Source organism: Nycticebus coucang, chromosome 9 (genome assembly GCF_027406575.1).
Source record: "Nycticebus coucang isolate mNycCou1 chromosome 9, mNycCou1.pri, whole genome shotgun sequence".
NCBI classification, from domain to species: Eukaryota; Metazoa; Chordata; class Mammalia; order Primates; family Lorisidae; genus Nycticebus; species Nycticebus coucang.
Window position 1 is genome coordinate 13,542,030 of NC_069788.1, and position 276,796 is coordinate 13,818,825.

A 276,796-nucleotide genomic window follows, 5' to 3' on the forward strand; every position below is an offset into this window, starting at 1 on the left:
AACTTTCCAAACATGCCAAGAGATTCTGAAATTCAGATAGCAGACAGTTTCAAAACTCTAGCACAAATCAAGCCAAACAAGACATTCCCCAGACACATCGTAATCAATTTCACTAAAGTTAATATGAAGGATGCCAGACGAAAGAAAACCATCACCTATAAGGGCAAGAATATTAGAATAACTGCAGATCTCTCACTGAACCCTTCAAGCTAGAAGAGGATGGTCATCAACTTTTAATATCCTAAAACAAAATAACCTTCAACCCAGGATCCTGTACCCAGCTAAACTGAGCTTCATTTATGATGGAGAAATTAAATACTTCAATGACATTTACTTGTTGAAGAAATTTGCCATAACTAAACCAGCTCTCCAGGATATTCTCGGAACTATCCTCCATAAAGACCAGAGTAATCCTCTACCACAAAAGTAAACTCACCCAAAAAATTTTGATTAGATTCCAACTTCCACAGTCGCAAAAGGATTAAAAATGTCCACCAGACTCTCGAAAGGCTTATCAATTTTCTCGATTAATGTGAATGGTTTAAATTGTCCTCTAAAGAGGCACAGGTTGTCTGACTGGATACAAAAACTCAAGCCAGATATCTGCTGCATATAAGAATCGCATCTTACATTAAAAGACAAATATAGACTCAAGGTGACGGGATGGTCATCTATACTCCAGGCAAATGGAAAGCAGAAAAAAGCAGGCATTGCAATCCTATTCGCACACACAATAGGCTTTAAACCAACCAAAATAAGGAAGGATAAGGATGGACACTTTATATTTGTTAAAGGTAATACTCAATATGATGAGATTTCAATTATTAATATTTATGCACCCAACCAGAATGCACCTCAATTTATGTGAGAAACTCTAACAGACATGAGCAACTTGATTTCCTCCAGTTCCATAGTAGTTGGAGATTTTAACACCCCTTTAGCAGTATTGGATATATCCTCCAAAAAGAAACTAAGCAAAGAAATTTTAGATTTAAAACTTAACCATTCAACATCTGGATTTAACAGACTTCTACAGAACATTTCATCCCAACAAAACTGAATACACATTCTTCTCATCAGCCCACAGAACATACTCCAAAATCGACCACATCCTAGGCCACAAATCTAACCTCAGCAAATTTAAAAAAAATAGAAATTATTCCTTGCATCTTCTCAGACCATCATGGAATAAAAGTTGAATTCAATAACAACAGGAACCTGCATACCTATACAAAAACATGTAAGCTAAACAATCTTATGCTGAAGGATAGATAGGTTATAGATGAGATTAAGAAGGAAATCACCAAATTTTTTGAACAAAACAACAATGAAGACATGAATTACCAGAACCTCTGGGTAGTCCTAAGAGGAAAATTTATAGCACTGCAAGCCTTCCTCAAGAAAATAGAAAGAGAGGAAGTTAATAACTTAATGGGACATCTCAAGCAACTGGAGAAGGAAGAACACTCCAACCCCAAACTGAGCAGAAGAAAAGAAATAACCAAAATCAGAGCAGAACTAAATGAAATTGAAAACAAAAGAATTATACAACAGATCAATAAATCCAAAAGTTGTTTTTTTGAAAAGATCAACAAAATAGATAAAACTTTGGCCAACCTAACCAGGAAAAAAAGAGTAAAATCTCTAATTTCATCAATCAGAAATGGTAACAATGAAATAACAACAGACCCCTCAGAAATTCAAAAAATGCTTAACAAATACTACAAGAAACTCTACTCTCAGAAATATGAAAATCTGAATGAAATCGACCAATACCTGGAAGTACGCCACCTACCAAGACTTAGCCAGAATGAAGTGGAAATGTTGAACAGGCCTATATCAAGTTCTGAAATAGCATCAATTATACAAAATCTCCCGAAAAGAAAAGCCCAGGACCAGATGGCTTTACATCAGAATTCTACCAAACCTTTAAAGAAGAACTAGTACCTATTATCACTAAACCTCTTCCAAAATATAGAAAAAGAAGGAATACTACCCAACACATTCTATGAAGCAAACATCACCTTGATTCCTAAACCAGGGAAAGACCCAACAAGAAAAGAAAATTATAGACCAATATCACTAATGAATATTGATGCTAAAATACTCAATAAGTTCCTAACAAACAGAATCCAACATCAAAAAAATTATACACCACAACCAAGTTGGATTTATCCCAGGGTCTCAAGGCTAGTTCAATATACGTAAATCTATAAATGTAATTCAGCACATAAACAAACTAAAAAATAAAAACCATATGATTCTTTCAATTGATGCATAAAAAGTTTTTGATAATAAAAAAAGACAAAAAAAAAAAAAAGAAAAATTACCTATTGGGTACAATGTACACTATTGAGGTGATGGGAACACTAAAAACCCAGACTTAACCATTAAACAATATATGCATGTAATGGAAAAAAATACATAATAATAAAATAGAACAATTATAAAAAAAAGTTTTTGATAATATCTAGCATCCCCTCATGATCAGAACACTTAAGAAAATTGGTATAGAAGGGACATTTCTTAAACTAATAGAGGCCGTCTACAGCAAGCCCACAGCCAATATCGTATTGAATGGAGTTAAATTGAAATCATTAACCAGGCAAGGTTGCCCATTGTCTCCATTGCTCTTTAACATTGTAATGGAAGTTTTAGCCGTTGCAATTAGGAAAGAAAAGGCGATCAAGGGTATCCACATAGGGTCAGAAGAAATCAAACTATCGATCTTCGCAGATGATATGATTGTATATCTGGAAAACACTGGGGATTCTACCACAAAACTTTTAGAAGTGATCAAGGAATACAGCAATGTCTCAGGCTACAAAATCAACACCCATAAATTTGTAGCCTTTATATACACCAACACTAACCAAGCTGAAAAACAGTCAAGGACTCTATTCCTTTCACAGTAGTGCCAAAGAAGATGAAATATTTGGGAGTATACCTAACAAAGGACGTGAAAGAGCTCTACAAAGAGAATTATGAAACTTTAAGAAAAGAAATAGCTGAAGATGTTAACAAATGGAAAAACATACCATGTTCATGGCTGGGAAGAATCAACACGGTTAAAACGTCTATACTACCCAAAGCAATATATAATTATAATGCAATTTCTATCAAAGCTCCATTGTCATATTTTAAAGATCTTGAAAAAATAGTACTTCTTTTTATATGGAATCAGAAAAAACCTCAAATAGCCAAAACATTACTCAGAAATAAAAACAAAGCTGGAGGAATCACGTTACCAGACCTGAGACTGTACTATAAATCGATAGTGATCAAAACAGCATGGTACTGGCACAAAAGCAGAGAAGTAGATGTCTGGAACAGAATAGAGAACCAAGAGATGAATCCAGCTACTTACCGTTATTTGATCTTTGACAAGCCAATTAAAAACATCTAGTGGGGAAAAGATTCCCTTTTTAATAAATGGTGCTGGGTGAACTGGCTGGCAACCTGGAGAAGATTAAAACTGGACTCACACCTTTCACCATTAACTAAGATAGACTCTCACTGGATAAAAGATTTAAACTTAAGACATGAAACTATAAAAATGCTTGAAGAACGTGCAGGGAAAACTCTTGAAGGAATTGGCCTGGGTGAATATTTTATGAGGAGGACTCCCCAGGCAATTGAAGCAGTATTAAAAATACACTACTGGGACCTGATCAAACTAAAAAGCTTCTGCACAGCTAAGAATATAGTAAGTAAAGCAAGCAAACAGCCTCAGAATGGGAGAAAATATTTGCAGGTTATACCTCTAATAACCAGAATCCACAGAGAACTCAAACGTATTAGCAAGAAAAGAATATATTATCCCATCTCAGGGTGGGCAAGGGACTTGAAGAGAAACTTCTCTAAAGAAGAGGGATGCACAATCTACAAACACATGAAAAAAAGCTCATCATCCTTAATCATGAGAGAAATGTGAATCAAAACTACTTTGAGATATCACCTAACCCCAGTAAGAGTAGCCCACATAACAAAATCCCAAAACCAGAGATGTTGGCGTGGATGTGGACAAAAGGGCACACTTCTACACTGCTGCTGGGAATGCACACTAATACGTTCCTTCTGGAAGAACGTTTGAGGAATACTTAGAGACCTAAAAATAGACCCGCCATTCGATCCTACAATTCCTTTACTAGGTTTATACCCAGAAGACCAAAAATCATAATATAACAAAGACATCTGTACCAGAATGTTTATTGCAGCCCAATTCATAATTGCTAAGTCGTGGAAGAAACCCAAGTGCCCATCGACCCATGAATGGACTAGCAAATTGTGGTACATGTATACCATGGAATATTATGCAGCCTTAAAGAAAGATGGAGACTTTACCTCTTTCATGTTTACATGGATGGAGCTGGAACATATTCTTCTTAGCAAAGTATCTCAGGAAGAATGGAAGAAAAAGTATCCAATGTACTCAGCCCTACTATGAAGCTAAATTATAGCTTTCACATAAAGGCTATAACCCAACTATAGCACAAGACTATGAGGAAAGGGCCAAGGAAGGGGAAGGGAGAGGGGAGGTTAGGGTGGAGAGAGGGTAATGGATGAGGCCACACCTATGGTGCATCTTAGAATGGGTACAGGCAAAACTTACTAAAGGCAGAATACACATGTCTACATACAATAACTAAGAAAATGCCATGAAGGCTACGTTGAACAGTTTGATGAGAATATCTCAGATTGTATACGATACCAGCACATTGTACCCCTTGATTGCACTAATGTACACAGCTATGATTTAACAGTAAAAAAATAAAAAATAATAAAATTAATTTGAATGACACAGTTTATTTACCCCCAATCTATCCAAAGTATCAAGGAGGTATTTTACATTCTTTTTTGTTTTGTACTGAAACTTTGAAATCTTAGATGCATTGTACACTCACAGCATACCACAAGTCACGATAACCGCAGCATTTCAAGTACTCAGTAGCCACATGTGGCTGACTCGTGGCTAACCCTGTTGGACAGCACAGCTTTAACCCCTTGCATCCGTCAGGGTTTTCCAGAGAAAAAGAACCAATAGCATACCGACAGAGATGTAGAAAAGGAGATTTATTTATAGGAATTGTCTCAGAGTTACAGAAGCAGAGAGGCTCCCCAGTATTCCATTTGCAAGCTGGACAAGCAGGAAAGATAGTGGTATAATTCTTTTTTTTTTTTTTTGAAACGGAGTCTCATTATGTCACCGTAGAGTGCAGTGGTGTCACAACTCACAGCAACCTTTAACTCCTGGGCTTAAGCGATTCTCTTGCCTCAGCCTCTCAAGTAGCTGAGACTACAGGCACCTGCCACAATGCCTGGCTATTTTTTGTTGCTGTTGTTTAGCAGGCCTGGGACCAGGTTTGAACCCAGCAGCCACGGTGCATGTGGCTGGCGCCATAACCACTACAGGTGCCAAGGCGGTGTAACTCTTCTTGAGAGTAAAACTTGAGTTCCAGGTTAGTGATGGAATTCCCAGGCTGAGGTTAAAGGCATGGTTTCAGGGATATGGAGTGGGGGAGGCATTGCATAAGTCCCAGAGTCCAGAGGTCCCAGAACCAGGATATCCAAGGCCAGGAGGAGATGGACATCCCAGCTCAAAAAGAGAGTGAAAGAAAATTTTCCCTTCTTTGACCTTTCTATTCTATTTGGGGCCTCAATGGGTGGGATGGTGTATGCCCACATTGGTGAGGGAAGATCTTCCTTACCCCCTACCCTGTACTGATTCAAATGCTGATATTTTCCAGAAACATTCAGAAATGATGTTTTATTTTGGGTTTGAGAGAAGGTCCCACTTTGTCACTCAAGCTGGAGTATAGTAGCATGATCTTAGCTCACTGCAGCCTTTGACTCCAGGGCTCAAATAATCCTCCCACCTCAGCCTCCTGAGTAGCTAGAACTACAGGTGCACACCACAATACTCAGCTAAATTAAATTCAGGTATATATGAGGTCTCACTGTGTTGCCCAGGCAATCTCTCTGCCTTAGCCTTTCAAAGTGCTGGGATTACAAATGTAGCCACCACTCCACCCCCTAGCTATCTTTGGCATCCCTTAATCCAATCAAACTAACACATAAAATTAACCATGATACCCCTTCTTTCTGAAGTTTTCTCCTTACCTCCATCCCCAATTCTCTCTCTGCTACACCACATGTAACCTATATGTCTCTCTTTATAACTATTCGAAACCATCCAAAGGTATAATTTTTTTTTTTTTTTTTTTTTTTTGTAGAGACAGAGTCTCACTTTATGGCCCTCGGTAGAGTGCTGTGGCCTCACACAGCTCACAGCAACCTCCAACTCCTGGGCTTAAGCGATTCTCTTGCCTCAGCCTCCCGAGTAGCTGGGACCACAGGCGCCCGCCACAACGCCCGGCTATTTTTTGGTTGCAGTTTGGCCGGGGCTGGGTTTGAACCCGCCACCCTCGGTATATGGGGCCGGCGCCCTACCGACTGAGCCACAGGCGCCGCCCCAAAGGTATAATTTTTATCACTGGTATCAGGAATGTAAGATTGTTTGCTGTCAAAGAGAGCCAAAATCAGACAAATAGTTGAGGCAGTAAAAATAGGTTTTATTTAGACACTATTGAAATGGGAGGAAAGAGACCTCAGTATAGAACGAGGCTCGATTCCAGGGCAGCACGGACATGTGAAGATTGACAGCAAAGGAGCAGGGCGGGATGTCAGTGGATGGGACACTCCGAGGGTAGGGGCTCTGGCTGAAGGTGGGACATCGGCCCCAGGGATCCGGGCAGGGAATGAGGACTGTGGTGTGACAATGAGAGCGGTCAGATGTGGGGGTGGGGATGGAGCTTTCCTCTAAACTGTTGAGCGGAAGGCATGATGAGCTAAGGCAGGCTTGAGGGGGAGGACCCAGGAGGAGGCCCCTTTGAAGAGAGGCTCAGAGGAGAAAGTCTGTGTCAATACATTACATAGTATGATCCCGGTAACAACTCCCTGAGGCAGTCAGAACTGGGGCAGTCTGCCTCCGTCCCCGTCAATTTCTCTAAAATCTGCAACAATGACACCAGCACTCCTTGAAGAACTTCACACAAGTTAACAAGTAATAGAGTAGGGCAGAGCTTGTGGCTCAACGGAGTAGGGCCCTAGCCCCATATGCTGGAAGTGGTGGGTTCAAACCCAGCCCCACGCAAAAAAAAAAAAAAAGATCAACAAATAATATACTAAATAAGTGTTTTTCCAATGTATTAATATGTTATTGGGGGTTTTCCTTCCTGATAATCAATTGCCCTAGTTTTTGCTTTTGTTTTTTAAAAAGGGGGAACCGTTTTTATATAGCCCTAAGTTTATATCCCAGATTACATCGGTTACAGACAGTTCAGTAAACACTGCGCTCTCTCTGCACTTAACACAAGTCTGATGCTGGCAGCGACAGAGAGGCAACATGGAGTATCAATAAATCCTTAGGCTCAAAGGAGATTACCCTCTCTAAATATTGACCAGTATTTTTATAGTGCTGTTCCTATTAGACATAGAATTTCACTCACACACTGTAGACGTTTATCCTGTGAGTCATCAGCCTCCCCACTTCCATTCTTATTGTTATGAGTGACACAATGGGAGGGGCCAGAATGGAGACCCCGATCCTCTGACCCCCATTCCAGGCCTCTTTAGTACTAGTTTGTGCTTCTGTGTTACAATGATCGCTTGATTACTCATTTTTAAAAATGCAAGTAATCAGTCCTATTCTGATTGTCACTGCTTCACTGCATATTCAGAGGCCAAAAGTGTACCCTACACAATGATGACAGAGGAGCATCAGCCGGTGCCTGCTGAACACTTACTATATATTGTTCTAAGGGTTTTATAGCAGTCAATTCATTTAATCACAAGAACTTTAAATTGTGAAACAACTTACGTTTACAGATCTATAATCCGTTCAACTCCCACATTAGGGGAAGATAGCTATAGTGGAAAGGATGTTTGCTATGGAATTAAAAAAAAAAGAGAACTAGATTCGAATTCTTTCTCCTACTAGGTGTGTGACTCTAGCTCCTTTGCAGAGTTGTTATGTGAAAGCATGTTTAATGCTCATGATAGTTTCCATACAGCATCTCTTAGTTATAGAAGCAACAATGGAGAGTAAATATTGTTATTGTGTTTTTTGGCAAGTGAGGAAACGAGTTAACCAGTGAGTGGACATCTTGGGTATGCAGTCAGGTCTCCTGATTCTCAGGCAGGATTCCTGGGGGCCAGGTTGCTACCCTTGTGACAAGGTTGGCCTGGATCTGAACACTGTAATAACCATGCCAGGCAGACAGTGTTGATACACTTAGGTTTTTGTGTTTTATTACTACCACCTTCTAAGATATCAGGTGCTTCTAGACCTTTTGGAGTGACAGCCTGAGACCTAGCCAAGGAGATTATATTAGAACATGAATTTCATTTGGAATTTGAGGGGTTTTGTTTTTGGCTAGTTATAGTGTGACCCTTAACAATCATACTATAGTTTGGGCGTGATTATTTTGCTGCTTTAATTACATTTTATTTGAATCAAATTCCAAGCACTTTTCTTGAAAAATAATGGGCTCAATTTTGCAACCTTTATGCTATTTCTGCTTCAGAAATAAGCTTTCTTAATGGGCTGCTTTTCTGACCAAATCTGTGTGGCTAAATCCTCTGGCTGGGGTTATAAACTGTGGCAGAAGAATAAAGGAACAAACCCCCTCTTCCCTTTAAGAGATTCATGTTTCACTTAGAGCACCAAATACATGTAATCCAACTCACATATTATTTGACACTCAAGAAATACCTCTGTGATATGATACGAATAGTTTAATGGGTCCAGCACAGTAGCTCATACCTGTAATCTAGAACTCAGGGAGGCTGAGGCAGGAAAATTACTTGAGCTCAGAAGTTTGAGACCAGCCTGAGCAAGAGGGAGACGCTACCTGTACTGTAATAAAAGTAGAAAAATTAGCCAGGTTCAGTGACATGAGCTTGTATTCCCAGCTACTCAGGAGGCTGAGGCAGAAGGATCATTTCACCCTAGGAGTTTGAGGTTGCAGTGAGCCAGGATGATGCCACTGACCTCTAGCCACGGTAACAGAGTGAGAATCTGTCTCAAAAAAAATCGTATAATGCAAACCCATCAAGAGAACTGGAAAAAATTCAAAGTTCATTTCCTACCATCAACTAAAGAATGACAACATTCATAAATTTAAAAAGAAAAGCTTTATTTCTTAAAGGGTGGCAGCCTACAGGGTGGTCATTCCTACAGGCTGGGAAGCACAAGCCTTGGGCAGAAGCCAAAAGCATGTACTTTGATGAGTAACAGGAACAGGAATTTATGCTGAGTGGGATAGCTGAGTATACATTTTTAACAAACTATAGGAGGGGTCGTGAATATTTATGAAGGGAGAACCACGTGCATGAGCAACTGAGCTTCTGCCCATTTACAGGCAACACCAGCATGATCTGAGGGTGGAGCTTTTGGTCCTTTAACTTCAAAAAGTGGAGCAAGGGATATGAAGACTGTCGCTGTGTATGCTCTGTAGACTGATCAGAGCCACGCCATGACTGGCAGCCTCTAACGAGGAAGGAATGCTGGTGTGCTGATCCATTGGAGTGCCTAACCAGAAAAAGGAAGCTGCAGCATTAGGTGGTTGATTGAAATCAGTGGTGGAGCAATTCTTAACAAAAGGCTAGTTCTATTTAACCATTAGGGAGAAGAGCCTAATGGTGGTTAATGAGGGAGTGGGTATAATGAGGCGTGTCTGTGTCTGACCTCTCATCCTATCATGGCCAAGACTTCCATTTTAAGGTTTCTCTGAGGTTCGTTGTTTGGGGGATTCAGGATTTTATCTTTATTTCTCGCTGTGAACTTCAGAGAGAGATCATAGAAACTTGTTCATTTTTTTTGTTTGAAAAACCTGAGTCCTGAGCTGGGCATGGTGGTTCATGCCTATAATCCCAGCACTCTGGGAGGCTGAGGAGGGTGGATTGCTTGAGCTCACAGGTTCTTGACCAGCCTGAGCCAGAGCAAGACATTGTCTATAAAAATAGTGTGGCATTGAGGCAGGTGCTTGTAATTCCAGCTACTTGGGAGACTGAGGCAAGAGAATCTGCTTGAGCCTGAGAGTTTGAGGTTGCCATGAACTGACACCACAGCACTTTACCGAGGGCAACAAAGTGAGACTCTGTCTCAAAAAAAAAAAAAAAAGAGAGAGAAACCTGAGTCCCAGCACCATGAGTCTTGCCTGAGAGTTACTCAGTGGCTGGAACCTTCTCTGGCCTTTGTTTGATGCCCATTCCCTTAAATGTACAGTGTTTGCTCCAAATTTTTGCCCTCAGCATCGAAATATCTGAGAAAGTGCATTCTGCCAAACCAACAGCCATTTGAAAAGATGTCTTTATTTAAATGAATATAGACAACGTAGAGGTGATCCCTGTTTTGACTAAAGTTTACTTTTAGAATTTCCCCCTCCATCCCAAAATCTTCTTATGGAAACATTGTGAATTTAGGGGTTGCATTCTTGATTAAGATAAGTAAATTACACATGGATGTGATGAAAGGCTACATTGACATGAAACTCCATCTAAAATGGAGAAATTACTATGATCAAGTGATGATAAATGCACTCTAATATCTTATGGTGGAAAGGCAGGGTGAAATCAGCTATTGATCTGGCCACAGAGAGGCCTGAACCTTTGGTCCACTGTGGTCAGCGTGGATCTTTCTCCGGGGGTTGGCACATCTGGACAAAACCGCAACTGGAACCAAATTGGCTTTGAGAATCACAGGTGGAGTTTGATGACTCTAGTAGTATTTATCTGAGGGAGAAGGTTATCTCAGTTGTAGAAGACAATGTTCACGTACTGAAAGTTTTCTTCAGCCCCCTCCACCCAGCCTCTTCCCTGCCTAGGCCTCTCAAGTCCTGCTTACCATCATCAACCACAACACAGTCTTGATTTTAAATCTTACCCATCGACATTTCACTTTGGAGCCTGGAGGAAGCGGAAGAGTTCTGTGCGCAGTGCTCTACACCTGTTCCTTTGTTGCTACACACACACCCATGCACAAGTCCCTACCAGATTGTAATTGCACTGCCATCATCATTTCCTGCCTGTTGCTGGACTAAGGAGTCCATCCACCTATCACCCAAGCCATTCAACAGAGAAGCGGATAAGAACTGAACAGTTCCACTTTTATTTACAGAAGTCAGCAATTCTGGGGAGCAGTGAGGACATCTCCCCAAAGAATTGCTCAGTTCTCCTGCTTTTTGTTTACTTTTATGCTCACAATAAAAGTAAGCATCAACAACATTATTATTCATCATAGCATACGTTAAGCAGATTTCTCCTTATAGGTTATAAGGCTACATATTATCTTCCTTCCTATCTTAAATTCATTTTTATTCTAGACTAAATTTATAGTTAGTTAATACTTCACTGGGTGTACAGAGAGCCCTGAGTCGTGGACTGGTACCAGGGAGTCCAATTTCCCAACTTATCTATGACAGTAGGTATTGGAAGTGAATGAACAATCTCCAGACATTGGCACATGGGCTCATATCGCTTTGTTAGGACGTGACCTGCAGTGCCCTGCATGAAATAAATGGCTATTCAGGTTAACAGTGGCTGGCAACATGCCTGTATCAGTTTGCTAGGGCTGTTGTAACAAGGTACCACAAACTGGTGGCTTAAACAATAGAAATATGTTGTCTCACAGTTTTGGAGGCTAGAAGACCAAGGTCAAGGTGTTGGCAGGGCCATGCTCACCCCACATGCACGAGAGAAGCATCTGTTCCATTCTTCTCCCAGCTCCTGGTGGTTTTCCACATACCTTCGGCATTCTTTGACCTGTGGCAGTACAGCTCCAGTCTCCCTGTGTGTATGCTCTGTGCCCACAAATGTCACTTTTTAATACGGACACTAGTAATATTGAGTGAGGGATCCACACTACTCCATTATGATCGCATCCCACTATTTGCAACAATCCTATATCCAAACCAAGTCATGTTCTGAGGTACTTGGGGTTAGGACCTCAACATATGGATTTTAGGGGGACATGATTTATCTCCTATGACCATAATATTTTGCACAAGTAGGGCACTTGCAGTTGACAACGGCATCAGGCCAGCAGCATTATCTCTGTAGACAATTGTAGTACATAATAACCTATTTTATTTATTGTAACTTTTTATTATGGAAATGTTAAAACATTCAAAAAAAAAAAAGCCAAATGAGATAAGGAAACTCCATGTTTTCATTTCCCAGTTTCAATAATTATCAACTCACAGCTGATCTTGTTTTATCCTTCTCCTCTGTTTTATGTGTGTCAACAACTTCTCAGTGTTTAAAATACTTTCATCTCCATTATCTGATTTTCATAACAGCTGTGAAAGGTAGGTTTTGTAGCTTTACAGTAAAATTTATTTCTCACAAATTACTATTTTAACATAAATGTCATTTTTAAGACAATAAGGGGGAAAACAAGAAAGGATGCCAATATGCCTTTATGCATGTTTTCACATTTTTGTGCGCCCTAATCCTTTAATCAAAGGAAAAGGAGAAATAGTGGCATGGTGTGTCTTCAGCCCTTATCGAAATTGAATGCAATTATTTTTCAATGAAACTGTTAGGGTAGATTGCCAATTTCTACTTTTCTAGAAAATCACCTTTACCTTTGAATAACCTATTCTCAATCCATCCTATAAAAATGGGATTTTACTAAACAAATTTCCTCTAAAGCTACATAATGGCCATAAACGTCTAAAATTTTAAGGAAGCATTATAATTTGAACAATTCTTGGCCCAACGTGGTATTTGTAGATAATCCAGATGCATGAAAATAAAACAAACCAAATGAGCCATTTATTTTGACTTTTGAATGTTATTTTTCTGACCATTATCATTCTGAAACTGTCATGTATCCCTGGAATTGGGGACTATTAGAATTATTTATTTTGATATCATTCTTTCGCATAATTTTGTCTGATATTTTGACAGAATTTATGTTCACATGCATGTGGGTATTGATTATCAATACTTTCACATTATTATGTGTACATGAATTAGTTCTGATTTTCTTCAAAACCTGATTTGCACAATCATATTATTAGCTATCTACAAATACTTAATTTTATGTGGATCTTTTTTCTTGATCTCTTTCCTACTTGACTAAGAATATCCCCACACACTCTCTTGAAGGCTGTTTTAGTCACACTAGCAGAACCCCAGGCTCAAACGTCAAATGGGATCAGTTTTATATAGTGCACTAATCATGCGACAGTATTTTTGCTGCTAAAGTCACAGTGACGTATTACTCATCGTGGCAAAATGTAAATGTCTAGTGATTATACAATATTTTTTTTGTGAACTCCCCAGATGGGATTTTTTTTTTACCTTTGTTTGTTTATTTGAGAATAACAACTGAATGCTAAAATGTGATGGCTGATGGCAGCAATCTAAGGCTTCATTAGTACAAACAAAGCAATACTCACTTTGTTATACAAATAATTAGAGAGATTAAATGAAAATAAACACAGAGAGGATGTGCAGAAGCTCTGAAGTTAGGTAATTATTTTAATTACTCTAGTGACTTCCACCAACCTTCATTATCAGCCCCAGATCAAACTTAAATTGTTTTATGTAATGATATTATGAGCTATGTGGAAAAGTACTACAGCTATCCAGTGATTATGCTTCATAAAAATGACATTTTGTTCAAGCCCCCATTTAAAGGAGATGTTTCCATTTTAATGCCTGATAAACATTATTTTAAAAGCATAAGTTTTTGCATTTAAAAGTGTTTTATTCTGGTTTTGTGCTTCCAATGGATCTTATCCTTAAATCATCACTCAGATTTGATCATAAAGGATTTAGGGCCACATTTTTGAGCCAGCGGGTATAAAATGATATGGCATATTCAGCCATTTCAAATAAATGTCACTTGGAATCATGTCATCCTTATTTGTATGACAAGCTGTATTTTTGTATTTGGGGAAAATTGATTTCTTCTTTTTTCCCTTCCCTACACGCACCTGGGAAGACTAATATTGCAGTCCCCAATGCCCTGGGCCATAGACCAGTACTGTCCATGACCTGTTAGGAACTGGACTGCACAGCAGCAGGTGAGTGGTCAGTGCACGAAGCTTCATCTGTGTTTATAGCCACTGTCCATCCCTTACATCACTGCCTGAGTTCTTCCTCCCATCAGACCCTCCCACCTGTCCATGGAAAAATTATCATCCATGCAACTGGTCCCTAGTGCCAAAAAGGTTGGAGACTGCTGCTCTAATACACTAACAGAGATCACCTTCCCTACAGGTGAAGATACTATTTAGAGGCATTATCATTCCTGTTTAGAATAGATTTCACTTTATGTTCTGCCCCGGCCCGCGGGGAATTCAACGGGGACCTGGGAAACAAAGGGGTCAGTCGAATGAGGGGACAAGAGACACGAAAGAATGAGAGCAAGTCAAGAGTCTGATCAAGCTCCGTCGAGTTTATTTTTCAGCTGGGCTTATAAGCACACAAACGAGGAAGTAACTAAGGGCTATTCCTAACAGGGCGAGGAGGGGGCTAGTTTCTGGAAAATTACTAGGAGAAGGACCCTAAGGCGGGGGGTGCATTTTTGAGGAGATATGCAAGGGGAAAGTACCGTTGCTGTTTACGGTTGAATGAGAATAGAGAATAGTTTGCTCATAAAATCAAGATAGCAAGGGGTATTCTTGTGAGATGTTTTGGCTCCCGGCATCTCCTCCCTTTTAGTTTTTTAAATTGTTGGGGTCTGTCAGTTGTCGGCGTAGAAGAGAGGGCATTAACCTTTTGGGGGGAAGTATTGACCTGATTCCTCCCGCGGGCATAATGACCGCATGATAAGTTTGAGCGTCTTTTGGGGAGGAGAGGAGAAATTCTTACGACGCTAACCTCTGTGCAAATCAGGTTTGCTTCCAAGGGACTCAGAGAGGCTGTTTATGCCTTCCCTCTGCAGTGTCTTTATTGCACCCCGTAAAAAGGTACCCAGGTTGTACTCACATATGATGGTGAGTCAACGTGCATAGCTCTGAGTGCTTACGCGGTTCCCAGAGGAATATCTTCGTTGGCAAGGCCCCGGTCTGCAAGGTCGAGTCTATGATAATGGACTTGAATGGGTTTTGATGCCAGGGAGTCAATCTGTGATTTGATAAAATTCATGATTTTGTTAAGAATAATGGGTCCAAGGGTGATTATTAATAGCAAGAATAAGGGGACCTGCAAGGGGCATGAGTAAGGAGTACATGGAGGATTTCCATCACTCGTTTGCCTCAGAAGAAAATTTTTGGTTTTGTAAATCTAAGCTAAGCTTATGAAGTTTGTCAATCTGTGTTTTCATCAGTCGAGTTTTCAGTTAAATAAAAGCGCCAAGCGAAGGGCTTGGTAACTGCTGGAACAGGTTGGCCCAGTGCCGGAAGGCAGAAGATCAGGAGATAAGGCAGCATCATGGATGGAAGTCCGTGGTTCTGGAAGGGAAAGGAGAAAGATAATCTCAGGGAGGTTTTTCTCCCTGGATTTTAGAATTGTTATCAATTTGTTTTACTAATCTTTCAGGCAGCCATCTGGCTGCATGTTCTTTCATATTTGGACTGCACATAATTAGTCTTACTTGGGCCAGGATGTCTCTGCCCCAGAGATTGACTGGGAGGCCAGGCACAACATAAGGTTGGACAGTACCAGTGTTGCCTTCCTCGTCTGTCCATTTGAGGATTTCAGCACTCTGTTGGGGGTTGGAGGTTTGGCCAATACCCCGGAGATGGGTTAGGGAAGTAGTGAGGGGCCAGGAAGGGGGCCAGTATTTACTGGCGATTACTGTGGCATCTGCCCCAGTGTCAAGTAATCCTTCAAAAGTTTTGCCGTTTAATTGTAGCTTAAGGAGGGGTTTTTCTTGTGTGATTTGTCTGACCCAATAACCATCAGAGGAACCGAGGTTATGAGTACCCCGGGTTTTTAGAGAATAAGGATGGTTGGAGGGTAAGAGGGGAAGTCATATTAGCTGAGCTATTCTTTGGCCTGGGTGAATGGTTATAGGGCCGAGGGAGGCGGAAGCAAGTATTTTAATTTCTCCGGTGTAATCATTATCAATGATGCGGGGGGAATAGTGAGGCCTTGCAGGGTGGTACTGGCACGGCCAAGAAGAAGTCCGAAAGTGTTGGGGGGCAAGGGACCATAAACCCCAGTAGGGAGGATTTGGATGCCCATTTCAGGTGTTAGTATTGCGCTGGTGGAGGAACAGAGGTCCAGTCCTGCGCTGCCGGCAGCTGCTCGGGAGAGGGAGAGGAGGCTTGGACTTGAGGGGGCGGGTTTTGGGGGACAAACCTGATAGCCCCAGATTTAGAGTTTTTATTTTGGAAGGTTTGTTAAGTATCAAAGGCCTAAAACATTTGTTCAAAGAAAATTACCAGCCAAAAGATTTTAAAGGAAATACATAGTCAACTGGATCACATGTAAATTCTTTCACAGAGTCTCTTTTATGAACTTCATTTAACCTGCACAGACCATCTACAAACATTCTAAACTTTCTTTAACTTTTGCCCTGCCTTTCACTTTCTTACACAACCATTCTGTTTCAGGACAAAATTTATCATACAAGATTCTTTCTTTACACAATGCCATTCTCCTGTCTAATTTCTCTTACTCTTAAAAACTCACTTTCCACAAAACAGGATCCCAGTTTACCATGAAGTCACCCATTCACTCAGCCAAACTGATAACTAGAAGGTTTAAAAGGTAAGAATCTTACCCTAAGACAAAGATTCAGTTTCCCCAACAATTTAAACAACCAAATTATTACATTTTACAAATGAGAGGCATTTATGAGATGTAACATTGATACAGGATTTTCCCACTCAGGGCTGGACAGGGAACCCCTGTTTTTCAGGCTCAGGCATAGGAACAGAAACAGAAGGGCAGGCTGAGGGCGGTCTGGAGTGTTCTTTAAGCGCCTTCTCCCCTTCTTTAACAACTTCTTGGACATCAGGCCATTGGTTGTAAGTTTTTAAAATATCATAGATCAAGTTCCAGTAGGAAAATGCCTGAACGGGGATTTTTTCGGGGCCGAATGTTCTATAATAATCTTTTAGACAATCACCGACTCTAGTCCATCTCAGAACATCAATAGTGCCTTCTTGGGGGAACCAAGGACAGATATCACCAATAAAAACAAAAAATTTATAGAGATCCTTTTTCTTTACCCGAATTCCTCGTGTCTTGAGGGACTCCTTGAGTCCCTGAATAAACAAGTTATGTTTACTTAACGTTTGTCCCATAAACTCATTGCTTTTTCTTACCTTGACGGATCAGACTCGCAGGTGGGCAGTTCTGCGGCGATCTCAGTGCGGATCTTCACTCACGTCCTTCTTGTGGCGCGGCGATCACAGTGCGGATTTTCACTCACAACCTTGGTGTTGCAGCAATCCAATGATAAGGGTACCCTTACTGGCAGCAACGTTAGATGACACCCCCGTACCCTTGCCCCACGTCGGGCGCCAATTGCCCCGCCCGCGGGGAATTCAACGGGGACCTGGGAAACAAAGGGGTCAGTCAAATGAGGGGACAAGAGACACGAAAGAATGAGAGCAAGTCAAGAGTCTGATCAAGCTCTGAAGAGTTTATTTTTCAGCTGGGCTTATAAGCACACAAACGAGGAAGTAACTAAGGGCTATTCCTAACAGGGCAGGGAGGGGGCTAGTTTCTGGAAAATTACTAGGAGAAGGACCCTAAGGCGGGGGGTGCATTTTTGAGGAGATACGCAAGGGGAAAGTACCGTTGCTGTTTACGGTTGAATGAGAATAGAGAACAGGTTGCTCGTAAAATCAAGATAACAAGGGGTATTCTTGTGAGATGTTTTGGCTCCCAGCAATGTTCATTTGACAATGATGATACACCAAGATCACCAGTTTAAGATAGTCTTTTAAGATAGCATTACCTGTATTTAAGTATCATTTATGGACTGTTGATGTATGCCCGCTCTTCTGCAAAATACTTTACTATTTATCCCATTCAATCCTTACGAGATTCCCATGAAGTATATATAATTAACTCTATCTTACAGAAGGGGAAATGCAGGCTTTGGGAGGCTCATCGACTTTCTAAATTTGCACAAGTAGAAAGTAAAAGTAGCCCACTGGGAATCAAATTCAGGTTTGCCTGCCTGCACTCCCCACAAATGACTGAATGAGGTGAAGCTGGGTGCACTTGCCAACTTAAGATAATAGAAAAAATGAAGCAATGGTCCCCAATGTGCTGGTTGAGTGTTGTCTTGTATGACACCAGTGAATTCTGGGCACCAGCTTAAGTTTCATATTAAACTGCAGATTTGATGGGTTTTGAAAATTTCCATCTCTGAATAGCTCTGGTTTCTAGAGAAGACACAATTAGGAAATAGGTTTTATGGTACAGTGGGACTAATCAAGTTTCCCACTACCAAAGTTAGTATGATTCTGTAACCACTTGTCTTACTCCAGCTAACACAAGGCATTTCTTTTCAACCAAATTAAAATTCCAACCAGATGAAGTAGACTTCAATAATGTTGGGGTGAAGAGGGAGGTTAGGAAGGTGGGGTGGTGTGTTGCTTTTGAATATTTAAGAAAACCCTTTTCTTTCCCCTGGCACTACCCACATGATGCGGGCAGGCTCCTAAAGGCCTGACTGGGACATATTTTCCAGAGATTGTGTTATATTCAGAGGCACATTATGCTTTTGGAGAATACAGGAAGAGGTCTAATGGATTCCTCGTTTCCTATGTTGAGAAAGGCCTAATCTGCAGAGCTTAAAGTTTGAGTTGTAGGTGGCTTGGGGAAGATGAGACAGAAGGCCAGCTCTAGCAAGTGTTGAGGGGCAGAAGGGTCTGAAATTTCACTCTCAGGTTTCAGAATCTGAAGGGGAAGTTAGGGAAATTCACAGCCAATACCTGTAGAGGGGCAGGGGGTTCGGCTAGGAGAATAGGAACTTAGAAAGGCTGCAGGGCCACAGCCCCAGAACTCTCTGCTGCACCCCCAGAAGGCACAGTAGGAGGGATTGCTTTGTGAACACATCTTGGAAAGGCAGACAATGGAGGGGAAAGGGGCTCAGGTGGGGGAACCCTGTTGCTGTGCAAGCACCCCTGGAAGGTGCCGGGGTCTCTTCTTTTTCCAGGTGCATTACAGGCGACAGGCACTTGGCTATTTATAGTAGGTCAGTTAAATAGAAAATGTGTCCAAACTAAGTCCAACTAAACGCCAACTGTTTTCTTGGTGTCCTCCAGATTCTGCCATGAGTCTGTCATCAAATGCTCTGATTTTGATAGCACCACCTTAATACCTAAGAAGGCCCAGTCCTACTCGGCTGGCTGCCGTGGGCTGTGACTTTCCAGGCCAGGCCGGGAGGAAGCCGCCAGCCCTACACAGGAGTCCCACGTTCTATTTCCACTTGGCCATTTGCCACTGACCTTAGAGAAATCACTTTAAACTCAGAGCCTCAGCTTCCTCATCCAGAAAATGAAGGTGATTCTACTTCCCAGGCCTCTTTGAAAGGATCATTGGGAAGGTCAGATGGAATTATTCCGGTCGCAGCGAACTGTGAGGGCCTGTGACTACAAATGACTGAAGAAAAATAAGTATACTCAGCTGGAGTTTCGGGAGTTCCCCCCAATCATCTAACTGCAGGCAGCAATGGTTCGGATTCCGTCTTCCGGGCTGTCTCACGTACCACACACCTAGATGCCAGGTGCCGCCCCCTCTATCTCTGTGGGCTTCTTTTGATGTCTGCCATTCAGCGGCAGCGCTGGCTGTTCCAAACATCCCCAACATCCCCGCACCGGAGCCAGCGAAGGGACCCCTTGGCTCCCCCTCCTCTCCCCAGCCCAGGCACCAGCACCAGCACCAGCGCGCGCTGCGCGCTGAGCGTTCCGCGCGTGGATGGATTTTCCCGGCTGATCTCCAAAGACCTTGCAGTATCTGGGAAGGCTGAGAGCGCGCGGAGATCAGCGAGCAGCATCCCCTCCGGGAGGTGGCTCGGCCCCGCGGGGTCCCTCCTCCCCTGCGCAGCGGCCGCCTCCCGAGCTGGCCCGCGGGGCGTCAGTGCCAGACCCCGCCGAGCGCGGGGGGGCCCCGCTCCGCCAGTAGCAGCGCTGCTGTCTTCCCACAGGAGGGCCAGGAGGACTCTCGAGTCTGCAGCGCCCCCGCCCCCTCGCTTTTTCTTTCTTTCCATGGTTTAGGATCTTGCTGCCGGAGCCGGGAGAGATTCCGAGAAGACCAGGGCGAGGGACAGGAGCGCAGGCTTCGGCTGCGGCGCGCGAGCAGAGCCGGGGGCTCGCCATCCGCGGCGTCCGCTCCCAGTCCTCGCCTCCCGGTCCGGAATGTGAGGAAGCAGAGCCCTTGCGCCTGTCTCCCGCCCTCGAAGGTGTCCCAGAGAGCAACTGGGGCCCCGAGGCTGGAGCCGCTTTGCGGGCAGCACCGCGGGACTGGAGCAGCGCGGCGCCCCGGTGGCGATTCCGGGCTCCCACTCTTCGGAAAGAGCGCGGTGGGGATCAACGCCTTCCCTGCTCTCGCCACAACTCCTGCGCCCGCGGCGCACGGCCGCACGAGTCCTGCTTTCCGCCAGCTCCCCAGAGTGGAGGGCAGCCCTGCCCGCCCGCCTGCACTCCCCACGCGCAGGCGGTGAGCCCCGCGGGCAGCACCTCCGGCCCCATGGACAGCGCCCCGGCCGCGGCTTCCTGAGCGCCCGCACCGCTGCCGTCCAGGCTGCGCACTGGGGCCGCTGGCTCATCCCACTCTGGGGTGTCCGAGAGCCCGGAAAGCGCGCAGCATGAAGTCCGTGCTGTTCAGTCGCTTCTTCATTCTACTGCCCTGGATCCTGATTGTCATCATCATGCTCGACGTGGACACGCGCAGACCGGCGCCCCCGCTCACCCCGCGCCCCTACTTCTCTCGCTATGCAGTCGGCCGCGGGGGCGCCCGTCTCCAGCTCCGCAGGGGCGGTTCAGCGCGCGGTGCCGAAAAGCGCAACGAGTCTGGGCCTCTGGTGCAGCCGGAGTCTCGGCTGCCCACCATCTATGCCATCACGCCCACCTACAGCCGCCCGGTGCAGAAAGCGGAGCTGACCCGCCTGGCGAACACGTTCCGCCAGGTGGCGCAGCTGCACTGGATCCTGGTGGAGGACGCGGCGGCGCGCAGCGAGCTGGTGAGCCGCTTCCTGGCGCGGGCCGGGCTGCCCAGCACGCACCTGCACGTGCCCACGCCGCGGCGCTATAAGCGGCCGGGGCTGCCGCGCGCCACCGAGCAGCGCAACGCCGGCCTCGCCTGGCTGCGCCAGAGGCACCAGCATCAGCGCGCGCAGCCCGGTGTGCTCTTCTTCGCCGACGACGACAACACCTACAGTCTGGAGCTCTTCCAGGAGGTAGCGGCCCGCCGCCCCACCGAGGGGTGAGGGCGGGAGGGGATTGGGGGTGGCCGGGCTGCGGCCACACTCCCCGGACGCCTCGGCTGCACTTTTCCGGGCTCCGTTCTCCGCGCGCGCGTTCGGGACACGGCGTGGAGCTGCTCCTCGGCCGGCCGGGGGGCGGGTCTGAGGCTGGCTGAGGCTCTGGCAGCGAGGTGCTGGGGCTTTCCCGTCTCGGGACTGGGCGGAAAGACGAGCACTGGCGTTAGGCTGGGGGATGATTTCCTGGGACCCGGAGGCGCTGTCTGCGGGAGATCTGAGAAGGGGGCCTGCACCGGAGGGGGTACGCTCGGTGTGCTCAGAGGCCTTTCAGCGCGTCCAGGTGTGATCCTGAGTCTAGAGCCTTCCTCGTCAGGGAGGAAGATGAGGATGGTAATCCCGGAGACAAACGTCTCTAGGACAGTCCCCTGGCACGAAAGGGTTGTTACTGAAAACGCTGCCTCCTGCGGGCCTTCTTCTTATCTACCCTGCACTTTACTGGGGTCTTTTCTGACCTGAAAGTTAAATGTTTATTTTTTTTTCTCAGATAAACCCTTTCTAGCAAATGAGTTGCAATTGTTCTGCCCTGTGGTTCTGTCTTTTCGCAGCCTGCGGTGGCATCTGGACTGCCCAGGCCCTTTTCCCAAACTTTTTCTAAAGCCTCTTTTTGGAGAGTCAGCGAGGCCGCCCTGGCCCAGGACCATCGCGTCCAGGTGCTGCCCGGGCCCTGCTGCTGCCCCGGGAAGCCTCCACGCCGCGCGCGCGCACACGCACGCGCACAGCCGCGGGTTGGAAGAGGCGTGCTTCCCTGAGGCTGGTATTTTCCAGTGTGTAGGTGTGTGTGCCGTCTGCAGATGGGACTGAGTTGTGTGGTTTGTCAGTTTTCTTCTTCCCTGTACATAATCATAGCTAAATGCGATCTTGCTTTCTTTGACGTCCTGCAAGATTATTGCATTTATTCACCTGAAATTTCTTGACCTCCTGCCTCACAGAGACTCCTCCAGCTTTCCTTCTCCCAGGTAAACTGGACACTTGGGAAATACTTTGCAGGAGCTGGACACTGAATTGGTAAAATAATCTGTGTGTCTAGCAAGCAAAGAGCCTAACTGACCCCCTCCCTCACATTTTTATCCTAATCTCAGCCTCAAGTCAGCTGTGCTCTATTCTTCTGATTTAATTTTTCTGCCTGGCTTTTAGAAATTCACTTCTTAAAGGTACTTGCTGCCTTCCTTTATGTTTATTCTCCCCTCCATGAATAAAAGGAGCAGTTACTGTTCTTCATCTTTTCTTTCCCATCCTTTCACGGCAGAAGACTTTCTTTCCATATTTCTCCAGATACATAAATAGTTTAGCGTTGCCTAATATGGTCCTTATAATAACCGAGATTAGAGAAACCATCTTATTTTTTTAAATTGGCCTTTTATTTTGATCCTGCTTCAGTACTCTTTCTCCGGAGAGAAGTGCTTGTATGCTAAAGCAAAGACTTTACATATTAATACACCATCATTTTAAACTTCAAAATATTTTTTCCTTCTACTACTTGGAAGTTGCCTTGTCTATGAAAATGCATGGTCTTATTTAAATAAAATAATGAACCTTGTAGGAGATTAGATAGTGAAGGGGGAATGATTCTGTTTACTCCCAGATTCTGGACCGTTGGTATGAGACGTTAGATGCCTGAAAGAGTTGGCACATACAGGGGGTGAAAAGATTCAGGACACAGGCTTCCTTTGATGCTTTGGAAGCTGAAAGGAGGACTTGTTGGTGGGAGTATTAAGGAAGAAGAGAAAAATCCAGTTGATTTTTCATTGGATCGTGGTGGGGGATAAAAAAGAGAGGGTAGGGAGAAAAAATGGTACTGTCAAAGTGGAAGTTATAAAGGAAAAACATACACAACTTTCAAGACCCTAAATTTTTCTCAAGTAATAAAATAATCAAATTAAATTTGTCTTATGTAAAAGTATATGTTAACTATTTCTTTTTCTTTTTTTTTTTTGCAGTTTTTGGCCAGGGCTGGGTTTGAACCCACCACCTCCCATATGTGGGGCCAGCGCCCTACTCCTTTGAGCCACAGGCGCCACCCTATGTTAATTCTTTCTTATGGAGTGGTACCACATATGTAAAATATGCAACAACATGTGTTTTGTTGTTGTTTTAAGCATAATAGGCTGGCCATAACAGACATAGAATTGGTTTTCCAGCCCCTGAACATTTCTCCCAGATGGTAATTTTATGACTAGTACCTTTCTCCTCCATCCCCACCACCACATTTTACAGATTAGGCCTCTCTTTGCCTATGTATTTTTTCAGTTTTCCTTAACCACAACTTATTCTTTTCCTTGCATGGCAGATACCAGCGAACTCACTGAATTAGTGGAATTTATAAAATTCTTAGACTTGTACATTTTCCAGAACTTGAAGTTTATTTTTTTATAAACTCTTAGTTTATCAATGAGATAATTTATCATACACCCATTCATGGATTAATGATTCCATGTGGATTAGAGTCCAGACATTGTTCTTGTAGAGAAAAGGTAGAACCAGACAAAACATTTTAAAACTGTAGCTCCTTGGGGAAAGAGAAGGAAGCTGCTCGGGGCTGCTGTAGGACTGAGGCAAATATCTCAGCCCTCTGCATTGTGCACACACAGAAATTAATTTGTAATTCACAATACTTAAGGAAAGAATGTCCCAAGTCAGCCTTCATCTTTTATTCATAGTGCTTCTAATTTCCATGGTTGATGTTAGAGTAGATAAGATAAAAGGAGGAAAATGGACTGGGTACAAATTAGCTAAGTATTGGCTGCAAATGAAGGAAAGTAAAGGATGAAAGGTCCCCAAATTAAATTAAAGACTCAACGGGCAATCTGTGTTCAATTATTCCTCCCTAGTAACTGGAAGGGGGCTTTTTTTCTCCCACACAGCTAACTAATTTTCAGCCTGTCTTTTCAACTGAGATGTGCTGCCAGGAAAAAAAAATATTTGCATTGAACAATCCTACCTTTAACAGCGAAATCCAATTGCAAATGAAGCTTAGGGTGAATCTTAGACACAGAAAATGGAGTGGTAGAGTTTTTCCAGCCTTCCAGTAGCTTGTAGCTCGGATGGGGTTTTGCACTATGGATCACAGGTAAATCCTGCCTGCCACATCCTGTCTAGCAGGCTCTCTGGAAAAGTTTATTTGCAAAGTATTTAAGCAGCTTTAATAAAAGCCACAACTACAGGTAAATGTGACTTTATAGCTGGTCATTTTTTCAGTAATACTATTGATCAAATTTCGGTTCTTTGCTAGAAAACCTCCAAAGCTTTCTTCAGTTTAAAGCAGATGCTTTTCAGGTCAAGTTGGTTTCACCTTTGGAAATCAATTGAATTGAAAGGTTAAAAAATAGCACTTTCTCAGGAAGAAAAAACCTTCAGAAATTTTAAATTTAATGAGGGAAGGCTGGCGGAAGGAGCTTGTGAAAGGAGTCAGAGAATGAAGATTTTTCTGGAAAGGAGTGAACTAAGGAGACCACTTGTTGGAGTTTTTTGTAGGGTGCTGGGAAGGTGGAGGAGTTGAGGGTTAATACGGTCTTGTTCCTTTTCTAAAGCATTTGTGTGCTTTCCCCTGTAAGTGCTTTAAGCCATAATCAGAAGGATGTTTGAGTTGAAGGTGTTTGACACTTTCTCCCTGAAGAGTAATTCTGTATATGTTTCCTGAAAGAAGATCCATGATTTACTTATCTTTCCTACTTGGTATGGTTACTTTGTGTAGAGAGTAATTATCTTCTAAAAGTAGAGAAGAAACCTAAAAAGTTTTTTTAGGTGTAGTATAAAGACTGTCCCACCTAAAATGTGCCCCTTATTTTTTGTTTCTCCTCCTCTGAAACCATTTTAATACTCATGCCCTAGGTCTGATAAAAGATGATAATTTTGTAAAACTGTGTATGGAAAATTATAGCCAAATTTTCTTAAGCACTATTTGTTAAATCTCTAGATTTTCTTTACTTTCCCTTGGTGTACAGTCCTTGAATTATGGTTCATTTTTGACAGAAGTTTCTTTGGAAACCTGCAGTTTTCATTTGGATTTTGATATTTTAATGGGCCAGAAATAACCGTTTGGGTGTGAAAGACCTTCTCCCGTTGCCTCTTCCTGTTTTCTTTCTCCTCTCCGTCATTCTTTCTTCATCAGCCTATTTTCACTGATGATTCTCTCTCTCGTGCATAGCTATGAAAACATGCTTAGATTGTTGTTCACCGTAATGAAGGTTGTGTTCTTTAAACATGTAGGCTGTTATCTGCTGCTGCTTAGAAACTATGGAGGATGATGGCTCCATTTTCTTCTGTCTGTTCCTCTTGCCTCTAAATTACAAGCTGGTAAATTTTCTCTTGCGTGAATAGTAATGGAACAGTGATTGCTTTTAAGGCAGCTGTAAAAGCAAAATAGAAGAACAAAAGTCAATGGTCTTATTAACTCTTTTGGGTAATAATTGTGGAGTTTAGGGGGCACAGAGTTCAATAATGTTCAGGTGTGTCTATTCAAACCTTTGTGAAATCTTTTTATTGTGTGTTTCTTTATTTTTGTCAGACAGGGTCTCTGTCACCTAGGCTGGAGTACAATAGCATACTTATCCAAACCTTTTTGGATTCTGCACTCTTGAGGCTCCTCTCATTTAACAAGCGCAGTCACAGGGAAGTGTGTCATTATAACAAGCAAAGCATTTTATCAACAGGAGTCTTCTGACGTTTTTGCTGTCTTCTGCCATATTTGAAGTCAGGTCATTCTTCTCTACTATATTAACTTTTCATTTTTCTCTGAAATGCAAAGAGAAAATGACCAGCTATATATATTTTTTGGTTAACAATATTTTTAATTGACAACTCTTGCATGTATTTGTTGTGTGGAACATGATGTTCTGATACAGGTATACATTGTGGAATAACATAAGCTAAGTAACCTATTGTCTCCCATATTTTTTTCTTTCTTTCTTTCTTTTTTACTTTGAGACAGAGTCTCACTCTGTCACCCAGGTTAGAGTACTGGGGCATCATGGCAACCTCAAACTCTTGGGTTTAAGCGATCCTCTTGCCTCAGTCTCCCAGAATGCTAGGATTATATATTTATCATTTTTGTGTGTTTGTATGAGACCTTTAAAATCTACTCCCAGCAATTTTCAAGTATATGATACATTGTTAGTAATTGTGCACATTATAGTTGTACATATTACTATATAATTGTACAATGTGTTGCACAATTGATCTGAACTTATTCTTCCTAACTGAAATTTTGCATGCTTTCCCAGTCTCACCCTTGCAGGTTTTTCTACTTGGTAGCATTTAGTTTTTTGTTTTTTTCAGTTTTTGGCCAGGACTGGGTTTGAACCTGCCACCTCCAGTATACGGGATGGCGCCCTACTCCTTTGAGCCACAGGCACCACCCTGGTCTTATGAAAATTTTTTCTCCTCCTCATTATCTCTAATTTATATAGACCATTTGACATTTAGATTGTTTTTTCATGGTAGACAAAAACTGCCACCTTAGTATATGAACTGTATTCTTACCTATTATTTTAAACTATGCATTTTTGTGCAAAAGAATCAATAAGTTCTGCAAGATAAGATATTAACATTTTTTCCTTATTCATCAGCAACTCTGTTAGGCATGTACCTTGTCAGGGCAGACAGAATTGAATGGAAGAGTAATTTTGAGGGTAGAATAGGAATGGGAGAAAATATGGAATTGTTTCAGGTGGTCTCGGAGTTTGCTATTGCGCCAATTGAGCTGAAGTTGATGTGGCTGAGACAGCTTCCCGGGAGCACACAGATGTACTCCTGGGGACCTTCCCTCCCCCACTCCAATGTGCTCCTTATGCTGGTGACTAGTGTGGCCTGAGCTGCAAGATTCACTTGACTGCTCACTTGTTGGTAGGAGGTTTGCTAATTTTCTTGTGTGATTTCTTCTAAGATAGGAATTTCCTTGGATTAGAAACAAATTAATACATGATTGGCTGAGTCTTTTTGTGTGCTAAAAAGCTTGGAGACGGCTATGCTAACGAGGGCAGTCACGTTCTCTACCATAAGTCAGATTAGTTGGTCTTTTCCCCCCAAAATAACTAAAACTCAGTAGTTTGTTTTTAAAACCAATCTCTTCCATCTGTGAAAGAGAAGTTTAAGCAGGATACATGTTTTATTGAATGTAAGAATGTTGTTCCTTCAGCTTGAACTGTCGGTATTTATAAATCACACTTTGATCTGACTAGTGAAAGCTAAGCATACTAAATGCTGAACATTGTCTGTTAACTGAGATTTTCTTTACCTAAAAAAAATTGCGTCAACTTAGCAGTAATAGTGTATTACTCTGCAAGTCTTTTTCTACCAACTTGAATGCAAACAGTCCACATTTGGAAGTTATTTGAATATAATGAATATAATGCCTTCTCTATTACTTAAATAAATGTTGAGCACCTACTGTGTGTCAGGCACTGTGTTTAATTAAGGCAGGGAGGATTACAGGGGTGAACTGATACCGGGACTACAGGCGCACACCACGATCGGGCAGACACGCAGGTGCCTGGGAGTATGAGGCAGAATCACCTACTGGAGGGGTTGGGTGTTTGTAGGAGAAGGTGGAGAGAAAGTGACAGCTGAGAATTAAAGGACAACAGGCCTGTGTGGGTGATGGGGCAAGGAAGAAGGAGCTCTCCAGGGACAGGGAGCCCTACTGTGAACCGAAGAAAGCAGGATCTGGGGAACACTCCAAGGCCTGAAAGATGCTCTTGACAGCAGGAAGCCAAGATGATGAGAGGATGAGGTGAAGTGGGCGGCCCTGGATTCATCTCCTGCATGGCAGAGTGTGATTCTTAACACGGACAGAAGTTTTTGCATCTCTCCCCAAACCTGTCCTAGGGGGAAAAAAAAACCCCTCCAATTTCTTTGCTTTTGCGCACGGTATCTAAATCAGGCCCATTCTTCCCTTCCTGGATGTAATGTCACATCCTATGTTAATCAGTTAATTTGAAAGGGTACATAGGAGTGTGAGGAGCATGCTTTCAGATTAGCGGATTGCATTTGATTTCCAGAACATCCATTAGGCAAATTTCTGAACTTTAACTTGTTCAACAGACCTTGGATAATAAGGTAGGTAGTATAACTACCCAGTTATATTAAGGTGGTGGCAATGTAGACTTTTGGATTCTTTATAGCACCTCACATCCCGTTAAATAATATAATACCTGTGTATGCATTTCAGTTGTTTCTTCCACTGGAATACAAAAGTGGGAATTTTCTTTTGTTTACTGGGCAGTAGAGATACAGCAGTAAACAAAAGAAAATTCCTACCCTTATAGTGAATGCTGTTTATTGAATGAATGAATTATAGGACACTTGAAGTTGAACAAATTTATTACAGATGGAAGTTCATCCTAGCAAATAGTCCTGTACACCAATAGTCATTAATAAAAATCACAATTTTGAAGTCTGTTTTGTATCTAAGATTGTATTGTCTATTTAAATAGTAACTTAAAGTGTGACCCCCTACTCTGAGAGCTTTCATGCAAAAAGGAGAGAAAGAGAGAGAGAGAGAGCCCTGAAAATTTATGTATGTAGCAAGGCATCCCTGTCAACAGCCATTAAGGGGGCAGGTGTGTCAAGGGAGTCATGAGCCAGTTGAGAGTTAAGGCTCTTCCGGTGTGTGAAAGGTTAGGGAACTCACACAGCTGTAATAGCCCCTTGTTCAAATCCAGCTACACCTGGTAAAGGTTGAATTGCATTGACAGGGTTGCTGGAAGTTCTGCACTATAGGCAAGTCATAAATATTAGTTCTTTTCACCTTGTTCTTTCTGTTGTGAGTGACTGCCTCATTTGAGGATACACCAGGTAACTGCACTGTCTCTGTTTGTTAGATGCCTCTAAAGACTCTGCTCCTGACATCTGGAGCTTTGGGTGTTTCCAGAGGCCTGCAGGGAGAAGGAGATAGAGGTACTTGACTTTCCCAGGTTAGTTTGTACCCAAGTGGAACTGCATAAAATGGGTATTTTAATTGCACCATTGGATGTTAGTAGAGTGATTAGTAGAGTGATTAGTAGAGTTAGTAGAGTGATTTAACAAGAGTTAAATAGGGCTTGTCTACAAAGAGTCCTGGGAGGAAGTAGGATGTGAGAGTGAAAAGCACCTAAAGGACATTCTAGATTGAGAGGAGGTGAAGGGTGTCTCCTGAGGGTTCTGAGGTCTTAGTCTGACTAAAGAGTATGTGAAAGCTGGGAAGTTGGTTTGCACGTAGCCCAGCGCAGCATGCTAAACTTCCTGCAGGCCTTGGGTGTGCTCTTTAATTACTGTGGAGTCTCAGGAGCTCATGTGGACTAGGGCATACTTAGTACATGATAGATCGATTATTGCTGGCATGAACGAATGAATCAAAGAGACAGTGCATCACAAAGGAGAGGGCAGCTTATTTGGGAAGAATGAAAGAGATGTTTAAAGCACGTGATTAGAAACAGTAGCTTGATTTTCTAAGTCATTTCCTGGGCTGCGAAGGTTAGGAATATTCTTCTGTCCAGCACCTATTGAAGGAGGCAGAGAGGACCCCATCTGCCACTCCAGCCTTGTGACCATCCCCCTTCCAGCCTTACCTGGAGGCATTGAGTCCCCAGCTGGTCTTCCGCTGGCTGGCATCGATTGGGAAGACCCAATAAGCTTGCTTCTCTTTTTTCAAACACTGAATAGATTTTGATAAATAAAAACATTCTAAAGTTTATTTTCTGCCAGAGTGAGGAAAATGTAGCAGTTGGAGAGAGTGTGTGTGTGTGTGTGTGTGTGTGTGTGTGCGCGCGCGTGCGCGCGTGCAGGGCCCACAGGGCCTCCTGGTTCCCTTGTTCTTTCATCACAGACCCTCCCAGTCAGTTCCTGGCAAGAATCAGACTCAGACTCAGGGGTCTGAGGCAGTGGTCTTGTACATTTTATGTTCACATAATTCCTAACAGTATTTTGTAAAATTATACACCCTCTGGGATATTTTTCAAATCGACATCTAAATTTTAAAAATAATTTTAAATAATTGCAAAGGTTGTGATTTCCAGTATATTATAAATATTGGCATTTGCAAATCAAACTTAAATATGTCTACTACATTCTATAAATACTGTAAGAGTTTGATACGTTCAGTTACTGAACATACTTCTGGATGACATTTGGACATTTGTTATTGTTTTGTTTTTTTTCTGTCTCTATTTCTCCTCTTATCCTAAAATAATATTTTGAGGTTCAAGGTCATTTATTGATCCTCTTATCACACACATCTGCAGTGACAAAAATTATGAATAGAGATAGAATTTAAAATCGTTTTACATTCTTTAGGATTGACTTAACATTGCAGTTAGTATTGGTAAACAGTTCATCAAAGCAACATAAATGTTAGACGTGGGTAATTAACAATTAAATGTAAAAGCTACATTTATTAGCAATTGACGTCTTAGTGACACGATGGAACTTTTTTTTAATGGTCAGTTATACTGCATTCATTGAACATTACAGATGGCTAGAAGGAGATGGGCTTTAGTATAAATGATGTTCCTGTTAGGTCAACGTGTGGAAGTAAATAAGATGAAAAGCATTTTTTTTATAGCAGAGTTCCTCTAGTTTTTGAACTCTCAAGCTTTAAGACAAAAATCATATGGTCATGTTTCAGCAAAATCTATTTTAATGATCCATTGATGACATTAGGTCCCCTTCAGTTTTGTTGAATGCAAATTATGAGAGACCTCTGGTGTGCCAAAGGAATTGTTATCCATTCATTAGAGACATTGACATTATTGATAAAGACCGTAGTATTTCTAATTATCTTTGTTTATGGTCATCGGGTGTTTACCAGGTAGGATGATATATTTGATACAGTTCAGGGTGGGTGAGAAGTGTGGGGCCTTCTGTGCAGGCGAGGGGGTGCACAGGTGAACCCGAGAAGGTGGGGACAGCAGGAGAACCTGCCGCTTTCTAAGCAGGTCATTTTTAAGAAAGCTTATAGTGTATGTAGGGGTGCTGAGGGGGTGTGTAGGGTTTGGGAATTGATTCCCTTAAAGCTGTATGTGTCCACATATTCCCTGGTGAGCCTTTGTGTGCATTCAGGGACTATGCACCTCCAGTCTGAAAACTGATGTCTTGGTAGGAAAAGCACCCCCAGGGAACCAGAGGGTGTCCAGGCCTGGCTGTATCAAAGGCCCTACCCCCACCACCTCAGAAACCAGTGTCTTTTGATGTTTTTATTCTGTACTAGGTCTCACCCGCAGCATTCAGATGTGCACCTGCACTGCTGTTCAATTTTCATGGTCTGTATTTAGCTTCCTCATAGGGCCTGGTAATAATGCATAGGGCTGTTGACATAATTAAATGAGGTGATAGATGTATAAAGTTGTAAATAGAACAACTACTTTACCCATTATGGACATCTCTCGGAAGTCTGTGACCATGTAGGAGCCATGGAGGGCTGCAGAAGGAAAGATGTCACAAAGCCACCTATCTACTGCAGCTGTTCCAATCCTAGAGGAGTTGTGTGGCCCCAAGGTGCTGCTCTGTCAGCTGACGGGAATTAGAATTTAAGCATGATGCATATGTGGATGTGCTGTTTATCATCTAAATAAACTTGGCATTGCAAGATGAAAATGCCAGTATCATCTTGAAAGGTCAAATGACAGTTTGGGGATATTTTTGTAACTTTGATAAGTTCTTCAGCTGCATCTGTTCACACTGGGAAGAGTGTTAGAGACATCCTTGGGAAGCCTTTTCCATTGGGGGAGCTGCAATATGGCTTTCCTGGAAAGCATTAATGTTTGAGGCTCACGCCCTAACTGTTGACTATTTTCATTTTTTAAATGGAAAGTACTTGTAGTTTTCTTTATTTTCTCTTTAATACATTCAACTGTTTGCCTATTACCTTTGCTTCCTGCTGTGTATACTGATAAGACAGATTTTGTGGTTCTGACCTTTTCTCGTCTTTCTTTTCCTCTTTGTTTTAGGATTAAAAAAAGAAAAACATTTTAAGATGCTGGATTGAGTATGATTATAGTTTATGTGGGCAGTAATTTGGGGTCTTACAGCAACCCTGGCTGTTCCTCTGAAAATTAGTTGATTGTCCTACAGGTTAAAAATGTCCAGAGACATTAAAAGTACGCACCTGTTCTCTGTTTCTTATTTTGCTTCTTTTCCCTAATCGTGAAGAAGGGAATAAACAAAAATTGAGTATTCCTGGGTTTTTTAAATGATTGTAGCAAGATAGGGGATGTCCCAAAAGTCTCCCCTGAAGTTTCCATCCATAAGGAAGTGGGAAATTGTAGCTAAACATACCTTTCTTCACAAAATATTCATTACAAAACTGTACAAAATATTCTCTGCATGTTGGCCAAAGAAAGTTACGTTTAGCTATAATTTCCCATTTTCCTAATAGACGACAACTTCAGGGGCGACTTTTGGGACACCCTGTATACATTTGCCAATTTCTATTTACTGTGGTAGCCTCCAGTGTGATAAAATGTACATTGACCATTATGAATTTAACTTGACACCCTCCAGTTTATATTCTGTCTCTACAATTTGGACTGTTTTAGGTATCTCATATAAGTAGAATTATATAACATTTATTCTTTTATGTAAGACTTATTTAACTTAGCAGAATGTCTTCAAGGTTCATCCACATTATAGCACGTATCAGAATTTCATTCTTCGATGCTGAATAATATTCCATTGTGCATATATTCTACATTTTGCTTATCCATTCGTCCATTGGGCTGCTTTCACATTATTCACATTTCATTATTGTGAATAATGCTGACAGGAATAATGGTGTACACCTGTCTGTTCAAGCACGTGCTGTTGGATATGTACACAGAAGTGGAATCACTAGATTATATGCGAATTCTGTGATTATTTTTTTGAGGAACTGCCTTACATCAGTTCTATACATTTTAAATATCCATCAACAGAACACAAGTGTAACAGTCTCTCCATGCTCTGGGCAAAACTTGCTATCATCTGGTTTTTGGATAATAACCATCAGAAAAATGTGAATGAAGTGAAATCTCACTGTGGAAGGTGTGAAGTATCTGACTTGCATTTCCTTAATTGCAGTAATCATCAGGGATGCTGAGCATCTTTTCATGTCCTTTTTGGCCATTTGTATATTTTTGGAGAAACACCTATTCGAGTCCTTTTCAAGCCCTGAAATAAAATAATTAAGGAATTTCTGCATTGTGTGCCTGTGAGATGTTTCCAAGCAGGGTTGTAAATGACTTGACTCTTGTTCATGTTCATCTGCAGAGCTGACCCCAAACACGCATCAAAGATTAAACTTCTAAATTCTGAAACATATACATGAGGGTAGCCCTTATTTCAACCCGGTACCTATGGAGTTTTTCCCCTACTTTTTCCTAGAAGATAGGTGTCTTGTGTCTTAAGCATCTAAGAAAAGGGTTTCCACTGAGTCTGTGGTGGTTGGAAAATCTGCCACTGAGCAGCCTTTGTTGATGGTGATGCTGACAGAACACAAGACACTTACAGGGCACGTGGGTCCCAGGACCATAGTGCTTTACAAGTGTTAATTCATTTAGTCTTTAAAACAACCTCATGAGATGGCACTATGGTGTGATTACCATTTACGTATATGGAACTGGTCATACTAACTTTTCTGAGGCCACACAACTAATTAGTGGTGGAGCTGAGAGTTGAGTGCTGGAGTCAGACTTTGCACTTAGCTTTTTCTCTGCTGCCACTGGGGTTTGCTTTTATTTCCTTTGTTTTTAGTTTAAATTGCTTTCCTTTCCTTTTCTTTTTTAGTTTCTTGAGATAAAAACTTAGCTCTAATATACATTATGCTTAAAGCTATACACTTCATCCCCATGGTTCCTGTTGCATCCCACCCATTCTGATGCTGTGTTTTCATATTGTCCACTTAAAAATAGTTTCTAATTTTTATTGAGATGAGGTTCATGTATTTTTCTATAATTTTACTGAATAATTCAAAGTATACTGCCTAATCTCTACATAGTTAGGGTGGTTCTTATTTTTTGGGTTTTGATTTCTGGTTTAATTCTACATGGTTTGAAAATGGAATCTAATTTTACTCAGTTGAAACTTACTGAGATTCACTTTATATTCCCATATGTGGTGTCTGTCAAATACAAACTAGTAAATTTTCTGTGACTGTACATCTTATCTTTCTCCTTTAAGGTGTGGCTTTTGCTTTCTGTATTTTGAAGCTCTGTTATTTGGTACATACACATTTAGATTTAATGACTGGACCCTTTTATCATCATGAAATGTCCTTCATTATCTACAGTAACCTCTTTGTCTTGAAAACTGCTTTGCTGTTATTAATGCCACAATACTCATATGCTTGTTTGCACATTGTATTATTCCTCATCCTTTTACTTTTATCTATGTTCTTACACTGAAAGCGTGTTTGTTGTAGATAGTATATAGCTGTTTTCTTTTTTTCTTTACCTACTTTGATTTTCTGATACTTTTTCCCCAATTAAGGAGGTAATAGTCTGTAAACAAAACCTTATTGAAATGAATCCAGCTGTGATCTGGTGCTAAGCAAATAGCCCTAGCAGAGTGTGTGTGTGTGTGTTAGAGAGACAGAGAGAATGGGGCTTTCTGAATTATATTTTCTTTCAAAAATCTACCTATATCTTTATTTCTGCCCTAAGTGATGATTGGTCATAACTTTGTTTAATAGTCATTTACTGAAGTACAAAGAGGTCTGCTTATTGTTCTATAAACGGTTCTATCAAATTTGGAAGATTCTATCTTTTAAACTATTTTCTAAGAGCATTTTATTACTTCTTTAACCTTAGAGGGTTCTTTCCCTGTTCCTTTTTTATTCATTTTTCATATATTCTGACTACATTTTCAAGGAGAACATGAGAATTGTTTTATTTCTCTTATATTTCATGTATAGAGATAGAGTTCATCATACTTCCCAGTCCTAACCTGTTTCCAATATCATCCTGTGCAAGTTTCTTCTCTTGTTCTGTTTATTTCCTTTTATCCTTATTCTCGGGCATCCGTTCTAATGTGTATGCAGTGCCTTATTTTATTTGTATGTGACTTATGAAATGTATGGTGCTTTCTGTGCAGTATTTTAAATGTACATAAATGACATTATAGAATAGACTTCTTCTATTTTTTCATCCTGTACCATGTTTTTAAGATTTATTTATATTGCTTTGTACAATTGTAGTTCACTGGTTCTAACTGTGAAAGATATTTTCCAAATTGGAATTCTCATAAATGCTCTATTTGTCTGGGAAATTAGAATTTGCCACAAGGTACTACTCTGTATTCAACACCATAGCAATTTAGTGCCTTATTAATTGGTGGAAAAAATTAAACTTCAGCCCTGCTGTTCAAAGAGCCTGTGTAGTCAAAGACCACCCAAATGGAACATTCACATTTTCTTTCGAATCCAGTTCTAATAAATATGAACCATACACAGAAATGATCAGTACCTCTAGCTCCTGGCACTAACTCCCTGGGGTCAATGTTCCTAATGCCCTGACCCTCTTCCCTTCGGGCATTCATCTTTGTTAGATGCCTTAGTTTATTTGCATTCATCTTTGTTAGATGCCTTAGTTTATTTGCATAACAAAATCATGCCACACCTCCCCCCCCCCCATACAGTAGTTAAAGCTTTCATGGTCCTACACCAAATCAGCATCCCAGAATAGCTACATCCCAGGTTGCTATTGTCCACCAGCTTCACTTTGAACATCAATTTGAATTCTGTATATTGTTGAGACTTTTGGCCTAACCCAGTGGCAAGTGTGACAAACAGGAAGCCTTTGGCTGCAAGGTACAATACTAACTTGAATTGGCTTTAACAGTAAACAAACATATCATCTCTCTTTATTAGCAGAATAATTAATATTGGCTGCTGCAGAAGATAAATTATGACGTCTGAGAGGCCTGGTATGGTAAAATCCTATTGCCTGATTTCACACAGTTTGCTGGGGGTTAGTGACTCTACTGGGAAGAGTTAGCACCTCAGACATTCCAGTGTTTCCATCTTGTCACTACACTATGCAATACATGGCTTGTAAAGTCACTCTAGCAAAGGAACAGGACTGTTGGATCACACAGGTTGTTTGTAAGCACCAAGGTGGAATTGACTTTTGTAATGTCTGCCCATGCTTCACTGCCCGTGTACCACTCATCAGTCACATGACCCCATCTGAACTGTAAAGGATGCTGAGGCATGGAGACTGCCTGGGAAGAGGAAAAACTGATGAACAAAGAGCCACATTTCCATAGCAGGAAGTCCAGGTTTCAAGGTTGGCTGATTTAGGGTATCACTGAGGTCCTTGTGTCCCTCCATCTCGCTCCAGCCTACACCTCAGAATGTCAGCTTTGTCCTCAGGCTAGTGCACCTCCTGGTTTCAGGATGGATGCTGTAGTTTCAACCGTCACCAGACATGGCCATGTCCCTCAGAAAGGGACCATCCTGAGGAATAGGAAAACCTTTCCCAGGAGCAGCCCAGCATTCCTTCTCTGATGGCCATCACTGCCAACACCCACAGAGGTCACTGGCAAATCATGATTCCACCTTGGCATTGAGACAGGGTCACACTATCTTCAGTCATGTGCAGGAAGGGCTGGTCACCATCTGAACCAAACAGGCTCAGCCAATAAGGAAGATGTTGAGCAGGGAAACAGCTCTCTGCTGCAGCAGCTCCTGTACTCATTGACCTCATTTAGGTTTCGTAGTAAAGTTTGTGGTTTTCCTCATGTGTTTCCTATATTATCCTCAGGAAGTTTATGTCTAGCATTACATATTTGTTGTTGGTATTGTAGTGCTGATTTTTTATTATATCTGCTTGTATATAGGAAAACTATTGATTTTTTTCACTCACCGCTATTCAATTTTCTTTTGTTTGTATATCTGTGTAAATTGGCTTAAGCCCGTTCTGGAGCAGTTTTGGCCATTAATTAAATACTGAGAAAGAAACCCAGAGATGGGAGGGTTTAAAATGGAACAAAGGATGGGGGTTAAGAATAAGAAAGCAGAGCGTTGTATTTAATTTCTGTGAAAAGGGAGGTTATAACTCATTGCATAGGAAAAAGTAAAAGCAGGTTATATACTTTTTCTCAAAACTTGCTTTAAGAGAATGCTGTGGGGGGGTGGTCATGGTGGGTGAAGATGGGAGGTGTGATTTCTCTAATGTCCTAGATTATTATACCTAATGCTGAAACTATAATATCAACAAAGCTTTGAAGAACACTTTCCTCCTGTTCTCCCAGAGACTAGGAGAGAGGTAGTTCATTTTCATATGGAGAAATTAAGAAACAGAAATGAAGCGATTTGAATTTCTTCACATAATCATAATACTAAGCAAATTTAGGTTCTTTGGTTCAGTATTTATTCTGAAGCTAACTCAGGCAGTTAAAGAGACAGAAAAGAGAGAAAGCAGAATATTTGTTCAGAAAATTATGGGACTTCACAAAGTATTCAAACACACAAATTATAGGTATTTCTGAAGGGGAAGAAGAACTTCCCAAAGGAAGGGAAGCCCTATTAGAGGATACCATAAATGAAAACTTCCCAAGTATCACTAAAGATTCTAAAACACTCCTTTTAGAGGGATGTCAAACTCCAGGTCATTTCAACACAAACAGAGCATCTCCAAGACACATTGTCATGAACCTGTCCAAAGTCAAGATGAAAGAGAAAATTCTACAAGCAGTCAGGAGTAAGTGCCAACTGTCCTGCAGGGGTATATTCAACAGGATGACAGCGGACTTCTCAGCTGAAACTTTCCAAGCTAGAAGAGAATGGTCATATACCTTTCACTTCCTTAAAACAATTTTCAGGCCAGGATTCTGTATCCTGCTAAACTAAGCTTCAAAATCGATGGAGAAATTAAATCTTTTACTGATATGCAAACATTGAGGAAATTTGCCACAATAAGACCAGCTCTACAGGAAATACTTTGACCTATTTTCCACACTGACCATCACAATGGACCACCAGCAAAGTAAGCACCCAGAAACTAGAAGACAAAAGAACAAAACATAAGGGTGCAAAAGATAAAATTAAGTAATGGACCTTCACAAAATAAGATGAACACCACATTTATCGATTCTCACAACAGATATAAAAGGCTTGAATTCCTGACTAAAAAGACACTGGCCAATTGGATAAAAAAAAAATACAAGCTGGGTGGCACCCATAGCTTAGTTGGCAAGGGCGCCAGCCACATACACCTAGGGTGGTGGGTTCAAACCCAGCCCAGGTCTGCTAAGCAACAATGACAACTGCCACCAAAAAATAGCCGGCCGTTGTGGCAGGCACCTGTAGTCCCAGTTACTTGGGAGGCTGAGGCAAGAGAGTCACTTAAGCCCAAGAGTTTGAGGTTGCTGTGAGCTGTGATGCCATGGCACTCTACCCAGGGTGACAGCTCGAGACTCTGTCTTACAAAAAAAAAAAAAAAAAGTACAAGCTATCCATATGCTATCTCCAGGAAACATACCTAACCTTGAAGGACAAAACAAGATTCAGGATAAAGGAATGGAAAACAATATTTTAGGCAAATGGAAGTCAGAAGAAAGGAGAGGTCATAATCTTATTTTCAGATACAAGTGCATTTAAAACAACTAAAGTTAAGAAAGACAAAGGTGGTCACTTCATACTGATCAAAGGAACAATACATCAAGAGAACATTTCAATCCTAACTAAATATTTATGCACCCAACTTAAATGCTCTCACATTTATGAAACAGACCTTAATTAGTCTGAGCAATATGACATCCTATGACACCACAATAGCTGGAGACTTTAATACTCCTCTAGCAGAACTGCACAGATCCTCTAAAAAGAAAAAGGTACAGGGGACTTAAATGTGACCTTAGAACAACTGTGCTTAATAGAAAAATGCAGAACACACCATCCCAAAGCTAAGGAACATACATTCTTCTCATCAGCTCATGAAACATACTCCAAAATAAATCATATCCTAGTTCACAAATCAAACATCAACATAAATGAAAGACTTGAAATTATGCCTTCTATCTTCTTAGACCACAAGGTAATAAAGGCGGAACTCAACTCTTAACAAAAAATTTCATACACATACAAAGGCAGGGAAATTAAACAATCTTATGCTGAATGACAACCGGATTAAGGAAGAGTTAAAGGAGGAAATTATAGAATTCCTCAAACATAACAACAATGAAGTTACAAGTTACCAAACCTGTGGAATACTGCAAAAGCAGTCCTAAGAGGGAAATTTATCACATTAGATGCCTAAATCTGAAAAACAGAAAGAGAACATATCAACAATCTAATGAATAACCTTAAGGAAATGGAAAAGGAAGAGCAATCTAATCCCAAACCCAGCAGAAGAAAAGAAATAACCAAAATTAAATCAGAAATAAATGAAATTAAAAACAAGAATCATTCAGAAATTCAATGAAACAAAAAGTTGGTTCTTTGAAAAGATATATAAAATTGATGACCCTTTGGCCAGATTAACTAGAAACAGAAAAGCAAAATCTCTAATAACCTCAATCAGAAATAAAAACATGAGAAATAAAAACATATCACTGAGATACAAGAAATTATCTCTAACTACTGTAAGAAACTCTATACCCAGAAATTTGACAATGTGGAGGAAATGGACCAGTACCTGGAATCATATCATCTCCCTTGACTTCACCAGGAAGAAATCAGTCTCTTGAACAGACCAATATCAAGCACTGAGATTGAAGAAACAATAAAAAAATCTTCTTTTGCAGTTTTTTTTTTTTTTTTTTTGGCTGGGGCTGGGTTTGAACCCACCACCTCCAGTATATGGGGCTGGTGCCTTACTCCTTGAGCCACAAGCACTGCCCAATCTTCTAACAAAAAAATCTAACAAAGAAAGGCCTGGACCAGATTCTCTGGTGTGAGAATTCATACCAGAATTCTCTCAAACCTTCAAAGATGAGCTTGTACCTATACTGCAGAACCTATTCCAAAACATAGAGAAGGAAGGAACCTTTGCCTAACATGTCCTGTGAAGTGAATATCACCCTGATACCAAAACAAAGAAAAGACCCAACTAAAAAGGAGAACTACAGACCAATTTCACTAATGAATATAGAAGCAAAAATACTCAATAAAATCTTAGCCAATAGATTACAGGTACAGATTACAAAAGTCATATATCACAATCCCTTCATTCCAGGGATGCAAGGCTGGTTTAACATATGCAAATTCATAAATGTAATTCACCATATCAATAGTTGGAAAAACAAAGACCATATGATCCTCTCAATAGTTGCAGAAAAAGCATTTGATAAAAATTCAGCATCCTTTTCTAACAAGAATACTTAAGAATATAGGTATAGGTGGCATTTTTCTTAAAGTAATTGAAGCTATCTAGGACAAACCCACAGCTAATAACATACTGAATGGAGTAAAACTGAAAGCTTTTCCACTCAGAACTGGAACCAGACAAGGATGTCCTCTATCACCACTACTATTCAACACAGTACTGAAAGGTTTAGCTAATGCAGTCTGGCAAGACAAGGATATAAAGGGAATCTAGATAGAGGCAGAGGAGGTCAAACTCTCACTCTTTGCTGATGATATGATCTTATACTTAAAAAAAAACCCAGAGATTCAACTACGAGACTCCTGTAAGTGATCAAGAAATACCGTTATGTCTCAGGGTATAAAATCAATGTCCACATCAGTAGCCTTTGTGTATGCCAAAATGAGAAGCTAATTAAAGATACAATTTCCTTCACAGTAGCTTCAAAGAAAATAAAATACCTGGGGCTATACCTATCAAAAGAGGTGAAGGACTTCTACAAAGAGAATTATAAGAGAATTAAGAAACCCCAAGAAAAGAAATAGCAGAAGACCTCAGCAAATGAAAGACTATACCATGCTCTTGGCTGGGAAGAATGAACATTGTTAAAATATGTATACTACTCAAACCAATCTACAGATTCAATGCAATCCCCATTAAAATACCAATAGCATACTTTGAAGAACTGGAAAAAATAATCCTGCATGTGTGTGTTTGTTTTTTGTTTTTCTTTTTCTTTTTCGTTTTGAACCAGAAAAGAACCCATGTAGCCAAGGCAGTTTTTAGTAATAAAAACAATGCCAGAGGCATCACTCTGCCAGACTTTAGGTTACATTACAAATCCACACTGATCAAAACAGCATGGTATTGGCACAAAAATAGAGACATAAACATATGGAACCAAATAGAAAACCAAGAGCTGAAACCAGTCTCTTATAGCCATGTAATCTTTGATAAATGAAACAAAAACATACACTGAGGAAAAGAACCAATAGAGTTATTGCTTCTGAACAGTAGATTTACTGTTCAATAAATAGTGCTAGGAGAACTGGAAAATCACATGTAAAAGTCTGAAATTGGATCTGCAACTTTCACCACTTAACAAAATTAGACTCAATATGGGTAAAAGATTTAAATCTAAGAAATGAAATGATAAAAATCCTAGAAGAAAGTGTGGGGAAAACTCTTAGGGATGTCAGACTGAGGAAAGATTTTATGAAGAAGACTTCAGTGGCACTCACAACAACAAAAATAAACAAATGAGACTTAATTAAACTGATAAGGACAGCTAAGGACACAACAATAGCAAATAGACAACCTTCGGATTGGGAAAAGATATTTGCATATTACAAATCAGACAAAGGCTTGATAACTAGAATCTATAGAGAACTGAAATTATTTATCAACAAAAAAAGAGCAAACAATCCCATCTATCACTGGGCAAGAGACATTGACAGAGCCTTCTCTGAGAAAGACAAATTTCTAACCTATGAGAAAATACTCTTTGTCCCTAATCATTGGAGAAATGCAAATCAAAACCACCCCGAGATATCACTTAATCCCAGTGAGAACAGCCCACATCACAAAAGTCCCCCAGAGGGACTGTTATCTAATACAGCCTCTTTGGAAAGAAGTATGGAGAATCCTCAAAGAACTCAAATTAGACCTCCCATTTGATCCTGTAATCTCACTACTAGGCATCTACCCAGAAGAAAAAAAATCATTTTATTATAAAGACATTTGTACGAGATTATTTATCACAGCTCAATTTACAATTGCCAAGATATGGAAACAACCTAAATGCCCATCAACTCAGGAATAGATTAACAAGCTATGGTATATGTACACCATGGAATACTATTCAGCCATAAAAAAGATGGTGACTTTACATCTTTTGTATTAACCTGAATGGAGGTGAAACACATTCTTCTTAGTAAAGTATTATAAGAATGGAAAAGCAAGTATCCAATATCCTTAAATTTATTATGAAGCCAGTAGATGATCTAACACATGCCCACATTGGAGAAGAACTTAATTCTATTCAAGTTGGAGGGGGGAGAAGAAGAGGGGCTGGTGTGCTCCCACTGAAAGGGCAGAAGGTAGGGATGGCGCACCTTTTGGGTGCAGGCACAACTATAAGAGTAATTCTATCTAACAAATTCAAAAATTGTGACCTGGTTGTTTGTACCCTCACAATAGCATGCAATTAAAAAAAAAACCAAACAGCTTACGAACTTTAGCTTTTGTGTTGAGGTTTATGATCCAATTTTGTGTTAATTTTATAATGTGAGATATAGGGGTTGAGGTATTTTTTTCTCAATTTTAGTTCATTAATAAAAATTACATTTATTATGGTGTACAACATGATATTTTGATATATGTGTGGAATTAACATTTGAATGATGTGATTAACTTTTTGTGTTTTGGTGATAGTACTTAAAATCTACCCTTTTAGTAAGTATACAATATAGTTATATTAACTATAGCAATGATTTTCAACTGGTGTGCCATGAGAGGATCTTAGTCATGCCAAGAACAATTTTAAAGATCATTAATTATTTTCAAAAGAAATTCAAAATACAGTAAGTATATTCCTTTTTTTACTCTTTTTTTTTTTTGATCAATATAATTTCAGTGTGCCATGAAAGTTTAACTATAGGCTCAAGTGTGCTATGAGACAAAAAAGGTTGAAAAACACTGAACTGTAGTCATCATGATGTAACATAGATTTCTTAAACTTATTTATCCTATGTAAGTGAAATTTGTGTTCTTTGACCAATATCCTCCCAATTCCCTGCTCTTCACTGCCCAGCCTCAGGTACTAGAATTTTGCTCTCTGTTTCTATGAGTTTTAACATTTTTGGATTCCATGTGTGAGATCATGTAGTATCTGTCTTTCTTAGCCTGGTTCCTTTTATTTAATAAGATGTCTCCCAGGTTTATCATTTTGTTACTATAGGATTTCCTACTTTTTAAAGGCTGAGTGGTTTCTGTTGTGTCCTGTGTTCTTTATCCATCTGTTGATGGGCACTTAGATTGATTTCATATTTTGGCTATTTATTGTAAATAATGTTGCCATCAACATGGGAATTCCTTTAGACCTACTGAGTTCATATCTTTTGGATGTATATCCAGTAGCAAGATTGCTGCATCTTATGGTAGTTCTGTTTTAAATTTTTTAGAGAACCTCCGTATTTTTTCCATAATGGCTGTACTAATTTCCATTCTCACTCTCCAGGAACAATGGCTCCCTTTTCTCTGTCTCTCCCCCTCCCCCATTTTTTTCCTGTGGGTGTTTTTTTTCAGTACAGCACTATTTGTGGAAGAGACTATCCTTTCCCCCATTGCATTGCCTTGGCATCTTAGCCAGAAATCAACTGAACGTACGTAGGAGCATCTGTTTCTAAACTCCTAATCTCTTCCATTTATCTATGTATTTATTGTTGCACTAATTCATCTACCACATTGTCTGGATTACTATAGCTTTATAACATGCAGAGCTCAACCAAGCTTCTTACAGATCATCCATACCAGGATTCACAAATTCATATGACTTAAAGCAAGTAATATAATTAAGTGAAGCTATTCTTGGGTAAGCAGTATTACTTTATTTGTATTAAAATCTAAAGGACCAAAATTTAACATGCATTATTTTTCTTTATTAATGTTTTTAATCATGTCCCTGCCCCACAGATTTCTCATGGTTCTTATTATGGTTTAATTTCTAATGTTATCCTTTATATACATACTTTGCATACTAAATAAATGTTCCTCATTTCTACAGTACAACATTGTTTCTTCCCTTGCTTTCTTGAAATGCACAGCCATCCAGTCTGTTCTTCTTTCTCCACTTTAAAGGGGTGACTACAGTGTTTCCCATGAGAGCATAAGCTATAGTGAATGGTGACTGGTGCACAGACTGAGCACTGGGGCTGTGATGGGGAATGTTGTGGGGGTGGAATGAGGCTAACAGGGGAGGGCTGGCCCCACTGCAGGGAGTATAGCCACTCAACACCACTTTCACGACATCTTGTCAAGGTGATGTACATTCATCATTATTTATTTTGTTGATGAAATTGTCCCAGCTGTAGCCATTAGGAGCTGTTTCGGTTACAGGTCCCTTTGACACAGATGCTCTTTCGTGGGTGATATTTTGCACTTGATCTTAGCCAAAAGGCCGAGAAGTGATCGTGGGTGATATTTTGTATTTCTGTGGTATCGGTTGAAATATCCGTTACTCAATTCTGACTGTGGTTTTTTTGAGTACTTTCTCTATTTCTGGTTAATTCTGTTTATCTTTTCAAAGGCCCAAATTTGTTATTTCATTGATCTTTTGTATTTCTGTGGTATCGGTTGAAATATCCATTACTCAATTCTGACTGTGGTTTTTTTGAGTACTTTCTCTATTTCTGGTTAATTCTGTTTATCTTTTCAAAGGCCCAAATTTGTTATTTCATTGATCTTTTGTATTTTTTTGTTTGTTTGTTTCCATTTTGTTTACTTCTACTCTGGGCTTTATTTTTTCTTCTGTTGATTTGAGGTTTGGTTTGTTTTTCCTTTTCTAATTCTTTGCAATGTGACATCGGGTTGTTAGTGATCTTTCTGTCCTTTTGATATAGGCATTGTAGGCTATGAACTTTCCCCTTAGTGTTGCTTTTACTGTATCCCAGGATTTTGAAAGCTTGCATCCCGTTTGTCATTCAGTTTGAGGAATCTCTTGATTTCTACTTTAATTTAATCACTGATCCAAGGATTATTCCTCAGGTTATTTAATATCCATGACTTTGTGTAGATTTGGGTGTTTCTCTTAGAATCTGTTACTAGTTTTAGTCCATTGTGGTCTGAGAATATACACAGTATGATTTGATTTTTTTTGAGTTTGCTAAGACTTCTTTTGTGATCTAAGATATGATCAGTCTTGGAAGATGTCCCTTGTGCTGATGAGAAAAATACATATTAAGCAGTTTTCAGGTAGAATAATCTATAAATATCTGTTAGGTCCATGTGTTCTAGAGTCATGTTTAATTCCAGTGTTTATTCATTTTCTGCTTCAATGATCTGTCAGTGGAATATTGAATTACCCAACTATTAAGGAGCTACTATTTATTTATTTGCTTAGATCTAGAAAATCTTGCTGGTTGGGCACGGCGGCTCATGCCTATAATTCTAGCACTCTGATAGGCTGAGATGGAAGGATCCCTTGAGCTCAGGAACTTGAGACCAGCTTGAGCAAGAGTGAAACCCCATCTCTACTGAAATAGAAAAACTAGACAGGTGTTATGGCAGGCACCTGTAGTCCCAACTACTTGTGAGGCTGAGGTAAGAGGATCTCTTGAACTTAAGAGTTTGAGGTTGCTGAGAGCTATGACATCACAGCACAGCATTCTACCCAGGGTGAGAGAGTGAGACTATTTTATTAAAAAAATAAAAGAACTTGCTTTATGAAACTGGGAGCTCCTATGTCAGATACACATATACTTAGGATTGTTGCATTGTTACGTCTTCTTTAATTGCTCCCCTTACTATTATATATTGACCATCATTGTCTTTCTGTACCATTGTTGATTTAAAGTCTCCTTTTCTGATAGGGGAATAGATACACTTGCTCACTTCTGATTTAGGTAGATATGTTTTTCCATTCCCTTTGAGTTGGTATGAATTCTTGTGTATTAAGTGTGTTTCTTGGAGATAGCAAATAATTGGGTTGTTTCATACATTCAGCCAGTCTTTATCGTTTAAGTTGGGCATTCACACCATTCACATCGTTGCTGTTGGTATCTACTGTGCTGTTGTATTCATAACGCACTTGTGAGCATTTCCTGCAGGGAAGGTCTAGTAGTGACAAATTCCCTTCGTATTTGCTTATCTGAGAAAGGCTTTATTTCTTCTTCATTTATGAAACTTAGTTTAACAGTATAGGAGATTCTTGGCTGGCAGTTATCCTGTTGAAGGAGACTAAAAATATGACCCCATTCCTTTTTGGCTTGTAAGATGTTCTTGAGAAGTGTGCTCTCAGTCTGATGGGTTTTCCTTTGTGTGTTATTTGACGTTGTCACCTCACAGCTCTCAGGAGTTCCTCATTCTTGTTGACTGTGGCCAGTTGACTATATTCCTTGGTGTTTCCCTTTTTGCAATGAATCTCCCAGTTACTAATTGAGCTTTTTGTATCTGGATGTCTAAGTCTCTAGCAAGACGAGCAAAGTTTTCCTCAATTATTCCCTCAAATAGGTTTTCCAGGCCTTGTACTTTTTCTTCTTCACTCACAAGGATTCCTGTGATTCTTATATTTGCCATCTCTCATAATCTCATATTTTTCATAGACTGTTCCTCTTGATTCTTTCTTCTTCATTTTTGACTGAGTTACTTCAAAAGAGTTGTCTTCAGCTCTGAAATTTTTCTTCTGTTTTTTCTACTCTATTTTTAAAACATCCCCCTTTTTTAATTTCCCTAGATGAATTTTTTATTTCCAGAAGTTCTACTTGGGTTTTGTTTTGTATCTATCTTTTTAGTAATTTTTTTGTTTATTTCCTGAATTGTTTTCTGGTTTCTTTGAGTTACAAAAATGAAGGAGGTATGGAAAAAATATTAGACTCACTTTTCTACCCAATGAGCTAGAAGAAGGATTAAAAATATAGCATTAATAACCTTTCTACTTTCTGGAATTTTTAGCTCCTTTAAGAAATTTGCTTATGTAGTGCAAAAGTTTGTAGTGATGGCATTATATGTAAAAAGGCAAAAAAAAAAAATGACCCAGAACAATATAAAGTTATATGAAGGACTCTGTGTGGAAAGACTAGCATTGAATTGAATAAGAACTAGATGAAGGAAATGGATGGTGAAATCATTAGGCGGTAGATGCAAGAAAGATGAAGAAAACAGATATTATGCTAATATTCAAGCTTCTTCCAAGGAGAAGTTATGGGTGTGTTGGATCATATCAATGTAGTCCTGTTTTGGAAATTGCCTGGTGTTTTGTGAGCACGAAATTTGAAAGGACCCTTATGTCCAAGTCATCACCTCTGTATTTGAATCTTTATCGTAATTACATTGCTCTTTCCTTTGCATGTTTAGTTCATTGGGTCCCACTGGATTTGGTGGGTTTTGTTTGTTTGCTACTGAAATTGTTAAAATAAGATGCAGAGTGTCACATTTTTGTTGTAACTCTACTCCTTGACGTTGCCTATAGCATTTTAAATATCAGAAGATGAAGAACTTTATTCATTTCCCTTTGGAAAAAAGAAAAGATTACAACTAGTGGCATATCCAGAAGAAAGCTAATGGCATTTTTTTTTTTTAACTTTTTCTGCTTTTCTCTTAAGGGGATTCTGATGATGGTCTTCGTTAATCTTCTGAAATGTCACAGTCCCTGGAGCTGGCGTTTAGCCATCTCTGGAGGAGGGACCTAAAGGCCACAGCCTAAATCTGCAGAAAGAAAAGTGGGCTAAAGAAACAGAGCTGAGTATATGAAACCAGCACATTGTACCCCTTGATTGCACTAATGTACACAGCTATGATTTAACAATAAATAAAGAAGAAACAGCTGGGTGGGGTGAGGGTGCAGAGCGCCTGCCTCCTGCCTTTTCTGGAGGAGACGACAGTACAGTCAACAAACACCAGCAGCCCTGGGAAACATGAAACGGCATTTAACCTCGAGGAGCATGGAGATGCACCACATGTGTCTTCCGTGTCCTGCGTCGTCCTTGAGTCTATGGAAATTACTCTGGCTCTGCGTTTGGTTGGTTAACATTGCTGTGCGTGTCCTGTCCATTTAATTGGAGGATGCGGCAGGAGGAATAAATGACAGTCGGGGTTGATTAAATAGTTAGCGTTTGGGGTCTAGAGCCGTTTATGATGTTATAACTCTTACACACATGAGATTTGCATCTTTATCGTCCTGTCTCTTGCTTCTTCCTCTACTGTAGACTGGTGCTTACCCCGGGCACAAGTTGTGGCTCTTATACAATTGGTATTTTGTGTTAAGAAAGTAACAGCTTTTAAATATTCAGAATGTGTTAATCCTATGAAGCTGTTTTTACTGTTAATAACCACAGTTGTTGTTATATGAAAGTATTTTTACTTTTAATAACCACACCTGTTGTTATATCTTTCCCCAACCCCCCAAAATAAAGTGGCTGCCAAGGAATCCTTAAAGAGCACACACAGATTGAGTGAAAAGGGCACAGAACAAAGGATAGTTCCCAGGGGTGAAATGAAGAAGTTGTGTAAATAGCTGTGCTATTTTCCTTGGAAATGTCTGGCACACTCTGTGGGGCTGGGCGTCTGACTCTGAGATGAAGCCTTCCGCAGTGACTCTCCAGCACTGCATAGATGGTGAATCTTCACATTTTCTAACTACCTGTATTTATTTTACAAACTTGCTAAATCTAGCATCCTCAGAAACATAATCCTGGCACATCACTTGCATTCAAATAATCTTCACCTCACCTTTAACATCCAACCCTCTGTAAAGGAAAACATGAACAAACGTTAGCGCCAAGTCGCTTTCAGAAATTTGGAGTGTGCTAAGCAAAAGGTACTTTTTCTCGTGGGACACTGGCATAGAAATGAGAACTTTTGCTTCTTCGATTCATCTCACTACATATAACTGGAGGCCATTCTGTATTCTGTGGGCAAAATCCTACACGTCTTCCATGGCTCAGCTTAGATCAGTGGTTCTCAACCTTCCTAATGCCTCCTAACACCGTGACCCTTTAATACAGTTCCTCATGTTGTGGTGACCCCCAACCATAAAATTATTTTCGTTGCTACTTCCTAACTGTAATTTTGCTACTGTTATGAATCATAATGTAAATATCTGATATGCAGGATGGTCTTAGGCGACCCCTGTGAAAGGATCATTCGACCCCGAAAGGGGTTGCGACCCACAGGTTGAGAACCACTTAGATGAAAAGTCTGTAACAAAACAGGCTTAATTCCAGTGGCCATATTCAATTGTTCCCTTCTTAATAGTCCTGCAGTTATACTCTTATCATTCTCTTTAATAACAATTTCTTTTCATTCTTTAAAAACATTTTTTGCCTTCTGATCTTTTATTGTTTATCTTTCTCTTGTAATTGTCAGTAGTTCTCTTATATAATACAAACGTGCTAATTATTACATGTGGGCCCATGTTTAAATTTCCATCTGGTGCTTAACCACTTGTCATGAGTTATTTGACACCTGCTGTATGCAGGGTACGACCTTATGTACTATACAGAAGTCTGAGATGGGGTTTGCCCACCAGTTTTTTACAGATTTGAGAATGTCATGTTCTGGGCAAAAGCAGTTTCGGAGCTAAAAATTCGTTGCCATTTCAAGGCAATGCCAACCCCCCCCCCAAATCCACATAGTATATTTTTATATGTAATATAAAAGTTTTATATATAATAAGTATATGTAATATGTAAGTATACATACTATGTTATTTTATATATAAGTGGGATTTATATGTAATAAGCAGGATTATATATATGAGTGCCGTTTATATATATAAAACACTATTCTGTTAATTTAAAAAACAAACGTGTGTTAGCTTTAACTTACATTCTTTGTGTGCTTGGCATGCTGTACACATTTAAGGCAAAAAAATTGAAATGTCTTCATTTTCTGCAGTAGATGAGAAAACAGCAGCCTGAAGGTATCACAAATTTGGAAAATATTCTATATTTTTCTAAAAATTTTCATACATTTTCTGGAGTTTTTTTCCCCCTATGGAGAAGACGTAGGACATGAAAGCCTTAAGTGTTAATATTGATTCAAGAATTAAAACACCAAACATAACTGTGAGAAGTTAAAAACCTAAATAAATATAGAGAGATCATGCCTATAGGTTAGAAGACACAATATGAAGGTTTACTAAATTAATAGCTTCAAGGCAATCTCAGTCAGAACTTGCTGAATTTGGCAAAATGACCCTGAAATTCCTGTGGAAATGGAAAGGACCTAGCACAGTCAAAATAGTTTTGAAAATGAAGGACAAAGTTGGAAGACTAGTGCTACAGGATAGTGGGAATTCTCAGAAAGCTGTGGCACATCCAGGCAGTGTGGTATTGGCATCAAAATCACCCAGCAGTGGATCAGAGTAGAGCATGCAGAGCTGCCGAAGCAGGTCACTTGTTCCAGGACGATGAGGTATCATTGGAACAATTGGATATCCATATGCAAAAGAGGGGAAAAGGGCGGCGCCTGTGGCTCAGTGAGTAGGGCGCCGGCCCCATATGCCGAGGGTGGCGGGTTCAGGCCCAGCCCCGGCCAAACTGCAACAAAAAAATAGCCGGGCGTTGTGGCGGGCGCCTGTAGTCCCAGCTACTCGGGAGGCTGAGGCAAGAGAATCGCTTAAGCCCAGGAGTTGGAGGTTGCTGTGAGCTGTGTGAGGCCATGGCACTCTACCGAGGGCCATAAAGTGATACTCTGTCTCTACAAAAAAATAAAAATTAAAAAAAAAAAAAAAAAAAAGAGGGGAAAAGGCTTTGGTTCCTTATACCACATATAAAAATGTCCAGGGAATAGATCATAATCTAAATGCCTGACCTAAAACTATAATACTTCTAGAAAGGAGGGAAAAATCCTTGATTCAGAGTCATTATTTAACCGCTGGTTAACTGATCATGACCCAGTTCATTTTTGTAGCAAATAAAAGGTAAAGCATCAGTGTTGAAATTATAATGATTTCAAGAGTAGGTCCCCCTAATTGCAACCGTGCAGCTGTGAGGGCGAGTGGAGCTTAAGTCCCGCCTGTACTTTGATGGCCACGCCCTGGGCACCAGCATGATGTGTGTCTGCCTGAGAAAGGGGCACCTTTTCCCAGTTTGCACTGAGGTACCATTTGGACTGTTCACCATAGGTCCTGGAAGAAGGTGGTGGTGTTGATGGTCTTCCCCCCAAGATGCTGCCTAATATCAGTAAACTTTCTGGTGGACTTGTCTTTCCTCTAAAATAAAACCAGCTATTAACTTTCAGTGGAGGGCTGTGTTTAACCAGGATTCCACGGTATATAACAGTGTGTTCCCAAAGAAGATCAGCTAAATAGCCGGGCGTTGTGGCGGGCACCTGTAGTCCCAGCTACTTGGGAGGCTGAGGCAAGAGAATCGCCTAAACTCAGGAGTTGGAGGTTGCTGTGAGCTGTGTCACCACGGCACTCTACCAAGGGTGACAAAGTGAGACTCTTTTCTCTACCAAAAAAAAGAAGATCAGCTAATCCAGCTGTCTGCATTCTTCTCTCCCATTTGTAATTTGGCCCAGTTCCCTCGAAAGGCAAGCAAATTTTTAGGGTGCATTTTTGTCACCCCAGAGGATGCCTGGTATCATTTCTGTATCTACATCCCACTATTAATGTCCCCAGCCAAGATTTTTATCTATCTATATAGCATAAAAATTCAGAGAAAGGATAGACGCTTCTGTGGCTCCTCTGACTGATGGGTGTGCTCTGAGTATTGAAGCTTCATTAAGAGGAATTAAACCTTCCTGCTTCAGAAAATAGGAAGTAATGTTTAAAATATACAACTTTGAAACAAATAGAAAATATTTGAAAGTCATGTGTTAGTTTCATATAAATAATGGTCAGGTATAGATACCTGGTTTTTGTTTTTTTTCTTGAACCTTGAGCCACCAGCTAAATTTATGACTGAGTACAAAGCCCATGACGATGGTCTGACAAGATGGACTGGGACAGCAGTCTGTCAACAGAGGGATTCTGTTTGGAAACCTTCAGTGTTTAAAATCGACACCCACTCCCACTTCTGTGCAGCTCACCTTCTTTTCCTCCCCCCTTTTCCCTAAGGAAACTTAAAATGCATCTCTTTTCCCCTTTTATAGATGCGAACCACACGCAAGGTCTCTGTCTGGCCTGTGGGCCTGGTTGGTGGGCGACGCTATGAACGTCCATTGGTGGAAAATGGCAAAGTCGTTGGTTGGTACACCGGCTGGAGAGCAGACAGGCCTTTTGCCATCGACATGGCAGGTGAGAAGTATGGATGGGGACATTTGTTCCTATCTGATTGTTCTTATTACGTGCCCATTTATAACAGTGCACCAGAGGAAGGAAGCTTTGATTAAAGGACCAATCTGGGCAAAACACTAGGTCCTATCACATTTAGGAGAGGAAATATTTAAACGTTTAAAATAGGCTCTTTGGTTAATTCACATGGAAACTGATTTTCAGGGTGATTAGAAAATGCTCATTCTGTTCCATTTTGTCACCTGTTTATCTAGCAAACATTTATGTGCCAGGCCCTGGGTTGGGCATCGAGGGTTTATTGGTGAGAGCTACATTTGGCTGCTGCCTCCCAGGAGTCTACTAACTCGAACCTTTTGGTTCCCTTCTCTAGAATATCAGTATGTGAAAATATGACTTGTGTTTATTGATAATTTAATAATGCTATAAGTGACCAGTAAGTCATTTCAATGCTTATTGATAAATTTAGTGCGTTATTAATACACAGAATTAAAATGAAAAATTGGATTACTGGTTTTCAAGCATTCATTAACTTCAAGTGTAACTTTCTTTAAAGTTATTATTCCCGGAAGAAGCAACTGAATTAAATTAGACCTAGAGTAGGCTACAAGTTCTAAAATGCTTCTTTGTCATAAAGTGAATCATTTTCTGTGTGTTATATGGAAGGATGCCTGTGATAACTGTGGAAGAATGAAGTTTGAAACAGGCTCAGAGGGAAAAAGAAATCCTTGGCAGCTATACCTCAGAAGATGGAAGCAGAAAGCTTCAGAATTGGTCTCATCAATCTTTAGCTCTGAGGCTCACCCTTGTCTGTGTCAGCCTGCATTGGTTCAATCTTCTGTACATATTTCCCAGCAGCAGTCAAAATCTCTATGCTCAGAATTCTGATGGGATGAGGCTGAGGCTGTGGCTGTGTTCTGAACTAGATTTATAACTTTTATTCTGGCAATACTATAAATTTGAGGGAGCCAGGCTATGAGAATGGTAGGAATCATTTGTGGGCAGAGCTCTCACATATGGTCAAGTGATGAGTCTGTCACACTGCACTGCATCATTGGAGAGAAACTAGGAAATTTTTACCTAACATTTAACACACTTTTCCAGAGTGTGGCTTTATGGAACTGTGTGTTGTGGTCTCTAACCCTCAGGGTAGTCTAGATCTTTTGCTGTTCCCAGATTGCCCTCCTGAAAGTCTCCTCTCCACTTCCTGACCTCTCTAGCCCTCTGTCAACTCCAGCCATACCCTTTGGTCTTCAGTTCTCGCAGCCCCAGAGCTGATCAGTCATATCAGACAAGAGAGCACCCCACTATTTTTTGTTGCAGTTCGGCTGGGGCTGGGTTTGAACCCGCCACCCTTGGCATATGGGGCCGGCGCCCTACTCACTGAGCCACAGGCATTGCCCTGGTTTTTAAAAGATCCATTATGGTCAGCTTTCTATTTTCAGAGCCTCAGACTCTGAATGAATGGGGAAAGGTCTCTTTTGAGAGTCCTCAGGACTTCCCAGGATGCTCACCTGCCTCTCTTGTCTGATGTGACAGATTAGCTCTGGGGCTGCAAGAACTGAAGACTAATTGCAAGAGGGACTTTACCTAACAAATGCAATCAGTGTAACCTGGCTTATTGTACCCTCAATGAATCCCCAACAATAAAAAAATAAAAATGGAAAAAAAAATAGCCCGGTGTTGTGGCGAGCGCCTGTAGTCCCAGCTGCTTGGGAAGCTGAGGCAAGAGAATCGCTTAAGCCCAAGAGTTAGAGGTTGCTGTGAGCCGTCTGATGTCATGGCACTCTACCGAGGGCGGTAAAGTGAGACTCTGTCTCTACAAAAAAAAAAAAAAAAAACCAGCCCTCTTGCTGACCAGAACTGAACCCTTCAGCAGGAAATTTAGAGAATGTTAGGGAAAGTCTTTTGCTTCTCTGGGACTTAGTTCAGTCGTGTATAAAATGAGGCAGTCGCAGAAGACCACCACGGCCCACGCCCTCATGCTTCCGTTTGCTGAAAAGCCCAAGATCTGGGCTTCTGAAGGTGGTGACTGCATTTGGTCCAGATCTTCCCTGGAGCTTGTCTCAACACATACTCCTCAGACCTGGCTCCTCACCATGGACTTTTTACCTTGCCTGGGTCATTTCATGGTTAGGGCAAAATTCCACTTCCTTAATCTTCATGTAAGAATTTTATGTAGATGATCAGTTATCCGATTAACTTGTTGAATATCTGCATTGGCTACCCAAAAATTTGGGTTCAAATTGACATTTCTAAAATTCAAGAAAGACACATGGTTTTTGTGCATGCAGCTGGCCATGGATAAGACAGTCAAGGTTTCTTCACAGCCACGTTCTACGGGAATTTTTTTTTCATGACATGACCAATGTTTGCATTTTTCTAAGCCTTTCTATATAGTTTCAAAGCACAATAAAAACATACCAATCATAATAAAATGTGAATGATTTGCTTGCTTTGTATTCATTATCTTTGTTTTAAAAGAGGAACAAAACATCTGTCTCTAAAGAAACAACTTTAGTCATGCTAAATGATTCTTTTCTTTTCACGTGAGCTTGAAAAGAATTTGCATCTTAGTTCGCAGTAAATTATTAATAGTTTTGGAAGTCTTTTAAGGGTGAGTTATTTGGTTGATAGGATAATGATTCTGTGTTTGAGGCAGTTTGTTCTAATCCTAAAATTGAAAGTTCAGAGCTTTCTTTAGATTCTACATAGGATTTATTTATATTCTGTGGGAAGACTTTTTAGGCCTTTATGGTCAGATGGTTATTCCCATCTCATCTTCAGATTACACACACACACACACACACACACACACACACACACACACACACACACACACACACACACACACACACACACACACACACACACACACACACACACACACACACACACACACACACACACACACACACACACACACACACACACACACACACACACACACACACACACACACACACACACACACACACACACACACACACACACACACACACACACACACACACACACACACACACACACTCTCTCACAATCTTTGGCGGGAGAGAGAGAAGCTGGGAGCCCACACCCCTCCTGTGGACAGGCTGAGGAGCCCTGCCTTGAAAATGCTACATGATCGGCAAGTGAGCGGGCCATGTGGGAGGGTGGGTCTCCCTTGTCAATCAGCTTTTTACCTTTTTTCCTTTTTTATTTCAAAAAATTAAACAGGCATGACGGTTTTTAATTACATGGATGTCTGGCATAATGTTTAAATCAGGACTTTTGGTGTGCCAATAAACAGAACAGTGTTCATTATAAACTAATAGATAAGTGTGATCTCATACCCACCCTCCTGCCCTCCCCCCTTTCTTGGTTTCTCATGTCTTTTCTGTTACTTTGTGCCCAGGTATACCCACCTATTAGCTCCCACTTAATTAGTGAGAACATATGATTCAGTTTTCCATTCCTAAGATACTTCACTTAGGATAATGGTCTCCAGTCTCCTCTACATTGCTGCAAATGATACTATTTCATTCCTTTTTATGGCTGAGTAGTACTCCGTGGTATGTATATACCACATTTTCTTTACTCATATGTTGAAGGGCATTCAGGTTGATGCCACATCTTTGCGGTTGTGAACCATGGTGTGAAAAAGATGAAAGTGTAAGTGTCTTTTTGATAAAATGGCTTTATTCCTTTGGGTGGTACCTAACAGTAGGACAGCTGCATCCGATGGTAAGTCTGCCTTTATCTCTTTGAGTAATCTCTGTACTATTTTCTATACTGGTTGTACTAATCTTCAGTCCCACCTGTAGTGTATAAGCGTTCCTTTCTCTGCATCCACCTCAGCATCTATTGTTTTTTGACTTTCTAATCATGGCCATTCCTATAGGGTTAAGGAGGTATATCATTGCAGTTTTAATTTGCATTTCTCTGATGATGACTGATGTTGAGCATTTTATCAAATATATGTTGGTCACTTGCCAATCTTCTTTTGAAAAGCTTATTTTCCTGCCTTTTGCCCACTTTTTGATGGGTTATTTTTTCTTGCTCATTTATTAAGAGTTCTTGGCAGATTTTTGATATTAGTTCTTTCACAGATGTACAGCTCGTGCAGGTTTTCCCCCATTCTGTAGGTGGTCTATTCACTATGTTGATTATTTATTTTGCTGTGCAGAGCTTTTTATGTCTCATTTATTTTTGTTGTTGCTGTATTTACCTTTGGGGTCTTTTTCATAAATTCTTTGCTTCAGCTAATACCTAAAAAGGTTTTTCCTACATTTTCTTCTAGAATTTTTATAGTTTCATGTCATACATTTAAGTCTTTAATCCATCTTGAATTGACTTTTGTATATGGCAAGAAATAGGGGTCTTGTTCCATTCTTTTGCATGTGGTTATACAATTTTCCCAGTACCATTTATTAAGAATTCCTTTCCCCAGTGTATGTTATTGTCTGTGTTGAAGAAGATCAGTTGGTTGTAGGTAGATGGTTTTATTTTTGGGTCTTCTATTCCATTGATCTATGCCTCTACTTTTATACCAGTTCCATGCTATTTTGGTTATTATAGCCTTATATTAGGTCAGATCAGGTAATGCGATGCCTCTAGATTTGTTCTTTTTATTTAAGGTTGCTCCTTTTGGTTCCAAATGAAGCTTAGGGTTATTTTTTTCAAAATCTGTGGAAAATGGTGCTGGTATTTTGATGGGGATTGTGTTGAATCTGTAAATCACTTTGGGCAGTATGGACATTTTAACAATATTGATTCTACTAATTCATGAATAAGAGATGGTTTTCCACTTGTTTGTGTCATTTGTGATTTCTTTCATCAGTGTTTTATATAATAGTTCTCCTTCTGGAGGGTTTTAACCTCCTTTTTAAAGTATATTTCTAGGTATTTTATTTTCTTTCTAGCTATTGTGAATACCTTTGAGTCCTTGATTTTGACTCTCGGCTCCCCTGTTATTCATATAGAAATGCTACTTATTTGAGTGCATTGATTGTGTAACATGAGACTTGACCACATTTATTTATCAATTCCAGGAGTCTTTTGGTAAAGTCTCTGGGGTTTTCTAGATACAAGATTATATCCTCAGCAAACAGAAATAGTTTGACCTCCTTTTTTCTGATTTGGATACCTTTTATTTCCTTCTCTTGCCTAATTGCTCTGCTTAGGACTTCCAATAGTATGTGGAATAAAAGTGGTGACTGTGGGCATCCTTGTCTTATTCCAGTTCTTAGTGGGGATGTTTTCACATGTTCCCCACTCAGTACAGTGTTGGCTGTGGGTTTGTCATAAATAGCATTTATAATTTTTAGACATGTTCCTTCTAGTTTGTTGAGGGTTTTTATAATGGAAGGGTGCTGGGTTTTATCAAATGCTTTTTCTGCATCTGTTGAGATGATCATATGGTCTTTGGTTTTGTTTCTGTTTATGTGGTGAATCGTGTTTATTGTTTTATGTAAACTATCCTTGCATCCCTGGGATGAAACCCACTTGATCATGGTGGATTATCTTTTTGATGTGCTGTTGAATTTGGTTTCCTATTATTTTGTCTAGGACTTTTGCATCTATGTGCATAAGGAATATTGGTCTATAGTTCTGGGGTTTTTTGCTGTATCCTTTCCTGGCTTGGATATCAGGGTGATACTGGCTTTATAGAATGAATTAGGGAGGATTCTCTCCTCAGTGTCATGGAATAGTTTCTTTAGGATAGGTACAGTTCTTCTTTGTAGGTTTGGTAGAATTTAGCAGTGAATCCCTCTGGCCTGGGGCCTTTTTTTGTTCATAGTTTTTTTTTTTTTTATTACTGCTTCAATCTCACTGCTCTTATTTGGCCTGTTCAGTGTCTCTATTTATTCCTGATTTAGGCTTAGAAGGTTGTGTGTTTCAAAGAATTGATACATTTCCTCTAGATTTTCTAGTTTTTTGTGAGAAGAGGTTTTTGGAGTATTCACAGATGATATTTTGTGTAATATCTCCCTTTCTGGTTCTGATTGTGGTTACTTGAGCACTTTCTCTTCAATTTCTGGTTAATCTAGCTAGTAGTCTACATATTTTTGTTTATCTTTTCAACAAACCAATTTATTGTTTAATTACTCCTCTTTGATTTCCATTTTTCCATTTCCAAACTTCTTGGCTTTTGCTCTGAGATTTTTTTCTTTTCTTCTACTGGATTTGGGTTTGGTTTGTTTTTCTTTTTTTTTATTTGTGGTTTTTGGCCGGGGCTGGGTTTGAACCCGCCACCTCCGGCATATGGGACCAGCGCCCTCCTCTTTGAGCCACAGGTGCTGCCCTGGTTTGTTTTTCTTTTTCTGGTTCCTTAAGACGTGACGTTAGGATATTAATTTGTTATCTTTCTGTCTTTCTGATGTAGGAACTTAAGGCTGTGAACTTTTCACTTCAGGCTGCTTTTTCTGTATCCTATGGATTTGGGGGGTTTTAGGGGGCGGATACAGCCTCACTTTGTCACCCTTGGTAGGATGGCATGACATCATAGCTCACAGCAACCACAAACTTTTGGGCTCAAGTGATCCTCTTGCCTCAGCTTCCCAAGTAGGTGGGACAACAGGCACCCACCACAATGCCCGGCTAATTTTTCTGTTTAGTAGAGATGGAGTCTCACTATTGCTCAGGCTGGTCATGAACTCCTGAGCTCAAGCAGTCCACCCACTTTGGCCTTCCACAGTGCTGGGATTACAGGTGTGAGCCACCACGACCAGCTCTATCACATGGATTTTGTTAGCCTATGTCCCCTTTGTGATTTAGTTCAAGGAATCTGTTGCTTTCCATCTTCATTTAATCACTGAGCCACAGATCCTTCCGCAGCAGGTTGTGTAATTTCTATGACTTTGTGTAGATTTGAGTGTTTCTCTTGGAATTCATTTCTAATTTTATTCCACTGTGGTCTGATAACACACATGAATGATTTTGATTTTTTTTGATTTGCTGAGACTTCTTTTGTGACCTAAGATATGATCAGTCTTGGACAAAGTCCCATGTCCTTATGAGAAAAAATATATATTCAGCAGTTTTCAGGTCAGATCATCTGTGAATATCTTATAGATCCGTTTTTTCAACAGTCATGTTTAATTCCAGTGTTTATCCAGTTTCTGTTTCATGATCTGTCCAGTAGTGTCAGTGGAGTGTTGAAATCCCTAACTATTAAGATGCTACTGTTCAGTTCTTTGTTTAGATCTAGAATAATGTGCTTTATAAAATGGGAACTTCTGTGTTAGGTGCTCATATATTTAGGATTGTTACATCTTTTTGTTGAATAGTTTCCTTTACCATTATATGACTATCTTTATCCTTTTTTTTTTTTTAACCCTTGTTGATTTAAAGTCTATTTTATCTGCTATTGGAATGGTTTTATACACTTTTGGTTTCCATTTGTGTGAAATATTTTTTTCCATCCCTTCCCTTTGAGTTTGTGTGAGTCCTTGTGAGTTAGATGTGTTTCCTGGAGACAGCATATATTTGGTTTGTTTTTCATCTATTTAGCCAATCTGTATCTTTTAAGAGGGGCATTCAGATTAATCACATTGAGTGTCATATTGATATGTGGGCTGCTCTTCTTTTCATCTTGTTGTTTTCTTTTTCTTCTTGTGCTATAGTTTTGTAAGAGCCAGCGGCTGTATCTTTGGGGTGTTTTTACACTGCTAGTGTCAATTGTGCTGTTGCATGACAATGCACTTCTATAGAGAAGGTCAGTTGTGACAAATTCTTAGTATTAGTTCCTGGGAAAGACTTTATTTCTCCTTCATTTTTGAAATTTAGTCTAGCAGGATATAGAATTTTTTGGTTGGAAGTTATTTTACTTAAAGAGACTGAAGATAGTACCCTATTTCTTTCTGGCTTGTAAGGTTTTTGTTTAGAAGTCTGCTGTTAGTCTTGATGGGCTTTCCTTGATAAATCACTTCATATTTTCACCTCATGGCTCATAGCAGTCCCACCTTCCTGTTGACTTTGCCCAGTCTATTGACTATGTACCTTGGTGCTTCCCTTTTTACAATGAATCTCTAGGTGTTCATTCAGCTTCTTCTGTCAGATATCTTCTGTCAGATATCTAAATCTCCAGCAAGACCAGGAATGTTTTCCTCAAATGGGTTTGTGCTATTTATCTTCATCCTCAGAGATGCCTATGATTCTTACAGTTGGCCATTTTATATAATTCCACATATCTCCTAGATTTTGTTCATTCCTCTTAATTTTTTATTATTTTTGACTGAGTGGGTTAATTTGAAAGTTGTCTTCAAGCTCTGAAATTTCCTCTTTGGCATGGTTTAGTCTTTTCATAAAACTTTCTACCATGTTTTCTATTTCTCTAAGTGAATTTTTCATTTATAGAAACTCTATTTTTTTAATATATCTGTTTAGTACAATTTTAATTTATTTCTTGAATTGTTTTTCTGGTTTAAGTTGGTTTTCCACTTTCTCTTGGATTTCATTGAGCTTCCTTACAGTCTATGTTTGGAATTCTTTACCTGTCATTTCAATATTTTCATTTTGGATGGGATCCATTCCTAGAGAGATGATGTTCTCCTTTGAGGGTGTCATTTCACTCTGATTTTTCATACTTCCAGAGTTATTGTATTGATTCCTTCTCATCTGGAACAGCTGTCACTTCTTATATTTGGATTTTCTTTTTGTTTAGATGGGGCTTTCTTGCCCTCTTGACTATTAAGGGTGTGTCTGTAGCATATGTTCAGTGAGGAGCTTTGGCTTTGCTTGTGGGTACTTTGATAAGGGTCTATATTCTGTTTGGATACTTGGGTTGTAGATATCTTTAGTATGGTGGTTTTCTCAATTGCTAGTTTATTGATAAACTGTATCTGTGATGTACTATGTGCCTGGACAGATTTCATGGTCTCTTGTCAACAATGCAGATGGAGGTCTGTGAGTACTTTCTCTTTCTCCCACCTCTTAGTCTCCTTAACAGTTTGAATCATATTGTGATATCCTATATAATGTCTGAGAAAATAGGTGGTGCTTGTGAGTAAGAATCAGCCATGCCTGTATCATTCAATCAGTAAATGCTGCTATGGGCTGAACAAGTTATCCTTCCTGCCAGCAGGTGGCACTTGCAGGAAAGAGCCATCTGCAGTGTTGTCTCTTGGGACCTGTGAACAGCTAGTTCTAGCCCCTCAGGAGAAGCACTTATATGCCCCAAGTGGTGAATGGGGCCTCTGGGGCTCCTTATTTTCCACCATAGCAGAGGTTGATTGAGGAGGCTGGATGGGGCTGAGTTGAGTGAGCCTTCTTTTAGTCTTCATGAAGGTTGGCCCAAGAGCTATCTCAGGAGGAGTCCATGGTCAGCTCTCAGGCTGCTGAGGAAGACCACCATAGAGGGGGTGAAGTGGCACCACCAAATCAGAACATCTGCTCATTGGGGAGGGGCCATCAGGGACTCCCAGATGGGGTGTTAGAAATGGGTTTCATTCTTCTCCCTCCTCTTCTACCCAAGGTCTCCTTCAATCATCTGTTCACAAATAGCAGCCCAGACTAGCTGAGCTCACCAGCAGTGAGGGTCCTTGTCCAGGTTTCTGTCCCTAAGCAAAAGTGTGGCTTTCCTGCAGGGTAGGTTGCTCCTTAATGCACTGCAGCCCAGACCTGTCCTGCCTTCTCTTCTCAGTTCTGCCCATGGGGCTTCCTCTTTACCTCCCAAGATTAGTTCCCAAATTTCCCCTCCATGCCCCAAGCAACACAGTTGAGTCCTAGGGGACTTAGATTCAGCTGCAGGCCTGTACCGGACTGTGCCAGGGAGAAGCATGTTGGTCCAGAGTTCCCCCATGGAGTGCTAAGGCAGGCTTGATATCCCTCCACCCACCCTTTCCACAGGACTCCAGGTTTCTCAGGGTTTGATCTCTGCCAATATCTCGCTCTTCTGCTCCTCAGCTTCCTCCCGAGGTTATCTCCAGTAGGTTCTGACACTTTTCCCTTAGAATTACCCTGAACTATGTTTTTCTTTCATCTAAAACTTTTCCTTCTTTCTGAGGTGATGTGGCAACCAATGGCTCTCGTCACCCTTCTTCCTCCCTTCTTCCTCAGAATCTCAAAAATGAAACTTAAAATGCAACATTTCCACAGATTTCTTACTTTGCAGGTCTGAGAATATTCAGTTGAAGCACCTCAGGGCCTATCGTATTGTATTTATGTGAAGTCATCTCATAGCCCATCCCTGGAAGCTCATTTGAGTGTCGTATATTGAAACTGTGATGTTTCAGATCATTCAGGTAGCTCTTAGGCTTTCTTTTTATTGCCATATTGGACTTGCTTAATGCTGAAATTTTGCTCTCAGACAACATGAATCAATACTCTGAAATTACCTTGTGTACAACGTTACTGGCGGGAGTAAAGATTATTGTCATTCCAGTGGAAAACAGAAAAACAAATTTCTAATGATTACTACTTTAAAAATTAATATATACACCCACAAGATGGAAAGAAAACATTGGAGGCAGCCTCACAGCAGCATGAGACTGGCTACTGTAGCTGACTAGGAGCGAGCTGCTCTGCCAAGCCAGCAAGACCCGGGAACGTTTCTGTTCGTCTGTGCCTCTGGCTTGAATTCCTACACCTCAGGTCGATGATTGGGTAAAAGTGAGGCTGTCTACACAGAGTTTTTTAAGCTCTTTTGGAAGGGAACTACTTTCAAGTGACATATTCACTATGGCCACTTCTAGGAAGGTGTAAATAACCATTTCTTGAAAGAAATGAGCTTTACATAATCTTGGGCCTTGCCAGAAGCTATAGATTTGTTAGAGTTCAGAACTTCAGGCCGAGACATTTATTAGGACTTTTCAGCTTTGGCATGCACCTTATTATTGCTGCTAGGAAGCAGCAGGCAGGGCCCTGTGCTCCCTTAATGACGAGTATATATGGTTCCCAGTCCAACTGTCAGCACACGTAGGTACTCCCTTCTGGTAGAACCTAACTAGATGTACTGTCATTAAAGCCTGGCACCAATCCCTGTGAGCTGGTGCAGGCCCCAGAAGTTAGAGGGCAGTTTCTAACAAGACTGCCCTTACTTCAGAAGTCAGCCATGTGGGGGATTCCCAGGCCACCTGTGTATCTTTCCAGTCCGCTCAGGTCTGATAGTTTGCTAGAATGATTCCAGAACTTAGAAAAGTGCTAATCATCATAATGTGTATTATAAAGGGACCAGATTAGGACCAGCCGAATGAGGAGACGCACAGCGCAGTGTCAGAGGGGCACTGGGGAAATGTCTTCTGCCCCCTTCCATGCAGATGAGAAGTCTAGGAATACTTTGTTTTATCGTCTGGAGGCCTGTGGATTACAGCATGTCAGAGCCCTGGCAGCAGATGATTTCCCAGAGTGAGACTGTGTGGTGGCCAGGGGTTGCAACCTAGTGACAGTCATTTAAAGTGGCTGCAGGGGAGGAGCTAAGGCCCAGCAAGAGGGTGTCAGGTAGCCAGTGACAACCACCACTGCAGGGAAGAGGGGTGAATCATGAATTACCTTGTTGGATGTCTCATGTGGAAGGAGAGGGTTTTCTGGTGAGCATGGGAGTACGAGAGCCAGAAGCAGAATTTCCTGAGGAGCATTAGGTTTATAGTGGAGCAAAGAGAGAGGAGTTCCATCCATGGAAGGACTGAGAGGGCTGCATTTGGCCGGACAGTAATTATGGGGGATGTTGTGGAGCTGAGTGGCCAGGAGGTGTGGGTTAAGAGTTAGAGGGGTGTTGTACAGCTGAGATCCCTTCCAACTCAGAGGTTGTGGAGTTTTTTTTGTTTTCCTTTCTTTTTTTTTGAGACAGAGTCTCACTTGGCCACCCTTGGGAGAGTTCAGTGGCGTCTTAGCTCACAGCAACCACAGCAAAGTCTTGGGCTTAAGAAATCCTCTTGCCTCAGCCTCCCAAGTAGCTGGGACTAAAAGCACCTGCCACAATGCCTGGCCATTTTTAGAGACGGGTTCTTGCTCTGGCTCAGGCTGGTCTCGAATCTGTGGGCTCACGCAATCCACCTGCCTCAGCCTCCCACGTGCTGGGATTACAGGCATGAGCCAGCAAGGTTGTGGATTTTAGCAAGTTCTGATTCCAAGGATTGTTGAAGGGCCCACCCTGTTTATGCCCTTCTTTCTATTGACAGCTAATCCTCACCTTGTGACTTAGTGCTGTCTTTCCAGTTGGTGGCATTTATATCTTCTGGGGACTTAAACAGGCCCTAGACCTTTGGCGGGAAGTGGGCAGATAGTGGGGCAGAAGCGGGGAGTAGGGGCCAGGAGAAAGCTCTTCCAAGACATGTGGCAGTTTCAAGGGGTGGAGAATAAAGATGGAAGAGAAGAAATTGAAGTTTTAAGAGAAAAAAGTGTTAAAAGTCCCAAAAGCAAACAAATGAGGGGAAGCAGGAGCTTGGAGGGCCAGGTTCATCTGGACAGAATCACCTCTGACTCCTAGACCAAAGTGAGGAAAGAAAGGAAAGCATGCTGGAAAGGCCCGTTGTTAGAGTTGCCCATATGCCACACGGTAACAGAGAGGGCGAGTGACGCGTGACAGTTCCTCAGTCACTTAGTGTAGAGCTACATTGATCCCGTAGAGGTACACGGCCCTGTCTGGGCAGTTTTGGATACAGCAGAGGGAGAAGGGCTACTTTACATACATAACTGACCATATCAGGAGATAGAAAAAGTTATACAAATGGGATGTTTGGGGGTCACATTTACAGATAAAGCGGAACTGGCATCGAGGAAGTTCAGGACAGGTGTGAGGAAGAGGTAGCTCCCAAGAGGCACCTTCAGTGCCAGGCCCAGGCAGGGTTCTGGGAATGGGAAATCCCAGGGTGTTTGTGGCTCCCAGGGGAAGAGCCAGCTGGGGGTGGATGGTGACGACTGACTGTGGGATGTGAAGTTTCACCTCAGCTCTGTGGATATTGGAGAATCTGAGATTTTTCAGGTCCGGGACTGTCAATTAGATCCACTTGAAAGAAATGAGCTTTCTCTCATGGTGGCAGGTGCAGGATGAAGCGGGGAGGGTAGCAAAGCCATCTGGGTCCTGAGTAATGAGGCTGAGGTAGGGGAGTAGGCGATGAGAGGACGTCTTAAATCCCACAGCTATTAGGGACCTATAAAATTTTAACGAGCCTTTTCAGATTATGCTCATAAATCAGCAGCCATTTAGATCTTTTTAACACCTTTTCTGTTGTATAGAGCGGTGATAACTGATGTATTAAAGTTTGGTTTAGTTTTAATTGGTGTAATTTATATTATCCTTTGATTTGTAATTTATATGCAGAAATATGGTGATCTGGAGTAATTAGAACATTCTGTTACCCAGAGCACCAGTTGTGTAAAAACACGTGTCTGCATATTAGGAAAAGATCACACTACCTGACTGAACTTTCCTGGCCCTGGATCCCTGGTGGCTCTAGTGTCCTGGCAGATGATTGAGAGGAGGACGAGGATGAGGACGGTGACCACACCTGCCCTGGCCCCCTGCGGCCACACGTGCCCTCTCCTGTGCCCAATCTGCTGCACAGCAGGAGGAATCCTTGGGGAATGCAAACTGGGTCTTTCACTTCCCAGTTCTTCAGCCCACCAAGTCCTGGCCTCACCCCCCTCTATTCAGCCTCTGGGGGTCAATCAGTTTCTCCAGCACCTCCCCCACCCCGTCACTTCATTCAGACCTGCTCATCTTTCAAGTCTCAGCTGCAGTCCACCTTCTGGGGGACGCCTGTGCTGACAACCCTCGCCCCGTTACACCTCCGTGCTGTCAGGCCCCATGGCACTCCCAGCACAGTCACATCTTCCACTGTAATTGCTGGTGCCCCTCAAGCCCCACTCCCACCTGCCCAGAATGCAGCCGCCATGCAGAGGAGCTGGGGCTGTCCGGTCAGGTGCTGCCTGTCCAGTCCTGGTCCCAGGTTTGCCACAGCCCCAGCCTGTGAGTGAGGCTGCATGATTGCCCTAGCCCAGAGTGTTACAGGACAAACTTTAAAAAAAAGTGATTTTAAATAAACTGGGGAGGGCCAAGGCGTAACTCCAGGCAGCTCACCGAAGCTGCCTGTCTGTGGACAGCTCTTCAGGGAGGTGGGGATAGTGGTTGTACAAGGCCACCTTTGTCTCCATGTTTGCCAACAGGGAATTTTGCCTGGGTTAATTTACTTGGCAAAATGTTTGCTGGTAGATAACACTGCAATAAACTTCAGCCTCAACATGGATCATCTGATCATCAAAGCCAAATGAGCAGAGTCAAAATTCTGTCACAGTTTTACTTTGCTTAATGAGTAGAAATTTTGCAAGAAAAGGGAGGGAATGACCTTACATCACTTCAGAGTCACTTGTGATTTAGGTGTTTACCGCGCATGAATGTTTTGCTTGAGAAAGATAAAGTTCCTGGATGTTCTTAGTAGAGCAACTTGTGTTTTATGGTGCCTTTTAGTGCAGGGTTTGGGGACCAACTTCAGACTTTGTCCTTAGATCGATGCAATGTGATTGTCACTGGGGAGGAGCGCAGCTGGCAGGAGGTAGTGATTCTGTCCTGACAATTTAAGATCCGCAGGGATGGTGGTAGAGTGGGGGCAGTAGCAAGCCTTCTGCTCATTCCTTACCCATTTCCAAAGTGCAGCATGTTCTAAAGACCCACCTGTGTACATCCACTGCGGCCACGGGGCTGGGCTGGGCCGGGTGGTGTACGGGATGGGGAACACAGCGTCGGAGTGCTCGGAACCAGGGCACTTTCTCTGGAGCTGCTGGTGATGGGGCGAGGCCGAGTGAAGGTAGAGTGGCAGGGGGTCCACAGAGCCCTTCAGTAGCTACTGGGGGAATGGGGAGACAGTGCTCAGGGCTCCATCCTACTTCAGTTCTAACAGCTCTGCATTTACATGTTGGGGTTCCCTCAAGATTGCAATGGAACAAAACATTGATTCACAATTAAAATTTTTCAAAACCTAAAGTTTTCCCTTATGCCGGAGAAGTCCAGTAGACTTGGTAATCGTGTACTGTTTACGGGGCACTTACCAGGCCTCGGGCATTTGTGGCTACTCTGTCTGCTTTCTTATTTGATCCTCATTCAACTCTGAGGAGGACATGCTCGTTTCTTCATCCCCATTTAAATAGAAAGAACCTGTGGCCTGGACACACTAAGTGACTTGTCCAAGGTAGTGCAGTGATGAAGTAAGAGAGCTGGGACTCAGAGTCACACCACTGTGTCTGCAGAGGTGCCCCCCAACTTGCATTGAACTGACCCACTCACAGCCAAATGACTGAGTTCTTGGTCTCTGAGCCTCTATTTTCTTCATTTACAGAATAGGAATAATGAAATTCTTGACAAAATAAGACATCTCATACAAAGCATCCAGTAGAACACTGTGGACACTCAATGAATGTTATGTCTCTTGCGCAGTAAACAAGATTGGACTGTCTTTGTTCAGCTGGCTCACACATCTGTTTCGATGAATTGGATCAATGTCTTGTTTGGTCATCAGCATGGTCAGGTACATGCAGGTAGCTGTGGGGTAGGAGAATCACTGACTCTCAGGTTCACTCACACACAAACAGGCTGTACAACCTGAAGACCCAGGGCATATCTGCTTCCTCACTTGTATTAGGAGGTACTAATACCAGTGATATTAGTAGATAAACCAGCAGATAAACACTGCCCCCACTCTACCACCATCCCTGCGGATCTTAAATTGTCAGGACAGAATCACTACCCCCTGCCAGCTACGCTCCTCCCCAGTGACAATCACATTGCATTGATCTAAAGACAAAGTCTGAAGTTGGTCCCCAAACCCTGCACTAAAAGGCACCATAAAACACAAGTTGCTCTACTAAGAACATCCAGGAACTTTATCTTTCTCAAGCAAAACATTCATGCACGGTAAACACCTAAATCACAAGTGACTCTGAAGTGATGTAAGATCATTCCCTCCCTTTTCTTGCAGTATTTCTACTCATTAAGCAAAGTAAAACACCCGCCCTTTGTGTTATGGTGAGACTAAAATAAGAAGGGACAAGGCACAAGTTCCCACTGTTGTGGGAATGCTTGAATCCACACCCACATATAGCTATTTCGTATTACTCTTAAAGCTACTAATTAAGAAGATGTAAACTCTGCTTTGGGCCCTTGAGGAAATGATTTCTCTCCTGGCTGGTGGACCTGTGCTCATTATCATTCTATAAATGGGCTCAGCGTGCAGGATGGCATGTTGAGATAAACACTGGCCTTTACTTTAGATTAAATGCCCCCAAGAAATTAATAGGAGAAAATCAACATCCCCCCAAATAAAAATCATTGCAGAGTTGTTTAGGAGCCAATATTGCTCATTTTTATAATTTCTCAGCTGAAAAACTAAACAAACTAAAGCACTTGACCTTTCAAAAGAAAATGCCACCTGTAACATTTATATTTGCAAAGCATTTGGTGCAGTTAAGTTCCAGCTTGCCTCAGTAGATAAGTGAGTCTGTGTGGAACACGAGACACATATTTGTTGTAAATTACTCATGGCACATGGGGAAGGATTGGAAAGAATGACTCTTACGGTTTCTAATCAAGTCACAAAGAGGAGAAGTGTCCCTTTTTACCACTTTGACTCTCTTAAGAGTCCTTAGGAGAACATCTGTAGGTACAGTTCTCACTTGGAATTTGTAAAGAGGTAGACTATTTATTCGTGTAAATAATTAGGATTAAGGATTATTGCTGTGCACCACTAACCCGGGGGCTGGCACGCATGCAGGTTGGCAGCTATGACTACCACACATTTCTTTGTACCAGCTTCAGAAGTTAAAGTTAGCGGGCATTTTTCCTGGGCTCCCTGAGTGGCTGTACTTACCCCGACCCCAAACACGGCAAGTCAGTCCACCTCAATTTCAAATCCTTCACCCTGGCCAGCCAATGGGGTCAGCTGGCATTGCCCCCAGCTGATGGGCCTTGGTAAATCAGGCGTGGCACACGCTGCCTTCCAGGCCAGAATGTGGAATATCAGTTTGTCTTCCCAGGCTGGCCCAGCTACTTTCCACTTACTTTTCCAGACCCATCAGTGATGCAGGAATTGCTTTCTCTGAGAAGTCCTGATTTTCCACCCAGTATAGCTCTGCTCCCCCCACCTGCTCCCCTGGACAGAATCCTGCACTTACACATTCAGCCGTGAGGGTGGGTGTCTTCCCTGCCCCTTGCTCTGTTGGCTAGCTGCCAAGGCCACTAGGCGAGGATGCCTGCCTCCCTGCTTCTCCAGTCTGGGCACAGTCCCTGATGGCAGCAGCTTGAACAAATGTTTGCTGAATTCATGAATTTTAACATGTTTTTCTTTTCTAGTTTAAGGATTATCAAAATTAAAAGTTAAACCTTCTTATTACTTCTGAGACAATATTGTCATTATTTCTTAATGGTGAAATTAAAAAGAGGGATAATAAGTTGTACTCCAGAGAGCTCTCTAAGGAGGTTCTAATTCAGTGGGTTTCAATGTGGCTACACATAAGAATTACAAGGGAGCCTCTAAAAGTACCCACACCTGGACTCCACCTTGATCAATTAGATCATACAGTCTCTGAGGGTGAGCCTGGTTTTAATGCATGGAGGGCTGGGTTTTCATTTATTTTTTTATTAAGTCTTGAGACAGTTATAAAGTGCAGACAAGGGATAAGAGGGCTGGTGTAGGTGATCAGAGGTGATCTCATGTTTCTGCCTGTAGCTCATTATAGTCGGTTAGTGGTTACCCTTCTCCCACACCACCCACCGAGTCAGATGCAGGTAGGACAGCCTCATTACAAAGTTTGGGAATGCTCAATACAATTATTTCACTGAAAATACTTCTTTCATTGGTCAAGTTTGAAGAGAATTTAAGCAAAGGAAAGAAATTTTTTTTTTTTTTAATGTTTTAAGAGACAGGTCTCACTATGTAGACTGGGCTCAAATTCCTGGCCTCAAGTGATTCTCCTGCCTTACCCTCCCAAAGTACTAGGATTACAGGCATGAGCCACCATGGGTAGCAAGTATAGGAATTTTTTTTTATTATTTCAGTAACTAAAAAACCACCACCAACAGCTTAAGTGAAAAGATTGCCTGTATTCATTGGGAATGCAGTTTTATTGTGGTAAAATTTTATAGCATAAAATTTACCATTTTGAAGAATGCAGTTCAGTGGAGGGGGTGCAAGTGTCCTGCACATAAGCAGCTTTATACCCTTATCACTCGCCATTGATGCGCCACCCTAATACTCAGCTTTAAAATGCTTTCCTTTTCCTCTTCGTAGATGGATAATGCTTCAAGTGCTTCAAAATCCATGTCAGATTTCTCCCTATCTCTGAAACCATACTTATTCAGTCAGATATTGCTTCTCTGACTCCTGTGCCCCCAAGTTTTCTACTTAGTCTGCTGTAGCATTTATGACACAGCCAAGCTGCATCTATTTTTCTGACTGGACTAGGAGCAGCCCGCGTGTAGTTCCCTCTGGAGGAGGCTCCCTGGTGCTTGGCTCCCAGCGTCAGGAATGAGCCCTGGTGCAAAGCAATCACAGTCACATACACTTATTACAGAACAAAGCACACAAACTACAGAGAAAATACATTTCCAAGAGTGAGCCAGGCCCCTCTCCGTGAAGGAAGAAGAGACCCCGAAGTCTGAACACACACTACTTTTTACAGGTGAACTAAGCTAGCTGTTTTAGTTCTGTCCTTGCCCTGGCAGGACGGGCTATTGCCACCCACCTCTGGGGTAACAGGTTGGGGTTAAACTTTTTAACACACACGTGTCTTCCCCATAAACTTTCCGGAAGAACCCACGATGATTGAAATTGCCAGGTTGGATTATGTGACAATGGCTGCAGGGGGCCCTGGCCGTGTCAGGGCACCAGGGGCTCCTCGCGATCTGTTGCAACCGAGGAACAGGCCCCAGCCAGTACCTGGGTTCCCATCCCCGCCCCCAGCCACCCTTCTCAGCCTTCTGCCCTAAAAAGGAGAGAAACTGAGGGTGGGGGTGTCTCCTGCCAGCCTGGTGGCTCTGCACCTTCAGGGAGAGAAGCTGGGTCCAGAGACCGCAGGATCCCCACTCAGGTTCTGCAGCCCCGAGGGCGGGATGGGCCGTGCGCGCAGCTGCCGGGGCCCCTCTCTCTCCCTGCGGCTCCGCCTCCACCCGCGCTGCCAAGGGAGGCCCCTGACCAGGGTCCCGGCTGCGCTGGGGTGCAGGGCCCTGCCTGACCAGACAGCAGGGACTTCTTTTTTTTTTTTTTGGAGAGTGAGCCTCAAGCTGTCTCCCTGGGTAGAGTACTATGGTGTCACAGCTCCTTCAAACAGCAACTTCAAACTCTTGGGCTTAAGCTATTCTCTTGCCTCAGCCTCCCAAGTAGCTGGGACTACAGGCGCCCACCACAACGCCCAGTATTTTTTGGTTGTAGTTGTCGTTGTTTGACAGGCCCGGGCTGGATTCGAACCTGCCAGCTCCGGTGTATGTGGCTGGCGCACTAGCTGCTGAGCTACAGGCATCCCTGCTACTGCTAAAGACAAACATGGTGCTTTTTGAATGAGAGAACTCGAAAAATGAAAGGTTAACATTAGTTAGGATAATATTATAAATAAGTTATTTGGGGCTCAGCACCTGTAGCTCAGTGGCTAAGGCGCCAGCCACATACACCGAAGCTGGCGGGTTCGAATCCAGACGGGGCCTGTCAAACAAGACAACTACAACCAAAAATTAGCCAGGCGTTGTGGTGGGCGCCTATAGCCCCAGCTAATTGGGAGGCTGAGGCAAGAGAATCACTTAAGCCCAAGAGCTTGACGATGCTGTGAGCCATGATGCCACAGCACTCTACCGAGGGCAACATAAACTCTGTCTCAAAAAAACAAGAAAAGTGACCCCCTACCCATGGCTGCCCGGACCTCTGTGCAAGCTGCCCTGCACCCCGCACCTCTGCAGGCCCTGACCAGGAACTCCAGGAGCTGCTCAACCCAGCATCCTCCCTCCCAAATGCTCCCTGCCTCCACACCAGCCCCCTCGTCTGGCCAGGGACTCTGGTAGGCCTGCACCTTCCAGAGCATTCCCTGCCTCTGTGCGGAGCCCTTTTCCTGGCCAGAGACTGCTGGAGCTTTGGGCTCTCAGTGCCAAAGACACCAGGCGCTAGGTACTTCCAGAACCTGTGCACCACCTCCTGCCCTGTTGCTGGATCCAGGCGTGCCACACTCCGGAGCTGCTCTTACAACCAGAACTCCCTGGCTGGGGCAGCCCCCAGAGGAGCTACACAGGGTCACTCCCTACAAAGATACAGCAACAATAGAGTGATCCTGCTGGGGTCAAATCTTAAAGAGACACCTCCCCAAATCTGAGGACGCCCAGAGGCAACGGTGAAAAACAATCATTAGGCAAAATCAGTGGAAAAACTCTGGCAATATCAATAATCAGAGTAGATCAACTCCCCCAAGGAACAACGGGGCAGACACAGCACAAGATCCCATGCACAAACAAATATCTGAGATGTCAGAAATCAAATTCAGAATCTGGATAGCAAATAAGATCGAATTAGAATTCCAAGCAGTAACCCAAAAGATATCTCAAGAATTCAACGAATCCAAAGACCAAATGACCAAAGATTTTGATGTGTTGAGACAAGAAGTTGCAACCCATCTAAGATCTGAGAAACACAGTAGAATCCCTCAGTAACAGAATGGAGCAAGCAGAAGAAAGGATTTCTGACATTGAAGACAAAGCATTCGAATGTTCCCAAACTCTCAAAGAGGAAGAGACGTGCAGGGCAAAAACAGATCACTCTCTCAGAGAGCTCTGGGATAATTAGAAGAAAATCAATATTCGTCTTATAGGGATCCCCGAAAGTGATGAAGTGGCTTCACAAAGCACAGAGTCTCTTCTTAATGAGATTATGAAAGAGAACTTTCCAGACATGCCAAGAGATTCTGAAATTCAGATAGCAGACAGTTTCAGAACTCCAGCACAACTCAACCTGAATAAGACATTCCCCAGACACATCGTTATCAATTTCACTAAAGGTAATATGAAGGAGAAAATTCTGAAAGCAGACAGACGAAAGAAAACCATCACCTAGAAGGGGAAGAATATTAGAATAACTGTAGATCTCTCTGCTGAAACCTTTCAAGCTAGAAGAGGATAGTCATCGACTTTTAATCTCCTAAAACAAAATAACTTTCAACCCAGGATCCTGTACCCAGCTAAACTGAGCTTCATTTATGATGGAGAAATTAAATACTTCAATGACATTCACATGTTGAAGAAATTTGCCATAACTAAACTGGCTCTCCATGATATTATCAGTCCTATCCTCCATAAAGACCAGCGTAATCCTCTACCACAAAACTAAATCCTCCCAGAAACTATTGATCAAATTCCAACTTCCACAATTGGAAAAGGATTAAAAATGTCCACTGGACTCTCAAAAGGCTTATCAATATTCTCAATTAATGTGAATGGTTTAAATTGTCCTCTCAGGAGGTGCAAGTTGGCTGACTGGATACAAAAACTCAAGCCAGATATTTGCTGCATACAAGAATCTCATCTTACCTTAAAAAACAAATATAGACTCAAGGTGAAGCGATGGTCATCTATACTCCAAGCAAATGGAAAGCAAAAAAAAGCAGGCGTTGCAATCCTATTCACAGATACCATAGGCTTTAAACCAACTACAATAACAAAGGATAAGGATGGACATTTCATATTTGTTAAAGGTAATACTCAATATGATGATATTTCAATTATTAATACTTATGCACCCAACCAGAATGCACCTAATGTATAAGAGAAACTCTAACAGACATGAGCAACTTGATTTCCTCCAGTTCCATAGTAGTTGGAGATTTTAACACCCCTTTAGCAGTGCTGGATAGATCCTCCAAAAAGTAGCTAAGCAAAGAAATTTTAGATTTAAACTTAACCATTCAACATCTGGACTTAACAGACATCTACAGAAGATTTCATCCCAACAAAACTGAATATACATTCTTCTCATCAGCCCATGGAACATACTCCAAAATCAACCACATCCTAGTCCACAAATTTAACCTCAGCAAATTTTTTCTTTTTTTTTTTTTTATTGTTGGGGATTCATTGAGGGTACAATAAGCCAGGTTACACTGATTGCAATTGTTAGGTAAAGTCCCTCTTGCAATCATGTCTTGCCCCCATAAAGTGTGACACACACCAAGACGCCACCCACCTCCCTCCTTCCCTCTTTCTGTTTCCCCCCCATCACCATAATTATCATTAATTGTCCTCATATCAAAATTGAGTACATAGGATTCATGCTTCTCCATTCTTGTAATGCTTTACTAAGAATAATGTCTACACTGCTGGTGGGACTGCAAACTAGTACAACCTTTCTGGAAGGAAGTATGGAGAAACCTCAAAGCACTCAACCTAGACCTCCCATTTGATCCTGCAATCCCATTACTGGGCATCTACCCAGAAGGAAAGAAATCCTTTTATCATAAGGACACTTGTACTAGACTGTTTATTGCAGCTCAATTTACAATCACCAAAATGTGGAAACAGCCTAAATGCCCACCAACCCAGGAATGGATTAACAAGCTGTGGTATATGTATACCATGGAATACTATTCAGCCATTAAAAAAAATGGAGACTTTACATCCTTTGTATTAACCTGGATGGACGTGGAAGACATTATTCTTAGTAAAGCATCACAAGAATGGAGAAGCATGAATCCTATGTACTCAATTTTGATATGAGGACAATTAATAACCTCAGCAAATTTTTAAGAATAGAAATTATTCCTTGCATCTTCTCAGACCATCATGGAATAAAGTTGAACTCAATAACAACAGGAATCTGCATACCCATACAAAAACATGGAAGCTAAACAACCTTATGCTAAAGGATAGATGGGTTATAGATGAGATTAAGAAGGAAATCACCAAATTTTTGGAACAAAACAACAATAAAGACACAAATTATCAGAACCTCTGGGATACTGCAAAGGCAGTCCTAAGAGGGAAATTCATAGCATTGCAAGCCTTCCTCAAGAAAATGAAGAGAGGAAGTTAACAACTTAATGGGACATCTCAAGGAACTGGAGAAGGAAGAACATTCCAACCCAACCCAGCAGAAGAAAAGAAATAACCAAAATCAGAGCAGAATTAAATGAAATTGAAAACAAAAGAATTATACAACAGATCAATAAATCCAAAGTTGGTTTTATGAAAAGATCAATAAAATAGATAAACCTTTGGCCAACCTAACCAGGAAAAAAAGAGTAAAATCTCTAATTTCATCAATCAGAAATGGTAAAGAAGAAATAACAACAGATCCCTCAGAAATTCAAAAAATCCTTAATGAATATTACAAGAAACTTTACTCTCAGAAATATGAAAATCTGAAGGAAATTGACCAATACTTGGAAGCACATCACCTACCAAGACTTAGCCAGAACGAAATGGAAATGTTGAACAGGCCTATATGAAGTTCTGAAATAGCATCAACTATACAAAATCTCCCTAAAAAGAAAAGCCCAGGACCAGATGGCTTTACATCAGAATTCTACCAAACCTTTAAAGAAGAACTAGTACCTATATTACTAAGCCTCTTCCAAAATATAGAAAAAGAAGGAATACTACCCAACACATTCTATGAAGCAAACATCACCTTGATCCCAAAACCAGGGAAGACCCAACAAGAAAAGAAAATTATAGACCAATATCACTAATGAATATTGATGCTGAAATACTCAATAAGATCCTAACAAACAGAATCCAACAACACATCAAAAAAATTATACATCACGACCAAGTGAGATTTATCCTAGGGTCTCAAGGCTGGTTCAATATATGTAAATCTATAAATGTAATTCAGCACATAAACAAACTAAAAAATAAAGATCACATGATTCTTTCAATTGATGCAGAAAAAGCTTTTGATAATATCCATCATCCCTTCATGATCAGAACACTTAAGAAAATTGGCGTAAAAGGGACATTTCTTAAACTAATAGAGGCCATCTTCAGCAAACCCACAGCCAATATCGTATTCAGTGGAGTTTAATTCAAATCATTTCCACTTAGATCAGGAACCAGGCAAGCTTGCCCATTGTCTCCATTGCTCTTTAACATTATAATGGAAGTAAATTAGCCATTGCAATTAGGGAAGAAAAGGTGATCAAGGGTATCCACGTAGGGTGAGAATAGATCAAACTTTCACTCTTCGCAGATGACATGATCATATATCTGGAAAACACTAGGGATTCTACTACAAAACTTTTAGAAGTGATCAAGGAATATAGCAATTGTCTCAGGTTACAAAATCAACAGCCATAAATCCGTAGCCTTTATATATACCAATAATAGCCAAGCCGAAAAAAGTCAAGGACTCTATTCCTTTCACAGGAGTGCCAAAAAAGATGAAATATTTGGGAGTATACCTAACAAAGGACGTGAAAGATCTCTATAAAGAGAACTATGGAACTTTAAGAAAAGAAATAGCTGAAGATGTTAACAAATGGAAAAACATACCATGCTCATGGCTGGGAAGAATCAACATTATTAAAACGTTTATACTACCCATAGAAATATATAATTTTAATGCAATTCCTATCAAAGCTCCATTGTCATATTTTAAAGATCTTGAAAAATAATACTTCGTTTTATATGGAATCAGAAAAAACCTCAAATAGCCAAAACATTACTCAGAAATAAAAACAAAGCAGGAGGAATCACGTTACCAGACCTGAGACTGTACTATAAATTGAAGTGGATGTCTGGAACAGAATAGAGAACCACGAGATGAATCCAGCTACTTACCATTATTTCATCTTTGACAAGCCAATTAAAAACATTCAGTGGGGAAAAGATTCCCTATTTAACAAATGGTGCTGGGTAAACTGGTTGGCAACCTGTAAAAGACTGAAACTGGACCCACACCTTTCACCATTAACTAAGATAGACTCTCACTGGATAAAAGATTTAAACTTAGGATATGAAACTATAACAATACTTGAAGAAAGTGCAGGGAAAACTCTTGAAGGAATTGGCCTGGGTGAATATTTTATGAGGAGGACTTCCCAGGCATTGAAGCAGTATCAAAAATACACTACTGGGACCTGATCAAACTAAAAAGCTTCTGCACAGCCAAGAACATAGTAAGTAAAGCAAGCAGACAGCCCTCAGAATGGGAGAAAATATTTGCAGGTTATACCTCCAACAAAGGTCTAATAACCAGAATCCACAGAGGACTCAAATGTATTAGTAAGAAACAAACAAGTGATCCCATCTCAGAGAGGACTTGAAGTGAAACTTCTCTAAAGAAGACAGTGATCCCATCTCAGAGAGGACTTGAAGAGAAACTTCTCTAAAGAAGACAGACGCATGATCTATGGACACATGAGAAAAAGCTCATCATCCTTAATCATCAGAGAAATGCAAATCAAAACTACTTTGAGATATCACCTAACCCCACTAAGAGTAGCCCACATAACAAAATCCAAAAACCAGAGATGCTGGAGTCGATGTGGAGAAAAGGGCACACTTCTACACTGCCGATGGGAATGCACACTAATACATTCCTTTTGGAAGGATGTTTGGAGAACACAAGATCTAAACATAGACTTGCCATTTGATAATATAATTCCTTTACTAGGTTTATACCCAGAAGACCAGAAATCACAATATAATAAAGACATCTGTACCAGAATGTTTATTGCAGCCCAGTTCATAATTGCTAAGTCATGGAAGAAGCCCAAGTGCCCATCAACCCATGAATGGACTAGCAAATTGTGGTACGTGTATACCCTGGAATATTATGCAGCCTTAAATAAAGATGGAGACTTTACCTCTTTCATGTTTACATGGATGAAGCTGGAACATATTCTTCTTAGCAAAGTATCTCAGGAATGGAAGAAAAAGTATCCAATGTACTTAGCCCTACTATGAAGCTAATTTATAGCTTTTATATGAAGACTATAACCCAACTATAGCACAAGAATATGGAGACAGAGCCATGGGAGGGGAAGAGAGTAAGGAGGTTGGGGTGGAGGGAGCGTAATGGGTGGGGCCACACCTACGGTGCATCTTAGAATGGGTACAGGCAAAACCTACTAAACGCAGAATACAAATGTGTACATACAATAACTAAGAAAATGCCATGAAGGCTACGCTGAACAGTTTGATGAGAATATTTCAGATTGTATATACAACCAGCACATTGTACCCCTTGATTGCACTTATGTACACAGCTATGATTTAACAATAAAAAAAAAAAGTTCAAAGCGAAAAAAAAAACAAAAGTTATTTGCAACCAGATTGGCAAATAAGAAGGATCTCTTTGGATGATTATTCTTTTTTTTTTTTTTTTTATTGTTGGGGATTCATTGAGGATACAATAAGCCAGGTTACACTGATTGCAATCGTTAGGTAAAGTCCCTCTTACAATCATGTCTTGCCCCCATAAAGTGTGACACACACCAAGGCCCCACCCCCCTCCCTCCGTCCCTCTTTCTGCTTCCCCCCCATGACCTTAATTGTTATTAATTGTCCTCATATCAAAATTGAGTACATAGGATTCATCCTTCTCCATTCTTGTGATGCTTTACTAAGAATAATTATTGTGTCATGTAGTATTGATACTTTGTTTGCTTTAAATGTATTAGCTCATTTAAGATTACAATAACCTGATAACAGGGTACCTGTCTCTATTTTCACATTTGAGGAAACCAAGGCACAGAACAAAGTACTTTCTGAAGTCACTTTAATAGCAAGTGACAGAGCAAGGATTTGAATCCAGGCCCTCTAAGTTAAAAGGCTTCACCTAGCTATTCTCTTACACTGCCACACTATTTTATTAAAATAGGTCTTTATGAACTTCTTAAAAGTTTCAAATCATAAGCCACCCTCCCTTCCATATGAAAGAAGGAGGCGATGCAAGTGTAACCGGTTCATTGGTGAATCATTGAAGAATACTTATTTTAAAGATTATTTCACTGGTATTCATTGGGGTTGGGAAACAGGAGTTAAGTCCCTTTGCCACTCTGTTCTGTATTTTTTCAGTTGGACTGCAGTGGCTTAGTGTGACCATGGAGAATGGAAAGTAGACAATTTCAAGAGTAAAACAAAGTGTGAAACAACTCTCACACAGTATCCAGCAGGTTGACTTTGCCATTCCCAGCACACACAGTGTTTCACTTCCCATCAGAGTCTTTTTGGCTATTGAGTTCATAGAACCATTTCCCCTTCCCAACTTCAGTGTTAGGCATGTCTACTAGAAGATCGTTCATGAACATTTTCAGTATTCAATTAATTAAGCCTTCTTTAATTATATGTGTATTTGCTCATTAGGATCAAGTTTTCTATCTTTGTGCATCCTAATTGTTTCCTTAGAAGATAAATTTTTCTATGATGCATTTTTGTTTTCAGAGATCTAAATGAATTGTTTATAGAGTAAATAAAGAATACTTCTTAGCAATGTAGAGTTTTTTATTTTTTCCCAGGAAGAATGATGACTGTTAAATAACTTTTCAGGAGTTTTTAACACTAGCCAATTTTCTTTTTAAAGTTTCACCCTGAAGCTATCATAAAGTTTCAGGCGGTATTCTGAACCCAATTAACAGACCTACTTAACAACCAAGACATGCTTTTTGATTCCTCTTCTGTACCAGAAGAAAATGATTCCAAATTATAAGTAAACATGGGAAACTACAGTTCTGTCTGCCTGTTCAGAAATGGTAGATTGGGAAGGAGTCTTTATCGTGGCTGTGAAAAAGCACTTGATGACGTGTAAGCATTCAGTCTTAGAACCATTAGAATCTATAGTGGAATACTTTCAGGCAGCAGTGGCTATTTAGAGATGAGATTAGATAAGCAAAAAACACATTCCTTCTATATAGCTCTCTTTTCCGCTTTCTATATTTGATTTAAATCTAGTGGAAATCATTCCTAAAACAATACTATTACTGTATTTGTTTTTCATCTGGAATAGTTTTGGGACACCAGGGCTAGAAAGTACAAGATTATGGAAAAAAGTACCTGAGTAATAGCTTTCCATTTAAAACCTTCATGCCCTACATTAGGGTAGCTGCTGCTGCTTATCTCAGAGGACGATAATGGGATTGGGGGGTCGCAAAAGGAGAAAGGCAGTGATGTCATTGTATATGCAGAGTAAGGACCCTGAATATTCTCTCTTCATAAAAGCAATGAAAACACTGGCAAAATTTGTCAAAATCAACTTTTTCAGAACTGTGGGAATTAACCAAAGGTGTGCAACAATCTAGGGAATGTTTATTTTTTTAAAAGCCTGGCCTAATCTTGGTAAGAACGGTGAGTATAATAGTTTGTGAATTACTCTATTCCCATTCCCTTCTCCTCAGCCTCATAGTAGTCTTGAAAACCTCAGCCTAGCCACCGGAAAGGCATAACATGGTTGGAACTAATTCAAAATTCCATTCTTAGAGAATTGTCATTATGTAATCTGTTTACCAGTTCCTAGAAAACCCTACCCGCAAAGCTTGTCTTTATCTGACCTCACTTAGAGCTCACCCAATGCAAACAGTCTTTTCACTGGGAGCATTTGTTAAAAACAACTGTGGTAATTATTTACCATCACACCTCCCTGAAGCAGTGATAACAGTTGTGATATTGAAGCTAGGCAAAATACTTTCAAAATGGGGAATATTTTCATTCCGTAGGAGTCTTTGAAAAGCTCTGATATAATAATGGGAATACAGAAGGCCATGTGGATGTGTAAGGCTGTGTGCACACCCTGGGCTGTGCACATGTTCAAGAAAAACCTTACAGAGCCCTCAGTTCACCCTTCTAGACGATCTTGATCGTCTGTGCAATCAGGACCTGGAGGCCAGAGTTTTAGGTTGCCTGGCTGAGGGTTGGAAGCATACCCACACAAACACAGAGCATCTTGGAAGAGAGAGAGACTCTTTGGTTCCAGGCACTGAAGGAAATATGTCCAGTATTTATCTGACATTTAAGCTAACTGAGCACAGACTTCAGTGGCCACACTCAGCAAAGAACACAGACTTTACAGGATTAGTTCAAGAAATTCACTAAACAAACAAAAATAACCTTAGAGGGGGGAGAATCTGATTTCCCAAGTTGTCATATATTATTTTAAATGTCCAGTTTTGTACAAAATTTCAAAGAAACAAGTATAGCCAGTACCCAAAAGAGAAAGCAGTCACCTTTTCCTGAAACTGTCCAGATACTGGACTTACTTGATAAAACCTTTAAATCAGACATTTTAAATACATCCAGTCAACTAAAGGAAACCATCTTAAATAGCTGGAGGGAAATACGATAATGATGTCTAACAAATAGAGGAGATTAATAAAGAGATAGAAATTCTGTTCTTTGAAAAAGAACCAAATAGAAATGCTGGAGTTGAAAAGTACACTAGCAGAAGTAAAAGTTTCACTAGAGAGGCTCAAAGCAGATTTGAGCAGGCAGAAGAATAAGTGAACTTGAAACACAGGTAAATTAAGATGATCCCATTTGAGGAACAGAAAAAAAAAACAATGGGGAAAAGCAAGCAAAGCCTCAGAGTCTTATGAGTCAAATGTGTGTGTGTGTGTGTGTGTGTGTATGTATGTATGTAGTCATTCCCATGAGAAAAGAGGAAAAGGGGCAGAAAAAAATATTTAAAGAAATAATAATTGGGTTTGGCACCCACAGCACAGTGGTTATGGTGTGAGCCACATGCACTGAAGCTGACCAGCTAAACAACAGTGACAACTGCATCAAAAAAATAGCTGGGTATTGTAGTGAGTGCCTGCAGTCCCACCTACTTGGGAGGCTGAGGTAAGAGAATCGTGTAAGCCCAAGAGTTTGAGGTTGCTGTGAGCTGTGACACCACAGCACTCTACCAAGGGCAATATAGTGAGACTCTGTCTCAAAAAACCAAGGAAGAAAGAATAATTGAAGATTTCCCAAATTTTCATAGAAAACATTAGTCTACACATCCAGGAAGCTCAATGGATTTAAAGTAATGTAAGTTCAAAGAGCTCCACACCTAGACACATGGTAATCAGGTGAAAGCCAAATAGACAGTTTTGAGAGCAGCAAAAGCAAAAAGCAAGTGACTATTACTAACAAAAGATCTTTAATAAGATGGATAGCTAATTTCTTTTCTGCCTTTTTTTTTTTTTTGAGACGCAGCCTCAAGCTATCCCCCTGGGTAGAGTGCCGTTGCATCATAGCTAATAGCAACTTCAAACTCCTGGGCTTAAGTGATTCTCTTGCCTCAGCCTCCCAAGTAGCTGGGACTATAGGCACCTGCCACAATGTCTGGCTATTTTTGGTTGCAGTTGTCATTATTGTTGGGCAGGCCCAGGCTGGATTTGAACCTGCCAGCTCTGATGTATGTATCTGGCGCCTTAGCCGTTTGAACCACAGGCTCCGAGCCTGATAGCTAATTTCTTATCAAAAACCTTGGAATCCAGAAGGCAGTGGAATGACATATTCAAAGTACTAGAAGGAAAATAAAAAACTCTAAATGAAGAAATCCCTATCCAGCAAAACAGTCTTCCTCAAATGAAGGAGAAATAAAGATATTCCCAATTAACAAATACCAATAAAATTCACTGTTAGCACATAAAATACTACAGGAAGTCCTTTAGACTGAAATGAAATGATACTAGATGGTAACTAACCCACATGAACTAATAAAAACTCAGGTCATGCGACTCTCCACAGTAAGTTTGAAACACAGTATAAGTGTAATTTTGAAACTTAACTAATGCAGAGGTAAGCTTGAAAGACACTGTAATTTTTATCTGTAACCCTTTTATTTATAGCCCTAAAAATCTCTGTAATTTTTATCTGCACCCCTTTTATTTCCCATTTAAAAAAAAAAAAAACAATGTAAAGCAATAATTAGAAATCTGCATTGATGGGTAAAAAATGTAGAAAGATGTAATTTGTGTGAGGGTAACAGCACAAACTGGGTGGAATTTGCTCCAAATAGGAGCAAAGTTTTTGTATGCTAATGAAATTAAGTAGGCATTAACCTGAACGAGATTAGAATGCTAATTGTTATCTCATGGCTACCTCTTAGAAAGTAATTGTAAAAGAAATGACAATCATACATGAAGAAATAACTGTTTAACACTACAGAAGGTGACAATAGAGAAACAGAGGAACAGAATGACATTAGATAGGGTTAAAAAATTATGAACCAACTATATGCTATCTATAGAACACTTTAGAATCAAAGACACATACTTTTTGAAAGCAAAAGGATGGAAAATATACACAATGCTAATGGGAACAACAAGAAAAGAGCTAAAATGGCTATATGAACACCAGTCAAAATAGACGTTAAGACAAAATTGTTATTAAAGACCAAAAAAGGTTATTTATAATGATTAAATGGTCAATATATCAAGAAGCTGTAACAGTTGCAAATATATATATGACTTACAGCAGAGCCCCAAAACACATAAAGCAAAAATGACTGAACTCAAGGAAAATATATACAAGTCAGCAATAATAGTTGCTAATGTCAACATCCACTCCTAACACTAGATAGACAACGAAACAGAAGATCAATTCGGACAAAAGGCTTTTTAAAACACTATAAGCTAATTAAGCCTAACAAACATCTGTAGTCTACTCCATCCAGTAATCATAACTTTCTTCTTAAATATACAATGGAACATTCTCCAGGATAGACCACAGGTCAAAATGAATTTAAAATAACTGAAATTATATAAACTATGTCTTGGAGTACATTGCAATGAAATTAGAAATCCTTACCTAAAAGGAGTTTATGAAATTTACAAATATATGAAAATTGAACAAATTATTCCTAAATAATAAGTTGGCCAACGAAGAAATCACAAGGAAAAGTGGAAAATACTTTGAGATGAATGAAAATCGGAACAACATACTAAAACCTATGAGCTATAAATAAAGCAATGCTTAGAAAGAAATGTATAGCTTTAAATGCCTCTATTAACCTTTCAACTACGAACAACACCTATGGATGTTCGAATAAGATATTTGTTTGGTGTGAACAATGGCTGTGTTGTTCATTTTGCAAATACAAGCAGCTTTACAAAAATCATAAAGAAGGACCAATGTTTTTTACTGTTACAAACGAACGTAACAGCAGTGTGCCAAGTACCCTAACAGTTGTTGGCACTGACCCACCTCAACTGCCACGTTTCATTTCTGAGCACTCAGCAAAGGGTTAAAAAGAAAGATTTCCAGTAACCTGATATTCTACCATAAAAAAACTAGAAAAAGAGAAAACTAAACCCAAAATTAGCAGCAGGGAGGAAGTTACTAGATTAGAGCAAAATAAATGACATACAGATTAAAAAATTAATAAAGGAAAAAAATCAATAAAACAAAAAAATCTGCTCTTTAAAAATATCAGCAAATGGGCAGCGCCTGTGGCTCAAAGGAGTAGGGCGCTGGCCCCAGATGCTGGAGGTGGTGGGTTCAAACCCACCCCTGGCTAAAAACTGCAAAATAATAATAAAATAAAATAATAATAACATCAGCAAAATTGCCAAATCTTCAATCAGACTGTCCAGGAAAAAAGAAGCCTCAAATTTCCAAAAGCAGTAATGAAAGCAGGAACATTTCTACTAACCTTAAAGTAGAAGAAATTATAAGAAAATTCTATGAAAATGTTTTGCCAACAAATTAGATTACCTAGATGAAAATAAAAAAGTTCTTGGAAGGACTATTAAAACTGACTCAAGGGCGGCGCCTGTGGCTCAGTCGGTAGGGCGCCGGCCCCATATTCTGAGGGTGGCAGGTTCAAACCCGGCCCCGGCTAAACTGCAACCAAAAAATAGCTGGGCTTTGTGGCGGGCGCCTGTAGTCCCAGCTACTTGGGAGGCTGAGGCAAGAGAATCACTTAAGCCCAAGAGTTGGACGTTGCTGTGAGCTGTGTGATGCCATGGCACTCTACCCAGGGCCATAAAGTGAGACTCTGTCTCTACAAAAAAAAAAAAAAAAAACTGACTCAAAAAGCAGTAGAAAATTTGAAGACTTATAACAAAGTGAATTAATAATCAATAAAACTTCCCACAGAAAAAAGCCCAATTCCAGGAGGTTTTGCTGGTGACTTTTATCAAGCCTTTAAAGAAGAATTACCCCCATCCTTTACAAACACTTCCAAAAAATAGAAAAGGGGGAACATTAAATAATTCTTTCAGGCTCATGTTACTTTTATTTGTTCCTTTGGGTAGAGATGGAGTCTTGCTATGTTGCTCAGGCTGGGTTCAGACCCCTGGCCTCAAGTGATCCTCCTGCCTCAGCTTCCCAAAGTGCTGAGATCACAAGGCCTGAGCCACTGTGCTCAGCCTTCAGTATTACCTTGCTATGAAATCCAGTCAAAGACATCACAAAGAAAAAAAGCTCTGTAGACCTGTATATCCCTTTTGAACATAGACATAAAACTTCTTAGCAAAATGCTATTAAAATGAAGTGAATCCAGCAACGTATAAAAAGGATTGTATGTATTACAGCATGATCAGGTGGGATTTATCCCAGAATGTGAAATTAGTTCGAATACAGAAGTCAATTAATAATACATCATATCAGTAGAATAACAAAAACCACATGATTATATCAATAGGTACAGAAAAAGCACCTGAAACTATTCATCATTCTTTCATGATAAAAACACTAGACAGAAGATGAATAAACTAAGAAGGGAAAATAATTTCCTCTACTTGATAGAACATATCAATGAAAAGCTAATAGCTAACATTATTCTTAATAGTGGAAAAGTTAATGGTTTTTCTCTAAGATCAAGTACAAACAAGAAAGCCCTCTCTTGTCATTTGTATTCACTGTTGTAGTAGAGGCTTTAGCTATGGTAATTAGGCAAGAAAAAGAAATTAAAGATATCCAGACGGCAAAGGAATAAGTAAAATTATCTCCATTTACCAATGACATAATCCTTTACATAGAAACCCCTAAGGAACGCACACACACATCAAGGTTGCATGATACAAAATCAAGATACGAAAATCAGTTGATTTTGTAATTTTTCTTGTATAGCCAGAAACAATCTAAAAATGAAACTAGGAAAATAATCTCATTCATGATAGTGTCAGGAATAATAAAATGCTTAGTAATTTAAAAAGTATAAGACATACATTGGACAATACGTACTTGAAACAAAGAATGAAAGAAGTGGGGAGAAATCTCATGTTCATAGATTGGAAAACTTCATATTGTTTTGTACTGGCAGACTTACTATTGCTCAATTGGTAATATTCCCCCTAATTAATCTAATCTTCAATGCAATTTCTATCACAATTCTGACTGCCCTTTTTTCAAAAACTGATAAGGTGATTAACCCTAAAATTCACAGGGAAGAGCAGGGAACTCAGAATAGCCAAGACAATCTTGAAAAGTTGGAGGGCTGACACTTCCCAATTGGAAACATGCTCTCAAACTACAGTAATCAACTGGCAGGCAATCAACTGCTTGTAGTCTCAGCTACTCTGGAGGCGGAGGTAGGAGGACCACTTGAGCGCAGGAGTTTAGGACAAGCCTGGGCAAGAGAGTGAGACCTGGTCTCAGTTAAATTTAAAGCACGAATGAAAGAAAGAAAAGAAACTCTGGTACTAGAATAAGGATAACCATCTATATCTGCATTAAAGACACAGAATTGATGGTCCAGAAAAATCCCTTACATTTATAGTCAATTGATTTTTTTTGCCAGAAGTGCCAAGACCATTCAATGGGAAAAGAATAGTTTTATGGTGCCCAGAGTTATGAATGTACTAAAAACTACGTAATCACACCCTTTAAAAGAGCAAGTTTCAATATTAATATAGGATGTCCCAAAAGTTGTTATTACCAGGCAAAAATGGGAGATTGTGGCTAAACGTACCTTTCTTTACAAAATTTTACTAAGAGGTAGCCAACATGTAGAGAATATTTTCTAAATATACATTTAGCTACAATTTCCCATTTTCCCTGTGTATGGTGACTTTGGGGACACCCTGTATGATAAATTATATCTTGAGGGGTGGACAGGAAAGACTGACACGTTCATACAATATTCCAGAAGGCGGTATGTGCTAGGAAGTGATATGAACAGAGAGGCAGCACCTAGAGAGAATTAGAGAGAGGAGAGGGGAGGAGGTCTCCCCCACACACCTCTCTTTCTTTCTCCCATAAGTTCCAGGACCACACTTAATTTGAAAGTTTAAATCCTTTTTTCCTGTTTTTTTTTTTTTTTTTTTTTGGCCAGGGCCAGTTTGAACCTGCCACCTCTGCTATATGGAGCCGGCGCCCTACTCCTTGAGCCACAGGCGCTGCCCTCGTTTTTCCCTATTTTTTAAAGTAGGTAGACAGATTTTTGAAATGACCTGATACCTACTGAAAATACTAGGAATGTGTCAAGATCCCAATATTCATCAAGAGTACACCCAGCCAGAGTGATCATTCCAGAGAAAAAGTTGTTAGTATCTTTTTTTTGTGACCAGACTATAAAGATATTGTTGGCAAAATCCACCTTTTAAGATGGATTGGTTTTTTTTATTTTTTGTAGAGACAGAGTCTCACTGTACCGCCCTCTGATAGAGTGCCATGATGTCACACGGCTCACAGCAACCTCTAACTCTTGAGCTTACACGATTCTCTTGCCTCAGCCTCCCAAGATGGATTGCTTTTTATTTATAACAGCCCTGCTGGAATTAGATTCTGTGTAGGGAAGAGAGAACACAGTACTGGGATAAGTCTGTGGAGTGAGATTAAATTGATGCTTAGACGATAGAAGCTGAAGGGGGTAGCGGGGGTTGCTACGCTTCTTTCCAACCTGTGTGCTTTTTTTTTCTTATTTAAATGACCAGGAACACCAGTACCTGCTGAATAAAAATTGAGAGCAGTCATTCTTATTAAGTATAATGTTGGCAATAGATTTTTTGTTTGTTGAAAAAATGCCCTTAATAAAGTAGAGAAAGTTCATTTCTGTTCTTAGAGGGGTTTTGGAATTTGTCAAATGTGATTTTCTGTGGTTAGTTTTTCTTATTACTGTTAATATGATGAATAACATTGATTTTGAAATGTTAAAGCAACATTGCAATCTTAGGATAAGCCTCATGTAGTCATGACACTTACTGTCTTTCTTTTTTTTTTTTTTTATTGTTGGGGATTCATTGAGGGTACACTGATTGCAATTGTTAGGTAAAGTCCCTCTTGCAATCATGTCTTGCCCCCATAAAGTGTGACACACACCAAGGCCCCACCTTGCTAAAATTGAGAATTTTTCTCTGTGTTCATGAGGGTCGTTGGTCTGTACTTTTCTCGTAATGTTTTTGTCTATTTTTATTATCAAGGAAACGCTGGTCTCATAGAATGATTTGAGAAGTGTTTCTTCCTTTCTATTTTTTGGAAAAATTCATGTAGAACTGCTATTATTTCTTCCTTCACTGATACAGGCTTATTTCAGATGATCTATTTCTTCATGAGTGAATTTTGGTAGCTTGTATTTCAAGGAATTTGTCTATTTGGACTGTCATAACATGAAAAGATGCTGGTAATATTCCTTTATTATTTTTAATGTTTGTAGAACACACCTGATATGTCCTCTTTCGTTTCTAACATGGGAATTTGTGCCTTCTCCTTTCCTTGATAAGGATGGCTAGATGTTTGTCAATGTTATTGACTTTTTCCTCCAAGGGGTAGATTTTTATTTCACTGATCTTGTCTACTCTTTTTTATTTCTATTTCAATATTTCTGCTCTTCTTAGTACCGTTATTTTATTTACTTTGGGTTTCATTTACTTTTTCTAGGTGGGAGCTGAGGGCATTAAGTTGGACCTTTCTTCTTGTCTAATAAGTGCTTTAAAAAATAACTTGCCATCTAAGCATTGCTTTAAGATGTATCTCAAATTCTGATTGTTTTTGTTTTCATTCTGTTAACCACTTTCTCATTTCCCATTTGATTTCTTTGATCTATATTTTATCTACAGTTAAGTTGTTTAGTTTCCAGGGCGGCGCCTGTGGCTCAGTCAGTAAGGCACGGGCCCCATATACCGAGGGTGGCGGGTTTGAACCCAGCCCTGTCCAAACTGCAACAAAAAACAGCTGGGCGTTGTGGTGGGCATTGGTAGTCCCAGCTTCTCTGGAGGCTGAGGCAAGGGAATTGCTTAAGCCCAAGAGCTGGAGGTTTCTGCGAGCTGTGATGCCACGGCACTCTATCAAGGGTAACAAAGTAAAACTCTGTCTCTAAAAAAAAAAAAGAAAGAAAGAAAAGAAAAAGAAAGGAATATACATTAAGAATTGGTTGGGGGGCAGTGCCTGTGGCTCAGTCGGTAAGGCGCCTGCCCTATATACCGAGGGTGGCGGGTTCAAACCCGACCCCGGCCAAAATGCAACCAAAAAATAGCCGGGCGTTGTGGCGGGCGCCTGTAGTCCCAGCTACTCTGGAGGCTGAGGCAAGAAAATTGCTTAAGCCCAGGAGTTGGAGGTTGCTGTGAGCTGTGTGAGGCCACGGCACTCTACCGAGGGCCATAAAGTGAGACTCTTGTCTCTACAAAAAAAAAAAAAAAAAAGTTGTTTAGTTTCCAAAGATTTGGGGAATTTTCCAGATATCTTTATATTACCAACTTCTATCTTAATTCTTCTGTGGTCAGAGAACACTTTATGCAACTTGAATTCTTTTAAATGTATTGGGAATTGATTTATAGACTATGGTCTACCTTGATAATGTTCCATTTGAACGTGAAAAGATTGTGTACATTCAGTACCCAAGTTACAAACATCCGACATGTGACTCACACTTAAGAACAGAGGCTATTACAATAGGCAAATGTACCTGTTCCAATGTACAAATTCAACTTAAGAGCAAATCTACAGAATCTTGTTCATAACTTGGGAACAGCCTATATTCTGCTATTGTTGGGTGAAGTGTTCTGTAAGTGTCATTTAGGCCTAATTGGCTTACAGTATTATTTAAGCATTATATTATATTTAGGCCTAATTGGCTGATAGCATTATTTAAGCCTTATATATATTTGATTTTTCAAGTTGGTAAATTTTTCATTGTTTCTTCATATATTTTTTTCCCTCTTAGCTTTCATGTTGTTGTGATTCAGCGTGTGTGTGTGTGTGTGTTGGCTCTTTTTTGTGTTTAATTTGGTAGTTATTGTGTTCAAATTAACCAATCTTTTATTCTGCAATGTCTTATCTGCTATTCATCACGCTAGTGTATTAATACTTTCCACCTCAGACATTGTACTTTTCATCACTAAGATAACTTTGGGTCTTTTTTATGTCTTCCATATCTTTACTTAGCAATGCTGAGTCTTTCCTCTATGTTTTTGAACATATGAAGCATGTTTACAGTGTATTTTAATGTCCTTGTTCTGTAACTTGCTCATCTGTGTGATGTCTGGATTTGTTTCTGTTGACTGAATTTTTCCTTCATTATGGGATATTTTCCTGTTCTTTGTATATTGTCCTGCTCTTTGTATACTTTATGTCTCAGACATTTTGAACTTTGTTTCTAGGTAATGGATGAAATACACACACACACACACACATATATATACATACACACACATCTATATGTATATACACACACACACTATATATATATACATACACACACCATATGTATCTTTATGTACACACACACACCCATAAATACATATGTAAATATTTTTGAGGTTTTGAGCTTTGTACTGGGACACAACTCAGTTAACTTGGAAACACTTTGATCCTTTCCAGGCTTGCTTTTAAAGTTTGAACCAGCTCAGCATTTAGGTCCAGGTGAATTTGACCCCACATTGGACACAGTAATCTTCCAAGTGCTCTCCCAGGTACCTCAGCTCTTCCTAGGTAGCACTATTCCTGTCGCTGAGTGAGAGCCAGTAACAGGTTCACCTGCTTCTTTCTAGTGGGGCTTTACCTGGCCTCGGTACTTTTGTGCACTTGCTGATCACATTCAGCTGAAGACTTGAGGCAATCGCTGTCCAGTACCCTACCCTGCAAATTCTAATCATTTTGGCCTCCTCAAATTCTCAATTGTTTCAGTTCTAAGAGATTGCAGAGCTTTTTGGGTTCTCCTCCATGTGGTATAGCCTAAAAACACACTTCAGGGAGGAAGCTGGGGCAGTTGTAGGGATCACTTTTCTCTTTCTCAGAGATTTCTATCCTATACGCCTCTTTCCCAATGTTTGGAAACTTTTTTCAAACATTTTGCTTGGTTTTTAGTTATTTGGAACAGAAGGGGAAAAAACAGCACCTATTGGCTCTGTCTTGTCCAGAAGTGGAAAATGCTTGTTGGCCTTTGAGTGGCTTACAGATTGTCCACTCCATTAATAACGTCAGTCGGCATATATTGAGGTAGGCCTTGTCCTTCTGCCTAGGAGGAAGTAACTGTTGAGGGGAGATGGTTGGAGGACTCCTATATATAACAAATCCATGGACACTCAAGTCCCCAGTAGGAAATGGTGTATTTACATACAAAAACGTGTTTCTTCCTATATGCTTTAAATCATCTCTTGATGACTTATAATACCCCAAACAATGTAAATGTTATGTGAACATGTTATATGTTAGCTGATTTATTATATAGCTCTTAGATTTATATTTTTATTGTTGAATTGTTATTTTTCACTGTTTGATTTCAAGTATTTTTGACCTGTGGTTAGTTGAATCCACAGATGTAGAACCTGCAGAGATGGAGGGCAACGTGTATCTCCCTCCCCCGCCCCCCTGCAAACTCCATTTGAAGAAGTCAGGAAATCTCTGCCTTCACAGTGAACAACCATTTTTCATAACCATTTTTTTTACAAAACTGACCAGGGCAGAAAATCCTACTCCCATTATTTTAATATCTCAAAAGCTACTGCAACATCTTGAAAGATAAGCTAATCTCACTTAAAAAGGGAAGAAAGATGTAATACTTGAAGTATAGATACTTGGAATTGAAAAAAACTCAAGCTATCCATCTGAGGTTGGAAATCAATGCTTTAGGAGCTAAAACATCTTTGCTATGGTTTTAGAAGAGAACTCTTTTAACTCTCTCCAGCTTCACAGCAGGTCAGATGCTTCCTAAAAAAGTAACCCAGGGTTTGGCCCAGTTAATCGGCAGTCGCTGCCTGATGGCTGTGAGCAGGGCCTGGGCAAAGGAAATCGAGGTAACTGGTTAAGGTGCAACTGAATTGCGCTCTCCCCACCTTTATATTAGAAAACAGAAAAACACTTTGCTACCATGGTGTGCCACACTAAAATATCTCCAGGGTGCTGGCCTTCCAGATGCACCCCCATCCTCCAGTGAGGCCAGAAAAGGGGGCCTTGCGGCAGCATCATGTTTGGCTCTATGAATGGCTGTGAACTGTGTGGATACTGCCGTGTAACTGTGTTAGCAGCTAGGCTACTCCTGAGTCGAGGAAAACAAAATACTCTTAATCTGAATCTTGAAGTGGTTTGTGATGATGTTAAAAGTCTTGTGGGAAAGTGAAGAAAATCAGATCAAAGTGGCTTCATATCATTTTCAGAATTACTTCTGTACAATTTGGATCCTATTTTCAAGAGAAGGGAGAAATACAGTAAACACCTTGAGCCATGTGAAAGGTCTACCAGGAGTGTCAGTGTGACTGAGAAGGGCACACCCTCATCAGGATAAAAAAGGAGGAAGCTTATTTATAAGCAAGTGAAAAAAAGCAAGAACTCTTTTTAACATTTGACCTATTAGAAAAGGCACTTTGTGTATTAATTTGTACCTTTTACTTTTCGTTGAGTCCTCCCCTGGCTGGCCTAGTTTTGCCTGATGAAGGCTTCAGACTTGTTTCCATAATGGTGTGACTCTGCTACCCAGAACTTTTATAAGCCCTTTACCTGTCAACCAGTATTCATTCTCCAGCCATACATGGTGGCTAATACTGCCTGTCCCTCATAATATTTATAATGGCACTTTTATTTATATGTTGTGTTACCATAATAGTGCTTTCCAGTCATTTGAGTCCTTCCAACATTAATTTTCCATCAAATACTGAGTTGAGAAGGTGCCACACTTCTCTTGCAGGTCAGGAAATGGGACAGTTGCACAGTCAAGAAAAGTTAGGGACTTAGCCAGTATAGGGGACCTCGGCAAAACACAAGGCTTCTAACAATTCCAAATTCTGCATCTTTCTGCCCGTGTGCTGCCTCCCTCCAGGACTGGAGGAGGGGACTGGGATGAGTCCTAAAGCTCATGCTTTGATTCTTTTTCTGCTTCACTCAGCACCTACTGTACCAACTTGTGTTTGTAAGTGGCTTAATGTTCAGTTTTCCCAAAAACGCAGTAAGTAGGGTCTAGAACAGGAGATGGGCCCAGCCTGGCATCGGGAGAGGTTATGAGAATGGTGGTTGCGGTGTTCTCATCACTCCTCAATTACTCAGTATCAATTATCATTTGATACTGACTTTGCTAACTGTCTTTTGCAGGGGGCAGCAGCAGCAATCATTTAATATGGAGAAGGGCAAAAAGGTGCTAAGAAGTGTTCCTAGGGTTGGTCTTCACAGCTTCAACTCTGGGAGGATGCCTAACTTTACAGTGTCACCTTTGTCATTAAGAGCAAAAAGATCCAGGGCTTCAAACCTTCAAAATAATTACTTGCTGAGATGGCAAAACAATTACTTCTACAATGCTTTAATGGCTGAGCCTTAAACACAGAGTTTGTTAATTACAGTTTAAACAGTAATGATTTTTTCATATGACCAAACCACTGAAGGAAGTTTACACCTTTTTTTTTTTTGTTTCTGGTAAATGAAATACAAAAGAACAAATTTATCACATGGCTTGGTATCTTCTGCACTGCCAAAGCCCCCACCCTTTTCAGATCGAGCCAAATTAAAAATTTAAACTAAATGATTATAAATGCTTATTATTCATTTTCTAATTGACTTTACTTCTTTTATTCAATCTTCTAAGTGCAAAGTAAATCAGGGCAGTGCTGATTTTGATAAGCATGCCCAGTGATGCCAAAGGGCAGGCAGTCCCGCCCTCCAAGGAAAGTGAGGCTGAGTCTGCACGTTTTCAGCTGCACTTAGTTTTTGGCTATTCCTGCCGGGTCAAAGGTGGGGATGTGATGTTCTCTGTGAAACAGCAGCTTATAAAATTTGCCCTTTATTATCAATAGCCTAGACGTCGTATTTTGCATATGTGCGCCCTGTGCACACCTCTATTTTGCACTGAATGCACAATATAGTGATGACTGATTTTCCTTTTGAGAATGTAATAAAGGTAATGTTCATATTTAAATCTGTATTTAAAAAATTGTTTTTGATGTGACCAAATTTATGTGGAAAAAAGAGAAGTACACCAGTATTTTACTTTAAAAGTCATTTTTTTTAACTTTTCACAAAGGATTTGCTGTAAGTCTTCAAGTCATCCTGTCCAACCCGAAAGCTGTATTTAAGCGCCGTGGATCCCAGCCAGGGATGCAAGAATCTGACTTTCTAAAACAGATAACGACAGTAGAAGAGCTGGAACCCAAAGCAAGCAACTGCACCAAGGTACTGAGCTCGTCTGTGCTGCCTGACCTTGAGCGTCAGCACTGGGAGGGCCCTACTCAAATCCTCTCCCTGTCTTGCAGGTGCTCGTGTGGCACACACGGACAGAGAAGGTTAATCTAGCCAATGAGCCAAAGTACCACCTGGACACAGTGAAAATCGAGGTGTAAAATGGAGGCGACACCTGGTGCCGTTTGCCTGGCAGTGGGTAGGATGAGGACGAGGACGTGTGGAGTGGAGGCTGCAGAGCCTTCAGGTACTGTTCATTTTCCTTCAGTTGGGCAGCCTTTCACGCCAGCTGACGGACGTCTGTTTCACCAGTGCTTGTAAGGTACCAGGAGCCGCCTGGACGGTACAGACGCTCGTGTCGTCCTCCCTTGCTGTGCATGTCCTCCCTACCACTAAGTTGGACAATTTCTGTACAGTACAGTTCTGGACACTGCAAAATACCATTCTGAGTATCTTACCTGCTTTCTTCCCGGCCCCCATCTAGCCTTACACTTGGTAGAAATGAACAGGTTTAGAAACAGATGACAGGCATTTTGTCAGCTCAACAGTGTCAATTCCTATTTGGCAACATTAAATAATTTTTTGGAAGGTTGGTGGCAATATACATCACAGGAAATAAAAACCCCACAATTGAAAGGTCTATGGATTCATCTGTTTAATATAGGGAAATAATATTTTGTCAATACTAGGCACCATAAAATGTAAACACAATTACTGTCATAAACCTGGATATACCTTCAAGGATTCAAAGTGGCTTTGTTTTAGTTACCCTGTGCGCATATAGTGCAGAAAAAGGTCTTCACAGGAGATCCAAATTATGAGAGGCAGATAAAATTTGAATTACTCAAACATTCATTAAACTAAGTTTCGTAGTAACATCCAGGTTTATCTTCCTTTCACTAACCACGTTCCCTGTTAAGCACATCATAACAACAGCACAGTGAAGTGAATGATGAAATAAAAGAATTTTGATACACTAGAAAACAGTGCTCAGTGATACATTTACATTCTATTTATATGATTAAAACATTTGATCATACAGTACCTTCCTACAGGATTACTGGCTAATTTGGGGCAGGGTTTATACTGTTAGAGGTATTACTAACATGATAACTACTTCCCTTATATGCAAACATTAGAGCTATAATTTTATTGAGAGTAAAACTAATTATGCAAGTTGACTGAGCAGCTTCTGAAATAATGGTCATTTATGAAATCGTGGGAAATATGAGCAAAGCTGCCTTTGACATAAAATGGTTTATCAACCTGCTTTCACCACATCAAATTTAATCAGTACGGACCAACACGGTCAATCAGGTAATTCGTAATATGAACAAATGGGTAAAAAGAAAAAATATGTATGTACATGAATAAACAGGGGAACTCGATGCGTTTTAGCAAGGAATGTCAGGTGGTCGTTCTGGATGAAACTTGTATCTCAGTTTTCATTTCCACAGTTGTGTGCTCAGAGTCTGACCCGATGAGCTTCCAGACCATCCTGCCGTGGTGGTGGGGGGCTGGCCAAAGCCTGTCGCGAGGTTTGCACTACTGACACTCATGCCGGCCATTTGCTGATTCATCTGTGAAACACAGGAAAGGCTTAGTTTAAGGGGCTTATTTTACTTTTGATTATTGTTTCGTCAGCCACAGTTGGACATTTCTTCCAATAATGTGAAAATTAGAGCACTGGAGTAAAGGCAGACTACCATTCAAAAAAAATTTTTATAGAAAGCAAATAGCTACTTTGTTCCCTTCTTGTCTTTATTTTCTTCTACTTTTTAGCACTGCCCATACATAATATCTCAATCATATTATACAGGGTGTCCATAAAGTTCGTATGCAATTTGAAATAGTCTGTCAGTTCTTAAATTAAAATAGACAACTCTTTTAAATTGCACATGAACTTTATTCACTTTCTAGGTTCAATTTCTTATCCCTAAGATGAACCACAACTGAAAAAATATACCAAAGCAATCTTTGAATTTGTATCTGAGTATATGTTACAAAATGAATCTACTACTCTTTCAACTACACGAGGATAGTGTGCTTCACTAAGGACTCGGAAAATTTTAGAAAGTAAAATAGTCCAAAATTGTCCTATAAAGTTTGTATGATAGTTAATATTCTCTATTAAAATCCTAAATGGCTCTCAATATTAAAAAGTCATAAAATGTACATTTTTTTCTTTTGTTAATCTAACAACATAAATAACTAAAATTAAGTTTCATACGAGATTACATGTATTTTTCTTTCACACCAGAGTCAAATATAAATAAGCATCTTAACTCTGTGGAGTTCTTACTGCCAAAATTGGTGAAAAGAGAAGGAAATGCAAGATTTACTGTAAAGAACAGAGTGGGTTTAAACGCTGTGCTCGGGGTTAGAGTGTGTTCTTAACAAGGTACACTTATTTGCAATTATTTGAAGACATTAAGATGAACCACATCACTGCTCAGGCATCTTAAGTATCTGAAGGGAAACCCCACGTCTTCATACCCACTAAAGGATATTTTTACTCCCTGTCGTTGGCTAATAGATTCTAACAGAATGCTGGAGAACAGCATCACCCCTTTGCACTATCTGGAGGCAACAGCCAAAGTCAGCATCTAGCACCTTAACTTGAGCTGGCTGTAAGCTTCAGCATTCTGTTTGTGACGGACATCTGGCAATTTTTGAGAGTTTCAAAAAGATAGAGACCAATGTCTTAGATATATTCCTGCAAATGGTGATAGCAAAAATAACTTAGAGCATTCTTGGGACATACAGTGATTTTGCTAACATTAGTTAAAAATCATTCTAGACTATTACATGAATGCTCTCAAGGAAAAAGAACTGACCAAAAAGAAACCAAGATCACCAAAATGCTGGAGAACAAGGAAGAAGCCTGGGAACATGGACCTGGCTAGCAAACGGTCAGAACAGCGTCCCTAAAATAGAAATCTTGTCTCTTGACAGTAACTTAGATAAAAACAGGATTCTATAACGGGAAGGAATGACACAGGTATGGACTTGTTCATGCCTTATGGGGACTCTTGAGCTAGTGGGTACTCAAACACAAAAGTCATTGGAGGATATTTAGAAAGAAAATGCAATTTTACAAAGATTTCTGGACAAAAGAATTTTTATGAATCCAAGGGAAGTAACCATATGACCTGGAGGAGAGTCTAGATCCCTAATAGTGCCTTGAGAATATGAAGCCGGATCTTTTTTTCTAATTCATGAAAGTTACCAAAAAAGCTTGGTGGCAAAAAGGCTGTCTCTCATGATGCCCAAGATAATTTCTAGCTATTGACAAACAGGGATACTCACCATGACAGTTGTGTTATAATCTGAAATGAAAAATGCTTAACATCTCTTTACAGAATACTTTTAAAAATAGGGATAAAGACAAATTATTTATCTATTCAGCACAACCTCCTATTTGATACAACTTCCAAATATCTATAAGCAAGTTTGATCTTACACAACACTGTTCCTACTGAATTCTTTCTGCCACATCATTAGAATTAAAAACAAATAAAACCATTTGGAAAATAAATCTGGTTTCTTTGATTGGGGAGAAGTTGGAAAGTAAGTGACCCCTACCTGTGAGAGGCTCCACTGGGGCTGTTGTGCTTGTGGCAGGCCAAACTTACTCTGGGGTACGCCCATTTGTCCCACCATTCCTCCTTGTGGGCCAACAACATTCTGAGGAAGTGGCATCACACCAGTCTGTGCGTTTCCCATAAACCCATTGGGCATGGGCATGCCTACCATCATGCTTGCACTCTGTCCCATCACATTTCCTATAAGGCCAGGAGCTGCAGGCACAGGTACACCCATTGATGGGAAACCTTGAAATGCAGTCGGTGCTTGTGAGGTAAATGGTATATTTGTGGGTCCCATAAATACACCTGCATCACAAGAACCATGAGAAGAAAATGAATGAAGAGAACAGGGCGATAGCTTATAGCTGAACTCCAATATAGTCACAGAAAAAGGAATACTGTCTTTCTGAGCCACCCATAGCAAAAACTTTTATTTCCGTCTGCGCTCACAGCTCAGACCAGCACACTTAAACCTTCGGACTTAGTTATTTCCAGAATGCAGACAAATCAGTAATTAACATGAGTAAATTTAATTAAGAAATGTAAATCTTATGCAACAGCCACATGAAATACCTTCTATTGTGAAGACCAAACTACACAGCATGAGATTAGACACGTATGTGGTTTCTATTGATGTGTACCATTGGTTTCCCAATACCAAACAGGCAAGTGAGAGTTGACTCTATCCGTCTTTAATGAAAGTGGTGGGTTACCATATAATTTTAGCTCATATGTGAAATACGGCTCATTATTCTAGAGGGAATGATCTGACACATTAAATTGTAAACAATAAATTGTATGCTAGTATGTCATTCTAATTACAAAATTTCAAAACTTTTTTGGTACCATGTTAACAATTCAGAATACTTATTGTTTGTGTACAAAGACAATATACTGTATATTAAGTCATAAACTCCATGCAAATAAAATTTCAACAATTCCTCAAAGATAAACCATGTCCTATAAGCTTGTGAAACAACATTAAATGGTATGTGAACAGCTTGTTGATTATAAATGAATAAAGTTTTGTGAATCCTATACATGCATCTTAATTTTTTAATTCTAATGCTTTGTTCATGTGAGTTTCATAGTTGTGTAAACTGCAACAACAAAAGCACCCACTACACAGAAAAATAGGGAAGAAATATAATTGATATTATTACAATTACCAAGGATGTACTTCCAGTAATGTCATCACAATTCTTTGAAAGCAGATTTCAAAATTAATTACCAGGAGTGCTTTGCTGTTGAATGGTTCCTGTACCGTACAGAGATAAGATGGAGTCTTTGGAGAGCTGTTTCTTTGCCATTTCGTCCGATTTTGTAGTTTGCTCGGTGAATAGATCTAGATCCCCAGAAGTTACTGTAGAAAGCGTAGCAGCTGCTGTTACAGAGGACGACCCCTGAGACAAACACCAAAATAAGGGATCGAGTTCTGCATAGTAAAAGCACAGTCCATCTATTACTTGAACTCTAAATAAAGTTATCAAATTAGACAAACAACTATAGGAGGTGAAATAGTGACTGACAGTCAAGAGGACAGGCCACACACAAACATCTAGAGCAAAAGGCTCAAGTGTTTTTTAACTTGATCTGCTCATGTTAAAGAGGTAGATGAAGCTTTTTCATAATAAATTGCATTTACCAGCTAGGCTGATGCCACATTTTTCCTCATTACATCCTGAACCCTGAACCCAGTGGGTTCAAAAATAGTTTGTGGCTGCTGTTTTAAGGACCTGCTCAGCACTCCTCGACAACTACTACTTCAAGGAACTGGTATCTCTTGGAATAAATAACATAATAAATAACAATTCTACAACTATAGCAGACTGCAAGAGGGTCCTGCTGTGATTAAAAGGTTTTGTCTTTTAATAAGCTGCATCATAAAAGATTTATACACCTAGTCAAGTTTTAATCACAACATTAGAATGTTTCACAATCTATCCAGAAATGAAGTACAGCAAAACTTTAACCACCTACCAACCATATCCTGCACTCCATTGTGGATAAGGAGCAAATGAACACAAACACCAATAAACAAGCAGATATTAAATATAACACAAAATGTTCACTTCATTGCTTATCTCTTGCACAAAGATCGTATTATATAATCACAACTACCAACCTTCATGATCTCTGCAGTCATAAAATATTCAATCACATTCACATCTGTTTATATGGACACAATTTAAATATGAAAAAAGTATCAAAAATTCTATGAAGACTAGTAAAAGCTGGCTAAGATTCTTCTCAAACTATAGACTAAGGTGAGTAGCAAGTAAAAGTTCAATTCAACCATTTAATTACCTTCCATTCTGGTAAATCACACATTGATTTAAGCAGAACAATATTTTGAATCCATTATGACTAATTAAGGAAGAATTATGAACTACAAATAAAAAGAACCTAATTTTGCAAAAACTCTGAAATGTGTAAGAAATTAGACACGATGAAATATCAAATATTACGATGCCTTTGAATAAAATATATCTACGGTACCAATGAAGCAACAACAGGTCACAGAGGCTAAGAGCATGGGCTGGAGGCAGCCTGCCAGGACTTAGCTACTGGTGTGTCCTTAGACATGTCACTTCTCTATTCAGTCCCTCTCCCATAGAAGGGGGATGGGCTTGATGACCACAAAAAGTGTTCTGTACAATGGTGTAGTATACTTAGTATTTACTGTTAATACTATTAGATAACAAAGGAACTACATCACTAAGTGACCTTTTTTATCACATTTAGTTTCTCTTCAATCTAAGAATCTACTCAAAACCCAGGGGCCTATTCCCTGTGGATGAAAGAGACTTGTAAGATAACACAGAGCGGTAGAAGCTACAAGCTGTGATCTCCAGTCCCCTCTAAACATCACAGTATGTTTCTTCTGCTGAAGGTAGATACGAGGTAACATCTACTTTAACATGAACAAAGTCTAAAAGTGGCCAAAACAAACAGCAAGGCTAGTAAGCACTCAAACTTCCATTTACTTTTTTGGAGCTGCATTTGTAAGCGCTACAACCCCAGGATAACAAAGAGAAAAAATCTGGATGCCTTTTTGCACTTCAAGAAGCTGCAGGGCCTCTATGTCAAAGGGATCTTAGGGATAAACCAAGCAAGGTTAGGACTCAGCACTTATGTAGCTCTAGATACTGGTGATGATTGTATATGAAAAACAGGATGGGAAGGCTCGGCGCTTGTAGCACAGTGGTTATGGTGCCAGCCACATATGGATTTGAACCCAGCCTGGGCCAGCTAAAACAATAACAACTGCAGTAGTGACAACAACAACAACAAAATAGCCAGGCATTGTGGCGGGTGTGTACAGGCCCAGCTACTCAGGAGGCTGAGGCAAGAGAATCGCTTAAGCCCAGGAGTTTGAGGTTGCTGTGAGCTGTGACGCTACCGCACTCTACTGAGGGTGACATAGTGAGACTCTGTCTCTTAAAAAAAAAAAAAAGATGGGAAAAAATTTCTCCACACCAACACTGGGAACTCTGGAACTGTTTCTTGAACCCCCAATATACCCCCTTTAGGTAGTAGACTAGATTCCAGAGATGTACAGCAAATGGTAAAATCAATCTATTTCATATTCACAAGGTAGAGAATCCTTTACTAAAATTTATGCATGCTCAAAAAACTCACCCATGTGGCACAAATTCATAAGCTAATTAATTGAAACAATAACAATACTTAGTCTTTCTTTTTATGTGTAGGGGGGAGGTATAAAGTCATAAAATAAGCTATCTTTGCTGAGAATCAGCACTGCTGCTGCAGACAATTTTGATAAAGATCCATTTTAAAATAACTATTCCTAAGAAATCTACCTGTTCAATTCTAGTGGTAACTATACAATTATCATAACAATAAATACGTGTAATAAAAATAGATTGTTAGTCTTCCTAATAAGACTTTTTCTTATGAAAACTTTCTATCTAAACAATTCAGATTTGATTCAGTTATTCAAAGATAATGCTATACTAAAACAAATTAGTTGGTCAAGTATAAATTTAAAATAGAACTCCTAGTTAAGAGTAACATATTTCCTGAAAGTTCATGTCTTTACCTGTAGAAATTCTATGATGTTGAGAAGGCAATTCAAAATTTCATCATAATATTTTTAAAATATCCTGATCATTAATATAATTGTTCTAGATATACACGTGTGTGTGTGTGTGCGTATATATATATATATATATATATTTTTTTTTTTTTTTTGAGACAAAGTCTCAGTTTGATGCCCTTGATAGAGCACTATGGCATAACAGCCCCAAACAACCTCAAACTCTTGGGCTGAAGCAATTCTCTTGCCTCAGCCTCCCAAGTAGCTGGGACTACAGGTGCCAGCCATAGCCAGCCATTTTTAGGTTGGTCTGGAACTCCTGAGTTCAGGCAATTCACCCACCTAGGCCTCCCAGAGTGCTAGGATTACAGGCGTGAGCCACTGCCCATGGCCTTCTGCTAGATATTTTTTTAAATCACTAAATAAAAAACAGCAAGTTTTATGGCTAATTTAAAATATCATTTATCTTCATTAAAAAAAGAATATAAGTATTGAATTTGCTATATTTTATTTCAGTCATTATTTACAAATACAGTTTAGAAACCTCTGAAGTGACTTGGTTGCAAATCTCAGGTTAAAGTTGAGGTAGTCTGAGTTTTTCCACTTGTTCAGTCTAAACACTGTTACTTCCCTAAAGCAAGGGTTAGAACTTTAAAGACAGCGAATATTTTCAGCTTCACGGGTCATACAGTCCCTGTTCTAGCCATTCAACTCTGCTTCTATAGCACCAGTGCACCACTTTATTTGCAAAGACAAGCTGCAGGTTTAGTTTGCAAAGACCTGGTCTAAAGAACAGAAGGCTTTCAAATTAGTGACTGCTCAAAAATAATTCTTTGAAAATTGAAATTTTGAAACTTTTCAAAAAGGAAATAAGCAATGAACATATAAAACTCAATTCTTAACACATACCTGAGCCGGAGGCATGACAGTTGCAGGTAAGGGATTAGAAATCATCGGTCCAAAGATGTCCAGATCATCATTCAGGGCTGGCACTGTTGTGTTTCCATTTGTCACTGGTGCCTCAGAAGGGCCATCTGAAAAGAACATAAGATTCTAAAGAGAGATTCTCTTAAACATGACATTATTTTAAAAATCAACATATGGTAAAAAAAATAATAAGATGGGGGGAGGGGATTTCCAAAAGCTGATGAAATATACATTCTTCTCCAGGATCTATCTCTTTTCCCAAAGAAATAATTTCCGTAAGTTGTACTGTCCCAGAAATATTTTATATCCACTGGTTTCTAGATAGAAAATTATCCAAACCTTCTCTATAACAAATGTCATGATACTGTTCATATTATTCTATATCCTGACTTTTTTTTTTTTTTTTTTGCAGTTTTTGGCCGGGGCTGGGTTTGAACCCACCACCTTCAGTATATGGGGCCAGCGCCCTACTCCTTTGAGCCACAGGCACTGCCCTATATCCTGATTTTTTAATAATAGGATTGCAGAAACTTTTTATAGTGCTTCCTATCTGCCAGGGACTATTCTGAGTACTTAACAAATACTACCTCACCTTAGGAGATCGATGCTACTTTTGAGATAAGTAGCTTAGGTAAAATTCAATTCCGGGCTCTTATAAATAATGATCCTCCGTTACTATATGTGTGGAGGTTATGTTTTGGAGATTGTTTCATTTTTACCTACCATGGAAATAAATGCTAGTGATTTTTGTTGATACAGGGTCTCATTCTATTGCCCCACCTAGAGCGCAGGGACACCTTCACAGCTCACTGCAACCTCAAATCCCTGGGCTCAGGTTCCTAAGTACCTAAGATTGAGGAAATGCACCAGTAGAGTTGGGGCTAATATTTTAAAAATATTTTGTAGACATGTGGTCTCACTCTTTTGCCCAGGCTGGTCTCAAACTCCTTGCCTCAAGTGATCCTCTCACTTTAGCCTCCTAAAGTGCTGGGATTACAAGTGTGAAGCCACTATGCCTGGCCAGAGGATTTAAAATGTCTGGAATGTTGCGTTTTAAAGTCACAATAAGGGCCTGGGCACGCTCACGCCTGTAATCCTAGCACCCTGGGAGGCAGAGGTGGGTGGATTGCTTAAGCTCAGGAGTTCAAGACCAGCCTAAGCAAGGGTGAGTGAGACCCTGTCTCTAAAAAATAGCTGAGTGTTGTGGCTGGCACCTATAGTCCCAGTTACTCAGGAGGCTGAGGCAAAAGATTCACTTGAGCCCAAGAGTTGGAGGTTGCTGTGATCTGTGATGCCACAGCATTTTACCCAGATAGCAAGAAAGTAAGACTCTGTCTCAAATAAATAAAGTCACAAAAAGGAAAAAAACTAGAATAAAAAAATCATTAAATCATTTTTTAAAATGATTCTATAGGAAATTTCCATAAACCTGAACTAAATCCTTTCTTTATTCAAGCCCAGCCACCTTTAGTAATGGCCATACCAAGCCACTGAATTATATAGAGAAAGGAACGCTGACAGAGCTTCCTACTTAAAAATTCATATTTTGAAAAAAGTTTTAAAATGTTTCAATTTTTAAAATTCAAAAAAGTTTGTATCTTTTTTTATGTTAGTGAATCATTTACAAAGTGCAAGAATTGGGAGTTTGGGGTGGGGTACAGTAGACAGAGTTTGCAAGCATGGTGCTTCAAGGACTAGAACATCTCATATGATTTAGTTTTATATGGCCATAACCAAAAAGCAGGTCAGAGCATCACAACTCCAATCTCTTGAGACTCATCTCCTGATCAATCTTCTATTTTAACAATATAATTTCATCTGATCTCTCTTAGATATACTATCTATACTCTCTTCAAAGTTAAATCAGTCATCTTTAAAAATTTTTTCAATACTGCATGGGTTGTCTCACACAAAGTAGATACTCAAATACTAGCAATTTAATGGAAGGTCTACTCAGGTGTATTTCTACTACTACAATCCACAGAAATTCCTAGGTTTCTTCTCTTTTTTCAAGTATAACTATAAAAACTGATCTTTTATTTCCCTGTGTAAGCTTCTGTGAATTATAAAGAATTATTATTACCAATGAATGATCACAATAAAATATATTTTTTATTTAATTTATAATAGAGTCTTTAAAACCCAAATTAGGGTGTTAACTGCAAGTTATTTTTCAAGCCATTTACAGTGAGTTCACATTATCAGAACCATAAAAAAGAAATATATTTACTACATGTATATGTATAACCCTGTTATGTCTGTATCAAGCACTATGGACCACTGAACGGTGAAGCAATAAAATAATGCAAACATAATTTATAACATACATAAGTTTAGCCTATTTTGAGATATAACAATTAAAAAGAATTAGGATAAGACTCATACATGAAAGCCATTTTTTTTATTTCTAACCCTTTCAAATGGCAGTATTCATTTTGAAGACCTCTTTAAAGAGATTTTCCCCAGTTCAATCCATATTCCATTTACATGATGTGTAGTAGACAGTGTAAATATTGGCCAGAAATAAAGTGATATTTTAAAAGGACAAGGTATTTTAGATTCAAAACACAACTAAGCCAGGCATAGTGGCTCATGCCTAGAATCTATGCTTTGGGAAGCTGAGGTAGGGCGGATCACTGGAGGGCAGAAGTTTGAAACCACCCCAGGAAACAGAGAATCCAGGAGTGGTGGTGTACACCTGTAGTCCCAGCCACTTGGGAGGCTTGCTTGAGCCCAGGAGTTTGAGATTGCAGTTAGCTGTGACCAGGCCACTGTACTCCAGCCTGGGTGATAGAGCAAGACCCTGCCTCCAAGCAAACAAACACACACAACTAAGGGAATACCTTCTTTGTGTTATCTACAGCACTTCAGTAAAGAAACCCGAACAATAGTAACATGTAAGCCACTAATGCTTTAACCCATACTCCACATAGCAGGGGATGGGGAAACAATCCCATTAACCAGACATGTTTAATTCTATCATATGAATGAGGAAGCACCGTATTAACAGAAAATGTTTAACATATATATATATATAAAAACTTAAACTTACAAACAGAAGCACATATCCTCCTAAACAAAATCAACTATAACCAAAAGAAAAAAGTAAAAAAAGAAAAAGCTGACAAGCCTAATACAAGCAACTATAGTATTTTTAGCTAAAAATTTTTGTTTTATAAAGCAATGGCAAACATAAGTAGGATACATTTTTGAAAAATAATTTGGGGGGAAACCGAGAAAGCAGTACCAGCTGATTTTCACACAGCACATGCCAGTCTAGTTTAGTGCAGAGCAGCGCGCCCAGGACGTGCTCTATGAGAGACCGCAAGGTTCATTCACTATAAGCATACGAGGCGTTTCATTGTTTTTATAAACCATACATCTTTCAAAAATTGTGTTTATTCTACATATTCTTTCAGAATATTAGCATATTTATACTTTTAAATCTAACCCCCATTCCATATACAGTGAGTACATTATCTGTGCAATAATGTACAGCACATTATTTGGTTTACGAAGTCTTATTTTCACCCTTCTCACCTTTGAGGACTGACAACTTACCCAATATCGCAGAGTATAGCAAAGCCACAGGTGATTTTCAACCCGTGTGCCCCGAGAGGATGTTAAGTGTGCTGTGAACATTTTTAAAGACCATTTAAATGATTTATGAAAGGAGTTCAAAGTACAGTAAATATATTGTTTTTTGTACTCTTTTCATCAACATTATTTAAATATACTGAGGAAGTTTAACTACAGGTTCAAAATGTATAATGAGGTAACAAAGGTTGAAAAACACTGCCTTAGACTACATTCTTAATCGATTTTCTCTATAAAAGCAGTATGTTCTCATAAAAGATTCAAAATATGCAAAACTAAGTAACTAAAAGTCCCCACCCTGGATGACACTGATGGTTGTTCAACAATGTACACATACTTAATGCCACTGACTATATACTTAAAAATATTTAAGATGGTAAATTTTATGTGTATTTTACCACAACTTTAAAAGCATATTGCTTTTAAATGTGTTTATATATGATCATTCAAAAATAGTCCTCTTTATATAAAACTCTACATATGTAGGTTGGGGGTTCTGCATTCCTTGATACTGCATGGACCTATAATAACTTACTTATTCAATTTGTGATTCAGGGGCATTTGTGTAGTTTCCAGATTTTCACCATTGCAAAAACAGAACTGAATAACTACATTCTCTTATGTTAAAGCTACATAGCTCAAATTCGTTCACTGCAAGGTAACATTACTTGTTTTTTACGGCTGCACCATAAACAGGTTCATTCTCTCACGTTCTGTGTGTGCTTTTTAATTAGTATTTTAAAATTGACCTCTTAAAATCTCAAGCATTTCACACAAACAACAAAGTCTGTTGTCTTAATAGCCTCTTACCACGTGGTTATAAAGAGAATTAATGGCGCTATCATAAAAGTCAACTTACAGTTTAAGTCTTGAGGGACTCTGAGTCCTTTATGAGGCACAGGACGCACCTACTGAATAGGGCTCGTTGCGGAAAGGTTGATACTATTTTCAACTGACTACAGATCTTTTCATACCTCCAAAAACATGAGATAAGGAACCTTCCTCCTAAGCCCGACCAAAGTTTCCCCTATACAGCTGCCCTGTGATGGGCATAGGTAATTCTTCTATATTCTTATACTTACAACATACTAATTTTTACCCCTCTTTTTTTTTCTACTCCAGTCTTCTTCCTATGTGATCCCTTATAATTGGGTTCTGGATTTCACTATCTTCAGTTTTCCTTATTACTATAAAAGCTATGCATCTACAGAATTGTTGAAAAACAAATTGCTAATGAAATTCTAAATGAAAACTATTCAGCCTTGCAAAATCAGTAAATATAAGTTCCCAATGTGTTTTAATGTTTGCTAATTTTACCTATTACATTTGGCTTGCCAAACATTCTTTAAAAGGATTGTTTCTATTCATTTTTAAGAGAGTTGTGCTTTTAACTTTTTGTACTTATAAAAAACAAAGACCCATCATTACCGTCATTATAAATATGACATTTATCCTGGATGTTTTTAAAGAATGTTTAAATGTTACCATTTTTGCCCCCAGGAAAGGTGAAAAGGACATGTCTTCCCATTAACTCCAGTTATGGAAACTCAGGCATAGAGAGATAAAAAGACTTCCTCAGTGTCTCTCAGGTAGGCAGCAAAACTTGTTACTAGAACATTCTTCTGATCCCTAGTTTTCTAGAAACCACATTTCACCAAAAATCATGTAATTACAACTGTACCTAAATAGAAATAAATCACTTAAAATTCCAGAAATTAAAAACCAACTTTCAAATAGTTGATAATTATTTGTACTAAGTTTGAGAAGTGGTGATTAAAACCATCCAAAAATCACTTGGCATAAGCTCCAGGACTTCTTCATCTTCTCCGCCTGTCCTTGTACCAACCCCAGTGTCTTCTCAATTATAGGGAGGGATACTGGGGAGTGTGGCATCAGTGAGCAAACAGGATGAGGGAAGCCCCTGTGGGATATAATCAGCCCTCAGTCAGTGGAGACTACTCACACATCCCCGGGACTTCAATGTATCCTTTTGACCAAGGGCTTAACTAGTAACACAGTTGTTGCTGACTAAATAATAGCTCAGAGGCCATACAAGCATCAGAATACCAACACGTTGAAAACGGTTTTTCAGATGAATAATTTAGAAATTTAGAAAGAATAAAGCTTATTCTAATTAAATAGAGTAAACGCTGCAAATCACTAATTTAAGAACATTTAAATCAGCATGGGTTGTGTCTTGTTTGTGCATGTGTGTGCTTGTACACAGACATCCAAACAAGCACAAACTCCTGTTTCAGAGCGCAGGGAATGAGATAAGGGGATGTCTCTGCAACACCTAATCGGAATTCACCATTGACACAAACCTTACTGTGCGTATTCCTTGCTCAGCCACACAATGGTGGTGGGAGCAGCCAGTAGCTCCCTCTAATCAGTATGCAGAAATAGTAATTGGTGAACAATAAAAATAATGGCAGATCTAAAATACAAGAAAAGCCTAAGGCAAATGGAAGAAATTTAGCTGGGGACAACATCATAAAGAATGATAATGAAGCACAAAGGGCCCCTTGAAAAAGCTGTGAGCAAACACAAGAAATTAGGAAAATGCAGTAAAATGAAGAAGGGATTTCAGTGTTAAAGGGAAGGCATCAAACCTACAACGATATTCTTTCACTACCTTAAGATTCTAGGCTAGTATTTTACACATACTTGGGAATTGAGCTGGGAGATGAATGTTTTAAAATGCACAAATACCAGAAATTGACAAGAAAAGGTTAAAGTGTTCTGAGCTACAGCAATGTTAAAATAGGTGTGGTGTCTTTGATGAACATAAGGCATGCCCAGCAAGCATTCACACTGGCCTACTTCACACCAAGATACAAGATATGGTCAGACAGAAGACAACATTTCAAATATGACAAAAGTCTTGAAGGTTCTGTCATCTAGAAATCCTCAATGTGGTGAGGAGTCTGCTGATTCTATTAACTCTGTCTATCCCAGAACTCATCTCAGATGAATAATCTAAATGAGAAAAGGTGAACTACTGTATTTTGCCCTGTACAATGCGCTCCTGCATATAATGTGCACCCACCTTTGGGCCCAAACTTTTAGAAAATAATCTTTTGTTTTAATTTTTAAAGGAGAGTGGAAGTGGCTGTACAGCGGGCCCTCCTTCCCGGGAGGAGTCCTGAGGTTCAGCCAGGGAGAAGCCCGGGAGGAGCAGTAAGGCCAGGCGACAGGTGAGTGGTCCAGGTGACAGGAGTGCCCAACCTCCCCTCCCAGACCCATTCGTCCCCACGTCCTCTCATTTCTTACAGCTATCCATGTCTATCAGTGGGAACATGGCCACAGCTGCTCCACTGAGAACCCCAGTGGGCCTATTTCCTGGGAAGCTGATGTGAGGGGCCAGGGCCAGCCCTGCCTGCCCCAGGATCCTGATGGTAAATTCTGCTCTTTCTGGCTGCCTTGTCTCATGCAGCTGGCCCCATTCAGAGGCCCCCAGACACCATGCTGAGGAGAAAGCGCTCCTGAATATACCCCAGTGACGTACTGTGCATTTACATTTCTGTTTAGTGATGAGACTATAACCTTCTTGGCCACTCAGTAGTATCAGAATGAATGACACCAGCCTTTCCCAAACTTGTAAATCCTACAAATCACTCAGGGGACTGGTGAAAATGAAGACTCCTGAACCACACCCAAATACGCTGAATCAGCTTCCAATTCTATTAACAAGCATTCTCGATGGTTCTTCCTACTGGCAAATGTGGAAAATTATACCAACTCAATATGTTGGGGGTTTGGACATGTCATAGGTTCAAAATTACAATCTACTGGCGGGCATCCCCAAGCTTCCTTGCTTTGCTGCCAGGTTCCCTCACGGACAGAAACTTCATGGGGACTGAGGCCCAAGGTCTCAACAGTGGGGCCTCAGTAGAACTGGGTCTCAGAATCCAGGTCTCCCAGACCCCAAGCTCAGGGATCTTCCTCCTCAGCAGTAGCCTGGGGGTCTCCAAATGGGGCCAGCTGCATGAGGAACAAGGCAGCATGGAAATGGCAGGGATCTACCATCAAAAGCTGAGGCAGGAGGGCCGGCCCTGGCCCCTCACCAGCTTCCTGGGAAATAAGCCCATCAGGGTTCTGAGTGGAGCGGTTATGGCATGTTTCCACTGATAGACAAGGGTGGGAATAGGAAATTAGAGGATGTGGGGATAAGGGTGTGCTGGGAAGGTTAGGTGCTCAGGTCATCTGGACCAATCTCACCTGCCACCTGGGTTGCTCCAGCTCCTCTGCAGTGGCTGGCTCTGCATTTCACACCTCTTGTGAGAGAAGGAGGCACCAAGGCCAGCCACTTCCACCCTCCTGTTGCCAAGGTCCTAATGCTAGCCAACCTTGTTGGCAAGAAGAGGGGTAGCACAGAGGAGCGCCATTACCATATTCTAGGGTATTATTTTGCATATGGATACCATTACTGATTTCTAGAGTTACATTTTTAACACACGAGCATAAAAAAAAAAATTAAAAACATTTATATAGATACTGAATTGGACTAGCCATGTATAATAGGCATCCTTATTTTTCCCTTGAAAATTTGGGCAAAAAAAGTGCACATTATACATGACAAAATATAGTAAATACTTTAAACAATATTTAGTGTCTTCCTTTTGGTTCATTCCAAATGACTATGAATGATAATTTATAAAACTAAAAGGAAGTAGGAATATAACAATTCACACTTTAATACATGTTTACATACTAATATTTAAGTTCTTGTGTCCAGTATTATGACCAATGCTTTACATAAAGTATCTCAATTTAATCCACATATCACTTCAAGGGAATGTGCACAGTAAGCTTAGGACTTCAACAGAGGTCTGGCTGGTGCCTGTGGAAAACTCAACTGCTATTAACCAGATTAAGAAAATTTTCCTGTTATCTCCATGCAGAAATAGGTGCCCCTTCCCTATCCAAAGTTAAAACAGTTAACATGCCCATAGACCTAACTCCTTAGAATAGCACCTTGAGGATAGGTGCTATCCAGCCTGGGCACAGTATGTGGCCAGGCTCTAAGACCATGAATGACTCCTGTACCACCCCACTGCAGGCCATACCACCCACATCCAGTCATTCAGGCCTACTAACTCTGCCTCCCTAATGTTTCTCTAATCTAGGAGCTGCAAAATGGTGGTCTTCCCAAGCACCTTATCCTTTTCCCTTTCAGTTTTTCCATGGCATCTAAATGTACTTACAGGCACGTCCCAGTATCCTACAGACCTCTGTACTCCCCACTGGAACCACTTTTATAACCCAGAGCCCCTTTCCAGTTCTTTCTGCCCTGTCACTAGGAAGAGAAAGTGTAGCTGCCTCCTTAATACCATGGCTGGCACAAAGCAAATGCTCAGTATGTGACTTGATGAGTTGAAATGCTTTCCAAACATAGATTACGGAAGGATTTCTTGCTGACGGCAAAGCCATGGTGAAAAACAACTAATAGTTAGGTGATCCCACTTTTGTTGGGAGAAAAGATACCATTTGGGAAAAGTACCAGTGATCTCCCAATTAAAAATCCTTACCTAGCTGATCTTTCCTCTAGGAATCTAGAGCCACATTCTTCTGAAAGACCTCACAGCCCTTCTATCAATACCCTTAGCTAGCTCCCCTTCTTCACTGTTCTCACAGCCACATCTTTCTTTCTTTTTTTTGAGACAGAGCCTCAAGCTGTCACCCTGGGTAGAGTGCCGTGGCATCACAGCTCACAGCAACCTCAAACTCCTGGCTTAAGCAATTCTCTTGCCTCAGCCTTCCAAGTAGCTGGGACTAAAGGCACCTGCCACAACACCCGGCTGTTTTTTGGTTGCAGTTGGTTGCAGTTTTTTGGTTGCTGGTTGCAGTTGTCATTGTTGTTTGGCGGGCCCGGGCTGGATTCGAACCCCCCAGCTCTGGTATATGTGGTTGGCGCCTTAGCCACTTGAGCTACAGGCGCAGAGCCCACAGCCACATCTTTCACACAACTCTTTCCATGATTATCACAACTGCTTCCTGACTGGAAACCTTGGGGCTTCCTCTCTCCAAATCACTAATTACAGTGAGGCTGGGGTTCTCTCTCCAAAACTGCAATGAGTCTCCAGAGTCACTCTGCCCACAGCTCGGTGCCTCACTGATGCCACAGCACCACACAGTACCTGCCACCTCACTGGCTGGACCCACGTTCTACCCTCCTACTGCTCTGTTCTGTCTTATCACAACACCCAAGAGATAATAATACTCAGAGGCTGTGTGCTCAATGATAAGATGCAGATGGATTTTGAAATCATAAAATGGTCTACAAAGGTAGGGGACTAAGAGTTACATTTATATGAATAGCTGTTTATCTTTCCTAACTTTAACTGAAAATAAAATTTCAATTAAAAATTTTTAGCATTAATCCAGAATTCAAAATGATTTCTCACCAGTTCTCTTACATAATCCCACCTCATCCCTCGATGATAATTCTCCGGTCTGCCTGTCTCCAGACTGCAACTTCATACCCCACTTGCACTACTGTAAACACGCAAAGCTGCATTTTCTGGTGTTTTCTGGATTTCTATGAACTCTGCTGGTCCACAGTAAATATTAATTGAATTATTCCTTTACTTGAATGTCAGAGGCATTAGCTGGTCATAATCTATTTGAACAAATAATTTATAAATGTCAAGGAGCAATCTGAAATTTTATGTATTACTAACCTAGTTTAAGGCAGATTAGAAGGCAATAAATGGATGTTTTGCTTTTCATTACCATTTTTGACTAAGCATGAACAGTTGGCATTGTACATACTTGCTATAATGAAAACTACCGAATCTAATTCTTCTTTGGAAATTAGTGAGGTGTTATTATAGGCAGGGATGAATTTAAAGTGGAAACAGCACAGTTCTCTTTAATTGCAAAACTTAACGCTTTCAAAATTTTCACATTTCTCAAAGAACTCTTTTTGTTTTCTATTCATAATATCATTTAAAGTTTTTTCTTAATAAAAATGTTATTTGGAATTCCTTTATATTAAAATGCATGAATTAATTTATGAAGTGAAATAAACTCTTACATCTTGTAAACCCAAGTCACAAATGTTTATTGGAAGGATATCAAAATTTTTAAGCTTTATATTATTTTCAAATGTTTTAAAATAAAGTTCCTAAGAGGTGGAATTATTTATTTTTATTTTTTAGTTAATTTTTCTTACTATTAAGTAGGTGGTATAAGGCTAATTTGCTACAATCACAGACACAGGCTTAGAAGACAACCTTGATCATATTAGTTCTGTTTGTCCCTCGCTTTTCAAGCCTCTACCATGCTGTCTACTGTACCAGAAGGACAATTTACTCTTGGACATTGCCACAATCTGGTCAAATTTTGAGCAGAGGATACTCTTATGAATAGGCCCTACAATGCTGTGCAGTGGAAAGCCCTATGGCACTACCAATCTTTACAAAGACGTGCACATATTGATTTAGAGCTGCTGAGATTGCTGAGAAGTGGTGTAAGGAAAAAACTTTACAGAATTATTTTAAAAGCTCTCTATCTCTCAAATATCTCTGTGCCATTTTATAGCCTCAAAAGAATAATTATATAAATATGAAACTAAATTGTATAAACCAAATTTCTTTCTCAGTGTTTAAAAATGGTGATAAGCTAGATTTCTGAGGCAATCCAATTTCCTCAGTTCTTTTAGATGACTGCAAATCCTCCACAGGACAAAGACCATGCTTTGCAATTACTATTTCCATCTGTCTCCTTCTTTCTGTCTCAATGATAATGGCTACTTGAGGAATAACCCAGAAGGGGTCTTAATCTACGTTACTCAGCATCATCTGAGTCCCTGCTCTGCACATCCCTTCAAAGGCCTATGCTACCTCTTACTGATACTGTCTGACCTAGTGTTCAGGTTACAGTCACAGCACAGGATGGAGTGCAAGCTAACACGCTTAGGTGCTTCTCAAAAGCACACCACTTACTAGTTCACTGCCCATTAACCACAGTAGGGTTCTTATGTCCATTTCCAAAATGGAAGATGCTGGAGGTCAGACAAAATCCAGGTATTACCTCTAAATCCAATGTTCCCCTCCGGACATAATTCTGCCATCTATTGATCTGACAAATGGTCCAATGTCCACTTTGTGTGGTATGATCTCATCTGGTATTGAGTTTTATTTTCTACCACAGCTCAACACAGTGCGAAGAATATAAGTCCTAGAGACAGACTACCTGGTCTAAGTCCTGATTCTAACCTACTAGCTTTGTGACCTCAGGTAAGTCACTTAACCTTTCTGTGCCTTACTTATTTCCATCTATAAAATGGAAATGGTAGTTCACCAACCTCAGGGATGTTGCAAAGATTCAATGAATAAATATCTGTCAGCACTCAAAATAGTTACAGGTACATGGTTAGCTCTGTTTCTTAACATAAGATAACTGAATTAATATCAGAAATTAATTAACAAAATTAATATTTTCCCAGAAAAATTTCCAGCAGAATTCCCAGGGTGTGCTTGGTCAGAAATTAGATTACATGATTTGCAAGAGAGGACAGGAAGCTAGCATTTGGGTCCTAGTTCTATTGTAAAGCAGTTATGCCTTTGAAATTAATTTTTGTTAGCTTCAGTTTTATTGCCTGTTTAAAAAAAAAAAAAAAGGAAAAGGGGGGCAGTGCACGTGCAAATACTCTCTACCCTGAAGACTGCGGTAAGGATGAGACGCTGCAGACCTGCCAAACCCCATCTCATGGCCCACAGTACTTCTCACCAGCAAAGCCTCCCTCCACTGTAGAGTTTAAATACTATCTTCCTGTCCTCACCTGCAAATAGAGTTGAAGTCATGTAATCCAATTCTGACCAAACACACCCTGGGAATTTTTCTGGGAAAATTTTTCCTGAGCAAAGACACTGGTGAAGAAAAACCATCCTGTCATATCATTTCAAGAATGGTTTTCTTTCACCAGTTTCTTTTCTTAGGAAAAATTTTCCCAGAAAAATTCCCTTCACTTCTTCTCCCTAAACAAATCTTGGTTCTTCTCTGAAGTCACTGTTTCCTGAAGCTCCCCCATTGTTTAAATGAGAGCTGACCCCAAAGACCCACAGCACTGTGAGTGAGAGAAAAAAATGTCAGTTGATAGAAGCAACTGAGATTTTGGAGTTGTTTGCCAACCCTACTGTGGTTGATGGTAGCAATAGTTGACTGTAACTGATACCAAAAGAGTGCTGGTGCCATAGCCAAACCCTTAAAGCTATGGGGTTCAAGACAGAGTGGTAGAAGACAAGGAAAAACGTCTAGGAACCTGAGAAATGAAGATACAATAATGCCATACTGAAAGGGCTGCTAAGCAGTGCCTACCAATAACCTGGATGCCAGAGAACATATCAAACGAACTTGTAGCAGAACTGTCCTAGTTGACATAGAGAAATACATGTTTGCTAGTCATAAACTCTTGGAATTAAGGGGCTGTTCAATATGCAGCATTATTGCAACAATAGTTGAGGCCCATCATTCCATTTGTCTACTGGAACCCATCTACTCTATAAGCTACTGGAGGATACTGCTAATAGCAATTCCTCCTTGTCATGAAATTATCAGATAAACTTTTGTTCTGTAAGCCACCAATATTTTGAGGAAGTCTGTTACCACAGTATAATCTGTGGCACATAAATTCTAATATAATTTACTGCTTTAGCTCACATAATAGATACTGCAGGGTACTGGTTTTCCTCCTACTTGCGCATGCGCTCCTTTCTGGTCATGTTTTCAGGTTCCCTTTTTACCTCCCTGACCTCTAAACTTTTGAGTGCAGTGGGATGCAGCACCTGAACCTCTCCTCTTAGGTCTACATTCACTCCAGTTTCAGAACTTTAAAAAACATGAAAGCTGATGAGTTCCTATTTCATGTTCCCATCCCAGACCTCTCTCTTAAGCTCTCAATTCATACAACTTCCTAATTAAGATCTCCTTTATTAAAATTAGAAATTTTTGATCTAATAGGCATTTCAAACTTAACATGACCCAAATAAAACTCCTAATCTTCCATCCAGACTTCCTGTAGACTTTCTTAGCAAAGTGAATTCCAACTGCATCCTTTTGATGGCTCAGGCTAAAAACATGTTGGGCCATCCTCAATTCCCTTTCTCCTCTCATTCCTCGTATTTGATTGATGCCACCACCTACTCTAAGTTATCATCATTCTTTCACTTATTTACCGTAATGATTTCCTCACTGGTCTTCCTGCCTCGCCCTGCTACAATCTCTTGTGAGCACCACAGCCATGATAATTCTTTAAATATCAAAGTCATAAAATTATCTCTTTGCAAATCCTTCACACACGCTTGCAGGTCACTCCGAGTAAAAGTCAAAGTCCTATCTCAAGATGCCTGCTTCCTCTTTACCCTTTCCTTCCACATCGCCATCACTCACCTCCCTGGATCATTCCACTCCAGCCACACGTCACCCTTACCAGTGTGTACCCTTCCCGTGGGCTGCTATAAACAGCCTCTTGCATTTGCTGTTCTCTACTTGGAGTGCTCTTGCTCACGGGTCCAGACATCCAGATCTTCTTCAGGTCTCTGTCTCAATGAAACCTTAGTGAGTTCTTCCCCATCTAGCCCATTAAAATTACAACCACCTAGTTTTGTTTTCCTTCATCTATACCAATTACATAAATAAGCTACAATATATTTTACTTAACTGTTTATTCACTGTTTCCCCAGACAGAATGAAAGCTCCCAGAGGGCAGGGGTTATTTATCTGTATCTTTCAGACTATCTCCCTTGTGCCTATAATGGTCCTCAACACAGACTAGACACTCAGTATTTGTTGAATTAAAGCATGAATATGCAGGATAAGAAGCAGGTCTAGATTATATCAGTTATAAACTATTTTCATAACAAACCAGGCACTTAAGACTGAAAAAGAAACGTGCAATGAAGACAAAGATATACAGTTTTCCTGAGATACTTTCTTACTTTCATAACAAATCTTCATTTGTAGCAAAAGAAATAAAATTAAAAATTTATGAGGCCTAGAATTCAACATAATTACATTTAGAACCCCTAAACCAAAGCCTTATTTTCAAAACTATAGTTATTTTTCACATTTCCAACATACTATTTTTAACCATCATAGAATTTTACTTTCAGGAAGTATATTTGTATAACATACCAACTTCCTATGAAGTGAAGAAAACATTCAACTATAATTCTTTAAATAGAAAAAAAATTTTACTAGTAACTAAAATCAACTATTTTTGAAAAGCAGTTTGAAATATTTTATCCTTTAACTGTCTTTCATTCTTTTACTTTAGTTGTTAATATGTCTTCAAGCTAAGAAAAATTTTTAATTAATTCTTATGCAAAAGTGTCTCACATTACATTTAAAAAATAACCATTTATTAAGCTGATTCTTTTAGAAGAGGAGAAAAATGTAAATAAGCGCTAATAGTATTTGTAGATAAGCACAGTATAAACAACCCTTGAATGAAAGTCTATTTATTCACTACAAAGACCACACATATTTGTCAGCCATGAGAATAAAATTAAATTAAAATGACTACTGCTCACTGTCATCAGATATATGATATAAATCTAGTACGGGTATAACGTGTTGTTGCAGTTAACAAAAGTTGAATTTTATTTATAAACCAGCACATTTTACAATAACCCAGACTTATTTTGTTGAGGGAAAAAATCCCTCACAAAATTAAAAGGGGCAGAGGAAGGAAGGAAGGGAAGGAGGGAGGGGAGATGAGGGGAGATGAAGGGAGAAAGGAGAGAGAGAAAAGAGTCCACTCTTATTTTAAGTGCTAAAATGTCACATCTGCCACGCCTCTGAAGATTACTTTGATATACCCTTTTCCCCAAGGAACTCATTACTTGTATCTCAGTAAAGACAGTGCTGACAGAGACGGGCTCCCTTATTAAAGATTTCCTTTTTGTGGGAACTCAGCAAACTAATCACACCATTTTCAAATTCAGTTAACAGGTATCTTTTGGCATATTGAAGACAAAGCCATTATATTCAGTTCAAGTAAAAGTCAATTGTTTTGTAACTCTAAAGATGACTGTTATCTTTTATTACTTACCGAGTCCTAAAAGATCAACCGTGGGTTCTGCAGCTTTTTTAGGGCTGGTACTTTTTTTAGGCTCCAGTTGCTGATCTTCCTTCTTCTGTAGCTTTAAAGTAAATAATTGGATTTACTAATTTTTCTTAAATAGACTGAACAAGTCTTTTAAGCCCTAGCTAATTACACATATTTTTGATAAAAGTAAGTGTAATGGAGCATATGAAACATAGCATAATAAGCCTAGGACATTTTTTGTTATACAAACCCAAGTACCCATGATCGTAATGATCTTATACTATACTGGACGCTAAAATAGTGAATATACAATTTAACTCAGTATGCTAACACTGCACCAAGAAAAGCCTACAAAAATATTATTTTTTAAATGGAATATTCTTACAGTTCTCAGGAGCCCATCATTTCTCAGCCTTTTGGCTAAGATCAGTTGTACAGTTCTCAGGAACCCAAGTCACAGGTACACATCCCAAACTTTCTTTTTCTTTCTCACAAAGACATTGTACAGGGCAAGATGAAAAGACCGACAACTACTAGATTCTCAACTCTGAAGCCTACTCTCTTAAACTAAGAAAATAAAACATTTGCTTATTCACTCATTCCTTTTTTAAATCATTCCTTCAAGATCACGGCTTCTATAACCAACTAAAGAATTCACAACTTTGTTGTTATAGGTGTTCACTTTTTGTTAGCTTTTTTGTATTACAGATATACAATTTCAGAACACATATCTACCCTTACTTATTTTTTGAGACTACTACCTCCTCAGAATTATTTTTTGAGACTACCTCCTCAGAATTATTTTTTAACTAATTAACCTACCATCACAGATACTGATTCTTTAACAACCCTCACAAATACAGAATTATTCACCAGCAACTACGTGTAATTTCCTTAAGTTTAAAATTATTCACTCCACATTCTCTATTCTTTCACTTTTTATCTTACAATATCTTAATAGGTTAAGACTTACCCTGCTTAGCAAAGCATTAAAAAAAAACACTGCTTGTAGTAAATGAAACAATTCTTTTTAACTGATTACTTACACTGCTAGAACTTTTATTCATTTAGTACTTACTTATTGGACAATCTGTGTTACTATAAACACTCAAATCTGCAAGGGAATCTGAGAATCAATTGGGTAAAGACCTCTAATATTCCAGGGTAGGATATGAGCAGCTTCCTGAGTTAAGTGTTTTTTGTTCACATCCTTATCTGTACATACTCCAGAGAGTGTCTTATGTTTAGTGAGCACTCAAAAAACCAAATCATATTTAACTTGATTTAAAATCAGAAAACTCTAAAGTTGAAAATAAATTTAGATACTCTGGTGAAAATCATTCATTCTGCAAATTAAGTAAGGTGCAGCTATCATATCCCAGTAAGGATAGACTACTAACACTCTTCCTGTCGCTAAAATGTAGAAGTCTTTTTTTTTTTTTTTTTGGGTATATTTTAGTGAATCTTTTTCCATGGAAAGAAGCATAAAATAAATCAAACCTGTGAGAGATTCTTTCCCATTCACTTTCTATGCTCTAATAATCTAGAACCTTCTCAGGCTAAAAAGATTTTTTTTTTTTTTTTAACTTCAAATCCAAATTCCAGCTTATAAGGTATTATACCACCAAATTAGAATTACTTTTTGAAAAACTGCCTTCACTGTTTGAAAAGAGGAGAAAATGCCAGATCAAACAATGCAGAGGTCTTCTAGAGATACTTTCAAAACTATTACAATTTGGAAAACATCTTTCAGATGTACACACAGCTATCTATGTCCTAAGAGCTTCATTCTTTCTCAGATTTTAACTGCATCATAGCTTAAATGGGTGTCCATCAACCATTTCCATAGGAAACTGTGTAATAAAGAATATATGTAAGCATAGTTGTACAGGGTAAAGACAACTTTAAGGCAAGAATATGGGAATATCCTAAACAGTTTACCAAAAAGGCAGGTGTCGTCCACTTACGGTTTTCAAAATGTATTTTATGGACTACAATTACACATTATTCTGGTAAGAAAAAAAAGAAATAGAATAGAAAATAGAGTATGCTGTACAAAGTAAAGGTAAATATCCAGAATTAGTGTTTTGTACATTTACATGTACACGGGAGCATGTGGTAGGTTGGGAAATACTGCTCTAAAGACAGTCTGTTCCTTTGCTCCTACAATGGGTCAAATTATGAGTGAGAAATGTCTATGCCCTAAACTTCACTGCAAGTAGAGTTAGCTGTTCTAGAAGGGCTGCAATAATTCTGACATGAATTATCCTTGGTTTTGGCATCTGACAGTCTGTCTCACAAATCAAACAAACAAAAGGGTTGATCACTTTAGAAGTTACTTTTTTTTTTTGGCTGTTTTTGGCCTGGGCCAAGTTTGAACCCGCCACCTCTGGTATATGGGGCGGACACCCTACTCCTTTTGAGCCACAGGTGCCGCCCTAAAAGCTACGTTTTATTCCTCTATCCTCATATCTTGTTGAGGCGTTAACTTGAATACATGGATGTGTAGCAAGGTAATTTTAGAGTTTACTCTTCTGTATCTTTAACATAATCCAAATACTTAAGACTTAAAAATAATTTGTGAAAGCTACAAATATGGAATTCAGATGATATTCTTCTTTACTCATAAATGTAAACATAGGAAATTAATCTCATTTTTATTTTGAAACATTCAAGAGCAGATACATCAAAGCACCAAATTACATAAATAAGGGGATTTCATGAAATTTAAGATACAGTAATAATCTTTTAGAGCTGAATATCCATTAAAAGTTACTAATTTCCATAAAATCTTTTTGAATGACTTTATAATAAAATTTGGAAATTAATTTATAATAATTTCTACAGATCTGTAAAGTGGTAAGGAGAAAGCATTTATTTTCCTAGTCCTAGAAGAAGAATAATATCTAAAAACATGGACTCAAGGAATGCTATGGTTTGAATATGTCCCCTCAAAGTCATGTGTTGGGAACTTAATCTCAATGCAACAGTGTTAGAAGATGGGACCTGGTAAGAGGTGATTAATCATGCTGGCTCTGCCCCCACGAATGGATTAATGGCATCACCACAGGAATAGGTTAATTATCAAGAGAGTGAGTCTGTTATGAAAGTGAGTTGGGAGTCCCCCTCCTCTCCCATTCTCTTGCTCCCAGGACTCCACCGGGGATGATGCAGTAGGAAGGCCCTCACCAGACGCCAGAACCGTGCTCTCGGACTTCCCAGCCTCAAACGCTTCTCAAAGTAAACACTTTGATTAACAAACACGTGTATAACAGATTATGCCTCCCTGACGAGCGCCTCTAAAATAAAAAATCTTTAAGCAGGGTGGCGCATGTGGCTCAAAGGGGTAGGACGCTGGCCCCAGATACTGGAGGTAGTGGGTTCAAACCCAGCCCCAGCCAAAAACTGCAAAAAAAAAAAAAATCTTCAAGAACATGTCTGTTTTTTTCCACATTTTCCTATAACACAATTTGTTATATTTATCAAATATTTTCAAGACATAAAAGCACTAAACCTTAAACAAACATAAATACATAAACTATTAATTTGTACCTTTGTTCTACAGCATACCAATTCTATTGTGCCTTGCTCAGAACCATGAACCAAATACACTTCTATTGTTTATGAATTAGTCTGCGGTATTTTGTTTGCAATGCAAAAAAGACTAAGACAAGGGCTAAAAAACAATCTTTGCATATATCCTGCCACTACAAGTGTTCAAAAAACCCTAAAATATGCAATCCTCTAAAACAGACATACATATAGATTCAATGTTTTAAAAAATTACTAATAAAAAATGTTACATCTTATTACATTATATTGCAGATTTAAACCTCATACTATCACCATTAGAGGGGGGGTCAAAGTTTGTTTTTTTTTTTTTGTAGAGACAGAGTCTCGCTGTACCGCCCTTGGGTAGAGTGCCATGGCGTCACACGGCTCACAGCAACCTCTAACTCTTGGGCCTACGCGATTCTCTTGCCTCAGCCTCCCGAGCAGCTGGGACTACAGGCGCCCGCCACAACGCCCGGCTATTTTTTTTGTTGCAGTTTGGCCGGGGCTGGGTTTGAACCCGCCACCCTTGGCATATGGGGCCGGCGCCCTACTCACTGAGCCACAGGCGCCGCCGGGGGTCAAAGTTTATTTCAAAAAAGGACTCCCTTCAGCCATTAAATCGTGTCCACTGCTAAGACTGCCTAATACTGCCATATTATAAAAGCAGCTACGACAGCCACCCAGTTTTTGACTGAGAAGGAAGACCTTGGGTGGGCTCAGACATTGGACTAGACAAAGACAATTGAAATGATAAATCTCCTTTCTATAGGAGGAGAAAATCTATAATCTATAAATCCATAATTCCTAAATCTATAATCCAGCATTTCAAAAATCAAACATTTAAAATTAATAAAATAAAATTTCATGAAATAAGATAGGAAGTTGAGAATAATTTTCTTCTTGTCCATCATTATACTGTCCATACAACAAGGCAGGTGACAGACCTTAAATACCTGCATTAATATCAAGAGGAAAGCAGCAGTACCTCGTGTTCACACTAAAATCCCCGTCTCTCGGCCACTCAGAAGTCTGCCTGGTTTCTACAGGAAAGCCTATCTGTTGCTCTCTTTCTTTAATTATAACACACATCACCAATGTTAATGTCAGAGAAAAACTGTAAGCAGATTTTCAAAATGTATTCCAATTAAACACTTTGATTAACAAATGTATGTATAATAGATTATGTCTTTCTGACAAGCTCTTCTAAAATGAAAAAGTCTTCAAGAACATGTCTGATTTTTTCCAGGTTTGTCTGTAACACAAGATGTCATATTATTGAATATTTTTAAGATATAAAGGTAGCAAACTTCCAATAACATATTTATACAAACTATTAATTTGTACCTTTCCTTTATAGCAAACCAATTCTGTTGTACCCTGCAAAGAATAACAGGATAAAACTATTTAAGATATTTGAAATATAGCTGTCATGTAAATATTTAATATAAAGTACATAGCTTAAAGTCAGATTTTAGAAGATTTATGAATAAAAGTGGTATTATCTTATTAGGATTTATGGGCAGGGATTATTAAAATGTGGTAATAGTAAATCAATATCTTGATGACCACATCTTCCCTCATTAACTGGCAGAGACAGCAGCATGCACAGAAACATTCCAGTTTAAATTCGCCTGCTACTAAAAACATCACTTAGGGAATACACTTTAAGTGAGGAATGCAGTTGACTGTGAGTGGATAATATTAGGATACCCATAATTATGTAAAATTTTTTAACAAGCTAGAACATAGATAAAGCAATTTTACAAAATGTAATTTCCTTAGATTCATACTGAGCAAATGTCTATTCAAATTATTAAAGATTTTATTAGCAGAAATTTCACTACCAATCTTTTTGTGATTCATAATGCTACTCCACAGAATATAATTGTATCAAAAACTATTTAGTTTCCAGCTCCTATGTTTAGCACCATTTCCTATCCCTTTAAATAACAGACATAATAGCTGAGCCTCTACAAAGTACTTAACTATTCTTTAGTTGGCTAGTTAATGTACAATAGCATATATATTAATATTATAATAGGTTTTTATTATATTCTAGTTACCATTGTAAGAATAGAACTTTCTAAGTTCTAGAGATAACCAGTAAATTTTTTCTTTAAAAATTAATTACAACTCTCCTTGTAACTTAATCAGTTTCTTTTAACATTCCTAGGATTATATGACTAGAAAGAAGATAAAATCTATTGTTCATCTCATTCATTTGTTACATATATTAAACTGACATGATCTGTGCAAAGGCTCTAGAAGTAGCTATAATCGCAGAGGTTAATCTCCTGACAGGGTTTATTCTCCTGCACCATGATGCCTTTTGCTGAATAATTTCTATTTACCACAAACTAAATTTAAAAACAAATATTTACCCAATGCTTAATAACATATCCACATTATTCTTCCAATGATATAAAAGGAAAACTGTAATTTAAAAAATCTCAACCTGACAGAGGGTTAGGGGAAGTATGCAAATAATTTTAACTCAAGGTGGAACACAAATACCCCATGAAAGGTATAGGAATCTTTTAAGTTCAGAGGTGATGGTGGTCTTGGATTGATTAGGTTATAAAAGTCGTGACAAAAACTTCCAGGCGTGGAGGAGGAGGAATGAGTATAAGGAGTTGGCAAAGACACCATGTGAAGTAAACTGAGTATGGAAGTGGGAAAGGGACTAGATGAGGGATTATCTCACTAACCTATAGGTCTACATGTAATGAAGTAATAAAAGAGACATCTGAGAATTTTTATTCTGTTTTACTTTTTTACAATGTAGGACCTAAATAGCTAACTAGAGCTATATTCAGATACCCTGTTTCCCCGAAAATAAGACATTCTCTGAAAATAAGACCTACTTACAGGAAAGATAAGATGTCCCCTGAAAATAAGACCTAGCGCATCTTTGGGAACACACCTTAAAATAAGACACTGTCTTATTTTCGGGAAAACCGGGTAGTATTCAAGATTCAGATAGAACACAGATTTTCAAAGGAAGTAGCGAAAAAAAAGCTATTACTCCTGGGGAAGTGATTTCTGCAGTTTCTTTTCTTCTCTACCATTCTTTGTAACAGAGATCACATTAAACCTATAGCCACACGGCATACTGGTTTTGAATTTACTTTTTACTTAAATTGTATTTTTATGGTTCAATTTAGAACTGTATCTGTATTTTACTTCCCTAATCATACAGACATCTTTCAATGAATGTTCTCCATAAGCCTTAAGGACACTATTGTCTCAAGTGATATTTCACTGAAATATCAAGAAATATCAAGGAATTACATAAATTTCAGAAGCAGCAGCCTTTAAGATTAGTCAATTCATTATGTGATGCATACAACACCACTGTAAAATTTTCCTTATATATACATTCTATCTGCAAAAAAACTTTTCTAATGTTACAGAATCTCTGGATATCATGACACAGCACGTTATATATTTGGATAATCCCAAACATTAGAAAGTTTCCTCTTCACGCAACTTGTAACATCCATTCACTTACCCATATTTTCCATGCTACAGAGCCATGCAGATAACAAATGAAGGAGTAAATGTTGGAGCTCATACTCTCAGAAACCACAGCAGACCACAGATTCATACCAAACCTTTGGTCATCTAAAATTCCCTGATTTTTTTTTGTGTGTTATTATATTTAGGGCAGCTGAGGTTTGAGTGAATTTAATCCAGAATATTATATCTAACTAATTTGTTGTTATTTTATGTTTAAGACATGCTAGGAAATTTATTATATTTATCATTCAATGTCCAAACTATTAGCCAGGCATGGTGGTGTGTGCCTGTAGTCCTTGTTACTCAGGAAACTGAGGTGGGAGGATCACCTGAACCCAGGAGTCTGAGGTTGCAGTGAACTGTGATCATACCGCACTCCAGCCTGGGCAACAGAGTGAGACCCCCCCCAACTCTTTAAAAAAAAAGTCTTAATTCATTTTTATTGCTTGGTCATTTGAAATTTTGAACAATATGACACTGATATTCTCAGTTAATAAAAATGCTGGAAAAAAACCAAGTCCCAAAAGAAAATGGAGAACTCCCTCTAAACTGGCATTAATTCTGTTAACTAAACTTGCTGTGCACAGCATTCCAACCAGCTCACAATCTACCCTACTATCTCATAATCAGGCCCACCTGACTACATTTTGGCCAGAAGTATATCTAAGAATTTCACCAATAAACAAGCATAATCTGACAGGAACTGTTCTTAAGGAATTCATACAGGTAACTACTGGGTCCTGGTAAGGATTCCTTTTCAAAAGAATTTAAAAATCCATTTGAACTTTACATAGAATCTATATCAAGCTTGATACAGCATTCATAATCTCCTACATTTTCCTTCTAAAAATCAGGCTATTTGTCCATGTGTAATCTTCTGGCTCCCTAGTTTGTACTTTTTTTCAAAGAATGACCAATAGTGCTTTATAAATGGGTCTGAAAAGTTGCTTTTTTTTTTTTTTGAGACAGAGTCTCACTTTGTTGCCTTTGATAGAGTGCCATGGCGTCACAGCTCACAGAAACCTCAAACTCTTGGGCTTAAGTGATTCTCTTGCTTCAGCCTCCTGAGTAGATAGGACTACAGGCACCCACCACAACGCCCCACTATGTTTAGAGATGGGGTCTCGCTCTTGCTCAGACTGGTCTAGAACCCATGAACTCAAGCAATCCACCCACCTCAGCCTCCCAGAGTGCAGAGGCGTGAGCCACTCACTGTGCCTGGCCCTATTATTTGATACAAATGCTGAATACCTGCACTGGTAAGGTTCCAACATTTTTGTGGGGATTAAAAAAAATAATGCAGAGTCCCTTTCACAGTGGCTGGCACACAGTAAGTGCTTCATAAATGGTAGCCAGTAGTGGCAGTGGTAGCACATTCTACAGCTGTGTACCAGGAATACGAAGATAAATAACACATGGTTCCTAATCTTAAGAAGCTCATTCTCTAGTCAAGCAAATGAACACAAACTAATGCGCTTCAGTGTGGGTCAGCACATGATAGAGTTAGAAAATAAAACGAAATTCTCTTGGAAGCGCTCAGAAGTAGCATGCTTACTAGGGTTAGCGTGTTGTCAGAATGATGACCTTATGTCCTGGTTTACTAGGGATAGTTCCAGAGATTCCTGTTATTCCAACTTAACTGTTTGTTAACAATGTCCACTTTCACTCTTAAAAAAAGTATCCAATTCGAAATAACCATCATAATTATATTTAGAGCTGTTGAATTGAGATAAGAATTGGCTACACTATCCCCAGATTTAGGTATAAATTTCTTCCTTCTGGCAATGGGAAGATCCTTGAGGGCAGAAAGATCTCTCTGACGCTCAGTAAGATTTTTCTATTTTTTTTTTTTATTTCCTTGCTAATTTTTTCTTTGCTTTTATTTATGTATTTATTTAAGACAGAGTCCCAGCCTATGTCCTGAGCAGAGTGCAATGGCATCATAGCTCACCGCAACCTCAGACTAGGCTGTGGGCATCCCACTGCCTCGGCCTCCAGGAAGCCGCTGGGATTACAGGCACGCGCGGCAGCGTCCAGCTGGGTTTTCCTTTTTTTTTATGAGTTGGCGTCTCACTCTCACTCAGGCAACTCTTGAACTCCTGAGCTCAAGCAATTCTACCTTCTTAGCCTCCCACAGTGCAGGGATTACAGGTATGAGAGCACCAGCAGAAGCTCAGTAAGATTTTATGGATTGCATGAAAATCCCAGTCAACCTCTCACTAGCAAATTGGCCAGATTTTATTTTTAAGGCAACAGAAAGAATGGCTGGTCCAGCACATAAAAGCTTGCAAATTGTCACTCTATTTTAACAAGAAGTTGAACAATATGAAAAATAAACACCTCTTTTTAAGTCTTATCAGAGAAATGAGCTCATAGGCAAATTGCAGCCCCCAAAACAAGAGAAATAGGCAGATACATAGAATCACAATTTATAAAAGTAGAACCCCAGTACCAGGGTTCTACCGTGGGAAAACTTGAACTGTAATTGCTAAAATGCTAGAGGGTCCATCCAGTGTGAACAAATCTGAGATAAAAACTCCAGGGAATCCATTCAGAGTGGTCCTCATAATTTTGAGTGTCACCTCCAGGAGCTCAGGCAGGTTTTCACAAGGAAGATAAAGGAAAAATCCTTGGGCTCTGGCAGGAAGAACTGAAAAATAATTAGAAGCAGCCCTCCATATCCATGGGTTCCACAACTGTGAATTCAACCAACTAAGGATTCTAAATATTTGAAAGAAATAAAAATAAATAATAATGTAACAATTAAAAATACAAATTAAAGTATGATATAAAATTTTGTGTGTAGCATTTACACTGTATTAGGTATTTAGTATAAGTAATCCAGAGCTAATTTAAAGTGTATGGAGATGTGCAAAGGAATTGAGCATCCAGGGATTTTGGTGTCTATAGGGGGATCCTGAAACCAATCTCCCACAAATACTAGGGACAACTATTAGGGCAGGATGGTGGCCTGAGGTAGTTGCTAAAATAACTGAAAAGAGCTAGTAAAGTTTTAGCAAGCAAAAGAAAGTTTATTAACAACTTGCACAGCAAGCCAGGGTCTGTCCTAATGACTGCAGGCTCTGTGGAAAGCAGTTTTGAGTTTTATACACAACTTTAAGGAATACCACCTGCTTCGTAGAAGTGTCCCAGGGTCTTAATTAATTCTGTTTTCCAAACAATCCACCAGCAAGGTCTTGAAAACAATTTATCTTCAAGGTCTTAATCAGCCTTATTCACTTAATAGCCAGGTCAGCCTGTCCCAAACCAATCTAAAATCTAAATGCCTAACACAACTATATTCTGAAATTTGACAGAGCTTTCTGGTTTTTTTGTTTGTTTGTTTTGTTTTGTTTTTTTGTAGAGATAGTGTCTCACTTTGTTGCCCTCGGTAGAGTGCCGTGGAGTCACACAGCTCACAGCAACCTCCAACTCCTTGGGCTTAGGCAATTTTCTTGCCTCAGCCTCCCAAGCAGCTGGGACTACAGATGCCCACCACAATGCCTGGTTATTTTTTTGTTGCAGTTTGGCCGGGGCCAGGTTTGAACCCACCACCCTCAGTATATGGGGCCAGTGCCCTACCCACTGAGCCACAGGTGCCACCCCTGCATTCTGTTGTTTTTTATAATGCCTTGCCCTAAAGAGAAATTATTCTACCAGAGCCTAATCAACTTGGGTTTTTATCAGAGCTTAACCTACCCAGAGGAAGGGAAATACCCAATTGCAGTCCCTTCCAGCCGTCCTGTCCCACCCAAGGGGATGCAGGACAGAGGTACTTGTAAAATTCATAGACCGGGGGTACAGGTTCAATGAAAGACTGAAACCTAATCATATGACTATAGAATGAAATTCCCCTTCCCAAGACATTACAACCATCTTACTAAGATCTTATTTACCTAAGTTCCTTTCACTCAGTACATCATGTCCATCTTTCAATAAAAATTGCAAGACATACTAAAAGGCAAAACACGCAGTTGGAAGAAACAGACCAAGCATCATAACCGTATGGCAGTGAGGTGAGAATTACCGGACTGTGAATTTAAAACAGCTATGCTCAATAGCTCTAACAGAAAAAGACAACATGCAATAACAGATGAGTAACGTAAGCAGAGATGGAAATTCCGAGGAAGAATCTAAAAGAGATGACATGAATCAAAAGTAAGGAATGCTTTTGATAGGCTCACTAGTAGACTGGACACAGCTGAGGGAACAATCCCTGCACTTAAGGGTATGTCAGCAAAAACTTCCAAAACAGAAAAGCAAAGGAAAAAAAGACTGAAAAAAAATGGAAGAGAATATCCCAGAACTATGGACAACTAAAAGAGTATGACACACATGTAAAATACCAGAAGAGAGAAAGGAACATATGAAATAGGTGAAACAGTATGACAGAATTTCTCACAAGTTAATATTGGATACCAAAGCACAGATCTAGGAAGCTCAGAGCATACCACACAGAACAAATGTCTAAAACACTACGCCTAAACATAGCATATTCAAATCACAGAAAATCAAAGATAAAGAATTGGCCCTTTGCCCTTGCCTTTTCATCCTTATTTCTCCTCCCTGCTTTTGGATGTCACAGTAATATACTGAGAGGCTATGTAGCATATTGGTTAATATATACTCTGAACAGACTGAAAGGCAGATGGCTGGTTTTTGATTCTCAGTTGGCCACTACTCAACGGCTGTGCAACCGTGAGTAAATCGCTAAACCTCTGTCTCTCCAGTTCTCACTATAAATGAGAATAAAAGTATCAACCTCATAGAGCTATTGTGAAGACTATGAAATAACATATATACACATATTCATATACACATATACATACACACACACACACACACACACACATACACAAGGGGCTTGAAACAAGGCAATGCCTGGAATTTGTTACACCCACAGAGCTTGCTATTTTTATTACCTTCAATGATTCATCTGATCTAATTCATCTAATTCATTCATCTAATTGTTGACCTTTCCACACTGGTTGCAACATTCTCAAATACAAGTTTTAACTTAGTAAAACTACCTTTTATCAAAGCATTTATTGAAGAAGAATTTTCTTAATTTTCTATTTAAGATAATTTCTAATTTACTAAGAAGAACTGTAAAGTTTGCATGCTTCCTGAACAAAAGCCTTTCCCTTCGTTAAATAAGAAATGAGAGCTTTGCGCATAAAGTAATTGGATTTCTTCCCTTTTTATTGCCTCACTTGCAATAAAGTTTTAAATGGTTGCAAAAACATTTTAGAAATTCCATGAAGGAAAAAGAATGTTTCCAATTTACTGCAAGCCTGTAACAGAACATAAAATACCGTTTTCTGCCACTACATATACGTTCTTTATTATCACAGCTACTTTAATAGTAAGCAAGTATTTAAAAGCTATTACAACTTTGGCTGATTGCCTTTTAGGCTTGTGGGCATTTAGCGTATAGTTTTTTAACTAACAAAGTAAGGTTACTATCATCTTTTTACTGCTTTCTGTAAGACAACAATTCTTATTTTAACTACTCCATTCTTTTTTTAAAAAACTAGGTGAAACAATATGAACAGAACAAACCATCTTGGCTGAATCTTCATGTAGTAGTAAAAATGGTTTCAAGCTAATTAAATTGTGTACTTTTTTTTTTTTTTTTTTTGCAGTTTTTGGCCGGGGCCGGGTTTGAACCAGCCACCTCCGGTATATGGGGCCGATGCCCTACTCCTTTGAGCCACAGGCACCGCCCTAAATTGTGTACTTTTTAAAAATGACAATATCACATTTTGGCAAAAAATGCCAAAGCAGTTATAATTGTCATGCAGTACTCATGAGAATATAAAATAGTATAATCACTCTAGAAAAACACTTTGGAAGAACAATTAAAGCTGGATATACACATATCCTATGAATTAGCATTTCCAGTCTTAGGTATACAACTAGTAACATAATTATATATATTTATAAAAACACATGTACAAGAATGTCACAGCAGCTTTATTTATCAAAAGGCTAAACCACAAACCACTCAAATGTCCACTAACGGCAGAATGGGATAATAAAGTATAGCATACATATAAAATAGAATATTCCTCAGCAATAAGAAATAAACACGCAATAACATGGATGAATTTTTTTAAAAAACAACAGTAAGCAAGGAAGTGGAGCTGGGCTGGAAGATGTTAGGTTTGTGGTGACAGAAGATTTTTCTCTGTAGAGGGTCTGCATTCCTCAAACTGGACTGCAATATTTATCACTAAAGTATGATCACAGTAAGTCTTTTAATTTCCAGTTTACAGGAAACTGTACGGATAGTATTTTTCCAATTGTAAAGTTTTCTGCCATGTCATTTTTTAAAAAACAGCTTTATTGAGATATAAATTACATATTTCAAAAGTCACCAATTAGAATGTACAATTCAGCGTTTTTTCTCACTTTATCAGTTGCATAGCCATCAACACTGCCCAGTTTCAGAACACTTTTATCATTTCCAAAAGAAACCCCATAGCTGTTAGTAGACACTCCCACTTCCTCCCACAGCTCCTGTCAACCACTCATCTTTGTCTTGTGGATTTATCTATTGGTGGGGAGAGAAAAGGAGTTGGAGGGCTTTATTAGATGCAATGCATTATTCACCAATATATCTAAAATAACCTTTTCTTCTCCTGTGCTCCTTACTATTATCCCTTTTGTAATTGTTGTAAATGCATCCTTGTCATCAAAAATACGGTACTAAATCTTTATACTCTTTACAAATTGCTATAAAGTTTAAAGTCTAATAATCAGTTAAAAAATCTTCCAGAAGACAAAATACAAAGAGTTGGCAAAGTAATGATATCTAGGGTTTTGGGAAACAAAGTAATGGTGGTGAGAATTACTAACCATCACATTAATACCTTTTGTTGATAAAGAACCGTATGCGTTTGACATGTATACGTACATGCTCATTTGAAGGCAGGAAGTTTTGTTTTATTTATCACTGTCTCACTAGTGCTGGGCATATTGTGACATAAATACCCACTGAATGAATAAAAGCATGAATTGATACAGCAGTCCTTGGAGTCTGGCAAGGCTGTTTGTTAAAAAGCAAAGTAGAAAAGTCTTTTAATCATTCTTCTTTTAGAAACAGATGCTGCAGAATATCAGACAGGACTCCACATCAAGCCTCAATTATCTTTTGCTTACAGCCTCTCAGCTAGTCTTCTCTTCTTCTAGCCTCTGCTTCAACCCATCTTTCTTACGGCAGCTAGGATAACACCCTACTAAAGTATCACTCAAATCAATATACTTCCTACTTACACTCAGAAACAATCCAATATTTATCAAGAAAGTTAAGATTCCGTCCACACTATTTTTATTATCTTAGACTCTATTATCCTATATTCAGTTAAACTGGATTATTGAGTATTGCAAGAATATGCCTCACAATTCCAATTCTTTTCATGTTATTCTCTCTGCCTGTTTCCTTCTTACTCCTTTTTAAGACTCTTTCAAAAGTCATGTCCAATATAAACAACCTCCAGGAAGACTTTCCCAATAATCCCAACATACCTCTCATTTCTCTAAACTGCCACATTGTCTCTTAATAAATCACACCTGCCTTTTCTAAAGTTACCAACCATATAGTCCCCTTTCAACAGCTTGTGCTTTCTGAATTTTAAGATTCTAGAGAAGTTGTTTTCATCGTTTTTACATTCCTTCCGCCCCTTTAGCATGCCTAGTATACTGCAGGCATGCTAAGAGTTGGTGCACTCGCCAGCACGTTGTACCCCACGATTGCATTAATGTACACAGCTATGATTTTATAATAAAGAAAAGAGCTGGTGCACTCAATCCAAAGCCTTCCTCCCAGAAATCTTTTGATGTGTCTTTCTAAATAACAGACATATAAATGTAAATATAAATACAGCAGAACTTCCATAGTTGACCACCTCCCTACACTGACCACCTCCTTAAGTTGGCTTAGTTTCCAGACAGTGTGAGCACCACACGGATGTGTTCTGTGGTTTCATAGACAGTACATGCACCATCAGTAAAGCAGGGCTAGTTCTTTATGTTTAACATCTCTGTATGTTGACCAGTTTGGGTCATCTACTTATAGAGGTCCTACTGTACATATACAATAAATATAGTATGTGCATTAATATACATGTAATTTTTTATTTATTTTTATTTTATTTTGAGACAGAGTCTCACTATGTCACCCTCGGTTAGAGTGCTATGGCATTATAGCTCATAGCAACCTCCAACGCTTGGGCTTAAATGATTCTCTTGCCTCAGCCTCCCGAGTAGCTGGGACTACAGGCGCCCACCACAACGCCGCTATCTTTTTGCTGTAGTTGTCACTGTTGTTTGCCAGGCCCAGGCTGGGGTCAAACCCAACAGCTCTGATGTATGTAGCTGATGCCCTAACCACTGAGCTACAGGCACTGAGCCCATATAATTTTTAAAACACATCATGACTGTAGGCAGATTGATAGCAACTATCCTATTTCAGTCTAACTTACTTTCATTTCAAGAGAACAATCCTTTCCTTAAAATCCCCATATCCCACTATCAACAATGGGGGAAGGTATGAAATAGAATTTAAAGTTTTTAGATGCTGCAGTGAGGGTTTCAGTCCTCCCTGAGCTAGCCAGGAGCCACTTGCTCAGCGATTTGGCAAAAAGAAAAAAAAAAAAAGTATCCTTTCCAAAGAGAGCCTTAAAAATGTCTTGTTTTTTTTTTTTTTTTTTTTTTTTGCAGTTTTGGGCCGGGGCTGGGTTTGAACCTGCCACCTCCGGCACATGGGGCCGGCACCCTACACCTTTGAGCCACAGGTGCTGCCCGAAGTGATTTTTTATAATTATGTCTATTTCACATATCTGATATACATATTTTGTGTAACTGTTATGGGCAAGCATCAGGACTGACAAGGCAACTTACACAATTAGATTTCCCATCAAAAAATACTAAAGAAGTAATTTATTTGTTCAATTTTACATATTGTATCTTAAATAGCAACATTCAAACGAATTAGATGTTACGTTAACATACAGTGTTGACACTCCAGGTAGGTACTCTACCTCAGCATCTTGTGTGCATTATAGAAATTCCTTTAAACATTAAATATTGCACCCAGATATGACACTAAAAAGAAACATACTTATTGCATCAGTATAGCACCACTTATCAGCCATTAGGGTGAGAAATACCAAGTTCAGGAACAAACTACAGTAGGAAATTTTTATAAAATGATAATATTATCAAAGTCATCAAAAACTGGGCTCTAATCTAACCTCTGTATAGGAAAAACACAGCTATTTCTGTATCTGTCCATCTTTTGCCTATTCATCTGGCCTCCTATGATCTGGACTATCCCAAATATTTAGTAACATACAGAAGCTTACAGCAGTTCATAGGCCATTACGTGTGAGTGATAGTTCACTATAAAATGAATCAGATACAAAATGATGGTAGCATTTAATCTACCCAAGAACAACCAAACTATCAGACCAAACCCTTCTTAAGGTTTCTTTTTATTAGCCTCACTCCTAAGTTACACTAAATATCATAGTGGCTAGAATAGCAACATACAATTAGTCCCACAGCTGGCATTACACAGTAAACAGAGGAGGGCTGAGTATGAGTGGGGATGAAGAAATCAGATGGTATAGTCAGGAAACTGAATTCTCATGAATTAAAGCAACAGTATGTAAAATACAGCACACAGCCCAAGACTCTAATGACATCTGCTCAAAACTCTGCAGCCTATGAACCTGAAAGGAAAAGTTTCAAATGATGAAAGTTCTCAAGAGCACTGAGCATAGAGGGAAAAAAAGCAATGACCACAGGGTGGTGTCTGAAGATTATCATATCCACAACCATCACTGTTCTCATCATATTCTAAGGATGTTCACATCAGATAACTGAGTGATGAGACTTGTTTTCATAACCCACATATAAAAACCATTCTGGACACTTTTGAAGCAGGATCTCGAAACTATTTATCACTGCTATTGGAAAAGAAAATCCCTCTCCATTTCTCTAGATCAACAGCTAAGTAATGAGCACAGGAAGTTGTAAGGAGGCCATACACACAGAAAGAGAAACTCCAAAATCTGGAACAGCCTGCTATCTTTTAGAATAAAATCAGGGTGAGTTAAGACTCCCAAGGCCAGGGGCTCCTTTAATATAAACAGGGGCATACACTTTGGGAAGGAGAATGCGGACGCCTCTCATGTGAGTGGAGGAGCACTTTGTCCTTTCATCACTGCACACTTTTTACTATCAGATCAGATTTTATTGCTCTCAAATTCTACTAGACAAATTAAGGATCAAATAGAAAAAAATAAGTTTTAATTCATTAAAATTAGATTATGAAGATAAAATTATATGTCTACAAACTACCTTTAAAAATATATTTATTAATTTTTAATTGTGGTAAAATATATATAACATAAAATTTACCACCTTAATCATTTTTACATGGATAGCTAAGAAATAGATTCTCAAAATTTTCTTGGGAGTTTGGCTAAGTTTTATATCTTGCCAAGTACAAGGCACTAGGCACAATATAAACTATTTTGAAATTAACAATTTTTAGAAATATAACATAAAACCTGGTACTAATTTTAAAATATTTTTGTAATCAAACAGGAAATTGTAAAAGGTTTTACTTACAGCTTCTTACAGATGCACATTAAAGAATTCAAGCTATTTAAATCAAGTTATAATCATCAATTTAATCACTCCTTTTAAGTATTAAAATATTTAACATCAAAATTTAATTTGGTGAAAGGTAAGAATTTGATTCAGTAAACTATCACTAAAACAATGATAAATAATATTGAAAGAAACTAACTGAAAAGTAGTTTTTTTTTAATTTCAAAGAATTTCATATGGCAAGATATCTTTATGGTCTTTAGTCTTATTTTAATTAAAGTTTAATTTAATAAATTACTTAGAAATAAATAACAGTTCAGTAATCTTTCTACATTACTTTGGAATCAAGACACTAACAATAAATATGAGATGAAAAATATCAACAAATCATGCTACACGTATTTATTCCAAGCACCTATGCACAGAAAAGTATTAGAAATATACAAACATAAAACTTAGCCCCATCTGATTAATGCATGATCTCAGGAAACAAAACATTAATGCACCTGTGTAAGCAATTTATCTAACAATACATTAAACGATAATACAAAGAAGCAATAAAATCAAGTGTGTAGGAATATAACCAGAATTTTGAGAAAAGGAGAAATCATATCCAGTTGAGATATTTAGAGGGGCTTTTATGGAAAAAATGGAATGAATAGGATTTAGGTAAGAGGTGGGGAAAGGAAAAACATTTTTGGCAAAACTATTTAGTGAAGAGAGAGATGATAAGTCCAGTTAGGCGACAGGACAAATCTGACTAGAATGCAGAATGGAGGGTGAATGATAGGAAGGCAGGTAAAAGATTGCATGGTAAAAGAAAGTGTTTAAGAATGAGACACCCATGAAAAAAAAAAAAAAAAAAAAAAAAAAAACCCCATTTACTGTGTATAAAGAATTTTGAAATGCCGTAAGAAGTATTATCATTGTTCCACTACGTCTGCTTCTGGTATTTACTGTCATTCACATTATCTTCATTTATATTCTTGTTTCAAGATGTATGAATTTGTCTCTGTGCTGCAATTTCCTGACTACATCTTGATAGTCTAGGTTTTTGCATATTGATGTTTCCTCTTCAGCAGCATTGGTAACACCTCCCAAAGTATGGCCAGTTTAAGAGTTTAATTAGTATAATGTTGATTTATTTCCTCCTAGATTATTAACCAAGATGTAGAAATTGTGTTACTAAAAGGGACTATTACTGTATTGCTATAGTTTCATAGGTTTTCTAGAGATTAAAAAATGCTCAATCTGTAGTAAAAAAAAAAAAAAAAAAAGATTGCATGGTAGCTGGCTTTGACGGTATGCTAAGGATGAGGAGTCTTGAGACGTTAGCATGTCTTATGTGTAGAAGGCTTATTTACACTTTTTGAAGGCAGAGACTGTTCCAATACAGGATAGGACAAGGAAAAAAAACACTATTAAAGTATTTAATAGCTTTATTACATACTTTACATGGATATACTTTGTACTATGTAATTTATGCCTCAATAAAGTTGATTTTTAAAATTTCAACAACTAAAATCAAGGGTTCTCCCTTTATTGACAACTCTTTACCATGCTTTCACATTTCTATGATGAAATGCATTTAAAGCCAAGCTACTATCGTTATTTAACCAATCCCTTTACAAAGTACAATGTTCTCCCTACCTCTAGCTTGCCTAACCACATCTATCTGACATATTACTGCAAAATAGTTTTCAAAAAGACCCCTTCTAAATTAGGCACATCACTTCCTTTAGAAGAGTGATTGCAGCTGATGTGCCATGAGAGGATGTTAGGTGTTATGCGAAAATTTTTAAAGATCATTAATTAAATTATTTTCAAAAGATGTTCAAAGCACTCTGAGTATATTCTTTTCTTTTACTTTTCTCTTTGATCAACATAATGTGGTGCTGCAGAAGTTTAACTACAGGTTCAAGTGTGCCATGAGATTAAAAAGTTGAAAAACACTGCTTTAGAGACTCTGAAGTGCTGCCTACAGCCTTTCCTCCTAAAAAAGTAAACATCTACAATTTGATGTGCGATTCAATCTACCACTTTGATCTTATTTTTTTACTACTTTCTATACTTAGACATATATCTTTCTTCAAATTCACTATTTTTCTAAACATACTTTATATCCGGTTTTCATGGTTGTCTTCAGGCTGTTCTCTCAAACATGCACTCCTATCTTCCACCTTAACCCTGCTTATAGTTCAAGACCTACCTAGCTCAAATGCTAACATGAAGTCCTTTTAAGTATGATCTCTTCATTGTCTAAATTTTCACTAAAAAGTATCATTCTCTATGTTATTTATAAGAGAATACTTCCCCCCTAAGGAACGTAAGCTCTCTATACCAGCACACATATAAGTGATTACAAATCATATAAGACAAAGTAGGACATGCTAAGCACACAATATGGACTCAACAACTGCTTGCTGAAAGAATGATTATTTGCATATTATAAATACCCAGAGAGTCATTAATATGTAGGTATCCAAATAAGACAATAATCTCAGTAAGAGTTTTTTAAGAAAGAAATTTTACCTTTTCAGTTGTAAGTGGTTTTGCAGGCTTTTCTGGCTCCTTTTCTCTCTTTTTCTCTTCCTTTTTTTTTTCCTTTTCTTTCTAAAACATAGACCAAAATTTTGATAATGTAAGCTCATTTTTTTAAAAAACAGCAACTTTTGCTCACTTTATTAGTTAGACGTTGAGAAAGGTAGAAATGTTCAACAGTTACAATATCCAGGTGCTAATGAAATACAAAAGTAAACATGGCAAGTTAATTCTCATTGAGGGTACATGTTGATGACACAATAAAGAACGCCTCTTAAAAAATTAAGGCAGAGATGAGACAATTTAGAACTTCTTTGATATTTTAGTTTTGTATTTTTACAAATGATTGGGCTTCCTCACAGAAACTGTAAGTTTGAAGTTTGAATAAAAAGGGAACAGACTTCATTATCACACAGATAAAGACAAATTATAACAGGTAAACACACAGGGAAAGTATAAAATTAATTTTTTTAGTCAAAAATATTCTCAGTTCATTATCATAGTTTTTTTTCCCTTCAAAAAGTGAAATATAGTAATTTTCTAATGAAAAAGATGTTAAAAAAGCGCTGAGGCTGGACACAATGCCTTCATGCCTGTAATTTTACCACTCTGAGAGGCTGAGACCAGAGGATTGCTTGAGGCTAGGAGTTTGAGACCAGCCTGAGTAAGAGCGAGACACCATCTTTACAAAAAAACAGAAACATTAGCTGGGCATCGTCACACATGCCTGTCCCAGCTACTCAGGAGGCTGAGGCAGAAGAATCGTTTGAGATCAGAAGTGTGACATTGCAGTGAGCAAGGAGGATGCCACTGTACTCTAGCCCATGGGACAGAACAAGACCTTGTCTAAAAAAAAAAAAATAAAAAAATAGATATAGGGGACCAGAGCCAACTGACTAAAGAAAGGCAGTTGAGGTAAACTATAATGGCATTAAGATGTTCATTCACAATTTGCATTGCCAAGATAGATGAGACTTAAAGATTAAAAACAACAAGCCAACAGACCACAGTGTGAGCCTGTAGTCCCAGTCACTCAGAAGGCTGAGGTGGGAGGAGCACTTAAGCCCCAATGTTAGAGGCCAGACAAGGCAACACAGTGAGAATCCTGTCTCTAAAACAATAACAACAACAATCCTTAAGGACCATAAAATGACAAAAAAGGAAAATAAAGAAAGAGCATTCATAAGGTTTTTAGAAGGAAGAGATGACTAGAAACCCCAAGTTGAACAAATACTATAGCAAAGCACATTTCCTGGCAGTAAAACGAAAAGATAAACTGATGAACCAAGGAAAGGCAGCAAGATAAAGACACAGAACTTAGTCAAAACACCTAAAGGTTTGCACCCATGCCTTCAAAGTGGTATTTGATGCAACCTTGTCAGAGTAAATTTGCCACCTGTAAATCAGGAAAATTAATACTTGGCAATTATTAGGCCACAACAGGAAAGACATAAAAAAAGTTCAAAAGGCTTTCCAACCATTCACATAAAATTCTAAGACAGGCAAAACTATGTTCTTCTGGGGTATATGTGCTAGTATAAAACTAAGAAGACAAGCAATAAAATAATAAAAATGATGATGATAAAAGCCAGGATGTTAATCACCTCTATGGAGGCAGGAAGAGGTTATTCATAAACAGGGAGAGTCACATGGGAACTTCCGAAATGCTAATACTGTTCACTTTCAACATGCATTATATAGTGATAGTTCTATAAGCATTTATTAAACTAAATGTACTAATGTGCATTTCAGTATTAAAAATAAAAGGGATAAAAACCTCAAAACAACCCTGCAAATTGTAAAGCATTACATAAATACGGGAAATTATAATTTTAGCATTTGCTGTATGACATTTAAAAAAGAAGAAAGAAAAAACTTTGGTCCTGGTTCAACTTGAAAAGAAATTCACAGCGAAGATCTTTCTGTTGAAGACCAGAATAAACAATGTCTTCAACTGCTATTTTAAGAATAGCAGAAAAATTCTAAAGCATTTTCTTATTAACATCTTCTTTTATTAACCATTAATAAAAAGCAATGAGTATAACAGTAATTCGCCAATCAGTGAAAGCATCTGAGTAGAGGCCTAAGCTTTAGTTCAGTGCAGCAAAAGATGAATACATGGATAGAATTTCCAGAAACTAGATACCAAAGACAGTTTATTTCTAAGTTTACTTTAGGCTAAAGTTCTCATACATCATCTATTTAAATAATGGTGTTTCAGGAACAAGATAAAAGTCACCAAGTTGAGCTTTCTGAATCTCTGAAGTGCTATATATAACCTCAAGGACAATCTATACGCTTTAACTACCAGATGAGCGTATGTAAAAGTGACATTTTGCTAGGAACATTAAGGATACTAACATAGTCTAGCACAGATGGAAGACCATCTAGAAAACTGGGTACATTTCTCCAAGAAGATTTAAATTTGCTCGAGTACTTGGACTTCATATTAGATATAAGGAAGATGTGAATCTTCAAGGTTGAGTAGAAATATTATCTAATAGTTACTCAACCATTTCCCAAATCAAAACCTGAATTTCCAAACACAATTACTACTTATTAAGTGCTTCTTAGGCATGGCACCAGGTGATAAACACTTTACTGTCTAATTTAATCTTTACAGTAACTGTATGAAATGCTTCATTACTGTCATCTTACAAATAAGGAAACAAAATCTTAAAAAAAAAAAAAAAAAAAGGACGCAAAATCTTAGGACAGTAATGCCCAAAGCAACACAGCAAATCAAAGCTAGTAGCAGGCCCCAAACTCGTAAGTCTCATTCTTTACTGTGGCCCAGCGGAGCTTTATTATTTATTATAGTTTATTATTCCTCACAGCAACAGTTAATGAATTTTTTAACTATAACAAACAAAGGATTTTTATAGACCTTATTTATCTTTCACTTATAAATTGGAGATTGTATTACTTTACAGAGTTGTTGTGTGGACTGAATGAGTCAAAACAGTCCCTGGCAAAACAGCCCCTGTTTTGACTCATTCAATCCACACAACAACTGTATGAGTTAAGTAATACTATTCCTTCTCTTCTGCTTTTACGCCTATCTCATAAATGGCACTATCATCTGGTAAGTGGTCAAGCCAGTAACTGGGAGTCACGAGGTTTCCCAAACAAAGCACCTGTACAATTCATCAATTACTAAATCCCACAGGTCAGTGTGACAGCTCGTGCCTGTAATCCCAACACTTTGGGAGGCCAAGGTGGAAGGATCACTTGAGGCCAGGAATTTGAGACCAGCCTGTCAATACAGAGAAATCTATCTCTAAAAAAAGAAATAAATACAAAAGTAGCTGGGAGTGGTGATGCTCGCCTAGAACCCCAGCTACTTGGGAGGCTGAGGCAGGTGGATCTCACTTAAGTCCAGAAGTTAGAAGCTGCAGTGAGCAATGATCAGGTCACTGACCTCCAGCCTGGGTGACAGATCAAGACCCCATCTCTAAATAAATTCTTTCATTCATTCATTTATTCATTCCATGGATTCTACCTTCTTAAGATCTCTTAAAATTACACTCTCTTTTTCATTTTCTCCATCCCCATTTTGGTACATAGCCCCATCATTTCCTCCTTGGACTACAGCAACAAGTTCTCAAGCCTTTTCCTTATCCAATACCAAAAAATTCACACTCGCCATGGAACCAGTAGAGCAGTGTTAGAACATTAAAATTTGATCCTGTCAACTGTCTTCCTCTTAAAATTCATCAGTGAAGTGCATGGGCCTTCAGAATGAAGACCCAACTCCTTCAGTGGGCTCCCAAGGCGGCTTCTCTCCCCACACCCATCCTGTTCAGACTGCAGCCATGCCATTCTACTCACAACTCTTCAAACACTACATTTTTCCTGTATGTTTTTTTCACAAGTTGCTCTCTATTCTTGGAATGCCTCCTAATTCTTTTATCTAAAGCTTACCGAGTATAAGATGCATCCAAAGTATGTTTCCTGTATTAACAGCAGCACGGTGTGTGTACCTGTCACAGCACGTATCATATTGTCCTGGAAACCACAGTACAGTTCTCTGCCTTTCTTCATTAGATTCTTGGCTCCTTGAAGGAAGGCACTATATCTTATTTACCTTTGTATCTCTCATGTCTACTACACTATCTATCAAGGAGCAGACGGGGGAAAATGATAGTTCAAAGAATGCTTCATGCTAAGTCGCTGAGGTCAATGTAGCAAAAGAAAACAGTAAAAATTTAAACTCTCAAATAAAGATGTTATTTTAAAACTGCACAGTAGTAGCATCATACACCCTAAACCACCCCTACCTAAAATGCATTCTAACAATTACCACTGATGATTATAAACTCGTGATTCCATACTACATACATTTCACCTATATGATGGTCACCACAGCCTAAAAGAGAAACGTGATATTAACCTAAAATGCTTATAACAACACAAACATAGAAAGAAACAATTTTTAATCATAAGCTTTCCTAACAGATCAGAGAATTCAACAGCAAACTGTAAAAAAGTTCCTATAAGATATTAATGAACATGACAAAAAACTAATTGCTTCTTAACCATTGACATAGATCTGCAGCACCAATAAATCAGTCATTCTGAAGTTAAATACAGATTAAAGCCCTTTATTCATACCTTGTGGCATCAGAAAATATTCTAGAAATTACTGTATTGAATATACTTAATACCGTGGGTCATTCAAAGTATTATATAAACAATTATTATAGGGCTCTCAAATTATGGAATACTGCAAAACAAAGTTCATTTACCAGCGCACCACATAATGCAGCTACCGAAAACATTACCATACCTCCAATTTGTTTTTCTCAACACCAGTCTGAAGAGAAGGAGAGGATACCAAAGACTGAAGAGGAGCATCAGAGGAGGAAATCTGTGGAGTGCAGATGAAAAGTCAGGAGAAAAAGACAAAAAGAAAGCAATCAGAATTGACAGGCATAGGAAAGAAAAAAAAAAAAAAACTTGTACATTTGTGAAATACAGAAGCACTTAAAAATATGTTAACAAAGAAAAATAATGCATTGAGAGGAAGTATTACTTAAGATTTAGTATAGAATAATGTGTGACTTAAAACTTATTTTACTAGGATATAAAGTTTTATTTGTTTATTAATTTATTGGAGACAGAGTCTCACTAGTTGCCCAAGCTAAAGTGCCATGGTGTCAGTCTAGCTCACAGCATCCTCAAATTTCTGGGTTCAGGCGATTCTCCTGCCTCCGCCTCCCTAGTAGCTCGGACTACAGGCTCCTGCCATGATGCCCAGCTAATTTTTCTATTTTTAGTAGAGAAAGTGTCTTACTCTTGCTTAGGCTGGTCTCAAAACTCATGAGCTCAAGTGCTTCTACCACCTCATGCCAGAATGCTAGGCTTATAGGCACCAGCCACTGTACCCAGCCTAAGTATAAAATATTTAATGTGCTCAAATAAGATCATACCGTAAGTATTTGAGAAATAGTTAAGTTTCTTGTATAGTTCACTTTTAGTTAATGTTACTATTAAAATACTAATGTTCCTGAAGTAAAAAGACGCATTGTCCCAAGTAGCAGGAAAGCAAAAATGAGTTTTTGTTTTACTTCTTTTAAGAATGAAAAAAAAAAAAGAGCTGGTAGAGTAAAAATTAAAATTTTAATCAACTGTTTAAGAAAAAAAAAAAAGCTGGGAAAAAAAGAGTGGACTAATGTATTAGCAGAGCAGCAGACTTACTACAAAGCAATTTACATACTTCCTTCTTTAAGATGAGTGGGCAGACACCATTTCTAGTGCAGTACTTGCTGAATTACCCCAAAGCATTATGAGACAGTTATATATGCAGCATAGGAAATTTACACATGAAAATTGGTTTCATCCAAAAGTTTTTTCACACATCTTCCTACCCAATTTCTACATCACTAGTTGATCACTTTAATGGAAGCATTATCTTCCTGCTCTCTTTACTGCAAAAATATAACTGAAATACATTTACAAAATGCGGAGTAGATCTTTGGAGCTATAAAACTGACATCTCTATATTGCCCTATCATATCAATAGTGCCTATGAGGGATTTTTTAAACTAAAAGGTGCTATTACAGATAGGTCATTATGTAATGTCAAAATAACACTGCAAGATGATAAGTCCTCCTTCAATCCACTTGCTAAGTCAGTTATGGTAGTAATTCTTGAATTACAACTCAAGACTATAAAGTTAGGGTTTTTCTCCTTCCGCACTGTTAGTTCTGTTTCAATTGTATAAACTAGCCATTTAATGACTACTAATGCAAATTACAATAGAAGAACATAAACAACACAAGGAAATGTAGATCTTCCATTATAAAAGTTAAAACTATGCCATACAGTCTAGCTTAAGGCTGATTTGTCCTTTTCTATGTGAAGTGGTAATTAAAGATCTCTACTCAGAGATCTTTAATTACCACTTCACATAGAAAAACAAGAAAAGCTGTAACATCACTTAAGAAGGTGATGATTTGTATTACAGAAATCTCTTTGCCTAAATTCATGAAAAGCAGGACATAAAAATATAAAAGAAGAATAGGGACATTTACTATGTCAAGAATTACTAACCCTTAGAAACTAGCAAGATAATTTATTATAAACATGCTTATTGTTTTGAAAATGATGAACAGGTTTGGCTTTTTTTTTTTTTTTGCAGTTTTTGGCCGGGGCTGGGTTTGAACCTGCCACCTCTGGCATATGGGGCCGGTGCCCTATTCCTTTGAGCTACAGGCGCCGCCATGGCCACTTTTTTTAAATTCAGAAGCAATATAAAATTCTATTCAATAAACATCAGTAATTTAACAAACTCTGTAATGCAAAGAAAATAACAGAACAAGCTTTAATACTATGTCCAACTTGGAAAGAAAATAGAAACTTGTTTAGCATGAAAGACAATTGAAGTCAATGGGCTTATCAACAGGTGAAGGAATAAACCAACTGTGCCAGACTCAATAATGAAATATTACTTGTCAATAAAAAAGGAATGAACTAACAGTACAAAAAAACAGAGATGAATTTCAGAAACATGCTGACAAAACGAAATCAGACCCAAAAGAGTACAGTGTATAAATCTTTTATATCTAGAAAAGAAAATACAATCTGTAGTGATAAATCAGCAGTTCCCTGGGCCACAGTTGAGCTCATTAGAAAGAAGCACAGAGGAATCATTTGGATTGATGGAAAAGTTCCATACCTTGATTTTGGGGGTGGTGCTTTGTCAAAATTGAACTGTACCTTAAAATGTCTGCTTTTTATTGTATATAAATTTCATCTCAATGAAGTTGATTTTTTTTAACTCACTGGGTAGGCTTAGATATATTATGTGAGCAAGAAATAAATAGAGGTTAATGTATTGACAATTAGAAGCAAAGAGACACTACAAAACATAGACTAGAAGATGAGGAAATAAAAATGGCCAGGAAAAAGAAGGAAATAAAGAAAATATGGAGCTAAGAAAAACTAGCCACTTTTGAGTCTTCTTTTTACATCTCTTAAAACTATCTACTTCTCACCATCTCCACTAGCTACTCACATAGGAAATCACTAACATCCCATCTTCTGGATTAATCTTCCAAACCAGTCTCCTTCCCCCTAGCCTTATTCTTCTTCAAATCCATTCTCTATACTGTGTCATTCTAAAATCAAGTCTGATCATCACACAGACCTACTTAGAAGCCTTAAATGGTTTATATACATTATAAAAGGGCAGTCTGAACTTCTTAATTGGGTCCCAAGTGTCATTCATCTATCTTACCACCCTATCCTTCCCTACCCGGGCTATACTAGATTGGCCAACCATACACAACTCCTCCTGGTTTCAGCTCTCTGTTCGGCTTGCCCTGACTCTAGAGGCCTTTGCTCTTGCTATTCCTTTTGCTTCAAAAACCTACACTTCTCTTAGCTCCTACCAATCCTTTAATTTTGAGTTGACAATGCCTCCTCCAGGAAGTATTCAAATTATTCCTTGATACCTTCATACTGGGATAAGTAGCTCCTTGCTGTCTTGTACTGATTACTCATCAGTACTCTTTGCTCAATCAAAGTTCTCTCTATTCTTTTCACTGTCTTTACTATCTGACATTCAAGAAGTCTCAATAAATATTTTTTAATATTACTGTAAAAGAAAAGAGAAGGAAGTATCTCAAAGGGAGAACCAAAAGGAAGTTCAATCTCAGCAGCTATCATCACCCTCTGAAAGTTCATTGGCTCACTAACATACTTTTCTGAAATCCCATACATTGTCTACATTTATTTTCATATTTACAATTCATTCTGAAACTAAATGTTAATAGCACATATTAGACAGAAAAGCTGAAAACACATATAATTACATTACATTACACATTCTGTGGGCAAATCACAAAAGACATCATTGATTAAACTCATCATTAGGAGGGTTAAAAGACTTAACCAAACAACCATAACTTCCAATTATATAGAATAAGCCTGCATCTTAATATATTAAATTTCAAAACTATGAAGAAATGAGTATAATTGTGATGGATGTGTTACTCAGTTACTTAGTTCAATGAGAAGCCTGGCCTTTAAGTCTTCTATCCTCCATATACTGGTATTTGCCTTTCAAGACTTAACTGCTCTGGTAGTGCCCGTAGCTCAGTGGGTAGGGCACCAGCCATGTACATTGAGGCTAGCAGGTTTGAATCCAGCCCGGGCCAGCTAAACAACAATGACAACTGCAACAAAAAAATAGCCAAGCGTTGTGGCAGGCGCCTATAGTCCCAGCTACTTGGGATGCTGAGGCAAAAGAATCACTGAAGCCCAAGAGTTTGAGCTGTGACACCACAGCACTCTACCCAGGGCAACAGCTTGAAACGTTGTCTCAAAAAAAAAAAAAAAAAAGACTTACCTCCTCATGTATTTATTCTCTCGTCTATTCACCCCTGAGAGCCCTTTTTCACACTCACTGGACAGAATAGCCTCATGGATTACGTAAGCAAACCCCAAACAGCAAATAATATGTTCAAATTCTCCTTCCTCCTGATCACACTTTGACAGAGATGGGAGAAAATGTTCCTCAACCTAAAATGTTTTTCCTGCATTATCACATTTCCTTCTTGCCTATCAGTCCATTTCCTCTTTAATGAACTCTTTCTTTTCTACTAAAGATGATCTCAAATATACCTCCTTTAAGAATTCTTCTAGTGGAAATTAACTACTGCTACTTAAATTCTATGTTCCCATCACACTTTTGTCCTATTAATATAGCCACCACATTCAGCTTTACAAGACAGCTCGTAATACATGAAAATCCTGTGTTAGACACCTTTGCGAGTAAATTACTTTTGGGAAAAGCTTGTATTATTTCAATCTCAGTGTCTTCCACACATGGCATATGGTCAATAATGTTTGTTTGCTGCATGACAAAATAGACAGAATGAAGGACAAAAAAAGGATTTGATAAAAATTCACCATTTCTTCATAATAAAAACTCTCAACAAACTGCAGAAGGAACATATATTTCCACATAATAAAGGCCCTATACAACAAACCTACAGCATATTGAATGGGGAGAAGCTGAAAGCCTTTCCTCTAAAAACTGAAACAAGACAAGGATACTCCCTTTCACCACTCTTATTTAACACAGTACTGGCAGTCCTAGCCAGAGCAATCGAGCAAGAGAAATAGAGGACAACCAAATTTGAAAAAAGTCAAAATGTCCCTCTGTGCAGATGGCACTACCTCATCTATAGAAAAACGTAAAGACCTCACTAAAAAGTTCTTAGAACTAATACACAAATTCAGTGAAATTGAAAGATACAAAAATCAACATACAAAAATCAGTAGCATTTCCATACACCAACAAAGTAGTTGAAAAAGAAATCAAGAAAACAATCCCATAATAATATCTACAAAAAAAAAAAAAATACTTAAAAATAAATTTAACCAGGGAGGTAAAAGATTTCCATGAGGAAAAAACTATAAACATTGATAAAAGAAATTAAAAAGGAAACATGAAAAATGAAAAGACGTCTTATTACATAACTTACAAGAATTAACATTGTTAAAATGATAATACTACTCAAAGAGACCTACTGATTCAATGCAGTTTCCTATCAAATTATCAATTCTTCGCAAACGTAGAAAAAGCAATTTTAAAATGTATATGCAACTACAAAGGACCCCTAAAATAAAGAAATACTAAGCAAAAAGAATAAAATCTAAGATACCACTCTACCTGACTTCAAAATACAGTAGAATCTCCATAGTTGACCATCTCCCTACCTTGACCACCTCCATAAGTTGACCTAATTTTCATAGACCAGACATGCATCACATGTCCATATCAGTGCAGAAGGTCTAGCTCCTTAGGATGACCAGTTTGTTACAGTCCCTTGGGTGGTCAACTTACAAGGGTTCTGCTGTATACTACAAAACTGTACTAACGAAAACAGCATGATAATGGAATAAAAATACACCTACAGAACAAAAGAGAAAATGCATAAATAAATCCAAGTATTTATACCAAATTGATTTTCAGTGAAGGCACCAAGAAAAACACACATTGAAGAAATAATATCCTTTTCAATAAATGGTGCTAGGAAAACTAGATACCCACATGCAGAAGAATAAAACTAGCCCCTCATCTCTTGTATTAAAAATTAACTCAAAATAGATAAAAGACTTAAAAAAACCTCAACTATAGAATTACTAGAAGAAAACATAGGAAAAATACTTCAGGACATTGATTTTACAGACAAGACTTCAAAAACACAGGTGAAATGAACAAAAATAGACAAATAAAATGATACCTAACTTAAAAGGTTGTACACAGCAAAGGACAACAGGGTGAAGAGACAAGCTGTAGAGTGGGAAATACTGCAAACTAATCATCCAATAAGGAACAAACACCCAGAATACAAAAATAGTACAAATAACTAAAAAGAAAAAAAAATCCTGATTAAAAATGAGCAATGGGTCTAAATAGACATTTTTCAAAAGACACACGAATGGCCAGTAAGTATATGAAAAATTCTCAACATCAATATTCAGAGAAATGCAAATCAAAAGCACAATAGCCCAGTTAGAGTGGCTATTATAAAAAGACAAAAGATAACAATGCTGGCAAGGATGCAAAGGAAACAATATGGAGGTTTCTCAAAAAAATAAAAAAAGAATTACCATATAATCCAACAATCCCACTACTAGGTATTTATTCAAAAGACCGAAAATCAGTATATGTAAGAGATACAGGGAAGCACTCCCCTGCTGTTTACCATTGCCCTAGTCGCTACAACTAAAATTTACAAACAATGTAAATGTCCATCAACAGACGAACAGATAAAGAAAATGTAGAGCTGGGCACGTAGCTCACATCTGTAATCCCAGCTACTTGGGAGGCTGAGGTAGGAAGGCTCTCTTGAAGCCAGGAGTTCGACACCAGCCTTGGCAATATAGCAAGAGCCTGTCTCAAAAAATAATAAAGAAAATGTGATATACAATGACAGAATACTATTCACTCATAAAAAGAATGACATCCTGTCATTCATAGCAACAAAGATAACCCTATAGGACATTATGTTAAGTGAAATAGGCCAAGCAAACAAATATAAATACCCATGTTCTCACTCATATGTGACAACTAAAAAAAATTGGGCTCACAGAAGTAGAGAAAAGAATTGTGGTCAGTAGAGGCTGGGAAGAGTAAGTGAGAGGTAGACAGGGGAAAGTTTGTTAATGAATACAAAGTTACAGGTAGATGGAAGGAATAAGTTCTACAATTTTGTAGCACTGTAGAAGGAATATTGTTAATAATTTAGTGTATTTTTTTAATTAGAAAATATTGCATGTTCACAAAACAAAGAAATAATAAATGTTCTCCTTAGAAACTCTCTAGGTACCTTAATACTGTTTAAATATCTCAGATATAAAGTACTTATGTTTTATCTCATATTAAGTTTTAATTTTTAAATCTGTTCGCGTATCTCTACCATAACTATTTCTGAAAGCGAGTGTCACGTCCTCTTTGTTTTAGTATTCTGGGAGACTATGAGCGCTAAGTGACTAAACATTATTATTATTTGAATGAATGTTCAATCTATTACCGAAGACAAAACAATGGATAGAAATATGTAATGTAATTCTCAGTTCTAACAACATTAGTTACTTGCACATTGATCACCATGAAAGAGGAAGAAATATTTTAAACTTGTTATAACCATTATTCTGTTAATAAAGAAATAGACAGAATGCATTTTCACTTGGGTGGAATGTGACTTTGTGAATTTTTCTCAATTTTCATTTCATTAGTAATATAACTCAAGAGTATACAATCTTTTACCTTGAAATCTGTACTTTCAAGCTGACAGAAAAAAAATGAAAGAAATTACAGAATAAGCTCCTCTATAAACATCACTAATATTCATAAAATGTTAACATCACGCTGTGTTTGTTCTCTCTCTTTACAGACATAGACATACACAATGTTGCTAGACTTCATTGAACCATTGGAAAATAAGTGATAGATAACATGATAACAAACTCTATTTTATTCTACCTTATATCTACTATGAATGATGAAGTTCTCAGAATTAAGCATACCATTATCACGCTATCATCCAGAAATAAAACTGTTTTCTTTTTCTTTTCTTTTTTTTTTTTTTTCCCAGATATGAGGGCTTGCTTTGTCACCAGGTTGGAGTGCAGTGGCATGATCACAGCTCACTGCAGCCTCACATTCCTGGGTTCAACCAATCCTCCCACCTCAGACTCCCAAGTAGCTGGGACTACAGACACACCACCATATCCAGCTAACTTAAAAAAAAAAAAAAAAATTAGAGATAGGGTCTCACAATGCTGCCCAGGCTGTTCTCAAACTTCTGACCTCACTCAATCCTCCCATCTCAGCCTGCTGAGTAGTTGGGATACAGGTGTAAGCCACCATGCCAGGCTAAAACTGTTTTCTTACAAATTATTACATAAAAATTATTTCTAAATTGTTGTAAAGAACAAAGCACTATAAATACAAATGTAATATTAGAACTTTCAAAAATGTTTAATATGAAGCAGTATGTTTTACAAAATACACTAAAATTACATAACATTTCATATGAAAATACATTACTTATACTTATAAAGTTAGTTCTCCCCCCACTGCTTACATTACAAATGCTCTCAACATTATCAATTTTTAGTCAATCTTTCCATAGATTTCCTTTTATGTCCACTGTAAATACAACTCCATCTCTGTACACAGTAATATCTTTGCTCTACAATACACACTAAAGATACTTCAATTTTTTAACAAGATTTTCTCATTGTAAAAGATAATGCATTAAAATATCCTTACTTTGTTAGGATTTGATTGCCCTCCCCCCGCGTTTTTTTTTTTAGTATATTGCTTCGCCATATGAGCCAAAAAGAAAAACCCAGTTTGTGTGGACAAAGAGATAAAACTATTGTCTTTAATTTTTTGACAGATAACTTTACCACAAGGTTAACTGGTTTTTAGCTTGTTTATTAATCTAGGAATCAAAGGCCAGAAAATGATTTCAACGATAAAGGCAATTGGCCTTAGACTTTAATTAACAAGGATGGAAAAGTTAATCAGGAAAAAACTAAAAAGAAACAGTTGGTATCACAAACAGCCCTGCATTGCTTAACTATGGGAATATGTTCTGAGAAATGTGTTGATAGGTAACATTCATCATTGTTTGAACATCACAGAACATCCTTACACAAACCTAAATTGTAAAGCCTACTACATATGTAGGCAATACGGTAAGGTAAGTCCATTGCTCCTAGTTTAAAAAACATGTACAGCATATTTCTGTAGTGAATAGTCTAGACAACTGTAACACAATGGCAAGTATTTGTATATCTAAGTATATGTATCTAATACAAAAGGGCTATAGTAAAACACCAGATTATAATTTTACAGGGCCACCATTTCAAAAATATGTGCCATCCATCATTGACTGAAATGTTGTTATGTGGCTCATGACTGAATTTGATATTCATAGTAACATCTCAACCATTAACAGTATCGAAATGTTTGATAAAACCAATTAAGTATACTGTTAGGCTGCTTGTTTCATGTCAACACATCGACCCAAGAAAGCCTTTAGAGAAGATAGATTTGCCTTTTATAATTTTTCATACATTTCCAGAATCTAGTGAAATAATTTTCTCTCACCTTTTTCAGTTAGTAGTTTTTCCTTTCTGCAAATTTCATAAAACTAACTTAATTAAATGCTATATAAGCTGTTATTAGCCTTTTATTTAGAATATGCTCCTTTCTGAAAAGTTTTGCAAAAATCAACATTATTTAAAATTTGCAAGAATCAACATTATATAAAAATTTCCAGTGCCTTTTAAACATTTTTAAACAATGGATTTAAATAACTGCATAAATAAATTACCATGTTAAAAAAATAAAAAAATAAAAATTTCTGATATGCAAATATTTAAACACATGCAACTAGTATATTTTATTAAAAATTAATAAATTAATACATAAATAATTCAATAAATTTAATAAATTCAAAGTTAAAAGTTTAAGATCTATTTCAAAAAAAAAACAATTGATGAGCATGAATATTTTACTTACATTTGTAATAGCTATAGCATTTTTATCATAGTATTTCTTCTTTTCATATTTATCTCTGATGAAAAATTCCACTGCTCTGAAAACAGATAACTTAAGGAAAAGCATGAGTTCAGTGACAAGTACACTTTCCTTTATTACTTCTCTCAACAAAGCTAGATTCTAAATTAAATATTCCTACTCCTCAATCTGTGCTTTCTCATACTATTTCTGCAACTACATTCAATAACCTACTCTTATCATAAAGAAGGGTATCTCTTACAGAAAATTTTCCCACTCAACAAAAACCACCCAACCCAATTCTAGAAAAAGTGAATGACCAAATTCTTAATTCCCATACCACTATCACCCCCCCCCCACCAAACTCAAATAAATTTAAGTTCACTTTGGGGTTTCAGTGTAAGTAAAGAAACTAACATCCACGTGAGTACTGACAAAGGTAAGAGATAGTGTGACCTATAAATTATACCTATTTTGTATCTTTTAATCCTCCCACAATCCAGTAATGTAAATATTATTATTTTCACATCATAAATGAAGAATCAGCAACTTGGAAACATTAAGTGATCAATACCTATGTTCTTTTGCACTATACACCATCTCTGGGTATACCATACGGGACTCTGTATTAGAGGAATAGTGGCCAATTCTTTCTTTACAAAGTTGAGGAACGGAGAAATCCAGAAGTTGAAACCAACATTAGTATTGCTTTATTTTTTGAAGTTAGCTGGATTGGCCTTACCTGTTGACAAAGTAAGCCACAGACGGGAATGAGTGTTTAGAGTTATGTGACATAGATGAATTCTCTTACCACCCAAACACTGATTTACCATATTTCACTAAATGAGAATTTTTCCATCAGGGGTTGTTAACCTTGATAATGCTATGAACCCCTATGGAAGTCAAGTAAAGCCTGTACACTCCTTTCTAGGCTAATTCTTTTTAATGCATAAAATAAAATACATAGATACAAAAAATTACTAATTACAATGAAATACAATCTCTCTGTGGATTCCTATGGTAAAACATCATTCTGTTTAAAGGAAAAGTTACTGGGCAGTAAAACAATACATTTTCAGTAACAGTCCTTCATTATAAGTTAATAAAATCCTTTTAAGTTGCCATCTGAGGCAACAGATCCCAGAGCTGACAGATCATTACGACAGGTCATAGGAGAACATCATTTCATTCAATGTCATTTCATGATAAAGTTGATGAGAAGAAAAAAAATGATTTCTGGAGACAGCAACAGTATGGAGTTTGCAAATTCTCCATATGTCTGTGTGGATTTTCTCCAAATAAACCAGTTCCCTCCCACATTCCCCAAATGAGCACATTAGTTTAATTATTTAGCATGTCTACATTGTTCCAGTGTAAGTGTGTGTGTGTTGGGGGGGTGTGCACCCTGCAATGGAATGATGTCCTGTTTAGGGCTGATTCTTGATTGTGCCCTGAGCTGCTAAGATTGGAGCTATACAATTGCAACCCTGAACTAGAATAAACAGGTTGGAAGACAAGTAAATGAATACAAATTATTATAAAATAAGAAGTATAAGATAATCATGTAGTATGAAAGTGCTCAGCAAGCTCACCATATTTGTTGTTTTTTAACTGCATAGTGGTAGGAAGTGCTCTTTACAATGTTCACTTTGCAAACATTTATTCCTAGATTTAACCCACCACCATTATAATCTCCATCACTCACTGATTCATCAAAAACTGGAATTTTTATTAGCCTTGCTAAACATATGTACAGCTCACATTTATTTCAATATTCAATATTAAAAATGGTTTAGATCTTTATTTAGAAGTTTGGTGATATATTTATGACCAGCGATATGCCGTAGGAACTTTACATCAATTAACCTATTATAAAACTGGTTTCCTGATATGTCATTTTGCTTAAAGTCACAGTTTTCAAGAACCTAAGTGAGGCTTTCTATATGGTGAATAATATTTAAAGAACTGGGATGCTATGAAAGTATTCAAAGGGGTCCAGAGATAGGAAGCTGGAAATCTAAACATTCCACTTATTAAGTAAGTGGAGTCACCGAACAGAGTTTTTAAAGACAGGTTTTCTACAAAATAAATAACTGAAAGGCACTTTTAAATTATCTCCTTATTGTCTTAACAACCTATGAGGTAGGTTCCATTTCACAATTACAACTAGGCCACAGAATATTTAACAAAGTTCTCGAGCATTCTATAGCACACAGGAGAGTTGTGATTTGCAACCATGTCTGGTATCTTACTTCAGGATGATGTTATAGGTCATCATAAATTCATCAGTGAATCAATCTCTGCTAATGATAATAAATGCCGTAAAATCTGAAGAAGAATATTGAATTTGAAGGCCTCCTTCATTTTCAAGCTAACCTTGGAGAATTGTAAAAATAAAAAATTATTTTATTGATAAAAATGCAAACAATCATTATTTCTCTCTATCAATTATCTTAGTGAGATGTTCTGGATAATTTGCTGCAGCTTCTACATAAGCATTTGCTGCTTCACCTTGTACCTTTCAGATGCTATGGATATGCCTTCTTTCCTTAAACCTGATGAACCAGACTCTGCTAGCTTCAAACTTTTCTTCTGTAGCTTCCTTTACCTCTTTCAGCCATCACAGAATAGAAGAGAGTTAGGACTTTGCTCTTAATTACGCTTTGGCTTAAAGCAGAGGTCCTCAAACTGCGGCCCACAGGCCACATGTGGCGGTGTGATTGTATTTGTTTCCATTTTGTTTTTTTACTTCAAAATAAGATATGTGCAGTGTGCATAGGAATTTGTTTGTTAATAGTTTTTTTTTTTTTTTTTTCTTAAACTATAGTCCGGCCCTCCAACGGGTCTGAGGGACAGTGAACTGGCCCCCTGTTTAAAAAGTTTGAGGACCTCTGGGCCTTAAAGGAATGTCGTGGCTGGTATGAGCTACTATCCAGACCACTCAAACTTTCTCCATTATCAGCAAACAAGGCTGGTTTACTTTCCTATCATTCATGAGTTCACTGGAATAGTGCTTTTTAATTTCCTTTAAGAATTTTTCCTTTGCATTCACAATTTGGCTAACTATTTGGCACAAGAGGCCTGGCTTTCGGCCCCTCTTGACTTTTGACATGCTAATCGTATCATTTCTAGGATTTGATTTAAAATAAGGGACATGTGAGACTCTTCCTTTCACTTGAACACTTAGAAGCCACTCTAGGATTATTAATTATCCTACTTTCAATATTCTGGTGTCCCAGGGAATGGGAAGACCAGAGGAAGAGAGATGGGAAACAGCCAGTTGGTAGAACAGTCTGAGCACACACAGTATTTACCACTTTTGCTGCATTACGATATGGCACAGTTCATGATGTCCTGAAACAATTACAATCGTAACATCAAAGATCACTGATAATACAACATCATAATAGATGTCAATAGTCCTTCATTATAAGTTAATAAAATCCTTTTACATAAAAGAAATCTGCCAAATTACCAAAATGTGACATGGAGTTGCAAAGCACACATGCTGCTAGAAAAACGGTTGCCACAAACTTTTAATTTGTAAAAAATACAATAGCTGCAAAGCTTAGTAAGAGAAGCATAATAAAATAAGTGTTCCTATACAGAAAACTATGAAAGTTTTATAAATATCGAATTTGAAGAGGGCAAACATTTTAAATATATAATCTTTTGGAGCTGAAAACAATACTAACATCTGATAAGATGGTATATGGCTGTGAATTTCAGAAAAATAGGTATCAATAAAATAGTAATTTATAATTAAAATATTTTATATAAATAATTCAAATGCAGTGAGAGTCTGGTTTCTGGTTATGATAAGAAACCCTTTCAGAAATTATCAAAGATGTATTCAATTGTTTTTGAGGGGGGAGGGTACAAAGCCTCAAGCTGTTGCCCTGGGCAGAGTGCCAAGGCGTCACGGCTCATAGCAACCTCCAACTCCTGGGCTTAAGCAATTCTCTTGCCTCAGCCTCCAAAGTAGCTGGGACTACAGGCACCCACAACACTCAGCTATTTTTTAGTTGTCACTGTTGTTTGGCAGGCCCGAGCTGGATTCGAACCTGCCAGCTCTGGTGGATGTGGCTGGCGCCTCAGCCACTTAAGCTACCAGGCACCGAGGCGATGTATTCAATTTTTAAAAAATTATTACGAGTACAAAGTCAGTATGTTTACTATACATTGCTTTTCAAGGAGATAAAATGAAAGCATTAGGGAAGGATAACTTACAAAAACTTACTTTCCCATTATTAACACAAACATTGCTTTTCATACTTTTTCAAAAACAATCACAAGCATACTACAAATTCATAGGAGTCACCCAAGACGAGACTGTGATTTAGGAAGCCTGTGTTGCCTTTGGTTGCTCTCAGTTCCTATGTGCCTCTTAGAGCACAGTCCTTAGATATTTCTGTACAAGGTCCCAAATGCAAGCCAGTTTGCCAAAAGAAACAATGATTTATTCTAGGGCTTGACAAACCTTTTCTTAAATAGCCAAATAGTAAATATTTTAGGCTTTGCAGAACAGTTGGTCTATCTTTCAATTACTCAACTCTCTCTTTGCAGGATTAAAGCAGCCAGAGAAAATTTCCTAAGTGAATGCGTATGGCTGGGTTCTAATAAAACTTTATTTACAGAAACAGACAGTTGGATCATGGGCCTGTATTACTGACTCCTGAATTCTATTTCAAGACTAGATAGAAAAGAACAGCTGAGATGGGTTAACAGAGGAACTGTATATCTGTAAATTGTCAGTATAGACCACTGAAAAGAATTTCAAAGGAAATTTTGCCCATAATTTTGCATTATATGCTGACTGTAGTACCTAATTCCCAAAGAAGATAGTCTTCTATGTACAACCTCATTTCTAGTACCATCAGAAGTTATTGTGACCTTGAAGTTAGCTCGTCTACTAAATCCCTACCTAAATGTGTAAAACTAATGGCAATACTCACCTCACAAAGCTGTCAAGAGTTTTAAGAATGTAATCTTTGCACTCTGGGAGACTGAGGAGGGTGCCTGTAGTCCCAGCTACCTGGGAGGCTGAGGCAAAAGAACAGCTTGAGCCCAAAAGTTTGAGGTGGTTGTGAACTATGATGCCATAGCCAGCACTCTACTGAAGACAACAAAGTGAGACTCTGTCTCAAAAAAAAAAAAAAAATTAAGTAAGTTAGTACAGCTAAAGAACTAAGAACAGTACCCAGCATATAGCATATGTTGTTTAGGTTTTAGCTCTTATTATTAACAAAAGAATTCTGATATATAAATCTTTCCAAAGACGGTAGGCACAGGAAATAGCAACTACTGTGTTAAGGTTAAGAAGGCTTGCATACCACCATACCACCAAGTTTAAACAGGTGAAACAACAACAAAAAGAACCAAAGAATTTGCAGATAAGAAAGTATTTATGTTCATTTTCCAGTCTTGAGAAGCCATTTGAGACATAAAGACTTACACTGATGGAGATCAACAATATAACCCAAAAAAATTAGGAATAGAACAACTATATTTTCAGGAAATCAGGTAAGAAATACACTAATAACAATTTAAGTACAAATGGCTGATTTGGGATTTAGTAAATAAACAACATTTTAACAACTCCCGATCTTCCCATGCCTACCAATACAAAGCATTCAGTACTGTACCCTTACTTCTTCCTCTCCCCAAAACTAAATTGGTACTATTCAAGCCCCGAAAAATGTCAACTACATGCTTTATCTTTTAACAGTGTTCGTACTTTAAGATTTTTTTCCCCATTCTTTAAAGATACCATTTGAAAGACAATTAAATTAATATCTACTCCCAAAAAACAGAGCTTTCCAGTTCCAAACATACAGCACTGACAGCAGGAAAACTTTGAAAAGCTCAAAGGAAAAGAACTGATGATTAGGTTTGGTGCACAAGAGATCTCATGGAACTGAAGTAATTAAAGTTTTTAGATAAAACGAAATATCCTAATAATGAAAAGCTTAATGTAAAGCTTTACCATTTGTCATGCACCAGCACATGCAGCCTATCATTAACCACATCCCACATGAGAAATTACACTTTTACAGTAGCTTTTGCATAACTTTTGTAAATTGCAAAGCTTCTAAAAAGTGACAAATCTTGTTAAGAATGCAATGAGGTCCCATATTATATGAGTTTAACTCGGTTTGGTTCCACTTGTCTTTAGGGATAAGACAACTATATTTATACCTATAAAAGTGCAGAAATGTTAAGCTTTCCAAAGAGCTGTGTGAGCTTCAGAATGATGGGAGGGAAGCTGCTTCTCTTACTAGTTTTCCTTATAAAACCTCCAAATCACAGTGTTTCATAATTAAAAGAAGAAATTATAAAGTACTGTTATTATAACTAAGGTAATTCTTTTAGGGCTACAATATTACATTAGATGAGGAGGCTGGTCTCATGGTCCAAGAGTTGTCATTTTATACTCTTAACACAGGTACAAGGTAGTCATCTATCTCAAACATGTTTAGACAAAAAGCCTCTTTAAATAAAATAGTTCCTACAACCATGTGAATAAAAGTTCAATACCTCGTGTTAATATGGCCATAATTTGTGAATGCTTTGGAAGAAGTAACATTTGGTTTGAAAAACAACATAAACATGCTTGAGGGAACAATAACAAATACAAACTCAATCCAAAAGCCTAACATGAATCAGAGCGGGTACTGACAAGTTGAAATATTCATCAGACCCTATGATCTAGTTGCAGAGAGTCAAACTATTTTCTTTTTTTTTCTTTCTTTTTTTTTTTTTTGTTTGAGACACAGTCTCAAGCCGTTACCCTGGGTAGAGTGCTGTAGCGTCACAGCTCACAGCAACCTCAAACTCTCGGGCTTAAGCGATTCTCTTGCCTCAGCCTCCCAAGTAGCTGGAACTACAGGCACCCGCAATAACGCCCAGCTATTTTTTGGCTGTAGCTGTCGTCATTTGGTAGGCCTGGGCTGGCTTCAAACCCACCAGCTCCGGTGTATGTGACTGGTGCCCTAGCAGCTGAGCTACAAGCACCAAGCCCTTATTTTCTAATTTTAAAGGCAAGAGTCAAGTGTGGCTACACTGATTTTACTTAGACTATCATTAAATAATACTCAAGTTCTCTTACAAGGGAGGGAAAGTCTACAGGCTTTGAAAAGTTTTTAATAGTTCTTTGAGTATTCCATCCCCATCACCAGAAAAAGAGAACATTATGCTCTATCTCACTGAATAATTTTGAAAATTAAAAAAAAATAATGTACATCAAATAAAAAGCCAAGCTCAGGGCTTAACATAGGGCAAGGTTTTAATAAGCAGTAAAGCTACCATAGCTATTGTTTCTAATATTATATTTTCACTGTGTGAATAGTCAGGAATTTACAGATACGTGTATTAGACACCAATTAATTCACTAAAAAATCTCATCTCTTCTGAAATATTTAGATAAGGATCAAATATTTTAAAAGCTTTCAGCCAAGATATTAGAACTAATTATGAACTACCTCATGGACCTCTTTACTTTTCTAAGGTTCGTCATAAAATTGATGGTAATTACTTAAGAAACAATATTTCTACCAACCTATACAATTAGTACATAGAAGAGTTCAATAAGTGAGGTTAGCAAGAAAAATATGTATCATTTTCCCTGAATATCTTTCAAGCTTATCTGAAAACAACATGGACAGGATACAGCCTAAACTTTCAAGAACCTCAAGTAATTTACCCTGTAACTGTCAACAGCCCCCAAAACCAAACCAAACCCAAAACCCCCTTCCATACACAAAAACCTCCAGAAAAGGGAGATTCTTCAATTTCAGGGGTCTTACACATCAACTCAGGCTTGTGGGTAGGGAGAAAAAAAGAGTAAGAAGTTGGTAACAACCACCTAGGACACTCATTTGTTTGCTTGGCTATATTTCCTTATACCATGCTTTTTCATCCAGGATTCAGTCACAGGCGTTCTTTTTTCAGAGAAAGAAAAGGTATTCTCAATAAAAACCAAAAAAGAGTATGACCACTGCCCTTGATGAACATAACCTGACCCAGCTCTTCACACCACCTACATGCTGAGTGCCTCCTAATCTGTGTACATCACTTATTTATAGGGTCTAGACTTCATGTTTCCACCTTCCAAGGTGGGTTACTCGTGCATATGTATAAGGACACTTCAATCTGCCCAAAGTAATGAAGCATGGTTCATTAATTTATAACTCTTAATCCTCATCTTGATAATGAAATCCTTCCCTCACTTTTTACTTTTTTACTTCTACTTTCCCAATTTCTTTATAATTTTTCCAATTCCTTCCTGTCTATTCTCAATGTCATAATCTGACATAAACTGCTTATTTTGAGACTGTTCTATCTGCCGGTCTATCTGCCACCAAGGTCTTTTTCTATTTCCAACTAATCTTCCTGGTGATAGAAGTCAGTTTTTCTAATGTTTCTCCTGCTTCAAACCCCTTCATAGGTTTTCAAATACTTAGGCCAATGAAATAAGACTCAAATATTCTACATAATATTGAAACCTTTCACATTCTGGAGCAAAATATCTTTTAAGCTTCTTATGCCATTTGCCCCACAAAATTTAAATTTTGTTACATTAAACCCTAAAAGGTCATGTTTCCTCATACCACACTTTAACTCACAAAATATTTTATACCTGAAATATACCTCCTGTTCTCGGCCTATAATCTTTCTGTAACAGTCCTGGATATCAGATTGTTAAAGTTGTGGGGAAGCAAGTTGACGAAGCAGAAACAGAAAAGGTCAAATGCAAACCAGTAACTTTTCAATTATAACTTAACAGGTTTCTGTCCAAATATGAAAATAAATATATAATGGCTTTATCTCTGTATTAAAAAGGTCATATTTTCTTTCACTGGCCACATAAGCTGTTTTACTACAAAAAAATGGGTAATATGTGGGTCATCATAAGTTTGAGACAGGATTTGATATGTGAAAAACATACCCAGTAAAATGTCTGTGGAAAAATATTCTCTCAGATTTCTAAAGCAAACACAGCTGTGCAACTACAATAAAGATGGAATGTCAGTAATAAATATTAGCATAAATTTACACTAAATATGTAATTTGTCTTATAAAATGCCATGATGAAAGACATAAATATAATTATTATATAAAGGTGATAAAAGAATATCCCTATGGAAATGATCTTTAAAATAGGATGCTCACAAGTCAAATCTAATAATCTAAAATGATAAACAACATGCATTTGTAATCAAGAGAGATTAATTATTAATAAAAAGTCATAACGTTTTACAGTTAGTAATATAGATGCTCCTCCATTTATAATGTGGTTATGTCCCAATAAACCTGCTGCAAGTTGAAAATATCTTAATTTAAAAATGCACTAAATACACCTAATCTACCCAAACATCACAGCTTAAGCTTTGCCTACATTAAATGTGCTCAGAACACTTACAAAGCCTATTTTATAATGAAGTGTTAAGTATCTCATGTAATTTATTGAATACTACACTGAAAGTGAAAAACAGAATGGATGCATAGGTAGACCAAATACAGTTTCTGCTGAGGGTACATGACTTTCACACCAAACATAGTAAAGCTATAAAGTGTAAGTCCAACCCATGACTGTAAGCTAACAATTGTTTATAATTACATTTAAATACCAGATTCCTATAAAACCTACTACATACAGGGCACAGCTCAGGGAAAATCAGTTTCTATCTTTAATGAACAACAGTGTGATAAAGGTCACATCTTCCTAAATACTAACAGATGAAATAGGAACTGTAAAAATGAGTCAATTATTTTTATAACCACAAATAAATAAGTTTTAAAGGATACTGATCTGTCTGTGGTCTTCGAAAGTTCTCTGGAAGATTGGCTTCATAGAGTAGTCTTGCCTTAGTATTTCCCATATCTTGCATGCACTATAATAAAAAAATTCAAGTATTTTTATTATTCACATGAACATTTAAAAGTAATTCCTATACACACATAACAAATACATACATACACACATATTCACAAATATCAAGTAACATTACTTCAATATATATTATTCCCTTCAGAAATGTAATTTAAATCACAACATGAAATTAATTACTCAAGTTAAAAACAGAAGCCTAGGTGGAGCAAGATGGCGGCCAAATAACAGCTTCCCTGCAACTGGGCACGGTGAGTCTGGGGAGATAAGACTCCAGGCATCTCTGGCTGGTGGGATCTGCCTATAATCCTCCCTTTGAGGATACAGGGAGTCAGCAAGGGACTTCTGGACCCCAAAAGGAAGACAAAAACAGTGGAAAACTGGCAAGTGGTTGCATGTGTTCGATCGACCTAATCCTACCGGCAACCGTAGTACAAGCAGCAGTGAGACTGAAAACCAGAAAAGCTTTACCTATGAACTGTTTGGGTGTTTTTGGACTTGGCACTCAGTTGAACTGCCTTGGGGAGAGCTTGAGCAGGAGTGCAGAGAACTCTGGGCATTGTCTGGGGCCCCAGACTGAGCCAATGAGCCACACGGAGCTAATAGTATTCGGCTGTGGGCCAAATACTTGTGTCAAGCTCTACCCTCAGGTTCGCAGAGCAAGTATCGGGCTGGGGCTAGTAAACTAGTGACTAAGCAGCCTAAAGACGGGGACTGAGCTGCCTTACAGTCTTAACCCTCAGGGGCAGAGTGAGACCAGTTTTGGCACACTGGAGCCTCAGGCTGTTGCCCTGGGTAGAGTGCCGTCATGGTATCACAGCTTATAGCAACCTCCAACTCCTGGGCTTGGCACCGCCCAGACCTCCATAAGAGCTGTGCCCAGCGGGCCTCCGCATGCCCTGACCATGAACTGCAGGAACCGCACAACCCTGCGTCCTCCCTCCCTCCTGTACCCTCCCTGCCGCCACACCGCCCGCTCATCTGGCCAGGACACTGGTAGCCACGTGCCCTCCGGAGCCCTCCCTGCCTCTGCCCAGAGCACTTCTCCTGGCAAGAGACTACTAGAGCCTTGGGCTCTCTGTGCAAAACTCACTGGGTGCCAGGCACTCCCAAAACCGTGCGCGCCACCTCCCGCCCTGTTGCTGGCTCTGGGTGTGTCACACTCTGGAGTTGCTTCCACAACCAGAACTCCCTAGCTGGGGCAGCCGCAGAGGAACTACACAGGGTCATTCCCTACAAAGATCCAGTAACAATAGAGTGATCCCGCTAGGGTCTAATCTTGGAGAGACACCTCCCCAACTCTGAGGACGGCCAGAGGCAACAGCAAAAAACAATCATGAGGCGAAATCAACAGAAAAACTCTGGCAATATGAATAACCAGAGTAGATCAACTCTACCAAGAATCAATGAGGCAGACACAGCACAAGATCCCATGCACAAACAAATAGATCAGATGTCAGAAATCGAATTCAGAATCTGGATAGCAAATAAAATCGAATTAGAATTCCAAACACTAACCCAAAAGATATCTCAAGAATTCAACAAATTCAAAGACCAAATGACCAAAGATATTGACATACTGAGACAAGAAGTTCCAGCCCTCAAAGATATGAGAAACACAGTAGAATCCCTCAGCAACAGAATGGAGCAAGCAGAAGAAAGGATTTCTGACATTGAAGACAAAGCTTTTGAACGCTCCCAAACTCTCAAAGAGGAAGAAAAATGGAGAGCAAAAAACAGATCACTCTCTCAGAGAACTCTCAACAATTAGAAGAAAACCAATATTCATTTTATAGGGATCCCCAAAAGCGACGAAGTGACTTCACAAGGCACAGAGTCTCTTCTCCATGATATTATGAAGGAGAACTTTCCAGACATGCCAAGAGATTCTGAAATCAGATAGCAGTTTCAGAACTTCAGCACAACTCAACCCAAATTACACATCCCCCGGACAAATCATAATCAATTTCACTAAAGTTAATATGAAGGAGAAAATTCTGAAAGCAGCCAGACGAAAGAAAACCATCACCTACAAGGGCAAGAATATTAGAATAATTGCAGATCTCTCTGCTAAAACCTTTCAAGCTAAAAGAAGGATGGTCATCGACTTAATCTCCTAAAACAAAATAACTGTCAACCCAGGAACCTGTACCCAGCTAAACTGAGTTTCATTTATGACGGAGAAATTAAATACTTCAATCACATTCACATGATGAAGAAATCTGCCATAACTAAACCAGTTCTCCAGGATATTCTCAGACCTATCCTCCATAAAGACCAGCGTAATCGTCCACCACAAAAGTAAACCAACCCAAAAAATTCAGATCAAATTCCAACTTCCACAGTTACAAAAGGATTAAAAATGTCCACGGACTCTCGAAAAGCTTTATCAATATTCTCAATTAATGTGAATGGTTTAAATTGTCCTCTAAAGAGGCACAAGTTGGCTGACTGGATACAAAAACGCAAGCCAGATATCTGCTGCATACAAGAATCACATCTTACATTAAAAGACAAATATAAACTCAAGGTGAAGGGATGGTCATCTATACTCCAGGCAAATGGAAAGCAGAAAAAAGCAGGCGTTGCTATCCTATTCGCAGACGCAATAGGCTTTAAAGCAACCGAAATAAGGAAGGCTAAGGACGGACACTTCATATTTGTTAAAGGTAATACTCAATATGATGAGATCTCAATTATTAATATCTATGCACCCAACCAGAACGCACCTCAATTTATAAGAGAAACTCTAACAGACATGAACAACTTGATCTCCTCCATTTGCATAGTAGTTGGAGATTTTAACACCCCTTTAGCAGTGCTGGATAGATCCTCCAAAAAGAAGCTAAGCGAAGAAATCTTAGATTTAAACTTAACCATTCAACATCTGGACTTAACAGACATCTACAGAACATTTCATCCCAACAAAACTGAATACACATTCTTCTCATCAGCCCACGGAACATACTCCAAAATCGACCACATCCTAGGCCACAAATCTAACCTCAGCAAATTTTAAAAAATAGAAATTATTTCTTGCATCCTCTCACACCATCATGGAATAAAAGTTGAACTCAATAACAACAGGAACCTGCATACCCATACAAAAACATGGAAGCTAAATAACCTTATGCTGAAGGATAGATGGGTTATAGACAAGATTAAGAAGGAAATCACCAAATTTTTGGAACAAAACAACAATCAAGACACGAATTATCAGAACCTCTGCGATACTGCAAAGGCAGTCCTAAGATGAAAATTTATAGAACTGCAAGCCTTCCTCAAGAAAATAGAAAGAGAGGAAGTTAATAACATAATGGGACATCTCAAGCAACTGGAGAAGAAAGAACACTCCAACCCCAAACCCAGTAGAAGAAAAAAAATAACCAAAATCAGAGCAGAATTAAATGAAATTGAAAACAAAAGAATTATACAACAGATCAATAAATCCAAAAGTTGGTTTTCTGAAAAGAACAATAAAATAGATAAACCTTTGGCCAACCTAACCAGGAAAAACAAGAGTAAAATCTCTAATTCCATCAATCAGAAATGGTAACGATGAAATAACGACAGACCCCTCAGAAATTCAAAAAATCCTTAACGAATACTACAAGAAACTCTACTCTCAGAAATATGAAAATCTGAAAGAAATCAACCAATACCTGGAAGTACGCCACCTACCAAGACTTAGCCAGAATGAAGTGGAAATGTTGAACAGGCCTATATCAAGTTCTGAAATAGCATCAACTATACAAAATCTCCCTAAAAAGAAAAGCCCAGGACCAGATAGATGGCTTTACGTCAGAATTCTACCAAACCTTTAAAGAAGAACTAGTACCTATACTACTAAACCTCTTCCAAAATATAGAAAAAGAAGGAATATTACCCAACACATTCTATGAAGCAAACATCACCTTGATCCCCAAACCAGGGAAAGACCCAATAAGAAAAGAAAATTATAGACCAATATCACTAATGAATATTGATACTAAAATACTCAATAAGATCCTAACAAACAGAATCCAACATCACATAAAAAAAATTATACACCACGGCCAAGTTGGATTTATCCCAGGGTCTCAAGGCTGGTTCAATATACGTAAATCTATAAATGTAATTCAGCACATAAACAAACTAAAAAATAAGGATGATATGATTCTTTCAGTTGACGCAGAAAAAGCTTTTGATAACATTCTGCATCCCTTCATGATCAGAACACTTAAGAAAATTGGTATAGAAGGGACATTTCTTAAACTAATAGAGGCCATCTATGGCAAAGCCACAGCCAATATCATATTGAATGTAGCTAAACTGAAAAAATTTCCACTTAGATCAGGAACCAGGCAAGGTTGCCCATTGTCTCCATTGCTCTTTAACATTGTAATGGAAGTTTTAGCCATTGCAATTAGGGAAGAAAAGGTGATCAAGGGTATCCACATAGGATCAGAAGAGATCAAACTTTCACTCTTTGCAGATGATATGATCGTATATCTGGAAAACACTAGGGATTCTACTACAAAACTTTTAGAAGTGATCAAGGAATACAGCAATGTCTCAGGCTACAAAATCAACACCCATAAATCTGTAGCCTTTATATATACCAACAATAACCAAGCCGAAAAAAGTCATGGACTCTATTCCTTTCACAGTAGTGCCAAAGAAGATGAAATGGTTGGGAGTATACCTAAAAAAGGACGTGAAAGATCTCTACAAAGAGAACTATGAAACTCTAAGAAAAGAAATAGCTGAAGATGTTAACAAGTGGAAAAACATACCATGCTCATGGCTGGGAAGAATCAACATTGTTAAAATGTCTATACTACCCAAAGCAATATATAATTTTAATGCAATACCTATTAAAGCTCCATTGTCATACTTTAAAGATTTTGAAAAAATAATACTTCATTTTATATGGAATCAGAAAACACCTCGAATAGCCAAAACACTACTCAGCAATAAAAACACAGCAGGAGGACTCATGCTACCAGACCTCAGACTGTACTATAAATCGATAGTGATCAAAACAGCATGGTATTGGCACAAAAACAGAGACGTAGATATCTGGAACAGAATAGAGAACCAAGAGATGAATCCAGCTACTTACTGTTATTTGATCTTTGACAAGCCAATTAAAAACATTCAGTGCGGAAAAGACTCCCTATTTAACAAATGGTGCTGGGTGAACTGGCTGGCAACCTGTAGAAGATTGAAACTGGACCCACACCTTTCACCATTAACTAAGATAGACTCACTTACTTAAAAAGATTTAAACTTAAGACATGAAACTATAAAAATACTTGAAGAAAGTACAGGGAAAACTCTTGAAGGAATCGGTCTGGGTGAGTATTTTATAAGGAGGATTCCCCAGGCAATTGAAGCAGTATTTTCAGTATCAAAAATACACTACTAGGACCTGATCAAACTAAAAAGCTTCTGCACAGCCAAGAACATAGTAAGTAAAGCAAGCAGACAGCCCTCAGAATGGGAGAAAATATTTGCAGGTTATACCTCCGATAAAGGTCTAATAACCAGAATCCACAGAGAACTCAAACGTATTAGCAAGAAAAGAATACGTGATCCCATCTCAGGGTGGGCAAGGAATTTGAAGAGAAACTTCTCTAAAGAAGACAGACGCACGATCTACAAACACATGAAAAAAAAACTCATCCTCTTTAATCATCAGAGAAATGCAAATCAAAACTACTTTGAGATATCACCTAACCCCAGTAAGAGTAGCCCACATAACAAAATCCAAAAACCAGAGATGTTGGCATGGATATGGAGAAAAGGGCACACTTCTACACTGCTGGTAGGAATGCACACTAATACGTTCCTTCTGGAAGGATGTTTGGAGAATACTTAGAGACCCAAAAATAGACCCGCCATTCGATCCTATAATTCCTTTACTAGGTTTATACCCAGAATACCAAAAATCACAATATAACAAAGACATCTGTACCAGAATGTTTATTGCAGCCCAATTCATAATCGCTAAGTCATGGAAGAAGCCCAAGTGCCCATCAACACACGAATGGACTAGGAAATTGTGGAACATGTATACCATGGAATATTATGCAGCCTTAAAGAAAGATGGAGACTTTACCTTTTTCATGTTTACATGGATGGAGCTGGAACATATTCTTCTTGGTAAAGTATCTCAGGAATGGAAGAAAAAGTATCCAATGTACTCAGCCCTACTATGAAGCTAATTTATAGCTTTCACATGAAGGTTATAACCCAATTATAGGATAAGACTATGGGGAAAGGGCCAAGGAAGGGGAATGGAGGGGGGATGTTAGGGTGAAGGGAGGGTAATGGGTGGGGCCACACCTACGGTGCATCTTAAAATGGGTACAGGCAAAACTTTTACTAAAGGCAGAATACAAATGTCTACATACAATAACTAAGAAAATGCCATGAAGGCTACGTTGAACAGTTTGATGAGAATATTTCAGATTGTATATGAAACCAGCACATTGTACCCCTTGATTGCACTAAAGTACACAGCTATGATTTAACGATAAAAAATAAAATATAAGAAAAAAAACAGAAGCCTATTTTTAATTCTGCACATTGTTCAACATACATAGATCCACAGTTTTCTAATTGTCTTTTTCTGTGATAACACTACCTTTACACTATTTCTAAAAGTGAATTCTCTAGTAATTTGTCGGCAGTATTATTATTTTTATAAATACACCACTTGAACACTGCTTCCATTTTCAGGACTAATAAGATCAAGTTTTCCTGGATTCTCAAGATTTACAGTAAAGATCACAATAGAGACCAGATAAAAGAGAAATAGTGCTGACCTAGAACTCCACAAAAGTAGATTAATCTCTTTGAGGTTATTAGTACTATAAGGGGGTTTCCTTATAAAACCTACACAAAAACTCTATCTGTCAAATTTTATACAAACTCAGAAATTCATAGAATGTCCTCCCTAAAATTTATAAACACCAAAGAACCACTGCTCAGTAGACATAAAATAATTTTGATAATTATTTCAACCAACTGTTTCAGTATCATCTATGAGTAATGATTAGCCAAAGAGAACTTACTTGATATTCTATTACATTAGAAACAAAATGAAGATTTACAGACAAATCATTATAATATTACATCACTGACATAGAGCTTGAGTTCCACAGAACATTAAAAGAGATCAGTTCCTATAATTTCTCTTTTTCCTGATTTCCTAGACATACCCCCCTACACTCATGAGAAGATAGCCCAGGTTTAACTGATTACCTGTTATTTCCCTTAAGTAGCAGCCTTCAATGTACACAGATTCATCCTCCTTCAAACAAATAGTGATTCTTCTCTCAACTCAAGCTTTAAGGTGTACAAAAGTCCAATATATACTCACTTCTGAGTATCTATTCCAACCCACCTCAATGTAAGTATTCTTACAGAGTAAACTAGATTTCTAAGTCATTCCTCCAGAGATAATGAGGAGGTGAAGAAACAGGTGGATGGGAAGCAAAAGGGAGAATAAACCAAAAAAAATTAAGGGTTTTTTTTGTCTTTAGCTCCAGAGATGAAACAGAAACCAAAGCAAAACAAAATTTGTGAGATGAAAAAAGTTATAAAAGGTGAACCAACAGTATGAGGTCAGAGGGCTCTGTTAAGTCGCAGTGGATGCTAGCATGAAGTTAGTATAAGCAGAGCTAAATATGTAGTTCTGTGTGTGTGGAAAGAAGAGCAGAGAAACTCTCAGTAAGCTTGCCCTCCTGAAAACAGAAAAAAATGTTTTCCACTCAAATGATGCTGCTCTTTGTGCCACGATGGGAATTTGGAAGTAGAGATGATCGAATTATGTAATCATGAAGACATTAAACATTTGGGAAGAACTAGACCTAGGAAAAAAACACCTCTTAGTTTGCACAATATCTGTAATGAAGCAAAAAGTAATTCAGATATAGTTCACTGAAATTGTAAAGGTAAGAAAATCTGAAAAGTTTTTATCAAGCAAGGAAGGGTACAAGAAAAAAAAAATTTTGTTCTTTGTTTTTTGTTTTGAGACAGAGCCTCAAGCTATTGCCCTGGGTAGAATGCCGTGATATCACAGCTCACAGCAACCTCCAACTCCTGGACTCAAGTGATTCTCCTGCCTTTGCCTGCCAAGTAGCTGGGACTACAGGCGCCCACCACAACGCCCAGCTATTTTTTGGTTGCAGCCATCATTGTTTTTTGTTTGGCAGGCCGGGCTGGATTTGAACCCGCCAGCTCAGGTGTATGTGGCTGGCGCCTCAGCCGCTTAAGCCACAGGCACTGAGCCAGTACAAGAAAATTGTAAAAGTTAACACTAAAAACAGTATCTATTACACATACCATGTCGCATCAATCCTCATTTACACTTTTCCTTTTTTTTTTCTCCAGTTTTTGGCCAGGGCTGGGTTTGAAACTGCCACCTCTGGCATATGGGGTTGGCGCCCTACTCCTCTAAGCCAGAGGTGCGCCCTCTCATTTACACTTTTCATATGTTAACAACCTTAGAAACAGGATTGTATCTCACAATTAATGGTGTCTAATAATTGATAATTTCTCATTAGCTTTTGAAATGGATGTGCTTCTTACAATCAGCAATATTGTTTATGTAATAAATATGACTATACACATTTATTTGAGGTCATTAATATTTTATTTTGGCAAAATAAAAAGTAATTTGGAATAAGGAATACCTTTACATCATACCAAATTATTAAAAAATAATGATGTTATTTTAATTATTAAAAAATAATATGTTCTAGAGATGTTATCCATCACAATTAGTAGCATAAAAATCTGAACGGGAGAAGTGAGGTGAAATAATGAGCCCTTTCTACAGGAAACCACTGCCAAAAAGTGACTGGGTATAGGCAAATGTGTGTTTGTCAGTTTGGATTGGGAAACAAGGATTCAATGACATCCAGATGCAAAGAAATCATTTTGTGAAGATAAATAAGATATTGGTAGGCTTAGTTGCCAAGTTTCTAAAAAGTAGAACAGAGAATCTGGGTGGGAGGGAAGTAACCAGTGGAAGGACTAGTGGAGAGGAAAGGCTGAGCAATTTGTAGATGAGAAGGCGAGGTAGAAAGCAACAGAGCTGGCATGTTGGGGAGGCAACAGAGAATATGGTACAAACAAATCGACTGTAAGGTTTCAACACACTACAGGTAAGGAGCCTGTAGAACATTTATGAACATGTATTCTATTGGCCCCGAAGAGCACACTCTGCTCAGTAACTGGCAGGAGAAAATAATGAAAATAACATACATACAGCTACAGTGACAAGCATTAGCCTCAGCAATTTATGTGTGTATTTACAATTTAAATTTCTAAACTCTGAGATAGATGTTATTACCCTAACTTGAAAATAAAGAGAACTGAACCTGCAAGATGTTAATAGGCTTAAGATTCATCTGTCTACATGATTCGACTTTTGATAGAACATCAGCCATTGGTAGTTTAAATATCTTAGGCTCCAGGGGTCCTCAAACTTTTTAAACAGGGGGCCAGTTCACTGTCCCTCAGACCGTTTGAGGGCTGGACTATAGTTAAAAAAAAAAACTATGAACAAATTCCTATGCACACTGCACATAACTTATTTTGAAGTAAAAAAACAAAATGGGAACAAATACAAACACACCGCCTCATGTGGCCGGCGGGCTGCAGTTTGAGGACCCCTGCAAGTTTAGCCAATGGAACTGGGGCTATATCCTGCAGGGGTTATGAACACCAGACTCAAAAAAGTTACATGATTTTTCTACTGGGTAATACAACGAATCAGTGACAGAACTGAGACCAGGATCCAGTTCCTTCACTCCCAATCCTTACCACCATGCAGCACCTAGTCAAAATTAATATCCAGGAAATGTCATCATAAGACATCAACAACAATAATGTGTTGCCTCCATTATTAAAACATCATTCTTGTTATTAAAACATTATTTTCTTTTAGACTCTCTCATCAAAAATGAGTCTGTAAATACACTGATAGAAAAGAGAATTTTATTTATTCTTTGGCAATTAATGATACTGTTTTCCAGAGTCAAACAAACTGGTTACAAAAAAGGGGAACAGGCTGATAATGACATATACTTCATTTAAAAGAAAAAGTAAAATTTGTATTTTTAATTATTTGTAGCCAATAGCAGATTTAAGTTAAGAGTAATTAATTGGCTATCTGAATTTCTAACATCTATTTCCTGTGACTCAAGCCAGACCCTAAGTATTATCTTACTACTCAGCATCATTCAGAAACACTTAAATTTTCCAAACCTATTTTCATTTCCCAATAGGAGACAGATTTGAAAAGGTGAGAAAATAAGACATTAAAAATTCCAAGGCTCGGCGCCTGTGGCTCAAGCGGCTAAGGCGCCAGCCACATACACCTGAGCTGGCAGGTTAGAATCCAGCCCAGGCCCGCCAAACAACAATGACGGCTGCAACCAAAAAATAGCCAGGCATTATGGTGGGTGCCTACAGTCCCAGCTGCTTGGAAGGCTGAGGCAGGAGAATCACTTGAGCCCAGGAGTTGGAGGTTGCTGTGAGCTGTGATGCCACAGCACTCTACCCAGGGTGACAGCTTGAGGCTCTGTCTCGAGAAAAAAAAAAAAAAAAAATTCCAAGATATTAGTAATTTTGAAAATTCTTTGGCTAAATTTAGAGAAGTCATGTTACTCTGCCAGTATATTTTTTTCTTTCTCTTACACTTCAAGTATGAAAAAGGGAAAGGAAGGACTCTCAATTACTTAAGTCAAAGATTCTATTAAAACATTTTAAGTATAATTTATTCACTTAATAAACTAGGCTTCATCTCAAAATTAAGATTTAAAAACAAGAGTGGAGGCCAACATGAAAGAATTGCTTTTACTGAGAACAGAGCCTTGAAATGAATGTGTGAAGATAAAAGGTAACAGGAACAGACAGAAAAAAATGTGGTCAGTTTGAGCTGCTGTCAGTACCAGGAAACAATAATTAAACATAATAAAAAGTAAAATAAATGACAGTCACTCGAAATTACAAGTTACTAACTGATTCTCCTGAGAATAAGATCTGTCAAATTTTTTCCTTATTTTAATCTTCCAAAATCTTTAAGAGCAGAGCTCTCTAGGAAACCACTTCAAGGTATGGCTTCTATTTGTCCTAGTGCAACTAAAGCTCAGGGACCGTGTCTAGTAAACATGGCTGCTGGGATCTCCCTTCTATGTGAATCTCCCATTTTTGTCAGTGTCTTCCTCCTATCTGTTCCTGCATGTTCCTGCACTTGGTCCCTCAAATGCTAAGAAGTTGACAGCCACTAAATAGTAAAACTAAAATTTGTACTCATATACTAATGTGGGATTTCAGGGAGCTATCTGCGTAGTTTTCACAAATTTGTATATTCCACTGACTTGCTCTTTAGGGTTTACCGGTTATTTAAAAAAATGAGATAGGTAGAAAAAGTTAACAGAATAGCCGATAATCACATAGCAAGTGATTAGGCTGCAATCAGGTCTTTGAAATTCCCACTGGCAAACTACAAGATAACCAACCAATCTTAAACACTGAAGTATAACAGAAAAATGCTACATGCCTATGTTAAACCTGGGGAAGGGAGGATGTAAAACTATTTAAAATAATACTCTTCTACCCAATTTTCTGAGGAATAGACTGAGGAAAAGAAGAACCTAATTTCCAAGTCAAAAGATTTTGTGTAAGGACATAAAGCTGTCTACTACCTCTTATGTTTGTAGTTATATGCATAAAGTATTTCAGGAAAAGTCTGGGCATAGTAGCTCATGCCTGTAATCCCAGCACCTTAGGAAACTAAGACGGGAGGATTGCTTGAGTCCAGGAGTTCAAGACTAGGCTGAACAACACAGCGACCCCATCACTACAAAAATAAAAATATTAGCCAGGGAGGGTGGCATACACCTATACTCCTAGTTACTTGAGAGGCTGACCCAGGAGGATCACTTGAGTCTGGAGTTAGAGGTTGCAGTGAACTATGATCACACCACTACATTCAATCCTAGGTGAAAGAGGAAGACCCTGTCTCTACATATAAATTTAAAATAAAAATTTTAGGAAGTTTCAGGAAGAATACATAAGAAACAAATATTGGTTGCTTTTATGGAGGTCAGCTAGATGACTGACGGACAGAAAGAGTAGATAGAATATTCAGTTAACATTTTTTAAACCCTCTGAGATTTGTACCATGTTCACATATTATCCAGTCCCACAAAATAAAATAATTAGAGGGGGGCTATATTAATCCTTGTTTCTAAATAAAATAGTATCCAGAGGAAGCTTAGTTAGGGTATCCAAGCAGCATCTGAAATTGAATCAGAGCAAGGAGACTTCCTTCTACTACAGAGAACAAAGTCTTCTGATGAATCAAAAAAGGTTATAAATCAAATCAAGTGTAAACATTAAAATAAAAAAACCTCATCCAAGCAGATCTTACAATCAAATACATTTAAAGCATAAATGTAGCATTTATTTACCAAGCCTTTCTCAGATCATAGTCTTCTTATAGAAGCGCTGTTGTTGCTGAAGACTGGAAGATTAATAGTTTAATGCATTGTGGGAGGGGAGGGCTACTTGCTCTACTATTTTCTATTCATTAAAATCTTTAAAATACAAAGACTAAGATTTTCAGCTGAAAATGTTATTTTCAACTAATTGTATTTTTTTTAAAAATCTCTTACTTAAAAAGAGAAATGAGTATTTGTATTCCCTGGATAAGTTCTTCACGTCAGTGACTCACCTCTACTACCACTTGAAATTTTCCAGAATAGTTCTCTATCTTCCTCTCAAAAGCCACCAGGAATTCTTGCATAGGAGCAAGCCTTTCAGGACTGGTTTCAAGATCTTTTGGATTCCAGCTGCTGGAAAAGAAGGGCCACCATTTTTGGTCTCAGGAACTCTTTGGAAATATTTAATACAGAGTCCATTCCTTCAGTTTTGTGAAATTGTTTTATAGAGGAAGTTGTTCTCTTTTTTAATTATTGTTTTTAAAAATAAACCACACAACTTAAATTTTTTAATGATGACATGGAATTAGAGGTAGTAGCTTTCATGCCTTTCACAATTTCTAGTCTTAGATCTTGATTTATCTGTTGCATTTGCTAACTACCACAAATTCAGAAAATTCTATCTTTTAAATGCAATGAAATTAAACAGTGATATAACAAAATTGGGAAAGTTTCATATTACACTCATTTGTTATCTCTACTTAGTAAAGTCTAAGACTAAACCATGACTTTCACCCTAGGTGCTTAAAGCCTAAACTCAGGAAACATCCTAGACTCCTCCTCTCCTGCCAAAAGCCTTAGTGACTCTCACTCCTTCATATACAGGTTGGTCATAAAGTTCGTGTGCAATTTTAGTGTACAATTTAAAATCACACACAAACTTTATGGCCACCCTGTACATCGTGCAGGCTTTCCCTGCTTATTAACTCCGTTGCCCTACTTTAGTCCAAGATCTAGCCACCTATTGCCTAAGCTATCAGATTTATCTTCTTAAAGAAATTGTGAGATATTACTTTTCAACTTACAGCATTTTAAGAGCTCCCTACTCTCTTCCTCTCCCCACCCCACCCTACAGGATCAACATCAAACAGTCCCTGGCTATAAGGTTCACTTTCACCTCCTGTGACACATAACTGCACCTAGTAATCCAGTCACAGAAAACCACCTTACTTTCTCAAAGATGCTTTCTCCACCTTCATGCCTGAAAGGCCATGTGTATACTGTAGTATACTTTTAATAATTCATAAACAAAAAAGCTTAATATTAATATAAAAATAGTAATGAGACATTTTTAAACCATTAAAATCTACCATTTTTACCAAATTTTTTTAAAAAGCTACTTTTTTGACTTGCTGAAGACAGCCCACCATTTAGTTAATAGAGCCAGAACTAGAACCCAGTTCAACAGCCCTAGGCCAGTACTTTAACTATATCCGCTATTTTCTGTCATCATTATATACACAAAGCAGGAAAGAAAATGACTGTACCTTTAAAATACTATGTGCAATAAAATTAATAATGTTTCTAGATAATTCATTCAAAGAACCTAAATAATTTCCTACCAAATATTATACTCTATATGGGGATTTAAACCATTATCTTCAAATAGCTCATTATTTCTTTAGTTATACTCTCTGTTATACCAAGATTAGGCAACATAAAAGGAATAGAGTTAAATTAATGAAAAACTTCCACTAAGTAATATCTTACAATTCTGTTTATTACTTTGACACAAGAACTATAACCAATTATTAGTAATAGAAAATTCTAAAATATGTACCTTAAAAAAACCATTTTTTGAAATTTCTATGAAAAAAAATTTTTTTTTTTGAGACAGGCTTACTCTGTGGCTCTGGCTGGAGGGTAGTGGCATCATTATACCTCATCATAACCTCAAACTCCTAAGCTCAAGCAATCCTCCTACTTCAGCCTCCCCAACAACTGAGACTATAAGTGTATGCCACCACACCTGACTAATTTTGTTTTCTTCTATTTTTTGTAGAAACAGGGTCTCACTCTCACTCAGGCTAGTCTCAAACTCCTAACCTCTCCTACCTCCACCAATCACAGTGCTCGGAGGATAGGGGTGAACCCTGCACCTGGCCTCCTTTAAAAAACTATCACTGATGTAATGTAAAGTTTAACTTAAAAATTAACAAATGAAGAAGAAAATAGCCTTGCACATTCAAATTCAAATATTTTTTTGTTTTTTTTCCCAAATTGTTTAAAAGTGCAAATCTCTTATTTAACTTCAGACATTCAATTTTGTGATAGACAATCCACATTTCTTTCTCTACATCACTCTTCATCTGCAGGCAATACATACACACAACGCTGGAGTCTGCTCCTACTCTCTGCTCTTCTTTGAAGACACATTTAATGATCCTCACAAGGATCCAGCATAAATTGAATTGCCATCAACTTAAAAAGTTAAGTACATACCTGAGGCCATGAATTGAGAAATGTTGTCAGCATGATTGAATTATAATGAGCACTGCTTCCACAAAATAAGAAAAAAAGTTGTTTGATCTGGAATTTTCTTGAATATATGTGTACCAATAATTGTGACAGAAAGTTTACTATGCGCCTGATTCTTTAGGGCACTATGAAAATTTATCTAAGGGTCAAATCCTTAAGAGATTAAACAGTGTCTCAATACATACAGGTCAATGTGATTAAATCACATTTAAATCATATTGTTTATCATGGGAATTCAGTAATACCAGAGACAGTTTTGAGATCCCAGAATCAACTTAGAAAAAATAAAAATAGCTCGACAGAAAAACTAAAAACTTATGGGCAATATTTACAATAAACCTGATAACGGATCATCCCCATAAACCTAAAATGCTATCAAGTAAGGACAAATTGCTAACAACTACCAGACCTGCCTGATGCCTTCAAATAATGTGGAGTCTTGGATCAGAGAACAAACACCAAATAGTCAAAGAGATATACAAACTGGAAAAGAGTAGATGTAAACTCAGAATGGGGAAAAATGCTCTAGTCCATATGAGCTCTCATATCTAACAATCAAGTCTCCCTTCCAGGACAGGAAAACTGAGGAAAAAACATCTCCTAGGAGCTGTCAAAATTGAGCAGGGCAGGAATAATAGAGATAGGAACAGAAATGGTACAGATACAAACAGGACAAGAAAACAGCAAGAAAAGTCTCAAAGAGCAAGTGGCCTTATTTTTAAACAGTACATAAAAACAACTAAGGTAAGAAAAGCTATCTTAAATGTCACTCCCTCCTAAAGGGAAAAGAAAACTGATGCCACATAAAAAAGATCAACAGAAAGAATCAAGGTCAAAGCTTATAAAAAAAATATTATAAGGAAAAAAAGAAGCAAAACAATATCTCTACAATGCAACAATAGAAAAAATATGCCCACTAAACATGTAAAAACAGTAACCTACTAATTCAGAATAAGCTAAAAGACAGATGTGATATAGAAGTAGATTAAAGACATGGACAAGTTATGAAAGAACAACCACGTTAGAAATTAGAAAATCAGGAGGAGAAACAAACAAAACAAAAAAGAAACAAGCAAAAAAAGAAAAGTAGAAACATTCAGAATTAAAATGACCAGAATCAGAAATAAAAGACAAATATTTCAGAAATAAATATTAAATAACAGCAAACAATAACCTTAGAAAACAGGCAAAAGAAGAAGAAAATTTTTAATTAAATAAAGTAATGAAAAAGATCTAAGACAAAATGACAGATAAGTGGAGTCGCTGAAGAAGAAAACAAAATTAATGAAATGAATATTAAAAACTGTACTTCAGAAACTTCACTGAAACAAAAAAATTGTGAAACTACATATTGAAGGAATATACCACAAGAAGACATTTCTTGTCTAAAAGAAACCCACCTTGTATTTAAAAATACAGGTAATTTAAACATAAAAGCATGGAAGAAGTTAATATCATGCAAATATTAAACAAAAGAAATCTGCGTTGACTACTGGCAAATGCATTTTAATAAGAAGTATGATATAGCTATACCACTGTTGTGCAACAAAAAAAAAAAATTGAGCCAGTTACGTCATTTAAATTTTCTAAAACTTCTTTAAAGAGAAACTAAACAAATGAAATAATTTTAATAATATATTATGTAATAGATTTTCTCCTCTGCAGAACTCATAGAAAACATAATATCTCACCTTCATGCAAAAACTTAAAAATTAATGTCATAAAAACCTTTTTGGTAATAAATTGATAATCTAATTACCAGTAGTTAAGACGAAACCCAGGAGAAACGATCTTGGGCCCTGCTCCAAGCAACGCAGACCCACAAGACTTATATAAAATTAAATTTCAACTGCCTATCAATATTCTAGGTTCCCTCTAATTCCAGATTTTTATTTTTTAAAGATGGCAGAGGTATTACAGATATTTTAAATCGACTAAAAGTCATCTTATTTGAAAAAAATTAATAAGCTTTTAAATAATAAAATTTTAATTTTACCTGAAACATACTATCAGAGGGTCAAAGAACAGAAAATTTCTTTAATGGATTTAGCCACTTTTATACCTTTCCTCTTATAATCCTTTACATCTCAAATTTTCCACGGGATATGATCACAAGATGAGCATTAACATAAGAAGTATCTGTAATTTTAGTTGCTTTTTAAAGCTACGGTAAAGTATTAAAGTTATCTACTAATACTTTTTCTTTTTTTTTTTTTTTTTGCCTATTTACTCTGTATTTGGCCTAATTAAGAATTCAAATTCAAGCCTCCAAATACACCAAGTTTACTGATGATGACTGGTGAAAATCCATGATTTTGGCTTCCATTAAAAAAAAAAAAAAAGTTTTTTTCTCTAAGGAAGAGCAGAAGTTTAAGTTAAGACAAGCAACTCAGTACTACAATGTAACTATTGTTCAGTTAAGCTAAGGCTTGTTAGTAGCTTTTCTAGGAATAACTAGGTTGTAATAGAAATCTGTATCAACTTAGCTAGTGATTTTTTTCTTATAATAGAAGCACAAACATCAAACGCATGTTCAAAAATATTTCTTTTGGATTTAGAAAGAGTATCTGTATTTCATATTTAACCTGAGAATCCTATCACATTCTTCTGAATACCTGAGAGTACTAGAAACTTTTATCTGAGATTTGAGTTTTGGAAAAAGTTGAATGACATCACTAATGGTGCTATGACTTTATTTAAAGGCAAGTAATGAAAATGTTTTCTGAACTGCTGTGGTAACTAAAGAGGACTGTGTACACAACTGAAAATAAATCACAAGAATAGGAGAGACTTCAGTGTCATCTAACTACTTCCCATCCACCCACAGAATGCTTACTTCCCTGCTATGCATTTCCAAGTTGTTGTCCAGGTGCTTTGCAAACCACTGCAATAATCGTTAATTCACTACTTTTCAAAGCAAACGTAATTTCATTTTTGGATGGTGAAATATTGGAAAATACAGCCTTCTTAGTACCTGCATACAGTATCTTGGAACTTCCACAAGCTACCTCAATTTATACTCCTTAAGGCTGCTGTACTTTGAAATTTTAAAAGTATAAAGAAACACGGGAAGGAAAGGACAGAGATCAAGAAATGAAAACAAACAAAAAAAAAAAAACCACTATAAAAAATATAGAATGGGGGAGACAAAGTGCTTGGGATTTTTTTTGTTTGTTTTCTCATTCCCCATATACTGCTGAGGATAGTAGGCATTTATCTCACAGAATTTTGTCAAGCCAAAGCTCAATCTCATAACATAAGAAGTATCTGCCATTAAAAAAATTAAGTACATTTTGTGCACAAGGACTACAAAGACATATGTACAATTCTTAACTGCTAGGAACTTATAATTTAATTAAATAGACATACACAAAAGAAAGTAACAATATATTAAAGAACACACTATAAAATTTTCAGGAGAAAGCACTGTCTGGATATAGCAAGCTATCTGTTGCAAAGCATCTGAAATAAGGGCAAAGAAGAAAGAGGAAGTAGAATAACAATCTAATAAAAATAAAATGTTTATGATTCTCATAGGAGAACCAATGAAAACCTCTTAGGTGAGAAGTAAAATGACCAAAGCAATCCAACTACTCTGGATATGCTCTGCAAAATAAGATGAAGAGATGACAGTGACGACGACATCAGGAGTGAGATACAGCGTGGACGTGGCAGAGAAATGAGAATGAAAAGCAGCAGAAGCAGTAAGGGAATTAAGAACTGACAGGACACAGAGGCCAAAGAGAGAAAGGGTTAGAAAAACCACAGAACACAAGTTCTTAAGATTAACTGGAAATAACTAGCTCCTTATATTCAGATTTATCAAATTGCAAGTAAAATAAAGACATTTGCCAATCTCAACATTTATAAATGCTACATATTAATAACTGTAACTATAGCCAAAACGGCCCTCATTTAAACACTGTCACAATTTCATTAATCCTTGTTTTCTGTTTCCATGTGGAATACATTGGAGGGGGCAGTTAATACTGCTATAAAGAAACAGCTAATTCTCACATTCCATTTTTTATTCTATCCAAATACATAATGTTATCTGGATAAAAAATTATCAACATTTGGTCATAGCTATTGCTTTCTCTTAACTTCTATCATTCTTTTGACATTCTATCATTAAAAGCCAGCTTTCTTTGTGAAGCATTTGTACAGCAATATGATTTTTAATTACTTCATAAATCATTTGAGCTGCATATCCAAAGATGAGTAGAAAATGTAAAAACTATGTTGGGATTCCAGTGCCATAAAATCAACCCGACTAGCTAACTACTCTCCCAGGACACACAATTAAAATGGATACCAGAGAAACCAGAGAAAATTATCAATTACTTCATGCCAACTACGCCCAACATTTCTTAAGAATTACAAATCCATGACTATCAAAGATTTCTAATAGGGAATCTGAAAAAAGGCCATTTCTTTGTCCTACTGCAAGTCACCACTGAAAAAAGAGGAGAACCTCCTGCACAGAAAACTAACAGCTGAATCCATAAGAATAAATCAGTTCATCTGGAGAGAAAGGCAAAAAGAACACAAAAGCTAAAAATGAAACTGTAGAAAACCTCCAGATAAAGAGGAAAAGGAGAAAAAATAAATAAAAAGATAGAAACCAAATAAGTAAAATAAAAGGAAAGATGTAAGACAGTAATTTTGTTCCTTTACAAAGAAAAAAAAGAAAAAACCTTCAAGAAGGCAACGGTTAGTGTCAAGCAAAGCAGAAAGATCAAGGAAAAGGACGGAGAGTAGGACGAGGGCAGGAGGGGTTCCTGGAGTTCTTTGAGAGGGGACACTCACCAGAATGGAGCGAACAGAAATGAGTCAGCAGAGGCAAAAGTAAGGTAAAGAAATGCAGTAGCAGGGAAAGACGTTCCTCAAGAAATTCACCTTGAGAGAAGAGTCCCATGAAGACAGTGGCGGGCACACTATCCATATGTGCTCCATGCCTACTGACTGAAGAAGGGAGCACAGTCAAATCAAGAGGTGTATACTGATAGAAAGGGGGGGTACAAGGGAGACTTTCTTCTGAAAGATGGAATGAGGAAACACATTTCAAGGAAGAAGAAAGTTTCAAAATGACTCAAGGTGAATACAATTTTTAAGTAAGTGGAAAAGCAAGAAAGAAGCCTGAGAACAAAAATACAGGCAAAGAAATCAGTAACCACTAACTTGCTCCTTTCTTGCCCCTAAATAGAAAGAAGCTGTTAGTCACAGTAGAAACATTCAGAGACTCAATGAACAGAAAATAAGAGGGAAGAAAGCACTTAATCCCTGCTTGTGGTAATGATAAACAAGGTTGTGAAAAGAGGTGGGTTTAAAGATGCTTTCCTTTAGCCAAAATGAGTCAGAGCTAACGTAAAAATGGTAAAGATGTGAACAGAGGAAGTGAAAATACCTACAAAATGTCAAAGGCACGTTTACAAAGAATAAGTCATATAGCTATAGAGACTAAGTGATTTCAAATGTGAAGATCCCCAAAATATACTTTATAAATGAATAAATTTTAACTGTGTAAACTTTATGTTTCTAAGAAAATACAAATTACCACATTAATAAATGACACTAGCAAACAGTAAACAAAAGAACCCACAAGGGAAGATTACTAGAAGAATTATAGATATACAAAGTATTAAAAGTAGTCAAAGGTCACCAAGACAAATACCGAATATATGGAGTATATTTTCTAATATGGTCAATAGTTCATGAAAATGTTTTATTCACGGCTGGCTCATGCCTGTAGTCCTGGCACTTTGGGAGGCTGAGGCAGATGGACTGCTTGAGCTCAGGAGCTCAAGACCAGCCTGAGCAAGAGTAAGACCCCGTCTCCACTAAAAATAGAAAAATTAACCAGGGGCTGTGGTGGGCGCCTGTATTCCCAGCTGCTTGGGAGGGTGAGGCAAGAGGATCACTAGAGCCCAAGAAATGAGCTAGATCACCATGGCATTCTAGCCAGGGCGACAGAGTGAGACTGTCTCAAAAAAAAAAAAAAAAAAAAAAGATGATTTATTCAATAGCACAAATTTCAAGTGAGCTAATGAGCTAAAAAACTTGGGAGTATAAGTAACATTCCTCTGCAAGAAAAGAAAGTCATTAGTTTGTACAAACAAACAAATTCAATATAGACATTTCAAAAGTTAAAAATGTACCCCTCTAAACCTATTAAAATAAAAATAATAAACATGTTAAAATGAGTAATTAAGAATTCTTAAATAATGGGAGAACATGAAAGAAAAATAGTAATCAAGACTTGGCATTAATGAACAAGTACAAAATAAAAGATAAAAACCATAGTACTTATAGAAGTGTAAAAAATTTGCTCCTTTCCAAAAATTTGAGCAGTACCTGATAATAAAAACAAGATTAAAGACATTTACTCTGTCCATGGACCACATTAAAGGAAAGAATTTTAAGACTTTTTTTAGATAACTTTATTTCTATGTTAACAAAAATCAAAATAAGTTTTGGTAGATAAATTATTTGCTTTTAAAAATAAGCATACAACAATTCTAACACAGTTATACATGTTAGATCCTGTAAAAACTGACAAACTACAGTAAAACCTCCATAGGTGATCACCTCCCTACCTTCACCACCTCCTTAAGTTGACCTAATTTTTATAAACAGCCATGCACTACACGTATGTATCAGTACAGTAAGTTCCTTACATTGACCACTTTTTTTCCTTATATTGACCACTTTTTTTGTTCTTTTTTTTCCTTCTTTTCCTTTCCCTCAGCTCTTCCCTCCTTCTTTGTCTGCTCTCCCCTTCCCCCATACCCCACCATGTCATTAATTGTCTTCAAATCAAAATTGAGTACATAGGATTCATACTTCTCCACTCCTGTGATGCTTCACTAAGAATAATGTGTTCCACCTCCATCCACGTTAGTACAAACGCTACAAAATCTCCATTTTTATGGCTGAATAACATTCCATCGTATACATATACCACAGCTTACCAATCCACTTATATTGTCCACTTCTGTGCATTGACCAGTTTGTTACAGCTCCTTGAGTGGTCAACTCACAGATGTCCCACTGTATGTATGACCAGTAAAATACAGTACATGTAGTATCAGTTTATAAGTAACCCTGAGAGAAAACATGGCAGCTATGTTTTACAGAATCACACATACACAAAAGAACATTTCTATTTAACAGCTTGACTGGACTCAGAGATGAAATCAGGTTTCCACATTTACTAATAAAAGATCTTTAAAAAAACAAAATAACTGAAACTAAGTATCATCTTTAAAAATTAGAAATATGAAATGCTGGGGATGATGGTAGGGGAATATACAGGATAGAAGTATGTGCAGTAAAAGTAATTCCCTTACTTCTATAGGTACCTCCAAAGCATTTTTATATCAAAGAAATTATTATACAATATGTGAATATGGAATACTATGTCAGATTGTAATCATCACTTTTCCTAATTTGAATCAAGAGTCCAAGTTAAAAGGAACAGCCCCTAAAAGATAGGCATTTCAATGTATGTAAAATTAACCTAAAGGATTACCAACCAATGTAGTTTTCGCCACAGGACCCGACTGGAAATTGGCATGAGGGAACTTTCCAGGGTGATGGAAATGCTCTATCTTTAGTAAGTGTTGGGGACACTCAAGAGACATTTGCCAAGACTCACTGAAATCAGCGAATTGTTCTCTCTGTAAATATACCTTAATCAGAAAAGGTAGGAACAGCGGAAAAGGAGGGAGGGGAGGGAAGGAAGAGGGGAGAGAGGGAGGGAGAGGAAGGAAGGAGAGAAGAGGGAGAGAGAGAGGAAGGGAGGAAGAGAAAGAAGAAGGGAGGGAGGGAGAGAGGGAGAAAGGAGAGGCAGCCAGCCTGCAGGCCAAGGTATAGAATTAGACAGCTCATGTGGAACACACCTACCACCAAAGGAAGTATAAGATATGCTTAAATGAGGAGCAACTTCAACAGAAAACTGCTGGTATTAACAATCGCAAAATGCTTTAACTTCCAATACTACTAAAAATGAAATAATTAGTTTTGGTAAATATTCTCAAAAGTAAATTCATTTATATTCAATAATACACTTACCATACAACAGATCAATTCATTTACTCAGGGATACAATTTGCAACCAATTCATCACAATATACTAATTAGGAAATAAATTCCTTGAGATGCAAGATGGTCAAGGCAAAATACTGAGCGTTTTACATAACAAAAAAATAAACTACCACTAACAAGCTAACATTTGCTGAGTGTTTAAAATGTGCCAGGTACTATCCTGAATTAACCCAAATTAATTTATTTGATACTTTCAGCAACTTCACTAATGAGGAAACCGAGGCACCCTGAAGTTAAGTATCCTTTCAAACCCACACAGGTCGACTGTCTCGCTCTAGAGATCATCAGTCTTCTTACTCACTTTCTCCTACTGCCTCTCTAGATTCAATAGCCTTGAAATTTCCTAGGCTGAAATAAAGATTGTGCTCTACGGTTTGGAATTTGAGTTTTTACCAACAATATGTTTATGTTGCAGGACAATTTATAAACAACTCTGGCTTTGCTTACAAGAATTCAGAAGGCCTCCTACAAAAATACTCTATGGCCCATCTACATGATTAGGCATCCCTATTTTTTTTTTTAAAGCAAAACTTTATTGGCTACTCAATTTCTGGATGTACACTAGCCTTAATATTCATCATCAAACACCTGGAAAAAGAGCTCTGGTGACAAGTACTAATCATAAAGTTTTGCTCTTTAAAATAGTAATTCTTATCTTAAGAAGCTGACAGGTAACAAAATCTAATATTCTGACCTGGTTGCTTGTACCCTCACATTAACCTGAAATAAATTTACCTAATTAAAAAAAAGAAGTTGACAGGTATAACCGAACAAATAATGCCTAACTACAATTTCAAATTACTTATTACTTTTTAAATACTTAAATTTTTAATAATCCAGTGTCTTTTGTGTACCTGTAACCTAATCCAAAGAAAACCAATGAACTGATGCCCTCTGACCGGAAAGTTCTGCTCTAAGCTGTAACAGCAGTCCATCTCAAAGAATCTGATGTTCAACTTCTCTCAACAACTAAATTGAGAAAAAAATAGTATTTCTGAATCGAATTGTAAGGGAGTCCGTATTTTATCCTTAGTTTGAAGTGAACCATTAAAAAGTAGGACACTTAAATCTTGAGTGTTTTATATCTCCATAACTCACTATAAACACCAAGTCCTATTGTCAAGCTACACCTCACATTTTCTTGAAACAAACTTACAACATTGTGACATCTCTTAACCACAATTTGCTACAGAGATACTAAGAACACTCCCTTATATGAAGTGTTTGAAAAGCTCTGCTTCTTTAATGTAACTTGTATGTTTTCTCCCCCAGGATCCTAAAAACACAGAAGGGATATTATCTTTTATGTACTAGCCAGCAAAAAGCTCAAAAACTGACTTAAGATGGAACTAAATAAATTATGCTTAGCTTTATGGCCTGAAGATCACTATTCTATGTCTTTCTACCTTTACTCCACCAAACTCATGCAAATTTCCAAGTTTTTTCCTGATTCTGATGTATGTATGCCTATCATTGAGTTTCAACTACGTATATTTACGTATTCAGTACTTCATAAAGACTAAAAGTAATTTCAAAAGGGTATAAGAAAAGTAATGTAATTTCACTGTGGGTTACAAAATAAGACAAGTAATCATTTTTACATGAGCAGCTAGCTTTAAGGATTGGAAAGTAACATTTTAAAAATATAAGACCGTCATACTAGAAAAATGGGAAAGCCTTAAAACTACAAATTTATTTCTAATAAAGCTAAAATAAACCATTATACACAAGTCTACACTGATCATAAGAATACTTGCTCACTGGGTTTGTCACTAGTAGACCCTATCTGAAAACCAAGAACACCTTTGCAAGAATAAAAATCCTTCAAATTAGTTTTGCTTAAGGGTAGTTTTTTTCTTTATCTTTTCTCAGGCTCCCTCTACTGACAAGAAAATCGAAAACAAACTATGGAAAGAAACTAGCAAATTTTATTAAAGAAAGAAATACCACTTTTTGAATACTTCAAAATCAACATTTTAGATTTGGTTTCTTTAGACGCAGAAAGAAACAACTATAAACTAACAATTCAAATAACATTCAAATTTTATATATGGCATATGCCATTTCAATGTAGTCCTTAGATGCAAGAAGTATTTTTAAATAATAAATACTTTCATAATTTCTGTGTAATGTAATATTTACCTGTATCTGTTCTGGTGTCCATTGGTCTAGGTTGACTGATTTGACCCTGGATATGTGAACCCCAAGATTTCTATGAATTCCAGCACATCTGATGCAAATAAACACACCAATATTCCAGGAAGCCCATCGGGGACCTATGAAGGAAAAGAAATAAAAATAAGCAAGTATTAAAAACTAAAATAAGTACCATGATAGCATATTAGAAGCATTTTTCTTTTTATACAATTGTAATGGAAGTTTACAGAAATCACGTGTTCAAATTTCAAATGGTACTGGCAGTAGCTTGCTAAGACATGTCTTGGCAACCCTCAAGAATCTTAACGGTTTTACTAATTTTGCTTTCTTACGAACTTTCCCCCAAATCTAAGTTGTTTTTTTGTATTTTGTTTTTTGCAGTTTTTGGCCAGGGCTGGGTTTGAACCCACCAATTCCAGTATATGGGGCTGGCGCCCTACTCCTTTGAGCCATAGGCACTGCCCCAATTTTTTTTCTAAGTTTTTAAAATTAACTTACGTAAACAGTTCACTCAGCATATATCCCACCATAAAAAGTAATTTCTTTATGAAATATATAAGATATAAAAGATTACAAATAAAAATCAAACATTTAAAAAATAAAATGTAGAAATAAGAAAAAGGCAACCAACCCCATAGAAAAAAAAGAGTAAAAAGATATAAATGGGTAATTCACAGAAGAAATATGTGACCAATGAACATGAAAACATACACAATCTCACTGGTAATTAGAGAAAACGCCCTTTAAAACTACAGTGATCTCCATTTGTACCCAACATATTCAGAAACATTTTTTTAAATCTATTAGTACAAGGATGAGAAACAATGAGTTCTGCTTCAAAAAAGACGTATATATGTAGCAACATGGCTAAATTTCAAATATCACAATGAGATTTAAAAAAGTTACAGAGGGGCTGGGCGTGGTGGCTCACCTCTACAATTCTAGCCCTTCGAGAGGCTGAGGTAGGTGGACTGCTTGAGCTCAGGTGTTCAAGACCAGCCTGAACAAGAGCAAGACCCTGTTTCTAAAAGTAGTGGGGTGCTGTGTGGGCACCTGTAGTTCCAGCTACTTGGGAGGCTGAAGAGTTTGAGGTTGCTGTGAACTATGACACCACAGCATTCTACCCAGAGCAACAAAGTGAGACTCTGTCTCAAAAACAAAAACAAGGGCGGTGCCTGTGGCTCAGTGAGTAGGGCGCCGGCCCCATATGCCGAGGGTGGCGGGTTCAAACCCAGCCCCGGCCAAACTGCAACAACAAAAAAAAAAAATAGCCGGGTGCTGTGGCGGGCGCCTGTAGTCCCAGCTACTTGGGAGGCTGAAGCAAGAGAATCGCTTAGGCCCAGGAGTTGGAGGTTGCTGTGAGCTGTGTGAGGCCACGGCACTCTACCAAGGGCCATAAAGTGAGACTCTGTCTCTACAAAAAAAAAAAAAAAAAAAAGTTACAGATAAATACAGACAACATACTATTTATGTAAATTAAAAAATATGTAAAGTAGCATATTGCATATTAATTAAAAGTATCTACAAATGTCATGAAACTGAGGCAAGCAACTAGTGGTGAGGAAAGAAGATATGACCAGAGAAATGTCCTCTGTGGGCGTGGAGAGCACTGGTTAAACTGAACTTCCTGAGTCAGTAGTAAGAATACAAACTTTTGTTTTAGTAAAATGTAATATGCATATGTGACCTGAGATGTACTATAAAACATTAGTTTTTTTTGGCCCATGGACACAAATATTCTGAAAGTATTGCTGGAAAAACTCACATATATATGAGAATACAAGCCTTAGTATACTATTCTTCATACCTTTGAATATATTCTTCCATGATAATTTAAGATTTTCTAAGTATTTTCACATATTGCTGTATAATCAATAATGTAAAAATGGAGAGATAAAAGTAGTATTTGGAAATAATGCCAAATATTCAGAAACTTATACCTAATAGACTTCTATAAATAACCTGATTGTGAAAATACCCATACATGTATATACAGTAAGGCTTTTGTCTTACTAAATATATCAATAAAAAAATCAATCTTTTTTTAAAACAAAATTCATTTTATTTAGATTGAAATGAAATATAAAAAATTGATTTTTTCACCAAAAATAACAATATTTTCCACATTATTTCTAAATAAACCACAAAACACTTATTTTTATAGCTTTTCTAGGTTAATTAAGCTTTTTTTAAAATGCAGGCTTCTGTATCATGTACATCCTTTTCATCTAAAGGTGAGGGTTATGTTACAAAACTAATATTAAAGCCAACAGGTAGTCCCCAAGTTACAAACAGGAAAGTTTCTGTAGGTTTGTTCTTAAGTTGAATTTGTATATAAGTTGGAACAGGTACATTTACCTATTACCTATAAGAGCTTCTGTTCATAAGTGCAAGTAGTGTATCAGTTGGATGTCTGTAACCAGGGGACTACTATGTCAGCCTCCATTTGTAAGTGTGAGTGGTAACATGAGTCGGATGTTTGTAAGTTGGGGACTGCCCATAGCTACAGTATGGTAGAACTAAACATACTGCTGCCCCAAATGCCTTAATTACGCAGCAGTCTTGGAGCTCATACCCTGGTATGGCTGTCAGAGCTATTGTCATATGACCTAGTGATGTTCAACAATGAGGTGTGCAGCACTGTTTATGATGACTTCCTAAACTTAAATGTAGGACTTAATATCTTCTATCTTATTTGAGTCACAGTATTTTTTATAGCAGCTAAACCTGTAATCTATCTAATTCAATGTAAATTATATTTAAATGTTGGCAGCAGCAAACAAAACACACCAGAAATTTAATAATCACTGGTGTCAAAGCCCAAATTCTTAGAGGGGTTAAATAATAAAACACTTTTTCTTTAAACCTCAGTTTTCTAAATTCTATTTAAATCACCAATTATGTATTAAGTGTCTATTTTAATCAAAGTACTAAGGAAGAAGACAAAACACAAATCCTGCCTTCAAGAAGTTTGAACTCTAGCAAATCTGACGACGGTTACAGCATTAAGTACAAATAATCAGGAGACACGGAAGAAAAGATCAAAGTTGCACAGTGGTATTAGTGCAAGCTTTGTAACGCCAGTGGCAACTGATATGCTATTGAAAGCTAAGGCACCAGCCATATACACCAGAGCTGGTGGGTTCGAATCCAGCCTGTGCCTACCAAACAACAATGACAACTACAACCAAAAAATAGCCGGGTGTTGGGGCAGGCACCTGTAGTCCCAGCTACTTGAGAGGCTGAGGCAAGAGAATCACTTAAGCCCAAAAGTTTGAGGTTGCTGTGAGCTGTGACGCTACAGCACTCTACCCAGGGCGATAGCTTGAAGCTTTGTCTCAAAAAAAAAAAAAAAAAAAAAAGAAAGATAAATCGTAGCATGCATGGTAACTCATGCCTACAATCCCAGCACTTTAGGCTAAGGAGGGAGGATCACTTAAGGCCAGGAGTTTCATAATGGCCTAGGCAACATAACAAGACCCATTGCTACAAAAAAATTAAAAACTTAGCCAGCTACTTGGGAGGCCGAAGCAGAAGAACCACTTGAGCTCAGGAGCTTGAAGTGGTAGTGAGCAAAGGTGACACCCCTGCACTCTAGCCTAGGTGACAGAACAAGACTGTCTCAAAAAGAAAAGAAAAGAGAAACGTTAGAATAAGAAACAATTGCCAACCAAGAAGACTACATACAGTAATCCTATCCTTTAAAAACAAAGGAGAGTTAAAGACTATCAATCAGACAAACAAAAGGTGGTGAGGAAGTTTCTCACCACTTAGACCAGCCTTACAAGAAATGTGAAAAGTAGTTTTTCAAATTGAAATGAAAAGATGCTAAACAACAACAGATATATTTTTGTTTTTTAATACAGAAAAATTTATAAAACTCATTGACAAAGGTAAATATATAGGCAAAAAGAATATTTCATTACTATAACAGTCTTAGACAAGTCTATTATAGAACCTAAAAGATAAAAAGTATTAAAAACTATACCTAAATTATCTTAATACATAATATACACAGTTCTAAACTGTGATGTCAATAGCATATAATTTGGGAAGAGAAGAGGTTAAAGTGAAAGTTTCTGCATGCAAGGGAAGTTACCAGCTTAAAAAATAATTATAACTATAAGATATCTTACGTAGGCTTCTACTAACCACAACTCTAAACGCTACACAAATGAAAAAAAATAAATCAGAACACACCATTACAAAGAAGCAACAAAATACAAAAGAAGACAATAAAAAGAGAAACAAAAGCACTATAAAACAATCAGAAAACAGTGAACAAAATGGCAATAGCAAATCTATTCTTGGCAAATATTACTTTAAAGGTAAATAGACCAAGCTCCCCCAAAAAAGATATGGAGTGGCTGCTTGCATTGAAAATAAAAAATAAATAAATAAACCATATGTTTTCTATAATAAACTAACTTTAGTTTCAAGAACACACATATACTGAAAGTAAAAATTAAAAACATAATCCACACAAATGGTAACCAAAAAAAAAAAAAAAAGTGGCTATACTTCTATCAACATAGACAACAAGTCAAAAATTTTCTCTAGAGATAAAAAAATTGGTCAGTGCATAATGGCAAAGGGGTCAATGCAACAGGAAGCCATAACAATTCTAAAGTATAGTATATGCATCCACCATCAGAGCACCTAAGTTTACAAAGTAAATATTGACAGATAAAGTTTGGGGCCTCTTTCTTCTTTAGTGTTTCTAATTATCCCATTATCCAAAATTTTCTTTTCTTCCTAACCATCAAATGCCATCAGGCATTCATTCCTTAGTAGAAACCCAAACTGCCACACTTCACACAATGGCAATGGACCTTGAGCTCATGAAGCAATTACCCCCCTAAAGCAACATAACAACTTCTCTATAAAACAAAGACCTGGGTTTGACTCAGACCCTTTCGGCTATGGAACTACAGACAAATTATATGTCCTCTTTAAACCTCCGTTTCCACAAATAAAAATAGAGAGTTCACCTACCCCTTGTAGGGTTCCTTGATGTTAAAGGGCATAAAGTATATAAGCACCAGGCACAAAGTGAGAACACCGTACCTGTCAACTCCCCTTTTACTAACAAAACCATCCTGTCACTTCTTAAACACTGCAAGTTACAGAATGTTCCCTTTCTTGAAGCTACTCCAGTAGTATGCAATTACATCTATTAGAAAAATTCTGTCTTAACTCTGATATGAAAATGCCAAGAGTTCAAAGGAGAAAAAGAACATGATAAGCTTAAGTAGTTGGTGACAAAAATTTCATTTAAAAACACCTTTATGAATGCAATATAATTTTGAACTGAGCCTGGAAAGATGAATGAGATTTGGGTGAGCAGAAATAACTCAGAAGCTTAATTGTTCATTAATTCGTTGACTGTCATCAGAAATGTGCTGAATACTTACTGTGTGCCAAGAACTTTCTAGGTATCTGGCAGGGAAATGCGTGGAGTCCCTGCCATCATGAACTCTACATCCCAGTGGAGCAAGACAAAGATACAAACTAGTGTTTGTCATTAGACGCCTACTCGATTAATAGAAACTTTCAGTTCAAAGAAATATTAACTTAAGGTCTCCATATATTAGAACTACAAGTCTTGATACAGAAATAATCAGAAATTATTAGCTAAAATGACATCCTGAATTAGCTGTAGAGTCCAACTGCTTTCTTACCTAATTCCAATTATCTTTGGTATCAGTAATAAAATAATGAAACATTGATATATCAAGACTTTAACGAATACCACAGGGGAATATATTAGCCTTGTTTGCATATTTTTAGCAAGAATAAATGCAAAGACTAAGGCAAATTCTGTACCAGTTTGAGAACAGCAAACTATAATTACATAAACAGATGTTTTCAAAAGTATGAAATGGAGTATCTGAAACATGGACAATTTAAATAACATGCTGCAGAATATAACCAAATGTTTTCATTTGGCTTGAAAAAAAAAAAACAAAACTGTGCCATATCAGCAGTTGGCAAAAGAACATCAAATTTATATATGAAGAACACAGCAGAGCATAAGAGATTTCCGCTATAAACTGATTCAGTCTTCAGAGAATGGAGAGGATTAATGCAGTAGATTAACTTGTTTGCATCATTAAGTCAGCAGAGTTGAGCTTTCATTGGAACAGAAGAGTGATAGTAACATTAATAGTTCTGTCATTTTCTCCTATATTGTTTTAGTTAACCCTAAAATTATATGAGCACATATATTGTAAATAAATTTAAATATAACTAATCTTTTCAATGAGGCAAGGAAAAATGTAGTTCCAGTAAGAAAAAACAAAAGTTTTAGGCAGGTGCCTATGGCTCAACAGAATAGGGCACAGGCCCCATATGCCAGAGGTGGCAGGTTCAAATCCAGCCCTGGCCAAAAACTGCAGAAAAAAAAAAAAAGGTTTAAAAGTACAGTAGAACTTCCATAGTTGACCATCTTGCCTATACTGACCACCTTCTTAAGTTGACCTAATTTTCATAGATGAGACAGGCACCATATATATATCAATACGGTAGACCTAGTTTCTTATATAAACCACTTCTGTATGTTGACCAGTTAGTGACATTCCCTTGGGTAGTTAACTTACACAGGTTCTACTGTAATTTTATTTTTATTCCTTTGTCCTACTAAAATAGCATACTGAGTTCCATTTTCTAGCAAAAACATAGAGGAACAAATACCAAGAGGATCACTTGAGCCCAAGAAACTGAGGTTGCTGCGAGCTATGATGATGCCATAGCACTCTAGCCAGGGTAACGGAGTGAGACTGTGTCTCAAGAAAAAAATAAAAAAATAAAAAGAACATATTTACTGTGCTTTGAACTTCTTTTGAAAATAATTTAATTAATGATCTTTAAAAATTTTTACAGTACACCTAAGATCTTCTCGCAGCACACTAATGTGCCGGAGCACACTGGTTGAAAATCACTGAAATAGAGAGATGCACAGAGAAAACTCCTTAGATCTGCAAAATGTCACCCTTGAAGTATTAACTGAGTACTGATCAGTGTACAATGTATGAGGAAAACTATGGAAGATGGGGGAAACCCAGCCAAAATAATTAGAGGAAACCATGTTAAAGCTCAAAAACAGTAGGAATAATGTCTCATAATCAAACTAGAAAAGTTCATCATTCATGGATCATCAGATGAAGAATTTTTGCATCACTAATGAGATAAATCAATTCTAGGGTAAACACTAGTCTCACCTAACAAAGTTTAAAAGCAAGATCTGAAAAAAGACTATTTACAAGTAACTTAACTGCATCCAAGAAAAAAAGTCACGAATATTTATAAAAATACACATAAAAAATACCTGAACTGACAAAATTCCTAATATATAGAATACAATAAAAATTGCCATAAAAAGGAAAATATGCATCTGTAAAGAGGGAGAAAGTCAATCAACTAAAACTAACCCAAAAATTACACTGACAGAATTAGTAGGTAAGGACACTGAAACCATCATCACTGACTTCTGTATGTTCAAGAAGCTACAGAAAAGATGAACCATGTTCAATAAAGACATGCGTGTGTGGACGCAAGAGACCCAATCCGAACTTCTGAAAGATGCATACTACAATGCCTAAGAAATAGACTGGACAGAATTAAGAGGAGATTAGACAATATAGAAGGGGGGAAAAAACTATTAACAAATTTGAATACAAAGAAATAGCAACTATAAAAAAATGAAACACAAAAGATTCAAAATAAGGCATATTACTGAGCTGTGCGGCATTGCCAGCAGCCTAATTAACTTACAGCTGGAGTCGAACTACTAAAAGGTACTAGATTACTCATATATCATTAGTGGGAATTTAAAATGGTACAACTACTTTGAAGAAATTTAGTAATTTTTTTATGCATCTAATCATACAATCCAGTAAACTGCACTATTGGGGACTTATCAAAGAAATGAAGACTTATGTCCACACAAAAACGTGTACACAAATGTTAAGTATAGGTTCATTTTTAATAGCCCAAAACTAAAAATGGCCCAAGCCGCTTTCAAGAACCACAAAATTCTACTTAATAAAAATAAAAGTATTAATATATAGATGTGACAACTTGGATAAATCTCCAAAGAATTACACTGAGTGAATAAAGCCAATCCCGAAAGGTTGCATACTATATGATGCCACTTATGTAAAATGACAAAATTTTAGAAGCGGAAAACTGATTTGTGATTGCCAGGGGTTCAAAATATGTGTGTATGTGTGTGTGTGTGTGTGTGTGTGTGTGTATCTGTGTAGTTTTAAGAGGAAAATACAAGAGATTCTTGTGGTGATGTAACTGCACCACGTCTTCACTGTGGTGATAGATATATAATCTACATGTAATAAAATTGAGACTAAATACAAACACACACACACACACACACTATTAGTCCAGGTAAAACCGTAGAAGTCACAGTAAGATTGGTGAGTTTTTGCACACACACCGGTATGCCAGACCTGCGGTAAAATCCTACACCACCAGCAGGGGGACAGGAGCAAAATAACAAATCCACTCTCTGTGACCTACTCAACACATTTCACCCGTGGGAAACAAAACGGGAAAGTCTATGGCTTTTGTGTTTTTTTAATAAAATAAAGAAAACGTTTATGAAAAAAAAAGATTGGTGAGTTTTATGAAGGTATTAACGATTCGTTGAAATCATTACTCACTGGTTGACGCAGTGAATAAACTGCGTCAAAGGGTCTTCATATTTTTCAATCATCCAACATACATTAAACTATGATTCACACACTACAGTTTCTCTACATGTTTTGAGAACGATTTTATTTTCTCTAAATGAAATAAAGTTATTACCTAGACCATTAATTTTAACTTTAATCTTCAAACAGATTCAAAACACTAGAAATACTCAATGCCCTACACTGAGAAAACTATACTGTAATCATTTAGTAATAAGTCTATATAAATTGCAGTAATTACATGGTACAATAAAATCTCAGTAATCTAAAATCCTACTAAACAGATTCCCTCGGTTAACTAGAGTTGTCTACTGAGAAACTATTTTTATGTGAAAAGGGTACATGGTAAAGAAAGAAATACATTACAAACGTAACAATGATTACTTCATGAAAATGACAATACTCGTTATTCAAAATTTAAAATTAGAACATAGAACATCACTGTCCAATTGAGCTTTCTGCGATGTTGGAAACATTCTGTAATTTGCATTGTTTGACACATTAAGCTCTTAGCCACACGTGACTATTAATTCTTAAAACGTGACTAGGGGGACTAGGAAACCAAATATTTAAATTCAGTTAAATACCCATATAGATAATAGCTTCCACAGTAGACAGAAAAAAATCTATAATGTAGAGAAAAAAATCAAAAAAGAACACACACACAGCCACAATGTAAAATCATCATCGGTGTATTAGGTCAGTATTTTTTAACCACAACACTCCTGGTATTTGGGGCAGAATAACTCATTGTGCAGTAATGTCCCAATGATGCCCCTCTCAAAAGGTAAATGTCCCAGTGATGCCCCTTTCATTTTTCCCCAAATTTAATTATATGGCCACCCTTCAAAAATTAGAGTAAAATTCTTTCATTAAAAGAAATTACTAAAGCTATTGAGTTAACAGCAATAATGCACTTTCACCAGCAGAGGGCGGATATATTTTATATCAACAAAAACACAACTTAGTGTACCATATTCAAATACACTGAACCAAAAGACACTAGTATATTCACTTAAACAAAAGGAATTATTCTTAAAGGTAAGAAATAAACATGCTAAAATATTAATACATATTTTTCCAAAAAGAAAAAAACCTGCTAGGTCTCCCCAGAAACTAGTTTTTATCAATTTCACTACTTTATTCAAGAGTTAACTACAATACCTCAAACAAAACAAAATAACCGTGACAATATTGCAGCTAAGCCTCATTTCAAGGGACTCTTACATATAAATTAGCAACATTTCTTCAGCTGCACAATAAATTCCAAACAATTTTTCGCATAGGGTATTAAAGGTGTCAGAATTCCAAGAGAAATAAGGATTTGCTTCAAAAGTAAACTAAACACAGAAAACAAAATAACCAATGTAATTTGTCAAAGGTGTTAGAAAATGACAAAGGACTGCCTTAGAAAAACATGAGAAACAGTGCCAACAAAAGAAAATGACAAAGGACTGCCTTAGAAAAACATGAGAAACAGTGCCAACAAACTAAAGATTCATTTTCTTAAATCTTACTGCACAACACAGCAGGTAGAAAACAGGCTCTAAAGCAATTTGGGTCTAGTTTCACAACAGATCTTTTCATAAGAGCTTAGAAAATGGTTTTGATATCTACCAAAAAATACAAAAATAAAATTAGCTTTTCTAGTCCCTTTTACCTCCCTATTGCATTTAATTTTGCTGACGATATCCCTTTCTTAAAACCTTCTTCTCCCAGGGCTTCTCTATTCTGATTTTTTAGCAGTCAACCAGCCCAATATTAGTTTCTTGAATGATTCTGCTTCCTCTTGCAGAATCATTCCTCTTCCTCTCCTCAACATCTTCGTCACTGACCCTCTAATTAGACAAGGGTCTAATCTAGTCATACAGCTTCGGCAAATACTTCTATCCAGATGACCCCCAGAATATTTCTCTCCTAAATATCTGCCTGGTACCTAATAAATGCCTCCAGGAAATGTGCAAACCGTGCTCACTAAGTATATGCACAAGCCTGTTTACCACGTGCTCTCTACCTGGAATAACTGTGCCATTCACCTTTGATTCTACTCTTCCTTTTTTATTAAAAGCCTTCCCCAACCCCTTGGTGGTTTTTACTTTCTCTGAACTTATGTAACACCTAATGCTTGCACTGTACTTTCCACACAGTTACTTAGAATATATTCTGTGCTTATGGCCTATCTCTTTAAAGTCATGGCTCCTAAGGGCAAGGCAGGGCAGGGCTTTTGTTGTGTATCTGTTACTACTAATGTCTATTCTAGTGAATCAGTAGATAAAAAGCAAAAAAATTATTGATTACTTTCTTCTCCTGAGCCTTCCACAAAGTATTCTCGCACTGGTCTAGTCTCAGAGTATGTTCAATTACATTTTTAATAGACAAAACACCATTCATGAATGCTTCCTGCAAAGTAATAAAATGACTATAAATGTTCAAAAAAAAAAAAGAAAACCCTAAAACCTGGCATAATTACCAACACCTATTCATTTATCAAACCCTTATTTTATTCCATACATTAGTTCACAAGCTCAGTTAATCCTCACAACCCTGTGACAGATATCACTAACTATTCTACGTGTAACGACACCAAGGCTCATAAAGTTTAAACACCACAACTCCACCACAAAGAAGGAAGGAGGAAGAGAACAAAAAGAAATCAGAGCCAGCAGAGCTGACATTTTAACTAACAGCAGTCAGCCTTCAAAGCCCTATTAAGCTAGTCTGTCTCTCAAGGATAATAGCAGAGCAGTGACTCTACCAATCCAGTCAACTGGAGGAAGAATACTACAGGGGCAAAAATTTTGTATAACTACTATTATTTCCTATATTTATCCTTTTAACTCAAAATGAAGAAATATATGAATAAGTCCAAAATACCATATAGACACAGAAAAACTTAGAAGATTCTTTAGAAACTAATAAAATCTACAAATACAGCATTCATTCTGCTTACATTTTTAAATGTCAGTTTACTTTCACAAAGAAATTAAACTCTAGTGATCATTTAAGGATTTGTTTGTCATCAGGACAGTGTAAAATAAAATGAGAAAATGACTGTTCCAAAGTTTAAGCCTTGTCACGTCTATAATTTCTTTGTCCAGTGATTTAGTACAATTCCAAAATTCAGCTTAAAAATCCAAAAGTTTGAGCAATCACCGTAAATCTTTCCTTTATTTTGTTTACCCCTTCAGAAATGCTCTAGTATTCCATCTGCAAAACTTTTCTCAACACAAAAATATTTTAAAATAATCAATTCAAGCCAGTATCGCGGACTAGAAGCAGCCCGAACATCACTCTGACAGAAAAGATTGAATGTGGTGAGTTGATAGTCACCTTTTTGAACTGATCATCTAAAAATGCATTAGGAATTAACAGAGAAGTGACGAGAGGCTTCCAAATGAAGGGAAGGGCAATATGCTTGGTAGAAATGGAGGTACACAAGGAAGACATTCACATCTGGGAAAGGGACAGAGGAGAGAACCTCAGAGCTTCAAATTCCCCTGTGGACACTGCAAGTGAGGGTACAAGAGGGGCCCTCCACCACAGCAGGCCAGGGGACCAAAACAGGGAGTTAACAGGAGGCCGTGCAGCAGCAACGCTCCAGAGAGAAGACCCAGGAAGATCCTGCTGGTTTACAATCTCTGGGCACTGTGGTTAGCATCATTTTTAGGTCCCAGTCCCTGAGCACTACGTTGACCTTGGGGTCAGATCTATTGCTGCTACCTCCTTACCACCCGTGCCAGGCCAGAGAGGAAGCAAGAAGGCCAAGTACCCTCATACACTCTGTGTTTGGGTGCCATGCACCCTCACCATCTCCAGGTAACCTGGACAAAGAAGGTATCCACAGACCTGGCACCTCCTGTCACTGCCTGGACAGCCCCACTCAGCCACAGCCTCGGTGGGAACCAGATGGAGCGAGTGCCCACAGCCCCAGGCACTCACCACTTCTGTCTAGGTAGAGCAGCCACTGCCAACAGATCTGGGAAGAGCAAACACTCACCCTGCCACACACTGACCCTTCTCGCCACCACCAACAAACCCGGGCAGGCAATGTTCATGAGCCAACAAATGCCACTACCACCAGTCCTGGACGGGTGAACACTCAAACCACATACACCCACTGCCTGTGTCAACCACAGGGGAATGAGGAGCCCAAGGAGAACAGCAGTATTAAAGGTCCGCAGAGCATCCACTCTTCTTTTATCTGAAGAATCTTCTGGAGTAGAACTCAAACACACGACCGAGGGACCTCTCCCTCTCTTCGCTAAGTAACAGTTTCTATAAGAGGAGAACAGGTAAACCGCAAAACTATCTACCTTCATCAGAGAAAATAGGTCTCAGATGAGAAGAACCACCATAAAAACTCAGGCAATATGAAAAAAACAGGATTTGCTGAGACCCCAAAAGGATCACAATAGCTCTCTACTAACAAACTCCAACCAAAAGAAAACTGTTGGTCAGACATGGAATTCAGGATATGGATGACTGGTGAGATCAGTGGACAGATGAAGAAGTTGAGCCCTAACACAAAGAAACAAAAAATCAGGACATGAATTGAAAAATTTACTGAAGAGACAGATAACATAAGAAAAAAAATAATATAACTTCCAGAAGTTAAAGTAATTTAGGGAATTTCAAAATACACTCGCAAGTCTTAACAGAGTAGATAGACCAAGCAGAAGAAAAAAATTTTCAAAGTTTAAAGGTAAGGCTTTCTAATTAACTCAGTCACACAAAAATGTAGAAGAAAGAATTAAAAAGTATGAACAATCTCTCCCAGAACTATGAGACTATGTAAAACAAATACCATGTTTAAGAATCATAGATATCGAAGCAAAAGCATGAAAAACCTATTTGAGGAAATAATACAGGAACATATCCCTGGTATCACTAGAGATTTATACATCCAGATAAAAGGAGGTCACTGAACACATAGAAAATTCATGGTAAATAGCATCACTGAGGTACTCAGTTAACAGTCTGGCCAAAGTCAAAATGAGGAAGAAAGTCCAACAAGGTACAAGACAAAAGCATCAACTAACTTACAAAGGAAAACCCATCAGACTAAAGGAAAACCTAAGAGCAGAAAGAAACCTTACAAGGCAGAAGGGAGTAGGGTCACACTTTCGGTCTTCTTAAACAGAAAACTGGCAGCCAATTTTGTATCATGCAAAATTAAGTTTTGTAAATGAAGAAGAGTAAGTCTTTCCCAGACAAGCAAACATTAGGCAAATTCGTCACCACTAGATCTGCCCTGCAAGACATGCTTAAAGTGCTCTATACATGAAATAAAAATCAATACTTACAATTATAAAAAAACACCTGAAGTTGAAATTCTCAGCTTTTACAAAACAGTAAGACAAGAGACATTAAACAAAGCAACTAGGAAACAATCAACATGTTGACTAAAACGATGTCTCACACATCAACACTACCACTAAACATAAAAAGTATTAATGCTCGATTTAAAAGATATAGATTGGTTGAATGGATCAATGAATAACCCAAATATATGTCTCCAAGAAACCCATTTAACTTGCAAAGATTCTCACAGACTCCAAGAGATGGAAAAAAATCCAATTCCATGCAAATAGAAACCAAAAGAAAGTAGTACCAGCAATTCTCATATCAGATAAAACAGACTTTATATTCAACAATGCTAAAGAAAGACCAAATGGTCATTATATAAAGATAAGGGAACATTTCAACAAGATATAACAATCCTAAATATAACTGCAACTACACAGGGACTACCAGATTCATAAAGCAGATCCTCCTAATCTAAGCAAGGAAATACACAGCAACATTGTAACAGCTGGGGTCTTCAAAACTCTAGGACAGAACTGGATACATCACTCAGGAAGAAAATTAACACGGAAACAGACTTAAACAGGACTCCAGAACAAATAGACCTAGCAGATATGAACTGAACATTCTACCCAAAACCTGTATAATGTACATCTTCTCATGAGCATTTAGGATATTTTTCAAGTTAGACAATATGTTAGGCCACAAAACAAATCTCAGCAAATTCAGAAAAATCGAAATCATACTATGTATCTTTTCTCAGACCACTGTGGAATAAAACTGAACTTCAATTCCAAGAGGAACTGTCAAAATTAGATAAATATATAGAAATTAAACAACCTAACGCTGAATGATCCTTGGGTCAATGACACAATAAAGATGGAAATCAAAAGATTTTTCAAATTGAACAACAAAGGCAACATAAGCTTCCAAATCTCTGGGGTATAGCCAAAACAGTGTTCATAGCTTTAAATGCCTACACCAAAAAGATTACAAACTAACAACCTAATATCACAGCTCATGAACCTAGAACAAAAAAAATAAAACCAAAGCCAAAGCTAGCAAGAAATAACAAAGCTCAGAGCAGAAATTTAAAAACAACAAAAAATGGAAACCAAAAAATACAAAGCATCAACAAAATAAAAAGTTGGTTCTTTGAAAAGATAAACAAAATCAACAGGCCACTAGTGAGATTAACTAGAAATACAAGAGAAAGGACTCAAGAGAAGCATAAGACAATGAAACCAATAAGAGAAAAACAGGATAAGAATGAGGAGTAAAAAAATCTAGGGGTAAAAACTATCTAGTACAATTAACACTATTATGGTAACTACGCCATCAAAAGCCCCAATTTAAGTACATATACTATACAAGGTATCAATGTAACAAAAATATTTTTACCCCTGAACATTTTGAAATATTAAAAAAAGATAATGGAATCAACCTAAGTACCTATCAACTGATGAGCAGGTTAAAAATGTGGCACTTTGGCGGTGCCTGTAGCTCAGGGGTAGGGCACCAGCCACATACACCAAGGCTGGAGGGTTTGAGCCCTGCCTGGGCTTGCTAAACACCAATGACAACTGCAACCAAACATAGCCAGGCGTTGTGGCAGGTGCCTGTAGTCCCAGCTACTTGGGAGGCTGAGGCAAGAGAAGCGCTTAAGCCCAAGAGTTTAAGATTGCTGGAAGCTGTGATGTCACAGCACTCTACCAAGGGCCACATAGTGAGACTATGTCCCCCCAAAAATTAAAAAAGTGGTACTTAAAAGGAATGAAATAATGTCTTTTGCAACAATTTAAATGAACTCAAGATCATTATCTTAAATATCTCATGAAAGCAAAAACAAATACCACATTTTCTCACTTTTAAGTGGAAGCCAAATGAGGAATATATGAGGTCATAAAGTATAATGTTTGTTCCTAGGTTTCAGCACCCCCTGCAAAAAAAAAAAAGTTTAATGAGATTGAAAATTAAGGGGGAGGGTAGAAAGGGAATGAAGGACTGAAATCTGCCTACCAGGTACAACCTACACTATTCTGGTGAAAGGTACAGTGAAAGCCTGACTTCAGCAGTATACAATTCATTCATGTAACAAAAAACACTTGTAACCCCTAAATCTACTGAAATAAAAAATACTGTAAAATATTTACAAATATCTCTTTTAAATTATCATCCAGACTATTATTAATATATTTCTTTAGGTAACTATTTGATCTCAGTTAATACTGCGGATACCAACAAAAAAAGCATTCCAAATTTTGAAATATGTCTATATTATCAATAAATTTATAACTAAACTGGCTAAAATATTCTCTCTGATAACTAATTTTTTTCTTAATTTGCTGCCATTACATAAATATGGTTTAGTTAAGTCTAAACAACCCAGAATTTACCTCCCTACTTACTATGTACACTAACTGAAAAGGGAGTAAAAATACTAAAAAGTTGAGTGTTATCTTTCGTAAAGGTCAAGGGTAACACATTAATCTGTGACCTGACAAAGCAAAAGACAAGTATCCAGAGACTTGTGTTCACTCCCATGTTCTCTCATTGTTGTATTACTGAGCCTATCATTTAAACTCTTTCATCTCCCTAATACGTGTGAGATACCATGACAGGACTCTTCTATCTCTAAACTTTCTATAATTCTACAAGTACTAAATACATATAGAGAGAGACAGTGAAAGAGAGAGACAGACAGAGAAATCTTTCCCCAATGCCCAAACCACTTATTCAAGACTCCTAGATAGAATCAGAGGTGAATAGCATGGCCTCCATGTACTACCAAACCCTGGGGAATGAATGTTGTCTGGAATGGTGTGTTCTCTTGGTCCAATGAGTAGTCCAAGAAAAATATGAAAAAGACTGCCAAACTCCACTCCCAGAATTTAAAAGAAAAATCATAAAAGAATAGAAATGACAAATGAGCGTATTTAAATCTCAATTATGAGTACTGAGAAAATACAAAATAATATTATACCATTTTCACCTACCATATGAAGGACGTGTTTTAAAAATAAGAAAACTCAGTAACAGACTGGATTCAGATTTCAGCAAATCTTTACATACTCGTGGTTAGAGGTAAAAGGGCCACCAACATCATTCCTGGCAATAGATGAAAGGGGAGATTTTAATCTGCCATACTCTAACACAGACCTTAGATTTTAGTCCAAGGAAATAATCAGTACACACAAAGCTTTTTAATAGTAGGGGTATTTGCATCCACAAAAATGAGAAAATAAACACCTATCAGTGGGGACAGATTATTTCTAAAATCTTTTAAACTATTTTAAAATACTTAACTATTAATAAATATTCTAAGCAATGTCCCACTACCTTTCTTCTCAGCAAAAGACTTCATCAACTAAATGTCCCTCCCATTTCAGACCTTTCTCACTCTACTTCCTTACAAGCCAATACATATTTTTCCTGATCCTTTACTCCTGTCCAAAGCTCACCACTTCATTTGTTTTGAATCGATTTTTCTCTAAATTTTGCAGTAATATGTTATGAACCAGATATGCTATATTTGATTCTTAGAAAAACTACCTGCTCTTAGCCATGGAAAAGGAACCCCTTTCAGCTGTTCCTACAACCCTATTAGTGCCTAAAAGAAAATCCTGCACCTATAGGCATGAAAAAAAAAAAAAAAAAAAAATCCTGGAGTTCTAAAGATGCCATAAGCAAGTTTAGAGCTGTGGATGAATAACACAATTCCTCAAGAAAAATAAAATGTTAAAGCACTGATTCCATAATGTTTTTAAAATGCTCATTAGTATTTTAGTTGACTTCGGAAAAACACACACACAACAAAAATTACCGATCAAGTATTTTTCATCCTTTAAACCAGGATCAAAAAGGTACTGCCTTTGCAAATCTTTACTCAGACCATTAAATTTATTTTCAAGGATGAGGAAAATAACTTTAGAAGTGTATATGTTGCATACAGTCAAATAAAAGAATGAGAAACCACTGTATCAGCTACACAGTAACTGTTAGCATCACTAAAAGAATTCAATGACATGCTCATATGCATTTTATTTTTTAAAAAGTTAAACTTCTACACCCTAACCCCTAACAACTGCTTATCTATTTTCTGTCCCTCTAAGTTTTATCCTGTTAGAATTTTATATGATTGGAATTCTGTATTAAGCAGGACGCTTTTAAGACTCATCCATGTTACTGATTATATCACTAGTTCATTCCTTTTTATTGCAAAATATTATTCCAATTATGGATGCACCATTTTCTATATCCTGAAATATATATACTGACAGACATTTGGATGTTACTAGTGTTTGGGTATCAAAAATAAGCTTCTATGAACATTCAAGTACTACAAGTTTTATCGTGTCTTATTAAGTTGTAATATTTCTTTATATATTCTGAATTAAAGCCTTTAACAACATAGTATTTTTCTCCAAGTCTATGACTTGCCTTTCATTTTCTAAAGTGCCTCTTGAAAAGCACAAGTTTTTAACTTTGGTGAAGTTCATTTTCAATTTTACCTTTTATGGATTATACTTTTGTGTCCTCAGAAACCTGTGCCTAATTCGAGTTCCCAGAGTTTACTCTCTATCTTCTACAAGAAGTTTTATAATTTTAGCTCTTAAATTTAGCTCTCTTACCCATGTCAAATTCATTTTTGTGTATAGTGTGAGTTAAAAGTTTGGGGTACGTTCTTTTGTTGTTACTAAAAAAACTGAACTTTTCCCCATTGAATTACCTTGGACTCTGCTTTTGTGCTATCTATTCCATTCCACTGATCTTTGCCTTACACAAATACTACAGTGTCTTGATAACTTAACAACTCTAGCTTTATAGTAATAGCTAAAGTCAAGTTGTGTAAGACTTCCATTGCTATGTTCAAAACTGTTTTGATTTTTGGGGATCCTCTTTATTTCATTAAAAAACTTAGAATCCAGGGCAGCACCTGTGGCTCAAAGGAGTAGGGCGCTGGCCCCATATGCAGGAAGTGGCAGGTTCAAACACAGCCCCAGCCAAAAACTGCAAAAAAAATAAAAATTTAGAACCAGCTTGTCAATTGCTAGAAAAAAGCCTCTGGAATTTTGACTGGGATCATGTTGAATCTAGAGACTAATTTAGAGAACATCTTAAAAATATTGAGTCTTCTAACATAGAATCTCTCTCTCTAGGTATAATATTCATTAATTTCGCTCAGCAATCACTTATAATTTTTGGTGTGCAGGTTTTGAACATATTTTATTAAATTTATACTAAAGTTTACATTTTTTTATGCAACTGTAAATGGTAATTATTTCAACTTTAATCACTAGTTCATTTCCTTTTAGTGCAAAATACCATTCCAATGTATGAATGCACCATTTTCTATAGCCTAGATATATTGGATATATTGTTGCTAATATATAGAAATAGTTAATTTTTTCATATTCACTTGATTCCTGCAAACTTGATATACTCAATTACTATACTTCTAGTAGCTTTCTTTTTATAAATTTCTTCATATTTTCCACATAAATGATTGCATTGCAAAAAAGATTATTAAATAACTACACATGCATATATTTTTAAGATAAGTCCCATGAAAATGGTTACATTGCATTCACTTCACCATCCTATGCATCTTAAATACATAGGTTCTATATATAATTTTTATCACAAATCCACTTTGACAGGCAAACTAATTAATGACCCCCAGAGATGTCCCAGTTCTTAACCCTTGGGATCCCTGTGAATATAGGACATTGAGATGGTAATACTATCCTGGATTACCTATGCAGGCCCAAAGTAATGACAGGTGTCCTAAAAGTGCCAAAGGAGGAGATGTAATTATGGAAGGTGGGGACAGGGGAGCAGAATCGAAGATGACACAAAGCTGGCTCTGAAGATGGAGGAAGAAGCCATGAGCCAAGGATTTCAGGCAGACTCTAGCAAATGGAAAAGGTAAAAAAAAAGAAAAGGTCTCTAGAAGACCCACTAACACCTGGCTGTAAGCTCAGTAAAGTTCATTTTGGATTCTGACTTGCAGAACTGTAAGATAATAACTTTGTATTGTTTTAAGCTACCAAGTTTGTAGAAATTTTTATAGTGGCAATAGGAAATGATCATTTCCCTCCCATAAACATACTTCTGCTAGTATTTTGACATCATGCACCTATACAACAAAAGCAACTTTAAAGAACAGAAATGCATGAACATCTAGAACTAAACTATTATTTTTTGTGAATGTTCCTACATTGGAAGATAAAGTTATCACAAATAGGATTTCCCACAGAATTCCCTTTATTTTCTTAAGTTTGGAGTTGAGCTAATCACTGGTCCTTGAAATATACCCTTGACAAAAAAGATCAATGACAGACATCTGAAGGTCTGTCATCAATCATTCCACAAGTAATCACTTGCATCTCTTGTAAAATGGGGACCAAAAACTCTTGAGGGGGTGGGGTGACACACAGAATGGAAGATTACTCAAAAGTTTAGAATTATCTTACCTTTGGACCCTCAAGGGTGTCACATTTATCATTCAAACTACATGTGAACATAAAATTAGCGTGTTTCTAATATTGCCTGAAGCTCTATATTAAGTGAGATTATTTTAAAAATTATTTCTACTTGGCTCAGCGTCCATAGTACAGTGGTTACAGCGCCAGGCACATACCCTGAGGCTGGCGGGTTCAAACCCAGCCATGGCCAGCTAAGCAACAATGACAACTACAACAAAAAAATAGGTGGGCTTTGTGGTAGGTGCCTATATAGTCCCAGCTACTTGGAAGGCTGAGGCAAGAGAATCGCTTAAGCCCAAGAGTTTGAGGTTACTATAAGCTGTGACACCACAGCACTCGGGGTGACAGCTTGAGACTCTATCTCAGAAAAAAAAAATTATTTCTACATACTATAGCTAACTGCCACTCAGAGTTAAACACAGATCTACGTAGGTAGGAAATACTGACACTGATAAATGTACATGGGTGAGTGTAAATTTAGTAGACTTATATAGGTCTTTTCTTAAAAATGATGCATAAAAGGAGGTCTTGGCTTCAGCAGTGGACTCAAGAAGGTAGTGATCTCTTTGATTTTACCCTAATTACTCCAAGAAAGCATTATAGTGAAATAGTTTCAAACAGAAGGACTACTCAACCTATAAAGACTATTACTGTGAGTTACAAAATAAAATGTGGCTTCAGATAATAAAGATAATTCCAAGTAAATGTGCTCAGCAAGAATGAAATCATCAGCAAAAAGCTTTAAAAAGTATAAAAGTCTAATGACGATCCAAACTTCAATAAGACCTTAAAAAAATTAACCCTCAATGATATAATGTTTTAAATTAATAACAGTAAATATAACACAGAAGTGACAGGAGGTATGGGATTCTAGAAAGCACCCGGGCACAGCAGAGATGACATAGATGCTTGCGTAAGGATCAAAGAGGGTGGGGCAATTAGTCAGTAAGCAAGTCAGAGCCAGAGCTTGGACTGAAACCTCACTTTACCAGCTTCACCCAGGACAGTGCACTTTCCATTCTGCCTTGTTGTTTCTCCATTTAAAATCAAGCCCAGGTAGATGAAGAGTACCTGACCCTAAGGACATAACTGCAAAAATAGAGAACAAGGAAGCTATAATAAAATCAATCAATTAATAAACAAACACCAAAGTTCTTGTCTGTGGGCTCCTTCAGTTTCTAAAATAAAGTTTAGTAATAAGGCAAAAATTCCAATTTGTTTAAATTGGTATTTTGAAGTCACTGTGGTTCTGCTATTAAATGCAAACAAATAAATCAAAATGGTGGTATTTTCCATTTGTGAACACATCTGGCAATAATTTTGCTGAGAAAAACTTTAATCAACTAAAGGTGTAGTTTTCCAACAACAACCTCTAACATCACTAAATTTCAACAGTTAACATGGTTTGTCCATCATACCATCAAAAACAGACTCAGGAGCTAGGTCTTCTGAGCTCAAATCCTGGCTCCACAGTCCAGATTCCCATTCCTTCGTTATCTCAGTAAAACCAGAATTTCCCCAGGTTACGGCAGCCTTTAACATTCATACCCGCTCCTATGGTTGTACTCTTACTAGTTAGTAGGCTAGCAGATAGCAGAGATATGCTCCTAAGTATCCTATACAAAATACTGGGAGGAAACATATATTACCAATTACATGAGGAAGTCCCCAACATCACCCTCATGTTCAATAATTTGCCAGGAATCGCAAGACTCAACACACAGTTGTACTCATGGTTATGATTTATTATAGCAAAACCATATCAAGTTCAATCAGCAAATGGAAAAGGCACATGGAGCAAAGTCCAAGCATCCAGGTATTCCCTTCCCGTGGGGGCTGCAGTGAACACACTAAATTCTCCCAGCAGTGAGCTGTGACAACACATGTGAAATTATGACAACCAGGGAAGCTCATTAGGGACTCAATGCCTAAAGTTTTTACTGGGAGAGGGGGAGCTGGTCATATAGATAACTCTGCCTGGCAAAATGCAAATTCCAGATACCCAGGAGGAAAGCAGGTATGAGCATAAACCATATTATTTATATAAACAGTTTAGGCATAATGACAACCTCTTAACACTTAGGGTGGTGGGACCACCCCCAAATTCAAGTTTCCTGATGCCAGCCATGAGTCATTAGGCCTGCTTTGTTTACTTTTTTCTGCACATCAATAGACTAGAAGATACTTTCAAGCATCGACCTTTATCTACCTGCTTCCCACTTTAATCCCCAGCTCCCAAAGAAAGGGCTAAAATATAGCAGTCACCCAAAACTTGTCTCATGAAAAAATTCTTAGAGCCACCGCTTCCTACCTGTATAGCACTGGGAAAGTTACTTAAGCTCTGTTTGCCTATTTCCTCATTTGTCAAATAGAAAACATTGCCTACCTCAAAAGATTGTTTTGAGGATTAAATGAGTTAGTACATGCAAACTACTGACATCATCCCTGGCAAGATGAAAATACTATATGTAATTTATGTGTATATATGCAATGTTATTAATTGCTTTTTTTTTTTTTTTGAAACATTCTCCAGGTCACAATGAACTACTCTATCTCTAAACTTCTAAAGGATCTACCAGTGTAAACACAGATCAGAAATTAACTGATAATTGTTTCACGTCTATTGAGTTCTCTAATCAGCTTGTGGACCTTACCCAAATTTTTTTGCACAAACAACAGTATACAACATAGTTAATTAATCTTTGTAGTACCCATAAAATAATGACTTACCAACAAAACTATGTGTCTATCAAATCACAATGATCAAAATGGATTTAAATAAAATGACCTCCAGTATCGTGATCATCCTCCATCAAGAAATTTGAGAAAGGGAAAAAAATGGCCAGATTCTATCCAGAGAAAAGACTGGTAATAATAGTAGCATCAGAAGACAAAAGGATTGAGTACATAAAATATATAATTAGAGTGTCAAATATTTTACTTTGCCTTACAGAGAATATGAGTTCAAGTCCACTATAAGTCAAAAGTTTATTTCTGTGTGTGTGTATATATATAATATATATGTATATCACAGCACAAATTAAAGAGATGTAAGTCTCCTTAATGAATTCACCCAATGAAAGAATATTTTAATCTTAAAAAAAAGACAAAGAAGAAAAATTGGAAAGAAAAAAAGGAGAACAGAGAGCCCAGGTTTTATAACCAATGACTCAGAAAGAGACCAATGGTTTCCAATCCAGTTCTGACATCAGAGCTCTGCACACAATCATCATGGATAATCAGCAGAATCATAAGAACTGACCCATCAGACTGAAGCATTTTGAGGGAACTTCTAGATTGCCAAATTTCTTTAGGGAAATTATAGACTTCTGTTTATATGAATTTATCCTATAAGCATCAACATCATCATAAATACCAGTTCCCCAAAATGAACTTTACCTTTTAGTAGGAACTACTACACTTTAAAATGGGTTTACACACATATAACAACTCTAAAATATCAAACACTCAATGAAAAAATATGAACTCATTGATTGGCTCTTACAACCAAATGGCCTCTACATACTTCTACCTTTTGAATAGTCAGAAAGCTATAAGACTCCCCTGAAGACAAGGTGTTGCACAAAAATTAGGTGCTGCCAAATATGTGCACGTGAAAAGCACAAGTGTGGCATATTCCTACAGAAGGAGGAACTGACAAAAAACTGTCTGGTACACACAGTGGTCCTCGCACCACAGTCCTTGTTCCCCCATTCAATGCACCAGGCTCAGATGAGAAGCAGCTATGGCACTGAGGCAGTGATGGCAGCAGCAGTATGTGTAGCCTTAAAGCCACAAGTCCAGAAGTCGCTCCCCAGCTTTCCCTTCTCTATCCCCTCAGACGATTTTCTAAGTACCTGATCCCTTAAATTTCTTGCAGCTTAAAAAAAAAAAAATAATAAAAAAAAGTAGCTACCATGGGTCTGTTTCCTACTGTAGACCCTGTCTGACACACTAACATTACACGAGTTTAGGTCCTCTTACACTCCTTCTTAGACTCCTGTTAATTCAAGACTTGCCTGCAATCTCTCACCATCCCAGTTCTTCCTCTGATTTGCCACCACCAAATCTGAGAGATTTGTAAAAAAGTTTATCCAATAAAGGCCAAATGGAAACTGCTTCTGTTTTTTTACATACTTGTACTTTTGTGTGTGCAGCTGTCTCCTTTAACTTCTTCTCCATATAGCAAAATTCTTCAAAGCCTAGCTCAAATAGGACTGTTTTTATGACTCTTCCCCAACTGGGTCACTCCACATGTCACCTTCTTTCACGGGTGCACTCCCTTTTGCACACTCTATTGCCTGCCAGGGACTTTGTGCTCATTCATACACTCATTCAAAAGATATTTGCTAAGTTACATTTACCTACCACCTGTACTGAGAGCTAGGGACACTACCCTAAGCAAGACAAGCAAGATCTCTTCTCTCTTGCAGCTATAATCTAACAGGGATATAGAGTACCTCACAATTACCCACACTGGTTTAATTACAATTGTGATAAGTGCAATAAAAGATCAGGGTGCTGCTGTCTTACAGGTATAAATGGAAGCCTACCTTAATCTGCGAAGATCAAGGAGAATCATGTTCCTTGAAGAGACACTTTAGCAGAAATTGGAAGGTAAGTAAAAGCTGATTAGGCAAACAGTGTTAAGAATTTCCTAGGCAGAAGGTACAGCACATGCAAAGAGTCACATTCTAGGAACTATAAAGACCACAAATGGGCAAAAGTCAGGGTGCAAGGGAAATACTCTAAAATAAGAGGGAAGTCTTTCTTAAAACCACTATTACAACACTTAGCACTTTGTTTTAGATTTTTTTTTTGCAAAAATAGAACCTACTGAATAAATTTCTTTAGGTCTTACAAATTTTTTTAGCCCCGTAACTTAACACAGTACTTAATATTAACAGAGAATCCTCACGTCAAAATGAGCAAAAATGACTGTTCTGAGCAAGGAGCTTAATCTCTCAATACCAGACAGGCTGAACAAGGCAATCTCTAGGGTTCAAAAACCTTGTTACTGATTATCCCATTATTTACTGGGCAAGAGACTAACTTTCATTCCAGTTTAAACATGTTCAAAATCAGCGCCACTTTTCCCTGTGGATGAAGCTTTTAAATACTGAAAACTAAACTTTAAGTTGGCTACCAGATCTCAGTCTTCACTGCTCCCTAACATGCTACCAACTAATAACCAACAACAGCTGCTTTAAGGCTCCCACGGAGTCACCAACATAGCCAGGGAAGAAGAGAAGCAGTTCCATCTGCCTGTTCTTATTCTCCAGTTTCTCAACAGATTTGGTTAAAAGTAGGATCAAGAGCAGAAAACTGGCACTTATGCCATCTTTTCCTTCTTCCTTACTTCCTAAATACTGTCAATTCAGGAAACAAACTGATGACTCAATAAGGAAATGTCAAAAACCCAGGCGGTGCCTGTGGCTCAGTGAGTAGGGCGCTGGCCCCATATACCAAGGGTGGAAGGTTCAAACCTGGCCCCAGCCAAACCGCAACAACAACAACAAAAATAGCTGGGCGTTGTGGCAGGCGCCTGTAGTCCCAGCTACTCGGGAGGCTGATGCACGAGAAATCACCTAAGCCCAGGAGTTGGAGGTTACTGTGAGCTGTGACGCCACAGCATTCTACCGAGGGCGATAAAGTGAGACTCTGTGTCTAAAAAAAAAAAAAAAAAAGAAAGAAAGAAAGAAAAAAGAAAATGTCAAAACGCAATTGATATATCTCAGCCAACTACTGTAAGACAACAGAACATAGCAGTCTCAAATCCTAGGCTTTAGTTTGGGTACACCTTCTCAAAGTCAGCGGGAGAAGTAGTTTCTGAAAGAAAAAAAAAAAACAACTAAGAAATAACTTCAAAATAGGATACATGAAATGTCTTAGGCAATTTATTACACAGTGAAAAAACATCAGTCCATATACAGAATGGAACCTTGTAATAACTGAGCTGTAAAAGTTAAGACCCTTTCAAAAGTACTTATAATCAGAGCTTCACTACCTACATTTACTACTTCATTTGACATATATAACGATGGATCAAAAATCATATAACAAACCAAGAATTCTACTATAAGAGTGCTCCATAATGGGTGTCTATTATACCAAAGACTCAAAAGCTTTGCAAAAATATTTATATCTACCAATTACTCAATCACATCAAATTTTTCAATTACAACTATGGTCTAACTAAGTAAACCAAATAGTGGCCTTACCTGTGACTTTTTTTTCCCTGAAAGATCAAGATAGAACAATGAAATAATTTGCAACATTTTAGCATTATTCTAAATTTAGCATCAACAGGAAAAATAATCCTTCAAAATCATGACTATGAGTCCATGCCCTTCAGGTTGCACCCTTGAACTCTTGGTACCATTCTCTTTTCTCCTACTTCCTCTGCTTCTCAAAAACAAATAAACCAACAACAACAAAAAAGACCAAACAAAACCAAACTACAAAAGACATTCATTCAGTATGTATCTATTGACTTCAGTGGAAATACAAACAGTGAGCAAAAGAAATGCTTCCTGGTAGAGGGAAGGGGATTGGTGGGATTACACCAGCGGTGCATCTTACAAGGGTATATGTGAAACTTGGTAAACGGTATGTGAAGCTAGTGAATGATGCCCCATGATCATATCAATGTACACAACTATGATTCAATAAAAAAAAAAAAAGAAAGAAAGAAATGCTTCCTATTCTTCATGTGAGAAGTAAAACTTGTGATCCTAATTTAAGAAGTATATGATTCTCTTCTCACCCCAAAAGAACTAAATAAAAACTTGCCAACGTAGCTAATGATGTTTTTTTAAAACTTATTTTAGGAAGCATTAGTAAAAATCTGATTTTATAAAGTACTTTTCTGGAGAAACACACGAGCAAAAATTATTCTGATTATTTCTATACAAAAAGGTTCATTTTTAACCTATTATTCAATTTTTAATGAATTTAATATTTACCAGCATCTCTACTTAATCATGTTAATTTACTACTCAATATGACAAAGTGTGTGCCATGTAACTTCAGCTCCTTTTTCTTTCCTGGCCTTTTAAAGGCCCATTTTTCAGTGTTTTCCTAGAGCAGTGAGGAGCAAGTAAATGAGCTTCAATACAGTACAGTATTCCCAAAGAATCACACGCAATCAAGTATCAAGCAAACAAATATTACTACAAGAACCAGGCATACAATTTTTTTAAACTCATCACCTGAATATTTTAAATAATATATAACTATTATTATTAATAACAATATTAAGTGTAATTAACTATTATTAATATTGTTAATTAATAAGTTAAATATTATTTGTTATTTAAATTATTAAATAATTTATCCTTATTATTTAATAGAATAAATAATAATATAAGGTTGACTCAATCAAATTACTATACTGAAAAGTGCTTCATAAAATAATCTAGTGTTACAGTATTCCCACACAATTCTTCCAGTAATCCAGTCCCTGCCAGGACACTGAAGTAACTTGCTGATGTTGTGCGGCTCGGCTCTGTCTAATCAAGTATTATCAGCCTACAGAAATGTGACTCATTTATGAAGTATTGAAAAAGAACAATAAAGCTTCAGGATAAGTCTAGGTCAAATAATGCAGAAATCTTACATGACATTCCCAAAGATAGACTGCCTCCTTCTTTGAATAACTACCTTTTCTCACCAAATTATAAAATAAACCAATTAGGGCGGCGCCTGTGGCTCAAGGAGTAGGGCGCCGGTCCCATATGCCAGAGATGGCGGGTTCAAACCCAGCCCCGGCCAAGAACCAAAAATAAATAAATAAATAAACCAATTAAAAATAAGCAAGAACTCTTAACTACACGTGATGTTTGTTTTAAAAAATCAGAAGCGTTTTTCCCATGAGATTACTTCCAAGACATTAAATACATATAAATCAGACCTCAAATACAAAACATATCAGCTAAAAATAGTTTCAAAGGCAGAAGCCCTCTAACTGAGGAAACTAAAATTAGGTCTTTTCCATTTCTGGTTCTTTAAAATGTCCCTTACATTTATGAGGCACACAAACCAGTATCCACATATTCTCCCAAACTAGCAGCTCAGACAGAATCTAATTACTAAAATCTTCAGGAACATGTGCCCATTATCCCCCAAGAAACTCAAGTAATGAAATGCCTCTTCATTCTGGCTTTCAGCCAAACAAACAAGCGATACTACTACTACCGATAAAGACCCTTCCAAAATTATTTTATTCAGTGAAAGTCCGACCCACCGAAAACGATCACCACGCTCTCTCCTCCTGGATGCAGAGGCAGGAGCCGGGTACGAGTGTCAGGTAGACAGGCAGGTAGGGCTCCATCTGGGAGACCAAGCATCGGAGCCACGAGAGCGAGGACATCACCCCACAGCGGGGCAGAGGAGGGGTCCGAGACCTGAAGTGGCCCCACCTACAGAGGTAGCCGCGAACTGAGCTAGGAGGCAACCCCATAACCCTACCCGCTGCTCCAGAGGTAGCCGCGAACTGAGCTAGGAGGCAACCCCATAACCCTACCCACTGCCCTGGCCGGCGCCCAGTTCCGCGCTCCCAGCCCTGCCCCTTCCCCAGGCCCCGTACGGGGGCACCCGCTCAGCGCAGGGGCGGCAGGAACAGGAGGCTGGGACCACCGACCCGGCCGCCGGCCGGACCTTGCCGGCGCCTCGGGCGGAGGGTCGATGGGAGCCCGCGCCCGTCCGCCCAGACACCCGCCCTCCCGCCAGCGCCGGGGCCGGCAGACGCAGCCGAGGCGTCGGCTCGGGCCCTGAACGCCGCAGCGGCGGGAAGGTCACCGGTCGCGGGAGGGCCCGAGCAGGGGCGGCGGCGGCGACGTCCGCGCTACCTTTGGCCTCGCAGTCCGCGCAGTACTTGTTGTCCTCCTCCCTCAGCAGCTTGGACAGGATGAGCTGGTGCTGCTCGTTCAGCTTCTGAGACTTTTCCCGGCAGGAGCGCGTCGCCATCTCAGCAGCGGGGCGGGAAGCCCGGGGCGGCGGCGGCGGCGGCGGACGCTGGCAGCAGCCGGCTAAGGTGAACGCACCTGGCGCCGCCGGGATCGCGGGCGGACTCAGCCCAGGAAGAGGCGGCCGCGGCGGCAGCTGGAACAGGAGGAGGGGCGGCGGCAAAGGCGCCGACGTGTCCCGCCTCCTCGCCGGGCCGCCCTCACGCACCGCTAGAGCCGGCAGGGGTGGGGGGGAGGGGCCGGAGCCCAGGCTTCCGGGCGGTGCGGAGGAAGCAGCCCGGGCGGCCGGCGCGCTGCGCATGCGCCAAGCTCACAGCCCCGGGAGAGCCGGGTGTGTTTGCAGGAGGGCAATTGCCCAAGGTGATTCCAGAAACATTATATGGCACTACCCAACGTGGGTTTCCTCCTTTTTGAGATGTGATTGCCCTTGAGAGCTTTGAGTAAAATCCAGGCCGTCCTTGAGTAAAACCCGATAGTGGAAGACCTTTTATGAGGAGGCTATTTTTCACTTCTATCCTTGTCTTTGCTGGTACAAAATTGGAGATGCAGAAATAATTAGAGATTGGGTGGATTCATTTACTCGTTTGAGGCTCATTCATCTGCAGTTTTGAAATAGGCACTATTCTGGAACCTGGAGACACGCATGGAATGAAATAGGAAAAACAGTCTCTTACATTTTGGGGTGATGCAGGTATTGAGGGTTGACATTTATTTTTTATTAACTATTCTGTGGCATGAACTGTTAGCTCATTTAACCCTACTACAACCCTATGGTATTGTTGTCTTCTTTACACAGATGAGGAAAGTGAGGCCTTGAGGAGTTGAGTAACTGGCCCAGGTCACTGAGCTACTCAGAGGAGGAACTGAGATTCAAATCCAAAGCAGTGTGGCTCCAGAGGCAGGCGATAAACCCTGCCATAAAGGGGAAATTGTGACCAGGAAGCCAAATACTAGGTGGTGTTGCTGTAACAAGAAGCTGCATAAACAGTGATCCTACCTGCAAGAGAAAAAAATAAGAAGAAGAAGAAGATGACACTCATGATTAGAGCCCAGAGCTCCTTAGTCCAGGTTCATGGGTTTGAACTCTGGCTGAGACAGTTTGGATGGTTTGGCATGTCGTGGATTATTAGCAAGATCTAATTTGGGACTAACGCAAGCAGAATAAACATTGCCAGAATAAACACAGCCCTTACCTGTGGTGGGGCAGATGCTAAGATGAGCAGGAGTCTGTGTCTTACACTTTTTTGTAAGGCCAATTTCTAGCCATGGGCCTTGCAAAAACCCTCGTGCCTACCTAGCCCTGTTCTTGCACAGGGGCTCAAAAAATGTTTGTGGAATTAGATTGAATGGCTGTGGCAATGAAGATGCTTAGTAATTAAACAAATTAGAGCTTGTACTGCATAGGTCTCACAAATAATATCTAGGGAAGTATCAGGATGTGTCCCAATAAATCAAAAAAACAATCACATGGGAGATAGAATTTATGGCCATGTCCTGAAGATAGGCTTGATTTAGACGGGGGCTGAGGAGAGAGATACTGAGGAAGGAAACAGCAGCATGCAAAAAACATAAAGACTTGGAGCAGCCTGGAAAACAGAGTGGAACACAGGGACACTGCTTAGGATGGACTGAGAGATAAGGCTGGATAAATCAAGTATGACAGGGAAGGCTTGGGAAGCCAAAGTAGTCTGGCCTTGATGCAGTTGACAGTAGAAAATGTGTAGATTCTTTAAGTAGGACAGTAGCATAATTAAAAGGAACTTTTAGGAAAGTTAGTCCAGCAGTAACCAGTTAACAAACACCTTTTTTTTTAATATTCCCCCTCCCTCCAAAAATTCTACTTAGCACGACAAGGATTCAGAAAAACAGAATACAAGTTCACCACCAAGAAATTACCTGTAAGATGGATGTACAGTAGCTTCACTTAAAAACTGAAAAAAATAACAGGTAAAATTAATTTTTTTATTGTTTTTTCTAATTTTTTTTTTTTTTGGCCTGGGTTGAGTTCGAACCCGCCACCTCCAGTATATGGGGCCCGTGCCCTACTCCTCGAGTCACAGGTGCCGCCAGGTAAAATTAATTTTAATAATATATTTAATTTAATGTATTCAAATATTATTTCAATATGTAATATAGCACCTGTGGCTCAGTCGGTAAGGCACCGGCCCCATATACCGAGGGTGACGGGTTCAAACCCGGCCCCGGCCAAACTGCAACCAAAAAATAGCCGGGCGTTGTGGCGGGCGCCTGTAGTCCCAGCTACTCTGGAGGCTGAGGCAAGAGAATCGCTTAAGCCCAGGAGTTGGAGGTTGCTGTGAGCTGTGTGAAGCCACGGCACTCTACCGAGGGCCATAAAGTGAGACTCTGTCTCCACAAAAAAAAAAAAAAAAAAAAAAAAAAAAATTATTCATGAGATATTTTACATTCTTGTCTTCAAAATGAAGTGTATATTATATATTATATACTTACAGCTTATTTCGATTTGGAATTAGTGGAGTTTCATACGTTCAATAGTCACATGTCTCTAATGGCTACATTATTGAATGGTGTTGCTCTAAAACAGCAGTTCTCAAACTGTGGGTCATAACCCTCAGGAACTGTATTAAAGGTTCAAGGCATTAGGAAGGTTGAGAACCACTGCCCTAGAACCTTTTTTGTCTCTCAGCAGACTTGAACCCATAGTTAAACTTCCACAGCATGCTTAAATTATGTTGATCAAAAAAGAGTGAAAAAAAGAATACACTTACTGGGCTTTTTAACTTCTGTTGAAAATAATTTAATTAATGATTTTTTTAAAAGATTCTTTCATGGCACACCAGTTGAAAATCACTGCTCTAGATGGTCAGCTTAGACACCATTAAAATCTAAGTTTGAGTTGATCGTATTTTAAGGATATAGTAGGAAGAAAGGAAAAGAAAGGAAGAGACTGATGACAAAAACACCTTAGGAAGAAAAGAACATTGCATTCATTCACCAATATTTATTCAACAACTTCTGTCCAGTTCTCTGATAGTCAGAACCTTACAAACATGTAAATAGAAAAATTAAGAACCATATTGTAAAATCTATAGCAAATATAAAGTGTTCTGGAAGCAAAAGGAATGGAACACCCAGTAGCCTACGAAAATCTGGGAAAGTCTCATCAAAGAGGTGATACTGAAACTTGGTTTTAACAGATGTGGAAATTTTTCAAGTGAATGGGGATGGAGAGGAGAAAAAGGAATAACTTGAAAAAAATGTATATGGACTTCTGAAAGTACAGGGTTGTATGCTGGAAGTAATGAGCATTTGAGGCACAAAGAGCCTAGAATGGGTGCAGAGAACATGAAGGTTGGAAAGGAAACAAGGTAGAGCATTAGGTTGCAGCCAAGGAGTTAAAAGCTTTATAGGCAAGCTACTGAGTAGGAACCCCCCTGGGCTTGTAGAGCCAACAGAGCTTTTACATGGAAAAATGACTTAATGGGCAACTACAATGACAGTATGGAGAATATGGTGGAGAAAAACTATTATCAAGAACAGATTACAGGGCTGTTGCAATAATCTGAAGAAGATATGATAAAGGCCTATTTTAAGCAAGTAGCATAGGGTTTGGGAGAGACAGAATCAAATGATGTCTATTTAAAATTAGAAGTAGCAAGATTTGGCAGCTGACTGTATGTGGGGGTGAGAGAAAGGAGGTGAGAACAACACCAGGTTTTCTAAGTTGGGAGACAGGTAAATGGTGATGCCATTAACCCAGATCAAGAATAGAAGGGCTAGGTCTCTGGGTCCTGGTGATGGCAGAGCTGAGCCAGTAGTGTTAACCTCCCAGCTCTCCACTCACTCGGCTGCATGCTCTGCTGCTATGACATAACAAGCCCATCTCCTTTGCAGAGGACTTCCTCGTCAGCAGCATTGCTGCCACCATCTCCAAGAAGGTCATGGCGCTAATGGAGTGGGTCAAGGTGCTGCTTCAAGTGCAACACGTCAGTAAATAGATCACAGCTGACAGCTTTACACAAGTATGCAGATTACATTGTCTGAATCCCCAAGGACCTGGCCAATGTCACCAACTACTTCTTTCTGCAAGTCCTCAACTTTGCCTTCAAAGATGAGAGCACAAAGCTATTCCCAGGGGTATGCAGTCCTGGAGGCATTTTGCCAGCAATCTGGCCTCTAGTAGTACAGCCACAGCCACCTCCCTCTGTTTTGTTTACTCCCTGGATTTCACTGGAATCCATCTGGTGGCCGATGCTGGGAAACCAGGCACAGAACTGGAGTTCAAATTTGAAGGCCTGGAAGACTAATGAGGATCACCAAGTCTGACAGGATCTAGGCCCTCAGTGTCTCTGTGTGGGGTATCATCATCTGCTGTGCAGTCTGAGGCCTACCCTAAGAGTGACCCCAAGACCCCCAAATTGTGGTGAGACAGATGATTACCCAAACTGTGATAGTGGTAGCCAGTATGGTCTCCTTCCCTCTGATCCTGTGTGGGTCAAAAGAGTTAACATATTGCCCCGGGGAAGGCTGCATTGCTGGGGGAAGATTTTCAAAAAGGAAAGGGGCAATGCCTTCCTCAAGAGTACATAGTTCAGTGGTCTCAGAGATACTGGTAGGGGAGGCTTCAGGCTGGTACTGTATGTGGAACTGAAGAAAATCATCGAAGTATGTCTGCTTACTATTAATGGGAAGCAAGAGAATCACACAGCAAACTATGTGCTGTGGACCACTGATCTCTGTGAAATTCCATTGTCATTGTCCTGGCCATATTATGTCTGCAAAGGGCTAAGAAAGAAAAGGGTTCCTCACGATCATATTCAACAATTGGCACCCTGATTCTATTTATTGATTAATGGGACTGCATGTGAGATAGCTATTCTAAGCAGACATGGAGTCCAGTTGTTTTTAGGACCCAACTTGTGTTTTAAGTCTTTCTTTTAAAAAAAACACCTCCCATTTGTATTTAAGCATTATCTCCTCTTTTGCACAGCTGCATAATTGCAATTATGTTCTAGGTTGTGCATTCTGGTACAAAACAGTAAAAGCAGGACAAGAAAAGAAGAAAAAAAAAAGAACACAAAAGATAGTACAGATTTGGGATCAGTAGAGAAGTGGTGTTTGCTTGAGGACATGTTAAGATGTGCCTATGACATCCAGCTCCACATGTCCAGTAAGACATTGTGTATTTACCTGTAGAGCTCTGGAGAGAAGTTGGTGCTGGTGAAAGTCATTTGGCAGGTGTCTGCATTTCAAAGGTCATAGAAGCCATGAGGATGGATGAGATTCCTCCAGAGAAAGTATGTAAATAAAAAAGAGAAGAGACACAAAGACAAAACTCTGGGGATTGCCTATGAAATGAGGAATGGACAGAGAAAGGTAAACCATTCAAAGGAGAAATAGGATATGGCCAGGAGGAGAGCCAGAAGCTGTGGAAGAGTTTTTAAGGAAGGGTGAACACCAGTGCCAACTGCTCCAGAAAAGTCAGTGAGTGTATTTCCATTTCAGATGATCACACAGCACGTAGTCAGGGGGCTGTAAAGTTGGCTGTCCTCCTTCACAACTGGCCTTTAGCTCAGGAGCAGAAAAAGAGAAATCATCTTCTGAGATTTCCAGGAACTGTGTATTTATGGATTGTTCAGTTTTCACTGAAATGTTGAGGGAGAAATAGGGGTGGTTAGGAGGGGGAAAAAGGAGAAAGGTACAAGTATAGGAAGCTGTGGTCGAGTTAACTATAGAGTGTAAGGTAAGGGAAGTGTCCAGAGTGTGTGTGGGAGAGGTGAAGTAGAAGCAGCTGAATGATCATACGTCTCTTTGAGGCTGGAGGTGATTTGGTGTGTTTAGGAAATGGATGCTGACAGCTAAACACCAGAAATGCCTAGTGACAGTTCTCGGGGTGGGTGGTAGTAACTGGTTCTGATGAAGTTCAGGGTGTCGAGATGTCTATGCTGGACAGCTGGAGAGTGAAGTTGAAGGTCTCTTTCTGTAGATTCTTTTTTTTTTTTTTCTGCAGATTCTTAAGAGAGGAGAAGTCCCTTTTGACTCTAAAATTTTTTGTTTCTACTTGGAGGAAAAAGATAAAAAAGAAAACAGGTATAGGGAGTCAGACCACAGTGAAACCACAAGCGTTTCACAGAGGCTATAAGAAAAGAGGGAAAGTAGGAGAGTGGGGAAATGAAGGAGAGAAATTGAGTATTCCATGAGAATAAGGGTAATAGTAATAAGAGCCACTGCCTTTTAACCTCCCACTGTGAGTTAATAATCCTCACGCCAACATTCTTAGGTAAATCTCAGTATACGCATTTTTCATACCAGGTATCACCAGGAAAGATGGGCTATTTCTTGTTGACATAACAATCTCAGAATCATAATGACTTCAAACAATAGAAGATGATTTCTTGGTCATGCTGCATGTGCATTAGGTCGGTAGGAACTCTGCTCCATGTTGCCCTCACTCGGGGCCAGGCTGATAGAGTCTGTATTACTTTTCATGGGAAAGGCAAGAGGTCGTCTTCCAGGAATGATGCACTCTCATTCCACTGGCACAGCAAGTGCATGATCCCTCCTAAAGGAACCAGGAGTACAATTCCACCATTTACCTAGAAGGAGAAATGGAAATATCATTGAACAGCACAGAAACTGTGGCTCAGACAGGTACTATGTTGAAAGTTACCTAGATAATAAGCAGCATAACTGGCATTCAAGTTAATCTTTTTGACATTAATGCCCTGCTTTTTTCTTTTATAAGCTATAATATCCCTTGGAAAGGAAAATAGAATAGAACAAGTTAGATCCAGCAATGACAAGAAATAAAGAAAGACCAAGTATATTGAGACGAGAGGAATATTTATTATGGAGATACGTAAACAAACACAACGTACCCACAAAAAGAGGAAGCCCAGGACAAATCACAGATTTTTTGTTCATTTGTTTGTCCTGCATTTAGAAATTACATCAGGGAATGTTAGTGTGTTTGTGCTTCCTAAGACTCTGCCCAACTGGTGTGTCAAGCACTTTTTTAAATTTATGCTCAGATACCAGTGGACTCTCCTAGTATGAGAATGAGGTCTCTGTTGAAGATATATGACTTCTACACGCTTCTTCCCCTTGTTTCTTCACAGGTGTGTCATTTCCAAAAATACATGAAGCAAATAGCTATTACAGAAAAATGCACAACATCTCACTGCTCAATGTAGGAAAAGGGTCATTTCCCAATTCCCATTTCCTCATCTTTTTTACCCATAAGTACAGAGACACCGATATTTAATTTTAGTGGCTATATGGGCAACCAGTGTCCCTTGTCACAAAACAACAACAACAACCTTATACAAGGAGCCAGAAGAGCACGTCCACCCCTGCAGTCCAATATTGGAGGCAGGAAAACCAACTTATGTGTCTATCTGCAGGCAGACACCTGATGGAACCATTGGAAGGGTTCTCAGTCCTCAACTTGGGCCATGGGAACACTAGCTATTCCTTTGGGCATTTTGTTGAAGAAGAATTAAACAACTCTAAGAAATTTTTACTAAACCTGCCCTTTTTATCCTCTATGCTCTCAACCCCACTAGTCTTTTCATGGGAAGGTTGACTGCTCCCCCCGCTCATTTAATATATGTTTGAGTTTATTCTGTTCCAAGCACTGTTCCAAGTATACTAGGGATAAAATTTATTTAAGAAAAAAAATCCAGACAGATATACATGTATATGTTTTGTGTTTTCTTTTGTGAGATGAATAAATTTTATTAAATGATTTTTTTAAAAAGAACATTGTGACTTTGTAGTTATGGCTTTAAAATTTCATTTAGACTTTTGTTTATTTATTTATTTACTTATTTGGGAGAGAGTCTCACTATGTGCCCCCAGTAGAGTGCCGTGGCATCACAGCTCATAGCAACCTCAAATTCTTGGGCTTAAGCAATTCTCTTCCCTTAGCGTCCCAAGTAGGTGGGACTACAGGCACCCGCCACAACACCCAGCTATTTTGTTGTTGTTGTTGTTGTCGTTCTTGTGGATGATGTCGTTGTTGTTTGGCAGGCCTTGGGCCAGGTGTGAACCCACCAGCCCTGGTATATGTGACAGGTGCCCTAACCACTGAGCAAAAGGCACTGAGCCCCTCCTTTAGACTTTTTTTTTCTTTTTTTTCTTTTATTAAATCATAGCTGTGTACATTAATGGGATTATGGGGCATCATACACTGGTTTTATAGACCATTTGACACATGTTCATCATACTGGTTAACATAGCCTTCCTGGCATTTTCTTAGTTATTGTGTTAAGACATTTACATTCTACATTTACTAAGTTTCATATATACCCTTGTAAGATGTGCTGCAGGTGTAATCCCACCAATCACCCTCCATCCACCCACTTCCCCCCTCCCGCCCCTCCATTTCCCCCTTCCCCCTATTCTTAGGTTATAACTGGATTATAGCCTTCATGTGAAAGCCATAAATTAGTTTCATAGTAGTGCTGAGTACATTGGATACTTTTTCTTCTATTCTTGAGATACTTTACCAAGAAGAATATGTTCCAGCTCCATCCATGTAAACACAAAAGAGGTAAAGTCTCCATCTTTCTTTAAGGCTGCATAATATTCCATGGTGTACATATACCACAATTTATTAATCCATTCATGGATTGATGGGCACTTGGGCTTTTTCCATGACTTAGCAATTATGAATTGGGTTGCAATAAACATTCTGGTACAAATATCTTTGTTATGATGTGATTTTTGGTCTTCTGGGTATATGCCCAGTAGAGGGATTACAGGATTGAATGGCAGATCTATTTTTAGATCTCTAAGTGTTCTCCAAACATCTTTCCAAAAGGAATGTATTAATTTGCATTCCCACCAGCAGTGCAAAAGTGTTCCCTTTTCTCCACATACACACCAACATCTCTGGTCTTGGGATTTTGTGGTATGAGCTAATCTTACCGGAGTTAGATAATATCTCAAAGTAGTTTTGATTTGCATTTCTCTGATGATTAAAGATGATGAGCATTTTTTCATATGTCTGAAGGCCGTGTGCCTGTCTTCTTCAGAGAAGTTTCTCTTCAAGTCCCTTGCCCAGCCTGCGATAGTATCACTTGTTCTTTTCTTGCTTATACGTTTGAGTTCTCTGTGAATTCTGGTTATTAAACCTTTGTTGGAAATATAACTTGCCAATATCTTCTCCCATTCTGATGGCTGTTTGCTTGCTTTACTTACTATGTTCTTGGATGTGCAGAAGCTTTTTAGTTTGATCAGGTCCCAGTAGTGTATTTTTGAAGCTGCTTCAACTGCCTGGGGAGTCCTCCTCATAAAATACTCGCCCAGATCGATTTCTTCAAGGGTTTTCCCTGCACTCTCGTCTACTATTTTTACAGTTTCATGTCTTAAGTTTAAATCTTTAATCCAGTGAGAGTCTATCTTAGTTAATGGTGAAAGGTGTGGGTCCAGTTTCAGTCTTCTGCGGGTTGCCAGCCAGTTCACCCTGCACCATTTGTTAAATAGGGAGTCTTTTCCCCACTGAATATTTTTAATTGGCTTGTCAAAGATCAAATAATGGTAAGTAGCTGGATTTATCTCTTGGTTCTCTATTCTGTTCCAGACATCTACTTCCTTGTTTTTGTGCCAGTACCATGCTGTTTTGATCACTATCAATTTATAGTATAGTCTGAGGTCCGGTAGCGTGATTCCTCCTGCTTTATTTTTATTTCTGAGTAATGTCTTGGCTATTGGAGTTTTTTTCTGATTCCATATAAAACAAAGTATTATTTTTTCAAGATCTTTAAAGTATGACAATGGAGCTTTAATAGGGATTGCATTAAAATTGTATATTGCTTTGGGTAGTATGGACATTTTAACAATGTTGATTCTTCCCAGCCATGAGCATGGTATGTTTTTCCATTTGTTAACATTTTCAGCTATTTCTTTTCTTAGAGTTTCATAGTTCTCTTTATAGAGATCTTTCATGTCCTTTGTTAGATAAACTCCCAAATATTTCATCTTCTTTGGCACTACTGTGAATGGACTAGAGTCCTTAACTGTTTTTTTTAGCTTGACTATTGTTGGTATATATAAAGGCTACCAATTTATGAATGTTGATTTTGTAACCTGAGACGCTGCTGTATTCCTTGATCACTTCTAAGAGTTTTGTAGTAGAATCCCTGCTGTTTTCCAGATACACCAGCCTTGAGATCCTGGGGTAAAACTGACTTGGCCATGATATATAATTTGTTTGATGTGTTGCTGAATTATGTTTGTTGGGAATCTTGTTGAATATTTTTGCATCTATATTCATTAGTGATATTGGTCTATCATTTTCTTTTCTTGTTGGGTCTTTTCCTGGTTTAGGGATCAGGGTGATGTTTGCTTCATAGAACGTGTTGGGTAGTCTTCCTTCTTTTTCTACATTTTGGAACAGGTTGAGTAATATAGGTACTAATTCCTCTTTAAAGGTTTGGTAGAATTCTGACGTGAAGCCATCTGTTCCCGGACTTTTCTTTTTAGGGAGGTTTTGTATGGTTGATGCTATTTCCGAACTTGATATGGGCCTGTTCAACATTTCCACTTGATTCTGGCTAAGTCTTGGAAGGTGATGTGCTTCCAAGTATTGGTCAATTTCCTTCAGATTTTCATATTTTGAGAATAAAGTTTCTTGTAGTATTCATTAAGGATTTTTTTAATTTCTGAGGAGTCTGTTGTTATTTCGTCTTTGTTGTTTCTGATTGATGATATTAGAGATTTTACTCTTTTTTTCCTGGTTAGGTTAGCCAAAGGTTTATCTATTTTATTGACCTTTTCAAAAAACCAACTTTTGGATTTATTGATCTGTTATATAATTCTTTTGTTTTCAATTTCATTTAATTCTGCTCTAATTTTGCTTATTTCTTTTCTTCTACTGGGTTTGGGGTTGGAATGTTCTTCCTTTTCCAGTTGCTTGAGATGTCTCATTAAGTTGTTAACTTCCTCTCATTCCATTCTCTTGAGGAAGGCTTGCAGTGCTATAAATTTCCCTCTTAGGACTGCCTTTGCAGTATCCCAGAGGTTCTGATAATTCATGTCTTCATTGTCGTTTTGTTCCAAAAATTTGGCAATTTCCTTCTTAATCTCATCTCTGACCCAGCTATCATTCAGCATAGGGTTATTTAACTTAAATGTTTTTGTATGGGTATGCAGATTCCTATTGTTGCTGAGCTCAATTTTTATTTCATGGTGGTCTGAGAAGATGCAAGGAATAATTTCTATTCTTTTAAATTACTGAGGTTAGACTTGCGACCTAAGATGTGATCGATTTTGGAGTATGTTCCATGGGCTGATGAAAAGTATGTGTATTCAGTTTTGTTAGGATGAAATGTTCTGTAGATGTCTGCTAAATGCAAATGTTGGATGGTTAGGTTTAAATCTAAAATTTCTTTGCTCAGCTTCTTATTGGAGGATTGATCCAACACTGCCAAAGGAGTGTTGAAATCTCCAACTATTATGGAGCTGGAGGGAATCAAGTTGCTCATGTCTGTGAGAGTTTCTCTTATAAATTGAGGTGAGTATGGTTGGGTGCATAGATATTAATATGAAATCTCATCATATTGAGTATTACCCTTAACAAATATGAAGTGACCATTCTTATCCTTCCTTACTTTTGTTGGTTTAAAGCCTATTGTATCTGCAAATAAAATTGCAACACCTTCTTTTTTCTGATTACCATTTGCCTGAAATATGGATGACAATCCTTTCACCCTGAGTCTATATTCATCTTTTAAGGTAAGATGTGACTCTTGTAGGCAGCAAATATCTGGCCTGAGTTTTTGTATCCAGTCAGCTAACCTGTGCCTCTTTAGAGGACAGTTTAAGCCATTCACATTAATGAAGAATATTGATAAGTCTGGTAAAATTTTGGGTACCAAGTTTTTCAAAAGTCCAGTGTACATTTTTAATCCTTTTGCCACTGTGGAAGTTGGAGTTTGATCAAAAGTATCTGAGTGGGTTTACTTTTGTGGTAGAGGATTGGGCTGATCATTATGGAGGATAGGTCTGAGAATATCCTGAAGAGCTGGTTTGGTATGGCAAATTTCTTCAACATATGAATGTCATTAAAAGATTTAATTTCTCCATTATAAATGAAACTCAGTTTAGCTGGGTACAGTATCCCGGGTTGAAAGTTATTTTGCTTTAGGAGATTAAAAGTCGATGATCACCCTCTTCTGGCTTGAAAAGTTTCAGCAGAGAGATCTGTAGTCATTCTAATTTTCTTCCCTTTGTAGGTAATGGATTTCTTACGTCTGGCTGCCTTCAGAATTTTCTCCTTCATATTAACTTTTAGTGAAGTTAATTATGATATGCCTCCGGGATATCTTATTCGAATTGAGTCGTGCTGGGGTTCTGAAACTGTCTGCTATTTGAATTTCAGAATCTCTTGGCATGTCAGGAAAATTCTCTTTCATAATTTCATGGAGAAGGGCCTCTGTGCCTAGTAAGGCTACTTCATCACTTTCAGGGATTCCAATGAGGCAGATATTAGCCTTCTTCAATTATCCCAGAGCTCTCTGAGAGAATGATCCATTTTTGCTCTCCATTTCTCTTCCTGTTTTGGGAGAAAGAGTTTGGGAGCGTTCAAAGGCTTTGTCTTCAATGTCAGAAATCCTTTCTTCTGCTTGCTCCACTCTGTTACTGAGGGATTCTTCTGTATTTTTCAGATCTTTGAGGGCTGAAAATTCTTGCTTCAATGCGTCAAAATTTTTGGTGGTTTGTCTTTAAATTAAATTCTTGAGACAACTTTTGAATTTCTCCTCAAATTTCTAATTCCGACTTTTGAATTGCTGCTCAAATTTCTAATTCCAAATTTTCCTCTATTTTATTAATTTTGTTTGCGATCCAAATTCTGAATTCAATTTCTGACATCTCGGCCAGCTGTTTATGAATGGGATGTTCAGTTACATCTGCCATATCTTTCCTTGGGGAGGGTTGATCTATTCTGGTTATTCATGTTACCAGATTTTTTCCACTGATACCACCCCATGATTGTTTTATATCATTTGATTTTTCCCCTTGAGCTGTCGAGGATCTGTACAGTGCTATGGCCTGAGAAACTGGGGACCTGTTTGGTGTGGTGGGGCTAAGTGGTTCTGTCTTGTTTTCAGCTGGTCTCTGTTCAGCTGGGTTGTGAAACAGTTCCTCTGGGTTGAAGTCTCAGCTGTGGAGAAATACCAGCAATTAAGTCACCCCGCCCCCCACAGGCAACAATTGGAAAAGGAAAATCAAACGTTCCTTAACCGCACACCCAGGGCACCACCTGAATAGTCCTCGGGCAATTGGCTCAGTTCAAAAGGTCCAAATCAATTTTCTCAGTCAGCACCTGTCTCAGGTGGGAGAGTTTAAAAGGTCTCTGGCAACTGGATTGCAGGGGTCTGGTGACTACTCTGATATGGCTTGCTCCAGTGCTCCATGGAGTCAGGAGGACCCACCTAGCAAATAGATCAATTTGGGAAGGTTGATGCCTCCTTCCCCACCTTGCACCTCCGTCACACCCAGTCAATGATAGTCCTGCAGGGCTTTGATCCAGTTGCCTGTAGTGAACAGATACTCCAGGGGTTTGCACCTGCCTGAATCACAAGGAAATCTATTTGTGCTCAGCCAGGCCACTGCACTCTGCCTTTATCTAGCAGGGGGAGGTGAGGCCTGACAACCTTGGGCGCTTGATGGAGGCTGGGGTGTGTTCACTCAGTTCCAGCCACACCTCTGATTGATGTTACTGACAGAACAGAACAACTTTGCAGGAATTTGTTTCTGTCCCTGCTAAATTTCCCTGCAAAAGAGAAGCTGTTTTGAGTTCCCAGAGCCTGCAGGTTTGTATTCGGTTACCTGTCAGTTCTAGCCTCCTGTCTTCCTTTGTCTATATGCTGACAATCCCCTGAGGGCTGGTTGCCTCTTAGGCTCAGTAAAGTGGTCCTCTGGGTCAGCCCCACCCTGGGAACTTCCCAGCTCTGCACATGCGTTTCTTGTTCCCGCGCTCCACCCAGGCCGGTACCGCCTCAGGCAAACCCTTTACTCACAGGGCCTGTGTTTCTGTCCCAGATCTGTTCCGGGGTGTTTGCCACCTGAGTAGATGCCTGGCCTCCTCTGGTTTCCCAGGGAGACAGGGGGTGTGGCTTCAGAATATCCGGGAGTGAGCCCTATTGTTTCTAAAAGACAGCTGCTGCTCTGCTTCTCGGGGCACCCCGCTCTGGTGTGGTTCCCTCTCAGCCACCTGTCCTCTCCTCACTCCCATGCCCCAGAGTCAGCACTGACCACCTGCAGGTTAGGCCCTGTCCAGACCCCTTGAGAAATCACCCAAGAATCTGGATTCCTGGGGGACAGGCCTCTGGACCTCAGAGTGAGAGTGGAGGGGAGTGCTGGGAGCTCAGAGTTGCAGGTAGAGAATATATACAGTTTTATACAGTTTTATGCCCGGCAGGAGAATGCCTTGGCACCCTAGTAGGGGAGGTAGGCCCAGTTTTTAGAGGGTCTCTCCCGTAGAGTGTAGTGGGAGGACCTTTGAACTCTGCTCATTTGTTTGTGGGGCACTCTGAGCCATTCTAATGGGGTAGGGGACTCCCATCTGCTTGGTCATGGATTTTGTACCTTTTGTTTTTATCCTTGGGGTCGCAGCTCACCTCAGCGGGGTTGATGTGCATTCTTCAACCTTCTCCCTTGGTGCGGCTCAAATCTGTCCTTTAACTCTCCTTCTGGATGGGAGCCTCTGTGGAAAGCTGGCTTCATTCAGCCTTCTTGTCTCCGCCCCCCCTCATTTAGACTTTTTTATAAAACTTTTAAACATTGGCCGGTGCCTGTGGCTCAAAAGAGTGGGGCTCTGGCCCCATATACTGGAAGTGGTGGGTTCAAATCCAGCCCCTGCAAAAAACCAAACTTTTAAACATGACCTGGAATATAGTATTAGTCAATAAATTGTGTATTTTTGTGGGAAAAAAACAACCCAAGCCCCATCTGTCATTCCTATAATAGTTTATTAACTATATTACATAGTGAAAGATCAGCTTTCCTTAACATCTCCTTCTTGGAGATCTCCAGAGCATACACTGCTAAGGCACATGGCAAGCCCTTAATAAAAGTTTGCTGCATGAATGAATGAGCAGTTGAGCTTCAATGTGGGTTTTGTATATGAAAATACATTTTCTATATGGAAAATGAAGAAACTCTTTCTTTAATTTTTTTTATTTTTTGAGACAGAGTCTTGCTCTGTTGCTAGTGTAATAGTGTCATCATTGGTAACTGCAACCTCAAACTCCTGTGTTCAAGGGATTCTCTTGTCTTAGCCTCCCAAGTACCTGGGACTATAGGTGTATGCCACCACACCCAGATAATTTTTCAAGTTTTAGTAGAAATGGGGTCTTGCTCTTGCTCAGACTGGTCTTGAACTCCTGGCTTCACAATCCTCTTGCCTCAGCTTCCCAAAGTGCTAGGATTATAGGCATGAACCACTGCACCCAGCCAAGGGTGCAGCCAAGGAACAGAACTTTGTAAGTAACTTTTTTAGAGTTTTATTTTAAAAAGAGAAACTAATACACAAAAATCCTATCTATAATCACTCCTGATTTATCTCCCATCTTGGACAAGTTATGATATTAACTTATTATTAAGTGTTTTCCCCACTTAATATTAAAACTCATTGTTTCTACATCTTAATTATATTAATTTTTAAAGATAAATTCTCAGTAGTCATAATTACATAGTTAACTTCAAAATACAAAGCAAGAACAGCAAAACTGACCTAGGATGAGCTCTAATCAGGTCCACTCCACTTTCACAAATCTGACCATGTGAGTAACTTTGCTTAAGCCTAGTGATTTAAGGGAAGACTCAAAGAAAAGTGAGTAAGTGGTTTCATTCTTCTTAAGACAGGAGACACAAATGCAAGTTGAAAAGATAAAGTTTTGCCTTTCTAAGGGTAAAATAGACATCTACTGTTTTCATTTGTCTGGAGTCCAAAAGTCTAATAGCCGTGCCCCAATTTTATTTTGAAAAACTATGCCCCTTCTCTACTGAATTTTGAAGGAATGACTGTTAACCAAAGTCTTTGTCCTAGGTATGTGACCAGTCATTCAGTGACATAATTAGGCCATTCATACATTTCTCTTTTGAAATTTGAGTGAAGTAACTCAAAGACAGAAACAGCTGGAGATCATTCATCCTTTTAGATGTCTGTTAATCTATTTGATCCTGCTTCCTTGATCCTCCCAACTACTTTAGTTCCTGTTCTTTTTGAAGACTAGCTCTTTAGCTTTCCTTTAGATTCTTTGGCTACCATCATAAGTCTTCCAATGCATTGCTCTTTTGCTTGTTAGATATGAAAAACCAAACTAAAACAGATTTGTGTAGAGCACCGACATTATTGATAGTGAGTTCTGCACCATTTGGTTGACGTGAAGGGTCATGTGCTCAATGTCTGAATGTTTGTGTCCCCTAAAACTCATGTGTTGAAACCTAATTTCTAATCTGATAGCATTAAGAGCTAGTGCCTTCAGAAGGTCATCAGAACAGAGCTCTTATGGTGGTATTAGTGCCCAACGGAGTTGGCCTCTTCCACCAAACAAGGTTACAGCAAGAAGGCACTATCTATGAACTAAAGAGTGAGTCTTCACTAGATACCAAATCTGCAGGTGCTTAGATCATGGATTTACCAGCCTCTAGAACTTGAGCAACAAATGTTTCTTTGTTTTTTATTATTGTTTCAGCTTAATTTGAGAGTATAAAAAGTTAGGTTACAATGTTTGCATCTCTTAGGTAGAATCCCTCTATAATTGTGTCTTGCACCCAAGAGGTTTATCATACACCCTAACATTATGTCCGTTAAGTGGGAACACACCTATTCCCTTCCCTCCTCTCCTCTCCCCACTCCCTCATTCCCCCACCCACCACTTTGAATTGATTCAAATTTTTCTCTTACGTGTATTAGATCATCTACTGGCTTCATATCAGAATTGAGTACATTGGATTCTTGCTTCCCCATTCTTCTGATACTTTACTAAGAAGAATATATTTCAAATCCATCCAGATTAATATAAAACATGTAAAGTCTCCATCTTTTTAAATGGCCAAATTAGTATTCCATGGTATACATATACCACTTCTTGTTAATCCATTCCTGGGTTAGTGAGCATTTAGGTTTTTCCCCATTTTGGCAATTATAAATTGAGCTGTGATAAATAATCTAGAATAAATGTCCTTATAATAAAATGGTTTTTTTTCTTCTGGGTAGATGCCTAGTAGTGGGATTGAAGGATCAAATGGGAGGTCTAATTTGAGTTCCTTGAGAATTCTCCATGCTTCCTTCCAAAGAAGTTGTATTAGTTACAGTCCCACCAATAGTGTAAAAGCGTTGCCTTCTCTCCACACCTATGCCAGCATCTGGAGCTTTGAGACTCAGTGATGCGGGCTATTCTCACTGAGGCTAAGTGATATCTTAGGGTGGTTTTGATTTGCATTTTTCTGATGATCAGGGACAATGAGCATTTTTTCAAATGTTTGTTAGCCATTCATGTGTCTCCTCAGAGTAGGTTCTGTTCATATCTCCATGGTCTAATCTGTTATTGATACTTTCTGCTGTTTCTTTAACTTCCCTAATTGACTCCTTTAAGTCCTTAAGTTCCATTATATCCTTTCTATATTCTTCATATCTTTCACCCCTTATTTACTTCTCTCATAGGATTTCCTATTTTCCATTTTCTGAGCAATTTCCTTCATTGTTTTTAGCATCCATATTTTAAATTTCCTTTATGTCATTTCTAACATTTCTTTATAGATGTAATCTTTTGTGGTAGCTACCTTATGATCCCTTGGGGGAGCTGCTCTCTTTTGGTTTTCTTGTTGCCAGGATTTTTCTATGGTTCCTCCTCATGAGTGCTTTCTTCTTAACTGCTTCCTTCCCCTACTTTTTCCTTTCATTTCCTGCTTCTGTTTAAATGACCTCATCTCTGTGCTTAGGTATAGAAGTGATCTTTTGGTATAGGACCAAAAAGAAGAGAAGAGTGAAGAGCAAGAAGGGACAAAACAGAAAAAGAAAAAGAAAGGTGGGGTGGGGGAAGGAAAGATTGACAAAAAGAAGAGAAGAACAGAAAGACAGAGACAGGAGGAATAGTGGTGTTTAGTGGGTGCTTTGACCCACGTCCACAATTCCCAGTCTCTGGGGGCTCAGATGAGTGAGTCTCTTGAGGTCAAGAGCTCCTTACCAGTCTGAGCAAAAACAAGACACCACCTCCACCAAATAGAGAAGGGAAAAACAGTATGTTTCAGTGAAGACCTTCCAATAGCATCCTTCCAAAGGTCAAAGCTAGAAGGACCCCAAGACCAGGGGATCAAGGTCTCTTTTAGCTAAATGCTGTGGCACCATAGCCCAGGACTCAGAGGGTGACACTGTCCATAAAGAGAATACATATTGACCAAGAATAAAACTGATCAGGCAAAAAAGAAATAATAATAATAGTAGTATATAAATAAAATTGAAAATAAAATTAAATAAGATGTAAAAGGGGGTATACATCTTACTTGTTATTTGAGAAATTTATGTGGGAAAGATAAGAAAAGTAGAAAAGTATTTAGAAAAAGAGAGAGAAAAGGAGAGAAATGGAAAGGATAGAAAGAACTAAAGGGGTAAGAAAACTGAAGCAAAAATGGAGCCTTTATTATGGGAGAAAGTAAATATAGAAAAATAAAACATAATAAAATAAAACAAACAACCAAAAAACCTTAAGGTAAAAAATTGGGAAGGAAAAGAAAGAATAACAGGAGCAGAAAAACTGTAGCAAAAATGGAGCTCTTACTATTGAAGAAAGAAACAATGGAAAATTAGTAACACAAAAAGAAAAGAGAAAAGAAAAATCTAGGAGTAAAAGGTAAAAAAGGGGGGGAAAGGAACAAATATATATGTATATTTTCACATATTGCCTGGATAACAGGTAATATCCCATCTCCTATGGGATAGGAGATGCTAATCACAATACTGATACAACTGTATAAAATAGGGGCTAGAAGCCACTATCTTGCCAAGGAGACTTGGTTGCATATTCCTGACTTTTTTTGGCAGGTTTGGGAGCTTACTAATAGACACACCTCAACCTTTCCAAACAGCATCCCTTGGCCATGCAGTGGCTTTCCCAGGAAAGTATGTTTCACTCTAAAGTCTCCCCAGGGGTGGCTGCTCAGCTCAGCAGGCTCACCAGAACTGGCCTCGCACAAGGACCCTGTGGGTTGTTCCTCCCAGGCAGCTCTCCCACAATGGCTGCGCCTGGCCGACGGCCCAATGACAAGAGATCTGCTCTGCCTGGTTGCCTGGGCTCTGTTCAAGATCGCTTGCTAGCCCCACCTCTCCCAAAGTAACTCCAGCAAATGTGCCTTCAAAAATAATAAAAAATAAAAAGCCTGCAGAATAGGCTCTCTTTGTCTGAAAACTCCTGCTAAACCAGCCCTCTTCTGCCAGAATACAAATACTTGCCTTCTGTGCTGGTTCTCCACTGTACCCAACCTCTTTGTTGGCTCCTAGAGTCTCCTGATGCCTTCCTGTGCCCCTAAAGCAATGTTTCTGGGCAGGGCCCTCCAGCCAGAGGTGGCTAGAGACTGTTCTCAATCTCACCATGAGTGGCTTCAAAGGAGATGTCTCTAGTCCACCATCCTCCTCTGCCCCTAGTGTTAGTTTTTTATAGGCCACCTAGTCTAAGGTATTTTGTTTTAGAAGCCCAAATGGACTACAATAGTGTCTTCTCAAATACCTCATCTTCTTTTTCTAGTCTTTAAAGGAAACTGTTCCCTTCCTTCTAGGCTTTTGAGGTTTCATAACCTTACTGAAATGAGACATTTTACACATATTATTTCGCCATTTTCACTTGACCTTCTTACCAGAATGGTGAATATCACCTCGGTAATTTCAAACTAAAACTAGCCTCATTGTAGGAAGAAAAGGGAAAAGAAATAGGCATAGGTTTATTTTAAATTGATGGTTTTTACCCTTTGCTACCTTAGAATAAGCAGGGATTTCAGGGACACAAGATATACTCACCACAAAGAAAAAAATTAAAAACTAAAAATCAGTTAAAATTTAAAATTTCTGCTCTTCAGAAGATGCCATTAGGGAAATGAAAAGGCAAGCTAAAGATTTGGAGAAAATATTTATAATACATGAAAAATACAAAAGACTTATTGGAGAATCTATAAGGAACTTCTGCAGATCAGTAATAAAAAGACAATACATAAAAATTAAGACTCAAAGAGACATCTCAAAAGGAGATACATGAATGTCCAGTAAGCATATGAAACATTATTAATAATTAGGGAAATGTACAATAAAAACTACAATGAGATGCTACTTTATACCTACTAGAATTGCTACTAATAAAATTTAAATAACTGACAATACCAATATGAAGTAGGCAGAAGCAAATAGTATTCTCATTGCTGGTGGGAGTATGAAATGTTATAACCACTTTGGAAAATTACCTGTCAGTTATAGTTAAACATGCACTTGTCTTGTGACCCAGCAATTCCACTCTGAGAGAAATAAAAAATATATATTCATGAAAGAGTTAGCAATGTTCATAATAGTTTTATTCATAGTAGCCAAAACCTGGAAGCAACATAAAATGTTCATAAAAATAAAAAAAATGGAGAAGCAAATAATTATATACATGGTGTGATAATTTAAGTTAGCAAGCTTGCCGCTGTGTGCTTATGTTGGCAACACCGTATAAACAACTTGGTAATGTTTTAATAAACTTAGTATATTAGTGTCTCACAGCTGTGTTCATGTCTTGCTGAGTGATGTTCATTATTACTGTTGCATGGTTTTGTGTGCTGTTCCAAGAATGTCAGGGCTTAAATTGGAGCAATGAACAAACATTAAAATATCTTGTTAACGAGTGAAACTGAAATCTGGGACATTCTAGCCCAGGTTTATGGAGATAATGCCATGAAGAAAACAGTAGTGTATAAATGGATTAAATGTTTTTCTGAGGGAAGAGGAAGAATCATTGATGAAGGGAGGTCACAAAAACGTTGCTAAAATTCATTGAATTGTGCATCAAAATTGTCAGCTGACTGTGAGAAGCATAGCAGACCAAGCAAATATCAATAGAGAAACAGGAAAATCTTGTCACGAGAAAGGAGTGTGCAAAAATGGTCCTGAAGGAGCTCATCACTAACAAAAGCAAAATGGAGTCAAAGTTTGCTGAGACTTTTTAGAGAGGCAAGACGATGTTTAGGGTCACGTTACCCCTGGTGATGAAACGTAGGTGTACCCATACGACCCTGAAACAAAGTGTTCAAGTACACAATGGAAGTCAGCCAATTCTTTATGACAAAAAATTTCTGTCAGTCCAATAAGGAGTCAACATGATGTTGCTAACCTTTTTTGATATCAGAAGAATTGTTCATTATGAATTTCTACTGGCTTGGCACCTGTAGCTCAGCGGCTAGGGCGCTGGCCACATTCACCAGGCTGGTGGGTTCAAGTCCGGCCCGGGCCTGCCAAACAACAACAACTACAAAAAAAAAAAAAATAGCGGGGAATTGTGGTGGGCGCAGGTAGTCCCAGTGACTTGGGAGGCTGAGGCAAAAGAATCGCTTTAGCCTAAGAGCTGGAGGTTGCTGGGAGTTCTGATGCCACAGCACTCTACTGAGGATGACATAGTAAGACTTTGTCTCAAGAAAAAAAAAAAATTGTACCAACTGGACCGTTAACCAAGTTTATTATCTGGAAGTGCTGAAAAGGCTGTGTCAAAAAATTAGACCTGAACTTTTTGCCACTCACTCATGGCACAACAGTGCACCAACTCATAGTCTCTGTGAGGGAGTTTTTAGCCATCAAACAAATAATGCATTGGAACACCCTCCATACTCACCTGATCTGGCCCCCAATTTCTTTATCAGTGGTAAAGGAAATGTTGAAAGGTAGACATTTTGATGACATCCTGGACATCAAGGGTAATATAAAGACATCTTTGATATCTATTTCAGAAAAAGTTCCAAAATTGCTTTAAAGGGGGGGGCTAAGTGCTGGTGTCTGTGCCTAGCCTCCCAAGGGGAGTACGTCAAAGGTGACCATCGTGACATTCAGCAATGAGGTATGTAGCAATTTTTCTAGGATGAGTTCACTTCGATTGTCAGATCTCATATGTATACAATGAAATGCTACTTAGCAATTAGAAAGATCAAACTACTTATACAAAACAACATGGAGGAATCTCAAAAGTATAATATGGAGTAAAAGAATCCCTGCACATTTGTTTGATTCCATTTATAGGAAAATCTAGATCAGGCAAAACTAATATATGACCATAGGAAAAAGACCCACAATTTCCTGGGAGGGAGCAGATTAGGGAATGAGTAGAAAGGTTTATGGGGAAAACTTTTGGGGGTGATGTAACTGCTTTGTGTTCTGGGGTGCTGATTGACACAGGTTTATGCAGTTATAAAACTCACTGAACATAAGTCAACATAAAAAATATTTTTAAAAAGGTACTAGAGGACATTAAACCATATAGGTTCACTAGGAAACTCAGCGTAATTTGGTTTCACATCTTCCCCATTATTATTGATGCTGTGCTAACCATTTCCCTTTATCCTTCCTTGAAACTCTGCGCTTGGCACTTCTATATAATTCCTAATGCATCCCAATTCTTCTTTTCTGACACTCGTAACAATTCCTCTTCTTTATTCTGGTCCCTCATTGCCAGTGTTGAGCCCTCAGCCCCTTGCTCTTCTTCCCACCATCCTGTCTACTCCGAGGAACTAGCCTAAGGGGGCTAACCTTGTGCATGGCACAAAGCTGTGGACCTTGACGGCCTCGCCTGCCATTCTTCTATAGGTTCAGAGAATCCTTTCTGGGGTCTCCATCATCCTCTTCAAACTTTCCACCTCTTCCTAAGCACTGTTTTGTATTCAGTCAGCTCCTCCCTGATTCCACATGTCTGTATTGATGCGTTGCACTGGCAACATCTCTGATCATCTACCTGGGTTATTTGATGCCAGATTCACAGTTTCCTTTTCTCCCGATTACCTTCCTATGCTCTTCCCAGTGCATGATATGGGGGCAAGATGCCTCCTCACCCAACCCAGACTCCTGAAACTTGGCAGGTCTCTCGGAGGAGGAGACACCCGATGAACTTCAAAACTTTTACATCAGCCTCATTTCTCTATCTCCAGATGCCACTCTAATTATTCCTAGTCAGAGATTCTGGCTTCCTTTAGAAGTCAGTCTTCAAAATTAAACTCATATTCCTCCTAATTCAGGGTCCACCTTCCAATTTTCCTGCCTCTAATATTAGCAATTCCATGATCCCAAATATCTCACTTAAGACTTTAGAGTCACTTTTATTCATTCCAAATGAATGAAATGTTCAGTAAGTGACCTAACCACTTCCTTTCTTTCTTTAAAATTTCTCTTATAACACAATTCATCAGCTCCTCACATCCAGATGAGCCTTTTAGTTTCCAGACTCTCCTCAATCCTAATTCATCTCATGCCATTTTCTTGGGCTCTGTAGACCTCACCCCAAAGGGCAGGGTTATCAATTGTTCATCAGCCCAATGCAGATAAAGCAGCTGAAAAGACCAGACATGCCCAGGGACTTGAGTCTCCTTTCTTAAATCCATCCCTTCAACAAAAATATTTTGAGCATGGACTATATGTCAGTCACTGGAGATACATACACACACGAGAAAATAAAAGACACATTTTCTATCCTCAAAACACTTCACAGTCTAGGGGAGAAGACAGACAGAAATCAACTATTCACACAAATAATGCTATGAAGGAAAGGTATCTAGGGCTATGAAAACATGCAGAATATAGATTTGGCCTGGTCATAGCAATCTCTCTAAGCAAAGAGACAACTGAGATGGCAACTAAAATCCTGATAGGAAAGAACTAGTGTTTGAACTGGGGCGGCGGGTTAGAAACACATAATGTTCACGGAAGTAACAAAAAACTTACATAGTTAATATGAGACCACAAAGGGCAGCAGGGCACAGGGCAAGACCAGGAGCTGGGCTGAGATCAAAACGTACAGTGGTGGTCACCAAAGCCCACCACTCAGCTCTCCTGCCGCAGGTGCACGGAGGTGACTGACAGCCTGAGCTGTGGCTCTTCTGGACACACCACTGTGCTTACGCCGCACTTCCCCCGGGTTGCTGCCAGCCAATAGCTGAGCATGAGCATGAAGGGAGCGGGCGAGACGGCAACTACTGGAAGACAAATGACTCCTCTAATAAGCAGTGTTGGCTCAAAGATCCCTTTTGTTCTGGCGAAAACTTTCTGAGAATTTTGCTGCGATCTGAGCCTCGTCCTGCCCAGCCCTCCTTCTTTCTTCTTGCACAGGTGTGAGGCCTGCATTGCACCCTGCATTGCACCCTGAAAGTTCTCCCACACGGTCCATCTGCCACTTATTCTTAGTGGGTGTTCCACATCTTTCACGTCTAATCCCATCTTAGCATCTGCTTTTTGGAAAACTCAAATTAACGTAGCTTTATAGGCCCTGATTGGAATTTTGCCCTTTATCCTAAGAGTAATAGGAAGTTATTGGAGTGTTTTAAACTCTGGAGGACTGAGATGATCAGACTTAAGAAAAAAAAAAAGTTCCTAGAAATAGGGTAGAGGACATATTGGATGTAGGTAAGAGTGGATACAGGGAGAACAGTTACTTAAGTACCTTTGGTGGTGGTCTAAAGATATGAGAATTGGATTAGGGTAGTTGTTACGGAGATGGTTAAGAAGTGGGTGAATCTGAAAGGTGTTTAGAAGGTAAAACCAACAAGACTTGGTAGTGGATGGTAGGAGCAGTAAGGGACAAGGAGATATCAAGAAAGACTGAAGTTTCTGCCTGAGCAACTGAGTAGATGGTACTGTTCCCTGGGCACCAGATGAGAGTATGTTTTGGGGTGATCGGAAGTCTGAAGTGCCTTTGAAATGTCCGGGTAGAGCTGCCAGGCATGCTGTTGGATATCTGAGTCAGGGTTTCAGGGAAGAGATCTGGGCTGGAAGCATAAATTAGGAATTGAAAGTATATATATGGTCATATAGTATTACATAAAGAAATCACAGATGAGGAGAAAAAACTGAGTAAAGACAGAAAATGGCCTAGGGTGGAGCCTTGAGGAACATCGACATTTATTACCCTTTCCAATCCAGTTTTTCTACCACCTGCCTACTCTCCATCTCTTATTTATTTTGGGTGGGAAAAAGATTAGTGGATTACTTGTAATTATCCTACAGTTTAAAAAGAGAAAAACATAAATATGAACTCACTTGATGATTGTATTATCTATTTTAAGTTATATAAAAGAATTAAAGTGTTTTTGTTTATTTTTGCTTATTATTGTTTTGAGTGTGATACTTCTTGAAGCCATCTCCAGGTGGAAGTCCAGCTTCCTCCTGCACGTCTCCCTGTAGAAAATGGTTTCTCTCCTTCCACCTTCCTCATTTCTTCTGCTGCAAACCATGCAATCCTTTTTTTTCTTTCATTTTGCATTATAAAATGCATCTCCCCGTGTAGCCTTTCCTCAGTGTGAGAAGATGATGGTCTTCCACCATCTGTTGAATTCTATTCCTCACATTGCTCACAAGCTGAGTGATGAGATTTCTCCTGTAAGAAAGGTGTGTCTGCACTTTTTCTCCAGTGGTACAGGTGAACAAATGCAACCAAAAAAAGTGTCGGACGTCTTTCAACATAGGATCAGAAAGTGCTGATATAAGACAAAAATGATGAACCCATGCAGGTGACCTTATGGAGTCCCCAGAGAAATAGGAGAAAATCTTTCATCTTAGAAGGAGTATTTTTTATTTATTGGTGGGTAACAAACCACCTCCAATCTTAGTAGCTTAAAGCAACAACCGTATTAGTGCTCACGAACCCTTGGGTCAGCAAAGATGGATGCTCTCAGCTCTTCAGTTGGCTTACCTGTAGGCACTCATGCAAAGGTAATCTTCTGGTGCCTCACTTGGGCTGGATGAGGCAAGATGGTCACAGTCTGGGGACTCAGCTGGGGTCACTGGAGTGATTGGCACAGCCAGGCCTCTCTTTCTTCATGTGTTTTCTTTTTCCTGATGGTCTCCCACTGGGAAGGAGACCAGCCTATGCTTGCTCACACAGCAGCGGCAGCATTCTGAAAGGACAAATCCCAGTGCACAAAAGGTCCTGTTAAGTGATAGCCTGTCGGCTGAAGCAATTCACATGTCCAAGCTCAGAGTACGTGGACAAGGCAACTACATAAAAGTGCAATCCCTGGAAGGAGTGATTCCTTGGGAGGCAATAGGAAGTAACAAACTACCATGGCAACTCTCTTCTTAGGGACCAGCTACCATCACAACTCTCTGCTTAGGGACCTATAATGATTTCTCACTTCCCATCAAGTCCAGTCTAAATTACTTTTTGCCACAGTCTACTATATATATTATATACTGTTTAGTGTTCTTTGTACTCAAGCCAGCTCTCTCCTTATACTTCATCCTTGCTACGACCTCTGTCTTAGATTCTTTCTCCATGTCCCCAATCTTCTCCATCTGGCTAATTTTATCCATCTTTTAGGTTCATTTCATCATTCATATTTCTGTTAACTTTAGTCTCTCAGGCTGGACCAGCCATACCTACTCCCTTTTCTAGTCCTAAAACAGCACCAACATCTGGCCAATTCTAATCTCAACTTTCCCATAAAGACTCTCCTGTGATTGCACCTGCCTTCATGCATCAGCCTTGGCGCTACATTTCTGTTGCTCTAATTATTGTACCAAACAGTTCTGAACTTAATTATGTATATTTTGTGTATTATGTAATTATGTACACTTTTTACTGCTGGCTTTAAATATACCTTTTTATCCACAGGTGAATTGCAGATTACTTGATGAAAGGAACTATGTCTTACATCTCTTTAACATAATGGCATATAAAGATGAACACACAGTCTTCTTAGAATGTTACCATCTAATGGGGAGAGATGCCTCTCTGCCTCCTTCAGTAAACAGGTGATTGTAATAGAGTTCAGGTGATTTCAAGCTTACGTGCAGGATGCTGTGGGAAAATAGCAAACAGGTTCTAATTTTGTAGTTGTTGTTGCTGCTGTTATCTTTGGGGGGTTTAATTTGTTTGCTTTTGTTTCTTTTCTTTCTTTCTCTTTTTTCTGAGGCAGAGTCTCTGCCCTGGGTAGAGTGCTGGCAGCATAGCTCACAGCAATCTCGAACTCTTGGGCTCAAGTGCTGCTCCTCTCTCATCAGCCTCTGAAGTAACTGGGACGACAGGTGCCTGCAACAAGGCCAGGCTGGGTTTTTTTTAGTGCAGAGGGGAATCTTGCTCTTGCTTAAGCTGGTCTCGAACTTCTGAGCTCAAGCAATCTACCCACCTTGGCTTCCCAGAGTGCTAGGATTACAGCACCTGGCTGCTTTTCTTTCTTGGTGGAACAGGATGTGGTCAGCGAAGCTGACCTCTAAACTGAGCCAACAATGATGAATAAAATTAATCAAAGGAGAGCAGGACATGGAGGAATCTCAGGCTGAGGTTTTACAGACAAGACAGGTAAAGAAGAAAGAGACATCCCGATTCTTTGGAAACTCCAAGCACAGACCTTAAATTCAGCACTTTCTAGCTGTAGGATAGTGAGAGAAGAATGGTATTGAGATTGGAGGGGAGAGGTTTTAACCCTGAAAAGTTTGCCCATGAAGCTCTGGTCCAAATTGTTCCACCAAAATTCATGTTGAAACCTAACCTGAATTGCAGTGATATTAAGAGTGGGGCCTTTGGGGAAGTGATTCAGTCACGAGGTCTCCACTCTTATAGATGGGTCTGGCACCTTTACAGACAGGCCTACCCAGAAGAGACCTTCTTCCATCATGCTAGGTCACAGAGAAGGCTCCCTCCATGAGGAACAGGTCCACTCCAGACACCAAATCTCTGCCAGCCGCTTTGATCTTAGACTCTCCAGCCTCCAGAACGGTGAAAGATAAATTGCTTTTGTTTATCGTAATTTAGGTATTTTTCTCTAAGGCATTTTTTGTGATAGTAGCTGAATTAACTAAGAAAATGTTCTTTTGTGTTATTCATGATGTTGTTTTTGGAGATAAGGACCAGCCCAGTGTCAGAGTGCTAAAGGAACCTCCAAATCAAAGGGTGGAGAGGTGGTTGAGAGGAGGCCTCATGGTCACTATTTTCTCAACTGTGAGATGCCTGTGCCATGTCCTGTCCCCTCTGTTCAATCCTGAAGAAACCCTAGCCCTAGCCTCGACCTTGAAAAATTAATGAAGACAGCCTGTGAAAACAAGAGGTCAGAATTACTATTTCTTTTGCCTCAACTTGTAAAAGTGTAAAATCACGTGGCTGAGTGATGCTCATATAGTTGAGTGACGGCCCCAATCTCAAACAATGATAGAGACTCGTGGGCTTTGTTCTGATGCAATAGCCAGATTACAGCACTGTGATCACTGAAAAGCGATTTTATAAGCAAATCACCAGACAAATGCGTCTCTGTGTGTGATTTTTAAAAAAAATAAAAATAGCTACCACCCTCAATTAGCCTACAGTACTAATTAGTCCCTTCTCAAATCTTGTAAAGGGTTAGTCAACTTCATTTTAGAAAAGGCCAGCTGTTTTGTAGAAAGCTCATGGGAAGAAAAAGACAAATATAAGTTTACTTCACCAAGCTGATTTCATGTGGGCTCCCAGCGCAGACAGCAAGCCTTTTAGTGATGTCTCTAACATAGAATTTTCTTTAGACATATCTGAAGCACTAATAAGCCAGATCCTGCTGTGGGAGTAAATGAATCCCAAATACAAATTAGGCATTTTGTAAAGGGCTTTAACTCTTTCAAGTCTCCTAATCACAAAATAAATATCCTGAAACACTCTTCAGTGGTGAGATTGAATTGAAGAGAGGGGAAGTGAAATATCCCTAGTTGGAGTGGTCATTTGGGAAAATCTAAATATGCTCCCACAAGATCTACTACAGTTACATTTTAGATAGTTTAGAGGTAACAGAAAATTGCTTATTACATCTGTAAGAGATCCTCATCTTGTTTCCAGACTGAGTTGTCTCCTTCAAGGATTAATTCAGTGAATCGTGTAATAGGTGAACCTTTGCCTTGCCTCCATGCTAAGAAATCCTCAGACACTTTCAACAGGGAGGCCACACAACAGAAAACAAGTTCATAAAGGCACTATAATTTCCTGTGAGGTTAGCTTTGGTGTTTTCTCCTCTTTTATCTTCTAAGAATAATTTTTGTGTGTGTACAATGGCCTTAGTAAGTAAAATTCAAATAGTTGAATTTTAGTGAGTCACTGAACTATTTGAAGTTGTAAAAAAGGGGGCTAAGCTGAGAAACCAAATATGATTAATTTAGTTTAATTTCAGCAGTATTTCAGCCAGAAATGAGTTCATTAGGAACCTTCATGCAGTTATATAAAATTATAAGAAAGTTAGAAACAACCAACAGACAAAAAGATAAGTTATACATGAGAAAGCCACACGATGGTTCATCATATAAATATTAATATTAAAGTGATATTTAAGAAGAATTAATATAATATGTAACTATGTGATTACAGCTATATTCTAATTAATTTACAAAAGAAAAATCTGGAAGGGAACATATCAAATGATAATAGTAGAAGGCTTGAGAGGAGGATCTATGAGTAATTTTTTCTGTATATAACAAAAACTTCAGACTTTTAACAAAATGCATAAGGCCAGTTTTTTTTTTTATATTAAATCATAACTGTATACATTGATATGATCATGGGGTATCATACACTCAAGGCCAGTTTTATAAACTGAAAAATGCTACTTTTACAAAACAAAACCGTATTTTAAAAATTAGTATTTTACCAAAACTTAAATTTAATGCCTATAGCACTTATGATGCTTTACAATTTTCATGACACTTTTAAATTTCTCTGTCAATATAGTAATTGAGACCTATAGTAATTGAGACCTTAGCACACCACTTACTTCATATCATGTCAAGCTAATTGTATTCCACCTCTCACAACATGATATTAAACCTGGCAAATGTTTTAGTAGAAATAGGATAATTCCCAAATGTAATTTTCTTCATGCTTGCTCATAAAATGCATATTATAGCTGTAGTAATAAAAAAGCTTATGGACATTATTATATTGAAAGTATTGTAAAACCCTCAGTCAGAGTGCGACATTCCCTCACTGATTCCCCACATCACATTTTAAACCTTTAAAAATCTCAAGCCAATAATCAGAACTCCCTCCCACCCCCATTTTCTTGCCTCCAACTTTCCAGAAAGGAAAAAAATAAACTGAATATATCATGCTTGGACTCCAACATCCTACCCTCACACTCATGTTTAGCTACATAATCTGCAGGACTCAATGTAAACTGGAGCTGCAGGACCCACTGGTTAAAATAAAAACAAACAAACAAAAAAACCAATTACGGTAGTAAGATATAAAGTTTTTTCTTTAAAAATTTCCTATTACTTATATATTGGGGTAATAGTAATACATGAATCAAATAAACTTACAAATTGCAAAAAAATTATTTTTGGTGTCATAACTTTATATAATACAACACATAACAATATTTTATTAATGCGATATCTTAATCACAAGATTTTTCTGGCTCATTTTTTGTAAATTCATTTACTAGACTGTCAAAATTTTTACATTTAGCAATTTTATTTTCAATTGATATAATTGAAAACAAGGTCAGTTGCCCTTTTCAAGTATAAGATTGCAAATCATTTTTGATAATTTTGAGATTCAACTGCTGATGCAATTGTTATTGGGGCTATTAAGAGTATATTTTACATATTCTTCTTAGTAAAGTCTCTCAAGAGGTGAGGGGAAAAGTGTCCAATGTACTCAATACTAATATGAAACTAATATATAAACAACTACACACCCACTTGAAAAAAAAAAGTACAGTCTAGCAAAGGGGGTGGGGGAGGAACATGGCACGATATCACCTAATGTGCCCGATGGGAGGGTGTTCGGCAGACTCTCTGGGTGAAGGGCTCAACTACAACTTGAATTTTATCTTAGAAGTGAAAACGACGTAACCTAAACATTTGTACCTTCATATTAAAATTAAAAATTTTAATTAAATTAATGAAATTTAAAAAAAGAGTATGTTTAAGCTTTAGAAACACTAAAGTAAATTTCTGATAAATTATTTTGAATTACAAATATATTAGTACATCTAGAGCTGATGATTCTTATGGAACTATTTTTCTAAAAAGACTTAATGCTTTCTACAAATCAGTTTTGTGTTAGTCTGAATTTAAATGTGAATTCATACCATGGCAATTGAATGCATATTTTCTAGACAGTGTTGCAGTAGTTTTCAAAGCCAGAGATTCTGAACTCTGAACTCTGAACTATTCTTATTATTATTACTCAATAATGAGTAATAATTATTGCAAAGCCCATGCCTAATATTTCTGTTTTACAATAGTTGTTTACAAGTTTGCCTCTTAAGTACCGCTGAAGACCCCAGTGCTGCCTCATGCTGAACCCCTCCTCTGTCCTGTGCTTGGGGTCAAGGCCACCACAATGCTGCTTCTGTTGCTGTTGCCACCATCACTACTGCCACCCTGGACCCAGGTCTCTGCCCTACTTCTCAGCCCCTACTGCTCATTTTGGGTCTGTGACTCCCTGGACTGCTCAAGTTGTGTGAATGTTTGCCGGCAGCCAGGTCTACACCTGAGTGCATGTACACTGCTGCCAGGTGCAGCTTCTGGCTCGCGCACAGGCTCCATTGTCCCCTAGGGTCCCCTTACAAAATATAAGATGACATTATTCAAAGATGACATTATTCAGAATGTCAAAGTGGCCACAGCAGAATATTAAACCAAGTCTCTTCTCAGAGTGAGCCCCATGCGACCACACAGGCCACATGCTCATGAAGCTGGCCCTGCCCACACCTACACATTGAGCTGGCCCCAGTTTTACCTCCTCGTCCCAATCCCGGCAGAAACAGCCTTGCTTCCTGCTCAGCTCTTCTTTCTCTTGACATAATCCTGTCCCACTGTCCAGAGGGTCTTGTTCCACCCTCCTTTAGACTCTCTCTGATGAGAAAGGTCATCTCCTTTCTCTCCAGCATTTTTCAATTACCAGATTATTCTTTTCTGATACCGTCTAGATTATCTGTAAGAATACTGAAATCTCTTTATTTTAAAACAGCTTATCAACCCTTTCCCCATATGCCCTCCTTTCTTTCCCTTCTTTGAGACCAGGTACTGGAACACTAGACTGAGGTCATTGTTTTGGCTTTCTGACTCTTTTCCCCCTTTATCTACTATCAGACTTCTATTCTCACAACCTGACCAAAATTTGTTCTGGCCAAGGCCACCAAATGCTCTTGACTTCTGATGTGAAGGACCCCTTTAATCTGTATCCTGGAACAAATGTGTGTGTCCTCCCTACCCTTGCATCAGATTCGTATATTGAAGCCTCTTCTCAGTGTGATGGTGTGTGGGGGTGGGGGCCTTTGGGGGAAGTAATTAGGTTTAGATGAAGTTATGAAGCAGGGCCCCCATGATGGGAACAGTGGATCAGTGTATCTCTCTCTTTCTCTCCCTCCCCTCTCTTCTTTCCCTCTCACTCTCCTATCTCCCTTCTCCCTCCTTCCCCTCTCTCTCTCTCTCTCTCTCTCTCTCCCCCTTTCTCCCTTCCCATCTCTCCTCACACCACCCTGCTCCCAACATGTGAAAATACAGCAGGAAGGGACTGTCTGCAAGCCAGGAAAGAGGACATTTTCCAAAAACTGAAATTGGCGGGTACCTTGCTCTAGAATTTCTCTGTCTCCAGAACTGTGTGAAATAAATATCTGCTGTTTGGACCACCCAGTCTATAGTATTTTGTTATGGCAGCCTGAGCTAAGTCAATTCTCATTTTACTGGCTACCTCCCCATTCTTGAAATTCCCCCCCTTAACTCTGAGATACCACTTTCTCTTGGTTCTCATTTTACTTCCAACCATCCTGACTATTCAGAGGCTCATCCTTGGATGCCTAGAACTCAGTCTGTCCAACGGAAAGTCATAATCTTTCCTCTCGACTTGTTACTCCTGTCTCAGGTGGTGGCACCACCATCCAAATGCATCCAAGTCAGAAAACAGAATCCCCTTTGACACAATCCTTTCTCTGTAATCAATGATATGCCAAATTTGAGGGATTCCGTGCTTTAAATTTTTCTCAGCTTCATCCCCTCTTTCTCCATCTCCATGGTTTCCACCTTAGCTCAGGCCTTTGTTGCCTTCCCCTGAGGCTATTGTAATAGCTTTTCTTTTTAACTGTTCCCCCTGCTCCAGGCATGTGTCCTGTGTAGCTTATCTCCTACACTGCTGCAAGAGTGATCTTGCTAACACAAATCTGCTTATGTTCCCCACACTTAATACCTTTCAGTGACTCCTTGCTGCCTGCAAAATTAAATTCTACACTGCCTAGTAAATAATAGAAGACCTTCCATAGTCTGGCTTCTGTGTATTTCTCTGGCCTTATTGCTTACATTCCTTGCTATGGCTATGTTAAACTATTAGTAGTCCTCCAAACATCTGGTTTTACTCTTCCCTGTTTCTATTTTCTTTTGCTAAGAAAGTTCTTCTTCTCTGACATCCCTTATTCTCCTTGAATGCCCAGGGCTTCTTAAATGGTCTGCCATAGACCTCTAGTGCATGCCATATGAAAGCACATGGTGTCAATAGCTTTTGGGGAAGAGCTGGGGTGGCCCAAGGTGGCAGGAAATGAGCAAATTTTCTAACAATTTGGATGTGAGATATATATGCAACGATAAGAGGAATCAAGATGACTCCAAGACTTTTGGCCTGAACAACTGAAAGGGGGAAGTTACCATCAACCCTGCATAAGGAAGACTGTGTGGTAAAAGCTGAAATAGCTGATAAAATGTCAATTTGGAATATAGTAGATCTGAGATGTCAAGTAGACGTTTGAGCAAGGATGTTGAGTAGGCAGTTATATATAAGCTTGGCATTTAGTGGAAAGATATGGGCCAAAGACAAAAATCTGGGAGTCATAAACATACATGTGGCAGTTAAGGCCATGGGCCGAATCAGATCACCAAGGGAGTAAATGGGTAAGAGAAGTCCAGGGTCTAAACTCTTAAATGTTCAGAAAGAATAGCCCCCAGTGAGGTAAAAGAAAAATTAGAAGACTCTGGTGTCCTGGAAGTCAAGTGAAGAAAGGGGTTTGAAGATGAAATCTCTGACAGATGGACTAAAATGAGGACTGAGAATAGATAATGAGATTTTGCAATATGGAGCTTCAGTAGGGTGGTGGTAAGGAAAGGCTGATTAGAAAGAGTTCAAGAGAAAATGGAAGGAAAGGACTTGGAAACAGTGACTATTTTATCAACTCTTAACAATTTTCTTCCTATAAGAGAAGGAAAGAGAGTGGGAAAGAAGGAAGGAAGGAAGGAAGGAAGGCAGGCAGGAAGGCAAGAGCTGGTTGAGGAAGTAGAATAAAAAATGGTGCTTTTTAAGACAAGAGAAATTACAGCTTATTACGCAATGAAATTTGAAGAAATGAGTAGATGGGAGAATTGCTACAGTGCTGTCCATGACTGGTGAGAATTGCTACAGTGCTGTCCATGACTGGTGAAAATGGATGGGATCTGGAACAAATTCAGGGACCACAGAAGGCATCCCATGGTCAGGGCCCAGGTGCACCAAAACTGAGTTAGGCGGTGGGGGAGGACTCATGGAAAGTCTCGTTTGAGTGCTTCTATTCCTCACCCAGAATACCTATGGCAAAGTGGCTAGCTAGGAGGGAAAATCAAATGAGAAGGTATCTTCCCCAGGGAAGGTGAGAGAGTGACTGGAAAAGAGCCGTATAGTTTGATTGCTGAGTGAAATTATGGGTAACTGTGGGTTTAGGGGGGTTCGTTTTAAAATGAACTAAGTTGGATGTTTTTCTCCAGTCATCTTTGGGAAGAAGGGATGGAATATAGATGTTCTATTTAAATAGTGTCTGCAATTGCCAAGTGAACATAAGGACGACATGAGGGGCAGGGGAGTGGAGGCTGTGTTCAAGGGGCTGATTGTGATTGATCCAAGCATTCAAGCGAGACAAGGAGGGGGCTGAAATAGGAGTGGAGTGAGAGATGTGAAGAGGCTGTAGGAGTGGAATTTAAGATTGTTGGGATTGGAATACTTAAGTAAGCTAGAAAGTTGGAAGGTCGTGGTTAGAAAGCCAAGTGCTTAAAATTAAAATTATGGGAATGTGGCATCCCTTTGATAGTCTCTTCTTATCAGCCAAACTGATTTTTTAAAAATACATGCAATTCTTTCCCTCAGTGTATGCTTTTGTTTTATCAAAGATCAGATGGCTATAGGAGACCGATTTTATCTCTTAGTTTTCTATTCTGTTCCATGTCTGTCTCTATTTTTGTGCCAATTCCATGCTGTTTTGATCACTGTGGACTTGTAATATAGCCTGAAGTCTGGTAGAGTGATGCCTCCAACTTTGTTTTTATTACTAAGAATTGCCTTGGCTATATGGTTTTTTTTCTGGTTCCATATAAAATGAAGAACTATTTTTTTCCAGTTCTTCAAAGTATGATGTTGGTATTTTAATGGGGATTGCATTGAATCTGTAGATTGGTTTGGAAATTATAGACATTTTATCAATGTTGATTCTTCCCAGACAAGAGCATGGTGTGTTCTTCCATTTGTTAATGACTTCTGCTATTTCTTTCTTAGGGTTTCATAATTCTCTTTGTAATAATCTTTCATTTTCTTTGTAAGGACTATTCTTGGGTATTTCATTTTCTTTAAAGCTACTATGAAGGGTATTGTGTCCTTGATTTGCTTCTCAACTTGGCTGATATTGTCCCTAATCATCAGAGAAATGCAAAAGAAAACCACCCTGAGATATCACCTAACCCCAGTGAGATTGGCTCACATCACAAAGTCCCAAAGCTCTAGATGCTGGTATGGATGTGGAGAGAAGGGAACACTTTTGCACTGTTGGTGGGACTGCAAACTGTTACAGCCTCTTTGGAAAGAGTTCCTCCAGGAACTCAAAATAGACCTTTGTTTTGACCCTGCAATCCCATTACTAGGCTTCTACCCAGAAGAAAATTATCATTTTGTCTTAAGGACATTTGCACTAGATTGTTTATCACAGCTCAACTTACAATCGCTAAGATGTGAAAACAACCTAAATGCCCATCAACCCAGGAATGAATTAATGAACTGTGGTATATGTATACCATGGAATATGATTCAGCCATAAAAGAAGATGGAGACTTTACATCTTTTGTATTAACCTAGATAGAGCTGAAACACATTCTTCTCAGTAAAGTATCACAAGACTGGGAAAGCAAGTATCCAGTGTTCTCAATACTAATATGAAGCCAGTGGATGAACTAATGTATGCCCACGCAAGAGAAAAACTCAGTTTAATTCAAGTTGGGAGGAGCAGGAGAAGGGAAGGGTCTTGGTGTACTCCCACCTAATGGGCAAAAGGTAAGGGTATATGGCATACTTCCTGGGTGCGGGACACAACTACAACAGGGACTTTACCTAACAAACACCAACATTGTAATGTAATTGTTTGTACTCACACATTAATCTGAAATAAAAAATAAAATATGTGCAGTTCTTTGAATAGCAATTATATCTCAATAAACCTATTAATATATATACACAAGGTCATGCTCATTTCCTGTTCAGAACTCCCCAGTGACTTGCAACACATTTAGCATAAAATCCAAATACTTTCTCGTTGCTTACAAAACCCCACATGACCCAGTCGGACTTCCTTTCCCTCCCCACCTCCATTGTCTCCTACTATAGACCCCTACTAAATTCTTCATAAATAGGAGACCTAATTTTAAAGCCAACTCTGGTACTGTGTAGATAAGTAAATAAATTTAGGCAGCTTATTTAGTCTTTTTGAATCTCACTGCTGAGAAATCTCTTGCAGCTTTAAGGGCTTTAATTAAAATTGTTCCAAGGTAATGTACTTAGCCTGACATAATAATCTTTAAGAATGAGGTTATGATCGTGGGCCAGTTTCTTCTACTTACTTTTTTCGGCATGATATTGGACAGATTATTTTAAAACCTTGACTCCATTGTTTTCATTTGTAAACTATAAGTTGTAAATCTGCTCTTACATGGAACAGAGTTCTTAGAAATTATCTTGAAAATACAGGCAGAGTATCAGACACATTCCCCCAACACTTCCGTTAAATGGTGTAGAAAATGGTTCAACCCTTAAGAAACTCAAAGCGAGTGAGTGAGAAGGAGATGCAAACAGATGGTTAAAATATTTACTTTGAGACATATGTCCAGGATGCAGAAGAGGTAAGTGTTGGGGTGACAGGAGAGGTTTTTCAGAGGAGGAAAGACTGAGCATGTTAGGAAGGAGAAGTAGCCGCAGAATATGCTGCCTGGGACATTCCAGGCAAAGAAAACATGAAAAATGAACAAACACAAAGTGTCATTGTGTATTCAAGAAAACATGAGTAATTTAGTATTACTGGAGTGGGTTATAGGGGTGAGGAGGAAGGAATCTCGGTGAGGGGAGGCATTGGAAGGTAAGGTTAGAAGAACTCTTAGAAGTTGTTTATTCCGGGCGGCGCCTGTGGCTCGGTGAGTAGGGCGCCAGCCCCATATGCCGAGGGTGGCGGGTTCAGGCCCAGCCCCGGCCAAACTGCAACAAAAAAAATAGCCGGGCGTTGTGGCGGGCGCCTGTAGTCCCAGCTACTCCGGAGGCTGAGGCAAGAGAATCGCCTAAGCCCAAGGATTTGGAGGTTGCTGTGAGCTGTGTGACGCCACGGCACTCTACCGAGGGCGATAAGGTCAGACTCTGTCTCTACAAAAAAAAAAAAGTTGTTTATTCCAAATTCCAGCCCAATGTTTAGATTTCTTCTAGATGCTACAGCTGTATTCTCTAATGTGGTAGCCAAGACCCCCCCATGTGGCTCCTTCCATTTCAAGCACAACTACTCAGAATAAAGTAATTCAGTTCCTTGTCATATTCAACTGGTCGTATTTCTAGGGCTTCTTGTGCACATGGGTAAGGGCTGCTGTGTTGACAGGACAGATCAGGACATTCCCATCATGACACAAAGTCCTATTGGACGGCACTGCCCTACAGCGTCCCTGACAGATGCCCATGTATCTTCTGCTTGAATGGTGGGGAAATGGCGACTTTCCAAGTCAACATATTCCATTTTTATGTACGTCTATTTGCCAGAACACAATTATAAATAATTTAACTCATAATATATTTCCCTCGCTCTTATTTCTGCACCAGAATCCTAGCATTGTGGCTAAATATAAAACAAATTCATGTTTTCTTTCATGCAGTGGCTGTTTGTCTATTTGCAGACTTTTGCCTTTTTTGTTCCCTTCCCAGGTCAACCCTCCCAAATTCCTCCCAGTTGTCTTCCACAGGACCGTTTCTAGATTCTCTCTGTTTTAGTGGCCCTTTTTCATATTTCTCCTAGATTATGGCTTTTATAAATGGAACCCTTTATCTCAGTTGTGGTCTGATCAGCAGAGAACAGAACTACTGCTTTCCTGTGCTTCAAGCACTTAATTTCCATATATGGAACTTAAGTTAAAATTTTGCCTTTTGGGCTTTTTTTTTTTTTAAAGCATCTATCATTCTTTTGTACATATTAAGCTTGTTGGCCCCTAACATACCACTGTTTTTTTAGTACAAGTTACTGCTCTAAGAAATCTCCCTGAGCCTATATCAGACAAGCAACAATTTAAAAAAAAAAACAAAAAACCTCCATTAATTTCCTGTTGTTGCTAAAAGTCTGTTATATACTCCAGAGAAAAAAGAATTGGTAAGGGACAGGAAAGGGTATAAAAATCTTAGAGAAGGAAAAAGTGATTAAGAAATAATATCTTTTGATTTATTATTACATCTATCTCATAAAAATGTTAAATTGAATATGAAAGAAAATATAAAAAAGAGAAGTGATAACCTTTGGCATAAAATGGCAATAAAATTACCAATTGAAATGGTTGACAGTAAAATACTTTTTCCCATAAATTACTTTTAAGCCCTTCTTACACATGTGCTGAATTATTAAGCAATACTGTACTCCTTTGCCATACTCAGACCACTTCAACGCATAAAAATTTCAGTTCGCCTCTGAAGATGCAGGTTTGCGTGTGAGCACGTGCCTGCAGACTGCATGGGAACGCACACACAGGGTTCTGGGCCCGCACCTGAATGAGGTCTTCAGGAACTACCCAGGACTAGCCCTCTTCCGCCTCAGCCTTTACTCTATTAGGAAAAAACTGCCTTTACCCCTTTTCTTTGGGATCACATGCGGAAAAGGCATTCTCAGCCATTAATCTGAGTTATGAGTTATTAAAATCCCCTTTTGATTAAACCATCTGTCCCTACTCTTCTGGTACCAAGGTTTGGAATGATAAATGTTGCCAAAGCAGGATGTACTGATGTATTTGCCACAACGACTACGCGTCTTAGAGGTTCCATAGTTAAATACCTCAAACCTTGTGCTGAGTATTTCTGTACCACTCCGTGATCCTAAAAATGGGTATCTGAGAATAGCTTCATTGCAGGTGCTTGACTGAGGTGCTGGTTTACGTACTTTAGTGAGCACATGTTCTAAGCCAGTAGGTCCCCGATGGTGGCCTGTTGTTCTGCCTTCTCATGAAACTCTGAAAGCTGATAACTGAGTATCTGTCTATTCCCTTTTCAATTGTTTTTATTATGTGCATATGATCTACATGTGCTGAATAGGTAATTAATGTTTAGTGAAATGAATAACCCCTTGGGTTTGGGATTTGGCAAGCCTCTTCATACTTATTATCTCGCTGGATCCCTATAACCCTTTTACAAGACTGGGAGGGCAGAAATAATTCTCTTTTTTAAATAAGAGGAATGTTAGATTCACAGAGATAAAGTGATTTGCTCAAGGTCACACAGAAAGTAGGCCAGGACTCAAACACCAGTCTGATACAAACAGCAATGCACTTTCTACTCTACCATGATGCCTCTGACTTTCCCAGTTGTTTCAAGAAACTGGCCTTGGTAGAATATTCATTTCATCTTGGTAAGAACTAACCAGACATATCCTTTGGTACAATCGGTGATATACAGCCCTATGGTATAAAATTAAACATGTGCTTTTTTAACAAAATATTCACCAGCCCTCAAGTTTCAAAATTCATTACTCATCATTTTCCAGTGTTCATATTTCAGTTTATAATTGATTCCTGGAGATTTTTCTATTAGACTGCATCATAGAGTGTGATGATATAATAGAATCCCTGGAAGGGCTTTTCATCTTCAACTTTTCTAAATTGGCTATTTTGTAATTAAAGGTTTATACACGTATATTGAGAAAATTGAAATAGGGTGAGAAGGCATATTTTAAAAATAACATAAAAATCCTTAACTTAGTTGCTCAATTTTCCTCTACAGAGGAAATTTATAGATCCTTTCAAAATTGTCTAAGCTCATACAGACTCCAAGTACAAATGGAAGTACACTGTACACTGTTGTGTCTTAACTTGTTGTTGTTGTTTAAAAATATATTTTGGATTTGGGAGGCCAAGGCAGGAGGATCACTTGAGTGCAGGAGTTCAATACCAGCCTCAGCAATAAGGCGAGACTCCTCTCCTCTCTATAAAGGAAAAATTAGCCAGGAACAGTGGCGTGCACCTGTGGTTCTATGTGTGTAAGAGGCTGTTCCTTAGTACTGTGCTGCTTTCCTTAGCTGTGTGGGATTCTTTTTTCTTTTTTTTTTTTTTTTGCAGTTTGGCCAGGGCCGGGCTTGAACCAGCCACCCCTGGTATATGGGGATGGTGCCCTACTCCTTGAGCCACAGGCGCCACCCACTGCTTGGGATTCTATTCTTCTAATAATTGACTTTTCTTGCCATATTCAGATTTTCATTGGAACAACACTATAATTGGGTGGCACCTGTGGCTCAAAGGAGTAGGGCATTGGCCCCATATGCTGGAGGTGGTGGGTTCAAACCCAGCCCCAGCCAAAAACTGTCAAACAAACAAACAAACAAACAAAAAACCCCCACTATAATCATAACTCATATATACTTTAAAAGTGGAATATGTATGAATTTTTATCATGTCCTTTTATCACTATGAAGTCACTTTCTTTGTCTAGTTTTATACTTTGCTATAAATTCAACTTTGTCTGATATCAGTATTGGAAGCCTTTTTTCTTTTTTTTTTTTTTTTTTGTGGTTTTTGGCCAGGGCTGGGTTTGAACCCGCCACCTCCGGCATATGGGACCGGCGCCCTACTCCTTGAGCCACAGGCGCCGCCCTTGGAAGCCTTTTTTCTTTTTGTGTAATTTGATTTGATATAGCTCTGAGCATTTTTTAAATTTCAAATTGAGTCACTTTGTTTTGTAGGTACCTCCCATTTGGTGCTTATATGTAGGTTTTACTTTGTAATAGCAAAATAGATTTTTAATCAGTGAGTTTATTTATTTTATCTTAGTTATGTTTTTCAATTTTGTTATGTCTTCAATGTTTTGTTGTGGTAGTTGTAGTTGTCACTGTTGTTTTTAGCAGGCCTGGGCTGGGTTGGAACCCGCCAGCCTCAGTAGGGGGCCACTGCCCTAACCACTGAGCTATGGGCACTGAGCCTATGTCTTCAGTTTTTAATGCTTTCTTTTTTACATGGTTGCTTCTCAAAAATCTTTTTCTGAAAATAAACGCAGGAGAAGTTACAAGAAGTTAATGAAACTGGTCATATGCATTGCCTGGGTAGAAAGAAAATGGAAAGGAGGGAACAATACTTCTCTGAAATGTTTAATACAAACATTTAAAACATTTGTATTTCAAAAAGCATAGATAAGTTTTATTTTGGAAATACAAAAGTTTTAAATATTCAAAAATAAAATAAAATTAATAAGTATGTAGAAAAAAACTAGAATTGACTATAAACAAAGCAAATGAACCTATTTCAAATACACATCGTAACTACAAAGAAAAAGATAAACTAATCCAAATAACTGAACACAGAACTGTATCTATACACTTTCAGTATAAAATTAATTTAAAAACCTGCCAACATATTTTAAAGTCTATAATTAGTTAGACATTTAAGTTCGTTAGCTTTTCACTATAATTATATGTACTTTTTTCTTTTCTAGAAAATATTAAGATATAATTCACAACCATACAATTCATGCATTTAATGTATACACTTCTGTGATGTTTGCTATATTCAGAGTTTTATAAACATCACTATGATCAATTTAGAACATTCTGTCCATCTCCCCCCAAAAAACTCATATTCATTAGCACACACTTCCCATTCCCCTAGGTTTAGACAAATACTAATGAACTTTCTATTTCTATGGATTTATCTATTCTGGACATTTTATGCAAATGGATTATACAATTTATGGTCATGTGTGAGTGGCTTCTTTTATTTGGCATAATGTTTTCATGTATTTCAGTCCTTTTCATTGGATTATATGATAATATTCCATTTTTTGGTTATGCACATTTTAATTTTTAATTAAGCAAGTGGACATTTGAACTATTTTCATTTTTTACTGATATGAATAATGCTGTTATGATCTTTCATGTATAAATTTTTGTGGGGACATATTTCATTTCTCTTGAGTATGTATTTAGGAATGGAATTGCTGGGTCATACAGCTGGGTCTGCATTAAATAGTTTGAGGAACTGCCGTTTTTTCAAAGCAGGTGTACCAGCAGTGTATAAAGATTCCAATTTCTCCACATCCTTGCCAACACTTGTTATTATTGATCTTTTTTTATTGTAGCCATGGTAGTGGATGTGAAGTGGTATCTCATTGTGATTTTGATTTGTATTTCCATGATGGGTGATAATGTTGGGCATTTCATTATGTATTCATCAGATGTTTGTATATATCCTTTGGAGAAATGTGCCTTCAGGTCCTTTGCCTATTGAGTTATAAGTGTTCTTTATAGATTCTGGATACAAGTCCCCTGTCAGATCTGTGACTTGAAAATATTTTCTCCCATTCTGTGGGATATCTTTGCAAACGTTTTAAATTTTGATGAAGTCTGTTTTGTCTTTTTTCTTTTGTCATTTTTGCTTTGTCATCTTATTTAAGAAGCTGTTTCATAACTCAACATCGTGAAGTGCAACCCTATGTTTCCTTCTACGAGTTTTATAGTTTTAGCTGTTACACTTAGGTCCATGATCAATTTTGAGTTAGTTTTGGTAAATGGTGTAGGAACACGTACAACTTCTTTCTTTTGTAGATAAACATCAGTTGTCCCAAAATCTTTTGTTGAAATGAATATTCTTTCTCCATTGAATTGTTTTGCCGCCTTGTCAAAAATCAATCGACCATAATGTGAAGGTGATTTCTGGACTTTCTGTCTTTTCCTTTGATCCATATGTCTATCCTTACACTAGTATCACATTGTCATGATTACTATCAATTTCAGTAAAATTTAAAATAAAATATGAGTCCTCCGTAATTTGTTCTTTGTGTCACTGTTAATCATTTTGGCTATTCTAGGTCCTATTCATTTCTGCTTGAATTTTAGAATCAGCATTTCAATTTATTCAAGAATGATGGATATAATTTTGATAGGGTTTTTTATCAAATCTATAGATCAGTTTGGGGAGTACTGCTATCTTAATGATATTATCTCCTAACCTACAGACATGGGCTGTCCTCTCCTCCCTTTATTTAGGTCATTTAAAATTTCGGTCAACAATGTTTTGTATTTCTTAAAGTACAAGTTTTGCACTTCATTTAAAAAATCGATTCATAAGTGTTGCATTTGCTTGAGGCTATTGTAAATTAAATTGTTTTCTTAGTGTCACTTTGGTTTGTGCCTTGATAAGGTGAAATACAATTGATCTGGCATCCTTCAACCTTTCCTTCAACTAACTATTAGCTATGATAGTTTTCTAATGTGTTCCTGGGGATTTTCTGTATACAAAATTGCATTATTAGCAAAGAGAGAGAGAGTTTCATGTCCTCTTTTCCACTCTGGATGTATTTCTTTTTCTCACTTAAGCACCTTGTCTAGAACTTCCAGCACAATGTTGCATGAAGTGGCAAAAGTACACATCCTGGTCCTGTTCCTGAGTTCCTAATCTTATGGGGAGGCTTTCCATTTTTACCAGTTAAGTATAATGTTAACTGTGGTTTTTTTCATACATTACACTGAAGTATTTAGGGATAACAGGGCATCATGTCTGTCACCCACTCTCTCAGAAGGTATAGAGAACAATAATGAGGGCTGTGTTTGTGCGTGTATGGGAGAGGGGAAGAGCTAATTAACATGTGTAAGGTTAATATGGGAAAACGTTAACAAGTGGAGAACTTTAGGGAACCCCACTATTTAGCCTGTTTTTCCTAACTTTTTTTTTTTTTTCAACTTAAGGAATTTCCCAGGTGCCACCTGATTGATCCGGAAGTCTAACCATGGGTTTGACAGCCATATGCTTGCTTGGATCTTTGCCAAAAAGTTAATATATTTCTTCATTTTTATCTTTTATTAGTTGGAGTTGAGCAGAATTTTCCCCTTCCTATGTCACAAGTTTTGAATTTCTGCATTCTATATTCCCATTTATTCCTGCTTACAAACTTGCCAGTTATTTCTGAACCCATCTGTCTTGTGGCAATTCGTGAAACACAGCTAATATTAGCCAATCTCTTCCCTTAAAATCTCAAATTCAGAGGCACATAATCTGCCTTCCACGTTATCACAGGCAACGGTTTTACCATATGTATGTGGCATAGTATACGGATCACCATCTATGTTCAAATGTTTCATCTTTTGCTGGTGGAAGATCTTTGAAGCTGGTTCCTGTGTCTTTAGCTCATTATTGTTTGCACACATTCCTACCTTCTGGCAAAACTAGATTTTCCAGGTTCATCTGACACTTTCCTTTCTCCAGCCATGCAAACGCCATTTATTCAAGAGACCTGGTTCCTTGAGAATGGTATTTAGAAACAACGATTGGATACTTTTGTGTACTGGTTGCTACAAAAATGTCATTATTGTTAGACTTTTAGCAAAAAACCCTAAGGATGATATGTATGTTTTATACACATATCCACACAACTATCCATCTACCTATCACCTAGCAAGGTGGCTATCTTTTTTTGTTTGTTTGTTTGTTTGCAGAAACAGAGTCTTACTGTACCGCCCTCGGGTAGAGTGCCGTGGCATCACACAGCTCACAGCAACCTCTAACTCTTGGGCTTACGTGCGATCCTCCTGCCTCAGCCTCCCGAGCAGCTGGGACTACAGGCGCCCACCACAACGCCCGGCTATTTTTTTGTTGCAGTTTGGCGGGGGCTGGGTTTGAACCTGCCACCCTCAGCATATGGGGCCAGCACCCCACTCACTGAGCCATGAGGTGGCTATCTTAAAAATCAAATGTTCACACTGGTACCTCCAGTTCTAATTCAATACTCCAGTATGTATGCCAGCCTCCCCACTTCCCATGTTTGTATCTCTTTTCTCTAACAGTAAAAAGCCTGCTGCCATTATTTTTAACATATTTGCTTTTCTGCTCAGCCTCCTCATATACAATCAGTCTTCCAAACACTCAAGACGTCTCCTTCGTCGTCTTCACCACAGTGACCAAGTTCCCTTTACCCTGGCTCCAGCCTTGATGAGCTGTAGAGACAGTCAGCTGAGCGTCCCCATCCAAATAAAAAGGGAAGGGGCCAGCTAAGTTTTTGAGACAGTGGGACTATGAAAGAACTGATAACCCTGGACTACAAGTGTTTGTGATTTTTGGTATCTTCACACACCCCCGAGCCCCCAACCCAAGAGCTTTTATTATCTCAGTAGATTCTAGTTCATCCTGACCAATACAACAACTAGGTGGTGAAGGAAATGGGGTGGGGGGAGTAATTCTCTGCTTAGCTTTAAGAATACACGTTTCCTATTCCTAATGTGTGTGTATACCTGTAAACCACGTTTGTTTACCTGTCCCAGATACATATTACTACCAGGAGAAAATTACCATATGTATTTCATTTTATAGTACTAGCAACCAAAATGGGTATAAACCAAGTAAAAGTAGTTGTCCAGTTTGTTGAGTGCTTAAAAATAATTGTAGTGTATCTTATTTTCAAGTTAATCTCAACTTTGTTACAAAATAAGATTTAGTTCTGCTTGGAGTTGATAAATGTGTTGGTTTAGACTGTTCAAATTTGTAATTTGTTGTTCAAATTTGAGATGATCCTGCCAAACATATTAGAGTAAAAAATTCCAGTGAAAGCAGTTTCCAAACTCTGAGCAGAAACAGCCATTCTACATACCAGTTCAGCAAATAGAGATGTCAAACTTTCATTTAAAAGGAGTTATTTCGGGTGGCGCCTGTGGCTCAAGGAGTAGGGTGCCGGTCCCATATGCCAGAGGTGGCGGGTTCAAACCCAGCCTCGGCCAAAAAACCACAAAAAAAAAAAAAAAAAAAAAGGAGTTATTTCATAATCACAGGAAAAAAAAAATCCAGAACCCAGTCCAATTTCTGAATACTCCTGGGATGTGGTCTGTGGACCAGTTGGTTTCTTGGTAGGTAACTTTCCCTTCCTCCTGGGTGGCCATCTTCCTCACTCCCATGGACATCCCCAGGTGAGGGACACTCTGACCAAGGACTCATCAAGGGAGGCCGCTTTGGTTGGTGGTGCCACTTTAGTCTCAAACTGAAGGTTGGGGGACTTTCTGTGTGATCTTGTCTTTCTAACACTTAACTATCTCTGAGGGTGAAATAAGAGGACTAGAAGTATTAATTCTCTGCTTTCTTCTAGGTACCAAGTTCTCGAACTCCTGGCCTCAAGCGATCCTCCTGCCTTAGCCTCTCAAGTTGCCTAGGTTACAAGTGTGAACCCCCATACCCCCATACCAGGATGTCAAGTTCTCTGATTCTTCTCTCATTAGGATAACTTAATTTTTTAAGTAAGACCTTCTACTTTGGTCAGAAAAATATCACCTACTGAAAAGATTTGATGAGCCTGAACTGTTGGCTTATAGGAACTGAATGGAGAATTTATGTGTAGTGCATATTCTTATTTAGTTACAGCTGACTCTCAAGAGTCTTTAAAGCAATTAGCTTCACAAATAGAAGTACAAATATAATTATTTAATATGCTAACTATTCTCCTCTGCTCTGGATCAAATTTGGAATTTATAATACATGGGCAGTGCCCACATCTTACTTCTGAATAACTTGGCAAGAGTTGGTGGTACTTTTCTTTCCCCTGTTTTTTTTCTCTTTGTCCAGAGAAACTTGGCTTCTGCTGAGAACATGGAGCTGCTGCTGCTGCTGCCGTCTGTTAGAGGGCGTCGGGGCCCATAGATCTCTGTAGCTCTGGAGGGTCTGATGACCAGAGCCTTTGTACAGCTCCCTCCTCCCATTAAATGGAGAATTTAAAACTCCAAACACAGTAACTCCCTCCACTAGCATCCTCACCCATAATTTCTCCCAACCCAGCATAGTCCTTGAAGTTATCTTTGAAACTGGAGCAGGTGGATTCAATTTCGGTTGTTATATTTTTCATTTCTAGATATTCTCATTGTTTTTCATGTGTGTTGTGGCACTATCTATATATTTTTATCCTCTATAGACATGTTTACATTTTTTATTTATTTCAGCACATATGTGTTACATATATAGTTGATTTATAAGCTATGTCTGATAGTTCTACTCTCTGGAGTACGTGTAGGCATGCTTTTGCTGTTATTATTCATTATTTCTGCTGCTTCTTACTCAACTTACCTTGTTTCCTGGTGGACCTGGTTATCATTAATTAGTTGCTGGTCATTGCCTTTGACATATTCTCTATGGAGGTTCTCTGGGGTTGAGGGTAAATATATTGCCTCAGTAAGGGTTTTTGTTTGCTTCTTCAGGTATCTGGAGAAACTAGCAGTTGGCCCACCTGCATACCCAGTCTCCAGGGCTGATTTGTGGGACAATTCCCCAAGGATGTGGTCTGGAGTGTTGTGTGTGGATTTTCCCTTGGTTCTTCTCTTCCTGCTCATTTGAAGCCTACAACAGCCTGATCTATATTCCTCTGGGTTTGGAAGGGAGTGATGAATTTAATTTCAGTTCAACCTAACCCTAAGGGTACATATAGACTTTTGAAGTCCTAGAATGATGTGAGTAGGGTTTCCTATAAACTGGGTGATCCTATAACCTGGTTTTCTCAGCATAGCCTTAGTTTATATTTGTTACATGTAAGTATGAATAATCCCCTGTATTTGTATATGTATATAATATACATATGTGTGTATGTGTATATCTGTGTGCATATGTATATTTGTATAAAGAGATTTACAATGAGAAATTAGCTCTCACTGTTGTGGAGGCTGAGAAGTCCTCTAAGATTTGTAATCAGCCAACTGGAGACCCAGGAGACGGTCCTGGTCTGAGTTTGAAAGCAGAAGATCGATGTCCCAGCTCAAAGACAGGCAGAGAGAGTGAATCTCCCTTACTCAGCCCTTTGTTCTGTTTAGGCCTTCAAGAGATTGAATGAGGCCCACTCACACTGGGGAGGGCACTCTGCTTTATTCAAATATTAATTTGGTACCCCTAGCATAATGTTTAACTGCCGGGAGCCAAAACATCTCACAAGAATACCCCTTGCTATCTTGATTTTACGAGCAAACTATTCTCAGGAATTCAACCGTAAACAGCAACGGTACTTTCCCCTTGCGTATCTCTTCAAAAATGCACCCCCCGCCTTAGGGTCCTTCTCCTAGTAATTTTCCAGAAACTAGCCCCCTCCCCGCCCTGCTAGAAACAGCCCTTAGTTACTTCCTCGTTTGAATGCTTATAAGCCCAGCTGAAAAATAAACTCTTCGGAGCTTGATCAGACTCTTGACTTGCTCTCATTCTTTCGTGTCTCTTGTCCCCTCATTCGACTGACCCCTTTGTTTCCCAGGTCCCCGTTGAATTCCCCACGGGCCGGGGCATTTAACCAAAAATCTGGGCATTCCATGCCCCAGTCAAGTTGACACATAAAATTAACTATCACAACCCCCTTTAAACCTCTAAGTTGCTGATTTGGACTGTTGTCATCACCCTTAAAGATTTTCCACCATGAGCAGTTCCGAGGCCTTGCCAAATGCCTCAGGGCCAAACGGCCTCCCTGCTCTCACGCCCCTCCTCTGTGAGGATGCTCTGCTCTTTCCAGTCATTCTCCACTACCTCAATAGCACTTTGATGACTTTCAGGGGACTGTGTGTTTAGACTTCAGAGTTTTTTTTTTAATTGCTTTTAGTAGACAGGTTAGTCTAAAAATTAATACTACTCAGCCCAATAATACCACCATAGATATGTCTATATACTCTTAGCTGGAACTTGAAGCCCATTTTTCCATAGGAAAATAATGTTACAAATGGATTTTTAGAGTCTACATGTTAATACAACTCATTTACAAGTTAAATAGTTATTTTTGACTGGCTACTTACCCTTTCAGGGGTCCTCAAACTTTTTAAACAGGGGGTCAGTTCACTGTCCCTCAGACCGTTGGAGGGCCAGACTATAGTTAAAAAAACAAACTATGAACAAATTCCTATGCACACTGCACATATCTTATTTTGAAGTAAAAAAAACAAAACGGGAACAAATACAATCACACTGCCGCATGTGGCCCACGGGCCGTAGTTTGAGGACCCCTGCTTGAATGCTATTTTGGTGGCAAAATGAATTCCAGTTCCAAATAAACAACTTAAAACCATAACGATTGGGAGGCAGAGATGACCTCTCTGTACCTTTCAGACTTTTAGACTGTTCCACCTCATGTTTTATAAGGAAAAAAAAATTATTTCCTCAGAAAAATGGATGGCTCAGAAAAAAAATTTAAATGGTGTAAGAAAAGCATTTAAAGTCAGGTAACAGATGGCTTGTGCTTTATACCCCTCCCCCATGTATATAATTCCTCTAGTAATTCAGATTTGAATGCCCTCCTTCCAATATGTGATGTAGTTTGCATCGATAATTGATGCAATGATAATTGCATCGATAAGGCAAGAAATAAATGGTAAACTTTATACCAATAATTTGTAACTCGGCAATTAAACTGTCAATACTTACATTTCCTGGTGGAGAGTATTATATACAGACAGTCTTCAACTTAGGGTGGTTCGACTTACTATTTTTAGACCTTCTGATGGTGTGAAAGTGATACATGTTCAGTAGAAATTGTACTTCGAATTCTGAATTTTGATCTATTCCTGGCTGACAACATGCAGTCTGGTACAGTCGCACGATGCTGGGCAGAGGCTGTGAGCCAGCTCCCTGCCAGCCATGAGATCACAAGTACAAACAACCGATAGTCTACAATGTACAGTGTACAATGCCCAGGTTTTTAAATGCTGCGTTTTGTGGTTCACATCCCAGCATATCTACAAAATGCCCATTTTTGACTTATAACATTTTCAGCTTAACAAGGGGCTTACGGAGATGGAAGCACAGCCTAAGTCGAGCAGCGTCTGTCCTGCTAAATGCCTTTGAGAGGGGAGAGGATTGTGCAGGGAAATGAATTCAAGCTGACGGCTGCTGGAGCAGAGGAGGAGTGGCAGATACTAAGTTAATGCTGTTAACTCAGATGCCGGAGGCCAGGGTAAGACCTTCAGCCCAGCAGGTAGAGAATGCTCCCGTTGACGGCACCCCTTTAAATTCTATATGGAGTTCAGAACACAAATGAGATTGCTGAGAATTTTTGGAATCGGGGAAAGTTAAAAAGATACTTGCTTGACTAGCAATTTCATCCCTGTTGTATCTCATATTCCAAATGTTATAGTCTAAATATAGAGGAAAATATGACATAGTGATATGACATATATTTCTTTCTTTTCTCTTCTCTCTCTCTTTTCTTTCCTTCTGTCTCTCACCCTCCCTTTTTTTTTTTGAAACAGAGCATCACTCTGTCACTCTGAGAAGAGTGCCATGGCATCATCACAGCTCACAGCAACCTCTACCTCTTGGGCTCAAGTGATCCTCTGGCCTCAGCCTCCTGAGTAGCTAGGACTACAGGCACCCGCCACAGTGCCCAACAAGTTTTTTTATTTTTATTTTTTGTTTGTCTTTTTAGTAGAGATGGGATCTCACTCTTGCTCAGGCTTGTCTTGAACTTCTGAGCTCAAAGGATCCACCTGCCTTAGCCTCCCAGACTGCGAGGATTACAGGTGTGAGCCAACACACCCAACCAACATATATTTCTTAAATAAAACAAATTCATACTAGATAATTTCTAAGTTAGTGACATTTTTACTTTGGTTTCAAGAGAAGCAATCGTGCATGGGAGAGTTCAGAGCACTGACCTGGAAGTCAAGGTGCTAAGTTGTGACGTTGGGGCTGCCAAAGCAGCAGCCAGACCTCAGCTGGGTGACTTACATGTCTGCACCTCTGTTCACTCAGCTGAACACTACTTTCAAGATCTAATGCCTGTGATTCGAATCTAATAGTTAAGGTTCTAAGATAAATCTCTTACGCTCAGCCTGCATCTTTCCTGGAGCACACCCCCCATTACTCAAGAGAGAAACCTACCCGACTCTGGCTCTATCCTGTGGTAGTAGACTAGAGGAATAGCTGTCCATTTCTAAACAACAGAATCCAGACATTACTCTGTCACTCTCATCCCCCTCTTGTTCTCTTTTCCAGTTGTTAAAATAACGATGTGGGGCTCAGTGCCTGTAGCACAGTGGTTACAGCACTGGCCACATACACCAAGGCTGGCAGGTTTGAACCCACCCCTGGCCAGCTAAACAACAACATAATATGATATGATAACATATTATCATACAAAATATGATAACAACAATGATAACTGCAACAACAAAAATAGCCAGGCATTGTGGCAGGCACCTGTAGTCCCAGCTACTTGGGAGGCTGAGGCCAGAGAATCACTCAAGTCCACGAGTTTGAGGTTGCTGTGAGCTGTGACACCATAGCACTCTACCGAGGGTGACAGCTTGAGACTTCGTCTCAAAAAAAAAAAAAAAAAACTATTTGGGAGGCCATTAGACTGAGACAGCTCCAGCACCCTAGGTTCCTACCTGAGCAAACCTAAATGCAACCTAGAGTGAATGGTTACAGCCTAAGAAAACAAAACTTAAGCTTAACCAATCAGATACCACCAACTAATCTCTATCTAGGGACTTTCTACTTAACCAAGAAAATGTTTTCTTTGTCTTCCTTCTGCAAACATTCCTTATACAGGCATGTCTTGGAGATACTGTGACTCAGTTCCAGACAATTACAATAAAGTAAATATCACAATAAAGGGATTCATGTGGATTTTTTAGTTTTCTGGTGTATAAGAAAGATACATTTACATTATATTGCAGTGTACTAAGTGTACAATAGCATTGTGTCTTTACAAAAACAATGTATATACCTTAATTTTAAAAATACTTTGTTGTTAAATACAACTAATGAGCTCTGAGCTTTCAGTGAGCAGTTCTCTCACCTGGATGTCCGTGGCTGCTGCTGACTGATCATGGTGCTGGGTGCTGAAGGTTGGGCAGTTTCTTAAACAGGAGTGTAAATCTGACACATTGTAAATCTGACAAGGATAGACTCTTCCTTTCACAAAAGATTTCTCTGTCTCATGTGCTGCCTTTTGATAGCATTTTACCCACAGTACAACTTCTTTTAAAACTGGAGTTAAGTCCCTCCAACCCTGCCACGGCTTTATCAACTAAGTTTATGTCATGTCCTAAATACTTTGTCATTTCAACAATATTCACAGCATCTTCATCAGAAGTAGATTCCATCTCAAGAAGCCACTTTCTTTGAGTGGAACACATTCTTCTTAGTAACGCATCACCAGAATGGAGAAGCAAGAATCCAATGTACTCAATTCTAATATGAAGGTAGGAGATGATTTAATACAAGGTTGGGGGGGGGTAGGGAAATGAGAGATGGGCAGAGGAGGGAGGGAGGGGGATGGAGGCCACAATGTATGGCACACCTCTTGGGAGCGAGACACGATTACAAGAGGGACTTTACCTAAGTAAAGTAAATAAAATAAAATAAAATAGAAAAAATAAAATAAAATAAAACAGAAAAAAATATATATACACACACACATTTTTTGTCAATTAAAAACCAAACAGAATTTTGAAAAGGAAGTTAAAAAAAAAACATGCTATGTACAGTAATGTAATTTGTCTGAATACTCAGGATATTATAATTTTATCTGTGACTGAAGTTTTATCAACATTTTTTTCCCAAAAATATTTAGCCTTACCTTTAATGGATTCTTACTTTTTACATTTAAAGATGGGACTAGACTTATTTTAAGGTGGTCTGGATAATTTTAAAAACAGGCTTATGTGGTATGTAAAATATATGTACAAAACATAACGCACATGTAGATTTTATTTTTTTATTTTTTATGCACATGTAGATTTTAAATAATAATGCAATAAAAATAAACTGAATACTAATATTCATTAAAGAAAAAAAGCCACTTTCTTTGATCATCCATAAAAGCAACTACTCATCCTTTCAGGTTTCACTATGAGATTGCGCCAATTCAGTCTCATCTTCACGCCCCTCTTCTAATTCTGGTTCTCTTGCTATTTCCACCACATATGCAGTGACCTCCTTCACTGAAGTCTTGAACCCCTCAAAGTCATCCTGAGGATTAGAATCAATTTCTTCCAAACTCTTTTCAATGTTGACATTTTTATCTCCTCCCATGAATCGTCAATGTTCTTAATAGGATCTAGGAGTCCTTTCCAGAAGTTTTTATTTGCCCAGACCCATCAGAGGAATCACACTACCCATAGCCCCTATTGCCTTACAAAGTATGTTTCTTAAATAGTTAAGACTTGAACGTCAAAATTACTCCTTGATCCATGGCTGCAGAATAGCTTACATGTTAGCAGGCACAAAAAAGAACAGTAATCTCCTTGTACATCTCCTGCAGAGCTCCTGAGTGACTAGGTGCATTGTCAATGAGCAGCAATATTTTGAAAGGAATCTTCTTTTCTGAGCAGTAGGTCTTGACAGTGGGCTCAAAATATTCAGTAAGCTCTGGTACAAATAGATATGCGCTGTCATCCAGGCTTTGTTGTTCCAATTCTAGGGCATAGGCATAGGCAATTCAGCACAATGTTTAAGGGCCCTAGGAGTTTTGAAATGATACTACGTAAATGAGCATTGGCTTCAACTCCAGTTCACCTGATGAGAGAGTCAGCCTGCCCTCTGAAGCCAGGGACTGACTTTTCTTACCTAGCTATGAAAGTCCTAGGTGGCATCTTCCAATAGAGGGCTGTTTTGTCTCCCATGGGTGTCTGTTGCTCACTGCAGCCACCTTCGTCAGTCTCCTGGATAACTCACTGCAGCTTCAAATCAGCACTTGCTGCTTCACTGTCCACTTTTTGTGTGATGGAGATAACTTCTATCCTTAAACCTAATGAACCAACCTGTGCTAGCTTCAGACTTTTCTTTTGGAGTTTCCTCACCTTTCTCAGCCTTCTAGAATTTAACAAAGTTAGGGTGTTGCTCTGGATGAGGTTTTGGCTTAAGGGAATGTTGTGGCTGGTTTGAACTTCTTATCCAGACCAAACTTTCTCCATATCAGGAATAAGCCCGATTGACTTTCTGATTATTCATGTGTTCACTAGAGTAGCACTTATAATTTCCTTCAAGAACCTTTCCACATTCACAACTTGGCTAACTGTTCAGTGTAAGAGGCCCAGCTTCAGCCGTCTTAGCTTCCTCACTAAGCTTAAACATGTCTAGCTTTTAATTTAAAGTGAGAGATGTGTGACTCTTACTTTCATTTGAACACTTAGAGGCCATCGTAGGGTTATTAAGTAACCTAACTTTAATATTGTTGTGTCTCAGAGGATAAGGTGGCCTGTGGAGAGGAAGAGAGATGTGGGGAGAATGGCCAGATGGTGGACCAGTCCAAACATACAACATTTATCAATGAAGTTCACTGTCTTAAATGAGTGTAATTTGTGACACCACCAAATAATTACAACAGTAGTATATAAGATCAGCTTAACAGGTATAACAATAAAAAACCCAATATTGTCAGAATTACCAAAATATGACACAGAGACATGAAGTAAGCACACGCTTTGGGAAAAATGGTGCTAACAGACTTGCTTGACATACGGGTGCCACAAAACTTCAATTTATGAAAAACACAACATCTGCGAAGCATGATCAAGAGAAGTGAAATAAAAAGAGGTGTGCCTGTAAAAGTGCCTCCCTTATGCTCTCTCCATGGAACCCTGAACAATTTGATGTTTGGTGTTGCCTGATAATAAATCACTGTCTGATCAAATAAACTTCTTAAAACTTTACTGTGTCTGTTTATCTTTTAAAACATTTTAACAGGTTATGGCTAATAAATGTTTAAGTAAATGAGTTGAACCACAGTAATTTTCCATTAGCTGGCTGCAAAAATTTTTGGACATTAGATCAAAGCCCTACGGGGAGAAGGGCAGAAATATACATATATATATATATATATGTATGTATGTATGTGTATATATTTTTACAAATAAATTGATTTCTTCTTATAAAATGAACCCCAATACAGGTTGCTAAAACTGCCTAGCGACTGTCTATTGAGGTGGAGTGAATGCCAATTTCCTGTATCTCTACCTGCTCACTGTTTTAGTAAAAGGTAAAAGATTTATGTGATCTGAAGAGAAACCAGAGTATTTCTCACTGTTTTAAAAAGGAATTTTAACTAAATATTTAACAAATAAGAGTGGTTTGGCATAGACAGTATATTCTTGATAATTAGTTCTATTGTCAAATACTGTGCTTTTACGTAATATTTACATAATTTTATAAATCTACCCTGTTATTGTTGCCTTATTTCTGGATTTTTCCTTTGTGCAACTATGTCAGGATGCTTTGATTACACAGTATACAGAGGTTTCATTTTGTCTCCGTGTGGGAGGTTGCTATTTATGACAGATTCTACTTTGAAAACTAAGGAAAAATCAGAGTGGTGCTAACTCAAATGGATTTGAGCAGAAATGGGGCACTTGGATGATTTTTATATAAATGGAAGAAACTATGCAGCCTCCATGTTCTCAGCCCGATGGCCGTCTTCGGAGAGCCCGTTTTCTGTTCCTGCTGTCCTGCTTACAGGGACTGATACAGAAATAGCTTCTTCCAAGGTTTATAGTTATTAAAGCATAATTTCAATTTATTAAAGAAAATGTAACTGCAACATTTTTTATTACTAAGCCTTCCTACTAAAAATGTGTTGCACTTTTGACTAGGAAGTGACCTTAGGATTTTTTTGGTTTTTTGCCTATGTACATATATTTTCACTGGCAAAATAAAAAGGAGAGGAATCTGAGGGCAGAATGCTAGCATCTGTGGAAAGTAAATAAAAGAATGAGGCAGGTGGAGAGAAACCAGCTGCTGAGAGATGACTGGACCCGGGATGGCCCACGGCATGGTAACAATAGGGAGCCAAGTGTAACTCCATGCACGCAGGGGCACGTGGCTTGATCAACCCCCCGGGAAAGGCAAGTACATCCACATTATTTGGGGTGGTGGGAATGGAGTAGGGGGGACTTCCTTCTCTTATTTGAGGTTGTGTAAGTGTCCTCAAATGCTTACACAATCTAGAAATTTGGGGGAGAACCTCTTGTCTTTAGTTTATCACTAATGACATCCAGGCATGCTTGGCTCACTCAAAGGCTGGGGGCCACTTCCTACATACAAGGCTTGGTGTCGGCATCTTGTACCCTGGCTCTTGTTGTGGGTTGATCATGCATCTCCCAAGAAATGTATGTTGAGGCTCTACCCCCTACTACCTTAGAATGTGACATTATTTGGAAATAGGATCATGGCAGATGCAACTTGTTAAGGAGAGTTCACATTGGCATAGAGTTGGCCCTTAAGACAACATTACTGGTGTTATAAAAGGACGTGTGTGTGAAGACAGAGACAGTCACAGAACACCAGTGACTGTAGAGGCAGAGATTGGACTTGTGCACCTGCAAACCAGGAACATGAGGGCTTGCTGGCGCAACAGTGGAAGCTAAGAGGAGGCAAAGAGGATTCCCCTTCAGGTTTCAGAGGGAGCATGGCTCTGCCAGCATCTTGATTTCAGAATTCTAGCCTTCAGAACTGTCAAAGAACACGTTTCTGGTGTCTTAAGTCACCCAGTTCATGGTACTTTGTTAGGACAGCCCTAGGAAACTAAATACAGCCCTCAAGGCTGCAGCACTTGGCACTTAGTCCTGGGTATTCTCTCCCCATTTGCTTAGAGCTTTTCTATCTTGGGTACTGCTTGTTGTAAGATAAAAATGGGCCCTATCTGCTCTTTAAGCCAAAGCCTGAGACCCCTCCCTTCAGCAGTGGCTCCCTCAAAGGACATGAGTCACAACAGCTATTTACTTCCCTGGAGGAATAAAAGGGTGCAGAAAGAACGGGGACCTTGAAAACACAATGTCCGCCTCTCCTTCCTGGGCTGGTGCAGGGGATAAAGAAGATATTCTATTAAGTTAGACAGTGAAGAGAATTGCCAAAATATAAAACAATATCACACACTTCTCAGTTTCTTTTTTGTTTTGCAAAAGTTATTTTAGTCATTTAAAAAAAATGTTATTTTATGTTAATATGCAATATGTTCGTTACTGCATTATTTTCAAATGAACTAAATACCTTAAATATTAATCAGCTGCGATTCCTAATACAGTTAAGTATAGCTAGATATGACACACATAAACAAAATTTTCTTTGGGGTCCTCAACAATTTTGGGACCTCAAAAGTTTCTGAAAGTATTAAAGGGTCTTAAGACCAAAATGTTTAATCACCACTCATACGAGCAGACTCTGTCATCTCTATCTAAAAGCTTGACTAACAGAGATGGCTGTTTTTCTTTGACTTGCCACCCAGACTTGGGTGATTATAAGAGAAAACCTGGTTTAGACAGAATATTTGGTGTTTTCTCACTAAAGAGAAGGAGAGGGAGATGCAAAAAGCAGCCCATGTTAGAACCAAGGCCAATATCAACAGCAGCGTCATCAAGAGGTACCTATTTCTACAAATAGATCTTGAAGACTTAGAGCAAAGTACTCATCCATCATACACATTTCCTAATTTCACATACACCTTCCCATTCATGGATAGTTCAAGTATCTTTTATAATTCATTGATAGCTTAGGAATGTCCGGGAGAGCTTAGTTCCAGGGGTTACACAGA

At 38.5% G+C, this 276,796-nt stretch overlaps 2 protein-coding genes across 4 annotated transcripts; one reads left to right on the forward strand and one right to left on the reverse strand.

The window, feature by feature from the left end:
- The first annotated feature begins 20,253 nt into the window (after positions 1-20,253).
- On the forward strand, positions 20,254-95,560 carry B3GAT2 (beta-1,3-glucuronyltransferase 2). 2 transcript variants are annotated; one of them, XM_053602082.1, is made up of 4 exons: positions 20,254-21,379; positions 52,528-52,672; positions 94,912-95,060; positions 95,141-95,560. In XM_053602082.1, exons 1-4 carry the CDS (start codon positions 20,789-20,791, stop codon positions 95,225-95,227), a joined length of 972 nt encoding a protein of 323 aa, XP_053458057.1. In that variant the 5' UTR covers positions 20,254-20,788; the 3' UTR covers positions 95,228-95,560. The 2 variants fall into 2 exon arrangements, with proteins under 2 accessions (XP_053458057.1, XP_053458056.1); XM_053602081.1 differs by having other exon boundaries at positions 20,641-21,379; positions 94,912-95,560.
- Positions 95,561-95,699: 139 nt separating this feature from the next.
- Positions 95,700-218,918, reverse strand: SMAP1 (small ArfGAP 1). 2 transcript variants are annotated; one of them, XM_053602079.1, is made up of 11 exons: positions 218,565-218,918; positions 189,201-189,334; positions 163,890-163,975; positions 154,086-154,161; positions 144,320-144,400; positions 139,522-139,602; positions 119,296-119,386; positions 103,623-103,747; positions 99,885-100,056; positions 98,652-98,959; positions 95,700-96,646 (listed from the first exon to the last, which is right to left on the reverse strand). In XM_053602079.1, exons 1-11 carry the CDS (start codon positions 218,680-218,682, stop codon positions 96,512-96,514), a joined length of 1,407 nt encoding a protein of 468 aa, XP_053458054.1. In that variant the 5' UTR covers positions 218,683-218,918; the 3' UTR covers positions 95,700-96,511. The 2 variants fall into 2 exon arrangements, with proteins under 2 accessions (XP_053458054.1, XP_053458055.1); XM_053602080.1 differs by lacking the exon at positions 144,320-144,400.
- Positions 218,919-276,796: the final 57,878 nt, after the last annotated feature.

Excerpts from the sequence above, each read along its gene's own strand:
- B3GAT2 (XM_053602081.1), top strand. The coding sequence starts at position 20,789 with ATGAAGTCCGTGCTGTTCAGTCGCTTCTTCATTCTACTGCCCTGGATC. Across the intron at positions 21,380-52,527 it reads GTCTGGAGCTCTTCCAGGAG|ATGCGAACCACACGCAAGGT; the intron begins GTAGCGGCCCGC and ends CCCCTTTTATAG. Across the intron at positions 52,673-94,911 it reads TTTTGCCATCGACATGGCAG|GATTTGCTGTAAGTCTTCAA; the intron begins GTGAGAAGTATG and ends CTTTTCACAAAG.
- SMAP1 (XM_053602079.1), bottom strand. The coding sequence starts at position 218,682 with ATGGCGACGCGCTCCTGCCGGGAAAAGTCTCAGAAGCTGAACGAGCAG. Across the intron at positions 139,603-144,319 it reads TTGAGAAAAACAAATTGGAG|AAAGAAAAGGAAAAAAAAAA; the intron begins GTATGGTAATGT and ends TCTATGTTTTAG. Across the intron at positions 100,057-103,622 it reads CTGTCATGCCTCCGGCTCAG|GGGTCGTCCTCTGTAACAGC; the intron begins GTATGTGTTAAG and ends TGTTTGTCTCAG.